General features: G+C 35.5%; 1 protein-coding gene across 5 annotated transcripts; it reads left to right on the top strand.

Annotated features, from left to right (window-relative positions):
- Nucleotides 1-48,796: 48,796 nt before the first annotated feature.
- On the top strand, nucleotides 48,797-282,416 carry CDH18 (cadherin 18). 5 transcript variants are annotated; one of them, XM_018085832.2, is made up of 15 exons: nucleotides 48,797-48,918; nucleotides 62,687-62,785; nucleotides 93,168-93,299; nucleotides 102,564-102,640; nucleotides 123,142-123,616; nucleotides 150,691-150,985; nucleotides 157,242-157,361; nucleotides 212,770-212,937; nucleotides 221,715-221,902; nucleotides 228,463-228,716; nucleotides 244,249-244,385; nucleotides 257,370-257,491; nucleotides 263,576-263,693; nucleotides 276,114-276,365; nucleotides 277,586-282,416. In XM_018085832.2, the coding sequence occupies exons 5-15, from the start codon at nucleotides 123,395-123,397 to the stop codon at nucleotides 278,074-278,076; spliced, it is 2,367 nt and encodes a 788-aa protein (XP_017941321.1). In that variant the 5' UTR covers nucleotides 48,797-48,918; nucleotides 62,687-62,785; nucleotides 93,168-93,299; nucleotides 102,564-102,640; nucleotides 123,142-123,394; the 3' UTR covers nucleotides 278,077-282,416. The 5 variants fall into 5 exon arrangements, with proteins under 5 accessions (XP_017941321.1, XP_029820882.1, XP_029820884.1 ...); XM_029965022.1 differs by having other exon boundaries at nucleotides 277,574-282,416; XM_029965024.1 differs by lacking the exon at nucleotides 62,687-62,785 and having other exon boundaries at nucleotides 277,574-282,416.
- Nucleotides 282,417-288,358: the final 5,942 nt, after the last annotated feature.

Genomic DNA, 288,358 nt, shown 5'->3' with positions numbered 1-288,358 from the left:
AAAATACTCCAAATCAATGATGAGATATTTTCCTCCCCTACATTCCAAACTTTTCTCTGTTGTTTGATGTGTAAGGCACCTTCCAATTTAGATATGTGAATCTCATTAGCACGTTCTTTATACTTTTTTTCAGATTAATGGGGAATTTTATTAAAACCTGACCTAGCACTCATCCCATTAACATTCAACATGCATGTCCTTTTGACATGATACATTTCTGGTTTTCACTGATCCACAATTAAATACTAGCCAGTTTTCAAAGCAGCAGAATTGGCATACCATGTTATTAGGGGCAAGTTACTGAATCCTAAAAACAATGAAAATTAAAAAAGGTTTTCACTGAAGGAAAATGCACCGTTACATTCTACCTCTCTTTGAGCAATAGTCTTTTTAATAAGCTACCTAAACCTATTACCTCATAACTCAGTTTCAAAACAATTACATTTTATTTCTTGTATTAGAGAGATAAGAAAGATTAAAGGTAAATATTACCTGACAAGCTCTTGTCATATTTTTCAAGAAAATACATCTTCAAGGCCTAAATTTACAGCTCTTCACTCTGAAGAATATTATGTGGTAGCAGTGCTGGAAAATTGGTGTAGAAGTAGTGCTAAAGCATTGTTTCACTAGTTTGACCAGGTCCTCTAGTAATGTAACTAAGCTGTCTAATATTGATGTGCTGCTTCAGGAGTTCTTACTATGCAAAGAGAAGAAATTCTTCACATGGTTTAGTTCAATTACATTTATTTGAAATAAAAAAGATTTTGTGTTCACAAGTGTATTTAGAAATGATGTGATTCTTTGCTTTTCATCCTTTATCTAAAATAAGTAGATTGTTACCTTGTGATACTAACTCTAATATACCATATATATACATATGTGTGTGTGTATTTGTGTCTGTGTGTGTGTATTCAGTGGTATAACTCACTAACCTGGATTGAAGCATGAGATATTTATTTCAAGTCAATAGAAGTGCTGGTCTCAGTCCTAACTGTGTTTGTTTTCTATTTCCTCTGCCATGAATGTTTGAAATATATAATTACTTAGAGTTTTATTTCTTTTTTTTCCCCAGATGTTCTTCAGATAATCAACATATTTGTTCTAATTTTATGTCTGTTTGTTCTGAGAACTAATTTGATCTTAAGTATTTCACTTATGCGTGTAACACTGTGCCATCTTTGCATCACATGAGACGTAGTGAATGGTAGACAAGGAGATTGGAAACACTGGCTCAGTTATGTTTATCATCTGCCGTGTATAAGCTCTATTGCACCTCATTAAAATCTCCTTAAAATGTCAGTTCAAATGTGCCATAAGAATGGCTGATAATTGTGTTACCAAAACACAGATAAAAAAAGAAAATGAGGTTCACATACATTTTCTTTAGCATTTTGAAAGATATTTATGTGGAAAAGTGGCTGATAGAAATAAGAGGACTTTGCCACTTATCATAAACTCAGTGTTGTGCCCTCACCAATATGTAGTAGACTACTTGAGGTGAACTTTCTTCAGGAAGGCTGAAAAGGTCCAGTCATGTTCCTGCACAAGCAAAGCACTGCAACCGCCATCAGTCTTTTCCTTTTGTACTATAAAAATCACAGTGACTGATAACTCTTAAAATGGGTCTTCCCAGTATTCATTTGTGATGTTCAGCTGGCTTTCACGCACTTACCTTCATTGACAAGTAACACAGTGAAGGTACATAGCTTATTACTTACGTTGCTTTGATAAAAAACCTTTATACTGGTTTCTACTGGACTTAAGACAGTAACAAACATTATTCCTGAGGGAAAATATTAAATAAAAGAGCAGTGTTGAGTTCTAAACTTTCATTCAAACTAGACTATATCTGTTGACAGTGGGTTTCTTAGAATTTTGTTTGGTTTGTTTGAGGTTTTTTTTTTATTTTGGGGGGTTTTTTTGGTGTTTTTTGGTTTGGTTTTGGTTTTGGGGTTATTTTTGTTTTTTTGGTAAATCTGTAGTTCCCACCTCAGGCACAGATCCCGTTCTACTGATGTCATAGCAATGATTATTTGGGACCATTTCTGAGAATAGAACTACCTAATACCGATCACAAGTGGCATTCTGCAGGGCTCCGTCCTCAGCCCAGTTCTCTTCAACATCTTCATTAAAGTCTTGGACACAAGATTAGGAGGGATACTAAGTTTGCCAACAACAAACTGGGAGGAGCTGTTGACTCCCTTGAGGGCAGAGAGACCCTGCAGAGAGATCTCAAGAAATTACAGAGATGAGCAATCACCAACTCTACGACTTTTAACAAGGGCAAGTGCCAGATTCTGCACCCGGAACGGGGCAGATCTGGTTGTGTGTATGGACTGGGGAATGAGAAGCTGGAGAGCAGTGTGCACAGAGGGACCTGAGGGTCCTGGTCAATGGCAAGTTGAATATGAGTCAGCAGTGCCCTGGCAACCAGGAGGGCCCACCATGTCCCGGGGTGTATCAGGCAAAGCATCGCCAGCTGGTCGAGGGAGGGGATTGTCCTGTTCTGCTCTGCACTGGTGTGGCCTCACCTTCAATATTGTGTGCACTTATGGGCACCACGATATGAAAAAGACATTAAGCTATTAGAGATCATCCAAAAAATAACCATGAGGATAGTGAAGGGCCTTGAGGCAAAGCATATGAAGAGTAGCTGAGGTCACTCAGTCTGTTCAGCCTGGAGGAGGCTGAGGGGAGACTTCATTGAAGCCTACAACTTCCTCGTGAGGGGAAGTGGAGGGACAGGTCTCTTCACTCTCGTGAACAGTGACAGGACTCAAGGAAATGGCCTGAAGCTGAGTCAGGGGAGGTTTAGGTTAGATATCAGGAAAAGGCTTTTCACCCAGTGGGTGGCCAAGCACTGGAACAGGCTTCACAAGGAAATGGTCAGAGCAGCAAGCCTGACAGAGTCTAAGAAGCGTTTGGAGAACACTCTCAGGCACGTGGTGTGATTCTTGTAGTAGTCCCGTGCAGGGTCAGGAGTTGGACTTTGATGATCCTTGTGGGTCCTTTCCAACTCAACATATTCTATGATTCTATTATTAATTAAAAAACCATTTCATTCTGGATCAATGAGCTAAATTTAAAGGAGTTATGTGCTGATTTTATGTAAGATGTTGGTACATTTTAAGGACAGGTAATGAAATGGGGCCAATTTATATAATCTGGTGTGGCAGAATCATTACTGAGTCAACAGTATTAGTTCATGTAAGGTTTTCATGAAAGATTAATTCTTTCTTGGTGTTTATGATCCATAATAGGGGAAAAAAGTAAATATTGAAGAAATTTATATGAGAAGCTAGATTCCATTTCTGTTGTAATTTTAGAAGTCCTCTCAATAGATATCATATCTGACAAAATATTTCAAAAATAAATCAACAAATTCCTTAGACATGCATTATTTATTACAAGTGCGTGACTTGTCCACTTTATTTCATATCTTTACATTTCACAGGTTTCAAAATAGTTTTAGGACTTGGTTTATGAACAATATTGGTAAATACTATAGTTAGTAATTTTATTAGTAAATAATTAACCAAAGCTAAAAGTTAAAACTGAAACTTATTAATCAGTAACACTAGGATACGGCCCACTTCTCTTTCTATTGGGAGATGAGATTACAAGCAACATTTTTCTCCTCCAACCTAGTGTGTTTCAATGTTACTATACCTTTTCATCTGAAATGTGTGGCTCATTGACAGTCTGTGCTGAAATCTGTTTTCACAATATCTGCTGTACTATGCTGTTAACCAAACTCTTATCTGCTGTGACTAAGAGATTACATTTCCACTACATGGAAAAATTATTTTATCATTCCCTCCTACTAACCTCCTGCCCAAAACCAACTTCTAAAAAATTTGCTTTTACTGAAGATTAGACCGAGAAAATGTGTGAAAGATTATCTGTCTGTCTGGGCAATGAACGCAGTGGATGTGTGTAAGTAGTAAATTAGTTGGAAGTAAAGAATTTCTCTTGATCATTCACATACTTAAATTATATTGAAAAGTTATTCTCACTCAGATTAAGACAGAGGATATAATCTATTAGCTGGTGTAGCCTCATTTGCTTCTGTATTATCACACCATTTCAGCTTGTGTCAACTCTTCACATAAGATGTATGAGACGGTATAAAGAGATGTAGTAGCTAAGATTATTGAACTCGGCACACTCTTATTTTTACATGGGTGCAGTTTACCTAACTTTACCTTGGTATCACAGAATCATAGAATCATTTAGGTTGGGTAAGACCTCTAAGATAATGTCCAACCATTAATCCAGCACTGCCAAGTTCACTAAACCATCTCCCTGAGTGCCACATCTCCACATCTTTTAAATACCTCCAGGGATGGTGACTCCACCACTTCCCTGAGTAGCCTGTTCCAATGCTTGACAACCCTTTTGGGAAGGAATATTTCCTAATATCCAATCTGAACCTCCCTTGAGGCAGCTTGAGGCCATTCCTCTGGTTCTATCGCTTGTTACTTTTGAGAAGAGACTGACATCTGCCTTTTTACATGTTATTTCCAAGTGGCCTGAATTTTCATGGTGGATGATCTTCATCATGTTTTAAAATATGTAAAGCAAAGATACAGAAAAATAAAGAAATAATCAGTAATATTGTGAGAATTTTTTTTAAATAAACTTTGACATCCTAGACAAAATTTATATTTTGTGAAAATTAGAGTGATATGTGAATGATTTACCCAGGAATTAGTAATAAGTGATCCTTGGTAATGTAAGTATATACAAATTCCTCTAACAGTAAAATTAATTTATACCGTCAGAAGTCTTTCCTACATGATATACAAACAAAAAAGAAAATAATACAGTTAGAAAGGTACAACTAGCTCTTGGGCTTCCTAATAATCCTTGTATAGCCATTTTGATACTGTGACTTATTTCAAGAGGATGGTTGTCACTGTTTCAGGTAAAAGGTATGTAACATTTTAAGTAACAAATATGCTTGGTACAGGACCACCAGGTTGAATATGAGCTATGTAAATATTACAGTGTCATGTTTTGAGATCCTAGTAGCATGTGCATGCTTCTTGGAGCTTAAAATATTGTCTACTGCTTATTATTGTGATGGGGTCTTATTTTGTAGCTGATGCAGAAAACATTGTGTGTTATAATCATAACATGGAGTTCTCATTTTCATGTTAGCTTGACTGAATTCTGAATACAGTCACTAAATGCTTGTGGAGTAGCACCTATTTTCTTTCTAATGTATGCCCAATGTGTGTCAAGTTAGTCATCAAAGAATATCAGGTAATTGAATTACTCTTATTTCTATGACTTCCAGACAGTAGCATGCAAACTATTCAGCATATTTAATGATGAACTTACATAAGCAGTGTTTTCTAATATTGTGTGACTGTAAAAGGTTTAAATTTTTTTTATTCTATTTAAAGAAGCTAGAGTGGATTACTACATGTAGTACAACTAGAAAAATCTGTATTGTTCACCTACTTGGATTTTGGTCCTTAAAAATTTATTCTTGTATTTTAACCACAAAGTGACTTATGTGGAAGTTTCATTGGGTTGGAACTGTTTATATTACACAGTGCATGGAAAATAAATAGAAGCAAGTTAAAAGTGTGACATGGGGTACTCCAGAGATTATGCCTGTTATAGACAGAGTTTTTATTTCCTAATCTAAACATGATTCAGTTCATAATTACCTTTAGGGTACATATCAACTCTTGACATTCAATCCTGCCATTTGTCTAGTGTCTTATTCCCCAGAAATCTTCCTCTCAGATGAGAATTGTTTTTATATAAAGCATGTGACTGGATAATGCAGTTTATTTATCTATGATTTCAAAAATCTATTTATGCTTTAAAAACTTTCTAATATTTCTGTCAACTTACATTATAGAAATAGATTACATATCAGTCCATTTTAAAAGTTTATTCATTTTATCACTGTTGCTGAGTTTCTTGTATTATAAACACCTATGTCCTTCAGCTTGCTTTTCTGAGCAAAGTTAATCAGAAGGAATTAATAATTTTATGGATACAAAAAGCATTGAATTATCAACTGTTAAAACAATTATCTGAATTATAGGCAGTACGAGTCACCACTTAATTTTAAAATGATGAAAGCACTCATTGAGATATGCTCTAGAGTTATTAAGTACTCTGAATCCATACTAGTGGTTTTTAAACAGAGTTTTCTTGGTGGGTTGTTTATGGTTTTGGGGTTTTTTTGGCATTCAAATGAACGCAAATGTGAGCCATTATTTAAAATTATTACTTGCTCATTCTTATATAGCACCAATTAACTATTTCCAGTTGTCTAAAACAATAAGAGTTTAGAGTTGTATTTATAAACTGAAAATAAAATTTTGTAGACTACATTGCTTTTAGTGATGGTCATCAATACTTCTAAATTGTTTGATAAGCATTTACATAGGTAATAAGGGACATTAAATAAATGGAGACTCAGCCTAAATAAATTAAAGTTTAAAGCTGTTAATTAAAACTGAATCTAAACCATTTTGCACAGAGACTGCATAAGTCTCAGATATTATATGAGTAAAATGTATTTGTGGAGAACTAAATCTAACTTCCCTGTGGTGATTCATTTGAAAACTGGTTTTCATTTTGCTTGTTTCAATGGAAGATATTATTTTAATATGGCTTGTTGAACAACCTGAAGAACTATTTTCATCTGTAAATTTTAAACTTTATTTATAGGACTTGATATCATTCTTAGGGGGAAAAAAAATTCATGAATGACCCTTGGGAAAAAATATTCCTACTTTGGCAAGAGAAAAAGTCCATAGTACACAAGATGGCACTGTTTCACTTGTGAAAATGCCTATTTTTCAGAGATAACTATGAAAAACATGACATGAGAGTGCAAAGGGTTTTATATTTTTGTATAATTGAAATGAAAATAAGATGTTTACATGGTTGGATATGGTGGTTTTTAATTATTATTGTTGACAAGTCAAAATATAACTATATAGATGCAAGACCACATAATTGAGGCAAGTGAAAATACCTCCAAAGTCACTTGACAAAACTGAATGATTCAAGAATTGGAAACTATATATGAGTTGAAATTCCATGTGACTTACTCTTTTGCCTCTAAGAATTCTGGAGAATTTTGAATTTAGCCTTCAGATGGTCATTTTTCCCTGAATCTTCTTCAAACTGCTCTAACATGCATAATACACCTACCATCTCAGTTTCTGCATTCTTCTTTTAAAGTTAGCTTGTAAAGAACAAAGGGTATGTATCTTTATACATTAGGTCCCAGGATGAAGATATTGACTGGGCAAACTTTCGAGTGTATCCTTGATGATAGGGAAGTCAGTACGCAGTCCTAATGGAGAAAACAAAGGCAGACTGTAAAGTTGGTAGGCCTAGGATGTGGGAACTGCAATAAGACCTTGAGCTTTGCCAAATGTATTGCCCATAGAACCTAGCCAATGAAAACGCTGTTGCTTGCTTACCTAAGGATACTGCTTGCTGCTAGCAAGGGTTATAAAAAAGCAGATGAGAAAATAAAGACAGAAAACATCTTTTCTGCACATAACTGACTCCTTTATCGGCCATCACGACTCTACACTGACAGGTATGTGCTAAAGTAAAAGTGCTAAAGAATTTCCTGTAGTGTAGAAGACTTAATTTTTTAAGTAAGCCTTAAAGTCTAAAGTAGGTTTTAACTTGTAATTGAAAAAAAATTCATCATAAAAAGTATACAGAATATTTTCAAAGATTTTTTTTTCCTACTGTAGACATTTTTGATCTTAGGTAATATTCACATGTTCAGTTTTTGTGAAAACCCAGCTACATCTATTAATGTGCCAAAGTATAATATAGGAAGATAGTTTTTAATACTTCTTAATATTTCTCCAGGATTTGTTAAATAAATTGACAATGTTTATATATTGTATTATTCCTCTCAGGGGTTGAATAGAAAATCTGTAAAACCTTTGACCAAGTCAGATGCAGTCACTGCAATAACATTTCATCATTTCAGTCTCAGATGTCTAAATGTAAGTACATGGGTACTGATAGTTTGGTAATCCTTGATCTGTTCTTAGAGATGATAAACTTCCTTAGGTGTTTTGGCATAGAAAGGTGTGAATTTTTTTTTTCTTAAAAAAATTCAGTTCCTCTAATTTTAGATAAATTTTTCAAGGTAGACATCAGGTTACTTTTCACAGATTTGAGCTCCATTTAAAGACATACAGAAGTCAGTCAGTGAAGGCACCATTCTTACCTGCTTATATATTTTATAAGTCTCTAAATAAGTTACCTCTGAAATTTACAAGGTTTACATGTGTTTATTCTGGGTTGTCACCTGTTGGTTATTTGCAAAATATCAGTGGGAGTGTGTTTGAAGCAGGTCTGTTTTTAACAACTGTCACTTTTTGCTTTGCATCACTGAGCAATTACAACATTATCCCTCTTAGAGAAGAACAAACTGGAAGATGCTCCTTGGAAGCACATGCCCCCATATTTTATAGCTGTTATGCGGTACTTCATTACAGGACCAGATTAGAAGTAGATTCCATGAAATGTGTATATTGTGGTTAAAGAGTCCACAGTGTTTATAGCTTCACTTTGTATTCTGTTTCTATTCCACTTTCTAATGTAGCCAATATCCATAGTCAAGCAGAATGGATTAGAACGTAATTAAGAATCTAGTATGCAGTCTGTAAATGAATCTGCATAACTCTGAAAAGCTGACTGATTATTTCCTTTTTATAACACTTGTGAATTATCACTGGCCTGAACATTCATGTTTCCTTGACATAACCACCTAAATTGCTATAGAAAATGGTTCTGATTTACAGATCTCAAAGTGCTTTGTAATCACAATGTATGTGTAATTTGATATAGTTTTATTCCTGTTTCCTGGATACAGGAATTTGAGTATGAAAAGAAGTTGTGATTCAAGCAACAAGACAATGACGTTGTTTTGTAAAAGGACCGCTTGTGGTAACTACATTTTGTAGACCTTTACCATCTGCTGATGGTAAGGGACATTGTGCAAGTGCATTGTAGTAAAGTACTAGGGACCAAGATTCTCTGGATTTGCTTATTTGTTTAACCATTTCATATCAAAATCTAAAAGACTTTTGTTCTTCTTCATGTAAAGGTCTTTGGAGTGATGAGCTTTATTTTGATACTACTGCTTGATAACAAAAGTATCTGTGATCCCCAACTGGAGATGCATATGTCTGTGCTACAGTAAAAGTGACCCTCTTCAATGTAATCACTCCATTAAGGTTTTAATTAAGAATAATAACAAATAGCTCTGGTTAGTCTTCTACATTAAAGAAAATGGTAAAATAATCTTCAACTATTTCTACATAGAAACATTGTCTAGAGCCTAATTCCAAACTAAAAAATGATGTTTTGTTAATTTTATTTTGTTTGCAAATATTAGTTGTATATTGCTGTCTTCAAAGCATAATTTTAGTACAGCTTTGCAACTAGCAATTTTATACTGTAAGTGATAATTGTTCATTTGCTAGAGAATAATAATGTCTTTTAAATTTTAAATTTTGAATTTCTACTGTTGCTAACACATAATTAAAATTTCAAGGGGTTTACATGTGGTTTTTTGTTGGTGGTGGGTTTTACCTCTTGTTTTCCCAACAACTATTTTGGACACTTGGAATGGTTACATTCCAATTTTGCTGTGATGTTGCATGCAGTTGGGATTGGAGATATTTTAAAGAAACAAATCTCTGGAAAGTTTCTGTGTTCTGAGTATCATTGTACTGAAAAATGCAAATAGTGTTTGATAAACGTTTATAACACAAACTTTTTTTTTTCTAAACCACCCTATTTTTTTTCCTGAACTTGTTCAACATTTTGCGTAAAACCTTGGAATTTAAATTTGCTTTCGTCTTGTTTTAAAGTGCATTATGAAGTAACAGAAGGCAATTTTTCAGTAAGTGAAATGAGCTTGGAAGGATACCAGCAAGAGAGCCAGTGTCTTAGCCCTTGCCATGTTTAACAACTCTAATGAATAGACACATAATGAAGAAACTCAAGCATTAGCTTCCTCAAAACATCCAGTAGAGACTGGAGTGTCTTTTTGGTGTTGGTAGTCATATAACAATTTAACATTGTCTATTAGTGAGGAATTTAGGCTTTTGTTTTTAAAAATAAACTATCCATTAACTGTTACAATGCTTTATTTAATTAAAATTATCCAACAATAGATACCACATCAGAAATCAAAAGCAGTCTGAGCTGGAAATCATGCATGAATACTAACAGGGCAACAAGAACTTCATTTCCAGTGGGATTATCTTTCTGTGTTTAACTGGCTCTGGTACTCCAAGGAATAGTCAGATCCACTCTCCACATTCAGTTCTGCTGAAGATGCAGAATGCAGTGTACACTCTGCTTTTACACTCAGGATTAACTAGTTAATGAGATAAAGATAGGAGCTTTATTTCCTGCTTCAATAAACAAGATGAATTTTACATATCTATTATTATTTTACATTAGTGGAATATAGCATTTTCAAGATGTAAGTCAAAATGCTGAGTTTTCTCCATTTTTTAAAATATTTTTATCATATTATGTTGCTTTGAGCTGAGGTGGAAATGTTGGATTTGATGAGGTCTCTTCCAATGGGCACTGTTTAATGATTTTCTGCATCTAGTGATTGTGTGAAAATTGTGTCCTGCTTTCCAGACTGGTACAGTGTGAAACTGATTTTCATTCTGTAGTTTTCCCGTTAATGGCTGTTGAGGATACTATTTATAGTAATGACTGCACAAGTTTTTTCTGGCACTTACTGGTCAGCTTGACTTTGGAACATTAAGTTCTCTTGCTGATCATTCACTGCTGCAGTACATTGTCATTTTGATGTTTAAAGGTATGGAGACTGAAAATAGAGAGAACCTCTCAGGCTTTATAGTGCTATGACAAAGTTAAGGACCTAGAGAATTCTGAGGAACTTTGCAGAACAAATCACGCTTTGAGTCTCAACCTTTTTTGGAGGTGGTATTGGAACAATCCTGAAGAAATTCATCAACAATTCTAAATATGAAATGAAAGGAACGTAAGGAAAGGAAAGTAAGGAAAGGAAAGTAAGGAAATTCGGCAGAAAAAAATGAAGGTCGAAGGAAGAAAGAGTGATTAAGAGGACTTTTTTCCATTCTCTTCTGCTTTTTCATAGACTTGTTCAGGTTGGAAAAGACCTCTAAGATCATTGAGTCCAGCTGTTAGCCCAGCACTACCAAGTCCACAACTAAACCATCTCCCCAAGTGCCTCATCTACATGTCTTTCAAATACCTCCAGGGATGGTGACTCCATCACTTCCCTAGGCGGTCTGTTCCAATGCCTGACAACCCTTTGAGTGAAGGAATCTTTTCTAATATCCAATCTAAACCTTTCCTTGTGCAATTTCAAGATGCTTCCTCTTGTCCTATCACTTGTTACCTAGAAGTGACTGCCCCCCACCTGGCTAACAACCTCCTTTCTGGTAGTTCCAGAAGGTGATATGGTTTCCCCCTTGAGCCTCCTTTTCTCCAGGCTAAACAACCCCAGTTCCTTCAGCAGATCCTCATAAGACTTGTGCTCCAGATCCTTCACCAGCTTTGCTGCCTTTCTCTGGAATCACTCCAGCACCTCAATGTTTTTCTTGAAGTGAGAGGCCCAAAACTGAACACAGGATTTGAGGTGCAGTCCCATTAGTGGCCAGTATCCCCTTATCCAGACCATTGATAAAGATATTAAACAGAACTGGCCCCTTACCTGAGCCCTGGGGAACACCACTTGTGACCAGCTGCCAACTGGACTTAACTACATTCACCACCACTCTTTAGGCCCTGCCATCCAGTAGTTTTTTCACCCAGTGAAGAGTATACCCATACAAATCATGAGCAGCCAGTTTCTCCAAGAGAACATTGGGGGAAACAGTGTCAAAGGCTTTGCTGAAGTCCATGGCCTTTTTATCATCCACTGAGTGGGTCACTTTCTCATAGAAAGAGATCAAGTTGATCAAGAGAATCAACTTACAGGCCTATAGCTCCCCACATCCTACTTTTGACTCTTCTTATAGATGGGAATCACAATGACTAATCTCCAGTCCACTGGGACCTCCACAGTTAGCTAAGACTGATAGTAAATGATAGAAATTGATTTGATAAGCATTTCCACCACCCTTCTGAGTACCCTTGAGTGGATTCCATCTGGCCCCTTAGACTTATATATGTCTAAGTGGTGTATCAAGTCACTGACCATTTCCCCTTGGATTATGAAGGCTTCATTCTGCTCTCTGTTCCTGTCTTCCATCTCAGGACTCTGAGTACTCCGAGAACCACTGTCTTACTATTAAAGACTGACAAAAAGAAGCCTTTTCCTCTGTGATTATGTTTCTTTCCACATCCACTAAAGAAGGAAGACTGGCACCTTCCCTGGTTGTTTCACCCACTGGCTGTGTCAGGAATTTATCTACCACACACCCCCGGATCCTCCTAGACTGTTTCCTCTCTGCTGTGTTGTATGTCCAGCAGACATATGGTAAGCTGAAGTTCCCCATGAAAAAAATGGCTGCTGGTGGTGAGAATTCTCCCAGCTGCTTACAGAATATTTCATCTGCCTTTCATCCTGGTTGGGTGGCCTATAACAGACTCCCATCAGAATATCTCCCTTGTTGGCCTTCCACCTGACTCTTATCCATAAGCACTCAACCCTGTTGGCACCATCATTAAGCTTCAGACACTGGAGACACTCCCTAACATACAGGGCTACCCCACTGCCTCTCCTTCCTTGCCTGTCCCTTCTGAAGAATTTACAGCCACCCATTGCAGCACTTCAGTTGTGTGTGTCATCCCACCATGTTTCCTCCCAGTCACACTGGCAGTCCTTGCACTTCCTTAACTTCTTTATTCTAACTTAACACTACCCACACCAAAGTGGAAGAGAGAAGTAAAAGGGATTGATGCTTCACTCTGTAAATGCAGGAGTCCCAACACTTCTATTTCAGAGCTACAAGATTCAGTTGCTTGTAGTGGCTTCATGCAGAATTATGGTTTGTGTTTTTAAGCATGAAACTATGACACAAATTGAGAAAAGATAATGTCTTTATTCAGGCACTTTCAACCCTCTCTAGTTCTCTTATTTTTGATTGAGATTCCTAAAGAATTATTACTGAAATTCTGATTGAATAGCAATAAAGCTACTGGAGTGTATTAGGATGGTAACAGATATCACTTAATTGGAATTTTGCAGGGTGATGTTGTTTCTCAAGTTCTCTAGAATGCTCTTTATATCTTCAAAGGCAATAAATAGGAACTAGGTACCTAGTTGCTCACTGTACTTTCAGAGATGTCCCTTACCATTAAGACAAAGTATAGTTCAAATAACTGACTGGATGTTTTTATATGCTAATTAAATCTTACCAAAATTTTACAACCCCTGGCACACTAGGCATGCCTGTTTATAAAGAAAGCCCTCAGGTATTTAGAACATCTGTGAAAACATAAGTAGACCGTAAAACATAATATTTTCCTAGAGTCTTATATGTATTTCTTCATTAGTGTGTAGAGATGGGGAAGATGCTTCACTTCTGTCGTCCCAAATGTAAGCATCAAAGTACATACATCTCGCATATGATGTATCTTTTGCCTACTTAGCCCATGCCTTTTTTTCTGCAGATATGAACATTTTATTGCGTGGTATTGCCTGTCTTCAACTTCTTAAGGCAATTTCTCAGTGCAATCAGAATATCAGTGAACTTATAGATGTGACTTCTCTGCCTTGAGAAGTTGAAGACAGTGTCTTCCAAAGATTGATCCCAGTCTTCTGCTTTCAACAAAAGTATCCAGAGAACCACCCAGGTGTGTTAGGAAAATTTGTACAGGGTACAATAACATCAAGTTTGAACATTTTTAATCCATATTTTCCCTTGTCCTTCAGTTTCTGGTAAACTTTCTATGAAATTAGTGGGGTTTGTCAAGAGTTAAATTTGATTCATTCTTTAAAAAATATATTTATGTGGACTATATTGTCTTTATTAGCCTTGGCTGTATAGTAACATTAAATACTTGCAATAAGGAAAAGTAAAATATGAACAGTTCTCAAGTTTAACAAATATTAACAGTATTTTCTTCATTTCACTAGAGCTCTATTCATGACAAAATTAGTTTGGAAGCTAGAACATAGTTGTTCTTAAACTACCTATGAACATGCAAACATAAAAAAATCTAAGATTATATAATTCTTTGTAGCTTCTATGCAGTTGGCATGAAAACCTTGCATGTTTAATGCACATTTGCACAAGGTCATCAATAAGTTACAATATCTTTTCATTTTGGATTTATGTGAAAATAACGTAAAATCTCTTTTGCAATTTCAGAGGGCTTAAATATGATATTTTATTGGCTTGTACTGTCATTTATATTTTATGTAAAATGAGGATGAAAAGGACATTTTAACAAATCAAAGACTTTGAAAATAATGTATATTTTCCTTTCTTTTTCTGAAAGGATTTTTTTTTTTTTTTTTACATAAAAAAGGTGAATAGAGATCTCAAGATCAAGAAAGGTCACATTGATATTGTGATACATAATAAGACTATTCATACTGGAAGGACAGCTACCTCTCTCTTGCTCCAACATGGGCTTTGAGGCTGGTCCACAAGAGCAGGGAGAGGGGTGAATCCTCTCTGGTGGACAAGTAGGACCATCCAGCAGTCAGTAATCCAGCAAAAGGTGAAGTAACAAGTCAGGTCTGGAGCTGGTCTGGGAAATACCAATGACAGGGCAGAAACAGCCAAGAGCAGGACTGGGAAGAGGTGTACCTCCAAGAGGTTCATCGGTCCTGGTCTAGGTGTTTCCATATCCCTGTGAATAGGTGCATTCATAAGGGCCCCTGGTGAGGCTGGTCAGGGCAATTAAGGCCTGCTGGTGCCTGCAGGGCTCTGACAACAGGTATTTATTGCCCTGATTGCAATGCAAAGTTTGGTCCTCTGATGGAGATAGTAGTTTCACTGAGGTCCCCCCGTGGCAAAAGGATGATGTGGAAATGTAAGCCAATCACACAGATCAGGTTGTGTATTCAGCTGTAGATTTACAAGAGTAATTTAATCACAGGTTGTGAACTGACATAGCTCTGTGGATAACAAAAAGGCATGGGTTGCTGCTGGCATCAAACTGTTTTACCTTCAAGCGTGCAGGATGCTGGTTTTGGCACTATTCATATAATTTCATGGGAGAAGACTGTCATTACAGAAGATCCTATTTCAGAAATCATGTCTAAAAAATCAGTTTTGTGATTTGGACAGAAGAGATGGAAGAAAATGGAAAGTAATGGACACTTCAGTCCTCTCAATGGTATTAGATTCTTGCTTATTACATCGTGTAGGATTTTTTTTTGCCAAAGATGGCTGCTGTGATCATATTCCCTAGGATCACATTCTAATCCTGTTACTTCAATAAAACTTTAAAGCAATTCCATTGACAGAAGTTTTTTTCTGATCTCCATCAGATTCGTTTAAATTTCTTTGATAGTCAGAATATCTGCGTTGATGGAAATTGAATAGTTACCTTTACAGCTCAGCAAGAACAGACTTTGGCTGGTACATCAGAATTCAGTGATCTAAGTTTTATTAAAATATTCACCAAAATGTTATAAAATTTTGAAAATATTTATTTTTATGCCATTAACTGTGTCAGATCACTAGCATGTGTTTTGTTAATGATTGAAAAGGAACCAAAAGTCTGAAGTGGTTTGAGGCAATTTCATGGGTTATTCGTTGATAAAAACTCTTCTTTATTTTGATGCTTTAACTTAAATCTTTTTTGATATCTTTAAGCATAGTTATGAAGCACAGAGTGGTGGCAATAAACCTCTGATTTCTATAATTTCTTTAAACATATGGGTTTATAATTTCGTGTATTTTAGTCATTTTTTTTCAATTTTGTTTTGTTTAAAACCAGTGCAATTGAATTAGCATGTCTGCTGCATAGGCAGCCATATTGCTGAATTTGTTAGTACATTTTTGTTTAACTGCTTTTTCTTTATGCTATGGTGTGCTGTGTGTCACTCTCCCTTTCCTCCCTGCACCCATTCCCCTCCTCACAGACTAATGCAGGTGCAAGATAGATAGGGAATGCCTCCATTTCTACTATGCTATTGTTGATGTTGTTATCTTGGGACATATAGCAATGGAGATATGTTTTTCTGTATGGGTTAACCTTATGTAGAAGAATATGACCTGCTTCAATTATATCTTCTAGACCTTTTCTTTGGGCTTCATGTTTTCCCAGTGTATTTTCTTGAGCACTACAATTCACTGCAGCACAATGACAGCGGAGAAGAAAATATATACAGAAAGAAAGTTCAGATGTTCAACTATCATTTATGCTGATGACATCCATCTCATGAGTACTATTTCTGACACAGTTTGATTGCCATAGTTTCTATGGTTTCATAGAAATTTGCATGTTCAACTCATGCAAGAAGTGTACTCTATGAAACAAAGTCAAGGATTAGCCACAGAAATAATTCTTAACCTAGGGCAGAGTCCTTGAGATATGCAGATTTGGAGACAGTCTTTACAAATATCAATATCACTGGGGAAGAAGGAATGGGGAAAACACAACTTTCAGTGGACATACCGTATCGACACTGCAGAAAGCATGGAAACTACATTCTGGTTATTGCCTGGTCTAAATTCATATTGCTAAGCTAAGTGCTCCTAGTAGTTATGAAATTTCATTAAAGATATCATTTTTTTCAAAGGAGGCAATTTTGGCACAAAACCATAATTTAGCATTCTATAGTTGCACGGAATATAAGTAGTTCCAGAATTTTTACTTTTGTAATATATTGTAAATTGAAAAGGATGCAGACAATCAACATAGAATACTCCTTTTAAGAAACAAAAATTTAGCTGTGTTTTCTTTTGCCATATATTTTAGGCATTAGGCCTTATAGGAAAAACATGATTAAACAAATGGATAGTAACTCTTTCACCTTTCCTTGACTTTTTTTTTTCAGAACAAAAAAAATTATTGGTATGACTTCTGTGCTGCAGAACCCTGTTTCAATCATTATGTCAGGTCCTGTAGTTTTAAGAATTACATAGACAAACTAAGTGGAAAAAATTTAAGAAGATTTCAGGAGCTTTTTAAACACTAAACTTTCCATATTCTCTTTTCCTTTGATAAATAACTGGCATTTTAAAAGAATCATTCATTCTAACTAAGAACATGCCTTAGAAAACAGTGTTCACATTTCTGAGTATTTCTGAAAGATGTAGGAAAGTATCCTGTGGAAAGAATGTTGGACACTTCAGTTTATATATAGAAGGAATTTGGAAGAATGTGTTTGGATCAGAATGAGAAATTACGTATTATCTTTGTATGCTTATTGAATCACTCTTAGGACAAACACTGCAAGTAGAAAATAATTAATTTTTAGCAACTGTTGCTTCAAAGGCATCTTAAATTTAGTAGAGGAGAGGTATCTGCCATTTTAAAATACCCCCCTCTGGAATATAACAGCATATGCTGTCCCACAAAACACATACAGCTGATTCTCCATTAAAACGTCCCACAAATATAAATAGGTACATCTATTTTGTAAATATATAAATATTCTCCAGTTTTTCATGATCTAACAGAAAAACATTAGCTAATGAATAATACGGTACAAATATATATATATATATCAGCCTTGAAAGATGAATAAATTATGTATGTCTGTAAACAGTAATGATGTTCTAGGTCTGTATTTTAAAAGGTGCTATCTTATATTACAGTAGTGGAAGAGCATATTGGTTTAGGGCATGGCACTGCAGTATAAAACACAAGGTTATAACAGTACATAATTTAGCAGTCTGTATAATTGTCTTATCAATGAATAAAGGTAGGAAATTATTTAAATTAATGCAAATAGGAACATATGCAGATGTGCTCTCAAATTTGCAATGAAAAGTTCAAATTTTATTTTTAACTTAAAAATAAATGTAATGAACTTTCTTTTTTATCTGCTCTGTCACATCTCAAAAATTCAATCATTATGGAAAATAATTAAAAATTAAGGAGTAATTCAGTGCTATGGCAAGCACCGCAGGACAAGATGAGAAGATAGGATGTCTGTGCTACGTCAGAGCAGTGCTCCCTTGTCCCCAGAGCCTTACCTCCTGAGGATGGGACTGTGACTAGCTGGAAGTGCCAAAGCTCTCTCCTGCACCACTGCTCTCCGAAGTGGTGGTAGAAGATATTTGAAAAGCAAGAGGGGAAGGCAGGTGAACCTGGCCACTTCCTTTGGGCCAGTTGTCTCCTGCTATCAACACTTCTTGACTTCACCTGACAATTCTGTTGGACAGATTTTTGTTTGAGCTTGCCCATATGGCTTGCTATCAGGGCCTCCCACAGCTTCAGATTTCAGTCACTCTGTGTCTGCTTTGCAGAGTGGTATGTTCTTTCCTTTCTTTAAAGCTGTCTCCAACCAGTTTGTCAGTACTTTTGCTTCATCAGGATAGGATAAGTAGCAGTTGCTTGTTCAGTTTACTCCTGTATTCATGAGTTGTGCCCCCCCGAGTACCTGGAAGCTGAAGAATCATAGGTTGTTTACTCTTTCCTCACAAGGCAGATGCTTCATCTTATTTATGATGGAATTTTTCTTCTTTGAATGTCATATCAATCAATTAGTAGGGAACAATAAGTATTGACATATCTAGCATCATACGAAGCACTTTAGTATGAGACCTTCTTCAAGCCAGTTATACTTGTGCCTCAGTACTTAGAGCATTTAGGATTTACTTAGCATGAAGTAGTTAAACAATAATATAGATAATGTCATGTTTTTAATACTGTGATTATTTGAAAAACTAAAATTAAATTACTAATACAAAGCTATGGAAGTCTAGTGATGAAAATTTAAATAAATATACAACAAAATGTGGCAAAATGAAATATTGTAAGCATGGGAATTAACATGAAAGGGCTCTTAACACTTATTCTTTATGTGTCTCTTGATACTTGGCCATTCTCTGGTGTACTTTTACAGTACAACTGAGAGCAAAATGTGGGCTGTTGATGAAAAAGAGTAGTTTACTATTCTTCTTCTCTCATACATATTCTTGTGTTGCTTTCCTCACTGCTAGTGTTGGTATTCCTCTGGCACCACAATGGAATAGTGTAAAAAGCTGAACAGAAAACAAATTAAACCCTGTCACTCCCACTCCCATTTTTGTTCTTTTTTTTCTTGATTATTTCTGTAAACTATGTCACTGTGGTTCAGATAGTGTCTGTTGGGTGTTATGCAAGAACAGACAGAGAACTGGATAGCAGGAACCACCCAGCAGCAGCAGAAACAGCCCAAAGATAAGTTTCCTTGCCAGAAAAAAATTCGTGCATGTGATTATGGACTGCTAGTAAAGGACTTTACTAAATCTTGACCATTTATGTTAACCTGCCAAGTGACAGCTTAGGGTGATAATCAGTGTATTTTGTCTCAATTACAAAATTGCTGCTTTGAATTTTATTTCCATATTTTCTTACATTGGAACAGGCTTTAGTTTTCTGAGCTGGAAATTGATAGACAGTGGGGCTGCCTTAGAGCTCTAAGCAACTGAAATGGTTCAACTCTTATTTGAAGTTCAGCACAGCCTCACATGCAATATCTCTGAAGAGCATTCCATAGGTTTATTATGCAGAAATTTAAAAGCATATTTCACATCTGATGCTTAATTTTGCACTTGTGGCACTGCATCCAGAATTCAGAATGTTGCTATTTATTCAATCTATGTCTAAAAAAATTCATGCCAGTACTATTGCTTTACTTGATGTTGGAAATTATTGCTGTATCTCAAAGGGTATACATTGATTTTTAATTATTTATATTTTACTATCCAGTTTTGCACATAAAAAATGTTTTTATTTGGTTAAATAAACACACTGGCAAGAAAAATGTAAAGGAAAATTAATTGTGTAGTATCTTCACAAGCCACCATGGAATTCATATTAGGTAGAAGGTAACCACTCTACATTATAAAAATAGATGTTTTGCAAAATATATTGTGATTTTGACATACATAATTGTCTGAGTTTTTTATTTCTTATAATTTTTTCTGACTCTTTTTATATAAACACGGACTGATGCTCAAAATCTCTTTATTTAAATGTGATTAAACCAGCCGCACTGGTCCACTGGATGGAGATTTTGTTACTCTGTAATTTTATCATTTAACATGCCAACCTCTTTGTCTTTATCTAATATGATTTTTCAGGTTGTCAGTATATATCTAACGGTAATACCACAGGAAGTTCAGGGGATCATCTGTGCGAGATTACATTATTGGTTTTATTAATAATTCCTTCACTTCTAATTGCTGATGGCTAATTATTTGGGGCTTTCTGAGATTTGAGAATTGGGTGGGATAATCATTTTTTTATCCATCATACCAATTGTGTGGTAAATTACTATGTCTTGTTTGAAAGGCTTCTTGAGCAGATTTCTTAGGATAATGCTTAGTATTTCAAATTTCTTTTTCTACAGATGTCTGCCATGATTAATACTAAATTTTGTTGTCTATGTAAACATTTTTAATGATGATAATATTGTAAGATAATAGTAAAATTATCTTACAATATAAGATATGATATCTGGGAAATTTTACTGGCAGATCATTTTTAAAGGCTGTGACTAGTTCAGTGTTCTGTTAAATTTACAGAATTTTCAGAATAAAGTTTGCCACATGCAAACACAGTTTTGCTGCCTCCTGTAGGTATCTTCTGAGCTATAAGCCTATGCAGCTTGATCCATCTTCCCATGTTCTCCATCAGTGTCTTTGGCATGGAAAATATTCATAAGAAAACTATTATTAGTTAACATTATAAATAACTGGAAGATAATAGGAAGAATCAGATGGTCTGTAGGGGCAGGAGATGTGTTACGTCATCCTAGTACATACAAGAAGGTTCCTTCTTGAGAGAGAAAGATCTCTCTTCTGATACTACCTGAAACTCATGCAGGGAACACCGATAAATGTGACTTGCATAGGACTTTGGCGGGTTGGCTTCTTGTTTCCAATTGTTTATTTACACTAAGAAAGATTAAACATAAGTAACTTTTCTAGGTCAAGAACTATAGTTGCCACACAAGTGGAGAGAGAAAGTAGTCTTGTGGGTGGGTAGGGAGCTAACAATAAGTAAATCCTTCTATTAAGCCCAAAATATTTAAAAATTCAAAAAGTCATAGTCAAAGGCAACTGCCATGATGTTTCCTTTTCCTCAGTAGTTTCAGCAGCAGTGCACTAGGTGTTTGACTTAAAACAAGCAAGTGACAGAAAGTATCATAGAGTTTGGCTTTTATAATTGGTAATGCAGGGCTGTGTATCCCAAGTGGAGAGGGCAGACGTGCCTGGCATGTGGTTAATAGATGGACTGATAGTATCTATACTTACACATCTGCCATTGCTAAAGAATCACTAAATAAAATTAAATTATTTGGTACCTTATTGGATTATATGATATACTTGATATCAGAGCACAGTGTGGTGTGCTGGAGACAGTCTTATTGAAGTAGTATTATTTGGGATATGTAAGGATAGTTGTTAGTAGTGAAATTAAACAAAATAACTGTGCTCTCCTCTGAAGTGGAGAGGAAAATTAGCAAGCATAATTTGCTTAATTCAATTGGTAGACAGGCTTCACTTTTAACTTGATATTCTAATTAATCTTGGAAGTCAACTGCTAGCATCTAAAGCCTACAAATCAGTATTCTTTTTCAAACTGAAAAATACCTGTAAAGATTGTACTTGATTTTAGAAAGAAGGTCTTAGTGGTAATGAATAATACCATTCGCATTTCTATAATGATATCAGAAGAGTATCATAGTTACATTAGTTTAAAAAGATTGTTAAACTTATTGTAAAACACTACAGTAGGCTTAGTGTTTTAGAAACTTAGAGTACACTTACAGGAGTGGAGGGGGTAGAAGAAAGGAATGGTGGAACAGAATGAGTGAGCAAAAGAGAGATGCAAAGATGTGGTTCCTGTTGCAGTCAGTTTCTTGGGAAAAAAAAATGAAGAATATCGGTAATTAGAAGCTTCATTAAAAGCTACAGTGTCTGATGCAAATTTTATGGACTACAGTAGCCCCTAGCTCTAATAGTAATTGTACTTCTGGATACTCCATCACTGTACAGCTGTGGTTCTGATTAAACACTGTAATAGCTTTTGCCTGAATCTAGAGCATAAATGTGAAAAATAGTGGTAGAGTTGTATGCCTAAATTTCTTATCAGAAAAAAAATAATAAAATGAAGCATGTTTTCGGCTCTTGTTGAGATAGGACAGAGCCATGTGTAAATGTTACATTTTGTAGGGCTGTTTATACATAGGAGCTAATATAGATACTTTCTTCATCAAAGTGTTACTTGTTTGGCTTTTGAAAAAAGAATTGCTTGAATTTGATCTACAGAATCAGAAAACATGATGCTGTCCTCTGTAGAGCAGTTAAACAGGGTACAAATAGTTACAATTTGCCTAAGTGAAAAATCATATCAATAAGTTTTTTCATTTACTTAATATTATGCATGCACATATACACACACACATAAAATACTTGACTACATGTTAACCAACTGAATAGAACCTTGTGATATTGTTTTGCTCTTTCTATATAACTGACAAACTGTGACCACATTAAGATGCTTTCATCTTCATGTGTGAAGGTTGTAGGATTTTTCTAAATGCCATTTTAAAGTTCTGTATACTTCTGTAATTAAGAACATAAAAAGAAATCCCACAACTCTTTTCTTCCTACCCTCAGAAGAAAGAAAGTCTCTCCCAGCAAAATGCCAGATAATGTCTTGGTGTTTATAAGGGGGTAGGAGTAGAGGACAAGAGAGTTTTATTATGGTTACAAAAGTTAGTTTTGTCTTATTTGGGGCATAATGAGAACTTCGTCATCATTCTGCTTGAGTGGCACATTTTTAGCGCTGCCTTGGGCTGTCAGTGGGTAAATGTGAACCTACAGTTATTCTTTTTGACCTTAAAATACAAAGACAAATCCAGAATAAATTTCAGTATCTTTGCATCTCTTTGGGGAAAAAGAAAGCAAAAAGGAAATTCTAATACTTTCTCCTCCTCTTAATCACTAATTCTAGTAGAATTTTTTTGAATATGATAACAATATTGTAAGAAATTTCAAATTTTGTTCTCATCATATTAGGGAGAACAAAACATTAAGGGTAGCAGTTTTGTAAGGGGAGCAGAATATGGAGCTCTTCTAAATGGCAAAGCAAGTTAATGTGGCTTTGGTCATAAAAACCACTTATATTCAAGATTTAGAGGGATTTATAGAGCTTCAGTGGAGCAGGTAGATGTTGCAAGCAGCAGTGCTCTCCACATTTTTTTAACCCACTCTGCAGAACAGACTCTGTCCCATTAATAAGCATAGTTAGGAGTGTTGCCAGGAGAGGGAAGAAGGCTGTATAGAAGCCCAAAGGAAGAAAGACACAGCACCTGAAGGCACCTTCCTCAACCACTGATCTTCCTTCATCTGCTTTTTGTTTCTTCAAACCTCTAAGACCTTTTTTTTTAAAATGTGCTGAGGAAAATTGAGCTCTGTAATCTATCAATTTTACACTAGATATTAAGCTTGCATTTATGTTTCCTCTTCACATAAATTTTTCATATATAGAATAGTTTTATCTTGAAATGTATGTAGGATCCCCTGGTACTTAAGAAAGAGTGGTGTATGTGTGTGTGCATATCCTTTAAAGATAGAACTTGTACTAAGAATCTTAAGAGTTAATTTTAAAATCAGCTGCCTGTTTTCACCATCTGTATCAAACATCAAGAATCTATTTCTTTCTTTAAGACATTAGAAAACAGAAGAGTGATTTGAGATCATAATTTTTTCCTCTCTAACAGATGAGGCGGTAAAAAAACAACAGCAGAAATATGGATTTCAACAAGGGAAGGCAATGTCAGCCTTCCTGGGTGCACCCCAAGGGGAGACCAAGGAGTGTATTGAGTTAGTGTGCTTCCCTTCTTTCTTTTCCTCTTGCCAGCTGCTGACCAAAGCAATCTCAGGCAAGTTAAAAGCAGTAATAAACATTTATCTTCATTTTCTTGCTAATAGTGCTCCTGACAAAGTTGTTTATGTGAAAACAATTTGTGGTTCATCACATCGTATCATCTTTACATTTATTTGAATGATGTCAATGGCAGTGTCAGTAGGGCTTAGTGTGAAACCTACAGCTTATGAGAGCTGTTCCACTGAACACTTTCTTTGACTTATTGGAGTAGCGCTATCATTTTATTTTGAGAATTGGATAGAATAAGAATTTGGGACAAATTCTATACCTCAGTCTTCGATGTGTAGCCACTTTTCAATGAGACAATACATGATACCCACAAAATGTTTTGGGAGCTCTTTCTTCAACTGCTTCTGAGGTAGGACTGGTAATACCTGAATCTTGTGTCCCGGGAATAAAACACTCTTCCATTTCCCTCATAAAAGGACAGCTGAAGGATGGTTGTAAAAATTATCCTGTGGACAGCATTGAACAGAAAAAGGAAGAAAATAGTTAAAATTAACCTCTGTAATCTCCTTCCAAAATAATGATGGGAAACTGAATCTGTTTAAATTATGACAGATTTCAGTGCTCAGAGAGACCATTTAATAAATTATGCATTTAATTCACTTAACACTGACAGTGACCCAGTCATGCAGGAAGAAAAAGATCATCGCGTCTGATTTGATTCAGATTACATCATTAAATGTATTTGATGTTCACCTTAAAAAAACAAAAGTAGTCCTCTCCAGCATTTGATGTAGGTTAAGTTTAAGCTTTCCCCAAAGATAGTAGAAACAGGCTCAGTTCAGAGAAGAAATTTCTGCGCAAGCAGAGGCATCACATCTTGCACATGCTGTTTTTTAGTATTTGATTTGAATCTTATGACAGTGGTATTTCTGAGTATTAGTTGTGCTTAAGTGTACTGACTGTGAACATCACAAGGAATACATTGACTGGGATGTCTGTATCAACTTCAGTACTAGAAAAGTAGCACGAAAATAACAAGAGGATGGAAAAATATTCTTACAATTATGCAGATTCAGATTCTTAGAAAATTCTATTAATTTCTTTGAATTCTTACCAAAATCACATTATTCAGGCATAATTTATGGTTTTCAGTAACTTTGAGGAAAAAATTATGGGAAAAGAACAGAGATTTAAGTTGTATGTGATAGATTTGCTAAAGTCCTCTACCTTCTTTACCAACTTGACAGTTGTCTGGTGTCGATCTCAGGCATGTTTAGGAGCAAACATGGGTAATATGATATTAATTTATTCTTCATTTTCTCTTGTTTAAGGTCTTGTGTGCAGATGTACCTTTACTGGACAAGATAATTTAGGAAGGAGTTGTAGGGATTTTAGCCTCCCACTTCTACCTCTCAGTTGAACATTAGCAGCCCATTTATTCCCAACACAGTTCAGCAGCCTTCTTTAAATTCCTTAATCCCAACCACCACATGCAGCCTGTCTCCTCAGCTGCACCATAACTGTATCATGTGAAGGGGGGAATTTTGTGCTCAACTTTTACGTTACTGAGTGACACAGATCAGCATGCACTATTTCGTTTACTGGATGTGCTGTGCATATAGCAACTTAACTAGGCATTCTTGTATTTTAACACAATAAAACTGTTAGTATTTAGAGTCACTTCCTAATTTAGTGGTATAAAATAATCTACATGAAATAACCTACATGACTATCAATCATGTTTTTCTTCTTTTTTTTTTTTTTGTTTTTGTTGTAGTGGTTTTTTTTAATTCTCAACTAAAAATCAAAAGTTATCAGTCAGACAGAGCAAGAGAGGTTTAAGGTTAAATCAATTCTGGATAGTACCCAGGGAACACTAAAGCCCTGGCTTTTCTTCAGGAGGGGAAAAACATTTGCTTGCAGAATTCTGCTCCTTAACAGGAACCTGGCATTTTTGAAACACAGAGGATATATACCAAACAGAACAGAAAGTTAGTACTAGGGACTGGTTATACTTTAAAGAAAACTTTAAGTCCAAACTAACATTTCTGCAGACATTTGTCTTGGGAGGTTCTGAGCACTCTCTGCTAAAAACTGGACTGCTGGTGACTTGTGGGCTTGCTGAGGCAGGGATTGATGGAACAGACTTTCCCTAGGTTTTGGTTTTGACCTTTGGGCAAATGCTTCACTTCACTCCTCTCTTATCTAGCTCCCTCCATACCAAATACAACAGGCAAATCCTCATAGGCTGGAGGAGTCTTGTTCAAACGCGGGTACATAGAATACTCTAAAGATTACAGATACCACATGAAAATATTGACCATACACGTATCAAGACAGATGTGTTTGATGTCAGTGGGTACTTGGCACATCTACAAATTGAGATATTTGTCTAAGTATCTAATTGTAGTTAATCAGTTTTGGTCATGATAGCCAGGAATGGAGTCTCAATTCCACTGGAATTTGTGTCAGAAATTACATCGACTTAAATAACACTATAACTTTGGCTGTAAATCCTTGTCATCCTCTTCCTTTCCTAAACTCTCTTCAAATTCTTAGTCTTCAGGATGTTAAGAATCTGTAGGAAGCAAATCAGTTCTTCACGGTTTACTCTAGAACATAAGGCTGGACTAGTCAGACATGAACATAGAGAAGTTTATGAGCTGAAGTCACTACATCTGAATTTGATCCTCCTTACAAGGCATGCACCCTGGAGCCGAATGTAACTTTTTTCACTGAGCCTTGGCAACTTAGCAGGAGAGGCTGTTAGTAAGTTTGAACTCTGTGTTTGGGATCAGGGATCAAATTATAAGCCTGCCAGCTGACTTCTCCACTTATCTAAAGTTTTCTTATGTCTTTCTAGATGTCTGGATCATGGGGGTTATTTTTTGGATTGTTTTATTTAATTGTGAACTAGTGCTGTTTAGCTGAATGTCAGTGCCTGGGGAGTCTTTGTCTTTTGTTCTTACTTTTTGATGTCTCCACCAGTACAATATTTACCACAACTTAGACAGATTGTACTGTTTCTGTGCCTATTAGTAGTATCAGCATTGTTTTATGATGAAAAAAATGCCTAAAAGGTACTAATTATTCTGCTTGGAATTATTTCTAAAATCATATTCACTTTGGCTGTGCTTTGATTTTAACTGCTTCCAAGGAAATATCTGCTGAGCTGTTAGAAATTAGAAAAGTTTTGCTTCATAATAAGAAAGTGGGAGTAACAACTATAATGTGCTGTCAAAATCCTTTTCAAACAAAACCCTTTCTTTGTCATTTTAGTAATTAACTGATCAAAACCAAAGAACCCATGCTCCATCATTTAGCAGTTTTTTGACATGGAACACAATCCAAATCAGTCTAGAATAGCACAATTAAAACCAGCACACTCCAGTCTCTTTCCAAACTACCATGTGTTTACTGGTGTTGTATTAGCAGCAGATTTTGCTTTGAGATGACGTTATACTTTTTCCTCACCTCTTCTCACATTTCTGCGACAACAGAATGAAGAGTGTCCAGGAATTTGAGAGAGGAAGAGAAGGCATAAAATTAAGAATGTTAGGAAGCCAATTGGGCTTGTAGGGTACAGATTCACATGTGAGATATGATGGATGCTCATTGGTATTATGATACCTCTGCAACGTGTGCAATATTACAATATTTGGATCCTCATCCTTTTACAGTATATTTCTTTATGGCACATTTCAGAAAAATGACAAACTGGTAGAAGCCATATTTTTAAATGGGAAGTGCAGAACTGGAAAGACTATGTTACTTAATCTTTTTTTTTCCTCTCTTTTCTGTTTATTCTTAATTTTTAAGTCACTGTCATCACTGTCCCCCTCTTGGGTCAGAACAGTTTAGTAAAAACATTCTGCAGACTTTATGGAAATTTCATCATATATTTTCTCTTTTCCATCTAAATGGGAAAGTTTGAATCATAGTGTGATTGCTTGTATGAAGCTAGACACTGCAGTGGTAGACAGTCCTTGTGTTGCCTCAAGAATTAGGCCTGCTAATAACTTCTCACTTGTCTACCAACACAAAAGTCAGCTGCCATCTGGTACTTAACAATGTATAACAACCACCCTTACCTGTGCTGAGAGGTAATTAGCCTGCCCTCTATTGCTTTTTCACATTAATAATAATAATAAACATTCAGCCACTGGATTGCTACAATGAAAAACTACAGGGTTTAAAGAGCTCTAAAAAGTCATCTAGTGTAGCTGTGTTTTCTGTTCTGAAATGGAAAGAAAAAAAACCTAAAAGCTAAAAAAAACCCTGGCATTGAAGAGATATGAAAGATAAAGACATTTCCGATCATAAAAATCAAAGCTCAATCTACAGAAGAAATCTCATAAACTACTGAACAGTAAGTATTAGGAACTCACACCATTGTTCAACTGTTGGTGTAAATCTTACCATATGGAATAAACTGAATTGGCCTGAAAGTATTTATTCCTTACAAGACATGGAAAATCAAAATAAATCTAAATTTAAAATGTGAGATATTGCCAAGAAAATAAATTATGGAAAGGGACTAATGTACCTTAAGAAGTGCTGGAATAAAATAGAGCTGTAGCTAAAATCCCAGTTCACACACAGATCTTTTTGAAGTTTGAGTTTCTCTATCAACTGAGCCTGTACTTAGGAATATGTAAGCCAGCACTCGTCTTGAGGTCTTTGCCACGTATCACCATTTGGATTTGGTTGCTTTATATTTTGCAGGTAGAAATTGGCCTATAGGAGTTGAATAGGGAGAAGAGAAACCCTGATAGTTCAGTCCAATACATCCAATTTTTATAGTGTTTTTGTAATTATAGTACAAATTTCAATATTTCATTTCTTTTGGAATTGGTACATACAATCTTTATTATATGGAACTTAATTATAATTTTAAAATTACTGCATATCCTGCCTTTATATGTAATTTGATTGACTGAAGACTGAATTGAATTCTACCTCAAAAAATGTCAGAACTCTTCATATTAAAAATATTTTACTTTCTGTTACTTGCATGGGGGGAGACTCTTGACTTCAGTAAATTTGATTTCAGCTTCTTACATCTCTTCTTACATCTTTTCCATTACTTCAGGAGCCTAAGGGAGAAAGATTCTATAAAGTGAATTCTGGATTGAAGTATATTTTACGTAAATGTGGCTTTTATGGAGATTTCAGTTTTGTAATTTGTACAACTAAAGTGTCAACACATGTTGAAAACCAATGTACCATTCATAAAATTTATCCTAACTGTATATGCTAATTACATTGTTTCCTTGCCTACTTAACTTTGTACAAAACTGTGTTCTCAACTTTGCGTGATGGTTCTTTTTAAAAATTATACCACATATTCTTGGAACAGAAATATATTTGAGTAGCATATTTTTATAGCAGTCTTCTTCAAACAGAAGAGGAACTGACTCCCACTTAGAAATGCTTATTTCATGTCTGTACTGACAGCTGATCTTCTCCTCTGCCTTAAGGCCAGGATTAATTTTTGCCTTACTACACTGACACTGAACAGACCAAGAAAAACCCACAGCCTGCTCTGGTTTTGTAATTGTTATGTAGACTATTTGGTTAAAGGTAGATTATTCCCCATGCTCATTTTTTTAGGTAGAAACATATGCAGAGACACAGGCACCCTCTTTCTCATATGACTGAAGAGTTTCATCTGTAGTGAAGGAAGACATGAAGTAACACCAGCAGAAATTAAAGGTATTCACAACAGGAACCCATGAGAAACTTGAGATGACATATCTTTCAGGAGTGGTTTAAATGTTGTTAAACTGCTAGTATCAATTTTTGAACAAAGATAAATACTTAAAAATGGGGAGTATAGAAAGAGATAAAGCTTTGGGATTTGTATAGACTAGTTAGTCTGATGCAGATCCTAGGAAATAATTTATGTGTCATAATAAAATTAAGGAAATACCGTATGTCATCTATGTAAATCCAGCATAATTGCACATATTAAGTCTTCATAAGCAAGACATTCTGGTAGCCATGCCAAATATCTGATTGATACATGTGTTTGAGTTCATATGCCATACTCGAATTCTCTAAATTATCTACTTTACTGGCAGTATTTTGATTTAAGAAACATTGTTTTATATAAAGTTATTGTCTCAAACAGATTCAAAAATGAAATAGTAAAGGCTGTTCATTAAAGGGGTGACTTCAGTATTACCTGAGGGGAAAGAAAAATCTCCACCTAAGAATCAATGCAACTTTATAACACTTATTAGAAGTTTGAGTAGTTAAGATTTGTCCATAATCTTGTATTGGTAGTTTGTAGGTCAAATAAATACTGGGAGAGTATGCAGGTGAAATATATCTCAGTTATATAGTAAATTATGAGCAAGGCAAGACACAGCTTGTAGAGTCATCCTCTAATCTATCTCCTAATGAAAGCAGAGTAATTCAACAGGAGGAAATTTAATACTACAAAATTAAGTTCTTTTATGATCCAGTTTTCTCCTATGATGGCAGACTTTTTTCTGAAAATTACTGTCAGGAAACGGATAATGAATCATCACAGAAAATTACCTCAAAAAGAATTTTCAATACTCTAATATACCAAAAAAAAAACCCAATCCTGAACTGACTCTTGGATGTGCAGGAATCAGACAAAAGAAAAGAAAGGAGCAAGTGAACTTATGTCTGTGCACATAGAGAAAGACCACTATTAAAATACAATGTATACCTCAGGTGGTTTTGTTGATAAAAAGATGTGAAGAGAACTATGCAGTACTTATAAGAAGAAGGTAAAAGAATTATCCAAGATGAGTAAAATAAGTCTCCTGAAATAAGAAGTGAAGAGTTCAATTTACTCCAGCACCATCTTTAGATATAAGTACAGTATCAATAGACAAGACAGGTGAAAAATTACAGTTTATCAGCCTTGGTGACAAAGTGTAATAATATGCTTGATTGGAAGTTGTCCAAAATTACCACTTTACTAACATACGCATTCTAGATGTCAGGATAATTAATGAAGTTCAGTTATAAAGGTATGGAAAATAGAAAGCATATCACTACCATAAAAATGAAGTAAGTTCCAAAAAGAGAAGTTTCAATTCCTTTTTTGTGTGTTTGATTGGTTTGAGGAATTGGGGGAAAGTTCTGAGTGGTTTGTTTCCTTGCTTTTTTGGCTTTCCTGTGTTTTTCCTTATCAGACTGAATGGTGCAGATAGTTGGGTTGGGTAGTGCTGTTAATCCTTCTAACCTTGGAACTTCTCAATACACTTCGAAAGTCCCAGTGAAAATAGCATCACTCCATTCTGCCACCACATGCTCATCAAAATACTTGTTGTGGTGGAAAGTTTTGCCTCACATATTTGGGAAAGAGGGAAGATAGTATCAGAGTAAGGAGGGGAAACAGACACAGACCACACCAGAGAGACTGGGACCATCCAAGAGGAGGATAGTCTTTAATGTGCTAATGGCTGAAATTCATTAAATAAATATAACATGAAAACTGATTAGAGTGGCTAATTTTTCTGACAAACAGAAATAATTGTAGATCAAAGGAACAGAATCTTAGAATCACAGAAGGGTTGAGGTTGGAAGGAACCTCTGGATATCATCTGGTCCGAACACCCTGCTCAAGTAGGGACACCTAGATTCTGTTCCCCAAGACCATGTCCAGACAAGTTTTACATACCTGCAAGGATGAAGACTCTACCACCTTTCTGGGTAACCTGTGCCAGTCGTTGGTCAGTTAACAAAGTGTTTACTGATATTCAGAAGGAACTTCCTGTGTTTCAATTTGTGCCCATTGCCTCTAGTCCTGTCTCTGGGCACCACTGAAAAGAGCCTGGCTCCCTTCTCCTTGCACCCTCCTTCAGCATGATATATATATATATATTTATGAGACAACCTTGGGCTCCAGTGCTTTGGAAACATGGAAAAGGGAATCTACTTACAAAAGTACAACAGTATCATCTTATTGATTACTGTATCATTTCACTATTTCATCTAGTTCCTATTGTGTCTAACTACTTGTGAATTAACACTCATTTCGATGAAGAAACTTCTCGTAGATTACTTTTCCTTTTCTGTTTTTTTTCCCTTATGTTTTTAAAAAGATATATAAATGTGTGTTCATTAAAGGATTTAAAAAAAACACTTAAATCCCATTTATTTCAAGAAATGATCTTTAGTATTATACTCCAGAGATAAGAGGTAATAAATACTCCAAACATCTGATTTGCATTATTTCATCTGAAGAACAGGGTAAGCCACAGTGTCAAAGGTCACACTCCTCAGTTTTTCCATTCAAATTGGCATGGTTTGTTATACTGTAAACTTTTGATCCTTTTTGTTATATCTGTGTAAAATGGGCAACAGATACTCAAGTCTGAGTGGCCAGTCAGGGTCAGTTAACGTGAATGCAATAAGACACTGCTTGAGGGGGCTGAGATCTTTGTTTTTCTGGGCTTTTTTAGAGAATATTTCATATATGATGTCTTAATCTGTTTCTATCTCCTTAGATCATCTTAAACAAATTTTCTTTGTTTCCTGTAGAACAAAGATATATAATTCATGCCTCATCAGTCAATTATTTCCCTTGAAAATTTTATTTTAACATATTTTGAACTCATGGAAATTTTTCTATGCCTTTCTGATAGGCCATTTCCCAAAGACCAGTTGCCCTAAACCAATTTCAGGAGCATTTATATTTGTATTAGCCTGCACTTATGCCAAAAAGAGCAGTCGTTCTTGCTGTTTTGTCACTCATTATCTTGAAAGCATTTGTGAGATGTAGTACTTCATATAGAAATGCACACGTAAATTTAGGTTTATGTTTATACTTTTATTAGAGAAGATGCAGCTAAAGAAATGGATCTTGCGTTTGAACTGTAATGTAATGAAAGCAGTAGCTCACTTTATGGTCCCCATCAATTCTCAAGGAAGCTCTGCACAGACCACAGAGAACCTCCTGTACTTTGGCAATAGAAAGGGCCATTGTGTTTGAGGATTAAAGTTGTCAATCACATTCTTTTCTGCTTCAGTATAGGCAACTTTAAAGAATCTTGGTACTCAGCAACAATGGTTTGAAGCAAAAATTACAAAGAGGGAAATAGGATAGAACCTTTTTCTTTTAACTTTTTGATATACTCATTCCTTTGAAATGGAAGAAAATATGTAAGAAGCTCAAAACATGAATTTTATTCCAATACAGCTCTTACAGCTAAAAGCGGTCTTTTCTTGGTTCTCAAGGAATAAGACAATGCTGTAGTAACCTTACTCAGCCAAAATAACCAAAAAGGTAAAAAATATGCCAGCAACAAAAACACATGTAAGAAATTATGTAAATTTTTTAAATGTGGGAGCTAATAAAAGAAATATTCACAGCAAAAACCAGTATATATTTTTAAATTTTCATTTCCTATACTGAGAAAAAAGGGAAAAAATGCAAACAGGAAAGAATGAAAAATGACAATATAGAAGAAAAATCAAATAATTTGACAGAGATAGAGAGAAGTACTTCAAATCCTTTCAGTGAGTCACTTATGTGAGTGCATATCTTCTTTTTAGCATGGTGTGGTGCCCAAGTATCTTTTTCTTGATGTATACACATATATCCTTGTACAGATACGTCGACTGATTGTTTATTCCTAGAACATGCAGAACACTGTAATACTTTTCGCATGCAGAAAATAAATCTCCACAGTAGGAGTATTTTACATCCACATTGTAGGCTGAAGATGTGGGGGTTTTTTATCTTTTATCTGCTAACACATTTCCATCTTTCTGTAGTAATCCAACTGCTAGATGGCTATCAACTGTAATGTATACTTGTAAATGGTATGTGGAAACAGTAGTGAAATTGTTAACAGTATTTGATTCCCAATTCACATTCCATTAATCTCTGTATTTTTAAGAGGTCCCACTAATGAGTTCTTTATGTAATTAATCATGTTGACACAGTTCAAAGTAGATGACTTAAATCTTGGCTGAGAAGTAAAGAACTGACAAACTCTTGCTTATTGTAGATTTACTGAAGTGTAATGGTGAACTGAATGTGCTATGCGGCTCCTCAGTGTAGTATCTTACAGGACTTGATCTGAAGTTTATAAAACATTTAACATAATTTATTTTAATATATCTCTAGTGTTCATTGCTAAATGATCTCCAGATTGCTGCTGAAGATTATTCTTTTAACATTGTAGAAAATACAGATTCCAATAAAATTTTTTTTTGGTCATGAGTAATACCTACTAAATATGAAAACATTATTTTAAGTAATCAAGAAATAGTGATGTGTTTCTGGAAGTTAAAGTATGTGATAACATTTGCAAAATCTAAACTATATAAATATTCTAAAAGTGTGTTATTGAAAGCAGATCAGCAGAAACATATTAAAGACCCTGCAAGCACATGATGACCTACTGTGATCGTGGAAACCGTTCACTGTAAAATAGTTAGGCCATACATATGAAAGTATTCAGAATTGAGGGACTAATCTGGTATTATGATGACACAAACTAAAATTGCACAAAGTCTTGCAAAATTATGTCTCTTTTGGGGTGCATGATGGCATTCAGTGGAATGTAAAGAAATTTGTAAAGAAATAAAGTAAAAAAAACCTCTATGATGTGATAAAAATAATGGTGATGTGCTCTATTAAAAAATTTGATATTGAAGCACACATTTGCTATTAAGCAACATAGTACAGGAGATAGCAAAGATCCTCTGTGTCATGTGAAAATGGGAGATTCCCTCAAACCCTTTCTGTCTAATTAGTCTGTCAGTACCTCAGGAAAGCCAAGACCCTTGTGCCTGATCAGTCTGCCAGTGTCCTGTTGCGGACACTCCTCACTGAGCAGTCCACTGGATTAGAGAGTGATTTGACTGACTTGTTCAGGGTCACATGCCAAACAGAGAGACTCCTTTCCAGGCCTCCACATCCTTATTTGAGTCTGTTACCTGTTGCCAGTGACTGCCAGTACCCGTGAAGGACTCACACTAACAGTTTATGGAATAACACTTTTTATTAATAAAATTGTGACAGGTTCAAGGATTGCTGGTGATAGTATCTGACTGCAAAAGTGGATTCAAAGTAATATGCTAACAAACTCTCATCCTTAACCAAAGCTAGCTCAAGATAATCATTTAGTGTGCATAAGAGCATGGTTCTCACCCAATAGGAGTCCCTATGGGGAAGAAGACAGCATCAGCCCATCCACTGATCCCAGAAGGTACTATGGAGTCTTCTTTAACTTCTTCCCATTCTTAACTTACTTTTATACTATTTTTTGTGTTTATGTGGAGCTTGAGTGACTCTAGTCATGCATACCTTTGTCACTGATTGGTGTAAAATTCCAAGATATAGTCAATAAAATAGAGAATGCAAGCTCCCTCAGGGGTGGTTGTACCTTGGAGGCAGGTAGTTTACGGATGGAGGTGTGTGTCAGCATTACATAACTTTCAGGATTGAGGTGTACATCAGTATCACATCTGTGATCTCACCATGGCTGCTGGTTCAACAGCAAGACATCTTTTTTTTTTTTTTTCTCCCTTGGTTGACAGCTGTTATGTGGTTTATCAGATACAAGGTACCACCAAGTTCCCTCCCTTGCAAGGATTTCAGCAGAGCCTGGCTGTGGTGTTTCCACTCCACTACGCCCTCCATTTTGTTTGCCTTTGCATGTATGGTGTGTGGGAAGTCAGGCATGCTGACCGCATCCCATACAGGCATAGCAACTGCATTTTACCCTATAATCTCTGTAGATATAACTTCTGTTAGAGTGTGACTATAATTTCACAGTTTTCTCTAATTTTACCCCCAGTCATTTCCGTACACTCTGATACTCTGATAAACCAAAGGGTGGAAAAGGGGGAAAGAAGAAAAGGGTCATAATGAAGATTCAGATACTATAGAAACTAGAATTCCATAACTTGGTGTTTTACCTGTTTCCTTATATATGTATAATGTGTTTTGCCTGCTTTCTTAATCAGAGGGAAGAAATAAACTGATTTCAGAATTTATCTGATGACTGTCTCAATAAGAAAGAGTAGAAGTGTATATGTTGATGATCACGCATCTTTCACGTGGCAGCTATGAAACATAGGGAAGAGTGTCTTCAATTTTGAGGACGTCATCTTTGATGTTGACTAAACATTATTCTATTGGCAGTTCTATCCAATTTATCAGGTAAACCAAGAGTGTAATCTCTGTAATCGTCCCAGTTTTGTTGTTTAAAACATTGTCAATGATGAGCATTTTGATATGTTTTGTGGCTAAAGCCTCTCACTCAAAACATTAGTTCAACATGCTAGTCTTCAAAGAAAATGTGCTAGCTGAAAAGACACACTAGTGTTTAAAACATTGATACCTGCAACATGTTATAAAGACATTTTATCTACCTTAAGTTAAGCTGGAAATGTCTTTCAAGAAATGTTTTGGGTTTACCTAAGAACCACATGGGATGTAACTTTAATGTGCAAAAAAATGGTGGTATCTCTGAGGCATTAATGAGATTTGAATTTCTAAAAATAATCAGACATGTCTGCTTCTTGGTATTTCCTTGACATTATGAAATTCTATCTATTTCACAAGTCAATAAACAATTTTTAATCACAGTAGACTGACATGAGTCATCAGTTTAACAGTCCTAAATTTTGACATATTATACATCAATAAACATTGTTTCTTACTCAGTTTTTTCATAGTTTGGTCTAGCCTATAATTTTTTTTGATAACTTACATGATTGCATTGGCAGTGAAGACATGGGATATTTATTTTGATAAAGCATATGACACTGAAGATGTTATATCAATAGGACACTAAAAATAGAAGATAGATAAGAAGATAGTAAATTCAAAATCAGAACCAGTTTCAGTGTATGGATGATTGGTTTTCTTTTCATTGCAGAATACAATTAACATTTGTGTTGAGTATAGCTATGATGGAAATCTCTTTTTCAGGTATTAGTGTGAATTTTTGTTGAAAAAAAAATATTTTTTAAAACTATTCATTTTCTTTATTTGCGGATTTTCCTGTCTATGTGTTATTATGCAGTTATTACTCTGCTTTAGTTGCGTTTAAGGTGCTTTACATGCTTAAATGATGGTAACTTCAATAATAAAATAGTTATCTGTATCAGGCACTAGTGTTTGGTTTTATCTACAAATTTTTTACATTATATATCACTGTTTTTGTTTGAGGAAAGAGTGTAGTGAAAGAAATGAGTCATTTTTTGCAAAAATATGTTCACAATCCCTTTCCTGACTCTTGTTGAAATTCTGCCGAGGCTTTTTAAGCTGACTGTAGACTTTTTCAGTACTCTGAAATTCATCCATTTATATGAATGCTTCTTAGTACTATCAGCAGTTTAAAGCTAAAGTACCTGTCAGCCCAGAAGCTGGCCTTCACTGGTCTGAAAGCCAGATGGCTTTGCCTTCTGCTATATTCACCCCTCCAGAGCTGTTCACCCTTCAAAGAGGCCAAGGGCTGCATGTTTCCCTGTCCTGTTGTAGTGCTGAACTCACTGAGTAAATCTAACCCAGTAAGAGTTTTTTAAGTGTTTATTAACAAGCAAGTGCTGGAGCAAACCCTACTCATGGGAGGTAGAAGTGTGACCAGGTTAAAAAACAGAGAAAAAAAAAAGTTGAAGAAAACTTCTGTGTATCAGCTATTGTCTTTCAAGTAGAAGCCTCCCACATGGCCTATAGGTATTAAAGTGTCTTTTCCTTGTGTGTATCTACTCCTGGGTTAACTCTTGGTGGCTGGTTTAATGCATGCAATGTTTGATTCCTGCCTACCCTGCTGCCCTCAGGCTTGCAGTGCCCCTTGGGATCACACCAGTACAGCTGGATGCCACACTTAGCACATCATCTGGCTTCCCCCTCTAGGTTTGGGAAGGGCTTTGGACAGCCTTAAAAGGCAGCTGCTCTCAAGCCATGTTTCTGTTTCTGGATTCTTCTTCCTTCCCCTTAGCAGCATAAAGACTTTAGAGAAATTCTGCTCTTTCCATACAGTAAAGTCTGAGCTGTCCCCCAACTAGTTTTGAAAATGCATGTTCTGTAACAGGCTCTTTGGACTCATGTTTCCATAAAAGTAACAGAAGCATGTTAATAACTAACATTAGATAAAGAGTGATTTATCTTCCAACTTAGATGATACTTATGAACCTTTTACAATAGATAGGCTTAAAAAACATGCACTGCAGCAGAAGCAATGAAATTAGAAAATACACTATTATTTAAAAGGCATATTAATGGACTCAGGTCTTGGCCATGGAAATAAAATCCTAAATTTAATAATGTCCATGTTGGAATTTAATAATGTCTGTTTATTAATACTGATATTGCATTGGGACAAAAAAGAACAATGCTGGAAATCGATTTTTGCCTATTCATTTAGGTTATGGTAATGTACTGATTCCATTAAATTCCACTGATAAAAATATTTTTGGATATGGTACAATGTAGCATGCAAGTAAGGTCAAAATGAAATTAATATTAAATGAAATTAATATTAGATAGTATAACCTTAAAACATATTAAATACAACAGTCCACATACTGCAAGTGTTACAAGCAGTGAAATCCTGCAGGCATACATTTTTGCATACTGTACACTGAGTTTACTATCTATAATGCCGCTGCTGATGCTTTTGAGTAAGCACGCAGGATCACCCTTGAGGGGAAAAGGTAACGCAGAAAGAAGAATCGTGCCTTGCAGAATATACCACCTAAGGAGTCTTTCTGTTGTGCCTTTTGCAACCGGACATGCCTGTCTCGTATTGGCCTTTTCAGCCACCAACGCACTTGCAACAAACGTGGGTAGAGCCCTTCCCAAATCTTCGTTCGCGAAGCCCAGCCATGAGTAACTGACACTGAGTTTTCATTTACAACAATAAAGTTCCACTTTTATTGAAGCATTTAGAAGAATGAGAAAGAATCAGCGATCTATAGTCCTGTATTAAAAAAGGACTGGAAGGAAATAATAAATTTTTAGCTTTGAAAAACTTGTTACAAGTTTCTATTTTAATTTTTTTTAAAAGGTCACCTAGTTAATTCTTCCTTACCAATCATAATTTTATATAGTGTTATGGGTTTAGATTGTGCTTTTCTGCTACACTAAAAAAATACTGTAAACCCAGTACATTTCTTATTGCATAGTCTGTTCTTTGCATCCATATAGCTAAGTCTAGCTCTTTTAGTAATAACTGCAAGTTTCTGCTAGTTTTTTCTTTTCCTCATTACTGATCCTATAAAGCTAAGAGTTTGACTTGATTGTCTTTAGCACAGCCAACTGAGAATAGAATTTCGTACCACATGAGAAATTATACTGACTGGTTCATTGTGTGACTCAGGCATGCCGAGCTATTGTAGGTGACTAACTTGCAAAATATTTTTATTATTGTCAATATAGGGAAAGAAAAAGAAAGGATTGGTCTATTTTTAAGATATCTAGCTTAGTTTTGCAGGTTGAAGAAAAAATAGATTGAAAGACCTCCTCAAGGTATGTCTTACTCAAAATTAAGTTGGATTACTTAGGACTTAGGCCAGTTAAGTTTTGAAAATCTTGAAATCTTTTGAAAATCATACTGTAGTATATCTCTGAGCAACCTGTCCAAGTGCTTAACCTCACTTCCTGTGAAAAGCCACACCTCCTTGTGTCCAATGGCAGTGTCCTTTATTGTCACTTGTGACCACTGTCCCATTCTGCTACTGTATACCTCCCAGGAGAGCCTGGCTCTGTCTCTGCTGCTGCTTTGTTTCTGATACTGGCACACTGGGATTAGATCTCTGCTGTGTCTTCTTTCTCTTCTCCAGGCAAAACAGGCACAAGTCATGCAGTCTCTCTAATCTTCCAGCATCCAAACCACCTCAGTGGCCATGCCTCAGCTTGTTGGAATTCCTTTGAATGTCATCCTGACAGTGCATGAACCACTTCCTCCAAGGCGATTTCATCTGTTGTCTTGTACACTGTCCTACTGTTCATGTAGTTGACAAAGATGCTAAATAGTATCTAGACCACCCATGAGAAACATAGTTCTTAGAGTCTTATGGTCCAGCCAGACTTTTACTACATTATGTTCCATTCAACCCATAAGCCCTTAGTTTGGCAATTAGAATATTGTTGAGAGAATGTGTCAAGGTCAAGGAAGGATATTTGCACTGCTGTGTTGGTCTATATTCAGTTGTTTCACCAGAGAAGACAAGCTAATTGGGTAAGATTTTCTCTTGGTAAATCCATACTTGCTATTCAAGTCAGGTTGCTCTCCATGAGCCTGGAAAGATTTTCTAGGATTTTCCCAATAGATTTGGTAGGGAATCAAGTAAGGTTGATCAGCCTTGTGATTCTGTGGATCTTCCTTCTTGCCATTTTTGGAAGATGGACATGGTTTGCCATTTTACAGTTGCTAGGGAATTCCTCTGTTTGTTTAATAGATAGCAATGTGCACCTTCAGCCCAGTCAGTCAACTCTATCCTGAACTGCATCAAAAGAAGCATGAAAAGCAGGTTGAGAAAGGTGATTCTCCCCCTCCACTCTGCTTTTGTGAGATCATATCTGGGCTACTTCATCCATCTCTGGAGCCCCTAACATAAGGAGGACACGGACCTATTGGAGCAAGTTCAGAGGAGGGCAATGTAGATGATCAAAGGGCTGAAGCACTTCCCCTGTGAAAACAAGCTGAGACAGTTGGGGTTGTTAAGTCTGGAGAAGAGAAGGCTCTGGGGAGACTTTATTGTGACCTTCCAGTATCTAAAGGAGCCTACAAGTTATGACAAGGGAATGTAGTAATAGGACAGGGGGTAATGACTTTAAGCTGAAAGAGGGTAGATTTAGATTAGATTTATTTTTCACTGCAAGGGTGGTGAGGCACTGGTACAGGTTGTCCAGAGAAGTTGTGCATGCCCACTGCCCAGAAGTGCTCAAGTCCAGGTTGGAAACCTGATCTAGCAGAAGGTGTCCCTAGCCATGGTAGTGTGGTTGGAACTAGATGACCTTTAAAGGTCCCTTCCAATCCAATCCACTCTATGATTCTATAGCAGAGAGTATCTCCCCAGTGATGACAGTCACTCCACTCAACACAGCTGGATGCATCCTGTCCCATTTTGTATTTCTCCAGTTTACCTACATACCTCGAACTTGCCTGAAAGAATGGGACATTTTATTAGTAGATGGAACACATTTCCTTAAAAACTACTGAAAGACAGTAAATTAAATTACCAAATACGGGAGTCCACTAGAAAAAAAAACATTACAAAGGGAAGTGGCTGATAATGCATTTCTTCAGTTTCTTACAGGAAAATTAGTACCTTCGTGGACTATATGCATCAATCAAAGCTCAGTTGTTCGGCTTACTACTAGAGAAAGAGAGTGGAGTCTTTCATCTTGTCTTGCACATGACTGTTATTTAATTGTTCCTTCTTGGCTAGAATCTATAGAATTGCCCTTCCAATAATTTCCTCAGGGAGAGCCGCTCTTCAGGAGTTTTGATTTAATGGCAGAAAGAATCAGAAGAGTAAAACGGTAACAACAGTTCATCTAATGTTATACAAAAAGAGAACTGGCAGATTCTACTTTGTGAAAAACTTCTTTCATTTGGAAGATATGGGATCAAAAAACAAAGTGCTTTAGCAAGCCTTTTTAAGGGAATAAGGCTTTATATGATGTGTCTTTCCTACACCTTTAGTGAACAGATGGGTAGTAATCGATTATGAGTACAATTGGGGCACTAAAGAAAATGTTGTCATTTTTTCCCCTGCTAGCCATTTCTGTATTTAATTCTTTGACAGAATAGAGGAAATGTAACTAAATGCTCTGTTTTAATTAAAATGAAAGTAAATTTATTAATCAGGGAAACTGTGTTCTGTTTATGCTTGGGGAACAGAACAAACATATGTCTGCTTCATTGTTTGTCGCCATCTAACATGAGGTTATTTCTTGTTGTTTATTTGGCCTATTAAACAGATCATACTAGTCATAGACTTAATTTTTCTTAATTCTACTGAATTGTAGTGAGCAGTAATAATTAAATGGCAAAAGAAAAGCACATCCTGAGAAGCATTCCAGTAGGCTGTGTTTTTAAAAATAGCTAAAAAAATGACAGTCATGACATTACCTACATGGGAGATGTAGTTGGCTGGTGGAACTGCGGTGTTTCTTCAAGTAAAAAGAAAGATAGTAAGACTCTCATTTCTATTTCTTCAGTTGCCTTATTACCTAGCTAGAGGAGTGTTACAGAGGGGCATCAGGGAGGGCCTTTTCCCTTGGTGATACCAGAGATTTATCTCCAATGGAATTTTAGAACCTTCAGTAAAATCTTACAATTTCTCACTTGTGCTAACCACACTGGAAGGAGACATGCACACACAAGGCCAGGCACTGATGAATAGGAAGGATGCTGTGCCTCCTCATTAGCCTTTATAGGGAAGATTCCCCATCAGCTGCAGTGCCTTAAGGGTGACCCTGTAGACTGTGCTTATATGTTTTTGAACCTTGTTTTCTCATTTGATGCTTCTAAATGAAAGTGCTGTCCATCTAAGCTTTCTGAATTTGGAAGTGACCTAGAAGTTTACCTTTTGTTTCACTTCCTCTCAGTTTCTTCCTCTTTCAGAAATCTACTCAGATTTATCCTCTTCCCTGTTCTAATTGGAAACTAGATTAATCCAGTTAATAGAAGCACCAGAATTAGACATTAACTAATATTACAACCCTGTACTAAACACAGTTGTCCCACAAGGTGTAGGCAATTCAACAATTAAGAGCTCTACTAAATGGTTCAGTAATTTTCAAAATTCAGTTTTGGTCCTATGTTAGTGCTCAATATTATTATAAGGTATGACTACTACAAATATAGTACAAATTGCTACCATTGAGACAAAGAAGGCCAACAGTATCCTGGATTACATTAGAAGAGCATCAGCAGCAGGTTAAGGGAGGTTGTCCATTGCCTCAGTCCTGGTGAGACTCACCTGAGTGCAGTTCTCAGCTCCCCAGTAAAAGACACACGAGCATGTACTAGAGCAAGTCCAGAAAACACTCACGTACATCATTAATGAATCACAACAGACACCATATCAGGTGAACCAGAGAGCTGGCACTGTGTTCGGCCTGGAGAGGAGAAAGCTCTGGGGAGATCTTACAATAATGTAAAAATACCTGATGAAGCGGTGGAGGTAAAGAAGGGGAAACCAGACTCTTCTCAGTGCTGCCCACTAACAGGGCATGAATCTATGAACACATATTGCTATATTTAAACACGTTGTTGGTCCTGCACCTTTTTGGAAGGAGCAAAACAATATCTGTATTCACCTCCATATTGGCAAGAAGTACTAAAAAAGAATAGCTGGAACAACATACAGATATAAGACAGGGAGTATAGGTTACAGTACAGCATGGAGGACTGCTAAGCTGCAGTGAAGATTCTAAATCGTAAATTACCCTGTTTTTCCTTAAGATACCTCCAACATGCTTCAGCACTATGGTTTCAAAGGAAAGGATATTCTCACTTCAATAAAAGTCTCGTCATCATCTTGTAACATTTTACATTTCTTTTTTTTTTTTTGATCTCCTGTTAGCCTTCTAAATACTGAGTTTAAGAGACGCAATTTCTTTATCTTAGTAAAGATAAAAGGTACATAATATGCCCCAGAAATAATGTCCTTCAGGATGATATTAGGACAATCTGTCTTTATATTATCCCAGGAGCCTTTGCTTGTTAGTGTTTTCCTACCTCTAAGCAAAAATTTATTAAAGCTCTTATCAACAGTGGGAAAGAAGTCTATATCTCACTACAAGCTGTAAGAGCCAAACTCCACTAAATATAATGCTCATAATTTAAAATAGGACATATTTGTATCTGATGTTTTATATATAGAATATCTAAATAACCATTTGCGAAAATCCGGAGAGAACCTTGTCGAGGATCCAATAGCGGCCTGTGAATGAAAAATAGTTTAGTTTTGCCCATACTAGTTTCAGGAACATCAGAATATTTTATTACCAGAGTTAAACTTACAAAAATGCCGCCTTTTAAACATAAACATTATACAGTTACTGAGAAGCATCCCATTTTATACTGGTCACTATATGATCTGCAGTTACAGAGTTATATAGTTTCCTAGGAAACATCCCAATTAAGCAAGTTTCTTGATTGAATAGTGTGTATTATATGTACTAGTGTGAAATTCCACAGGATGGGCAGAAAGATCTACCAATGTCTGAGTCGATCACTTCATTGCCTTCAGCTGAGTCTTCTTTCTTGTCTTTCCCTTGCTGTTGTGATGCAGAGACTGACACACCATGGCCCTTTATATTTTTTTCTGTGCTTTCCTGCATTCAGAGAGGGACTGATTAGCTCAGTTTTATGGTAACAGGTAGCAAAATGCCAGGTATTATGTTGTTTTCTTAAAGTCCTGTCAGCATATTTTACCTGCCATTTCATGCAATACTAAAGGCAAGTGACTATATTATCACAAGTTTTCTGTGACTGGCAACTGTTATTGGCATCATATATCTAGGAACAGCTGTTGTTGTTTTATTAGAAAATACTCCAGTGATGCTTAGTGTAGAAGGAGCCAAGACAATATCAGCAGTGCTGTTGCCTCTGCAATTAGTATTGTGCAGAATTTGCTAACCTGTATTAAAAATTTACTTTTTCTAATCGACTATTTTAATTTTTTAGAGGAAATGCAGGCCTTACAGAATATTCAGAGAGATCATATGCAAAATGAATTGCCTTAAACCCACTCCCTCTGAATATTTCTGCCAATTACCAAATTAAAAAAAAAATTAAAAATAAAAATAAAAATACAGTAGAGTCATTATCTGGGAGCCCTCCAGAAAGCCTTCATTAGAAACATGAAGAAGGCTCAGTTGTGCGTTCATCCACTAGAATAGTTAAAAATTTCTGTCCCACCATTTTGTATCAGCAAATGAAAAATTTGACTGCTGTGATCTACTTTGTTATGGTTATCTGTTAGAAATCCAAAGATAGAAATGCAACAGTACTGTGAATGCATTTGATTTCAAAATTATTTTTGCATACTTATGTTTTATTACTTTTAGTAAAATTGTTAATTCCAATTATTGATATACATTTTTAGATGATAGTTTCTAAATAACTGTCATTAGTGAATCATATACGAACTTTTAGGACAATTCATTTCAGTGGTAGTTGTAAAAATATTTATTAAGTAATAACTGCAAATAAAAAGGTTTTATCTAATAAGAGGAGAAACAGAGATTGAAGGGAGTGTCAGTGTTCTCAGACATATTACTGGGACTGGTTGTTATGCACTGGAGCTGAGAATAAAAATAATGATTTGTGAATGTAAAATTGGTGGCAGGCAATGGTAGAATCCTTTGTTTTTATCCTTTCAATCTAGGAAAAAGGGAAGCAGTTTGTAATTTGTTTGTAAGACTGGAAAGTTGCTGCTGGCAGTGGGGGTAACTATGTTATTCCCTGGTGCTTTTGAATAACAGCATGAAAATTCCCAGTATGATTTCTCTCTGTGTGTGAGCAGAGGTTCTTGGCAGCAACTGAGCTAATTTTCTTCGACTGCAGCTATTAGAGTACACGTGTCTAAGAACAAGGAAGAGTTGGACTTGAACTTGGCAACATCCTTATCCCAATATGATCTTAGCCATTCCTAACATATCTATCTTGGGTACAGGAACTTTATAATCTATACATGACCTGGAATCTTCATTACGTTATGTATTAATGAACCACTTAGTCTTTTTATAGCTGGTTGAATGTTAGCTGGATGATTAGTTCTCTAGCAGTTACCTGCAAGATGATCAATACATGTTTAGCATATTAAGAACCAACAAAGAGAGACTGATTTTGTGGGTATATCCTTTAAATTATTGACTGAAACAGCAAAATAATAATGTTTTATTTTTTAAATCTGTAGAAACTGGTTTCTTTTTGGTACAGCTATATATGCTCCTTCATAACTACTCTACCTCTTCAGTAGTGCTCTTAAACATATAGCAAGTCCACAAATTAGAAGGTACAAAAAGAGCCCCTTCTTTTTTTCTACCCCTCTAATAATTGTCACAAACTCTCAAGTCTAGGAAGGGGACTTACTGAATGTGATTGGCAAAGTTCTGTGTTTTGATACACTGCTAGAATTGTGTAAGTCTGACGAATTCCTAAGGTAAAACTATGCACACAAAGGGTTATACCCAAATTTCCCTGGAATTCCTTTGGCCATACTGCTGCAGTCTCAGACAGTAACTTCATTTTGAGGTTCTTTTCTTGAGTCTTTCTGTCCCCATGACAAATCCAGATTCTTTTAGCATTCAAACTGATGAAAGGATCGACCTAACACCAGTAACACCAAATCTCAGTACTTAGTCTTAAAATGTATGCTTGAAAGAAATGTCAGAGTTCATTGAGGCTAATGTTTTCAAACTGTCAGCTTCTTCCTTGAAATGGCATAATTTTGAATTCTTAAGAAAATCTTTGATCATTGTATATCAAATTAGCCTGCAATACCGGTTATAATCTCTTTACACAGATATTCTTTACTCCTGCTTGTGAGAAGTCTCTGAAATACGTCAATACAAATGTACAGGCATCTATTTATTTATATATATATATGTATACATATATAAGAAAAAAGAACTGTAGATTTTCACTTTTTAAATGCTTTTCTGGAGCATCAAGACTTCCCTCTACTTGTCATATTTCTTATTGCAGAAACAAATGAGCTGATGGCTTATGCTCTGAGTATCTGCTGAATATTCATAATTCTGTCTTATTCACTGGAACCTACTGAGAAAAGACCTTAAAATAAAACACGTTGTTTTCGGCTGCATCCTTGGGTTGTTACACCTAAGCAGCATTTGATGTAATGGTAGGTAGGCTGAAAGGCAACCCTATATTTTCTCTCTTTTACTTCATGCACTGACGAGGGAATCTTTGGAGGATGGTTTGACATGAATTCTTTTTCATGTGAAATTATCTGGACCCTTAGAGAATGAAAGGGAAGGTGTGTCTTTTCCTTCCTTTTTTCCCCTCCTTTTTCTCCCCTTCACCTTACTAATGTAACTATCTCCCCGACAGGGAGATTTGAAATTTACTTCTGCCATACTGCAATAAAATAGTGAAAGCATCTGGATAAAAGCAGCCCATCCCCCGGATTATGAGATCTGAATCTGGAGGTTTGCACAACCTCACAGAAGTTGCATGAGAGAGAACATTCTGAAGACTGTGTATTAAAGCATTGATTCATATGTGCTGCAGTTGCAAGCCAGAGGATGTATAAATAGCAAACTGAAACAGCTTCTATTTCATTCCCTCCAAGAGCTTACATCCCCCAAATTCAAACAACTAGCTGCTTTTGCCTTCAGTCCCCTGCCCTGCTAGAGAAATGATTTTTAATGTATATTGCTGAGCAGCTCAGAGCGATTTTGTTTGAAAAGTTCTCAAAATCCAGCACTCTAAGTCGTCTCGGTGAGCAGTGTTGTTCTTTCCATCCAGTGTGGTGTAACAGCTTCCCTCCTGGTTGTGTTAAATTGTAGAATTCCTCTTTTCAGCTCTCCTTTTCAAATCCAGATCATTTGTACATGGGGTACCTATCATTTATACTTCAGATGCTGCTTCTGACCTTTAATACATAAAAAAAAAAAAAAAAAAGCAGGAGCTTTCTTTTCTTCCATCCTGCCATTTCCTACCAGAGCTTTGGGACTTACACATGCTCTGGTTTCATTGCTTACTCCAGGGTACACATTCTGCTGGCTGGAAGCAAGGTTCCTTTGCACCAGCGGGGTATGTGCCAGGGCTTTCACTTGCATGTTAATTGCATTTTTAATACACTGCCTTAGCAGGTTAGATAGCAGAGTCTGACACGGTTGCCTCATTGCTGAAACCCTGGATCAGGAGAATGCCATTAGTCTTAATTCTGAATAAGGGGTGTTCAGAGTAAAGATGTTACACAAGGTCCAGATTTTTGAATGACTTCTGCATCAGCCAGCCTGCCTTGATCCAGACCAGCCTGAAAGGGCACAAATTAGCAACCAACTTACAACCAATGGTGTACTAATATGAATATAGGGGTCTTAGAGAGCAGGAAATCTTTAAAGGAGTGGGGCTGATCTGGAAGGGGCTGGCTTGCCAATGTGGCACCTCCTGTGCCCCATCAGGATTGGAAGGAGGCATTAAAGGGCACCATTCAATCTGAATCTTACAGCCACCGCCGGACCATGTGGACAGCTGATGAACGAGCCGGCAGTGGAATGTTTAGCAGGCTGTGACGACTTTGCACAGAAATAGGAAAATTTATCGCCAGCTTGCCACAGCAGTGCCGTACTGCCCGCTTTCGGTGGTTCGCCCCTTCCCTGCACTCCCGCCCGCTCAGCAGCGCAGCCCACCCGGCCCCCGGCCCCCCTTCCCAGCACCGAATTTAGGGGCTCGCTGTCACCAAGCCGGAGCCGTCCTTCTTCTGCAGCTCGAGCACGAAAGGGGGGGTTTTCTCAGCCGCCGCGCAGTTGCCGGACAAAGATGTTCCTGTGCCCGAACACAGCGGTTATATCGGTATGGGAGGATAGATGGGAGGACGAATGGACGGACGGCTGGATGGATGGATGTACCGCGCATCTGTCCGAGTGAAGGGGCTGGCCGGGATCTGCCATTACGCGCAGGAGGCTGCGTGCGGCCCCGAAGTACTGGAGAAGGGGAAAACAGGGCGGGGAGGGGAGAAGGACGGGGGCGGGCGGGGAGGCGAGGCGGGCGGGCGCGGAGCGGGGCGGGGGGCGGGCGGCGCGGCCAATCGCCCGGGCTGCCGGCGCTGCAGGATCCGCGGCGCGGGGCTGGGGGCTCCGAGGGACGCGAAGCCGGGTGCCTCTCTGAGGACGGCGAGCAGCTGTGCCGCTAGCACTGCGAAAAGTCCCCATTTGCTTCTTATAAATTAGTGTGCCTTGTCACCAGTTAGGGCAAGTCAGCCAAGGTAAGGCTTAAATAAAATGACACTTTAATATGTGGCAACATGGATATTTCTGAACAGCGGTACTGCTAACACAGCCTTTTAAGCAGCGCAAAATATTTTGTGCAATAATGCTATCATAGCGGGTCCACAACCTGTAATTTGTCTGTGTTAAAGTTACCGCTGGTACGTAAGCCTTACCCTTGTGATGCTGTAGAAACGCGTTTGCTTATCCGAAGCAGTTGCAAAGGGACCTGCAAAATACAGGCATAGAAAGGTAGCGGCGCTCTGTATATGTGTTTGTGTGTGACCGTGTTTGCAATACCTACAGTTCTGCTCCTTAACTTATGGGGATAATGTGCAGATGCATTTTAATGGTGACAGCAGGCAGATTCTTTAGCTCAACTCACATATGTGAGCATTTCTGTACAATAAAAAAGCATGCTATGTTGAACTGTGTATGAAGAACATTAACCTTGATATTTGAATAGCAGTTTCAGGTTGTTTTTTGTGGTTTGTTATTTATTTATTTATTTATTTATTTTATTTTATTTTTCCATGCTTGTAGTGTTATGTGATAACTGAAGATTGAAATTGCAGCAAAAGACCTCCTGCAGATATCCAACTTCACTTTTTGTAAAGGGCACTGTAAATAATGCACAACCAGAAATAAATCCTCTCTTAATTTCCCCCTAGCCCACCTCAACAATACCTTTCTTAATGAACAAAAACTACTATGTACCTTTAGTTCACACTACATTTTGACCAACTGAACTGTCAGTCGTCCAGAACTGAGTGTTTCGGTAAGCAAAGAGTTCCTCTGGATGACTTCACTAACGTGTATCTTTGAAAACAACATAGTGCTGAACCTGTGTGTGTGTTTGTGTGTGTGTCAGTGTGTGCCTGTGAGAGTCGGTTTTGTGCACATGAGTGACAAGATACAAGAAGGACAAGGTACAGAAACCAATGAAACGTGGTAAATGTAGATGCCTGCATGTATTTCTCTGAGTGGATCTCAGTAAAGCAGTATGAACATTTCTTATATTTCAATGTAGTTCATCGTTCAGGTTAGGGTTTGGGGTAAATTCAATTTCATGTGCATCAATGCCCCATTAGTTTTTCATAATCAAAAGAAATACAATGGAAAACACAAGTAAAATTATCCACAGGTGATAAAACTACTGCCTCTATTCAAGGTACAGAATTTATTTTTCATTCCAAGACACTAAGCATAGCTCCTACATTTCCAAATCTTCACTTCTGTACTGCAGTCAACCATACACAATTGTGTGAAAACACTGAAGTCTTCCTTCTGCATTAATTATCCTTTTACTGAATGATAGTAACTGTTTGTCTTTTGGAAAAATATAAAATTAATTTAAAAGTTTGGCATATATTTGACATTTTGCCTAACTGTAAAGGTAAGAAGACTGATTTAGAGAAATAACTGAAAGCCTTCCCTAACCTACTCCACTGCCTTTGACAGAACATTAAATTTTAGATACTTCTGAAGAAGACATAGGATGGTCTAGTTACCTAATGCAAATTAAGGTGTGGCTCTTTTTTTTTAAATAAAAATAATCAAAGAGGAAAAAATAATCCAACAAACAAACCCATTCACTGTTACTTGCTTTTTCTAAAAAATGACAGGAGAAATAGTGTGTCAGACATCACTTTCCTTTAAATAGGAGCAAATCTGATGCCCAAGCATGGCTTAGGGGGCACTGTGTTGCTGGCTGAACAATTTACAAATGAGACTGAAAACCAGATTCCTTCCATTTACAGCTGCTGAGGATCCTATAAGACTTCTCTTGGACAGGATCCTTGACTCTGCTATTAGGACAAAATACCAGCCGAAGTTGTTGTACTTTGTCCAGTTTAATTCCTGAAGTAACTTAATTTGATAGCACTGTTCTTTATTACCCACATTAAAAGTGTTGTTTAGTGCTTTTGTCCTGCAATGCAGACACTGTAACTCAACCACTTTGTTGGTTCATGCTATGCTAATTCATGGTGATAGTTCTGGTGAACATATGCAAAGTTATAAAACAACTGGGGATAAATGTCTCCAACATCCAAAATTAGTGTACCAGAGTGCATGTGTGCATGCTAGAGAAGCACAGTTGTTACTGCACCACTACTGACATTCCTGTGACGTTTCAACCTTTATCTCAGACTGATAAATAAAACTTGAAAGGTATGAAAAATTCTGTTAACAAGAGCTCCTGCTCCTGATTAAGAATTACATTTCTGCTAATACAGTCAGTACTAAGAATTATCAGTCTTATCAGATTGAATAAAACCAGCTAAATACCAGTGAGTCATCTGTACCATGCAGATGAACATGAGCTCCAGTTTGGACAGATAACAGCTAGTTAGCCGTGGCAGACCTGGCCTGTAAAAGGACCTAAGCTAAATCAGCCACCATGACACCATGGGCCACAGTTGGCTGTAGGCAATGCAAAATGAAGGTGGCAACTGACACAGCAGGAAGGGGAGGAAATGCATAGCCAAAACCACCTACCAATATAAAATGATTGTATTAATAGAAGAGACTCTATTAATCTTCTCCTAGAGGAAGGATATAGATATGCAAAGGCCACAAGAGGAAACCATATAAAAACCCCAACATTGCCTATAAAGTTTATGTATAATCTAACATATATATCTCGCTAGCATTAATTATAGCGGAAAACTTATTTCCCTTGGTCAACAGTGCTGTAGTTTAAAAAGTGTGTATATAGGCAGTGATAAATCAGGGTGAAGTGTTTCAATTTAACCATATACTTGATGGGTAGTCTTAGACAAGTCCCTGAAGCACTCTGTAACTTCATGTATGACATGAACATTGCATGACAAATATAGAATGAATATTACTTGATACTCTTTTAAGGAAATGCTGCAGAACCTAATACTGAAGTGTTAGTGTCTCCATTACTCTATTACTTGGTTTTGATTGGTACAAAATTTTTCTATCCATTTCCGGCAAACAAAGCTCCATGGAATTTGAAATTTCAAAGAATGGAAGCAGAATTTTTAAGAAGCTCCTGAATTGGGAGCAAAAAACCCCATATATCCTATAAGAAAGAGCAAAGACTGGCAGATTGAGATTTTTATCCTCCAAAACCAGCTTTTATCAGACAAACTGTCAATACTGAGGTGCTTTAAATAATGCACCATTACCTTTTTTTGGACTGGTTTTACTATGCATACAGATAATCAACAGATATTTAGAAGAAACTAGTTTGGTATTTGAAATCAATGAATAAGACTAATCTCCTATTTGAGGAATGTTTTTCTGGGGGGGAATGAGTTGTTTTTTCAAGTTTGTTTTTTATGTTTGTTTGTTTGTTTATTTGTTTTTTTAAATCATGTCTCTGTTCATTGAACCCAACCAGAAGAACACAGTGGTGTAGCTCTATAAGTCACTGATAAGCAACTCGTTAATGTTTGCACATCTGAAGTTCTCATATAATGAAAATACATTAAGCAGATGTTTAAGGTCTGTAAGAAACATGATTTTGCTTGATAGCAACTGTCATTTATGGTTTTGTGTAATTAGTTCAAACCTCAGCAGAGTTAAGGCTGGGTTTGTTATCATAGAAAAGACAAAGCATTATTTTACAATTATAAACTTTACTGCCCAGTCCTTATGCATTCCTTTAAGCAGATGTTCTTGTAAAGGGGTGTGTATTTAGGTCACAGACATATTTTTCCATTCTTACTTCACCTTACCTAGGTTTCAATATAATTTATCAAGTGCTTACATAGACAAATTTTAAAGGCTGTTTGTGAAGTGTGGTGTAAAAATACCCAAGCTAGCTAAGGTACTAGCTGCATTTCTACCATAAGACTGTAGCTATCTGTGAGATTTTTTTTGGTCTTTATGATACTCCACAGACTGTAATATTGAACCCTCAGATTACTTTACAAGAGGGATCAGTTGCATTGTCTTGACTTAGCAGATGGGCAGAGTGAGGCTGTAAGTCTATCAGGCTTTTCCTTAAGACTGTCTGTTGGATGTGGAAGTGGGGACTGCAGTGTCCTCATTCAGGTCATCTGTCAGATGAGGACAGTGGACCAGGCATTGCAAATCAAACATCTTCAGGTTTTTCATGCGCTTAGGGGGTCTTGCACTTCGATTATTTTGAACCATTCTTTGGAGAAATCCGCCTCTCCCTGTTACTGATATTGAAGTACATGCTTAAGTGTAGGTGGCCTAAACACTGCCTGTCATGTGGGCACTTACAACCACAGTTATGGATGTATATATGGTTACACATGCACACATATATTCTTTGAGAAGACACAAAGAAATTAATGTCAACTTTAAAAAAAATAAATACAATGCTTGGTACTGTTAAAAGCATGTAAAAATTATTGGTCACATTATGTGGCATTAAACTGAGCTATTCTTTGTCTCAAGTCTGCTTGTGTTCACAGATGGGATTGTGCATTTCCATAACTATATTAAATTATTTATTTGAACTCCATGATTAGTCAGCTTTACCAAATGAGTGATATACTGTTATACAAAAGTTATAAATTTGGATTAGAATTCTGTTTATTTCACATCTCACTCTTGTTGGGTGCTAGAAAAGCTGTGAATGAAAATCTTTTTGTTCAAGAGTCTATGAAGTGTCTTTCGTTTTCAATAATTATACCTTGTCCAGGAGAAATACTCTTGTTCTGTCTTTTACTTGTTAACAACATTTCTGTATTGTTTAGAATGAGGCTTAAGTTGACACTTCAAATTGGAGCGGGGTGAAATTTCTCAGGCTTGTATTTGGTTGAACTTTAAGTCATGTTCTGTTGTTGATGGAATGAAAATTGATAGAATAAATAAAAAAATAGCAATATGGAGACAATCTCTATAGTTGTAGGGCAAGCATTTGAGATATTCAGAGCCAGGTTTGAGACTGTCTCAGTGAATCTTGTGCTATTTGTAAAGTATAAGTGCTGCTTCAGTAGAGAACTTCCTAAAATTAGTAAAAATTTAATAGTTTAGCGATGGTGGCAGGACAACAGTGTTTTTATTAATTTTGAGGGTGTTGAAGTGCATATGCATGTGTTTGTGCATATGTGAAGGAAAAAGTAGTTGATAAAAGGGAGGTAGCTCCTTTAGTTTGTTCAGTAGTGAGAAAGATTTCATTTGACTGTTAGAAGGTATTTTTAACACTGATGTATTGTATTAGCACCTGGGAACTGCTGACTCTTCTAATTGTAAAACCTTGGCTTTCAGGAGAGGTGAAATAAAACTGGGGCATATGAGCAGCACTGTAGCATGGCAGGTATTAACTGCTCATGTAACTGCCAATATTTAAAAATAAAAAGGAAACTAATTTATGCCAGGATTACAGTCCTCAATCACTACTTCTTTTATGTTTTACATTTGGTCTTTCAATAAATAATAAGCCTTCTTACTGGAGTAATAAAAAAAAGAAGAAAACTACACATCATTTATTACATGCAATTTCCACACACTTTCCTGATGAAGAACATTTCTTATATATTTGTTGTTCATTAAAGCGTGAATTCTTGCATTCATATTAGGGAATTTGAGCTCAGAGTTATTATCTTGCTTATTCAGCCTAGAGATATCTTAAATATTTTTGTATTTGCATGGGAGAAGGTATAAAATGATCAGTTCATTTAGCATTGTATGTTAAGTTTGGTTTTTGTTTTGGTTTGGTTTTTTTTTGAGTTATGAACCATATAAGGCTTCTTTTAGAAAACTGCTGAAGAAGTGTAACATTCATTCTTATTAATTTTCAGTGAATGCACAACTAACACTTTGAAATCCAATGTAGCTTTGTACTAGAAAACCTTCTAAGTGTTTTTGGAAAATGCCAAGGCAATCAGCAGGCTAACATGTTTTCAAGTGGTGCTCTACATTTCTAGCTGGTTGAGCTTCTTTCAGTGTCAGGTAAAGACTGCCAGAGTATTCACAGCAGCAGTTGATTCATAGGAGGTCTAGTGTTTCCTAAACTGGATTTGTTTGTTATTCTGTGTATTCTCAGGACAGCTATCCTAGGCATGAAGTTCACAGCACATTAACACAGTGAGTACACCAGAGTTGTCTCATGCAGCAGCATGGTGAGAAGGTAGTTACTGCTCCTGGAGCAGATGATGTGACCTGCTGCCACAAGTCCCTTCAAGCAGCAGGTACCTCATCCTAGGTGTTGACCAGACGTGTTATCAGCATGCAGACTACACATGGCTTTTATATAGGGAGTGGGTCCCCAGTGCTGGTGGAGTTCTGTGGTTCGGTTCTGAGCTTGCCCTGGGACATAAGTGCACTGGCCTGATGGTGCATGTCACTTTTGTGCTATAAATTGGACACTAGGTTTAGAGGGCTTAGGGGGAGTGATCTTATTACATGAATATTGTCTTGTAGGAGGCCTTTGTGTTTCTCAGATCCCACTCAAACAAATGCCTCATTCTAATACCAACCATGTTTCATACTATCAGGGAAAAACGTAATGTCGGAGACCTTGATTTGTTAAGAAGGAGGTAGTACATGGATATGTGTTACTAAAGAATCAAGCCTCAGAGAGCATAGCAGAGCCTATGTAGAACATGTGCAAGATTATTCAGCCTAAAAGTCACCGCTTTTCTGTAGGACTTGGTTTTTTTTTTCTTGACTTATCTTTCTGCTGGACTAGAGTGCTATGTTATTTTATATGAAGTTTTGGCAATTTCCAGATCTAACACAGTGAAAATTGGGAGAGCAACAGGCTGGATGTGAGGAAACAAAAATAGGGCACCGTTATTTTGATAATCTTTCTTTAACAAGGAGGCAGATGAATAGAAAAGATGACCAGAGGGATGTTCCTTTGTACAGACATTTGAAAAGTAGCCTCCTAGGTGGAAACCTATTTAGGAGGTTTATAAATACTTCCTGGATGTAAATATAAGGAGAGCCATCAGGAAGACTGTTGTTGACTATGTAGCCTTACATTATGACTTGAAGGCCAAGGAACTTGAGCTCTTTCAGACTATATAGGTCAGATGATGACTGATTTCCTAAAGCTATTAATGGCTACTGTGCTACTGAAGTCAGTTTTACCTATGTTGTTACATTATGGTAGTGTGTTTGATCAAATATACTATGTCATGTCAACATGCCTATAAGTTTCTTAATTCTGAACCAAGACAGGAGAAGCCCTCATTTATGTTTGTTTGGAAAAATTTGTCTGTTTGTTTGCTTGTTTTTAAGAAAAAAAGGTATTACGTTCTTGGAATGCAATGGATTTACTCCACAGGACTACTGTGTGATAATTTTGATCATTATATTATAATGAGCACTTGCTCTATTCATTGTGGAGCTTAGTATATCTTAATGAGTGTTGTGACTCCCCTGAAGAGCAAAACTCAAGAATGTCCCCATGCACGTGGCTTATTTAAATGAATGAGTTACACATATTGAGACCTGTGTGCACATACTTATTTGCAACACATAGCTGTAATTTTGCCTTAAAAGCAGGGCATTATTTTTCTTAACTTTACAGAAATCCCAAAACATGAATGCTTCTATACCTAGCATTCATATTTCATACAAGGTGAAATATGAGTGGTTTCACTAGAACACTTTTGTACTAAAAGACAACTTGTAAATTTTTTGTTCAGGACTGACATATATTAATTAAAATTATAGCTCACAAGTTAGTTTGATTTGGTACTTGACCCCACTCTAAATCTACCCTTTTTAGATACAAGTTTATGTTTTTTGAAAAATATTAATTAATGTTTAAATAGGGCTATGGCATCTGTAAACTCAATAGAGGAACTTTAAAATAGAATTTTTTTTTGTCTTCTGAAGATTGGCCACATTCTGGCATCACTGTATTCAGGAAAATGAGAACAGGAAACTGAATGTTATACAAATTGACTAGTAGACAAGGTCTTAAGCCTGTCAGTCTATCTCGTCAGTCTTTGTAGGTTGCTGAAAATCTTGCTGTGACACCAAAGCTTTTAATGATGACATTTCTGTAACATCCACATATGGTGATAGCCTAAAGGCAAACACTTTGCTCTTCTCTATTATCTCTTGATGTTGCCACAAAAGCCAGCTTTAAAATGAGGCAGTGGGTTTGAAAAATACTGTTTTATTAACATTAAGACTTAAAAATATTAACTAATTTTCTGAATTAACAAAGTTGTTTGTCCTTCACAAAACCTGAAGGCCATCTTCATTTTATTATTCAAAAAATTGCAGTATTAGTACATTCAAACTGATGGGCAACTCTTTAATCAAACTATTCTTTTATTTTCTGTACTCTTCCTCTACTGTGTCATTTTTATTTGAACATCTTTTACCATCCACAGAGAATTGCAAAAAGGAATTTACTGAATTTATGAGTATACAGCAATTATTTATTTGCTGATAGAAACAGTAGATAGGTAAGGCTCATCTACTCCCAGGCAGAATGTTATACTGCCTGCTAACTCAGATGTGATTTCCTGCTGAGTTGCTGAACACCAGACAGTTACCAGTCAGGTAGGCAAGTGTGAACCTCCATTGCTTCTGAGGACAGGGCTGTTGTTATTCTTGATTAGTTTTTTGTCTTCCCAACTCTCCACTTTTCCGTTTATGTCTTTATATCTTTTTATGACTTTTTTCATTACTTTTTAATTATTGCTCACTCTATATTTTCACTTCTGCCTTTATTTAACTCTAGCTACACTAAGGCTCCAAGTTCTTTGCTCCATTTTGGCACAGTGTTCAATATACCTGGCATCAGAGAAAATTTGGACAAAAGATGACTTTGAATAATTGCAGAAACAAAGAATTTCAAATGGATATTTTAAAGCAAATTTGGCCCCATTCCTGCTACAACTGTGAACTTACATTGTCTGCAGGAAATGTTATTTTATGGACTGCACATAACAACTGGCCTTTTAAGCTCCTGTCTCTCCATGTATCTCATGCCAATGAAAGGAACTGTTGTATACCTGATGTGCAATTCTGCTGAGTAATTTTAGCAGTTGGTTTAAAAGGCCAGAAGGGAAGGGAGAAAGGACATGAAGTAAAGAATTAAATAAAGAAGTAAAAGTATGTCATTTAAGAAAGAGATTGAAACCTTTTTTTTTTTTTTTGCATATGATAAAAGAAAAGAAGGGCATGACTAAATGTGTGGCTTGCTCCTCTTGAAGTATTGTTCCCGATTATTGTAGGAAAGGTGTCAATTAGAGTCAGCTCCTTTATGCCTTCTTATCTTCTGCTTTTCACAAGAAGATGTAGTTCGTTTTACAGGTTACCACACAATGAAGTTGATTTTTTTCCCCCTTAAGAAGCTATTTATGCAGTATATATCTCACTCCCAAAGAGGATTACAGGCTTAGACCAAATAATCAGGGTTTGTAAATACTTTTTATGATATTATAAGCAATATACTAGATACTGAAAATTATACATATCTTCTGCTTAATTTTCACATACGTATTTGCATACTGAGTTGGATTTCAACCTTGAAATATATTGAGACCCAATAGCCTCAGCTTTTATTGATGCTTCTGCTCAACAACACAGAAAAAACTTCTGCAATGGAGATGGCTTCTGTTGGCATTAACCTTCCCATCATACTGATCGAGGAGCTTCTGCGCAGCTGCCAGCATTATTCTAGCCTGAATAAAGTGCACTGAAAATTTGTCTTCAGGAAGAAGGTCTTCGCAACAAGGTTGACATGAGGACTTATTAAAATAAGTCGTCTTTAGATGTATACATCTCATTTTTGGATGAAGGATACCACTCTTGTACCATCTGCAACAGCTGTAACAGTTGTACTGGAATAATCTTTACAGATATAGGAAACTGTTCATCCAATTACTAGCATCTGCCTATTCTATGATAAGGAGTTTTCTTCTTGCTATGAGGACTAAATAAATTCTGCATGTCAAATCTTTGCATAAATTAAGGGAAAGAACTCTACCAACCAGACTAACTTTTCAACATTTTAAATATACTAAGTTGAAAAACATGAATCTTTCTTATAGCATAGCCCAGTTGAAAGTTATCAATTTAGTGCTGGAGGTTTTTTGGGTGTTTTGGGGTTTGTTTGTTTGCTTGTTTGTTTTTTTTTATTTTCAGTTTATCTTAAAATTAAGGTTTTTTATAAGTGTTATGTGTTCCCATGCAGATATTTCCTTTGTCTTTGACTCTGTTCCTTATTGCATAAACAAATCCTTTCATTTTTATTTGGTTACTCTGCAAGTTGTAAATAACTATGACAAATGCACCATCTCTGCGTGTGAAATCTCAAAAATATTGTTATTGAGTAGATTCCCAAAGGCCTTGTGAGACTAGTATCTTAACATTTATTCAGTCTGATCCTCTACAGTTTGCACTTTTTCAGTTCAAAAGACCACATAATTCTCTACTGCCTAAAGGCATGAGAGATTGGTTTTTCTCACAAGCAAAATGAATAGGTATTTTCAGCTCCCTCCATTTTGTTTAAAGTTTGTCTTTGAAAACTTAGGATGATGAATTTGAGATTTCCTTTTAGGCTCATGCTTATTTCTTTTCATTACTTATATTTTAAGGTTATACCTCTCACTCCTCATTGTTCAAGTGCAGTAGAGGTTTATTGAACTCTTTTTTGTCAGGTAGTACAGACAGACCGCAGTACTACTTTTCCTTTTGAAGACCTTTTTAAACCTGACATGTCTTGTAGTAACTTTGATGTCGCCTAATTGGAATCTTGGAAGTGAAAAAATAAATAACTGAATGAAGAGATGAGCGGCAGGCCTAAGGTTGTACAGAATATTATTTTGCTTTCAATCATTCTTCTGTTCCTGTGCCTTACAGTCAGGTAACCCTCTAATACTATTGCTTTATTTATGTCTATCACCCATTCCTGAATTTGAGTCTCTCAATTATCTGTCTCCCAGACTTTGAACTCAGAAGCGCCTGAATTTGCATTTGTCTTCATGGTCCCTCTGAATCCTGATCCAATCTTTTAACTAGCCTCCTTTTTAATGTCTTACCCTTCTTGAAGAGTTATTTTTCATCCTGTCTGATCTACTTGTCTCACCTAGTTTAGGCTTAACTTTCTCAGGACAGGACTATGTGTCTTAAAACTGTACAAATACCCTTCACACAGATAGTTCTACAAAAGTCCTGCAGAACTGATTTGGCATTACCCAGCACAGCGCTGCAGACCAGCTGCCAATAGTCACACAGAAAAGGACATGGGAATCTGGTGGGCAGTGACTTACTGGTGAAGCAACCATGTGTCCTTACAGCAAGGGAGGCTTCCTGATGGCTGGGCACAGCAGTAGGGTTGGGGCAGGGGATTCTCCTCTTCCATTGCGGTGGGACAGCTGTGCCCTTCTTGCAGTGCTACAAAACAAGGAGATCAAGAAAATGCAGTGGTGAGTGGAAGGCCCCTGAGGTTCAGGAGGATTGCCAGGAGACAAGAGAGGGCATCACAAGGAGCTGGTTGCAGGAGCAGTAGAGGAATCAGAGCCAGGCTCCCCTGGGAGGTGCACAGCAACAGGACAGGAGACACTGACCACAAGTGGTGGTGAAGAAGACTCCCATGGGATTTGAAGAAGCAATTTTTCACAGGCAGCAAGGTTAAGCACTGAGACAAGTTGATTAGAGAGGGACCTCTATCCCTGGGGGTTTTTAAAACTCATCTGGACAAGACCCTAAAGCAACCCAACCAAACTTAGAAGGTAGCCATGCCTTGGGGAGGAGACTGGAATAGATAATCTCCAGAAGTTTCTTTCAACACACAATTTTGCTTTTATTACCCAGTGTGCAGTCTTATTTACAGTAAGTGTTTACTTAATAATTTTCTATTTTTTAAAAATAGCAAAGTGTAGAGTCCTGTGAAGCTATGCGGTGATTTCACAGGGATCAAATTCAGGTCTAAGTCTTCAGCACTGTAGTTTTTTAAGTCCTGACTTGGGAATGTATTTCATCTAAGTGCTCATTTCTAGTAACTTTGGATGTGAATGTCCACTTCCAACTTCGGTTATTGGAGAAAGCAGGTTATTGAGACAGACTCATTTTTAGAGGATACTTTTTTTACCTGCACTGATTACTAAGCCAAGTCCCCTTTTTCCAGAAATGTGTATTTTTGAAAAGAGCTAAAAGTATTTATGGAGGGGTAAGAGTACCGGTAAATGGAAAAATTCAGGACTTGGAGCATGAAAAGGATAAATAGGACTTGTTTGTCATAATGGCAAGAGCAGAACTGATTTATAGACTTTGACATCTTTAAGACCAAAGGAAAAGATAAACCTGTGAAGGTGAAACAAAATGTTTATATCATCTTGGGGTAAGATACAGAAAATAGAGCGATCGCCAGGAGGACCAAAGATTTGTTTGGCACTGGAGTAGTACTTGAAGGAAAGAAGTTGAAGGTCATGAAGGAAAATTACTCAGAGGTACAACAGAGCATTCTAGAAAATAATAATGACAGAAAGCTTCTTTGTGTGCTTAAAACATTAATTTATAAGGTAACCCTCTTATTTAGTAGAGCAGAATTAAAAGTCCTTCTTCTGATTTCTCTGAGTTTAGAATTAGTTTTTCCCCTTGAGCACCATGCCAGCACAATTAAGAGAGTTAATGTACAGCATGGCCTGGCAGAAGGTACTAATTCGTAGTGCTTTTCTCAGTGTGTTGGGGCCTAGCTGGCATTAAGCAAAGGGAAGCACCAACCGTCCTAAGGGACTGACTCTACTGCTTCATTTCTGAGTATGTTTAATATTTTTCTAATTTCTAGTGCAGTTGCATTTCATAATCCTAAGTAAATGTTACATGTGTAGTGCCTTGTGCAACCTTTGGAGAAATCTCAAACAACCTTATTATATCTCTCCTGAGAATATGCTAAATAATGTGGAGAAAATAAGTTTCTTGCAAATGGACACAGAAAACAATGCAGACATTGTGTTGAGCAAGATACCATCTTTGTCATTATTTGCCTTCTTTTACAAAAAGAATAATACCATGTTGTATGTTTGTCTGCATTAAGTTCTACAGTAGTGTGTTTTTGAAACAAATGCATTTTTAAATTGTTCTGTTAAGTTGATTTTATCCTTTAGTTTTAATGGTTTAGATTTTTTTGTCTGGAATGCGAGATCTATTCATTGGCAAGGTGTAGCTCAGTATCAGCTCAGTAAGATTCCTATCTGTTATGATTTGCATGGACTACAATATTTCATTTTCTCTCAAATACTATTGAATGTGTTAGCTGGCACCTGATAAAATCATAATTGAGTTCAACTGCCAGCTCTGGCCAGATACTTCAAAATAATCAAATGTTTCTATTTCTTGGAAGTGGCACATATACTGTATCATTTTTACTGTTGTAGTGCCTCTTAGAGACACCTAACTTTTTTCTTGCTTCTTCGAAGGAGAAAGGTAATTTAGATTTTATTTTTTCTTTCCAGCATAGAAATCAAATTAGAGTGTGTTTTATTCAGGCAGAAATTATAAAAGTAGCTACTTCACTCTTCCCTTTTCTTTCTTTTCCAATGAAGCAGTGTGTCATCTTTTTGAATTTGTTACAGCTTGCTGACCAAGGAGAAAGTAAACATGGCATCTCTCTTCTGTTTATTAATGACTGCCTGTCTTTTTTTATAATTTGAAGGGTTAAGGATGCTGAGTAAGCATTGCAGTGACATTGCTTTGCAAGTACCTTTGATATTCCCATCTGAAATTTATGATCTCTTCTACAGGACCAGCACTACAAAAAAATTCCTAGTCCAGTTTCTGAAAAGGGACTACATTAAATGAATATTTCCAAGGCTATCTCAGTGAAATCTTCTTTTTCATTTCTAGGTGTTGTGAAATGAGCAGAGAATAAATTTTATTTGAAGTAAGCAGAGAGGAGAAGCACATCATTTTGGCTACACCGCGTGTCTGGAACCCAAGAAGGAGGTGAACTCGCTATTTCCTTACTTTTTGCAACAAATTTTTAGCTGGGTAGCAGGCAGCATTTACTTGCCTTTAACGATTGGGCTTGGTTAGAAGGTATCCAAAGGGTCTGAACCACTGCCTGACTTTTACCACTGTGACTGTGCGACATGGCAACAAATGGGCTCATAGAGACGGGCTTTACATGTACCCAACTCTTAAGCTTTGGAGCCGACTGGTGTGGTCGTAAGATGACCAAGAAAGGAGAAGGATCAGGAAGCTCCAATGTAAAATTATCTGGACTGTGTCCTTCACTCAGTTGCACAGTGAATTTTAAATGCTGCTGGGTTAAGTAGACACTTCACATCAACTTCTTCCTTATATGAATGTGGCTACTCCTGGAATAAGTTTTATCTTGCAAGGATATAGTTTTATCACATGCTTCCACTTGCCCAGTGAGAATTGTCATGGTCTCATATTTTTATTGGTTTTGGTTATTCCATTAATGCAAGCTATCATATAAAACTGAGGAGTTTGTTCTCTTTTTTTTTTTTTTAATTCCATAAGACCGAATTGGGTTTTTTCAAAGCCATTGACAGCCTCTAAAAGAGTACAGTATTGTGTCTGTGGTATTCTGCCACTTCTTCCTCTCATCTGTCCTCCAAAACTTTGAGGCTGTGGTCTGAAATGCTGTCTTGGTTGCTGCTGAGCTTGGTGGCAAGATTACAGCTCTGAGCCTACCTCAGCTGCTCTTTACTACATCCTGCTAGAAATTATTACGACCTCCTGTCTGACAGTTGATTTGTATCTGTAGCCTCTCCTTACCTTGTCTCTGTCAAATAAGCTGCACTTAAAAGCTAAGTTTAATCTGATACTAGACATTTTGGCTGGCACCAGTACTGGCTAGGCATGAAGTTAAGCTAGCAGATCTGAGGAGGCAGCAACATGATGAGAAGAAAGATGGTAATGTGCAACTAGGGCATGTTGTGGATGATGACTTTTTGCTTTTTGACTTAACTCACTGTCGGCCAAAAAGATAGCTAGTAACAACTCTGTAGTTTTTAGAAGAGTGAAAAGATGGTGGAAAACTAGCAAAATATGTGTTTGAGTTGATGATAAAAATATTTTTTTCTAGATTTTTCTTTTTTTGCTTTTTGTCTTGCTGGATATCATTTGATTGGTCCCAAATGAAAGTTTTCTTCCTTGTAACATTATATTTTTATCCCATAAGCAAGTGGGCAGTAATGTCTCAGTATGAGATTAGTTTTTATTTTAAGTGTTCAGCTTCAACTTAGAGAACTGGGGAATGAACCCTGCTTAATGAACAGGTCTTCGTAAAATTAATTCTGAAAATAATGAGCCAGAAATTTTACTGATTGATGCCTGATGCAACACCAGTGAAGTCAAAACTGTTGCCTAGAATATAACTCAGAAATAGCTTGTGAAAATGTGCAGAAATCTCTCTTTGGAAGTTTTTTTAACTATTTCCAGTATTTCCTAGTATTACCTCAAATTCTGTCAAAATCATTACCGTCAAAAGTCACTGTTGTCTCTGGAGGTCACAGTGCAGCTGATGCAATTTTCATTGAGTCTAAAGACTTACTTTTTTCCCCTCAAAAAATTTCAAGTCATATGTTACCCTGGAAGTTTTGAGACAATGATCATGGTTGTTTCCAATGCTCTTGTAGTGGCAATATGGTTAAATGTTCTTTGGCAAGCATTTCAGAAATGCAGGTTTACTTAAAAAAGGGTATAAATATAGATGGACAGATGCTTGTATGTGTCTGTGTGGTTATCTGTGCTCATATGAAGGCTGACTTTCTTATAAACTCCCACAAAAAAATGTGGAAAACAGATGCTGCACTGTCTTTATCTCACCATATGATTGTTATTTTTAATAATTATGTGAGTCCTTCACTAAGTTTGTATACATAGTTACCATGCTCTAGTGGGTCTAGAGCTGACCCGTTAAATAATGAAAAAGCTTTTGTAGCTAGATGTACCAATCTAGTTATTAAAGGGGGAAAAGAAGTTATGACCTTATGGCCTGCATAGTGCACTTCTGATAGACTATTCCACTTTCATTTTTTTTGTCAGTAGATACAGGTAACTGGTTGGAGCTGATAAAATCATAGGAGATTTCTTTCCTGGCTCAGATAAGTTTTATGCCTTAGCGCTCCTTATCTTTGCTCTCGGTTTACAGATTTTGAGAACACAGCTGTTTAGCAGTCACTGTAATCACAGAAAGTTTACTATATAGATAAAGTTTAGTTTCCTAGCAGAGATTTCCTTTATAAAAGTGTTTATTGACAATACTTGTCTAGTGTTACAGACTTACTGAAAATTGTAGTGAGAGGAGAATCTAGGCATTGATCTCTACTTTCATGGTTTTTTAACTTTATGTAGCTTGTCTAATTCAGTTCCAGTGGTGGGATAACTTGGTCTGTAATGCTGGGCGTCCAGATAAACCTGCAGAGAATCAGAATTGGGTAAGCTGCTGGTGAGAAGGTAATAAAGGTTAAAAGAACATCTAAGACTCAGTGTTGTAGCTTCTTTCCTTACAATATATGTGACACGTTTGACACGAAATTGAAAGGTTCAGTTGTTAGATCTATAAAAGTACCCACAAAGCATGACCAAGATAAAAGGTGCATAGAGTAGAAGGTCATATTTTCTTCTCAAATGGATGGTTCTTTGACTATAGGTGGTTTAGCAACTAAAACTCACAGAAATAAAAATGTTTTTTTAATATTTTTTTTCCTCCAGAGAGGTCTTTGTTGTTATATCTTTAGAAGAAATACTTCTTTCTTTTCCTTTTCTATTATCACAGATCCTGAAGTGGCTGATTACTTTTGTTGGATAACCTTGTCTAACAAAGTATTATCTGAAGAGGTGAAACAATCCTTAAAGTAATGCCAAAGAGTGAAAAATGTCAAGATGTCAAAGATGTCTTCTGGATAGGTTAGAAGTTATTTTCAAGAGTACATATTGAAAGGGAAAGAAATTGGGTCCATTGGGCTTAACTCAAAATACAGTTTGGCTGTGAAAACTAGTAGTGCTCCATAACAGCAGGGTTTTGTCTGAGAAATACAACCAGCCATATAACAAGAGCAAGTCAGCTGGCCGTAGTTCATATTCAGCCTTGTCATAAACAGGTTAAGTATTTTTGTAACAAGTGCATTGTTTATAATTAATTTTAGTGTTACTGTTTTGTGGGTTTTGTTGTGTTTTGGTTTTATTTGAAACAGTAAAACCCAAAAAAGAAACTGGAGTTGCTAAGCATGCTGCCCTGTCTCAGGGTTGCAGATTTTCCTGAGCAGGGACCTCTAGCCCACTCTCTAGAGCTTTCAAAGGTAAAAGACTTCACATAGACTGTTTTCAAAGCTTGTATGAAAACATTAGTAGAGGAAAAAAAGTCTTCCAGTGATCATTAAGAGTCTGCTTTTCTATGTGCAAAACTTTCAACAACATGCAGGAACATTCAGGACGTAGGAAGAGGTTTTAAGGTTTTTACATTTCTGTAGAAGCTTTGAATGTTTAAATAAATATCCACTTCTTCAGAGACATTTTTGTGTTCAAAGTGGACAAGAAGAAGGAATGTGACTCATTATACTAGGGCATATATTGTATTGGGTTCACTTCAATAGTCCTGGTAAGTAGGATATTTTGAAGAAAAACTAATGTCTTGATTAAGGAAATTCAAATTCCCCAAATTCTTGAAAGCTGTATAAGGAGCAAAAAAAGAGAAATATGTCTCAAAATCTGAAAGTAACTAATAATCTAGAAGAATTTTACTGTTTAGGTCATTAATTTAGTATGAATTATAACATATCAGTAACAGCAGATAATTAATCAAAGAAAGAAAGGGAGGAAAAAGGACCTCTGTATTCTCTCACTGCTGTATAAAAGCAGTTTAATACATGGAAGAATTCTTTTTAGTAGTATTTTAAATTCAGTAATTATCTTGGAGTGTGGCTGTTGTGTATATCTATTTTTTATTTATTTTGTTTTATTAATAAATGCAAAAATAGCCTATGTTATAGGAAATAAATTTTTGGTATGGTATTGTAGTATTTTAGTTAAAATTTTGGAGTAGGCCTAAGGACTTGCTCTGCAAAACATTTCCCAGGAAAAAATCAAGTATAATTTGCTCTCTCATACCTCCACGAAAGACTTCTTACATTTAACAAAAGCAACCCCCCCCCCAAAAAAACCCCAAAGCATCCAATCCATAGTAACTCTTGATGATTTCAAAAAAAATAAAAAGCAATTAATATTAGTGATAAATTATCTGACTACATATTTCACTATTACAAGGATAATTCTTCAATTAAATATCTCCTTCTTTATTGTACTGATTAGTCAGACCATTGCATTGTTACAAATGAGAGGATCTAGAACTGGAAGATTTAACCCAATTGTATGATAATTTTTTTCAAAATTCTTCAAATTACACATTCAAGTAACTAGTACCCATCACTATTTTAAAGTTTTACAAAATTTCTCATTAGAATAGTAAATAAAAGTAAGTTTTAATTCTAAATGGGGTGAATACTTCTAAATAAGGAATTTCACCTTTTTTTGTAGAATGCAACATTTTGATTTGCAAGTCAGAGGTGTATTTTATTTCATAGTTATATAGTCAATAGATCTTAGCTTATGGGTTAAAAAGATCACTTGTGAATTATGTTGGCTGCAAAAATTTTTATAGATTTTTAATTTATTATAGATTTTTTCCATTTTATGAGAGGAAGAGAAAAAACTGATGCATATAAAGATGACTGTGTTTCAGATGAGCCTGAGACATAGGTGGCAAACGGGCCTCTCAGCTGTTGGTGTCATGCTGCTGTGATGCAATTTAGTAGCATATGTCAACATTTCCATAATATTATGCAGTGTTTATTCATTGTATGGATTTACTTTGATACATAAATGAACAGAATACAGGAAAAAAAGCAGTCAGCATTTATATAATGAAGTTTTCCAGATGTTTGATACATACTACAGTGAATTGCCATGGTTTATGATGTTTTCTATCTCTCTGCTTGAATATGGCATAAATACAGTTTTTTGGATTACATGCAGTACAACCAAAGACAGACCATTTAAAAATGCACCTTGCTCTCATTTTCTGAGAGTGAGAAATATTTTATATCATGAGGTGATTTAATAGTTGACATTAGGGAAGGATGTCTACCTAAATTCAATCTGGTGACTTTTAACTACTTATGTGATTTGCTAGTATGTTCTTACTTAACTTGTAAAATGCATACCAGATTCACAGTTGACTGTGACTTCTCAAAAGGATAATGATGTGTTCACATGTCTAAAACCTGTGCTTCTTAAAAGTTGAAAATAGTATGATTTTGGGTTTAGATTTCGTGTGTGTATAAACTGCAAGATGATTTTCATTGTTCATTCATTTCACAGTAAAAAAGTATATTTTAATGTACAAACCAAAATTAGAGTTTTGTGCTTTGAGGCCAGTTTGTGCAAAATGATGCAGTCATGTATCCAACATTCAGAGTCACCTCTGGTAACAACTTTACATTTGTTTACATGTTTTGGTTTCTGCAGCTCATTTTATTATGCCATAAATATTTTCTTTTTTTTAAATACAATTTATATTCTCCTCATTGTCCAATTATCTTACATATTGTCAGCAAGGTTTTTTACTTACTACTTATTAGGATGACAGGCCAGTAAAGTGCATAGATTTTTCTCGGCCCCATTGATTGCTGGTGCTGAAGAACAATCTAGTCTGTGTATATGGGATATATTTTCCATATAAATAAAGTAAATCTTTTTTTGGCAAATACCATATGGAAAGGTGTTGACATTTCATGTCATTCTTTATCTGTTTTTGTCACAAAATGGTGTTTGAGATGCAGTGTTTCTGCACACATAAAAGGACAGAAAACAAGCACATAACTTTCACTACTCTGACAATTCAGCAAGTGCCCAGTTATGCAAGTATGGCTGTAAGTGGTCTGTTTTACTTGATTTATTCCTTTTCCCCAGCAAAGAACAAAAACTGGTGAGGTTTGAAGTGGCTTTACAGTGAAACTACAGAAACATAAAGCTTTTATTACAGATTCACATGCTTAAAATTGTAGTTATAGGAATTACATGGATTTTTTTTTTGTCACTCGTGTCTCGTAAATATGTAATTAAAAACACTGAATATGCTCATGATCAGAAATGTCTGAGATGGCTGGATTTATCTAGTTCAATCATAAAAAATTTGCACAGAATCTTGATTCAACTTCTGAGCCTCTTGGCTTTTTTTGATTGGTACAGTAAAATAGTGTTAAATTATGTCAAAAACTGCAGGAATTTCATATCTGGAAATGTTGATTTACAGAGGCATTTATGCTAAAAAATATTTTTTGTCACAAAATATCTCAGACGTATCTAGCCACAATTCTCACCATCTTCACTGCTCACCCACTTTTTTGAAATATTTTCCTCTTTTGTTGTATCACTTACACTCACTGCCCAAACTATAAATCAGACTTTATAGTCATCTAATAAAAAGGTAACCTTGTTGTTCCTCTGGAGAAGCAGGAGAAGAGCTGCAAGTGTGAGCCTGAAATCTAGGAGGTGGGATAATACAGGGAAATTTTTAAGTCAGATTCTCAAATCTACAGATTCCTTAAGGCTGCAGGCTTTACTTTACCTCAGGAATGTTTGTCTGAAGAGTCAGGCTGATCAGAATGGTTATTCCTTTCCTGTTAGGCTGGAATACTATAAATTAGCCTTAGTGCAACTGTTCCATAATGTCTAACAGGCTAATTTATTCCAAATGTATGATCTAATTAATTGCCTAGAGCTCACAGTGAGGAGCTGTTGTTCATGATTTCTTTATCTGTGGTACAGTTAAGTATTGTGCAGAAGTATATACTTCTAAAACCTTGTCTGTGAGGCTTGAAAGACTTCTGACGTGCCAACAAAGCTTAGAGAAGTCTCACCTGGATTCTCATAATACTGAAGAAATTTTAAGACTATTCTCTTTTACTGTGTTGCATATTCCTAATAATTGGATCACTATTGCTTAGAGATCTGTAAGATGTCATTTAAGAAGTAGAAAACTCAAACAGCAGAAAAACTTGCATTCATGCACTGTTGCATCTACACTTCTGCAGGCGGATGCTAAACTGACCAAAAAATGAACTTTTTTTTTTTTTAATCTTTTACCTTTTGGCTGTTAGTATTGTCTTTCATATATTATTTGCACTATGATACCACCGATAGGCCCTTGTTAATATAATGCATGGAGATGATTAATGCGCTGGTGCTGGGTATGTGGTTGTCTAGAAACACCTTTACATATATTTGGTAGAAGACCTTTGAAAACTAGGGAGTCCAGAATCACGTGCATTGGAGAGGACCTCTTGAGTTCATCCAGTCTGCTATCCCAGCTCAAGCATGGTCAGCTACAGCAGCTTGCCCAGAAACATGACCAGCTGTGTGTTGCATTTTTCTACTGATGAATGCTCTACAACCTCACTGGACAACCTGAGTTAGCGAGTTACTGAAGTAAAGATGTGTTTTCTTGTGTTCATTTGGAATTTCCTGTGTTTCAGTTTATGCCTGTTGCCCATTGTCCTGTCACTAGGCAGCACTGGGAAGAGTCTTTTTGCCTTTTATTCAATCTCTCCCTTCAGATAGTTATACATATTGGTAAGATCCTCTCTGAGAATTCTCATCTCCAGGCTTAACAGTTCCAGTTCTCTCAGCTTTTCCAGTCTCTTCGTCATCTCCTTAGTCCTTTGTTAGACTCTCTCCAGTATGTATGACTCTCTCCTGGGCTCTCGTACTGGAGAGCCCAGAACTGGACCCAGGACTCCAGGTGTGGCCTCATCAGTGTTGTGTAGAGAGAAAATATCACGTCCTTCGACATTACTGGCAACACAGTGACATAGCAGTGAGAGGGTTGTGGCATTACAGAGTTCTGTTTTTCAATAGGGCCACTTTAAATATAACAAAGATGGAAATGTCTGTTCACAGATGTCACTATGTTTTCAAAGTCAAGAGAAATCAATATTTAGTAATTTGAACTCAATCAGTTAAATTTTTCATGCTGGGGAGCCCATAACTCAGTAAATATGTTTTTAATGGAGCTAAGAAATAAGATAATTTATTTTATAAAGCTGTGAGATACATGACTTAGAATTAATTCATACAAAATTCCTAGCAGAATTTTGCAGTCTAAGTAAGTTTATAGGTAATTCGATCTCACACTGTCCTAGTATTGAGACTAATGAATGGCTTATGGTGTCAATATACATAAACAGCCACATTACTGCTAATAAGATCTCTGAAAGCTTCCAACATATCCTTTGTAAAATGACTTATGGAAAGGCATGTAGTGGCTTCTTGATACTCAAATTTCTGTGTGCCACACTGAATCATTCATTAGCTTTTCTGCTGCTATGAAGATAAAATGCAATTTAGAAGTTAAAATTTCATTCATTTCCACTTGTGGATGCTTTCAATTGGCCTTGATATTATTGTCAAAATTGCAGTGCACAGCTCAAAAAAATCAAAGTTTTAATTCTTCTGGGTTTGAAAGAAAATTTATGAGTGAGACCAAATCCCCAGTATAACTTGTGGAAAACAAGTGATTGCTAATGGAATCAGGAGTAACAGAAAATAAAACATATTTTTCAGCATGATCCATAATGGTATCATTTTTAGCAGGGCAGTGAAAGAAAAATCTAAGTGAAAGGAAAGGAATAGACTTCCTTTCTTTGATCTAGCAAGGGTTGGGAGTGCGAGAGAAGGGATGGCCACATCAGACAGGCCTTGCGTATCTTTGTAATACTTGGAAGGGAGAATCAGCTGAGATGATGGTGCAAAATTATTTACATTTTTCTTTTTATTTCATAAAAAATCTTTGTTTTCTTGCCTCTGGTCACGGATGGTACATGTGTAATTTCTGAGAGACAAGCTTGAAAGCTCAAAGTGTCATTTATGCTGAAAAAGAGCTTCAAGATCATTGAGTCCAACTATTACCCTAACACTACTAAATCCACCATTAAACCATGTCCCTGAGAGTCACGTCTATGGGTCTTTTAAATGCCTCCAGGGATGATGACTCCACCACTTCCCTTGACAACCTATTCCAATGTCTGACAACCCTTTCAGTGACAAAATTTTTCCTAATATCCAATGTAAACCACCCCCTGGTGCAACCTGAGACGATTTCCTCTTGTCCTATCATTTGTTACCTTTGAAAAGAGACTGGAGAGTTATAGAAAGACACTGAGTATGTATTGAACAATATGTGGAGTCTATGCTATTGTGGGGTACCGGGCTATTATTGAGGAGGAGATAGTGGATTGTATCTTAATGAAAATAATTTACACCTTTTCAAAGCTGCTATTTTCCGTTTGCTCTATCTGCTATGTTTGGGGAAAGGGTTTTATTTTGTGTCCTGTGAGTCATCAGATCTAGGAAGGAAGTGATTTTCAAAAGATTTTTCACACGAAATATCCTGTTATTTGTCACACAGACTGAAGGGTTTTTTTTTTTCGCCTGCAGGCTTGTGATTGTGACAGATACTGCTGTATGATAAGACATGTACCACAGGCTCTCTAGCAGATGAAGTTTGCAAATTATGTCATTTTGAAGAGGTGGAAAATGATACAGTAAACTTAAAATCATTTACAGTGTGAGAGATATCCTGTTTATTAACTGAGCTCTGCAATAGTTGCTATTTCTGCAAGTTTTTATTTATGACCCTGTACAGAGTTTATTCCAAAGAACATTGTCTCACTGAGAGTAGATAGAAAATATTGTTGAAATGGCATTTGAGAGGGAAAGGTTTAATCTATTCCTGCCAACTAGTGCTACCCAAACTCCTTCAGAATCTTGGGATCCAATATATCTTTGTAGTGATAAATTTTAAAGGTTAGGCATATCCTGACACCTTTTAAAAAACCTTTTTCTTTTATAACCCATGAGCTTTTTTTCCATAGCTCATAAAAATGTTATTAGACTAAAGCAGTTTGTGTAAAGTCTGTATTGGGGTTATGCACCTGAACTGTTGGACTATGACTAACTGTATAGCATTAGTTGTCTTCCTCTTTTTCTTACTCTCTGAATGTTAGTTTATGTTAGGCATACCAAGTCACACAGCTGTACAACTTTATATACATTTGAATTATGGGGAGCACCTTACATACTTAAAATCCTATATGCCTTCATAACTTCTAAATTATTTCTTTTCTATTTTTATTATCTCTTTCTTAGTACAAAAAAAGTGCTGTCAGTAATAATGGTGCCATGTAAGTACAATATATTTCTCTGTGTTACTCCCGAAAACCAGAAAAATTGTAATCCCTTCCTACTATGTTCTTGCATTTGTCCTAGAAATTAAAAAGCAGTAGAGTTTGTCATAGTGTATTATAATAAATTTTTTGTGAGTCCTCACTATGAAAGGAGACAACACTATTCAACCAATTAAATTGCCTGGAACGGAGAAACTTCTGATATCTAGTGGGTAGTTATAACTTGAAATAGTATGTACTGTTTGCTCACATGACTGTATAAAATGTATGGGGTCTGTACTGGCTAATGAACAAGGTGAGGAAGATAGTAGTATCAGTTGTTTGACCATTTTGCAGTATTGAAATACAATTTCAGACATTGATTCTTCCATCAGTGGAACCTGGACTTGAATATGTATTTCCTAGATAATCTCACTTCTGAATGTCACTTATTGGAAGCAGCTTGTGTGTAATAAAGATCGTAATCAGATTCTTTACTGGATAGGAAACAGAGTGTTTTAGGTACCAGTCATCCTCAGTCTTCACTGAGTATTGCTGTGTTCGGTGATATTCTGATCACTTTGCGCATGTAATGATCAGATAGTAGTCAGCTGTACACAGGAGGGTGTTTTATCATTAAAGGTAATGAATGCAAAAGACCTGTTCTTAATTTTGATTCGGCCAATGTGGCTGAATGCTTCATATGTTTGGTAGATACCTGAGCTGAGATAAATTAATACAGTTAGATTCCTTTTATGGTTTTTATTTTGAGCTTCTTCTGTAAGGAGGGGAAACATACATACAATGACACTTGGAATATGCAAGAGATACAATCTGTATTTTAGTTAAAATTACTTTTTATTGACATATGGAGATACTTCTTAACAGACATGCAAAAGTTTCAAGAAATAAAACCATTGCTAACACACATGGTCTAATTCAGGTATGGTCTAACACCTAATCTAATAATACATACTGTCTGTATGTGTATCTGTTATCCTTCCCTCCTCCACTGCTAACAACTTTTTAAACCATTGGCCAGTTCTTGCCAAGTTTCACAGATGGCTAGAAGCCTCAAGGATGTAAAATTTCCTATAAGTTTTACAAAAATAAGTACTGCTTCTAGGAGAAGAGCTTGCTGTGTGATAACACCTTCTACTAAATATCCCACAATCAAGAAAATACTCAAGTTATTTTGATTTAGCTGTATTATGATATAGCTATATATTTCTGGGTTTGTGGTGTCATGAAGTGTGTTTCTTTCCAGGGCTGCTACAAAACAAGGTGCTAATTGCATCAGAAAGGAACAGTCTTAAAAGTTAAAATGGTTGGAAATTAAAAGGTCTTCTATTGATGCATTTTTTTTAATTCATGCTGTAAAAATATTATTTGATTAAAATCTTGTATATTAGTTAATAATTTAATTTTTTTGCATCTTTTTAATATACCCATGAAAAATTGTGCAAGGAATTTTTTTTCTTATTCATATTGGGACTATATGTTATTCAGTGGTATACCAGAGTGCCTCCCCAAAATGGGGAAATTATTCCTGAATTATGCCAGTACATATGAAAAGAGACTTTGTTATTTTTTATTGGACTTTGTTGAAAGTTCTGGGGTATTATTTTGATTATTTTCTTGTTCTCTTATGTTTCTATTCAGAGATATCTGAAACTGCTATGTAGAAACTTTTAAAAATGCAATTTGCATTCAGATTTAGAAAATATAATCAAGAATCCTAAGTAAAATAATATTCTGAATAAAATACGGATAATTCAAATATAATTCTAGATATGTAAAGTGTTTTGAACACAGCAAGAAAATATACTTTAACTGCAGGAAAAAAATCTCAAAATTGAACAAAAGTAGAATTTGTTTAATCTTTGACTATCAGGGGAAGGGAGTGATACTCAGGAATGTGGACACAGGAGAAGGAAGTGTTAGAAGTATGACAATTTATGGACTGTTTTAAATAAGAATTTTAGTACCTTATGGCAAATGTTAGGGAAATATTATTTACATCATGTGAAACAGCAGTTTACTATCAAATATCTATTCATAACTATTCATAATCCAGAGGTATTACTTACAAAATTTGATTTTTTTTTCGTAGATACAGACAAAATGTGTGCCGTTCAATATAGTGAACTGTAAATATTCTGTCTTTATATAGGTAGGATTTACTTAACGATGTCTCCATCGCATTCAGCACATAGCACTGTCACCAAAACATACCAATGGAAAATTTTTCTGATAGTCACTTCCTAAAGACCAAATGTGGGTGACCCAAAATTATAAAAAACTTAGTTTAAGTAGTAGTTTGTTCAACACTGGAGTGATAGGTGATCTTTAAGCAGAAGATGGTGGACTCTGCACACTATGAAACTGTGGTTCACAGACTGACTGACAAGTAAAGAAAGACTCAGATACCAGAATCAAGCTCTGACAACAATCTTATTCTGGATATAGGATGAAAAATGAATATATTTTGTGTGAGAATGCATAGAGAGTGAATATATATATTTTTTTATGTCTGAACACAAGCACTGGTGAAAACAGAAGAAAACCAGACTCAAAGAGCTAGAATTTTGTCCTAAAAAAGACACTGATTTAGGATTATTTCGATGTATAAATGTTTGCAAGGCATATATTCGAATTTGTTTTTATAGGGAAGAGTATCAAACCTTGAAGAAGTTTGAAGCTCTGACATGACAATTTAGAGTAATTAAGCTACTTTGTTTTTGAAAACATGACTTAAGGATCTAGATAGCTTTGACATGTTAAAAAAACCTTCCACAATTATTGTTACTCCATTTCGTTTACGTGACGTAAACAAGATAAACACTACTTTTCTTGTGTTTTTTTTTTCTTTGTCTTCCTCACTAGGGGAGGAGTTTGAAAGTTTCCTGTCTAATGTAAACTTTCATGATTATTTGTTATTTTGTACTTAAACTATATAACTGGGAAACAGGTGAAATTTTAAATTTTTCAGTGAATGACCCATTGGTGACGATTCTGCTGTAACTAGTTTCAATAAGCTAGCATTTGCTCTAAGCCAGAAGATGAACATGATGCTTATTTTGTATGTTAAGTACCTGGAAACTTTTTCATTCTGAATTTCACTGTACTTGACAACAATTACTTCTTTCTTTGGTCATAAGTTGTCTGTGTTTTCAAGGAAGCAGAAATCTTGGATGAAAAGTATCCTTGTGATCAAATATTTTACTTCTACATTTTGGGAGTTGCTTTTCATTAAAATGTTAATGGAGTATCTTGACTATATGTTTGCATAATGATATCACTTCAGTCTCAATGGAAATGGAAAAACCGTCTGCTTTCTTTTCAAACCTTGAACTGTGTTATTTGGTAAATAAACAAAAGAATCATCTGGTAAAAACATTTTAGCATCTGAGAATATTGTTTCAACAGCAATTTTTGAGTCATCCATTCTATTCAAATGTATCAGCATTGGTTATTCAGGAGGTTTGTACAAATAATTAAGATGTTATTACTACATAAATAAAAAGCTATTGCCACATGGAAATATCTTGCTTCTTACTCTTGTTAAATTATACTCTTTCCAAAAGTATTTAGTAAAAATGTGTCTGGAAAAAAACTACCTAAGGTCTTGGGAGTACAAAATTTTATCAATTGCATGAGGCATTTTAGAGAAGGAAATATAAGTTTTTTAAACCATTATATTTCACAGAATCATAGAATATCCTGAGTTGGAAGAGACCCATGAGGATCATCAAGTCCAAATCCTGACTCCACACAGGGCAGCCTAAAACTTAAACCATATATCTAAGAGCTTGGTCCCAAACGTTTCTTGAACACTGACATGCCATGACTGCTTCCCTTGGGAAGTTTGTTCCAGTGCTTAACCACTATCTCAGTGAAGAACTTTTTCCTAATATCCAATCTGAACATCCCCTGATACAGTTTTAAGCCATTCCCTTGCATCCTGTCACCAGACACCAGAGAGAAGAGATCAGCAACTCCCACTCCATTCTCCCTCATGGGGAGGTTGTAAGCAGCTAAGAGGGCACGCCTCACTCTCTCTTTCTCTCTGTAAGAAGAGTACACCTAGTGTCACAAATGATGCCCTCTAGACCATTCACCATCTTTGTTGCCTTCCTTTGAGCAGATTCTCATATTTTTATATGCTTCTGATATTGTGGAGCCCTGAACTGCGCACAGTACTCCAGGAGATGTCACACCAGCCAGAGTAGAGCAGGACAACCACTTCTTTCATCCGGTTGGCTATACTGTGCTTAGTGCTCTCCAGGATACAGTTGACCTTTTTGGCTGTTCGTGAATGTTGTTGGCTCATGTTTATCTTACTATCAACCAAAACCACCAGACCCCTTGTACGAATATTGTTCAAGCAGAGTATCTTTATTTTTTCCCCAGAATAAAAACAGTGAAATTTTTCAGCTTTTCTGTGAGATAAATAGGTGGATAAAGACATTGAAATTCATAACTTTTTGTCTATTGCCTATTGTTAATGCTACTCATTATGCATTAAGAGATTACTGCACTGTACAAGATGGAATAGCCTCTGCAATTGGGATCATCTGCTATAGAGGGAACAATGAGTTCTATGTAGAAAGCATTGGACAGAATATATTAATTTTCTATCAGGTTTACCTTAGGAACTTGTTTTTCCGTATTTGCTCAGCAAGTCTCTGTATTGCTCCATATTTTACTTTTTGCTACAGAAGTAGCAATAGTGATATGTTCAAATCCATTTTTAAGCCTTTTATTACAACTTTGATTTACAAATACTGAGCTGGTGGCTGTGTAAATCTGTTGCTGCCCGTATAGTTATAGATTTTTTCTGGCTGTGGTTCTGGCTCCTTAGGAGTTGATTTACATTAAAAAACCTTGAAAAACATGATACAAGTGTTTGGAGAGTATAAGATAAACAGAATTCTTGGTGGTAGGTACATTACAACTGAAATTTTCAGTCTGTCTCAGTAGAGGCTGACTGACTTAGTGAGCTTTTGCCAGAGCACGCTGCTCTAAAAAGAGCACCTGCCCTTCTTTTGGTATATGGAGCAAGTTATTTATTCCAGCTCAGATAATTCAGCTTATTTTCTCTGCTGTTCTCTGTACAGTTACTTGCTGATATACCAAGCACAGAAGGAAGAATGCAGGTATTCACTGCATTATCTATTTAACCTGCTTGATGAGAGGAAGAATGTTTTAATAAGTTAAGGCCCTATAATTTTCCTATTTAGTTCCCTGCTCTAAAAGGTACTCTGGGCTTGCAAATTTGGAGATAGCACATGAATAAAGATGATAGAGTGTATTCTGCAATAGAAGGGGTTTGATCTCAGTAGCCGAATCATTCACTCCTGTCTTACATGTCTGCTCTTAGGGCAGTAACAGCACTGCAGGAATGAGGGACAGATTTCTCTGAGTTTTCCTATGTGGGGATGGTCCCTACTTAAGCACAAAAAGTTAGTCCAAATCAGCTTGAAGCACAACTGAAGACTGATTCTGTACCTCTGCAGTTCAGGTTTCTCAGGTTTCTCCACTAGAAGGGAGGTCGTTTTCTCTCTGGTCTAGAATTGTGCCCAAGTGTTAAAAATGATCGTGAATGTTAAATTATCACTTTGCTGATGTGTTTAACAGATGCATTTAAGGCATTTGAAAATTATTTAAGTATAATAAACTTGCTGTGCTTTCAATCCTCGTATTCTATGTCTCAGGAAAGAGAGAGCACAGGCTGATGTAAATTATATTTTAGGTTTGCTTTGTTAGGGTCCCTGAAACAAAAGTTTTCGTGACTGTGCTTTTCAGATATATATTTGTGTATAAACCACACAGCATGATAACCTGTTTGGGATTTTTGTGTATGTGTGGTTTCCCAATCTTTCAGAATGATATCCAGCTCTCATGAATCAAAATATTTTTTTTTTTGAATCTGCTTGCAAAATACTTTCTGGATCCTGCAGTGCTGAACTTAATACCTCACAAAGTTTAACTCCTGTTATTTAAACTACTCTCTTGCAATGTACTACAAGGTGTTACAGGAAAGAAGTTTTAAGTAACTTCTTCCCTTGCTCAAGAAGTCATATATGTATCTGTAGCCATCATAGCTCTTATGAGCCTTGTTCTTCAGAAAACAGAGTAATTTATGCAATTCTTGGACTGTTTCTTTCTATCTATCTTTTGAAAGCATTATAAAGCTCCATATTTTTCTCTTTGCCCTTATTAGAAAACCTATAGATGTACTTTACCAGATTGAGTAGAAGTTGTTGATTCCTTTACAGGAAGTGAGAAATGGATGCTGGATTTGTACTTCCACACTATGGTAAAGACAGATTAGTGAGAGCTACCTTGAAGTTTTAATGGGTAAAGAAAATGGGGTAAATAGAAACTTCTAATTTAGCTAGTGAATATGATAGCATATGTGTAAGTATTAGGCTTGTTTGATATTTGTTTCTCGGACATGACAATAATTAGTATGCTGACAAAGAAGTTTAGGAATAGTCCTGGATATGCCATCTATGTTGTCCAACACAAGTAGATGAGACATATTGAAATAAGGAAATAGGAGAACTCTCTCTGTCAGCCATTAATTGGAACAATGTGAAAGAAAAATAGCTTGCAGAATGATTGTGATTGATAACCAAAGTTATTGATTGATTGGTATCTTTTTATTAAAGTAGAAGAAATAAGAAACAGAACAGACTATGTAATGAACCTTCCACTTAATTGTCATGGCAAGCAATAAAAACAAATGTTTAACTGCAGTATGTCTACTTTGAGATACGCAATTGCAACTCATGAGGTTTAACTTGAAAGAAAGGTCAAATTCCATATTTTCCATTTAGTAAAAAAAGAAAGTAAAGGAAATCCTGATATTCTAAATATTTTTATGTACACCTTTTCCTATACAATGCATAAATATAAATAAAGTGAAATATTTTATTTGTGTTTCAAAACAGATATATTTTCAAACTACTTCTTGTAGTACTATCAGCATTGTAGAAAGAGAAAATTGTTCCTACTTGTATGAGGAGTTATCGTGCTTCATTCTGAAGGTCAGGGAAAAGAGGGTTCGAGGGAGAGTTTATGGTACTAGCCCTGGATTACCTGAAACATATTACCAAACACAACAAAACAAGGACAAGTGCAAGAAGTATTTTAGCTGCATTCTTAAGATCATCAGTTCCTCTGCCTGAGTGTGTAACACTCCTATCTAATTTTGAAAAACCCCATCATGAATTTACTAATATTCTACTGAAAGACAGAGTAGCCAAGCTAACACTAAGTCAAAAATGGAATCTACAAGATGTGTCTTGTAGTGACAGTAGAAATTTTTAAGTGAAGAATAGATCTCAAGAAGGCCATATTTTTTCTGTGTGAATTTATTTTTAAATGTTATATACCACGCCAATTCATAAATACGAAAGGATAGCTTGTCATTATCACTTTTACCACATTGTCTCAGGCTTCTATAAGGACTGCTCATCCTTATAATATATTCACAGCCTGCAGCAAATACCCCAAAATTTGCTTTTGTTGTTGTTTAGGTTTTGTTTGGGTTTTTTGTTTTGGTTTGTTGGGGGGTTTTTTTGTGTTTGGTTTGTTGTTATTTGGGTTTTTTTAATAGATATATTTATTTGTAAAGAGTTATGCTAGCATCTAGCTCTACATCTTTTCTCAAATTTAAACAAAGTTACAGCTCGAGTATGCATTTAGTACAGTAAGTGAAGTCTTTATAGAACAACACATTTTTGTCCATAGCTGAGTCAATTATTTACTATGACTTTTAGTATATCATAGGAAGTGCATGGTTTTGTGCAAACATGTTTCCCTTCAAATCAGAACGGGTGAGTGGGAAGAGGCATAATGCCTTATAAAATTGCTATTTGAGAAAATGTGAAATGTAACACAGTAGTGAAATTGATTTGCCTCCTCAATAGATATACTAAATAATCTGTTATATTTTTGAGAGTGTTTTTGTGCTGCAGTTAACTGAGTACTTTGAACAAATGGCTTGTTCTTTTCTGCATCTTATGTGTGAAACAATTCATGGTGACACTGACACACTTTATCTTCAGAACCATCACAGAATATTATAATTCCTTTCCTACAACATTGTGGGAGTTGATGCATTCATTTAAGCAGAGCTAGAGCTATACCTTGTGCCAGATCACACATTTCACAATGTCAGCCAAGATTATTTGATAGGATAATTTTTTTTATACTAAGAATCAGTCTAAGAATATTTTGTTTCCTTTAAGTATCCGATGCATGCCTAGTCACTAATTGTGAAGATAGAAAACAGATACCTTAAGATTCTGGCATTTCTCCAGCTTGGCCACTTTTTTTGGAGCACTGAGCAGTGTGGCTGCTGATAGGATGCTCTGATTACTATCAAAATCCCAAGCTATAGCAGAGGTGCTTAACATTAATGTTAGAGTCACACGTGTAAAAAGCAGATGTTTTCTTATAACCTCTCTGAAAACTACACCTGCATCAATTTTTTATGGAAGCCAATTTTATCTCTTAGCAGAGAAGTAGTATGATTAGAAACATTCTTACAATGTTACATCTCAGTTCCAATAGGAAAAAAATACTTGAACTTTTCTTTTTCTGAGTTTATATGTTAGTAAAATGTTTGCCCACATACAAACAACTAAGTAGGTGATTGTCTTTTATTTTCCTTTGATTATTCATCTCTTAATAAGAAGAACTTTACTTTGTAGCAATAATTTTTTCTACAATGGAGTATGCATTTCCCACCTTGAATTATTACACAGCCTTTGTTCTCTTCTCTGACTTTCAGTGGTCTAACAGAAAGCAACTATTTATTTTGAAAAATAATGCACTTGCTTGTACATCACTGAAAAAAGAAGTATAACCCTGCTTCTAGTCTGTAACAAAAGGACTACTAGGTATTACAAGACTTCAATAAGGAAGACCCTTCCCAGCATAAGAGGTTTGAAATCTTATAGACAATAAGATATTTTTTTGTTGTTTTTTAATATTGCTGATTTCTTCTTTTTATTATCTCTTTTCAATGCTGTACTCTACAATTTCATGACTTTTGATTATCAAAACTTGGGAAAAGATTGTTTTAGAACAAATTGAAAACTTCTGGAAAATGTAGTTTCAGATAATTGAAATCGTTAAATGATTGATTTTTTTTTTCTTAGAATATGATGAATAAAATACATTTTCAAATATTTTGGACAAAGATATTTTAAAATAAAAAGATAACATGTTCATTTTTATAATGTAGATGTATGCAACAGTGATTTTCTATGGAATTTAAGCATTCTACAGCAAAAACATTCTAACCTGTTTTAGCCAATGGCTATGTGAGTAGAAAACAGAAGGAGTTTTGTGACTTAGAACCCATTCTCTGGAGTAATTTTCTTTTGAATGTGGTGGGAGTTACCCTTATCCTTGGTAAAATACATAGGGTCCTGCTCATGACTTTACTTTGGCAATGACTCTTTGTGGTTATTTAAGCTGCTTATGCTCAACATCTTGAAACATAGAATGGAATAAAATTTATTTCATTGCTAGTATAGCAGCCGTAAAAATTACTAGCCTATTTAAAAACTTTTCAGCTTGGTGGCATTCCATGTGAATACTTAATAATTACATAGGAAAAAAAAAATATTAGCATGAAAAAATTGAGAATCCAGGACAAATGAAGAGGAAACTAAAATCCCTTAATTTTACAGAGTTTCACAGGTATGGAAACCAAATTGTTTTAAACTCTGCCTTCATAAAGACTCAGTGCTAAAATCTTTTTTTTATTCTTAGTAAATATTGCAAAGATGAACATACTGGAAAGACAAAACCACCAATGATATAAGCATGTGCATTCCTTAGATTTTTTTTTTCATTCCTTCTAAAAATAGTATTCTTTAATTTTAGAATAGTGTTGAAGTAGAAGTAAGGATTAAGACAATTGAAAGGGTGGGTTTGAAAACTGAAACAGTTTATTATCTTGTAAGGTAGGTATGTTCTCTGTTTTATGTAGCAGTGCTTTGAGCTTCACTTCTGGATTTTGTATGTCCTTATAATTTGAATTGAATCAGAAATATTTCAAGGCAGATAAGAGTGAAAGAGAAGGTACAATACAATAAAAAAATCACAAATTATTGTTAGATGATGTTTGTGTGTGCAAAAATTCTATGTATACTGCTGAGTTATATTTTAAGTTCTTTTCAATTCAGGGAACCACAAGAATAAATATTATAGACTAATATTTGCAGATGACAGTACAGATGAATTAAAATATTTTCTTCAGCCAAGAACTGAAATTCCATCTGCTCAGCTCAATTTCATGCAAGTGCTCTGAGCTCCTTAGAGTTAGCTTAATTGAACAATTTTTTTCTTTTTTTTTTTTAAAATCAGACATAGTGTGATAAAGCTGTTGCAGGACCTATTATAGAATAAAACATCTAGGCAGATTGCCTTTTTAGTTAACAGGCAGAGAACCTTTGGCTATGTTGTGTTTTGAGTTTTACTTGTAAAATTGCTCCTTTTCCTCTGTCAACCAAGAGTAGTTTCCAAATTTTCTGGCACCAACAGGCAGTCAGCCATGATTGCTGGCATCACAGGCACAGCTGCCTTTACCCTAGACCCTTGAGGAACCGTATAACACATGATTTTTTTTGCAGATATGGAGTTTTACCCTTGTCTTCCCTCCCTCCAATCCCTATCCCCTCCTCAATCCCCCTGGAGGTATGGGCATGACTGAAAGAGAAAGCAGTGATTTTACCTGTGCAAAATCTCAAAAACTGTCCTTGTTATAGCCAAGAAATGTGTAGGACTTCAATGGCTATTTGCAGTTACAGTATATTTTCTGAATTTCAAAAGAAGTTTTCTTTGACAGTCATTGGCACAAGTTTGGGAGTCCTCTTTATCTGCATGCCTTTTTTTCTCTGATGAATCAGAGTTTATGAACCAAGTCACTTATTTTGTTCTGACGTGTGTTTTATGCTCCATTTATTTAAAAGCTGTGAGCTATTTCTTCAGAATTTGTTTGAGAGGAAAAAAAAACAAAAATCTTGCAGGAAACAGGGATGTAAACCTAATGTTATTGAAGTCAATCATAGAAATCAAACTGATTAAAGCGTGACAAGCATTTGCTCCTGGTTTTCTCCACCAACTCATAAAATTCAAATTAATTCATTTTTTCTCTTTTATAACATATTTATTATAATATTCATAGAAATATCTTGAGTGCCTTGGGAGATTTTTTGCACATAAAGAAGATGACAGAAGATCCTTCCTAAATCATACTAATCATAATGCTTAGGCATACACATACCCTGTAAACTAACTGTCCCAAAAAGTCTTTTTTCCCCTGTATTGCAGCCACCAAACCCCCAGCTGTTACCTCGGCTTCTCTGTGATTGCTCTTCCTCTTCAGTAAAGAGATGCTTGTTTCTTTTGGGAGTTCCATCACAGTAATTCTATTTAAACTACTTTGACTTAATTGATTGTCCAGAGTTTGCAGTTCCACAACTGCATCCAAACACTATGGAAATGATGGAGATATTCAAGAACTGTTTGAACAATGTCCTGTGCCATGTGCTCTAGGATGACTCTCCTTGAGCAGAGAGGTTGGACCAGATGATCCACTGTGGTCTCTTTCAAACTTACCTATTCTGTGATTCTGTGATACTGAGGCATGAAGAGGCTTATTGATCTCTTGTAGGAGCCCGAGTCCAACAGACCCTTATTTATTACCATATTTTCCATTCTTCCTGTGCTGCTATTTACATAACTATAGACAAACTGTAATACATATTTGTGAACAGAGAAAGCCAAAGGATTAGTTGCTTCCTACAAGATTATTTTATTGTACTTTAGATTTGGTATTTAAAGAAGTGAAAATCAAAAACCCCAAACCCTTCAACACACAAAGTCATAAGAGATATTTTTATAGGATGTGGTTAACACCTATCCATTTGTCATAAGGCCAATGTATTTACTGATCCTATGCTTTAATTTGTTTACTTCATTTACATTTAACACATGAAAGGTTTTTTTGAATGGCTTGAGGAGAAGACCTTGATTTATACTTGTATGAAAAGGATCCTAAGTTTTTGATTCTCTTAAAATATTAAGTCATGAGAAAGAAACCCAAACCCAACCAAACCAGAACAAAAACTCAAGGAAAAAACAAGTGAACTTTTAGTAATAATAGTATTTCAAAGGCTTTTAAATTTCAAACTAATGTGAAAACAGCTGGTATTGTTTTGTGTAATGGAGAGAAAAGAAGAAACATGGGAAAAGTCTTCCCTGCACTTAGTACGGACTGTGTGCCTCAGACTGTGTAGAACGTGCTGCTTTTGCATTAATGATTCCTACACTCTCATAGAAAGGGTCACTGCTGAAGCTGGTTAAGACTGTGTTACTCATTCAGCTTCCTGAAATGAGTAACAAAGAACAGGTTTTTAATGACATGAGGTGGTTCTCAGTGGAAGGAACCACTTTTAATCCAGGATTCTGCTTTAAAGACCTGACCCCTGGAGGAAACAGAAGGAACCTTCCCTGTCTCGAATCTTCTGATATGAAAGCTGCAGCAGGGTTCACTGTAGATCACACACTGCTGCAGTCTCAACTGAACCACTTTATCAGAACTGACTGGAAAAAGTAAATATTTTAATGTAACTTCATTTTGTTTTGAAATCTAGCTGAGATTCTTAACCAGTAACCAAGCCCTCCATCTTAAATACAGAGTGCTCCTGCATTGTCTGCTCTATTTGAGTGGAAAAAGTTAGAGAAAACCACTGAGGATAATACTCTAGGGCATAGAAAAGCATTTTATATGCAGGAATATAAATACAATCTGAAGCCAAAACCTAATTAAAATTGATGTAGAATATATAATCTATACATATAGATGGATAGAAATTTGTGCATATTTAAATATAAGTGGCTTATTAAAAAAATGTATCCTCTTTCCTTCTCTTGTGACGTTTTTCCAGTTCAATGTCTTCTGTGTTTATGTGTATATACGGCCGGGAGACAGGTGCTGCTGTTTGTAGAGAGATTCCAATTTTTGTTTAATCCAATGTTCTCTGTTCTGTGCAGCCAAATCTGAAGGACTCTTTATGCCCATTTAAGTAATCAGCTCTAATTCAAACAATAGTTGTTTATATTTATGTTTTATAAGTTTGATGAATTATTACACACATGCACGATACCTTACTTTGTCCAAATAAGCAAAAAACCCCACTCTTTTCCCTCAGTCAGTAGCATCACATTTGAGGATATTTCTCTAATAACCTCATTTCACTGCGGCTGTCACACAAATTAAAGACATATATGCTAAATGCACATAAGAAAAGCTGCAGAGAGGGGAAGGGATATCTGAAGGAGGATGTTTTTGTCTTGAACTCAGTTTTGTGAGCTAGGTTTAATAGATTAACAGAAATCTATTGTGCTGTTGTATTCTCCAATGTTGTCTTGCAGTATGGTTATTTGCTTTGCTGTTATATAGACAGGTCATAAAGAGATATCACAATGACAAAATAAATATTTTTTTCTGCTACAGGGTACAATCTGGGGGGAAAAAGTTTAAAGTAGAAAAAAATGGATTTTTTACCTCTTGAAAGAATTTTGTTGTTTTAAAGACATATATCTTATTTCTGGAATTAGGACAGCAGCAGATTATGAACTTCAACTGTTCTTAAACAACATGAGCTCTGTTGTACCTAAACTTGCCCTTAATGGTGAGCCTTGTGGACAAGCAAAAATTTTCTAACTGATACAGCTGTGATCATGCCCAAGTCTTTTCCCTGTGGAGCTTTTCTAAGTAGGGAAAATGTAATTTGTCTTTATTTATTTTTGCATGTTTCTGTGAATATGAGACCTAAAAATCAGTATTTTTACATTTTCTTTTGATGCCTTCGTTACATCTTTTAAAAAAAGAAAAAAAACAAACCACAAAGAAGTGCATGCTGGTTTAGTGAATGAGAACTTGTATTCTTACATAGGTACAATAAATTGTTAATTTTTATTTTGTAATTGAGGGTGAATCCAAAGAAGCAAATGCACAGATGCCCGAGCCTTCATAACTTGAACTCTCTGCATGGTTGTTGTATTTTGCATCTCACATTTGGGGACCTTCCTCATTATTTGAAAAATAAATATATTTCATCAAGGAATGTATGTGTGAGATAATTTTATATCCTCCTATGAGCTTGCTATTGCACACTGCTTTCTACTGCACATTTAAAGTCTCGCAAGTTATGTTCATTATAAATAGACGAGATGATCTATGGACTCTCAATAAAGTGATTGAGCTGTTTTCTTTATGGCTGTGTCTTTGGCAGATACAGTAAAAAAATGCACTGATGAACATGCAAAGTAATTTTTCTTTTATTCTTGGCTACAGTGCCAGCTTTCTTCAATCTAACTTGTAGTGATCCTTCTCTCCCTAGTTCACACTTTCCACTGAAACAATCCAGCTTTCTCAGCTGTGATCTTCATCCTTCTTATCCACTAACAATGCTCCTGAAGGTGCTGGAGAATCCCTTGGAAGATCTTAATGGAGTTCATCTATTACGTATTTAGAATGCAGAGTGAACTTGTCTATTCCAAACGTGTTAAAACTGTGGCCACACTCACTAACTTTAGTTGCAAAGTCCAGTCCACAAATTATTTGTATGGCAGCAGGTTGCAGATGCATATACAGGGGTGCTTTGTTGTCCAAGGCAAAATATAAGCAAATAGGAAGGACTGAGATTGTATGTTGCAGCCTTTACAGTTGAATGAACAGAAATTAAATATGGGGCAATTGTGTGAAGAATGGTGGAACTGATGTGTTTGTACACTTCATATAAACATTTTTTCTCTTTCGTGGCCTTTTTCCATACTGCCACTCAGTTAGTTCCTCTTGCTTCTATTTTAAAAGATGTTTTTTTGAAAAATCATTTGGTTGGTAAGCTAGTCAACTCCTCCTTAAAGTCTGTGAGAGAACAGCATTCCATAAATGCTTTTTTCCCCTATTATGTGTTCTTTCTTAAACTGCAGTTTCTGGCGCCAGGCAATATATTTCAAAATTCCAGCTTACATTTAAAAAGAAAATCATGAGAATTCTTCTTCCTTTAGCATGCAAAAAAGATCTAAAACATCATTTCATTGTTTCATATTATACTGCAGACTCAAAAACCAAATGAAAAGTCTTTTTTTTTTCCTCAAATTGACTGATAAATTTAGTGCTCAGGGTTATCAGTATTAAGCTTCTGTAAGAATTACAAAAATTTGAGGCATCAAAACAAAAATCACTGTCTTGATAAGGCATGTTTTTGTGATAAAAGGCATCATTACTTTTTAGTTAATGTGCAAAAGGACATAAAAGATAAGTTGGAAAAAATGTATGTGCACTTCTCACAGGAGAATGTTGTCTACACATGATGTGTATGAGACAGTATAAAGATACAGTGGGACATTTATTTATTGCTCATTATATTGTACTTTATTTCTTCACTTGCTTTATATAAATCCAAAGTTGTCATCCCAATTATATAGAAATTGAAAAATATTTTATTAAAAAAAAAAGAAACCAAAAAACAAACAGAAACCACACCAAAAAACTATAACCCCCTACACTTATTAATTTCTATAGCTGACCTTCTATATGACACTTGACAGGAGTAAGTGAATAAATGAAAATAGAGTGATATAATAAATTTTTAAAAGCCCGTTGATTTAGGTAAGTGATGGAAGGATTTAACAAACCGATTTACATGACATGAGTGGTTCTGCAAAACACAGCTCTTTTAGTCATATGTAGAAGCAGATATAAATGTGTCAGTTGTGTGTAACCCTATCAGACCTCTGAGTAAAATGTTAGCTGTCACATTGTATGCAAAATATGTATAAAAATTGTGGGGGTTTTGTCCACTGAGAGAGAAGAAAAAAAAATTACATGGTGTTTAATATGTGGATCTCAAAGAGTGAAACCCTCCAGTACCTGAGGTTACTGTTCCCATAGAGTTGTAGGATTAAAATGAATTGCTTGAATTGCAAAAGTGCTTTGGAAGATAGAGCAGTCTTTGAGGTGCGGGCAAGTTAATTAGCGCAGGAATAGTTCTTTTCATAAAGAATGAGCACTGTGACGTTTTGTGTTAGCAGTCACTGTAATCTTCTGGGCAAAGGAGTGGCTCAGTTGCAAAGAGCTTTGTCTTGGTGCAGTTGACAAGCCAGTAAAGAGCCATCAGTAATGATCATGGGACGGACCAGCCTGAGTTACATAGTGGAAGGCATCTGCTACAAATTGCATGCCCAAAAGAAGTAAGTAGATGAATTCTCGAACCAGCTTAAGGAAGTCTCATGACCAGGAAAATCATGGGAAATCTTAGTATCTGCTAGAAGGGCAACATAACATGTCAGAGTGCAAGCAAACCAAGATATGCCTGTTGTGTGTTAAAGACAATTTCTTGACACATGTGATCAGTGAGCCAGTTAGGTCAGATGTTCTGCACATCTGTTATTCACAGAAAAAAGAAAAAAAAACTGGCTAAAGATGTGAAGGTCACCAGTTGACTTAATTGCATTGACCACGAGACTGTAGAGTTTAAAATTCTGGGAAAAAAAAAATGACCAAGACATGGACTTGAGGAGAAAAATAGAAACACATGGACTTGAGGAGAAAAAACTGTCTTGTTCAGGGATCTTTGTGGCTTGATCCTGTAGGAGTCTGATCTGGAGAAAAAGAGGGCCCAGGTGAGCTGGTTAACCTTCAAGGACAACCTCATCAGTTAGAGTGGTCTATGCCAGTATGCAGATAGCCACATAGCTATTGCAGAAGACCATAAGGGGTGAACATCAGAATCTTGACTGAAGATAAGCAAAACCATAATGTACACAGAAGATAGAAGCTGAGATGAGCTTCCTGGTTATTTCCTACAGAGGATTGTCTAAGCATGTAGAGGTAAGGTTAGAAAACTGTAGCTCAGTTGGATAAAGAACTATAAAAGAAATAAGATTAGCTTTTGTGAGTACATGCAGCAAAAGGCAGCCTAGGGAAACTGGGCCCATTGCTCAGTGGGGCAGAGGATCTAATGACAAAGGACGTGGAAAAGGTCAAGCTGACAGAAACCTCATGAATTTCAACAAAGGCAAATGCTAAGTTTTGTGTCTAGCTTGGAATAATTCACTATGCAGCAGCATGGGCTTAGTGCCAGCAGGATAGAAAGCATCTTTGCAGAGGTCATGGGCAGGTCTTGGTAAAGAAAGCTATGCAAGGAAAGCCAACTACGTTCTGCAGAATATTAGCAAGAAAGAAGCCAGCAGGCTAAGGGAAGTAATTTTCCCCCACTATTAAGCACTTATGAGACAGCATCTGGAGTATTGTGTCCGGTTTGAGTACCTCATGACATAAAAGACACTGATGTCTTTGATATCTTGGAGTGAACTCCCTGAGGAGCTACTGAGATGTTGAGGGGATTGGAGGAGTTGATGATTGAGCAGAGGTTAAGAGAGCTGGGTTTCCTTAGCCTTAAGAAGATAAGGCTACAGGGAGATCTTAGTGCTCCCTTCAGCCACTTAATGAGAGAACACAGAGAAGATGGAGATGGATTCTTAGGGGTGCATGACACTATAGCAAAATTCAGTGGGTACGGGGTGATAAATGAGAAATTCTGGTCAGAAGAACATGAATATAATGACAGTCAAATACTGCAACAGGATTCCCAGTATGGTGTGTAATCTCCACCTTGAAGATATACTAAACTGGACTGGACAAGTCCCTGAATAACCTGATCTTCTTGTCCTTGCTTTGAGCAGAGGTCCTAGCCAAACTAAGTAATTCTACTGTTCTATAATCACTGCTTAAAATAAGATAAATCATTAAAACCAAACCAAAACAAAGAGGCATGAGTATAAAATAAATATTTATAGTACTTAACCTTTAATCTTAAAGTTTCCTTTATTGTTTGAATGTACAGCTTTCCTGTATTTCTGAGAAACTAAGTAGGAACTCAGAAATGTGACATTGCCAGTTAATTTCTGGCAGAAATGACAAAAGGTGTATGGGAAAGCTCTTGTTTGGTGCTCCTGAGTTTTCCCTTATGACTTCCAGAAAAGTATTCAGAAGTGTCACAGATAAGCATTGTAGATGCTTCCAACTTTATTTGAATTGAACTCTACTGTCAAAAAAATCAACTTTTCATTATTTATGATGGGTCCACAAAGAAATGGAAGGAAGACTGATCATACAGTGCTGGGTTTGTGACCATATTTTGATTTTTCACACAGCTGCTAAAAGATCCGTAGAGCTTTTCGTAGGACAAATGTTTTTGTTACATAAGAACATAATTCAGTGAAAACTATTTTCCACATTTTTATTAAAAATATTTATTACTTTATTGGAATTAGAACCAGGACTTTAATATCACTTTGTCATTTCACTGCACTATTTAAATGGAAAGAAATTACCCCACAAAAATATTCCTGGTTAACTTGAAAACAAATTTGCAGTAAGCATTCTTAGTGATTAATATTTCTAGTAGTAGAAGCATATTATGCTCTTAGTAGAAATAATCTGAATATCTAAGAATATAAATACATAAACTCCCAGTGGTCATTTAAGGCTGACTTGGATTTTAAAGGAGGGGTTGAGGGGGTTTTTTTGTTGATCTGGTTTCCTTTTTTTTTTTTGAATTGAGAAATGTACTCTCATCTGGACAAAATATTCTAATGCTGTTAATTTGACAAGAATTCTGATTATACTCTATTTGGTCTCCAGCCCTTCACTGTTATGCAAATTAAGCTTATTTTCTTTTGCTATGTGTGAAGTACATGAGCAGCCATACATACTTACATTGTGTCAGTAAAGGAGTAGAAATATTATTTATGATGACTAAAAGAGAGTTTTTACAGAAATTTATTGATAATTCTTGGTACTGAAGTAATGGAGACATAAATTTTTATGCATTGTTAACAGCAACTTCAATAGCATCTTGATAAACCTCAGAGGCTTGACTGGCAAAACTGTCAAAATTATAGCCGAGAACATGTTGATAGCTGTGATGTTGTTGTTTTCTACCTAGAGATGGACTGAAGGAGGTGGCCCTTCTCTGGGATTTATTGTAAGACTTTGCTGCAGGACAGAGGATCAGAGTGTAACTATAATTTTACTTCCCATTAGCTGTCATTCAAAAAAATCTGTTGGGAAGATGTCCTATTCACAGATTTCTTTATAAAACAATCTAAAATTACATATTTGAGCATATTCAGTTGACAGTTACATAAAAGTAATGATACAGTGGAGAGGAAATAAATAGTTTGAGGCCAATGAAACTTAGTTCCATGAGCGAATGGAAATTTTCTTCGAACATGCCCTCCGTGGGATGAATATAATTTAAACATAGATGAAACAAGAAATAGTCTTATAATTATACATATTAAAGGGCTATTCTAACAGTATGGAGCACGTGATAATTATTTTTTACAGTTTTATTCTTACGTATTCTTCAGTTTTCAGTTTGCACTGTTTTGCTTAAAGCATTTGCAAGCAAATGACTTTCAGATATGACAGTCAGGGTGTGGTGTACCTGAGAATCCCTTAATAACTTCTTACAAAGTGGTTATTTCACAAATGCTAAACTTGATTGATTGACTCAACTACTCTGCAGTAATCATCAGGGGTGGGGGACCGAGGGGGGTGGGGAGGCGTTACTCAGTTGTTGGGAGGATTTTGAACTTGGCAGGTGATTTTCTGATTGAGCTAGAGTCAGTTTCTTCCTGCGTAAACTAGTGGCCTCTCTGACTTTTGTAAGAAGAATGTGAAATTCTTTTGTCGAGCAGTTTCAGTCTCAGATGCAAAAATCTGGCTATACAATTCGAGCAATTATCTTTGAGTTATACTGAAAGATGGATATGTCTGGCTCTGAAAGGGATGTAAGCTGGGGGAAAGGAATGGTTTTCTGGATCAGAGAGAATTACATTTCTGATAGAAACAGGGAAGCCTTGTGAGGGAAATTTAGATTAAATTTGTTTACTCTCTTAAGCTATAAGGCTAAACCCTGAGTTTTAACATAGAATATATGATAATTTTGGGTGATCTTTATGGAAAGACCCACCTCCACTGTGAGAGAAGCTGGATCAAGTTCTGTGTGTTCTATTTTGTTCAGGCTTGCGGGTAAACTGCTGATGGAGTTAAAATACTCTGAAGAGAAGTAACAGCCTCTGCCTGTTAACTTACAAATCAACAGAAGAATTGTGCATTGCTAGACAATATAAAGCTAAATGAGTACTTTTTTCAGGTTAGTGTTTTTATTATTTTCTTTCTTTTTTCCTTTTTTTTTTAATGTGTACATTAATTATTAGGGGTTCCTATGTCATATTAGGGGTGTCTAACGGTCACTGAAGAACACCATGTCAAGTCACTGAAACATCTTTCTTGCAGATCTTTATTTTTCATGTGGTTTTAGGACTGTGGAAAACACTGAACAATGAGTGGAAATCAGAGTTTGATGGAAAATCAAACTGTAAAATAATACGACAAAAAATTAAAGCAGGACTCAGAGAACATAACCTCATTAATGACTAATTGTGTTTAGTAAACTATCCCTTTTAGTTACTGTTGTGAGTTAATTATCCTTGCAGATGTTCTTTTCTAGTAAACAGGAAAGCATTTTTTAGCTTTACCTTATGTAACCTTTTTAAAAAAATATTTTCTTCCTACTATGTGGACAAAAAAAGATGATATTTAATTATTGGATATCAGGTGAACATTTTTGTAGGAACACTTCTCTCAACAGAACAATTATGCACTTGAGATTGAAAAAAGTTTAGAAAGGCAGTTTTGACTATGTCCATTAAAAAGTCTTCATTTACCTTTTCCTGAATTCTTTGAAATAAATCTTGTTTTAAGAAAAGTAGAGGTTAAAGTAAAAAAATAATATTTGCAGCTGATTCAAATAATTACTGCCATTTATAATTCTAGTATTTACTATAAAACATCCAAACGTCAAACCTCAATGCAAAATCCATCATGGTTATACTCCTATAGTGCTAGGGGTTTAAATGTGTACCTGAAAATCTTACTGTGTCCCAGAGATCCCTCAAGGTCATCACCAGTCACCAGGAGATGCTCCTGCTTCCACTGGCCCTGAGGTATCAACTTCATGTATCCATCCTCCACTGCACCCTCAAAAAGGCAAAGAAATCTGGTTCCGGGGGTTCTTTTTAGGCTGTTCCAGGATCCAGTGTATAGATTTTAAACACACTTAGGTAAGACCTGCCTTGTTATCCAGTTGCCACTAATAAAACTCAACTAAAACCAAGTTACAGTAAAATTCAAGTACTAGCACTCTAGTCTATAACATTCAAAACAGACTAGACTATGCAGTTTAAAATATTTTTAGGCTAAAATGAGAGGTGTTGCAGTTATCCTTGTTGCACCAGCCTTGCATCAAATTATCTATTCCTCACTCATTGAGTTGAGTTATATCTATGCTGTCAAGATGGCAGTCAAGCTTATACTCTCTCCACTTGTCTTAAACCTCAAATTACACTTGCTCAGAAGGTTTTGTAAGATAATTTATAAAGCACACTTGGTGGCCTCTTACATTTCACTGTACAAGGTCTTTTGTTATGTGTTAATATTCTATAACAACCTGTACTTTAAACTGTTTTATACAAAGATCTCCATAGAATAACTGAATGGTAACATTTGACTGAGTCCAGATGTATTGCATGGCGAGATCACCCATCTATAATTTTTTCCCCTCCCTAGACATAATGTGGAAGGAAACTAACAGGAACACAGGAAACAGCAGCAAGTGTTCATGATATATGAAAATTTGTAAAAAAACTGATAAAGAAATTACTCGTTTGTGCTTCTTTATTGGCATTACTGCTGAGAACTCCTGCTGAACAGTGTTAAAATGTTTATTTCTGAAGAACTTAAATGGAGAAATTGAAGCACTTTGGGTGTAATAATGTTTAACTGTACTGTTAATATCAGAACTGTTCATCTATCTCTTTGTTGGTACAACATTTTCTTGAAGCTCTAACATCTGTGACACAGGGAAATCATTCAGTTCAGCCATATAGTCTATTTTTCACTAAAGGTTTGCATCATAAGAGCAATATAGATGACTTTACCTGTGGAAAATTCTCTGGATTTCCCTGTTAGGCTACACATTTAGATTACAATTTCTGTATCAAGAGAACACATATTCTCAGTCCCTAAACTGAGCATCACTGTCTCTTGAAGGGTAAAGCTAATTCATGACATTACATGAAACATTATATTCATTAGCATTCATTGCCAGAGGGGTTCTGGCTGCTTGAAGACTTTCAACATGTGACAAAAAACTCAGAGAAAAACAGAAACCAAGATTACTTGCTGTCTTTGAATTCAAGCAAGACAACAGTTGACTGTACAAGAGACCATCCAGCAGTCAGTTGCAATGCATACATCACTGCTTCAGTGAATTGGGCCCTAAATATTTTTTCTGTGAATGATCTGTCATTTGTCTGAACATCTACCTCCTCAGTTGCAGGACTTGATGGGGTTTTTTTTAGCTCTCTACCCATTTCTCCTGCCTCTTGACGTCCTACTTGAGTGGAAGCACAACCATCTGGCGCATCTGCTGCTCACCCCACCCTTCCCTGGTTTTATATCATCTGCAACCTTCTGAAGAGTGGACTCTGTCTCATTTTAAGAGCATTAATGAAAATGCAAATAGTACTGGCCCCAGTATTGACAACTGGGGTATAGCATTAGGCTCCAGTGTTAGATGCTCCATCACCATCTCAGTGACTGGGGTGAGGTTGACCAACCTGTAGTTTTTTGGATTTTTCTTCTTGTCCCTCTTGAAGGTAGGAGTGAAATTTGCTTTCTTCCAGTCTTCAGGAACCTCTTCGAATTGGCATGCAATGACATCAGTCGGCTCCCTCAGTACTCATGGGTACTTTCTACCAGGCTTCGTGGGCTTATGTATGTCCAGGTTATTTAAAACTTCCCTGATCTGATTCTCGTCCACCAAGGATGTCTTCCTTACTCCAGGATTTGCCAATGGCCCAAAGGGCCTGTGATTCCCAAAGGCCAGCTTTTCAAATAAAGACTGAGGTGAAGAAGACATTGAGTATCTCAAGTGAAAACACTTAATCAGAAACATGTTTGGCTTGATTCATTTGATAGAGAGCTTTTGTAGACTTTTGCCTGAATTCCTGTTAGTGTGTTGTAGATCCTAGCTTTTCCAGACATCGTAGGCGTTATACCCATGGAGCTGAGAGTCTGCCTACAGCATGTGTTCATGCCTCAGTGTCATAGCAGAAGGCACCAAAGTACTGCTGAGTTTAAGGATTCCTGAGCTTCTGTATGTGGAATGCAACCACAGCCTTGAGGTTATGGGAGGTTACAGTGCATTTTCCCTGGATTTTTTTTTACCCCTGGCTCTGAGAGTTTAGAAATACTGATGTCAGATGGTAGCTAATTTTATTTGCTCTATTTTCATGGTGACTAAACAATGCTGAAAAGAGAGTTAAGTGACTTACTTAACTTGTAAGTGGCTTAGTTATTTCCCCTACTTCTTGAAATTTAATCAATCATGTTGTGTGTAATTATTTAGTTAATGTTGATTACACGTAGACCTCAGATATGGTTTTCTAAAACCTGTTACAAATCCACTCACTAAATAGGCTCCCTGAAATTATTTATATTTATTCTTTTATACTTTAAATCTTCTTTCTTTTTCCCCAGTCAGCGTAGGGAGAAAAGTTGTCACACTAAAAGCCTGATTTTGTTCTGCTCTTGTATGTGCAATCCATTTGCTCAGTGGGATTCCAGCTAAGTATAGAAAAAAGAACATCACACTGGGGAATGCATGCACCTAACAGAGACCTGAAAGCTTCCAACCTTAAGCTTTGCTAATGGTAAATTATCTTAGTGATCTTACTCTGCTCTATCTCAGGCAAGATTAAGAGAAAAGCAAAAAAAATGGCCTTGCTTACTTCAAACTTAATTGATAATATCTGTCCGGTTATTTTAAATTGTTATTTGCATCTTGTGTTTGCTTCAAGATACAGAAGGCAGTGTTGAACTTTACTTCTTTTATTGATCTGCCAGGAGCTTTTTTTGTTGACACAGTTGGAATATGAGTTAAAACATAACTCGTTACTCTGCTCAGAGGTGCGTAGCAGATCACAAAATTTAGTGCTGTGTGTTCTGTTCCAAACAATAAGCTTTAGCCTGTTTCTGCTGTAAACCCACTGCAAATACTGGAGCCATGCAAGGAATGAAGCCTCTCACAGTTCAAGTAAAGGCTTTGATTGTGACCTGTTTTGTTTAGCGCTTGGTCAAAAGTTGTACTAAATTATTTCAGCCACTTGTTTTTTTTTCTTTAATCATAAGTGAAAGGAATAACTGCATACAGTGTTTGTTTCTCCCTATTAATAATAACTATTGCACAGTGGCAGAGGTGACTTTAGAAATAATTTAAATAACCATTTCAGAAACAGCATTTGAGCACTTTAATTTGGTTCCCAGAAGTTGTTTCCTAAAGGTTTCCTCTGTCGGTCACAGAGAGGACTGCTTTCCTTAGCAAGCACTGAAAATACTTCTGTTAGTTAAACTTTATTCTTTTTTTCCTGTGCCCATATTTTATAAATATTTTAGATATCCAAAGAATCATTTAGGGTCATTCTGTTAGCAAAGACTATCATTATGTGTATTGTAACTGGATTTGTGATGGCACACTGTAATTTTCTACAGAACAATTGGGAAAATATTAGTAGTGATACGAAACAGACTAACTATTTCTTCATTAGGAACTACAAAAATTGTAACATTATGAAGGACATCTGTAGGAATACAGAGCATTGAGCAGCTTCTGAGATACTGTACGTGCACGGTTTCAAATAAAGTAATTGGTTTCTGAAATCACTTAATAAGCTTTTTATTTCTGCCCAAAAATAAAGTTTACACTGGTAAAACTAAGCCCTTTCTGGAGTTAAATTTCTAGTTTTAATTATGGTATCAGTAAACTCTTGCACAACAAAGAAAGGGTGCAGGATGAGCAAGGCAAGCTAGAGAAGTGATAAAAAAAAGTGAAGTTAATGGGTTGTTCTGATAAATAGACACACTGTATTTGATGTTACAACAGTGTCTAGTAGAAATTGTGGAGCATATTTCCATTTTAGAAAGAATAGATGAATCACAGACCTCAAGACAAAAAATCTGCAGGAATTACCCTAAGGTTTATAACCAAAGTTATAAACTCGTATCTCTTGCTGATGAATGTTTCTGCATTTAATTTAAATAAGTGTAGTTGCAGGAAGTGATGGAATGTGTTGTGCTTTGTTTTGCTAGAGCTCAAGAACATAAATACATTATTTCTTTTTAATTATTACTATTTTTACAATTCTAGATCGCTTTTTAAAAAAAAGAATTCTAGATAAACCTTATGGTATTTTTTACTGAACAGCTGAAAGAAGAGCAGATTATGCAGTGTAAAAATTGTTTATTAATATTCATTCAAGCCCTTTTATTGCAAAAGATACACAACACTATTTGGAATATAGAAGGTAACAGACATGGAGAGGTTCACGGCTGAGGTTCATCCACTGGAGATTGAGTGTTAAGAGCTTGGTACTATTGGGTAGATTGTTTAGCTCACTCTGTTTTCATCATTTGGTGATAAAAAGTAAGCAAAAAATATAAAAACTCTGAAGAGAGCCTTTTCAGACTGTTCTTTTACAGTTTAGCATTCAGCCAATTTATCTTGGCCTTCTAAATCCATTGAGCTGATCTAATGTCTTCCTGCTCCAGACACTACTGATCTCCTTGATAAATCATTATTTTTTCATTTCCTGAACCAGTTCCTTAGCTAATTGTTTCCGTAAGGGTAAACAGTTGCTTCCGCAGTGATCATAGAATCATCAACTCATAGAATGGGTTGGGTTGGAAGGGACCTTTAAAACTCATCTAGTGCAACTTCTATGCAGTGAACTAGGACATCTTCAACTATATGATTCCTCAAGCCCCATCCAACCTGACCTTGAATGTTTCCAGGGATGGGGCATCCACAACCCCTCTGGGCAACCTTTTCCAGTGTTTCACCATTTCATTGTAAAAAACTTCTTCCTTATATCCAGTTGGAATCTACACTCCTTCAGTTTGAAACCCTGACCCCTTGTCCTATTTCAACAGGCCCTACTAAAAAGTTTGTTCCCATCTTTCTTATAATCACCATTTATGTACTATGAAAGAAAGGAGTCTTGTAAGAGCTCTCACTTCTGCTTTTCCCTGTGTTCTAATGGCAAAACTGGGTGGTAGCCCCATGTCCTTACTTTGCTTCTTCTGCTTTTCTATTGGCGGTTTGCAATTTCCTTTACCTTTATCTCTCCAGGAGTTCTCAAAAAGAGGACAGGAAAGTGCTTTGCCCTTTCTATTCCTTGACATTTCTTCTCAGGTCTCTTCTGCAATTTTGTAGAAATAATATTTTTCATGGAGTAGCTTTGGGAACCAGAGCATGCAATAACCACACTGGTGTTCTCGTTTGTGCCCTTCCAGCATTGTCTCCTGACTCCAACTCTGTTTTCATTCTGCAGGACTTGAGCACACACAGAAATGCCAAGTAAAACACCTGTACTGGCAGGTGTCATTCTGGAGATAAGATGACATTAATTTGAAATAGGTGAGGAAGGGAGATTAATTAAGCACTCGATTAAGTACTCTATCATCAGAAAATGAGCTTTTTTTTTTTGACAGGATCTCTCATCTCCAACTTGATGTTTCCTGCAGTGCAAGAATGAAAATGTTAATAACAGAAATTTGAACTAAATTTCCCTCTGTAACAAAAATAAATAAAAAATAAATTTTCTTGATAAAATTTTAATTGTAGTATTGGTAAGTTAAAAAATAATACTAGGTGGATTTTTTTTTCTAGGGAATAAGAAAGGAAAAAGCTGTAAGAAGTAAGTTGATGGTAAGGTGCTTGGAATGCATTGGGTATTAGAAAAACCTGGTTTTTATTCTGCTACAGCTATCTAGTGGTGCTTCTGCAGGTTGGTTGGAGTCACAGGGAATTTGGGGGTGAGGCAACTGCAAGAGGACCACTCTACTCATTGATACAGGTTTTCATTTCTGTATTGGCTGAGTATTGCCAGAGGTGTAAGACCCCAAGTTCTTAAGCTACGAGCTCATCAGAGGGGTTTACTTTAAAAATATACAAGGCTCCAACAATATTTGCCCTCTGGACATACTAGAAGAGCCTTCGGTTCTTTTAACACCTTAAGAGAGAGCACAAAGGAGAAGATGCTGCACATGTTTTCTCAGGAAGTACTTTACTGGTAAACTTTAGAAAATAAGGAACTTGACTCAAATTTAAAGGGTAACGTTCAACCAAAATAAAGCATTCCACAAAACAACATGTTGCTTTAGCAATTTAACACCATTTAGCAAAATCCAACCCATTCATTCTCAAGTTACTCAAAATAATAAGAAAGGAGATTAAGAGAAGTAAAGAAAGAGAGAGAAAAAGAGAAAAATTATAGCTACCACTAGAGAGTCCTGTGCAAGTCCAGCTTCCACATGACCAAATGGTAGGGTTGAAATGAAGACAGAGAACACATCTTGCTGCTTTTATTTGCTTTGACCCCCCTGTGTCCACCCCCCCCAGGCAGGACTTCCAGTGTGCCAGCCGGTCTGGGGCTGGGTCAGGGGCTCTGAGCTGTGGTGTGGGCAATGCTCCCGGGATGCTGTTCACAGACAGTTGCTCCAGGGCTGCCCAAGGAGGCTCAGAGGGGCTGCAGTTTGAGACAGGGCATCACCTCACCTCCATGAAATTTGACCCGTCCCTTTCCCCCCCACACACACTTTAGTTAGTCCGAGTCAGTAATTTAATGTCTCACAGCTGGGCAAGGTGTGCCAAGGAGGAGCACGATACACTTGCATTTTTGGTATAGTGTGTATATTCACATGTGCCGCATCTGCAGTGGCCCTGCTCATGGACATGATCAGCACCACAGGCTCAGGGGAGAGGCCATCCACTGCCAGCAGGGGTGATGCCCCAGGCCCATAGGACAGAACTCCGTTCCCCTGCAGTGATTCAACCCTGGGCTCCTCCTGCAAGGTTGCAGCCCTGTTCATGGTTTTACACTTAGTTCGTTAGCACAGGCCTCACTGATCCCTCAGTCAGTCTCTTTGACTTTCTCCACATCTAAACCCAATAAGCAATTGTTAGCACACTGCTTCTGGTCTCCTGCCCAGAAGGCCTTGCAAGGATGGGAAGTTAGTAGCAGCTCATCTATGCTTCTGTGCGTAGCTGAGCTAGTAGAGTGGACAGATGTTGTTCAGACCTCATTTTATCTGAGCACTGCTCTCAAGTAGATTTTACCCCATGATATTTGGCATGCCTCACTTTTCTGTTTGTAACATGGAGATAATGGCCACTTTTCATTCAGGCAATGCTTCTCTCCAGAAATATATTTTTAGTACATTTTCACCTATGCAATACAGGGGCTGTCTCCTAGCAGTGTGTAAGGAGTGGGTGTGTGTAGCGCAATAGAGCTCTTCATGTAATCTCTCAGCATCACCAGCAGCTGCTATGAATAGAAAAACATTTTGTAACTTGTGGTGGTCATTTAAAATCTGTGCCTGGTGTTGACAAGAGGTATGAGAATGCTGTTGACTTTTAGAAAGCAAACTGTTCCTATTTCATGTTTTAGTCATGATGGGTTTTACATACTTTGTGAAACAGTGGTGACATCTCTAATATTCATTAGGCTTGAAAAGACTATTTAATGTTCTGTTATCTGCTGTCTTATGAATGAGGCTTACTGTAAATTGTAGGTGCTTCATCACACTAGTTTTATAGGAATAATTCCAGAACATTTTGTTTGTGATAGAATTACCATTATTAATAATTCAGTTGAATAGCCAGTGCTAACACTGCATTGCTTACTGGTACCTATGGGGAATGTTAGATAATCAGTGGCTATCCTCTACTTTGGAAAATATGTTTCTTACAGTTGTCTTCTTTTCAATTACATTTTCTCCAATGGATATTTGCAGCTTTTGTATTAAAAAATAGATAAATAAAAGCTTCTTCAAAGTAGCTTATTTCTGTATAAAGGGGAAAACATTTGTATTTGCAAATTAAATGAAATTGATACTAGTATGGTGGTAGACACAAACCGTGACTAATCCTTTAATACAGTAGACCAATGGAGAAGGCATTAGAAAAAATTAATTCATTGTTGAAATATTGATGGTTCACAGTTTGGTAAAAAGACAGAGACTTGAGATATTTTTATATTTATTTATATAATTTTAATATTATTGTTTCTGGTTTTTTTTCTTTCTTATTGTCTAAATATGTTAATTCTATGCATGCCACAGTATTCTTGTGAAGGATTTTCATGTTCAGAGGTCCTTGCTAGGTGTTATGAGAAAAAGTTTGTGTTAATACCACTGTTACACTTCTCTCTGAAAGAGATTTTTTTAGTAAAATACCCTCTCCCTCATTTCCTTGAATTCTGACATGTGTGGGTTTTTTGGTTTTGTTTCCCATCAGCTAAAAAGGCAGTTGATTTGATTTGTCAAGTCATTTGGAAAAGGAGGAGTGGAGAAGTGCCCTATAACCACTGAAGAGTAAGTGCCTGTTTTACCTGCTATTTTAGCCACAGAAGTAAGTAGGATACACAGATGGATTGGTATGAAACTTTTATAATACCAAGAGGCATACAAAAATGTGCACACACGGAAGTATAACTGTTCTGAAATACTTCAAAAAGAAAACCAAGAGATCTGCTTGGAAGTAATTATGGATCAGGTCATGAACAGTGTTGAGGTATACAATGTAAATTATTGAAAGCCAAAATTGAGAAGTACCTTAAGTGAAATTCTGTTAAATTGATTCAGATACTGAGTAGCTTTAAATATTCAATATAGAAAGTCTCTAAAATTAGAAAATGCAGTTTGGATGTGTGCACACAACTCTGCCCTTGAAAACTAGGAACTAATTGAATAAAGACATGGATGTCAACTGTATTTGCATGCTATTAAAAACACCGCTCTGTTTTATACTGAAGATGACTGTCAGCTTTGTTTGCAGCATGCTTGTCTGTTAATTCTAATGCTTTTTTGATTCACGTCAAACTAAAATTTCATTTTCAAAACGCAGGTGTTAACTGCTTTCAGTTTCTCCCCAGCAGAAAATATCTGTGTAGCAGAAAGCACTATATAATAATGAATCTTACGGAATAGATTTGGATATGAGAAGCTAAGCTGGAATAATAAAGTATTAAGCTTGGACTTTGAAGTGTTTAGACACATTCGCAAGTGTATTAAGCATTTAAGCTGTTGTTTGAGGACAGTCATATAAGAAAAATATTTAAACTCTGCACTTAATATACAACACTTTAAAAATTTTGCTGCTTCAACAAATTAGTTTAAAATGAAATTTTTACTTTTCTTACAATTGAAAATATTAAAGGAGCTGAGGGTGAAGTTCATAATACTAGGTTGTACTTTTGTTAGCTTAGGAATTATGAACATAGCTTTAATATACTGTAGTGTCTTTTGTTCATACACAAGTGTGGGGTAGGAGAGCACCATTAGATCTCCCTGACACTGGGACAAACTGCTCTCTGCATACTTTGGAATACACAGAATATTGATCCTTTTAGAGCAGCAAACAGCAGGGTTGGGAAGCAAAAGAATGGTGTCATATTTTATTTGTGCAAATGTACTTGGCATTCAGATTGGACCCGGTCAAATCAATCTACTTGTTCATTGCTACTGGATGTACAACTCTCAGCTGTGTTCCCTCTCTCCTTTGTGGTAGCACATCTGATGGTCCTTCATTTCCTTGGGAAGCCAGTTGCAGCACAATAACCAGAGAAAGACTGACTCAGCCAAAAATCTGAAGGGTCTTCTGTCCATTAAGTGAGCTAGATGGAAGTGAGATGGCAGGAAATGAGAAGAAAATCAGAGGAAGTGGACCACAAATTTCAACAGCTTTACTGTTGGAGAAAATAGTCTGGCTTGTCTAGCCAAAATCTTCTTCTATCTACACAATTCAGATTCAAAACTTCTGTCTCTGAGGGACTGCACACCTCTTTCTGCCATCTCCTTAGGTTTTGGATAGAAACTAACTTCAACTCCTTAGTAATGAATACTGGTTTGCTAGAAAGGAAGAAAGGAACTGAAAAAGTGAGAAAATTGATAAATTACACAAACTAGAAGGGTTGTGGGATTTTAATGGAAGATTAGGTGGTTTGGGTTTTTTTAATAAATATTACATATTTTAGGATTGACTGTGATTTATAGGACATCTCCTGTGGTTGATAGAAATACGGTTTGAGAAGTTATCTGAACACAAGTTGCCATGGCGATGTAACTGCAATACTGTATTAGTAATCAATGTCAAGGCTGTGTGGTAGACAGCAGTGATTGAATTGCAAGTATCGTAGAAGTAAAACTAAAAGCTTTGAGTAAAATATCATCAATAATTATGAAGATTACAAGACACATAAATCCTTTACCTGAATTTTGGAGGCAATAAGATAGTTGATGACTTCTTTTCAGAAATAGAGCTTCTGATCTTAGGTTATTGGTATAAATCCTACCTAGTCTAGTAAGGTTAGAAGGGTTGCTACCTACCCATTTCTAAGAACTATTTTTCTACATTTGGCACTAATCATTTTCTTATTAAAGATTTTAATTGAAGAGATCGGGGAAATACCTGCGTTATGAGTCTGTAGGATGTTTTCTCCTGTATTTCCTGAAAGACTGTTTTTCAGCACAACCACAACATGTGAGTTTGTGTCAGGGATAAAGACTGATTACTTTGACATTAACTATTCAGGGCCTTGTCCGTGCATATGAGAAGGTTTATGATTACTGGGAGTGTTCAGTCAGTGATGAACAGTTGTTCTGATGATCTGTAATTGTGCAGAGTGGGAGTATATTGACACCAGTAGTACATAGCTGTCACTGAGTTTATTTAAGAAATACTGATAAATGAAGAAGACCTGTTGTTTTTGTGTGTTGATGTTATTCTGGTGGTTGACGTTATTCTGTCATGTAAGTTTTTGACATATTGGATTTATGGTTAAGTGTCAAAATAGGTAGAAGTACAACTTTCTCATAAATAGTTTTCTTTCAGTCATTTATTTTGGTACATATCAGAGGACTGATGTCTTGTGAGCTGTGTCTTACTACTAGTGTGTGTAGTCAGCTTACCTGGAGTCCCGTTTTCATTGCTCCCTGGTGAAAATACAGTAAAAAATGAATTAGAAAAAAGTGTGGTCTCTGGCGCATTACTTTCATAATATTGCTAAAAGCAGCTGTAGGTAGATGAGATGGAGCTCCACCTGTGTATGACTTCTTTATTCTAAATTTTTCGTTCTGAAGAAGTGATTTTTTTTTTATACTTTGCTATCAATGGAAGATAGACATCCAGTAGAAAGATGATTTTAGAAATGCAGATGTTTTCTCCTGTATTTAGAATGCTTCTGTTTAGAATAAGAAAGTGCATATATATAATCTAATTGCCTAAAAACAATATGATTTTGATTAGTTACAGTCCATGTAATAAAAATAATAAAGGGTAAAGGATGAAAGAGGGGGAAAAACCCCCAACAACAATCTGCAAGATTTTTATGTTTAGCTATATAATTTTTTCTGGCAAAATTTACTTAATGGCAGTAGTGGATTAGTTTTATTTCATGTTTGTATGGCAAAAGACCTAAAGGGCATGGCAAAAATTAATAGGGTATTTTCTAGAAGAAAGTATGGCTAAGTAGCATTATGGACCTAATATTACTGAGACATACCAGTGCTGTGCATCTACTTTTATCTATTAGCTAAAAAAAGGTAATTATTTCTTTTAGTAGTCTATGAAAATTGCATATTTGAATGATTTACTGTCCAAGGCATGTAAAGTGCATCTTACAGTGTTTATGTAGTATATATGTATCCTTTAATAATCACATTTTAAGTGGGAAAAGTACATAGCAAATGTCCTTGTTTATTCATTAAAACTCCTGTATCCTTGTAGCAGACCATATTTCTCAGACATTTGTTTGAATATATCCTGAAATAAACAAAGTTGATCTCTGCCTCTTGATAATGCCTTGGTCTTTTCTTGACCTCTTTTTACAGAGGGAGATGTCACTGATTGGCAGTATCCCTAGTATACTGTAGATAAATGAGTTCTAAGTTAGCTTACGCATGTATCAGTGTACATGTGGTGTCCGAACAAAATGCAGGTAGCCACTGGCATTTTAACACAGATGCCTGATCATGTAGTGCAGCCCAAGCTCAGTCCTTTGCTGTTAGAGCTGGAGAGACGCTGTTCACAAAAAGTAATTGTTCTCATATGTATTCCTCATTTACAGACAGAATAACTGGAAATGTGAGAATCAAGTAGTTATATTAGAAGCATTTTGGGTTCCTGATCACATTTTTCTTCTTTTTTTTCTCCTTTTTTCTTTTGTATTATATATACCTTATGTAATTCAACTGTTTCTTATATGTTTCTAAATAAAATAAAAATTACTATTTTGAAATATAAAATCTAAAAAATAACCCCCTAACACATTTTTTATTAGTTAAAAGTTTGGAGTCCAAACTGATCAACACAATTGATTATGAAAACATTCGTAAAAGGTAAGACTGCAGTGTAATGAATAATTCTCCTTTCAATCCTTTCCCTAGTGTTTTCCAAGAGTAATATTAACAGTGCAATCTAATATTGAACTCTTTTTTATTATTTCCTCTCTAATGATAGAATTAACTGAGGTGAGGGATATCTGGTTTCATAAAATGTTGTAGATCATATTAGGTAAATTGTTACAAAAGCTAATGTAATCTATAAAACTCAGAACTTACAATTTTATAAATGTCATGCCTTACACTAAAAAGTTTTCTAGATTGGAAAAGAGACTGTTTAACTCTTTGGAATAGTGGAACAGATGAATGCAATTTTTTTTTACTTTTATTTAGGAGAAATACTCTAAAATATTATTACTCTATTATGTCATCAGTGTTGATTCAGAACTGTGTCAATTCTTCAATAATATTATTTATTTTCATTACCTTTGGATTAAGCAATGAATGTGAAATTCTTTACTGGATACTTTCTTCTCTGTATGTATGCATCTTTTCATGTGTCTCTTTGCCTTTTCATGCACAATAAATCTGCATTATGGTAATAATTACATAAGAGGCCTTCACCTTTATGCAAGGGGCATACCCAAGTGTTAGACGCCAGTCCGTGTTGCTTAAATCTGACATAGATATCTTTTACAGACTCTGTTCAGTTTCAAGATGTGCATAAATGCAATAATGTCAGCACCTCACAATTTGGAGTTTTAGAAAGAAAACTAATATTCAAGTTTTAAAATTACAGCAAGCTGCATGATGATTATGATGTGTGGGAGGTGACTTCATAATCATGAAAAAGCCCCGCAGCTTTGTTCTGCTCCTTTAAGACAGTCATCGCCTCAGAAAACAAAGGAACAAAACATTCTTCTGATGTTTCTTCAGTATAGGATGGTGTTTGGGACAGAACATCATTGCTATATATATATATATATATATATCTTATTCCATCAGCCATTATCTGGGGATTAAAAATTAGCTTTATGACAGGCCTGTCACAGTAACCCCTTAGTTTGTTAAGTTGCTTTAGCCTTCTGTGCAAACAATTTCTCTATCAAGAAGAAAGAGGCCTAAAGCTTCCTTAATGCTATTATATCTGCATCAGATCAGGATTATGAACTTTTATTAGCTTTTTAAGCTTTTCTAATCACTATGGGTAGGTTGAGGTTTTTTGATAATGCTGCTCTGTTTTCTGCTGAAGCTTGTGGCAGTTCATTTTGATAACTGCATCCTTTTAATTCTCAAAAGGTGATAAGGTTTTGCTACTAGTCTCATAAATGACCCAATCCATATCTAATAACAGTAGATCTATGCTAGAATATGTGGAAATTTATGTTTTCTTAACAGTGAGATACTTATTTACTTTAATCAAAAGTAACAGGTTACAGATGACATTATAGACACCCAATTTTAGTTATTATTTGTCTTGATTGTTTCCATAACACATATCACAGGCTCATTAAACAAAAAACAAAAAACCTGGAGGCTGTAGCACTTTTCAATTTCTTTTGCATTGATCTATTTCTCATTACATTGTGTTTTCTCTAGTAACTCAGTTGAATGACTACTTTCATACTGTAGTGAGTTTCTGTGGCTAGGTTTTGGTAACGGGGGGAGGCTACAGGGGTGGCTTCTGTTAGAAGCGGCTAGAACCTTCCCCTGTCTGATGGAGCCAATGCTAGCTGGCTCCAGGACGGGCTTCCTGCTGCTGGTCAAGACCAAGCCAATCAGGAGTAAGAGTAATGCCTCTGAGGTAGCATATTTAAGAATAGAAAGTTATTGCGCAGTGAAAAAATTCCAGCCAAGGAAGATCGGAGTGAGAACATGGGAACAACAATGTATACACCAAGGTCAGCGCGAAAGGAGGGGAAGGAGGTTCTCCAGGGGCCGAAGCTGAGGCCCCTGCAGCCCGTGGTGCAGACCATGGTGGAGCAGCTGTGCCCCTGCAGTCCATGGAGGACCACTGAGATGCAGACACCCACCTGCAGCCCATGGAGGAGCCCATGCTGGAGCAGGTGGATATCTGAAGGAAGCTATGACCCCGCGGGAAGCCCACGACGGAGCAGGGTCCTGCTGGAAACCTGCAACCTGTGGAGAGTGGGACCCACACCAGAGCAGGTTTTTTTGCTTGGAAGCACTTGTGCCCCCCATGGGAGACTCATGCTGAAGCAGCTCATTCATGAAGGACTACACCCCACAGAGAAGTGACCCACAGGACAGCAGTTTGTGAAGAACCGCTGCCTGAGGGAGGGACTCACACCAGAGAGGTCCGTGAAGGACTGTGTCCCGTGGGAGAGACCTTATGGGAAGCAGGGGAAGGACTCCTCTCCGTGAGCAGTGGCAGAAACAATAACTGACCATAACCCCCATTCCCTGTCTCCCTGCACTGCTGGGAAGGAGGAGGAGGTTTGGAAAGAAGGAGGGTGGGGGGAAGGTGTTTTTAAGATTATTTTACTTCTTGTTCTTTTCCTCTGATCCTGTTAGTAATAAATTTAATTAATATCCCCACTTTGAGTCTGTTTTGTCCGTGATGGTGATCAGTAAGTGACCTTTCCCAGTTTTTGTCTCAACTCATGAATCCTTCACTGGATTTTTTTCTTCTCCTCTGTCCAGTTGCAGAGGGGAATGAGAGAGCTGCTTTAGTGGGTACCTGGCATCTGGCCAGGGTCAACCCACTACACATTACAGGATATATACACAGGATTATTACAACTTGTTAAAAGATTATTCTCATATTCATTTAGGTACCTTAGTCCACCATTTGTCATGACTTGCTTGAGTAGAGTACTCTGGGAACAGTGTAGTTGTAAGCATGGCCAAATAAAGCTCAGAATAAGATTGATATATGAGTTCTTGCTCAGAAAGTGATCTCTACTCTGAAATGCTTCCCCTCTTAAAAGTGAAAGTGCAATTTTTCTGGCTCTTCAGTTCTGACTCTGGTGTTCTAATGATGCTCAATGAGTGCAAAATTCTCATCCTACTCACTTGGAGAAACAAATCTAAGCTCCAGAAAACCTGTAAGTTACAACTTGAGTCTCCCTCTGGGTGCAAAGAATCTGATTTTTTTTCTCTTAAGTACGCTGTGAATGATTTCTTTAAGATCTTCAAACCACAGTAGAAAGTCTAGTATCTCATACCATGCCTCTTATTTATGAACAATATAAAAATGATCTTACATCACTTGTCATTAGGCTATTATTGATGTGATAATGGAAGACAAACTTATTTTGAAACTGGAATGCTGCATTCTCAAGTTTTACCGGTGCATTTAAATGTATAATATTATTTGTCTACAGAAGCTGTTCTTCCAGCACCATTAAAGCACCAATGACGTGATCTTTAAAAAATTCAGTTTTAAGCTTAGTTTTAGTCAGACAATCCAATTAATGTGAATGAGCTTTTAATTAATAGGCCTAATGTTAAGTAAGTCTTTTTTTGTTTGCACAATCAGAACTTAAGACGTGATCCTACTGATTAACCTTGATTCTCCTTCCCCTTCTGTTTCTGAGGATTTGCTGATGTTATGCCTTGGGTAGATAAATCTCAGTTTATCTACCTGTTTATCTGTTCCTGGGAAGTTGCTAGGATGAGAATGAAAGCTGAATTTTCACAAGAATGCAGTAAAATTGCATATACAAAGCCTGTGGCTATTCAGTGGGATTAATGTATCTAACACAGTTTGCTATTTAAATCTTAAAACAAACTAGTACCTGAAAATTGTCTGCTGTACAAATTAAATTAATCTTAAGACCATTAGTAAGGTTGAACTTTAGTTTGAATTAAAAATCCTGTGCGCTCACATTTCTAGAATAATGAAGAACTATACAAGAAAGAACAGTGGGTGATTTACATCTAGACAAAAAAAATGGAGGAATAACATGAAAGTTATAAACGGCTACCTTGACTGGAATGAAGGACAGGCTCTCTGCCTAAGAAAAGAAGCTTAGGAAGAACAGTAAAGAACAATCTGAAATAAAAGCATAGAAATATGTCTTTCTGTTCTGAAAAAAAATGAGTGAGAATGAACATGACTTTGTGTGGTTTAGTATTATCACGCAATTAATTTCTTAAAAATTATTTTAATATACTGACATTTATGAATGAATGGAATGAAATATTATGTGTTCAAAGATACATATGCATCAAAACTGAAAGACTTGGAAATTTTCTTTTGTTTTGGTGTTTTGTTTTGTTGTGCTTTTGCATTCCTGAGAACGAAAGTGGTGATAATATACATGGATGTTGGAAAAAACAAGGTATCAGATAATCTGAACAACCATCAGATAATCTGAACATGCCACTATCTTCCTCATGTCAGTATTGACTTCCACTGGTAACTGGACATAGTTATTTACCAATTACAGTGTTATTTTTGCAGGTATTTTTACCTATTTTACAAATACAATGCTAGGTAATGCAAAGTTTCTTAAAAGAAAAAAACATTCCACTCATCCCTTGTAGCCATTTCCCTCCCCTAAAGAATGAAAAAAATATGCATATGCATATACAATGCAAGTAGGCATATAAGAGTATTTTTACTTTCTGTTAGAAAAAATCCAAGATTACTGAATGACAGAATAGGTCAGGTTAGAAGGAACCACAACAGGTCATATGGTCCAACCTCCCTGCTCAAGCAGGGTCATCCCAGAGCACATTGCACAGGATTGCGTCCAGATGGTTCTTGAATATCTCCAGTGAGGGAGAGTCCATAACTTCTCTGGGCAATCTGTTTCAGTGCACAGGCACCAGCACAGTAAAGTTCTTTCTTCTACTCAGATTATTAAGATTTAAGAAGTTTTAGTTCAGTTGTTGAACTGAAATTTATTAATTGTAAAGAGATTTTAATGACTTGGTTTTTTTCGGTTGTGGGGTTTTGTTTTACTTCTTTTTGTTTTGTTTCCATAATTTAGAACAATGGAAATGGGAAAGTGAGCAAAAATCAAGTAATCGGGGAACATTTAGTTAGAAATGTCAACAGACCAGGATAACTACTGAGAGATAGGAACTTGTAGAAATTTTGTTCACATAAGTAAATACACACACATATACATATCTTTGTGCAGGGTGTTTTTGCATGTGTGTGTTAACACAGCCTTCAAAAATCAAAGTATTTTTAAATGGAAAAAATATTTCCTTGATCTTCTTGTAGCTATAAATTCTAGTGTTTAATTAGAAAAAAATTAACTTTATATCCACAGAAATTTTAGTGGCAAAGAACTAAATTAGTTGCCTTTTTTTTTTTTTTAAAGTCACTGCTTTCCATTTTCAGGGAAATGGTAAGAAAACAACATCACAGCAGAAGGGTTGTGTGGTTGACAGTGATTATAGTATGTGTGGTCAAAGTAGTGTTGCAGGAGAAATCAAAGACGTAAGGAGATCAGAGTTAAAGTGTGATATGAAAAGACATGTTTTTAAATACAGACCTAAAATTTAGACTCAGTATATATGAATGTCTCTTTTTCTTTTATGATATTTATTTTTACAGCTACATAAGAGAAATCCTGCAAGTGACCATTGAATAGAGTTTTTATTCACCTTTGTGTCATTTCAAATTATTAATTTTCTTCAGTGTTGGATTCCTGTGTGATAGTTTTACTTGTAAGGATGATTTTCTTTTATTGGAGTTTTTGAGACTTCCATGATTTTTCTTTTTATTTGAACTGAAGGGTATAGATCCAAGGAATGACCTGATCCAGCAGGTGCAGAATTTGATTCTATTTGTGCATCTGTGAAACAATGGGTAGATATAAACTGAACTGATACCAATTAATTATAGGCCTCATTAAAGATCTTTGTAAATAAATCTAGGCCCACAAAAACTGGAAGAGAATTCATGGATGTCAAAATTCAGTCAGAGCCTCTGGTGTGTGTTATAGGAGACATGCGATGGGAAAGTTTTTAGGTGGTACCCTCCAGGGGTTCCTCCATCATTTGAGGAAGAACAGATGCTAGGCCTCCCTCAGCAACTCCAGGGAAGGCATGCCCTCTGACTGCAGAAACAAATCAAACACAAGTTCAAAATCCATGGTTATTGTCCTGCTCAAAATGGCAGGGTTTAGGCACTGGGCTGCTCTATACAGATCTCCAAATAACATTGATCATATGATTTTCTGTCTTTCATATTTCTTCTTTCAGATTTTTCCATTTTACTACTCTTCTTGTCCCCTCCCAAACAATCACTGCTCATAATTATGTTTTCCTTATTTGTCTTAGTTTTTCTTCAAATACAACCAAGCTCAGTATTTCTGGTAGCATTATCTTGGTAGTCTCAACTTTAAAAAGTAATACTCAGATAGTTATCTAAGCAGCATGGACCTTGCAGGACTTAACTCTCCAAAAGAGCTCCCATATGCTTCTGCAATGATGAGTAGAGTTCAGTTTCTTCTCACATAGGTCTCTGTGAAATTGAACCGTTCTACATGGCTCTGTCTCTAACTTCTACATTGCTGTCTGTTGTATCCAGCAAGTTTTGTCATATCTGGTGTTTTCTGATGATCTCATCAGTTAGCCTAACCCCAGGCCAGTGCTTGCATCCTCTTTTCCATAAATTTCTCTACAGCTTAACAGTCTACAAACTCAAGAAATATATAAATACTATATATTACGTGTTGTTAAAATTTCTGTAACAGTAATGTAATTAATAGGGTACATGATTTTAAGGAATTTCTAGTACAGTGAAATACTGTACTTAGTGGCAAACATGGGAGTCAAATGTCTTTACCTATTTCGGAATCCTCCAATATCTGCATTAGACCCTTTTTTATTTTTTACCAGTTATTTGGAATGCTACCATACTGCTCAGGGGAGCTCTTGCTATTCATTTTTGAGAAATAATTTGTTAGAACAAACAGTACCTGTGGATTATACACAAGTGGGCTGTTGCAAGTTCTTTCTATTTAAACTGGGTAATTGTTCATCAGAGTCTCATGTATTTGCTTTTATCCCTGATTGGGTGACCTGACCTTAATATATGGCAGGAATGACTCAAGAACTGAAATCTTTATTCTTCTAGCAAGTTCCTTAGGAAGAGAAAGAGCATAGAAGAAAAGCCTCTGCTGCTTTGGGGATATAAAGGACCCTTGCACTGTCTTGAATGTCTGTATTATCCTTGACCACATGGACCTTAGATATAAATGTAGATGAATCGGTCCCTGGTTGAGGAAAAGAGAAAGACGTGAGTCAAAATAATTAATCATCTCTCTGTGTTTCACAGTTGTTCCTTTCACAGCAGGTAATGACTAGCATGACTGTGTGTGCAATTATAGTTACAGAAACGGTGGCTGGATTTTATCTGAATAATTGTGTTGTTACTGTGTTGTGCTTCTGACAGTCACTCTCTGTGCAAATCATATGGGTATAGTTGCAAAGATGTTTCTTCAGTCGTCGATTATAGCAGATCATTTTTCTTATCCTGTAGTTTCTGTGTTCCTGCTTATTGTAAACAAAATAGTTTTGTATGCCAACTGAGGACTGGCACTGAATCCCTTAATCTTGTTTTAATGTCATGTTTTCACTATCTGTTCATTGTAGCATTAATTGACTGTGTACATGCAGTGCTGTTTTCAGATTAAGTACTTTTTTGGTCTTGTTTGCAAACTTTGCAGATCTCCCTTTGTTCAAGAAAGATCATGTTTCTTAAATCATTTGCACTCTCTTTCATAAAAAGTCTTTGGTCAACAGGGTAACAAATCCATTGCTTTGTAGTGTTTAATAGTTTCCTATATCTATTTATGAATATGACTGCCTTCTAATAACCTTCTTAATTTTTTTTTTCAAAAATCAAGGAGTCCTAAATCATCTCTACAGTTAACCACTCATTGGAGACATTTATTGCTAAAGGCAGCATAGCAGATCACAGCTCATCTTTGCACATCAACTAACCAAAGTATCAATTAGATACACTTTTAAAAATCATGTTATGACAATAAAACTTGGATTGCATAGAGGTTTTAATATATTTCTAGCATAACAATGCATGTGAAGATCTTACATGATCCATCTGTTTGTAGTCTGGCAATGATAACCCCTCTTCTGAGGGGAATTTCAAGGGGTTTTGTTTATAGGGTTTTGTTATGGGCCATTGGTGGTTTGTATGTAAAAATTGAATATTTTTGTGTATAAATGACTAGACCCCCAGCCCATTTTTCTTTTTGGTTCTATTGTTGTTGTTGATTAAACACAAACCATTCTTCTTCGAATTGTTAGGGGTTTTCTTTATTTTTGTATCATGCTGTGAGTCAGTGTACCTAGAATCCTTTATTTGGGCCATGGTATGAAGCTCGTTTGCCATAGAAGTTGCTGGATTAGTTGCCTAGCTGTAATGTGGCTAGTTTTCATGCTTTGTGAGTGGTGCTTCAATTTATGCTACCTGTTAAGAAATACCTTAAAGCTTGTGGTTAGCGATAAGCTACACACAGTACAAGAAAAAAGTAGCTTGATCATCAGTCCACATTGATTTTTATAAATTCCTTGAAATCCTATTAAAACTGCTATTTTAAGATGTTGGTACAAGACAGTTTTGACAATCTATTTTATCAAAAAAAAAAAAAAGGAATGATAAAGCAGGTTCTGGCCCAACAACTATTCAAGAGTTTCTTTTGCCATAAGCAACATTCAAACTTTTTGAATGTTTTTTGTGGCTATTTGTCTTCTAAGGCCTTTTCAGCTTTTCACACTCCCTTCATCCTCATGCTACTGTTAGGTCAGGTTCCAGTGGGGTTTTGTCCTCTGGGGAAGTGCATTTAGATATAACACATGACTAATCTCCTTTAATCTAGGTGTTGTGGGGAAGGAATTTTACCCAGGACAGCTTGCACTGGTTCAGCATTTCTGTGTTCTTCTAATTCTATCAGGTACTGATAGGCTGTACTTCCAACTTTCTTCATAACAAAATCTGAACATCAGTTCACATGCCTCCTTCTGTAAGGAATGTGGCACCTCTTCTAAAAATAATCATAGAATCACAGAGTATCCTGAGCTAGAAGGGGTCCACAAGGATCATCGAAGTCCAACTCTTGGCTCTGCGCAGGACCATCCCCAAGAATCACGCCATGTGCCTGAGATTCTTGCCCAAATGCTTGTCAGGCTTGGTGCTATGACCACTTTCCTGGGGAGCACCCAACCACCCGCTGGGTGAAGAACCTTTTTCTAATAGCCAACCTAAACCTCCCCTGACACAACTTCAGGCCATTTTCTTGGGTCCTCTCTGGTCAATAGAGGTAAGAGATCAGTACCTGCCCCTCCTCTTTCCCTTGTGTGGCAGTTGTAGACAGATATAAGGTCTCAAAAGCTATTATATATGCCATGTCTACCCTGTTTTTTGACCCTAGCTTTAAATCATCCAACCTGTTCCAGCCAACAAGGTAACTTTTTAATGCTTATTAAGGTAATAGGGGGCCTGGACTCTGAACAGTGTATCTTATACTGGAGATAAAAGTAAAGGGAAAAGAAAGTGAGCTTTTATCTAGAACTTGAATCGAACTAATACTGGTTAATTGCTAGGGCTGCAGCTAGGATTTTAAAGGAAAGTTTTGAATTTTTTTGATTCCATCTTGACAAGATAGAATTTAAAAAAAAACTAGAAAGCTCAGTGTGCTAATTCTGGATGTAAAACCATTTCTAGCCATCTTCATTTTTCAGTCACATATATTTTATATATAATATAATAAATATAATATAATATTTTTACAAAGGAAAAGATCTGACTAATTTGTTGTACTAGAAATAGACAACAGTCCATACTTGTGGTGTGTTGAAGGTTTAGGTACAAACTGTCTAGAATCAAACCTATAATGAAAATGTGAACAAACGCACTAAGTTTCAATTAGGCCTCTGAAAACTATTGAAATATTTAAAAACTAATTACATATTCAGCAATTGTTAATCCAAAAATATGGCTAAGCTGTATTTTCTGTGATCTTCACAGAACAATAATATTATTTTGGTTTCTGTGACTTAGAAGGTACTGAAATTTTATGGTGTTGAGATACCAAAACAAGAAATGTATAATTAAGAAAAATATAGCAATAAACCTCATGAAATATATCACTGAAGGTAAAAGCAATATTTGGAAATAACATCTGCCTTAAATGGAAGAGGGATTGGAAAGAGAAGAAGAGACAGTCTTAGACTTTAAAAAATAGCCTGGATTGTGAACACTTGGGAAGAACTCTTAGGTGTTACAACCTGTAGATTTAATGGAGGCTTTTGACATAGTCTCTGTGGAGCTCTGAGACAGTAGGAGGAATGGAGTCTCATAGGAGGGATTGTTTGATTTATGTATGTCAGTCAGGATGCTATTGAAAAATTCATCACACTTTACTATCTTAAAATATATTTTTATTTTAAGATATATTTAGAATCTGCATCTAAATGCTACTGTCACCTTTAAAAAATCAAATAGGGAGAGGAATTTATTTTTTCCTGCACAGTGACTGTTTTTGGGTATCTAATTACAACATTAGGGCATGTAAAACCAACATCTGTCTTTATGTTATGTAATATAAGAAGTTCCTTTCCAGAGGACCAGCTAGCTTGCTTTCCCATGTGAAAGATTTGTCTGGTGTTTTGTTTTTGCTGTTTTAGAATGCTCAAAACTGTGTGATTTCCCTTTTCTTAACAGTATTTCAGGATACAGCCACTAGGTTTTGTTTCTTCTTGGGCTTTTCTTATAACTGTTCTTTTTTTGGTAGGTAGGAGGTAAAAGGGGAGAAGAAATGAAAAAGGAGGGCATTTCTTTGCCTTTCTTTGATTTTCATTTGAGCAATGTCAGCAAGAGTGATGTACTCATCTAAATAATTAATTTTACAAAACGTGTTTCTCTGATTGTAAATTGAATCTAAGATTATCTCAGCTTTTTGCACATACTGCATAACAACCTGTAATCATCTACCCTCTACGGTTGTCCTTATGCTGTTTTATTACTTTATATGGTATATATTTTTTATTTTTTGATATCAAATGTGTTAGCCATTGGCTCGATCTGTGAGATGTACGTGAAAAAGTGGAAGTTAGAAGTAGAGATTTTTGGGTATGGAAGGTAAAAATCATAACGAAAAATATACCAGGTTTTTACTTCCCTTGGCAATTTCAGAATACTGATTCCCAGAAACAGATATATTTTGTGTGGAATTTTGTTCCACGATTTTTGTTTCCAGTTAATATTTTCTTTATTTAACCATCTCTCTCTTGAGCTGTATTAACTAGATATCTCATATTTCATAGAAATAGTACTGCTGGATTTTTTACATCATCTCTGATAGCTTCACATATTGGTTTTCACAGCTTCAGCTGTTTCCAATTGAACTTTCCAATCTGCTTCTCTGCCTTGATTTGTTTTCCAGTGATTTTTTGTTGTATCTTTTTCTATTTTTTCTTATGATATTTATCTTTCTATAATGTCTGATTGCTTGTTGGTTGGATTTCCCCACCCCCAACTTTCTCTCTACAACAGAATTTCTGTTGCCTTTTATGAAAGAATAACCTTTATTTTTCATGGAGAATTTCATTGTTGCTGTTGTTCTTATTTCTATTTATTTCGTAAAAGGCAGTTTATATAAAATAATTTCCTAGGTGAAGTAACAGTCAGTATCTATTAGCATATATACTTTTTGGCTTTAGGTGATTAGAAGTGGTCTTTACCAAAAAACTGCATTTAAATGTGAAAGAGGTACAAAAAATAACAACCCTTGATACTGTACAGCCATCAGCTAGATTTGCTGACTTTAAGAATTGAGGAGAGGGATATCAAATGCTCTTTTCTCTCTGTTTTTTTCTTGATCACCCTGATCAAGTTTCAGGGTGATAAAGACTAGCTTTCAGAAAAGTAATATACCTACACATAAATTTAGCGATAATTTAGTTCAATATCTCATGCAGTTATCTCACCAATAAAGGAAATTTCCTTATGCTATTGAATTTAAAAAGTAGCCCAGTTTTTCATTTGTAATTTTGTCAATTTAGAACTATATTGTCAAAACATTTGTGATTCTTGAAATTACTATGAAATTATTTACAGATTTTTCATTTTATTAATTGCTTTTTTTCTAGTTTTCTATTTCATACACATAGGTACAAGTAACTACAACAAAGGGGCAAAACAACACGTAACACAGTTTTAAATGCTTTCCAAAACAGTTTTACCACTACTTCTGTCAAATTGACTAGCACGAGCAGAAGACATTGTATGTTAGAAAGCATGGACTATTATATAGGCTGAGAAAAACTTGGTGCTTCAGTTTATCATGTCCCTAGCTCAGCTCTACCAGCCTTGGGAATAGAGACTAGAGATCAACTATAGAGGAACTATTTCCCTTCATCTACATAGATGAAGGCCACTTTTTTTCAGCCAGTTACCTGATGTCATCAGGAGTACTGTATATTCTCTTTTGGCAATCTATCAAACTCTTATTCGAAGGATATAACAAAAAACCACATCCAGTTTTTTCTTTCTGACAGTAGTCCGTTATTCTATCTTTGGTCTCCAGGTCAATACACCATTGTTTTTGCAGTGCTGGGAGACCTCATCACTGTCTCCAGCTACCTGAAAGGAGGCTGTAGCCAGGTGGCCGTTGGTCTCTTCTGCTGGGAAACCAGTAGTAGGACAAGAGGGCATGGTCTTAAGCTCTGCCAGGGGAGGTTTAGGTTGGATATTAAGAAAAAATTTTTTACAGAGAGGTTAATTAGGTATTGGAATGGACTGCTCAGGGAAGTAGTGGATTCACTGTCCCTGGAGGTTTTTGACATGAGACTGGACGTGGCACTGAGTACCATGGTCTAGTAACCTCAGCAGTGCTGGATCAAGAGTTGGACTTGATGATCTCGGAGGTCTTTTCCAATCTGGTTGATTCTATGAGGGATATAGCATTGGGAATAAACAATAAGCACAGGCAACACCGAATGTAAGATTTTCCTGCCTGATTATTTATATATAATAATGACATGGTTTTGAAGCTGTTCAGATTTTGATAATCAAAGAATTTGTTCTGATGGGGAGGAGGTTTAGAGGGCAGAGTGCAGAGGGAGAAGTCAGAAAGTGTATGAGCAATGCAATTTCTTACAAGTTCTATAACTTTGTCACTCTGTCATCATGGAACTGCAAAGGGTCCCCAAGGGATGTGACAAAATATGTGTTGAACTGTGATGAATGTGCATTTACAAAACTCAGTTATTCAGATGAATTCAAATATGGGTCAATTTGATTATGGGAGATAGGGGACTCTGAGATTCAGAAGTCCCCAGTATGAAGGATGCATGTCCTCATGATGGTGAAGCATACGCATTTTGCATCACTGTGCTCATACTGGTTTCCTGGGAATTCATTATAGTCTTGCTGCCACGCTAAGCAGTAACTACTCTGCTGTAATGATTTCCAGCAATGCTGGTGGAACTTTCCCACCTCATCTTATTTAATTATTTCTTTTAATTTTAACTCAGTCTGACAGTCTCTTGAGATACACAACTCATTTTCTTAGGGGCTCCCAGGAGACAACAATAACACAAGTCTACTCTGCAGTTGCATGCATCTTTATAACAAAAATCATAAAGCAGTGCACTTTATCTGAAACTGCAGACAAGAGCAATGAGCAGGCAGCATCTCAGCATATTAGCTTAAGGCAACAATTCAAGGGATTTCAGAAAGTTCAGGGGTTTGTTTTGGTTTGGTTTGTGGGTTTTTTCCTTTGGTCACAGTTCAAGTTTCTTTGTTCATTCCTTTACTGCCTCTTCTGTGCTAACTGTTTGAGGTATTTCCATCTGAACTTCCCCCTGCAGGCCCCTCTGATCTGATGTCTTCAAGGTAGATTTGAGGTTTATGTGGTGGAGGGTGGAGATAAGGGAGGGTGGGGACAGGTTTGTAATGAATGCTTGTACCTTTAGTACCTTTAGTAGGAGAGTGCTGAGTGAGAATGAGGACCTTGGTACTGAACATTAGTTAGGCTTTGTTTTTAAAGATGTTTGCCAGAGCTATAACACTTCAAAGAATCTGCACTAAAAATCCCCTCCCTTTTAATAGTTGTATTTCTCTTAGCCTGGAAATGATTGCCCAGGCTTCACATACAATTTGGGATCAATTGAGGCCTGAACTTCTAAGCATGATTATAACAGAAAGTAGGTGTTGTTGTAATATTTCTTTCCCATTGTTCAGAATAAAGGATTTTAAAGCTTTAATTTTGGGGTCAGGTGTTTAAGAGTTATTCTCTTAATTGAGTTAAATAAAATAGTGGTTTTAACAAAATATAAATTTAATGCCTCCTAGTTAATGCTAATGCTAAGAAGAACAGATATTTTTTGAGATGAAGAAGCCCTTGATATTTTCCTGCTTTTTTTCCTCTTTTTTTTTTTTGTTTTGTTTTGTTTTGTTTTGTTTTGTTTTTGTTTTTGTTTTTTTTTCCTATGGATGATTTCTGAGAGGGGGGAGAAATAAAGTTCTGTATAGTAAATCTTGATTTGTTGTTATTTCTGCACTCATTTATACTTTTTTATAAGGCAAGGATTTTCCATCACAACCATTTCCATAGCTTTTATAAAAGAAAGTTTAGCAGCAATGATTTCAAATACATTTTAAATGTGTCATTCTGAGAAATTTCAATGCACTTTATATAGCATTTTTAACTTATTATGCACTATTTATAGTCTTATTAATGGCTCCCAGTCTTTTCTCAAGATGGAAACTAAGGGAAGAAAAATAATACTTGAATGGATAAAACTACAGCCCTTACATTTTTTGAGGTACTTCTTAATTTTAATGTATGTCTGAAGTATAAAAGTGATTGATATATTTAAATAATTCATCTGTAAATATAGAAATCTACAGAAGGAAATTGCATGCCTCAAGGCAAAAACTGATTTCTGGCAAGAATCAGGAAAGAATGGAGAAAGGCAAGGAAATCGAGAAAGAAGAGTACATAGCAAGAAACAAATGTGAGCCCCAGAATGGCTGGATTCTGTCACTGGTATAACTTAGATTTCATACAAAATTTAACTGTAAAAAAAAATCCTATTAAATCACGTTTGTACTTAAAGGAGATAATATTCCTCGTGTTGTATGAATCTGTTCTGAGATGGAATGTGAGGATTTTAAGACAACAGTATCTTGGTCTTCATAGGGGTTGAGGGGAGATTACATTGTTATGGAAATAAGTAGCAGGGAAATACTAAATGTCTACAAATTTCTTTCCTCAGTTGTACAGAGTTTCTTTTTGAGCTGCCACACAACCACAAGAGACTGGAGTTCTTCCTTTAGTTCAGCAAAACCCACTGTCCTGAACTGAATATTAGCAGTGGAAAATATGTGCTTTCTGGTTATTTCTAGTGTGCAACAGTATTCTTCCATTATTCTGATGAAAAACTGTTCTTAGCTAAAAGTTCCAGGCTTCTGTTATTAATATGGACTTGAAAGAAGCATAAGGTCAAAAAATCTGCAACCAAAATGCAGCTAATAAATTTCCTTCCACTGCAGTATTTTTCCAACTGATTTCTAATTTCTAGTTTGTTTCTTCTTTAGAAATCATGAATTTATTCTGTTGGGTTCCCATGAAACTTAGAAACAAATTTAGTTTCATTGTGTTTCTGTTTACGTAGCTTGTAATGACTTTAAGATACCTCAACAAAGTTAGTATCGGAAGATTCCACTTTTCATAGATTTGTTTGCATGTTTTCAGACTCCTGGCCGACTGATTGATATCTTGAGGTAGCTGAACAAATGGTTACCTTAAGGTAACTGTTTCTCTAAGTTTGAAGAATTATTTTACTCCTTTCAAGGTACTTTGCTTTAAGTACTACATCAACTTCCACATGCATATTTATATTTTACTACTGTAGTATAAAACGTTACATTTTCCTTTTTTGAGGCTGAATGAATATTGTCACTGGGAATAATACTGATCATCTAAACAACAGTATATGAATTTTCTGTCAGTATGACATAATTTTATGAAGGTCTAGTGTGATGTTGGTTGAAATTTATGTAAAGCACAAGGTGTAAAAATAAACATGTTGATTGAAAGTTCCTGTCAATATACCCTAGTATTGACTCAGAATCCTCAAATCCCATTTTGGAGGCCTTCTTTCAAAACCTGTTATAGACTAGGTATTTTTCGTCAAGTTGAGTATCTGTGTGGCATGTGGAACATCAAAACCCCATGTGAAACGATTTACCAATCACTGCCTAATGACTCTTTAGAAGAGATTTTGTTTTACTGCCAGACCATGTCAATCATTTGCATGTAAAGGCCAAAGGAATTGTCCTGAATCATCCAGGTTTTAATGATGTGAGTGTTTTCATAGCTTGAAGGAGCCGTGCTAAGTCTTAGAGGTATTTTAACATAAACAATCAGGAAAAACTTTTACAGGAAGGATTGAAAAGAAATTTTAATTCCAATTACAGTCTTTGACTGACTGGTTAGTACAGCTTTGAGTGTAGGTCAGAAACCTAAAAATGACTGGTTTTAGTGATGAGTAAGTGGCTTTCTTTTTTTTTCTATTAGATAGAAAATGGCCGGCTGTGGAACTCTATTGTGAAGACCTCGGAAGAAATATCAATTTTTCCAGTCAGCTTTTCATAATGTAAATATAATTTGAGCTTTCCCAAATGGGCAGCTAAACAATGAACAAGAGGAAAACCCCAATTTGGACTGTATTTCTGAACCAGGCTTCACCTTCTGTCTCGGGAATTTATTAAAGGATTACAGCTGAAAAAGACAAGAGAAAGAAAACCTTGAACAGGAAGCTTGTCCTACAATGAGAATTACATCTTGTATCTGCCCAGTCCTAGTTTGTCTCTGTTTTGTGCAGAGGTCTTATGGAGCTGCTCACCATGGCTCCATCAAGGTGACTAGAAATCAAACCAAACACATAGAAGGCGAAACAGAAGTGCATCATCGTCCCAAGCGTGGATGGGTGTGGAATCAGTTCTTTGTTTTAGAAGAACATATGGGACCAGATCCTCAGTATGTAGGAAAGGTAAGGTCATTGTCTTTTTTTTGGTTTTGGTTTGTTTTTTTTCCCATTTTCTGAACTGTGGCATTGATAGAGGAAAACTCTAGATGGCACCTCTTTTTTTAAAGGAGGATGTACCTCTTAGATTGGTACATACATTCACGTTGAACTTGCCAGTTGTATACTGTGTTTATTATAAAGAAAAAAAATTACAAAAGTATATAGGGTGAGGATAATAAAATATGATAAAACAGCTTTTCTTCTGAGCTCAGCTAAACACAAAGTGAGTGCCGTTGAGGCTGTTACCTCAGTTTCCAGATCCCCCAATGCATGGGGTCATAGCTAAAGGCTTTTCCAGACTATTTCAGAATTATATTCAGTTCTGCTTAAAAGAACATTACAAATGCAGTCTAGGCTCCATAGGGTGTTCATTCCACTCTGACTGTAGGGTAGAAAAAGTCTCCTCCAAAAGGAAATTCTCTGTGACTTCCTTCATAAAAAGAGGCACAAGGTGTGTTACTTGTTAGAGTTCCTCAGAAGTCTTTGAGAACAAGCCCTGCATTTATGTTTTCATGTATAGAGTGAGCTTCAGACAAAAAGATCAGGCTGATGTAGTTGAACTGAAACCTGGCCAACTGAAGTCTCGTTGTGTAATGTTGTCTGTATAGCTTGGGTTTTAAATTTGCATTAAAATAATGCAAAACTCTCTGTGTAGCTTTAAGGTATGGTGTATGACAGAAGGAGTATTTTCTCCCCCTGAATTCTGTCTTGCAGCATTATGATAGATTTTTTTTATTACATAATCTAAATAAGTCTTAATTTCCTTAATAGAAATGGAGAAAGACATTTAATATGAGGCATAAAGAAAGGTGGACATGGTAAAGGAACTACTTCTTTTTAGTTTGCCTTCTAATGGGGAATCCTGAAATTACATTGTAGAGTAAGAAAAACATCCAAGGAAACTAGTAGCTTCTGAATCACAGATGGCTGTTAGTGAGGGCTTTCAAATTTGAACAGTGTCATCTGAAATAAAAATAACAAGTGAAGCAACTGTGTTTAAACTACTGTTAACACAAAGACAAAAAAAAAAGTATTTATTCAGTTACACCAGCCTTAGTAAAACACCAAGTATTTCAGCACACCAAAAATTGTTGAAATATGTGCAGGAAATGTAAACTGAGAAAAGACCTTTCTAAATGGAGCTAATGATTTGCATTGAAAGAGAAGCTTTTAAAATAGGTGAGGGAACAAGGAGTTATCTCTGATAACATTTTCATAAATGATTTTGGAGTAGAAGAAACATGTTGCAAACATCTTGCTGATGTAACGCTATGCAGGAGAATAAAACATTGTCTGGAGAGAGCTAGATATCATGAATATGATTTGGATATAGAAATATAGAGTAAACCTCAGGTCTACAAGGTTATAAGGCTCTTACAAAACAATATAATGAATTTATGTTATACACTAGTGGTTTATTGTAAATGACAGAGAAAGAGAAGGGTCTGGTTACCAGATAAAACATTGCCTCTAATGTCATACTTGAAAGAAGGTAAGTATGATACTAAGCTGCAAAAGCTGAGATAATAAAAAAACAGGGATAAAGTAGTATTGAAGACATTGTGCAAAATAATGTTAACCTATTTACTGTACTGGCTAATTTTGTTCGAGAAAAATGGATTTATATATGAAGCTATACAGAGAAAATTAAATACTATGGCTAAGATGGTAGTGGAGAATATGTTTGTTTAATTATTCCCAAATAGAGAGGGCACATTATAATACACCTCAGAAGAAACCACAATGAAAAGAGAAAAGCTATTTAAGTTGATGAAATTTTACTTTATATGGGAACAAGAATAATTCAGATTCTGAAAGAGTCTACTAATAGGAAGAATTAAAAAAAAAAAAAAAAAGCTGAAGGGGTTTCAAAGTTAAGTGTGCTTGTCTTTATGAAAGTATTTATAGACATGATTTCATGCCAGAACAGAGGTCTGGATTCAGTGAACTAAAGCATGATCCCTTTCAATTTTATGTTCTTATGATAGCATTATGTATTTCATTTCATCCTCTGACCGCTCTATTAATGCTACATTTACAGAGATCAATCAATAGAGTTTCTTTCAGTCCTTTGTGGTCAAAATGTGACTGTATGCCTTGTTTGAGGACATTCCTTCTTCTGTACTGAGAGATTTTTCCTCCCTCTTCCTCAAAGAATTCCCTCTGATGCTTACAATTTTCTGCTCTAAGTACTTTACAACATTAGCAAGCTTATCTTTGCGAAACCTTTGTGGAACTTAAAAACAACTGTACTCTATTTTCCATTTGTTGTGATGATTCTGATGACCTGATTTACAGCAAAGATCAATCATATTAGCTCAGGCATATATTTATATTAAGAAAAAAAACGGTGAGGCTGTCATAATATTAGTAATTAGCAAAATTTCTGTAATGGTCATTATGCACGAGCTCCTTTTCATTTTGAAAAATAGATGTTTTACTAATGTTGCAATTAATTGTACACACCCCATCAAGGTCTCATTCTATGTACCTTTAATTTGACAAGTGATTTTTGTGCAAAGTCTCTCCATTTATAAAAGAATGTAGTGCCCTTTAATTCCAGGCTTCTGTTCGGTGGCAGCATGGTATCAATTCTGTCAATTATTAATTCTGTAGACTACTCTGCTTCACTGGTGAGAGTTTTGCCATTTGAGATCTGTCCTTTCACATTTTTCACACTCAATTTGGGAGTAACATCACAGAAAGCAGAGTCATTATGTACAATGCTGTTATAATGATCACAGTCATTGTCATGGAAATGCACACTGAGGACAAGAATAGGGTAGGCCTGCAATGAAAATGGTAAGGTTTCTTATTCTTGCCATGAAATGATTGTCAAGAGGATGGATTAATTCGCTGCCATCATCTGTTACACAGCAAGCGTCAGGACAACAAATCACCATTATATTTTAATATCAAGCATATACCCATTCCTCAGACATTATTTCTTTTCTCTAAGAAAATGTCATTTGGAGATTGGAAAAATTAATATAAAATTAATCCATATTAGCCATATGCAGAAGGGTTTTATGTATGGCAAAACACACATCCTGGAAAAATGAGGTTATTGTAGAAACAAGAAATTATACTTTTGTAGATGATAAGTATTTTCTGTGGTTCTCGGTTTATTGAAATGGTTCACTGCTGTTGCACTTGGGGTAAGGTTTCAATGTTTCAGGGTATGTTTCCCTGAAGAAAGAACTCAAAAAAATGGTTTTGTATTTAAAAAGATATCTTTAAAGAATTTAACACCACAGTGACTTCTTTTTCCAAAACTATGAATTATCTGGGGAGTATGTCTTGAAAATATGAATTATTTGGTTTCCCAATAATCAGTAGTATCTAGCTATGTTAGTTCAGAACGACTATTCATCTACAATAGCAAGCATGCGTGTGTTTATCTGCATGAGGGTGTGCAATGCTGAATCTGTGGAAATTTGAATAAACGAGATAAAATATCCTTGTGTAAAATAAGTAACTTGAATGCACAGAACTGAGCTTTGAGCTACATGAGACCTTTTGTCTTTTGCATGTCTCTGATGTAAATTTTTCCAATTAAAAAAATAGTTGTGAATGCAGAAAGGGGCAGGGTTAGTGAATGCACCATGACCTGGTGAGGAATTGGGTACCTAATGCACCAGCTCAGAGGAATGAAGATTCTCCTGAAGAAATCTAGAAAAACTTAGACTGTGGGACTGCAAACTTTAACATTTCTCAGTTGTCATGGTTGATATAGTTTACCTTTCTCTTGAACTTTCTGCGTGCTTCTAGGTTAGATAACTCATGTCTTAGGATATGATAAAAATAACAAAGAATTTTAGAAAGAAGTGAAACACTATATGTTTCAGTCTATTCTTCATTTAGAACCTTCACACCTCTCTCTGCAGAAGGTCTGCTCCTTCTTGAAAGGATATTTCTTGAAGGTCAGTTGCACTGGAAGCAAGTCATAACTACACATTCGCTGTGCTTTTTTCTTTGGAGAGAGAAGTCAATAAGCAGTGATAAAAGGAAGATCAGTGTGAATTTGAGGCTGAGTGAGTCATGCTATTAAGAGGGAATAGCAGAAAAATATAATGCACAAGACTGACAATTTCTCTGTGGACCCTTTGGATCTCTGAAATACAAAATGTATACCTCTTAATCCACTTTCAGATGTCCTCTGAAGGGTAAAGAAGAATGATTGTTCTGGTATTCAGATCTGTGTTGGTTTTCAAATGCATTTTTCTTCCAAAATTTTGCGAGTGACACTTTTCTTAGTTCTTACATTTTTATCTGTAGTTCAAAAACAGTTTCAGATTTGTGTTGATGCAGGAGATAAGGAGGTATGGAACAGTTGGAAATGAGTGTGAATTCAGGAAAGGGAAGGGGAAGAGGAAAGTAAGAGCTTTTAATATGTCTTGAAATGCTTTGTTGAAAGTTAGATTAGGAAAGTAATCCCAGTTCTTACATTGGATTTACAAGATAGTAATTCTGTTAATTTATTATTTTATTCTTGAAAACATAAATACGGCATAACAGATTTGCCATTCGAAATCATTTTTCAAAGTAATATGTGACGTGATTAAAAGAAGTTAGTTCTAATACAGGACAGTTAATCTAATCTTCCTCGATCATATTAAGAGAATTTAACATTAACTGATTTAATTACAGTAAGGGGAAATTATGTATATTTTAGAATAAGTGCCAAGGAAGAAATAAAAGTGGAGTTTTAGAATTAAAATGCTTTTATTCAATGATAGAGGTTTACATAAAGCACATCAGATGTTTCAGCATTTTAAACATAAGCAAAATAGTTCCAAGTTTTTTTCTGATTAAAAAAGAGTTGTATTTTATAATAGAAAAAATTAAAAGGAAAAGGTAGATGATATAGTCTGAAGATTTTGTACATGGCCTGTTTGCCATTTTCATGCCTCTGTAAGAAGATAGACAAGTGGTATAAGCAGCAAAAGCAACATCTCGAGTAACACTTTCTACCTTTTAGGTTGCTATTTTCACAAATAATGTATTTATATAAAATAATTTTCCTCTATATCTAGTGAAAATGTAGTAACAGTAACAACCTAAACAATATACTTGATATCACTAGAGCACAGTATTATATGGTCCTATATCATGTTAGCCGACTCATTTTCTACCGTATTTTTTACAAAAAGCTAACTCAAAACTGTTGCCAACCCAAAAGCTTTTCAAAATAAAAATGCATACATGTGCACTGGCTTTATCTTGAGTTCTGTTGACACAGACAGTTCCTCTTTGCTGACTCCATTCAACCTTCATTCAACAAATGTTGTTTGGTTTCATGTTAAGAGGTTGAGGGCACACTACTTGAATTCTACAAGTCATAAAATGCTGTGGACCACTATGTTGTGGTTTGGGGGAGGGGGTTTAAGTGGAATCTCTAAACATTAAAAGGTTATTTAGGGGAAATTCAAAGTTGAGGGAAGAGAGTGCTTTCATCAGCCTGACAAATCTGACTTTCTTCCAGTGTGTTCAGCTATATCAGGTTTCCTGAAGCATAGCACTGATAAGGGCATTTTGACTTGACAGACCAACCAAACAAACAGAAAAGTATGAACATATTGAAGTTCAGTCCTAGTCAAAAGACAGAGGATGAAGTGTTTACCTTTTTAAACTTCATTTAAGTCAACATAAATTTACACCAAGAAGAAACTTGCTCTTTTATGTCAAAACAATTACATTGGATTTAATATGTAAAAGTAATAACTGTTTTCACAAGGAAGCTTTATAGAGTCTGTCAGTTCTATATTGCAAAACATCAGTTCTCTATGTGGAGACAGTTATTTAAATTATCGGTTCAAGATAATTTTGTCAAGGTGATCTAATCTTCCTTGAAATTGTTATGGACTGAAAAACTGAACAAATCTTGACCTTTTTTTTTATTTTTTTATTCTTAACTTCCTATAATTTTATGATTTTCACACAGCAGCAGCTCGGTTCTGTGGCTTTTACATCTTTATACTGAACGACAACATTGATGAAACCAGCATTTTATGTGGAACTGCCATTTCTCACTTAAGTGGTTTAGCAGTAATTGTTTGAGGGGAAAATCCACCCTTGCTCCTATCTGGCCTTATTCCTTCCTCTATTCAGTTGATCATTTTGGTCATGAATTAGTTTTATGAGTCGAAATGTTGGCAAGGGGCTGTGCCGTGTTGGGCCCTGTGTGGGGCTGCCCCATCTGGACTATTGCCGGCTCCAGCGGCCCCAGCGCAGGGCACGGCTGAGCCCCTCAGCCACGGGCGGGCGGGAGAGAGCCCTGGGGAAAGCCTGGGCAAGGGAGGGCAAAACGCTGCCCGGCAGCCAGGGCTGAGGGAGGGGAACCGGGTGAGGAACAGCCCTGCGAGCTCCGAGGGCAGAGAGGGAGGAGGAGAGAAGTGGAGAAGATACCCCGGCAGGGATGGCCCTGCGACTCCAGTAGGGACCCCAGTGGGGCTGGTGTTTCCCTGCAGGCCACAGGAAGGACCCACGCTGGAGCGGGGAAGAGTGTGAGGAGGAAGGAACGGCAGAGAGGAGCTGCTGTGGGCTGACTGCAGCCCCTCATTCCTCATCCCTCTGTGCCGCTAGGGGAGAAAAGATGGACCAATCCGGAGTGAAGGCGAACTTGGGAAAGAGTAGGGTGTGGGGAGAAGGTGTTTTAATTTTTTGTATTTTTTTTTCAACATCTATTTTAATTTCCAAGAAATTAAATTCAATCTTCTTGTGCTAAATGTCTTATACTAATTAGCCAGTGGTCTCCCTGTCTTTATCTCAACCTATGAACTTTTCTTCATCTCATTTTTTCCCCCTGTTCTCTTAACAAAGAGGAGTGAGAGAGCAGCAGAAGCTGGTCGAGGCTGACCCACCATGAAGTTGGTGTGGTACAACTTGCCTTTTCTGTAGTTGCATCTTTAACATACACCATACTCTGTATGCATGAGCTTTTAACCTCTGGCAATCTTTATATCAAAAGTAAATAAAATGCCCAAATACTTAGTTTCTATTTAAAAAAAACAGACAAACAAACAAACAAAAAAGACCCAGAGGTGATGCACCAATTCAATCCATAAGATGTGGTAAGGACAAAATAAAGATAATTCTGCATCTTTTTATATTAATCTTGAGCTTGGTAACTCTGGTTTTTAAGGATATTTATCAGCTAATTGTAAATCAATAGGTAGTGAAGCTGAAGATATACTGATAAACTTGAGCGTGAATTAGCATGTCAGTTACTTCTCAAGTATCTTCTGGACCTTATTTTGAGAGAGGTGCTCATTCATGTTTGTTGTCTGTCTAACTTTCAACACCCACATGCCTTATTGTCCTAAAGATTCTGCTTCATTATTTTACTATTAAATATCATCAACTAGGTGACAAATAGCATTAATTATACTAAGCTACTGAGAAGAAAAAAAATGGGAAAGATCAACCATAAAGAAATACAACAGAGAGATCTTCCAAGATTGACTGAAATTCAATACAGATAAAGGTAGAATGAGAAACATGAGCAGCAGCAGAGTTGAGCAGTTTTAACTGCATTTACCATTACCACTCATTAAAAAGGCTGTAAGCTCCTATGAACTCTAAGGTAAACCTCCATCAGCTAAGTTCTTAAAAACAATCCAATGAACGAACTCAATATTAGAAGTCATTACGAAGGGGGGGAAAAAAAAAAACAAACAAGCAAACAAACAAAAAAACAAACAAACAAAAAAAGACTCAAAAAACCAAAACCAAAACTAAAACCAAAACAAAAACAACCCCCCAAAAACAAACAAACAAAAAAACCCAAAAAACCGCCACCACCAAAAAAAAAAAAAAAAACCAAACCAAAAACCCTAACCAAAACTGACCAGTAATTCTACAAAAACACAGTGCATCTGTGTCTGAAATGCAAAGCATGGTTCTTATTTTCTTGTCTTTTTGCCTAGTCTTGCAAAAGAAACATTGCAGAGAGGGGTTACAAAGCTGATTCTGTAATTGCTCTTAACTGTGGCCACTTTCTTACTTATAGAGCTATTAACTTTTTCCTTGAACTATACTGTCTTTCGTCTATTGTGAATTATTTTCTGCTTGATAAATCAACTGCAGAAAGTGGTAGTTTTTATTAAAGTAGCACTTCTGCATCCCTCAAGGATAGTGACTTCTCTAACTTCACTATGGATGTTGATGTTATTACAGTGGTTAATAGCAATAGCAAGAATGCATATCACCTCATTAGGCAGCATATACCAATGTACTTGACTGGAAATTGGAAAGTTATAGTAATGTTTCTGGTTGTTTCATAAAAGAGATATACTGTTAAGTTGAAATGTTTTTCTCTTTCAGCCCTTTGTAGAAAACCCTAATTAAAAGAATCCCTAGGTGGAAACATGATACAAGTATCAAACCACACAGGCATCCTAGGGAGAATGTAGAAGTTTCGCTTCTGGCCAAGTAGTTACTGAGTAGTAAGTTAACTTAAAGTTTCTTGAAAATTGATAGAACCATTTCTGATGCCTGTAATCAGTATTATTCCCACCACTCCCTCCAATTAAAAAAAAAAAAAAAACAACCGAGAATTTAAAACTCACTGATATTCAGGAACTGTCTTAATTGATATAATCCCCTAAATACATCTGTAGGTACAATATTGGTTTATTAAACTGGATACATCTAAATGAAAATACTCATATCCCAAGAAAAATTGTATGCAATGTTTCAGTGTCTTGAATACTAAGTGCAGAAAAGGAATCTTCTCTGTGTAGGAGAGTGTTCCAGTTTGTCAGCCCTTATGTTTTACCTTGAATATTCTTCATTTGAAATACTCCTCATTTCTCATAGTATTCCCCTCTTTTGAAGTGTTTTCAGACAATAGTTACTGTGTTTTCTAAAACCTGCATCCCTCTCCCACCAGCAATACTATTAAGGAAGTGGAGGCAAACTTTTTAAAATCTGTTCAGATTCTACAGAACTGTCTTCATTATTCACCTGGATTCCCTTCCTTTATGGAAATTTCTCACATTGCAGTTCCCAGTTTCCAGCAATTTGTGACTGCATTTCGTTTTTCTAATCTTTCTTTGTGTTGTTTTACCTGTGACTCTAAGAGATCACCTTGTTCTAACCTCATGTGGATCCTTTGGAGGCTAAAAGAAGATTCAATCTTCACGTTACCTCAGCTCCATGTGGCAGTTTATGAAAGACCATATTATTATGTGAACAGAGAGGTATATGTATGTGGGCACGAGAAGCTAAATAAAAGCTATTCGATGCACCTTTCTCATTCTGAAACATACTAAATATGAAGATAATGTATGTTTCAAGACTATGTGTTACATTAATATATTACAGCTGCATGAATTGCTAATGGGGAGCAAGATAGGAAAAAATGTGAATGATTTCGGTTTGTATTGCCTACAGTCTAAGGTCCAAAGATTTCTGAGATATTATTTAGTTCACCTTCACAGCATGTTTCTGAATCTTAGTTTTAGGAATAGTTCAGCATAAAACAAGAAAACCATTCTCCCCATCCTAGCATTTATTAATTTTTTAAAAAATTATTTAAAAAAATGTATATGCATGGAATGGCAGTTGGTTTTCCTGCATTTTGTCACCACAACAGGTAAAGGTTTTTTACATCAAACAGATGCAGACTTGTTACCAGTATCTACTCAAATATGTCTGAAGGTATAAACCAAGAACACAAAACAAGAGAATTAACAAACGGGTTCACTCTGAAATGTTCATCAGTCAGCTGAAGCCTATAATTAAGAGGTAGTCACCCAGTGCGAAAGAGGGCTCTGCACCTTCCATTTCCTTTTCTTCTTCCTTCTATGTGCAAATATTTTGCAGAGAGAAATCTGTATCTCTGTTGTCTTGTTTCAGGCGAACATAAGCACTGAAGTATTGGAGATCTGCAGCACACTAGATAGTAGGTGTAGCATCTCATATGGCAATTAATAACATCTAATGTAAAATTAACATATTAAAGAGCTTTATGTGGTTTCTGAAAACCTCTAGCAAACCATGCTAATGTGACAATAATCTGAATTTCACAGACTGGCTTCTCAGTTGTTGTAAATGGAAAATCATTGGATTTTTTCTCTAAATTGTATTCAATGGTTTAGCCACATCTGTAGAGAATCAAGGAGAATTGTATACAACGTAATTGTATGTCGAAGTCTGTGTCCTACTTGCTGTTTATTTCATGCACCATCTGAAGAGTTTGTGACAGAAACCAGTTACGAGTTTAGTCTGTGAAGCTCTCCCAGAGGGAAGAATATGAATACTATAGTTTTGTATAGTAAGATGCTTTAGGGAAGCATATGTAGTTAAAGATGACATGTGACAAACCTGGTTTCTATTTTGTTAGTCATTGAATAATATCATGTATAGAGAAAAAGTACATGGGAAATACAGAACAGAGTTTACAGGAGCAAGAGAAAGTGCAAGTGTTGAAAGAATTTACTCAAGTGTCCACTATGCGGTGTCTGTACAGATTAATCTCAGATCAGCCAGATTTCAGGCATAAAATTACAAAGAACTTGTTTGGTCACCCTTTGGGGTATTTATCACTTTTTGTACTTATCACTTTTTTGAAAGCCTTCTGATTTGGGTCAATGTTTTCAGTTCTGTCCCTCTTTGAGGAATATAGATCTTTTTATGCTTTACATTAGTTATATGAGACATGTATGAGTTTTGAAACAAATTAAAATGCTCATCTATGAGAATAAAATGGATGGCTTGTCTTTGATGGCTATGGAGAAAAATTTTTGTAATTCCCATGAAGTTGTCATACATTCAGATCACTAAGATTTGCCTACATTCATATTTTTTCTTGTTGCTTTTCAAGTTAAAACAAAAGAGTTGCAAATCGGAAATATTAAGAGTTCTGAAAAATGAAATTAAACTATGAAAGCTTTGGGCTTCATCATAATCAGTATTTCTACTTTCTGGGAACTTTACAGAACCCTGACTGACTTCAGAAAATTTCCTGAGCATTGCAACAATGGTTTATCGTTTATATTAACATTCAGCTGACAATCAGAAGCTAAATTGGGAATTGACTTCTGGAAGGTCTTTGTTATGTGGAGGTAGCAGGATCTGGGTGAGATAATGGATAAAAGAATCTGTTATTCATCCACTGCGAGTTTCAAAGAGTGTAAAGGGACAATTTTCACCCATTCTACAGAGCTGGGATGCCCAGCAGAGGACACACTGAGAAGCTATGTGACTGAATTAATTGTACACATGAGACATACAACAAATACACCTTGATTAATTAATTAACCATCATGTTTGTTGATTAGGTGAGTTTCAAGTGCCTTTAATAGTGAACTTAGTTTCCTGACAAGGAGAGAAATTGAGTACTAAAGATATTCGTTTGTACATACTTGTGAACCTGCACATCAGGGAGGAGAAATGAGCCCCGTTTCATCTCTGCATTTAACTGGAAAATAGAATGTACATCATAGCAGAAGAGGTTTTCTTCTCTTTCTTGAACTATTAGAAATTAGAAATTTGCGACAAGAAGACCAGTGTTGTATTCTGTATAAATTTCACTGTTCCTTTTTTTTCCTGTTTTGTCAAAGATGTCAAGATTATGGGTCAGATTCTGACATGATATTTTTTACATTGGATATTAATATTATATTCTGTAGAGTTATTTTATTTTGTGCATTTGTGTCTTAAAATTTGGGCCGCTTACTATTTTTTCCCCAGTTTTGTTTTCACAAATGCTTATCATGTTAAAAGAAGTCAAACTACCTATTAACATTTTTTTTCTTTTCCTCTGCCTTGAGAAATTATAAGTTTTCCAAGGGCAGGATGGCAGTGGAGGGAGACAGCATCTGGAATCAGGAGGAGAAACAGCAGAGAGCAGTAATAAAGGGTACTCCTAAGTCCCTAAGCAGACTCTTAGGTCTCAGGACAGCAAGAATAACATCATATGGATCTGTAGTGAGTCATTACACAAAACAGGTAGAAAGGACAAGAAACAATTATGTGCAAGAGAACTTGATGAGATGGAGTTGACAGCCAGAGCTGGAAGCATGAGGACCATGACAGGAGGGTAAGGCTATAAATCAGTTTTGGCTTCACCATTTATTTGCTGTTAAATTTCTTCTGCAATTATGAACCATAATGATGATCCTAATTTAAATTACACTGTCACCTGTCTGTGATTTTCAGATCGCCACAACAGTGGAAAGGATTGTTACTTAAATAAAGTCAGTATTGTTACAGTTTCAATACTATCTATTAGTTGAGTAGTCCTACTGACTGACATTATCTTTCACAGTTTAACATTGTCCTTTTATAAATGATTTTAAAAGTATAAAATACTGTTTCTAAGTTATCCATCAGTATACAGGTGTCCAAGAGCATTAGCATTGTTCCTTTCTGTCCTGCTTCATAGCTGCAAAAGGGGAAGAAGCTTTTGGCATGATTTGCTTAAAAATGAGAAAAGATGAAATTCCTCTTAATGGGAGGGTCACCAAACATTTGGGCAAGTCTCAACACTCCATAGAGATGATGTGCAAGAGATAAAATGACACATATAACAAATAAGTATGTAACCCCATGAGCTCAAAATATGTTATTTTCTTTAAAAGTTCCTGCATGATTAAACCTCACCTCAGTAGAAACTTCTGTTGTTTTTCTCAGAAGTGATGAAGTTCTTCTGATGACCTTATATTGTGGATAAAACCTGTGCAGAGTGCAGCAGAGTATTGCCCTGTTATATGTATATATATATATATGATTAAGAAATATGAGTAATTAGCACATGATAAATGCTCTAAACACTAATATTAGTGGTATGAGCACATATTATTTTTTTTATGTAAGCCCCTTATTCTTATGGGACTAACCTTAAACATAAATAGCTATTTCATGAAAGATAAGAAAATTGATAAATATGTTATTTTTCAAGCCTTGTACCTCTTAAGAAATTTGAACTAGAACAACCTTTCTTTCAAGATGCTTGGGCTTTTTTGCAGATTTTTTTTTGATTCAAGAAAAATGTGTTGCTGTAGTATTTCAGCATTAGTGTCTGCAAGACAAATTAAGCGTTGCTGATATACAGTGAAATAATGATTCCCTGCAAAAAAATAGACCCTTTTTCAACCCTTTATAAATACTACCGTTAAAAGTTAGAGTCTAATTTATTCTTAGAATTGAACTAGTTTACCTATCCTTAATCAAGGCAAGATTGCACATTAGAAGGAGGTGATTTATACATGAAATAGCTAAAATGTTTTTTAAAAGGACAGAGAATTTTAGGTCAGGAAGAAACATCAAGAGATTAGTTATTCCATAATGATAGTCAACTATGAGATCAGTTATGACTAAACCTTTTCTAACAGAGTTTTGTCTACTTTTTCTCGTTTAATCAGTATTCTTTTGCATCATCTCATTCATTCATTCATTTCTTCATTCATTTTCTCTCATGCTTTCTTTTTTTAATGTATTTGGGGTTTTTTTGTGGGGGGATGGTGGTGGAGTTTTGTAGTTTTGTGGAGGAGTTATTTTACAGTTTTTGTTTGTTTGTTTTTTTCTGAGGTAATGGTCCATAGTCAGAGGTACTTGTATATTAACTACTGAAACTCCATGAACAAGGTAGAGATGTTTGAGGAGAGTAAGTAGAATCATCACTAACTAAAATGAAATCATATCCAGAACTAATCAGATAGAAATGTTCATCTATCTTAACATCATTTTTTAATGTATAGGTTTTAAATGCATAGGACATCAGAAAATGTCCCAAGATTCCCTGGTGTGGTAGGGTTCATACTGAACATTCTAGGGCCCAATTGATTTTTTTTCTGAAGCTCCCGAGCCAATGCAGCTTTTACACAGAAAGATATCCTTTTTGCTGCAGAGGCTCCTTGGAGAACATATATATAGGGTGTCAGAAAAGAAGGTATTTTAAAGATTTGGTTAGTAGGTAGTATTTCATAATCTAGTCTGGATACCTCATCAACCAAGGTTTTGAAATATCCCCTCTCTATTCTTCTATTGTGTGAGACAGGGGAGCACGGCCATGGAAAGTTTTGTTCCTCTACCTTAAAAAATAATATTTTATTTTTAGTTTTGTTATTATTGGAGAGGATTATCCAGAATTGGAGTGATGAGAATATTTTTCCTGACCAGATTAGTCTGAAAAAAGTCTTCCATTTGTTACTGAATACATACTGGAACTGAAATTGAAAGCTATCTGAAAACCTGTTGTTAGATGTATCCATATATAGTAACCCATGCTTACTGTTGTCAGGAATAGGTAGCAAAAATTCGTATTCACTAGAAAGAAATTTGCTGGCTTAATGTCAGGTAGTATTTTGCTTTCTGTTTTCACAGGACTTCATTTTTGCCAAGGAGAGTTTTGAGACCAAATAAAACTTGAAAAAATACAAAACTCACAAAAGAGCATGAGGTGTGTCTATAGTGTATGAAGTAAAATTACACAGACATAGGTAAAGCTATAACATTACTACAGTAAGAATAAAATGGAATTAATTTGTAACTAGGTGTAATAATCCCAATGTACTGTGGGCTATGAAACCCCTTTCTAGATTTTTACTATTAATTAAATTTTGCATTTTGAGAATTTTGCAAGTATTCCCTTCAAATGTTAATTTGAATAACAGCATGATACTGAAAGCACCACTTCCAGGAAGAAAATAAATGGCATGCAAACTCATACTTTACTAAATGTCCATGTCCTTGGTGTCTTTCTGCAAAGCCATTATCACAGCCATGTCCTGTGCTTTAAGCTGAGTGCTGGAAGCTTTCTTCTTTATATTAAAAGTTAATGTAGAATTGTGAAAATTTTCTTAATCCCCCATTCAAAAGAAAAGGCAAAATGGGAGTGAAGTATTCTAAAATATTTTTATTTCTAAACTGTCTTTTCAAGTGGACCAGGATTGCATGTGTGCTGTATATATAAAAAGGTGTGCATCTACCTTCATAGAATTAAATGTGGATATTTTGCTGGGGCAGGGCAGGTCAGGTTTTTAAGCTGAAAATGCGTTTATTTCCTGTCCGTGGAGATGTGTTTAGGAAAGGCTGAAACACAGATGGCCCTGAGAAAGAGAGCTCCTTTGAATTATTTACTTCAATGAAAATTCCACATTGTCCACGTTAATTCTAAAAGCAAACAGTTTTAATTTGGGATTTTTTCTATTAGAAAATTTCCTGTTGCATGTTTCTATAACTCTCTATTTGCTGCAGAGTTTTGCACTCAATTGCCCTTCCAAAATTCTCCATATCATAAAGCAAAAAATTTAAATGCTATGAGCTTATATTTTAATTTTCATGTGTCGTTGACATCACAGTTTAACAGACTTTTTATCTCTTATTTTAATAAGTGATAGCAGTGAATGGAACACTGTGTCTGGGACTCCTTAAGTGTACAGAAAGGGAACATTAGTGTTACACATTTGAATTAGATGATGATGAACATAGGACAGTGCTAAATCAGAAACATAAATTTTGTGTTAAGAGTAACATGCAGAATATATTGCTGTTTGTTTCAGTGAATCGATGAGCCTCTAACTTGCTTTGTTGAAATGCTTTCTGTTAAACACTATCAAAGGGTAACCGGAAAAAAGTAGTTCTCCACTAGGTTTTTCTTGTGATAAATTCAAGATATTTCCATGGTCGGGATATATCTCTCCTACAGAAAAATGAAAACAAGTTCAAGTATCAAACATGTATGACTTTACAATGGACAGCAAAGAACGTAAATATTTTTTTAATGAGAAATTTAGAACTTTGAGAAGAACATTTTATTTCATTTTAAATATCCATTTATCTAAAACTATGTAAAAAAATTCTTCAGCCCACTTTCCATGGTTTTTAAACATATGGTAGAATTTTAATGTAACTTTAACTAGAACAATAGTAGAATATCAAATATTACACAATTTACATCACAATCTCATCTACAGATACTTCTTGTATATCCCATTATAGAAAAATATATCACATTTGCTTTTAGAAACGGGCCTTTCGTGAATTAAACACAGAAACAATTAAGCATTTTTCAAATTTAAATGTTAATTTCTGGAAATTTGGAGGGCTTGGTCTCTTTGGTTACTATTTCAAAAACCTAGCATACTTTCTTATCCTCATTATTAGGCTGTGTGTTGTCAGTCATATTGAAGAATAGGTGTTGTCCATGAAAAGATAGAAATTTTCTGTACTGTGCCAAGAAGATATCATGCAGTACTTGCAATTACACTGTCAGGTGGAAAAAGTAGCAAAAGATTACATGTTACATGAGGCCTCTGTAGGAGTGCTGTTAATTCAAAATGCCAGTCAGTCATAAATTGTAATATACAATTGGTTTATAAACATTTTCAGAACTTGTGTTTTACTTGTCCAGAAGTTGTACTGAACTAAATGTAAAAAATTAGGGCTTTATTATATCTTACAATCCAAACCTTACAGTAGTGGCAGTACAGATATTTATGGACTGATGGGTGTCATGGTAACTCTACAGAGGAATACAGAAGCAGTAGCACAGTAGCCCTTTGGAAAAAATGTGTTCATTGGTAGGAATTACCTGATTAAAAAAACCCTTCAGCTCAGAAATTGTATTTCTTCTTGACAATAGTTATGTGAAGTAGGGAAATACACAAAAAGATTCTAAATTTCCCCAGTTTACATTCATGCAAGATCCAGAAAGCTTTTGTAACAGTCCATAAAAAGCATACTAAAGCTAAGGACAATTGTTTACATTCCCATTCACTGCCATTCACATATCATTGCTATGTTTGTATTTCTTTATTCCTACTTGTAAAAGCATAGTTATCATTGTAACAGGATCACTTTGTCACTTCTTTATTGCAGTCATTACATGACTTATATCTGTGAACGGGGCTTCTGCTGTAAACATGAACATTTGCCTGACTTATACAACAAAGATGTTGAAAGTAGCAACAGTTTTCCATTATCAATGGATTTTGAGTCATGGGTGATCTTTTAAATCTGTGGAAACATTTCTTCAATGTGATGATGCAGAGTTCTTTTCCTATGTCATCTAGTACTTTTTGTTTCTAGCAAACAGCAAGAGTTCTGCCTTATATGAAGAAGGAAAGTATCTGTGATCAGAAAAAAGCAATTTTTTTACAAATCTAAATTTCAGCCAACAAGAAGAAAAGCTGTAGACTACATGAGAGAGATTAAATGGCATTCCAGATGCAAACCCAGAAAATTACTTTATGTGTTTAATGCTGTATAAGCAGTGAATTGAGACCCCAAGAAATTAATATTCTGATATTCAGTATTGTGATATCACTTTCTAATATTTTAAAAGTATATAACAAAGAACTCTTAACAAATAAAATTACAAACAAATTCCTTCAATAATGAAAACATGTATTTCTTTTACGTGGAAAAAGCATTAACATGAGTTGATACAGAGCTCACAAAAATATGGAGATTCAATCCTTTTGAAATGATGATATATGAAGTTCTTGATGACACATGGTAGTGGGGTCTTTTCAGTTTCTTTAGAATGAATCACCTTTTTCACCTGAAATAGAACCCATTGGACAGTAGCTAACCTGTTTTCTTTCCACAGTCTTACAATTTTCTCAACAAATTAACTTCAAAGAGATCGAAACCAAAAATGTGTGAAAGATTTTTGGAAGGATGGGATAAAAGGAAGCTGGTAAATTAATTATCTCTCCTTGATCCTTTCCACATAATACTTTTTTTCCTAATCAAACTCTGTAATTTAGAAAGTAATCAAGTCCCTGGCACAAAATTTCCTCTAGTTGATTTTACACAGCTCACAAAAACTATATCAGAAAATCACACATTTACTTTTTATCTTCACAGTATTGTTTAGGAAGAGCAAAGTAAAAAGAATTAATTTAGAATTTCACATCAGTACCCAGCAGAGTTGTTTTTCCAGAGCTTAAATATTAATGTGCTGATCTTTCATAGAGTAAACAGTATTAGCTGTAGCACTATCAAACAAACAAGCAAATGAACTGTACTTTCAAAAAGTGAGTTTGAGTACTATTACACTTACAGCTATGTGTTCCAGTGAGCTATTTCTATCACTCTCACTAAAATCAGGAGAGTGCATGGAGATCAGTAATATACAATTCATTGGTCACTGTTTTAGAGAACTGATAGTTCTTTCTCATTTGGAAAAATCTAAATAATCCTTAGGTTGGCATTCTTATTCAGTAAAGGCATATATACCTTTTGTTTTTGCAAGATCCTATTAAAATGGATGTGTTCCTTTTTTGTCTTCTGTACTGCAAATGGAAAGGAAAAGCAGAGTTTGATTCTCTCTTTTTGCACACTAAAAAACAAAATAAAATACTGCCATGAGAGTAGCTTGACTGAGCAAGCACCAGACACGAAGGTCAAAAGCACCTGTAGAAAGTCTGCAGAAACAGTGTGTGGAAACAGTAACTCTGTTTTTATTCAATCTTTGTCACAAATGTGTAATGTTTTTCAGTGACGAATAGCTTTTTGTTGCATCAGTGATTTTCCAAGTCTGGAACTTTTGTATCTCTCGGGCCTTTCTAAAGAGTATATGCACTTACCATTTTTCTGACCTAGACCTTTTCGGTGTCCCAAGCAAACATCTTTTCATATGAAAGCAGGCTTACTTCACCAGATAATGCAAGTTATAATATTGGTAAGTAGGACTACTTTTTGCATCTTTGATGTGTAACGTGACTATGTAGCTGAATGGTCCAGCATTTACAAACAAATGTAAACCCAGTGCTTTGGGGGTCTAAGTAAATTAGAGGTTTCCAGAGCCCATGCTAGAAAGTAGTACCATGAACTGAAACACTTTCACTGTATGCTTGTACCCATTTATAGGAATGGTGAGATTTTTAAACGTGATTTATACTGGCGTATATTAAATTATTTATTATAATTTAATAACTCAATCTAAAACAAAACATTGTTCTTCCAATGGTGATGACGTGTGGCCACGGTTTATTTTAGTAACAGAGTATCATCAAGTCATTTGGATTCAAATTTAGACAAATTTATGGCCCTCCTACATGGATCTGGGAATCTAAGTTATTACCATGATTACAGATTTATTGATTGTAAAGTGTGATTTGGTGACAGTAACTGTGAGGAGATGCTGAAAACTGCAGAACACTCTGTTTTATGAATTTGTCTAAAGAGCATGAAATACAGTTTTCTGCATGGCTTAGTAACATCAGAGGGGGGAAAGGAGTCATGTATTGCAAGAGCACAATGCTATGAAGTAGTATATCATCAACACGTGCATAAACTCCTTGTTCATACACATTGGAGTCAGACTTTTGGCTACCATATGAACAAACCTAGCGAAAATCCAGCCTAGATCTTGAGAATTATTTGGCTGAATGAAACATTAATTTAGAGCCTAACTTGCATCTCTCATGGTGTAATTTACTCTTTTTTTTTTTTTTTAAATTGATGATGTTTTTTCCAAAGGAATAGAAAAGATGAGTTTCTAAATGTTCTGAAATTCTATTGCCTTCCAGGAATAATTTTTTTAGGGCATCAAGAATCCACCTCCCCACACTCTTTCTCTGGGAGTTTCAAAAGTCAGCATTTTTTAGGGTTATCACAACTGGATAGACTAGAATCTGGTTTGGGGCTTTTTAAATATGAATTGTTTTCTTATTTCTCAGTAAATTTGGTTCAGTTCAAGGCTGTGAAACACTTAAAAACATCTAAACAAATATACTGTGTAAATCGTACTTGCTGGAAAAGAGAATAGTTTCTGTGCCCATCATAGCATTTTCCCAAGTAAAAGATGTCTGAAATGAAAGCTTACTGCTGTGAAGAGAGTTCAGATGAAAACTTCGCCAGAGTGGAATTGTTTATCTTCTGTATACATTTAGACACATAGTACACTGAAAGAACAATTTTGGATTCTCTTTTTCTTGAAAATACATAGTGTTCTTTGAAAACAAAATGATGGTTTTATACATAAACGTTTTCTGTGGTGTTTTAGGATTAGTTTTTTTGTTTGTCATTTGCTGGAGTCCTTTTGTATAGAGAGAAAAATAGAAGTTAATGTTGACCACTTGTGGCAGCTTTAGTACACTTGATGTTGTTTCAGATGTGATTGTCTATGTACCTGCATTCTTCTGTCATTACACACTTGTAAATAGCTGCAACAAAGGAGCTAACTTCAGATAAGCACATCTTTCGAGAACAGCTGTTTGTTTGCTGCAGTGTTATGTTGTGAAGTTAATACTGTTTCAGTTGTGTTTTTCCTGGATGATTGCAATCCAATTATTTTTCTTCTGTCTCAGAAAACTCATTCAGCAGATGGGGGAAACTGCGATTCTGCATTTTCTTCCTCTGTTTGACAAGGGTGTGGAATAGCTTCTTCTCAATTTGCGGACACTGATATGGGTAATAGTTATCTCCTGGGCTAATGATACCCCCTGAAAATTCCATCAAAACATGTGACATTGCCCAGAGCAGTGTCTTTCATTAAAATATATATTATGACTCAGACCAAAGCAAGCAAGTCTCTGGCAAATCTAATGAAGCTTTTACTGCATAGGCACAATGAACATTTCAGTAGTATCAGCTAGACTTTGATTTTGCAGTATGCACCATCCAGAAAAATTTTATATGTAGTTTTTGCTACTAATATGTTATTCTATAATTTCTTTTAAATGAAATGTTTTGTCTACACAAACATCAAAGGAAGTCAAAATGATTGCAGTTATTATTAGATAGAAGATTAAAATATTTTACTCAGTATTTTAGTGTTCTACCATTATACATATCTACATTTTGAAGTTTTTAGTGACACATTAAACAGTTCTGTGTAATAAAAGTAAAGTAACATGCTACATTCTTTTTAATATATTCCTCTATGGTTTTCTAAATTTCATAGCTTATGTTGTTTGGGGATAATTTCATCATTCCTCTGTGTTGGTAGACTTTGCTCCGGTCGTGTTATGCTGGGGCCCTCTTGTCAAGTTAAACTTATAGGCAATGACAATAGAACCGAGAAGAGGAGGTTCTGCTGCTTTCCTTGAAAGAATGTGGTGCTCTCTGAACAGAAGACAATATTTAATTAAAAATATATAATGATAGTGTCACTACCAGAACTTAGGTTTTGATTTTGGAATGCTGTTCATATTACTTTTGTCATTTATCATTTTTCAGCAATAATTTTTAATTATTTGCAGTTATTTCAAAGTACTTAAAGTTTATATGTACATAACCACTTCTACTCTGATTAAATTCATTAGGTTAGTGCTACAGTTCTTGATTTTTTCAAATCAACCTTGGATTTGAGTTTAGTATATGTAAGGGAACCTCTTCATATTTATTTTTCTTAACAGAACAAGATATATCTCATATCCATATCCAAGAATTTATTGGTAATCCAATTAAAATATTGTAGAAGTTGTAACTAACCCACTTAAAATGCCACCCACATAACCAAATTATTCAATCAAAGAAAAATGGAGGAAGCAGTTACACAGCTAAATCACTAATGGACAATTCTGCTTTACAACTGCCTCTCTTATGCAGGTTTCTTTCTCTTCTGGTCAGGCACGGTTTCCTGGTTGCGGCTTGTTTTCCTTAGGAAATCACAGGGGAACATGATAATCACTATGAGTTGTTAGCGTTCCACATTCCTAGTAGAAGCAAAATGTTATCTTTCTTCTCAATTTTTTGATTGGTTTTGTGGTACTTGTTGATGTACTTCTTTCCTATTGGGCCCCGCTTCTGTACTGTCCAGTAGTTTCTACCTGTATGTGGTCATTTGCTTAACAATTAGGTATCTTTAAATATTTGGATGTATGAAGTGGCTCAGCATTAGCTAAACAATGAAAATGCATGAAGTTGATTGGTAGTGATAAGGCCAGTAACTAAGAAGCAGTCACTTGATGTTTGGGTTTGTGATTAGCTTGTAGCCACCGTATCGTTTTGCGGATACTAACAGTAAAATGCTGTAGTATCTGGGCAATTAACCTTCGGTCTGTGAATCCACCAGTTAATATGCTGGTACATAAAAAAAAAGTATTTAAAGATTCATGGTATCAAAATTAATATATGACTATACAGAAAATTCATTAACTGAAATATTTGATATAACTGTTCAAATCATGCCTTTGGTTAATGTAGCCCTTCTACAGTTACTGCAGGAATACTAAAAGAAAATTAGGCATTTAAATGGACTGATGAAAATAAAGTTTGAAGTCTTAGCAAAACAAGGACATCTTGGTTGCTATTCTGCAAAATCAGTCATACAGTGATGATATAGGCTGGCTATAGATAGAGGAACCATCATAAATTATCCTGAATGCAGCTTGCTATTAAGTATATCCAGTATAGCCCACTGGGTTGATAAAGGCGACATTGCAGATGTGCCCATTGACTATTATTTTCAGTTTCTTCTTCTCCTAAAAAATTCAGAGAAATAAGGACAAGAGAGGATGACCAGCAGAGGATGAAAATTAAATACTTTCTGGAACCTTCTGGTTCTGGACAGAATTAGAATATTTAATAGATATATCCTGGTAGAAGCATAACCAAATCAGCAGTAATATTTGCAGAAGCCAACCCATCACTTAGGATAGAAACCACATTTCCAAAAGGAATTCAGAAGCCTACATTGACTGCAGTTTGGGAGATTGGAAATGTTGCTGTCCGGGATCAGCAGAATGAGGAAGCTCCCTGGGACTGGGACACTGGAGATTCCCCCAGGTAGGTCATGATCAGGCCAGCCAGGAGCAGGGAATCAGGGGTATCAGGGCAGTCCCTGCCCCAGGTACCTCCCTGGAGATTGAGCCAAGCTGATGCTGGGAAGGGCAGGGCTGTGGGGAGCTGGAGACCAGCTCTGCTGCAGCATTGCTGGGGCAGACGCTGGTGCCTCTTGGGTACTTCAAAGAGGTCCTGAGCCGTGGGCAGGGTGGGGGAAGCCTTGTCAGGCTAGAGAGGGCTAAGTGGTAAGTGCAAACTGCACTAGTATCTAGTGGATAACTAGGCAAAATATTGATCTGCAAAGGAATTTTTAAAATAGTGTTTGGGGTCTAATGTGAGACTGCTTAGGGAAGCAAGTTGGAACAATTAAAGAAGAGAAAAAAAGGTTCTTTTAATCATAGTTAAACAATTAATATCACAGATCAATATATAATCATCAGACTATCATGGAAACTAAGATCTATTAAAAAGCATTTTCAGTAATATTTTCATAATCATAGTTAAAACCTCTCACACAGATATCAGAAAGCCATGTTCTAACGTTTGGCATATTTCCCTAGTATCTCTTTTCAATGCTTATTTCTTACCTCATGTTATGGTAATCATGTTTCAGTTTGCAATGCCTTTGTATTTCTTTTTAAATTAAGAGACTGGCGCAGCGTTGCATCTTTCTGTCTCTGACCAACAGAGCAGAGAAAAAAGTAGCACCAAATTTTGTGTTTAAGCTATTGATTCACATTGCTACAGCACGTGAGTGTCTCATCCTCTAGTGTAAGCATGTTCTTGCAGTAGTGATGGCAGAGGTTGTGGCATCTCATTGAAATGTAATGACCGCACACTTCCTAGGGATCTGGTTTGAGATGACTTCCCCAGGTCACACAAGTTGGATCTGAACTGGTGAGCAAAACACGGGTTGGCTTGCATCTACATTGCTTAGTGGCATCCTCCTCTCTGTCAAATTAATCTGAAAGAGAAATACCTATAGCAGGTCCCACGAAAAGAGAAAGTCCACTATTGTCCAGCTAGATTTTGCTCCCTTGATGTCTTTTATAAATTATTATAGACATAGCTGCAGAAATACACTCTCCCAAGCCCTGTAGTCGTAACCTAGGTGATGAATCGCATTTATTCTAATTGGAAATGCTTTTGTAGAATAAACCACATGTTGTGGAGATGATTTCCTAGTAGGAATGGAGAAGAGAGAAGGGCATCATGCTCAGCACATGAATCTCTCATTAATGTGGTAGGCATTGTCTTAAGCAGGGATTCTCAGGGGCTCTTTTCAGCACAACACATGTTGTAAATAAACATTTGAGAGAAACCTAGATATTTTTCTACTTGGACCAGTTTGTACCGAGATGGAAGAATTAAAGAAGACAAACAGTTCTTTAATCTTTATTTTGCAGAAAAACTGAAATATAAACCAACTGACAAAAGAAAAGGTCTTTTGCTATGCAAAATCCTCCCATGTGAATTTAAAATTTAGCATTAGAAATTAAAAGGCCTAAATCAAAGTGCTATATTTCAAGCAATATAAGAAATATCAGGAGGTAAGGAAGCAGGAACTTCTCGTAGATTTTACTTGTTTTCACTTGTTGCCATACAACTGAAGTTTAAAAGATCTAGTTGCAAATGGAAGGCTTTCAGTGATTATTAATACCCAGATAACATTCTTCTAATGATATCACTACTCACATTTTTCAGTTGAAGTTTGCTGGATAACACAATGTTTAGCAGGAATAATATATAATTTGTTGGCTGTGAAACCAGCTGAGTATCTCTCGTGTTTCTTAAATTTTCTTGTTAGATGTAAAAGCCATCCGACTAAAATGTACCTGGATTTTCTTCACTGATGACAAGTAGAAGCAATTGTTTCTTTACAACAAAAAGTATCTAATGTTATTAATTTTTCAGAATGGTCCATCCATTTCATGCCATCACAGTGAATTTGTGAACATGCCTTTCTGCGGTATGGTATTGGAATGCCATTTGTATGTTCATATTTGGGGTTTTGAAGAACCTTACTTCTTAAATTCTACAGCAGTTCTTTATTCTATGTATTTCTTACCTAGCAATGTAACCAATTTTTAATTGTTTCATACTTTCATAATTCCAGTTATTGATGCAGTGATTTTTGCTGGGATCTCTATCTGATATATCTTAATATATTTTAACATACTTCTGTGGAGGTAAAAGGAGAGAAGTAGGATAGAGATTCTTCTGATCTTTTTCAATTTGGTATAGTTTTGAGTTCCTAATATCTTCATAAACTCAGCAAATTTGTCCTTTTCCTCTTACCATTTGCAAACACTATCACTTAGAGCTCATTTTATCACAAAAGGAGCCTACAGCAAGAGGAAACAACTCCGATGGTTTCTGAAAAATCAGAATACCAGCAAACCTAGGCTAGAATACAAGAGTACCTGCTACTCTTTGTTTTTAGGAATAAATCACTTCAAAGAACATTTTTACTTCATCATAAGAAGTTTGGATTCCTGGTATTTTGCATTGAGTGAATTATTCCTTTGTTAATAGAATACAGTGTTATTCTAAGGATAAGAAATTATTAATTTTGCCAATGACTACTGTAAATGAAATGTGTAAGACTGTTCTGCTGTTGTATAAAGGCAAAGCCAAAGTCAGACTCTTTTTCTGCTTCTTTTTTTCTTCCATTTTCAAAATAAAACCAAAACCAACAACAACAACAAAGAAAGAATAAAGGATCCACTGTGGTGACTCAGTCGTGTTTTGGTTATTCTGTTAGATATTCTTGTGGCTTGCATATAGTGCATTGACTGATTTATATGAGCTGAAAATCTTAGATTTATTAGATTTTACCTCTCCAAGGCCCCCTACAGTAAGATATAAATTATGTGCAACACCATAATTTCATGGATTTAATACACAAGATGAAAAATTCCATCAAGTGACATATGCTTACTGCTTTTACAAATAGCAAGGTAGATAGTTTTAATGGCAAGACAGAGACCTGCAAAAAAGGTACGAGTAGCATGTGAGAAAATAGCAGCATCTCTGTATCTTATGTTTTAAGTAAGAAAAAAGATGTTTTCTACCCTACAAGTCTTATTTCGTCTGTATCCAATCCTGAGTAGTTTTTGAACTGAGAATGAAAACGAGTCTGGAAACTGACACCTTGCATTCCATTAATTAAAAATAATATCTTTCATTCTGCTTCTGTTTTGCTCGGATTCTGTATAAAAACTTAGTAATGCCACATTGCATATACTGAGAAATAGTCAAGGCAGTAGGATGAGTGTCTTCTTAAACAGAAAGTTTCCCTTCTGATTTTACAACACAGTATAGCTGCACAGTACCCGAGGCTATTCATTTCCACATTTTCACTTTCTTTTAATTGTGCTTCTGAATAAATACATTCTGTTCTCAAGGTCATTTCAAAGAAAAAAACAAACCCACAAAACTTCTCAGTTTGTATAAAAATCATCCTTCCTTTTCAGACAACACATATTCTTTTTTAATCTAAACAGGTAATTCTTTAAAGTCAGGTTAGAAGCAATGAGACTTAATGGGAAGCTGTTTCATGTTATCTCATGTTATAACCAGTGTACTTAGTGGCTTTTCCTCCCTCCTTTCCCAAATAAATAAAAGCTTTATTCTACTCAAGGAGGGGGTATAATATATTTAATGAATATTTCATAGCACAAACTGTGTGTTATGAACAATAAAAATGCTGGAAGTATCAGTCAAACTTCATTATCTAATTATAAATAATTTAAATACAAGCAAATTGTTTGATTTTCTGATTAAAAATAAACAAACAAAATCCAAAGAAAATGCCTGTGTTTTGCTGTAGGAGAGAGTAATCCTGGACAGACATCTGCCTCTGTCACACTATGCAGTTTCCTTTCACAGTAAATGATGTTGTCCTTGCAGACACAGAAGAAAATGTAGGTGATGAGACTGAAGTACCACCATTGAAGCAAACAATCCTCAGTGTGATTTCATGCAGTTCAGTGCTTAAGACAGGGTTTCTAGCAGTGAGTGCTGTAAAATAACTACTAGAAGGACTAAAACCAAAACGAAATAAAACAAAAACCACCCCAGTTACTAGAATATTCTTGATTTTGATTTTCTAGAATGGACTTAGAACCCAAGAAATCTCAGTTTAAGAAATCAACTATGCTGGATGGAAGTAACCCTGAACAAAATTATTGGGTTGCCAGAAAGAGCACATGAGAAATTATGGTAAAGAGATGGAAAGGGTAAAAACTAAGTAGAGGGGTGCTAACAGTAATATAGTTGTTATATCTTATGTGCAATAATCTTTAATGAAATGTAATAATTATCTTATGTGATTTTTTGTGTTTCTACAGCTGCATTCAAACTCCGACAAAGGTGATGGATCAGTCAAATACATTCTCACTGGAGAAGGGGCAGGGACTATATTTATTATTGATGACACGACTGGAGACATCCATTCAACCAAAAGCCTAGATCGAGAGCAGAAGACACACTATGTGCTTCATGCCCAAGCTATTGATAGACGGACAAACAAGCCACTTGAGCCTGAATCTGAATTTATTATCAAAGTGCAGGATATCAACGACAATGCACCAAAATTTACAGATGGACCATACATTGTCACTGTGCCAGAGATGTCTGAAATGGGTAAGGAAAAGAAACTGTTCTATTCAACAGTGTTTTAATAAGTGAAAATGCCACTACTTTTTGTCAAAGTTATAACACATCCTCGTATCATTGATTGTACGTTAAAGATATTACAATTAAGAAGAGATTATAAGAAAACATGAAATGCAACCTTGTATGTTACTTGTGACATTCATAGTAAGCAAACAGTGCACACACAAGATGATTGTAAGAGGAGAGTCACTCTTAATCTTGAATGTTTTAACATACATTCCTGGGCAAATGGTTCTTTGCATGCTAGAAACACGATATATTCATATATCCTCATTCAACTACACACTTTGTGGCATTCTCTTATGTATACAGAAGCAGTCTGCAATTCACAGAATTAAACAAATACAAAGGAATAGTAGTTTCCTAGATGGTGGTTTCCTAGATTATTTTAGACATATATTTATTTATCTTTAGTAAGGTTCTTATAAAGTGAAGTTCTAAAAAGTACTGATCTTTCATTTTCCTGGTTATGTAGTTCAGATATTCTTTAAGGTACTACATTAAGCAATCAATTTTTTTTTTATTTAATACTTCTCTGGTGTTCTAATTATTTTATAACTTTCCCCTAATAGAGGAATTGCCAACAAAAATTTATGTAAGTATAGAAGGGCAGTATTTTTATGAATAATGTCATAACACCTCTGTGTGAGTTACTACAGTGAGTGCACAGAGCTTCCAGTAAAACTATTGTGAGTCTGTACAAAACCTCTTCAACTGTCTTTGATAAATCACTGTGGCACAAAGCTTTACTGTTAGAGTTGCAGTTCATTTCAGTAGCATCTAAACTTTATCTCAGTTATCTCTCATTACACCACAGACTGTCTTAATGAGAAATTAATTTCCTTTATCAACTGTCTCCAAAAATGTGTAACTCCATCCTTTTCTTTCTTCAGTTTCCTTTATCTTTAATGGAGACCATTTTAATTGATTATTTCCTTCCTCTTTGGAAGCCTTTTATTTTCTGCATAGGGGGAAAGACAGTGGAAAGGAGATCAGTATGATCCTCAAAATCAAAATTACCTAATATTATTATTATTTTTATTTGTATTCTATTTATGAAAGTTTTCTTTTTTTCTTTTTCATCCTCTCAAAATGGAGCATTCTTACATAAATGTTAGTCATAATTCTTCAGTAATCTGAACTGTGTATTACCATACAACTACATCATACAAGTTACTGTTTCCCAAAGAATAATTTGAATAGATAGTCTGGAATGGTATTTTGGATTATAAACCAGAGTAGATTATGGTAAAATAATGAAGTTTTAGTGGTAAAATAAGACATTAATGCACGTTTTAAAAATAAAATACTTTACTGGTTGTACCTGAGGCAAGTCGTTAAATATTTATTTCACAAAACTTTTGTGTTCTGTGAATAAAACTGAGTTTTCATATCGCATCATACAGGTATGCATATGTTGTAGGTATACATTATATTTTTCATTGCAAATTTATTATCGCTATCTTTTTCTCTCACTGATTTGTTTGTATTTGTTGCATACTGAAAGAATTCTATTGCCTGCAATTTCAGGAAGACTAATTCTATTATTATTTCCACAGGATACATTCTTTGTGTCAAATTATGGGGATATCTGTGCCACTTTTATTTGTTCTGTAATTAACATGTTTTATGACACTTAACTGCAGAGTATATACATAACTGAACTTCTTGATGTTATTTTATGGATTTCTAAGGATGCTTCACTACTTTAAAAATTTCTTATGGTTTTCACACGATCAACGTGACCTTTCAATGTTACTGTGTTTCTGCAACAGTCCTCATGCTGAATGGTGGTATTTCTGATCTCCATTATGTTGTTTAGCATCAGCAACAGGTTCTTATTTGTCTCCTCAAGATATTAGGTGGTATTTCCCCCACAATTTGAACTTTTCTCAATCTAGTTGTAAAAGCTGTAGGACCTTTATGACCTTTCTGTTTTTTTAAGGTCACTGACAAGAACGTATTCACCGTGACACAAAGTGAACATACTTTATCCTTTATGTACTATTCTGAAAGAGCTGAAAGAAAACACCTATTCCTTACCTTCATTGAACCTTTTCCCTAAAAGTTGGCTCCAGATCCAAGGTTTATATCTGAAATTATTTCTTCTGCAGTGTAAAAAACTCAGTTTCATTGACAAATCTGTGACATCTTTTAAGGTTTATGAAAGTCATCTTTATGTAAATTAAAAGGAAATAAGAATTTTTTTTAATCAGTAAAAGACTTTCATATGTGTTAATTGTCAGCTGCAAAATGAGTGAAACTCTGCATATTAAGCTTTTAATGCTGAGGTAATTTAGAGGCGAGATTAGATGATCTCTAGAGGTCCCTTCCAACCATAACCATTCTGTGATTCTGTGATAAGAATAGTATTCCCAATAAATTCTACTTCAGAAATTAGCAGATATAGTGGACTCTTCTGAACTTCTTTCCAGGGTATTGTAATGTGAGGCAGCCATAATTATGGATAATCTGGAAGACAATATTCATGTTGTTCATAAACATGATTTTTATTAGAAGTGGCTATTTAACTTCCCATGTTGTGAAACTAAATCACATTTTGTTGATTCATTAGTGTTCTAAGACAATACCAAGAATTCAGTTAGTTAGGCAGGAAAAACTTCGTATTCTTTTCACTTCTTTTAATTTTTATTCAATATTGATCCATTTGAGATTTTAACAGTGCAGCAAACTATGGAAAGTCATGCATACAGAATGCATACAGATTTGCATTCTCAACAGACATATTTTATTGAACTGCCTCATTAAACATTAAAAATTTTGTCTTCAGAGAGACAAATTGAAGTATTTCCTTTCATCTTTTGTTTGATATATAACACTAAATTTTTTTTATTGCAAACATATTAAAAAAAAAAGGGAAAAACAAAGGAATATATTTTGAATAAAACTACAGTTTGGTTCCACAATTAAATAATCCTTTTTTTTTTGACACAAAAAAAGGAAAGCTTACAATGTGGTGTTCAGAGCATACAGACATGTTTTATAGTTCTATATAAAGCATTAATTAAGGAAACAGAATTCCCAATATGTAATCTCTGACATGTAGTGGGAAAGCATGTGTAATGGAAGTTATACTCTGAATAAGCAGAGACTCTGCTTTGGGGAAAAAAAGTTCTTTTTTATTGCCTAACTGGAGTGACAAATTGCTTTCATAGCAAAATTTTGAGTTTTTCTTGACAGGCACTTTCACAGTAAGTTAGTGAAGAAAGAATGGAAGGTATGCCTCTGGGTCAGATGTTCATATCTCTCCCGCGGTCTCTGGAGAAATTAGACCCTTATCTTTTGTATCAGATGATTTTTTTTCAGGCTTGTTAACATTTAAAATAGCAAGGTAGCTATACTTTATACTTCTCTATTTAAATCCTTCATTACACGTAACTCAAGGACAAAAAATGATGCTGCATCTAAATGATACAAATGTATCTGGAATTACGATTTGTCTGTCGTGCTGATGACCCTGAATGATGCTAACTTTGAAAGGAGTAGTTGGAACGCAAAGGTACCCTCTTTACTTTTTTTCTTGCAAGGTATTCTAACCCACAGCTTTCACAAGCTGCCTTTCCTTGGTGCTCAAAAAATCAGGCAAGAGTTAGGCAAAAGGATATTTTACAAAATGTTGAGCATGCTTGTGTAAGATAGTGAAAAAATTAAGCTTCACTGAATGAGAGTTTGAGAGGTAGGGCGGGAGTTTGAGTTAAAATTTGTGATTCTAAGTGTTCTTTTAGGTAGAAAGAGAATACTTTGCCACTATTCAATACTAAATTACTATTATCAACTGTGTCTTGAGAGAGAGATACAGTTGTATTAGAAAATCACTGTGGCAAATTTTAAGGTACAATGGCATTCCATTTATGTTAAAATGGCCTGTCAGCTGCTTATGTGAGATATCCCCTTTTACCGTTCCTGTTTCTTTTGTCCCATAGCAATGAGCAATATAAGCTCTCAGATTCTTTTTTACCTTTTAAAATAAGGAGAGAGAAAAAAGTCTCCCAAGGATGAGAAATCTCAGTAGTTCTGGTACTTTCTTCTGAAATAGCCAAAATCTGTTCATCCATTTCAATTTTCTAGAATTCTGGGGAAAAGTGCTAATTCAAACTCACCGTGGTGGTAACTGTTTTCCTAGAAACAGGAAAATCTATAGATAAAAAGTTATGGAAGTTGCCCAGCATTCTGGATAGCAAACTGGTAGGTGACTGACTATACCTGTTTTTGCTGTATGCAACTAAAAAAATAAAATAAAATCATTGTTTATCAGTAACCTATTAGACTTCAATGATTCCACAAGATTGAAACATACAAGTTCCTCTCAAATTAGAAATTATTGGAAAACTGGGTTACAGAAATATATCATTATAGCATTTCAGTAAGCTATATAATAGGGGGGAAAATGCATTGTCTGTTCTTTGAAGTGATAAGAAGTGATTTCAGGAACCCTTATTTTGTTTAAATAGCAAATAAATACAGCTGAATAGATTCCTAGAACAGTTGAAGACAAAATACACAAACTAATTCATATTTGTTTACCTTTCCGTATAAACATAAATGAAGTAATAAATTTACTTTTACCATTAACTTCTGAATAACTATGAGCAGACTCCAGCTCCAGCTCCAGCTTGATTTTAGTACAGTTTTCAACTTCAAATTCATCAAGATATCCTTATATCTGCTTTGTGAATATATTTATCTATGAGACTGTATGCATTTGGGCTTCTCAGAGATCAGAGCCATACGTTTTACTAAGTCTCCAGTAGAGATAAAAACAGCAACTCTGGGTATCCAAGTTAGTGTGGCACAAATGAGAGAAGAGTTTCTCAAAGAGTGAAGAAGGTGTGAAGATTCGCATGCTTAGTTTGCTAGACCTCAAGTGAGTCCCTATGATTTTAGGTACTTCTATTTTCCCTGTACACTGAGGGTGTGCACATCAACAAATAGTTCTGTGCAATGGAAAGGTAAACATTTGTAACTGAGGAACTGATGGCCCCGCCATATGTTTTTGGGAAATCTTATTTCAGATTAGCTCTTGTCTGATCTCTGAGGCTACCTGCCTGTTAGCAGTCAGAATAAATAGTCAGAATAAAAGTCAGCAGGTGTGCTACTAAAGCACATCTCCTGGTTCAGTTTCATCTGCAGAAATCTAGTTAGCATGCTCTGAAACTGTTTCATAAGGCAAATCAAAGTACAACAAGTAGAGGAGATCAAGGGCTTCAATTAAAAAACATACTTCTCCTCAAAACTAAGATGTGAAATTGAACACCCCAGAGTGGAGGTGATGCCTCAGTGGTTAATTTACCTGAGAAGCCATTTTCAGATGCAGAGTTACATGATAGCATCCTGTTCTGTTATTATTATTCTGGTATTTTGATGGTGAACCAAAGAAGCCTGTAGAAAGCTGTGTCTGTAGAAGGATAAACAAATGGAATGAAGGCTAAACCTTTACTAAAGTGCAATCTTTCATTTACTGATTAATTATGTGAAGTGTTTGGCAGTGATAGCAAAAAAGATTCATCATTAAACATGAAAAATATAGTAAAAAGTAAAATCACTTATCTCTATTCTATCTGTGCAATACTTACACATTTTATATTCTAAAAAATGTTGTCATAACTTATCCCACCTTGTGACATTCTAGAAACCGTGATTTTATTTTTCTAGTGGTTTTTATTACTAGCATAAAAATAATTGTCTTTTACTCATTATCTTTCTAATTTGGATCCCTAGCAATGTTCTTGTAGTTTTTGAGATCTTCGATGCCTTCCAATAGCTAGATTTTTTATTCCCTTTGCATCTTTTATTGATACGGGCGCATTTACGGATGTTATTTTAAATACTTCAACATTAATTTGTATTGTAGATGAAGATAATCCTGAAGTCCATAAATTTGAGCTTTTCAGAAATCAATACCCAAGTTTGAGGTCTATGTGTGTGAACATGCATAAATATGCATACCATGTCATTACTATTTATGTTTCTATGTATGTAGTTAATTTACATATACATATATAGAAAGAAAGACAAAAACGATTTTAACAAATTAGTATAATTAGTTTTCCTAATATGGTAGTATAATAACAAATAGAGAAAATGTTATGAATCTCTCAATTGTAGAGTGTGAAGACTGCAGAGGTTTCAAAAATGCATTTGAAAATATTTGTCATAAAATTATATTTATTACCAATGAATTTTTATTTTCCTGTACATACAGGTACATCTGTTCTACAGGTGACAGCCACAGATGCAGATGATCCCACATATGGAAACAGTGCCAGAGTAGTGTACAGTATTCTTCAGGGACAGCCATATTTCTCAGTTGATCCCAAAACAGGTGGGTATTTTATATTTCTGTCAGTGGGATTTGGCTAATATGATGCAGTTATTTAAGTCTAGTGGGTGAAATCCAATGTACAAAATGCAAGTGTGTGAGATTTTTTTTTTTAATTCCTTTTATATCCTGCTTTTTACTTCAGCACTATGAAATGTAGGAGTTGCTATGTTTTGCTGAGTACTAAAGTGAGCCTGCTGTGTACAGAATTAATTCTGTATCATGTCATGATGTTAGCCATTCAGCCAAACTGGAATAGCACTCTTTCATCTTTTCAAGCCTCTGTTTAGGAAGTGACTCAAGTATGCCTAATACATTATGATTTTAAATGCTTAGGAGGATAATTGAATGTGTGCTTCAACACATATACCACAATAAATTATTACCATTCTGTATTTGTAAAACTGTAGTACTGCAAATTTATTCTATGATTTAAGAAGTAGAATGAACTGAAATATTTATGCTTAAACTTTATGCATCACCATTTCCTTTTTTCCACAAACTGTAGGTTATGTATAATGTATCCAAATTGGTTTACTTAAAGATAGAAAAAATATCTTTTGAGGTTGGGAATTGTTAGTAGTTTTGGATTTTCTAAAGAGGATGATCTTAAATATTAATATGATCATACATTTTTAGCATGTATTTCTAGTCCTCAATAATGAAGAAATATAATTTTAAAAAGTACATTTTTAATCTGAATTTTGTAACTGTTTTTCCTGGTCTATATCAAAGCTTTAATACTGAGGGGGACAAATGAAATACACTTAACAGTGTATTTTCCCCTAATTAACTGTAGGGAATAATAGTAATTTTTAAAATGTGCTGAAGTGTAAATAGTTTTCATTTTAATGTTCTTGCGTTTAAGTTTCTTTGCTTGTGTACATTAATCTCTGTGGTACTTGGAGGTGTGCCCTTGCTTCATTACAAGAGAAGTGTATCTGTACCATCTCAGCTGGCTTTGAGGTTAGTCCTGCTTTGATTAGGAGACTGAACTCCATGGCACCCTGAGGAAAATCTTTCTCAATCTAGAATGTTCTATAAATTTGTGAGCTCATGTTAGCAAGGCCTAAGAGTGCAAAGCCTGACAGGATCATGTTAGAGGACTATATAAGGTGCTGGCATGGAAACCTGAGGCAGGCCTGTTCATATATGCTTCGTGTTTTGCGAACATCTGCTGGCACACACCTTACCCAGCCACGTGTGAGAACAGTCGGGCAAAGTACTGGGTGCACAGGTGAAAACCACTCTTGGGTGCGTGTTAACAAGTAAGAGTTATGGAAAATCAGTGATACAGTCCTCCAGCTCTCTCCACCCTTGTGTTACTTAGAAATGAAACCCTGTTTTATATTTCTACTTCTGTTTCGGCACTCTGAGGCAATGGTCTGCATTTTTTATTTTTATAATGGTGTGGAACTTGTAGTCTGAAGCTGCTATTCAGTCAGTGAAGAATCGTAAGGGATATTGTCAATATCAAGTGTGTATCACAAAAGAAATAGTATTGTTAAATCACTGGATGTCATAAGGAAAGCAGATGGCAGTGTATTTCGCTCTCACGCCTTGAGCTTTGACAGGAATTTAATAACTTTTTATGAACTTAAACTTTTTTTAATATTTGTCTAGAATATGAAAATTATTTTGATACCTTAGTATATGAAAATGACAAAATTAGATAAGTAGACAATGAAACAATTAAAAACAGGAGAAAACCTTTTTGGTTTTATAAGCTGGCTTTTTATAATTGTAGAATAGCAGTTAATTTAATTTGGCATGATATAATGGGAAGATATAGAATATTGGAAATGATGGGAAAGTCTTGAAAAATGGAGTTTTTCACTATGAATTTCACTTTGAATTTCTGGGGTTTAAGACTCATTTTCTAAAAACATCACTTCTGAATTACAAGCATTTCTGTGACCTACTTTTCCTAGTAGCTCAGTTGTTCAATTCCATCTTAACTATATTTTATCTGGATGTCCTATGAATTTACACTGGCATGCGCAAACTTTCTTTACAACAAAGAAGGACCAAAAGAAGCAAAAAGGGAAAGAGAAAGGTCCCAATATTCATGACTGAATATAATGTTTGTGAAGCCTAAGGTTATTAACAATCAGTAGAGCTTCTTGGAGCTATCAGAAGCAGATATCAAGGTGTTTATAGCTCTAGTGTGATTACTCTTGTAAGAAGTCTTCTACCTTAGTGCTGCCTATATTTGATTTTAGACAATTTACTATATTAACACTTTAAAGTTATAGATTTTTAGAAGCCTAGAGTAGAATAGTTTAAAAAAGGTTATAGAACTCATACATTTAAAATATAACAAAGGGCCAGCACTAAATTACAAACTCTGAAGCAGAAAAAATTGTGTTCTTGGCAGAACTTATCTGATAAAAGATAACACACACCCAAAGTCGGACAGAGATGCAGTGCAGGGAGAGTAAATCCCCTGTCCTAATTATACTCAAGCCCAACCTCCTCCCAGGGCTGTCCCAGGACAGCCTCAGCCCCATGTGCCAGGACTGAAACGTACCATGAGGAGTCAAAAGGAAATGCTGCCCTGATTGCTCTTCAGACTGAGAGAAGTACTTCCTACAGGAGTATGGGACACATTACGGGATGCAGGGAAGAGCTTCTTGGGATTGTGTAGACTTATTCTTGGATGTTTAGAGAAAGGACCACAGGTAGGGAAAGGGAGGGATTGAGATAGATTAGGGAGGGAAAAGCAAATGAAAATAGGGGGATAAGAAGATTAAAGGGGCCACCCATGTGCAAACAGGCTTTGCTCAGCACCATTGTTTGCTTATACCTTGTCTTGATCAGCAGTTTGTCCTGTATCCTGTGTCTTATTATACCCCATTTCTAACTATTTTCCTGAGTAAAGGGTCTCTCTTGTATGCATGTTTGTATGGAGGTTTAAGTGCCAGCAACTGGAGCTGGACCATGAGTCTGTGAGTCTGGAAACTGGAAAATGCAGACTATGTGTGTATTGCATGGGTGCCTATGCCAGTGTAGGATCACTAAAAGGTCTCAGGCTAGAGTAGCCAGCAAGTTGGATGAGTGGTTTGGATTATGGATATCCACATGGCCAAAAGTCCAGACCAGAAGGCTGATGAGCCAGCTTTTGGAGGAGCCAAGAGTTATAGACCAGTCTGGAGACATTGAGGGTTGAATGAGAGCCCTGTTTGCACCTCTGTGTCTCTGTGCGTGAGTTAAGGGGAGACCAGGGAGCCAGGAGCCAGCTCCTGGATAGCCTCAATGCCAAAGCCAGCTACTAGGAGCTCATAATGTGTATGTGGGGATATCACTGGGCACTGGGGGCCTGAGATGTCCAGGTACTGTTACTGGATATGTACAGTGTAAAAAGTCCTGGGGGATCAATAATTTACTGGCTGAGTGGGAATGTGTGAGCATATCCAGGATTAAAAGTGGGTCTGTACCTGCAGCTGGAGGGGAGCTGAAGGCCTCAGAGTTGTCTGTCCAGATGGCATCAAGTGTGAAGTCTGGAGATCCAGACTAGTTACTGGATAGACTGAATGTCTAAGGCAAGTTACAGGAGTGGTTCATGTTGAGTATGTGAGCATCTTTCCAGTTATAAATCACCCTTCCTCATGGTCAGTCAGAGAAGAATGAGCCTGTTTGGGCAATGTGTGTTTGAGTGCTGAATGGTTCTATCTGTGTGTCATCTGTTGTGTGTATATGTTGCATCTGTGTGTGTGTGCCTTATGGGAACACCACTTGACCTCATTTTGCTTCTAAACCATGGATTAAAAATAGGGAGCTGCAGCAACTTCATCTCCATCAGGCTACCAACAATCTAGTTTATCAGTTGATTGGCTCTAGGACCTGTGTTTTGCTTTGTTTTGTTTTCCCCTGAGGAAAAATTGTGAATTCTGTACGTAGAAATTTGCTGCAACTGTCATTTTGGCCATGAATGTCAGAACTATTGTCCACGCTTAACCTAAAGTTTTAAGACTTCCAAAATCTTTTGAATTCAAAACCTTTTTAGGAAGTGTTTTGTATTTGTGTATATTAATTTTTTTGGTAATTACCTGTGGGGCGTAATACTAATTAGTTATGTAATTAATAATTACCTGCAATAGCCTCTACTGGTTCCTGTTTGCTTTCTACCCCAATTGCAGTAAAATGTTCTGCTGAAATTTTATAAATAAGTATGTACTAATAATGCTGACAAAAGAGAGGGAAGAAGTCAATGTCTAGATCTCAGGTATATTTGCAAAGATTATGTATATAGGATTATATGCTTTTTTAAAATCAGAATATTCAGGGAACACCAGAAAATATGATATACTTATACTTTTAGAGTATCATTAACTTCATTGTAAAAAGAAAATAAATTAAAAATTGGAGTTATTAGTGAGGAGTAGAGCTAATAATTTATTCATATACTTAGTGGTTTAATATTTTTCCTCCTTCTCCCACTCTCAACCTTTCCACATACACCTTCCCCACCCCACCATTCCCAAAGCTTGAACATCTTTTGAAATGCCCAAATATACAAAAACTTCCTGGGAGTTTTAAGTGGAAATTCAATATCCCACCTTTCCCAAACCATGAGGTCTTTTGATCCATAAACTTGATGTAGGATCTATCTCTGTTTTTTTCTTTGCTTATATGAAGTGTGGCTCATCAAACAGCAACAGTCAGCACTTCCCTGGTAACCTCACCCCAAGAGATCATTTTGCGTCTGAGGAAACCTTAAATGAGACTGTGAGCTTTTTCTATCAGCTATAGCAGCCCACTTTCAATTGCCACGTGCTTTGGGAATGCAAGTGCAACCTGTAGTCCAGTTTTACTCCTTATATGGTAAACCATTTCTAGAGTATGTTAGCTACACACAACTCTTTCCAGATACATCAGTCTCTCTAAACTGAATTTACAGAGTGGATTAATCTGTGGGGCAAGTGTCCTTTCAAATCAACAGTTCTGTTACAAAATAAGAGATAAAACCTTCATACATTACAGTTTTGAAATTAAATATAGATATTGGTGGGATGAGAAACATTTGACATTGAATGGAATGTGAAAAAAACCCTTTAGATATTTGTATTTTTAATGTTCTGCTGTTACAGCAGTAATATTATAAAGATGTTAATCAGGTATGATTGTTTGGGTTTTTTTTTTTACTTTAAGATATTAAATAGTAAATAAATACATATTTCTATTTCTCAAAGAATGTAACTGCAAATTAGTCCAGGCTAATCATGAAGTGTGAGAAGAGTGTCGATTTCCTTCTGCTTTCTGTCTTCACAAAATATGAACAACAGCTTCAAGAATCCCAACAAGAAATGACCTATTCACTGATTATCTAGTTTAGTTCCTGACTGAGAGCATAATACAAATGATAAATGTATGGCTGAATGTAGAGATTCCAAATATAGAGATGAGCCTCATAAACACCAATTAACCACCCCTCAATTTCGAGACTTTTGTCCACATCTGTAACTCTTCTTATCCTTTTCTAGAAGTTCTTGGTCATAGTTCATATGGGAATGACAGATTTTTTGGTGTTAAAATAAATAGAATGTAATATTAAAGCTGCATGTGTATTCTTCTGCAAAACAAGAAAAATATATTGTTTATCAAGTTATTCACAGATTTAATACTGCTAAATAAACACTAATGCTTAAAGATATAATTAATTGATGGAATCTATTAAAATTAAGTTCTTTTAATAATGAGGTCATAATTATTGATTTAATGGATTAGAGCCTACCTCATCTTCTTATTACAGAGAAAATAATTTACGCTGATGTAAAGATGAATTGAATAAACTTTCCAGTGCAAAAAGAAAGAGCACCCTTTGCATGCTTTAGTAGAACAGCCTGTCATGATATCCCAGATAAGAATCTACTGTGCTTATTAGAGTAATGACAAGGTATTTCATGACACTATGTCCCTGTGTACATAGAATATCACATCAGTTAAGAAAATAATTTCAGAAATCAATTTCTGACACTTCCTTGAATAAGCACCATTTCTTTTCCTGTTAAGAATTTTTACTTTTTTTGGTTGAAATGTCTTTCTTATTGAACCTGTTTAAAACGAGCACGTTTACCAGGGTTAATGATTCCCTGTTGATATACTGGTTGGTTCATATTAGACTGTTAGGTGAATATGAAAATGGAGAGTCCTGTGTTTATCTATGTGCTTCGTGCTGAGAGGCTCCAATATAATGTAAATAACCTTACAGGACTACAGCAGTATCTTACATAAATGAATGCTTCGGCTGTTAAGGAATACCTTATGACAATCCCCTAAATCCACAACTAAGACACCACAGCTGATTCCCAGGTTCCTGTAATGGTCTTAAAGTAACCTTGACCTCCTCTATCGCAGTTTTGCCCATGGGCTTTTAAACTGTTAGTGGACACTGTGCAATGATAATAAAGGGCAACAAAGCTTTTTGAAAGACTTGGAGTATAATTCTTATGAGGAGCAGCTGAGGGAGCTGGGGTTGTTTAGTCTGGAGAAAAGGAGGTTCAGGGCAGATCTTATCACTCTCTTCAACTGCCTGAAAGGAGGTTGTAGCCAAGTACAGGTCTGTATCTTCTTGCACATAACAAGTGATAGACAAGAGGAAACAGCCCCAAAGTGACTAGAGTAGGTTTAGATTGGATATTAGGAAAAATTTCTTCACCAAAAGGGTTGTCAAGCATAAAATTTTGCTAATGACACATTCTATTTGAGCTAGATAAGGAAGTATCTATGACGAAACTTCTGAATTTTGCTTGTGGTTGACTTCTACTCAGTATCAGTGAAGAATCAATTTGAAAGTTTAGTTATTTTAGTGAGTGATACCTCTTGCTAATGGTGTGTAGGATTAAAATAAATCTATTTTGTACATGAGTAATGAAATTCTATCTTGAAATTCTAAGAACTGTATTCCATATTCAGGTTTTCCTATGTTTAATTTCCCTCAAGGAATTTCTGAAATGTTGTGACACAAATTACATCTCTAGTGTAGACCTTTGCCAAAATCTACATTTTGTTGATGAGACAATCACTAAAAATTCAAACTCAACATTTGAAAGAGTCTTATGTTTTTCTTCTAATTCTAGCAGGTACTTGTACAATGCACTCCTGCATTCCTAAAGGTACAGAAATATATGCTTCATCTAAAAATATTGTCATGAGCACTTCTTTGAGAGTGTCATCTTCTAGCTCTTAGCTAAGAGTAAATATTGTAATGTCTTTTGGTTTCAATTTTAAGTAAATATTGGGTTTTCTACAACTACAGTTTTGACACTTTTAAGAAAAACTCTGAACAATGGACCTAATTCTCACAATTTTCTGGTGTGTTCAAGATATACTCTTACAGTGTTCCCGAAAGTCATTCAAAGGATAACTCTAAGGACTAAGCTTTCTAAGGACTCTGTTTTGGTATAGCAGAAGACTTTATGAGGGTATTGGTACAACTAAAAATTTTGTTGGTTAGGCCTTGTTTTCCACTTGCATGGAAACCATGCAAAACGGCCTTTGCTAATCAGAAGTGTACAAAGAGGATGGGCAAAATATTCTATGCAACCTAGTTCAGTCTTCTTATGGTGACTGATATTTACTGGGACATTGTCCTTCCTGTGTATCCTGATGTAATTTTTGCCATCCGCCCCCAGGAGATACTGTAGTCTATCTGTTGGAGCAGACTTTGAGGAGCACAAGATGGATTGATCACTCACCAGGACCAGTGTTCTGGCACTGTACTTTCTTTTCTTGACACCTACCAACACTATCTCTCCTAGCATCAATTATACTTGAAAATGACAGGCATAGGAGGCAGAAAAGTTAGGGCAAAAAGGCTGCCTGATGTTTTAACCTTGTTTTTAACTCTCTTATGTAGTGGACCACGTGTATTGGAGATTGATTTCAGAAATAGGGAAGAAACTATTCCTTGGTTAATCTGCTTTTGTTTTTTTCTGTGTTTGTTTTTCTTTTACCATCTGGTGTTGGGGAAAATTACTATGGGCAATATAGGCTTCTGTCCAGCCACAAGTTATCCTCAAACAAAACAAAAAAAATTGAGTAAAAAAAGAATTGACAAGTTCTCAGGTTATAATATCATCTTGGCTCCCTAATCAGGAGTACTGTAATATGGTAACAGTGTTCCTTTTGTTGGAAGACATGTTTTTGTTTATGTGTATATATATATATATTTATAACCTTTCATCTGTAAATACATAGATATATTTTTACACTTAAAATGTAATGACCACTTATTGTGGGATAGCCCCAGTAGACAGCTTAGCCCAACACAGGCACCTACTCACTCCCCACATGATGGGATGGGGAAGAGAGTAGGACAGATACAAGTAAGATAAAGATGTTTTAATAGGGAGAGTAAAAGCAATGTCCATAAGCAAAGCAAAAGAAGGGATTAATTCACCACTTCCCATGGGCCAGCAGCTGTTCAGCTATCCTCAGGAAAACCGGGCTCCATCATGTTACAGTGACTTGAGAAGACAAATGCCATCACTCCAAGTGTCCTCTCTTACACCTTCTTCCCCCTACTTTTATTTCTGAGCGTGACACCACGTGATGTGGGATGTCCCTTGGATCAGTTGGGGTCAGCTCTTCCAGCTGTGGCCCCTCCCAGCGTCTTGTGCACACCCAGCCCTCTTGTTGGTTGAGCAGTGTGAGAAGTGGAAAAGACCTTGATGCTGTGTAAGCACTGCTTGAAAAGGCTAAAACATCCCTCAGTTATCAGCACTGCTTGAGTCACAAATCCAAAGCAGCACCATATGAGCTTCTATGGTGAAAATTAGCTATTCCAGCCAAGATCAGTACACAGGTGAAGCACTGTCTTTATTTGTGTAACCAGATTTAAAATCCTGAACTGGAAGCAGCGAGACATGAATGATCATGTAACCTGCTCACCATTGCCAGGTTTTTCTTTTACTTTCTACTGGACATTGGAGAAGGTTCCTAATATTAATATTTATTAAGATTGACTTTTCATGCTTCTAGACGTTCACATCTTTTCAGATGTGATGAGGATTTTAAGGAGTTTGCTGTGTTTTTAAGGTCTAAAATACTGTACTGTATCTATTAGAAAAGTTAAAGGTCTTTATGTGAGAAAAGCATTACATTTCAAGTGTCTCTAAAATGTCTGGTTTTCCAGAATAGAATTACTTTTATGAACATGTTTATCTCTGTATGTTTGAACCTTACAAAGGGATATATGAACCATTAATTTACGTTCTCTGTTTTTAAACAAGGAAGGCTAATCCATCCAAAGTGTGGAAATTACATGTGTGATAAAATGTGCTTAACTTTAGGGAAAGGGAATGAATAAGATTTCATCCTAAAGGAAAAAATACATTATTATAACTTTTAGTTCAGCTGGGATGAGAACCAAGACATTGACTCAGAAGATTAAGGCACTAGACTGTTTAAAGACTCTACCCCTAAGGACTAGTCCACATACCAGCAATACTTTTACAGATAAGTCTTTATTGTTGTGAAATTAAACATTGAATTTATTGTCTTTAATTCTGCTAACAGGTGGCCTTTTTCTAGACAATAGATTATTATTTGCATCTCTAGTTCTACAAAGAAGAATTACCGGAACACTGAATCTTTTTTTTCCCCTAAATTTTTACATAAGGGCCTGAAATGAAGATACAGAGCAAAGCATTAAGTTGAACTTTGCAGAAGTACTCTAATTCAAACTCATCTCTTTTCAATCCACATTTCCCTTTTCCAATTTAATTTTCCCTTTCACAAGCTGTTGTGGGTATTGCTGTTGTTGAGGATAATAATTTCAGAAATGGTATTAAAGGGTGATAATGAAACTTTGAAGTGGCAATGAAAATGAGACAAAGCAGCATTGAGGTTCTATTCCAGGAGCTATGTTATCTACCAGTTTAGCAATGCTAAAATGCCTGCTTATAGTTGGAGACACATTGGTTATGTATTTTTTTTAAATGGTTTAACTTCTTGCATTTCTTTTTTATGTTGGTTTGGGTTTTTTAACAGATATATTGTTTTAATAATGCTATTGCTTTAATAATAAGCTTCAGTAAGTTCACATTTATGCCTTTTATATTTTGAGGTTTTATATTTAATTCATGCTGGAGTGGAACTCCTGTGATTTAAAAACATAGCTACTCTCAGAATTAATGCATAATCTACATTAGATCAATAAATATACATTCATCTGTTTTCCCATCAGCCTTCATGTTTTAGAACAATGCATACATTTTCAGTTACATTCAGAATAAATATAATTTTTATTATATAAATATTATTGTTATAAATATTATTATTATAAATATTACAAGACGTGATAACGTGATAGCAGAACAAAAAACTAGTATGATGATAATGATTTGCCAAAGGTTATATATGAAGACATTGCTTCTCAAGAAATATTACCCAGCAAAAATTATTCAGCTGCAGTTGAGCTCCTAAGAAAAACTGAACACTTTATAAAATTAACACAACCTCCATATCTGTTGACCATCCACTTCAAAAGAACAAACAAGCACAAGGTATTTACAAATCCATTTTACACTAGTTTTGCAATATGCTAACAACAAAGATGACATTTGGGGAACTTTTATAATTCAGTTATCTGAATAGAAAGGGAAAAAGAAATCACTTTCAGAGAACACCAAGAAACATGTGATGTGTTCGGGAAATTTGACATTTACCAGCTGTATGACAGAATTTGACTTCTCTTCAATATTCAATTCTGATGCCTTCACAGCATCACTGCCTGTGTGAATGGGGAACACGAAGCCTGACAATAAGCTTAATCGGTTTCCCTCAGGTGGTGTCCATCTTTTCTGAATTTGCCCCAGAGTGTGTTTTCACGCCCTTGCTGACTTTGTCAAGCCCAGGAGTAGCAGCAAAAGCACTATCATGCTTTCTCTGGTCTCTAGGACTGAAGATAGGCCCTGATCAAACACAGTAACCAGCAAATTTACCTCATATCTTTATAACGGCCTTTATGAGTTGCCAACATATTTGTTAATTTAAAGCTTAGGAAAGACTATAACCAGACTTCTTGAGACTCTGTACTTCCATGAGAGAATTCTGTTTAGTATTATTTGGGTTTTTTTACACATACATTCTCTGACTTAATTTGTGAATGATAGTAAGAGTTAGTTGTTGGTTTTTATTCTAAGCGTTGGATTAACCAGCATGTGTCCACCTGGCCGAATTGGTCTGTCCCTGTCCCCAGATCCCTGTCCCCATGGAGGTAACCAATGCCTGGGAGTGGGATGACTGGTGCCCCCAGCTCCCTGCCCCTTGCTGGGGGTGGGACATACCCCATCTACCAGACCCTGCCATCATCCAGCTGAGGACCCTCTGGCATCTGACCCCAGGAAGATACCAGCCCCTCTGGTGCCCTGACAGTGTTGCAAGTGTTGCTGTCAACAAAGGTGTGTAAGATGGTTGTTTTTCTTCACATTTTAAAACCCATTATCAAAACCCATCCCTCAGGAAAAAAAAAAAAGCTTTTCAACTTCCCAGTCAGTACATACCCTGTGCAATATTTTAAGCATTAGGTAATGCCCCTGAAAATTCTCATGTTAGAAGAGGGAGAAGCAGGTCTTTGTTTGCTACCCATTGTAGAGGGGCAAAGCCCACTCTGCTGTCTATAATTTAGGTCCTTAAGGTAGAGTTTTGTTTTCTTTTCACATGGCTTTGTCTTGCTTTCTTTTTGGTACACTTTTCAGGATTAGATCATGAAATTTTCTATTATATTAATAGTCAAGATTGCAATATTAAAGTATTGAAAAGTTGCTGATCCTTTTCCTATTTCCTTAGCTGGTCCATAAAATTCTCAGCATTTCTGTTAGATAGTTTTTGATAGCATGCTTATGATGTCTGCAAGGAAAAGTTCAATTCCATCTATAACACTAGGGAAGGTACAAGAGTAGAAGCCTTCCTGGAGTTTAGTAAAGCACTTGCAGTCCCAGAAGCAGATATAGCTATTATGGGAGCAGTTCTAAGGCAAGAAGGTAGATTAAATGAGGTTTTGTTCTCTCACAAACTATTCTTTCAAGAAATACATTTTAGATCAGCAGATTGCATCTAAAAGTGTTCAGGCAGAAAATGCAACAATTCCCTGTATATCTAAACACCATAAGAGTTAAACTTCACTTTACTTGAATTGAAGATGAAAAAAAGGTACTTTAGGAGCTAAGGCTGTTTCTTCCTCAGAAATCTCTCCTATGATGAGGTTTTCTCTAGGTTTTTTGTCTTCAACATGAAATGGCAAGAACTGGTAACAATGCAGATCCTTTGACTTGAATGAATTTCCAAGTCTAGACTTTAATCCACTTGTAATGAGTTCTGATTAAAAGTTACTGTCATAGTGAAATGGATTAATCATTTGTAAAAGAACATACAAGTATGTCTACTTGTGTAAACCTTTGCTTTTACTTAAACACAGTACCCTTTTGTGCTGTAGAGAGGAAGCCTCCATTTTCAAAGTGGATATTTGTATGGCAAATATCTGGCTTACTTTGCACTTTTGAAGAGAATAAAAAAAAAAGAAAACCTGCTTTAAATCAGGAAAATCAGAAAAAACTTATTCTGTTGTTTTTTAAGAGAACTTTGTATTCATCTAATGATTCTTCTGGGTTTCTTTTTTAATATGCCTCTGTTTTAGTAAACCTGTGGTTCAGGTGTGATACCATGTCCAAGGAACTTGATAGTATATGTTAACATATATTATTTCTAATTCTGAAAAAAATGACATGAAGTACAATATATAATTTTTTTAAAAAAATTACTCCAGAATTTTTCTTCTGACCTCAAATTTGTGTAGTGCAGTACATTCTGCTGGAGTTTCAGAATGCTCTGGTAAAACAACACTTGCAAAGTATACCAAGATAATAATACAGTGCATTGCAAAATGCTATAAGGTGTATCTTAAAATTATTTTTTGTAATTGCTGCTATGTTGAATGGTTAATTATAATGCTATGAATTGTTCATATAAAAAACTCATTTATCATGAAGTGAATGATCATGAAAGAAGGTAAAAAACTTATCAAAAAATAATTTTACTTCTGAACATGATGGACTACTATTATGCTATAATGTTAATAGTTTTAACACAGTTATACATATAAGAACCTTTCATTTTTTATTCAACATGCTGTTTTATTTATTTTGAGATGCCGCCTCCTTGTTCAGCTAGTATCCTATTAAATCAGAAAACTAAGAGTGAGTGTAATATAACATGAAATACATGTCTAGTACAAATGAATTTGGCTTGTGTAATTGTTTTTAAAACACCGTTTCTTGACATAGCTTTTGGATATTCATCATTCTTCTAAATTCTGTCTTTCTGCTTATCTTCAGGTAAAATCTTCTTTTTCCCTGATAGCATTTCCACGATAAAGATCTTACAAGTAGAATTTTTAAAACTGGACTGCTTAAAAAAAAAATAAGCACATGTACCTAAAATCAACATCTGTTAATTTTTAAAACTTTTGAAGCATTCGTTTCTGGAGTTGTTTCTTTTCAAAGATGAGCAGATGCAAAATGAAATTTTAAAAAAATGCAAATTTAAATATAGTTGATTAGTCTGTGACTTTTCAATGTGTCACGAAGAGATAGTGATACATATTTACCATCCATGTGCTTCTCTTAGGACATATTGTTCTTGAAAGAAATGCGAAGTAATGAATGTCTTGTTTCTCACAGGAGTGGTCTCCAAGTGTAGTAATTTGTTACTGGTTTATATGTCAGATACCCATTACCATCAATGGTAATGGTGGTAATTCTAAGAGCTAATAATTTCAGCAAACACTGAAATAAATGGAATTGACTGTATATGTCTCAACCAACTAACCTTAAAAGAAGTGAAAGACCCACAGATATCTTTCATTTGAAGGTGGTTTACTTTGACTTCACAGGAATCTTGTCCACCTTTGAACTGAGACTCCCTGGCAGGACTTTAGGAACACTCTAACTCTCATGAACCTTTGTTGTGGGGTATCTACTGCATTCACCGAGCACTGCATTAGTCTGCTTGTCAAAATCTAATAAGTTTTTTTTCTAGATTTAATTTTGATTAGTAATACAACTAGCAGCTGTTGCCTGATGACAGCCATAATGTTGCTGTATTTTTACTATTTTCTTCTTTTCATTCTGAAGATCCTTTCTTTCGGATGGGAGTCCTCAGGGTGAGTTTCAAGGCCTCAGAATTAAAAATTATTTATGTAGCTGCTGACACATATTCCTAGGCAAAAACAGAATAACAAATCAAAACCCAATGTCCTTTATGTTTTCTCCCACATCAACCATTTTACTTAAAAGATCCTGAATTATTAGTGAAAATTTCATGTTTAATAGAGCTGTACTACATGGGAAGAATGTAAGAAGCAATAGGTAAAAAAGTAGTGCTTTTAAATTCACATTAGGTTATAGAGGTTTTTTTAATCTACCTCACCTTTTCACTGCATTTCTATCTATTTTTTATCAATTGTTAAGAAATTTACACCATTGGTTGTATGACAAATAACTTCTCCCTATAGAGCATATGAATTTAAAATACTCATTGGTGCAAATATATAAATGAATTTATTTTTTTTTTGTTACAAGAGATAGAACTTGGAAGAATATCCAGGCAGATTTTTTTTTTCAGTACTTGGAGCTTTTGTGGTACTTTAAAACCCAGTTCATGATGTAGGCCATGCTGCAAGCTGTCTGTGGCTGAAAAGAATATCAGACTATCTGTCTCCGTAGTGCCATAGTTATCTCAATCAACTTTATATCTGAACCCTTCTCCAGGGCTCGCTCAATATACATAAACAGAAGGACACTCCAGCATATTCTGACCCATCAGTGTCCCCTGACCACACACGTGCTTCCTGTCCTTAGAAGGAAGCAGGGTCTGAGGGCAGCTGTGCATCTCGAGCATTGCTGAGACTCATGAAGGGAGAACCAAGCCATTGGAGTGGTGTTCCCTGCAGCTGTGGGCTGCTGCAGGCATGCTCTTCTCGCAGACCCTACCTGGTACATAGTGAACCAAAGAATAGAAAAAGGCTTTTTTGGCATTTTCCTTTTTAACTGATCAAGTGGAAAGAGACAGTTCATGTTCAACGATTTTAAATGTCTTTTCCAACCTAAATGATTCTATGGTTCTATCTTAGCATTTACTTGTGCTAACCAGTTTCTTATAACATGGACACTGAAATACCCATACATCAAATAGCAAGGAATTCTGTCTGAGGACCACTGGTCCTCATATACATAGTAAAAAGAGTCTCCTATCTGATGGTAATCATCATGGTGCCTATGGAAAACTGTGATGTCACCTGATTTCAGTCCAAATCAGTTTCACACAGATTTAATCTTGCAAGCACAGCAATGTATACCTAATCATGTTACTGTTCTGAGAGAATAGCTTAGTAGACCATAGTTCAAAATATACTATGATGACATTATTCCTTTTTTGTTGCCCATTCATGGTCTATTGCAGTGACTTAGATATAATAGAAAGTTGTAGAATATCTGATTAAACTCTAAGTTCAAAGATATTGTCTTTTGCTATTCAGTGAAATTTGCATTAAGCTTCTGGAGACGAACCTTTTAGTATTGAATCAGAAATTATTAAGACAACAATACAGGATCTAACTCTACTGTTTTCACGTGAGATTTGGCTTTGTTTCAGTGCTTCTTGTCTCCGACTAGAAAGACCAACAAATAGGAAAAAATTCAAGTCTATTTGAAGAGGAAAGGAATTTTTAAAAGCCTTCATTTTTTTAGATCTCTTTTTAAATATCACATGATAATATATTTAAAGGATCATTATGGGATGTTTATTCTAATAGTTTTAACTGAAAATAACTGTTTATTCCTCAGGATACTTTGAAAAACTGTCTTACAAGAAGTGATGAAAAAAAATTCATTGTTTTTCTGAATCAAAATGGAACTGCTAGTGATGTGTTTAGGTATAAATTTTCAGTTATGAAAAAATTAAATGAGATACCTTTAATTCAACATCAAATCTCTGATTTGCAAGAATTTATGTCAGCTTAGTGGGCACAATGTCTTTTAGATAGTTTAGTGTAAGTTAAGGGATACCTGCCTAGTGGAAAAGTGAGAAAGAAGAACTTTTTCTGCTCAATCACCTGCTTCCCTGCCTAATAAAAGGCACACAATAACCCTTGTTCATTTTTCTTTGAAAAAAAAAATTCTAGTGAAAATTTTCAAAGTCATAGCTTGTCTGTTGAATATATTTCTTATGTTACTTGTAAGTTAGACAATCCATTCTCATATATATTTATAGTTTATGTTCCGTGATTCAGGAACTGTTGATGAAGTAGTACATAATAATCTAATTTTGCTTTGTGCTTGTTGGAAATGTGGGTGTAGTACTGAGAACAAAACATAAAAGGTAACATGTTTAAAGTTAGAAATTGCAAGTGGCAGGTGGTAGGTTAGACTGCTGATAACTCTGAATTAATTATGTATAACAAAAATTCTGCTAATTGAAGGAAAATATCAGCTTTCAGATGTTTCAGTTTTTTTACTATATTCTGAGAAGAGCTGATGGCAATGCCTATAATTGAGGCTGAGTAACAGTTTCTACTATAAGGCACATAGACTTTGATACATTTTATTATTTAAGCTGAAATGGTCTATTATATAACTGTGTTATGATCTGATTATTAAAATTATTAGAAATGCCTCCGAATTAAGGTGCAAATGAGACTGAGTGCCAAAGTCAATAGTATAGATTTTATTTAAAAGTAAGTGTGAAGCAGAGAGAGACAGATAGAAAGAAATAGATAAAAGGAGGGGACGGGGAAGAAAGAGAGTGACAGAGGGATTAAATAGAAAGTATCACCACTCCGTGGAACCCGGTGGCATCCCATGGGTCCTGTTCTTCTGATCTTCTTGGTGGTGAGGTTCCCACAAAACATAGAGTCCAATGGATTAATATATGTTCAGGAAGTGCCAGGCATCTCCCCTGGGGCAGAAAGCTTTGCAGGCTCTTGCAATAGGCTATTGATTTGTTGCCTCACTTGGATCATGTGCAGTCCTCTGGTGGTAGAAGGCCTCAGGAATGAGTTTGGGAGATGCTTTGGGGGTCTTTGATGGTTTATGACCCCTTCTCAGCTGCCTCTCATGTGAATGTATCCTGTGTATGTGGTCTTCCCAGAGTGGGGGGTTTACTCCTTCTGTTTGGTGCAGAGAGATTTTGCCACCACACACCCAAAACCCTTCTCCTCCTCCTCCACCTGCTGAGCCTTGTTTACTTAGAGATAAATCTGAACAATTGAAAAACTCTGCCCAGTATAAACTTCCTCAAGGTGTTAGATGCTTAAAAGTCTTCTTCTGTCACTGTTAAAGAGCAAAAAACAGAGAAGAAAGACACTAGTATATGATCGCAGAATCATTTAGAATCATAGAATTCTTTAGGTTGGAAAAGATCTATAAGAACCATTAGTGTAACACTGCCAAGTCCGCTACTGAACCATGTCCCTAAGTGCCATATCTACACGCCTTTCAAATACCTCCAGGGCTGGTGATTCAACCACTTCCCTTGGCAGCCTGTTCCCATGCAGTAAAACACTTTTCATAAAGAAATTTTTCCTAATATCCGACTTAAATCTCCCCTGATGCAGCTTGAGGCCATTTCCTCTTGTCGAATTTTTTTGTTTCTTTGTTTTGTTTTGTTTTTAATTTTATCCCCAGTTTAATGAAAATAAGTTACCTGTTTCCTTTTTTTTATGTAACCATGCCGAGCAATCCCATGTAGTGATTTAAGATCCTTTATACTAGGATCTTAAATCTTCTAAAGATGTTTTGGTTTATAAAAAGAGATTTGCATTATACATGAAAACTAAATGCTTGAATTCCTGGTAAATTGTAATATCTTGGATCTCAGTTTCAGTTAAGTTTCCTGTATATATCTTCAGTCATTCTGTGCAATACAATATAGTGTGATTATAATACCTACTATGAAATCTCTGCCTGGAACAACTCTTTCAAATGAGATTGTTTACTGTTATAGTCAGTATGATAGAATAAATCAACAAATATATGAAACAATATCCCTGATTATTAGTGGAACACAATCATAGCTCATGACTTTTATAATCCAGACCTATTTGAATTGGTAGAGGTAGGTTTTTTTTCATTTTGTTATTCCTTGTGTGTATTAATTTCTGCAACTCCAAGATAAAGCACTGATCTTGTAAACAGTTATATGTGTGCTTATTTTTAATACTAACCTATGTCTATTTTGGGTAATACCCCAATATACAGGAAATCGATTAAGATAATGCAACTGGCTTTTTTTTAACTGTTTCAATCTGGAGTGTTACACATGTGAACTCCAGCACTTCATACATATACACACTCTTGATGTCTTTCTAGCAAAAGGTGAAATCTTTTTTCATACATTAGACTCAGAAATTTCTCCCTTCTTCATTCCAAATAAGATGTAAAACACTATGCATGAGTTTATTAAATAAAGAAGCAATGAGGTATAAAGGCATGTAAAAATTCTTTCAAAAGGATGGAATATCAGATATTGCCAATAACAAGATGACAATATTTAAGAATAAAATGGGGTTTGGGCAAATAAGAAGGCAGAAAAAAAAATAACTAGTATATTTTTTTGCAAGTTAGAAAACTATTATTTTTAAGATTGCAAGAGCAAAAACTGTTTTGAATGTGATGTTGAAGAAGAATAAGAATTATCTCAAGGATAGATATGAACTCTGTGTACCTCGGCCATCTACATTAAAAAAATGGGAATTTGTAGAGACTGTGAAAGACATTACTGTATTGGTCTAGGCAAGAAAAAATGAAATCATGAATTAAGATCTTAGCTGAAGTAGAATTGAAGTATTTAATTAGAATGTCTATGATTTGTATATCTGTGAGGTCCTTAGGACTTTATTTATGTAAGCAATACCTTTCTTTAAATTAATATTCTCTGGTTTTGAAACCATGTACCCTCACAAAATTCTTGTCTATGAGACCTGGTACAAAAAAAATAAGTCACTGGAACCAAAAACATTGCTGTCCCTATTTCTGGGTTTCCTCACTTAGGGGTATAAAGTAGGCTGTGGGTCACACTAAATGTTCTGGTACCTTATTTTCTGACATACTCTTATTCTCTGGTAAATAGAGGTACAATTAGTACAGACCCAAAATACAGACCCAGATACCCCATTTTCATACTACCGTGTGAGTGGACACTGTGGTGTTGGTTGTGTAACATGGATTGGCCCATGAAATCATCCATTATTTTATTGCAGACACTCACCTTATGCGTCACTGTTGATAATTCCACTACATTTTTTGCGAACAAGTTATATAAATTCTCCCCTATTAATAATTCAAATGTTATATCTTCAGAATTTGTCTTAATTGGACATGACATTTGTCTTTTTGGTGATGAACAGATCCATGCTTTTTCTTATCTCAAAAAGTCATGAAAAGTTTCATTATGGTTGGAACATAGAGCAGATCACATGAATGATATCTTAACTAGGTAGCGATTTTGTCTGACATTTTAAAAAGCACACTGATTATTGATTTCTTGGAAAATATATTTGCACATCATCATTCTCACTATCAATTTTGTGGGCTTTTTTGTGTCAAGTACAAAATGGTTTTATTATTCTTGCATTAAAAGGAGTTAACTTATTTTCTTTTTCACATGGACAAACAGGAAAAAAGTCCACAATACTACTAAAGCAAATATATCATAAGCGCAATCTGACTATTCTGATTTTACTATATTTGCTCTTAATTTTTCATAGTACATATGTTTCAGTAAAACCCTGTGCCAGCCATCATATTTATCATTCATATTTTGTGTTAATAGTAGGTGATTTTCCCTTGGGACTCTTCTTAATATGACTGGTGAATGATTGGTAGTCTTAAAAATCTAATGAGACCAATGAGAAACAGTATCTTTGATTTCTTCATCAGGAACTGTAGTGATAGTACAAGGAGTAATAGATACAAATTGAAAGAGGGGAAATTTGCTTTAGATATTAGGAAGAAATCTTTTACTGTGAGGGTAGTGAGACACTGCAACAGGTTGCCCAGGGAAGTTGTGGATGCCCCAACCCTGGCAGTGTTCAAAGCCAGGCTGGATAAGACCTTAAGCAACCTCTAGTGGGAGGTGTCACTACTTATGGCAGGGAGAGCTGGGACTAAATGATCTTCAAGGTCCATTCCAACCCCTTAACATTCTATGATTCTGTGATTCTATGGTTTTGGCAGGGTTTGTAGTTCAATATGGAGATACATAGACCTTTAACTTGCCACTTTGTTAATTCTTATCTCACTGATATAAAGATATAAATGTTGTTGTGTTTGCACTTTTGCCAAATTGTCTTTACCTAATAGAGGATTCATTTGGTATTGATACCAATGATGAAAATCTTCACCTCTGCTGTGGAGCACTTTGTTTCTCAGAGATTTTGCCTGCTATCATTGCATGTTGACAAAGAAACCTTTTTATTTTGGGATGTGCATACTGCCCTTTTGTAGTATGTTTAAGAGGTCCTGATTATATTTTAAAACCCTAATAGAGGCTGATATCTTTTACCCTCATGAAGAACTACAACACTTTGTACTCATCAGATCACAAAATCCTAGAATGATTTGGGTTCTAAGGGACCTTTAAAGGCCATCCAGTCCAACCACCCTGCAATGAGCAGGGACATCTTCAACTACAAGTTGATCAAAAGCCCTTCTAACCTGACCTTCAATACTACCAATTATGGTCCATCTATAGTGTCTCTGCATATTCTAGTGTTTCACCACCTTCATCCTTATATCTAATCTAAAATTATCCTCTCCTAGTTTGAAACCATTACCCCTTGTCCTACTGCTACAGGTCCTGCTAAAATATCTGTCCCCATCTTCTTTATAGGCCCCCTTCAAGTACTGAAAGACTAGAGTAAGGTCTCCATGGAGCCTTCTCCAGGCTGAACAACTTCAACACTCTCAGCCTGTTCTCACAGGAGAGTGCTACAGCCCTCTGAAGTTTTTGTGTCCTTCGTGTGGACCCATTCCAAAGGGTCCATGTCTTTCTTATACTGAGACCTCCATGGCTGGATGAAGTATCCATAAATTAGTCATAATCATCATAAACTAGTAAGTTACTAGAAAATAAATAATCATAAGCTAGTCTTTATTCTTTATAATACAGTCAAATATTCAATTTGCAGTATTTCTTAGCTTCTGTCATTAATCCATTCAATTTCTGAAGTGCAGAATGAGAGAAATCCTAAGATTTTGCTGCATGAAATGCACTTCTTCAAGGTATGCTTTTAGTTTTCCTTTGAAAATCCAGTCCCTAATAATAGGATTGTACTCGCCTAATTAATGCAAATAGAAAACTGTGGATAGAAGGAGAGAGTGCAATTTATTTATTTTTTTGAATTCAATAACCTTTCACACACTCTGATTTCCAACTCCAGCCAAATTAATTTCTTCCTGTTTAAACTGGTTGTTGTCTTTTGCATTGATTATTGACAGAGTGAAGGCTTAAATACAAGCGAACTAAATTAGTGAATCCATTCAACAAAATTAATAACTCTTTGCTTTGTTTAAGTCCTGTATAATAACTACTGTGTTTATTATAATTTTTTTTTCTCAAATACTGTACCAGCTTCTGCTGCTTCTGGAAAGAAATGTTCCTGGGTTATCATTTCACAAATAGTAGCTGCCCAAGGGAAATGGTTAGATCAAATCGTGTCTACAGATTGTCCTCTGTTTCTAGTATTCTAGTATTCTAGCATTCTTTGTTTCCCCCCTAGTGACATTTAAAACTTCAGTTATTGTTTCTTTGTGTGTATGTCTGTGTTCCTTTTTCTTTTATCTTGTTAGTATTATTTACATTATTGTGAAACATCACAGAGCTTTTGATTCCTGAGTGAATGGAATTCAAAATCTATGCAAGTCTTGCCTTCGGCCCAAGTTACCATCTTCTCTTGGAATTGAGCTTTCCTCTCAGATCTAAGCCTGTATTTTATTAGATACATTTTATTTGATTTTACTTGAATCACGAATACATGAATAATTCAGTCTTGATTGAGAAGATGGAAAATAAAAAAACCTATTGAACAAAGAAGTCTTAAGAAACCAAGATATAATAAAAGCCTTCTGGGTTAGTGGTCCATGTAGCACAGTATCCTGCCTCTGACAATGTCACTGGGGAGTTGTTGTTTAGGGAGAACACATTAACTTGAGCACCTTCTGTAGTCTGCTTCTCTAATACTTTCCCAGCATCCACAACTGTTGCATTAGGGTTGTAAGGGTGTGTTACCTTGCCTAATCCTTATACTATCTCTGTATGAATATATTGTCCATAAGTTAGGCTGTTTCTGAACTTGCTAATGCTATCCTGTGGTAACAAGTTACGAAAGTTCACTACATGCATTTTAAAGAAATACTTTCTATCTCTTTTAAATTAGCTTCCTTTAGGAGTTTCATAAGTTGTCTTCAATAATAGTGTTGTCAGATATGGTGAACAACAGTTTAGTGTTTATCTTATCTTACATTTTATTACCTAGAAGAAATTACTGTCATCTTCTCACTATGAGATTTCACTGAATACTACTTTGTCTTTTGTAGAAATACTGAATAATAGTACAAAACCCAAACAAACAAAAAGAAAAATATAGTAATCCTAGTTTTCTTGAAGCAAAATGCATTGCCTTCCTCGTTCATAAATCTTGACTGTCTTTCTGCAGTTCTCAGTCAATAGGTCAAAGAACGTCAGCCTCTCTAGTCCGTCCTCATAAAGTACCTGTACTGAACAGTCAATTTACTAGTTCATTTCTGTACCTGACTTAACTCTGCTTGGATCATAAGACATATTTTTATACTCGAAGACCAAAACTTCTCTCAGTACTCAAGGTGTGGGCACATTAAATTTTAATGAGTGGCACAGTTGCCATCCTCTGTCATGTTCTTAATACATTTCCAAATGTGCCCAACATTTTGTTGGTTTTTTTTTCAGTTGCCATTTTTCCTCTGCTGTCTGCAATATGTAAAAATTTTATTTTCCTTATTTGTAACTTCCAGTATGCATAGGCAGAGTTTAGGTAATTTTTCCACGGTGTATTATTATACATTTCTGTACGTTAAAGCTCCCCTTTCCCCTTTCTGCCTAGATTTTTTGTGCTTGTTATGGAATTTCTTGCTGGTGTTGGTGTTTTGTGACCCTTTTACTTTCTAGTGCCAGCAGCTTGGCTCCATTATTACTAAAGTGTAACCTGATGGTTCTATCCAGGTTTCTTTTGTATTAGGAGGTTCCCTGCTTCCTGCTTTGCCAAAATCCTTCCTCTCTACGCTACAGTATCATGCACATAGTGAGACTGTAAATCTCTACCAGCATCTCAGGTTTTATATATGAACCTAGCAGTTTTCCATGGAAATCCTGGACTTGAGTTTCCTTGCCCTGAAGGCACGAGCAAACCACCAGAGCATTGCTCCTGCGCTTTTCTGCGTCCCTGATATCAACACAAAGTATGCCTACTGAGTCTTCCACTTCACACCCCAGCTCTTTTAACACATTAGGAGACCTGTGTTACCTTTACATCTAGCAGGCAAGTTAACCTGTGACCTCTCAGATGTCACAAAATTAATTACCTACGTCTATAATAGTTAAATCTTTCCACTGCTACCATGTGCCTCTCTTTCTACATCTGAAGTTCCTCTCTGTGGACAGAGTGTACTTGGAGCATCCTGCAAGACAGAAAATCAGCTTTAGTGGCAGGACAGGTCTCAGCCTGATCAGTTGATCTCTTTTTCTCAGCTAGGTGCCCTCAGTTGCTGAGATTCCTGTACTCTCTGGTAAGAACTTCGGTCCACTGATGTTATGGAAGAGAAAGTCCCGTAAACCTCAGCAACTGACCGTTCAGACTTTCTTAACTGTTCCAGGGAAGTACAATAAAAACGGGTGTTGTCAAGTAATCATGGTTGTGGTACTGGGTCTTTATATGATCCTCTTGCAATACATTAGTAAAACTTTATCAGTGGATTGAAGAAATTGTGTGATCACTACTAATAATTTCTTAATACTGACAGATTTAGTGGGAAATGATGGAGAGAATGGACCCTGACATAGAGTGATCTGAAACATCTGAAAAATTGACATAGGCTAAAATACAACTGGACATAAATACTGTTCAAATATACCTTTCTTTGTGCTACTCAACCTCAAATCCTCTTATGTGTTTTTTGAGGGGAAATGGGAATTTCTGTGACTTCTCAGTTCATTGAAACATCTAAGGAATCCTAGAACTACCTAGTTCTCTTAGTTGGTTAGATAGAAAATTTAGACAACCAGCTCAACCTGAGTTATTGGAGGTATTTAAAGTTAAATCAGATGAGTGCACAAATGCCCAGTTAATATGGAAAGGGGAATTACAACAAGCTTTAGCATGTACTGGTCCATACCTTGTTTGAGTGACAGGTGTATTTTTACTTGAATAACTGAAGTATAGTTATCACTTCCAAATTTGCTGAAGTAATTAAACCCCTATTTATAAAGAAAACCTTGGGGATATCCAGCAGGCTGGAATCCTGTGCTTTTTCCTTCTATAGTCTTTAATGAGTTTTGATAAAAAAAAATATTTCCTTATAGATTATTTTTGCTGGATCTGAAATAATGAATAGCATTGATATCCAGGCTGCTGCTGTTAATAAACTGTTTTAGCAAATGAACCTCATAGATTATTGAAAGCTGAGCTGTAAAGTTCTAGACAAGCCACAGAAAATGATAGTTTTAGAAATTTTCCCACTCACTAGCTTTACTAGGCCCAGTAAAGCTAATAAGTATGATAAAAATTTAGGGAAAACTTTTCTGAAAAGACATGTTGAGAGCATTTCCTTGTTTGCTCAGAAGGAAGTGACTGGGAAAATGAATCATAAAAGTCCTCAAATATCAAAAAAGGAAAATGATTGCTTTCTGTACATGTCGCAGATGGAAGTGTTAATTAATGTAGATTTCCAGATTTATTATAATGCCATCCTTTATTTAAATTAGATATAAGGAAGATTTTTTTTCACAAAGAGGTTGGTAGAACACTGACATATGTTGCCCAGAGAGGTGCTGAATGCCCCATGCCTGGAAACATTCAAGGTCAGTTGAAGATGTCTCTGCTCATTGCCTGGGGTCTGGACTAGATGACCTTGAAAAGGTTCCTCCCAGCTCAAACTATTCTGTGATTCTATGAGTTTAAGATAAGCAAACCCCCAAACAAACAAACACACATAAAAGAAAAAAGCAACCAACCAAAACAAGAATCAAATCAACAAAAAAAACGAAACCGACCCTCCCAACATCTTAGGTTTTGCAGGGAAAAAGTATTAGTCTTATCAGCTAAAAAGTACGTCCTGTAATGTATCCATGTTATTTGAGACGGTTTGGAACCTCTTACCACTGAAGGTTCTGTGATCAGGTTAAATAACAGCTGGTAAGAATCCTTGATGTGAGGTTCTTGAATTTTCATGTGGGGACATGGGACCTTACAGATATGTGGGACTGAAGGAGGGAGAGGGCTGCAGTGTGAGGCTCAAAGTGAGAAGATTGAACTCCCCATTTCAGAACTGCTTCCAGTATGGAAGGCAAAGCTTCATCTACTCTGTTAATCCAAGGTGGTGTGGTTTAACCCCAGCCAGCAACTGAGCATCACTCAGCTGCTCCAAAACATAGCCCCATACTAGCTACTCTGAAGAAAATTAACTCTGCCCCAGCTAAAACCAGCACACAGGCTCAAAGTGATGCTAGTGGGGGAACAGCAGAGCAAGCCACCTGGTTGGAGTTGTTTATCCTGAAAGGAAGCCGAGGAAAGACCTTGTCACTCTCCACGACTACCTGAAAGAAGGTTGTAGGAAGCTGTGGGTCAGTTTCTTCTCCCAAGTAAAACAATAGAACAAGAGAAAATGGCCTCAAATTGTACAAGGGGAGGTTTAGAATGGACATTAAGAAAAATTTCTTCACTGAAGGGGTCACCAAGAATTAAATTGCCATCTCTGGAGATAGTTAAAAAGCACATAGATGTGGAGTTTAAGGACATGATTTAGCGGTGGACTTGGCAATGTTGGGTTCATGGTTCTACTTGATGTTCTTAGAAGTCTTTTCCAACTAAAATGATTCTATTATTCTAGTACTTGTAGAATAAAGACACATTGTGCTACAAATTTTTTAAAAAAGCCAGGACCTGCAATGGGGAAACTATAAAGAACTTATATATATGTATATATACATATATATATGTATACATCTTATGCTTTAAGGGGCATGCTTTTTACGGAAGTATTTTCAGCTGACATTTGGATAAACTTTTTAAAATTCATTAATGAATATGACAGTAATGACAGTATTAATAGAAAAAAAAGAGTAAGAACAACACTCATGAACAAATTTGAGGACAAAATTTCAAAATTCTACAAAAAAATAACTGAGGATAGAATAGAAACTACATTAGTAAATTAAGTTAACTTAACAAGTACATTATTTGTTTTATGCAGTTTACATAAACCTTGATAATAGAGGTGCTTTTTGCAATGATGAAGCAACACATGAAATGGCAGCATTAGAAATGAGAAACAGGCTGCTCATATGCGTAATGACACACAATGTAATATAGTTCCTCCAGGCTTATCTGAGCTGTCATAAAGAATGCAGAAAATATTTACTTGGAATAAGCATTTCAACTTCTCACAGTATGAATGGTGTCACTATACAGTGGATTTTTTGATGTTTTGTAGAAGTCCAAGTTTTCTACTGAACAGACTCTAAAGTCCATCAGCCTACAGTGTTACACACCTTACTGTATAGCAGTAAAGTCAGGATAGGAAGGGAAATCTAAGATCATTTATGTCTCTATAGGCTGTATTTTTATTTCAGTTCTACAGTATGGCTACATAAATATTTGAATAGATAACTTCTTAAAAAAATCAGTGTATTCTATTAATTGCCATTTAAAAAAATTGTTCATAAATCTATGTTTGTTTCAGTTTTCTCAGAAATGCTTTGTATTCACAGTAATAAAATAATGTTCCATCACCATGGTGGAAAACTGAAAGACCATCAAATACTTTTGCACCATGAGATTGTCAGTTTGATAATTTTATTGTTTACTGGAGAACAGACCTTCACTGCCAAAGAGAATAGAATCAGTAAACTGTACTGTCCTCTTCAGCTAATCTATCCTATATGTACATATTTGCCAGTAATGACAACATAAAAGTAAAAAAAATTGTAATTTAATACTGAGTTGTTTCTCCTTTACATCACGGGAAAGCATTTAGATTTATTGCCTGATTTTTTCAAGTGCACATCCCTGTGTGTAAAGAATTCATTCCTGGCCATGAATGTGTCAAGTAGACAGCCTCATCTGACTAGGAAAAGACAGAGATTTCCACTGTGTCAGTTCATATCTTATCATAGCTTAGAAAATTAAAGGAAAAGTAATAAACAAATGAGAGAAACAACATCAGCAAAACAAAAAACAAACAAGTTATGGGGCATTAAGTCCCTATAAACAAGAAGATCATTGCAGTACAGTGTTTGTCTATCCAAGAAACAGCCTGACATAAATGTGACTTGCATGCTATTTGTACTAAGAATAGATTTACTGGCAACTGTTGATGTGGGTGGCATACACTTCATAGTTAAGCAATCAATCACATAGACTTTTCATATCCCTTTTTTTTGCATACCTGCAGATGTTCCCATAGAAAAAAACAAAGAATTAAGAATTTTAATCCTATTATAGCTTTTCACAGTTACCATTTCACACTTCCATAGTTTTGTAAAGGTTTTTAGGCGATACTTCTTAAAAGTATCAAAAGTATGTTGAGATGTGTGTGTGTATATATGTATATAAAGAATAGAGACAGTGCCTCTAAATAGAATGGAAGTGCAGGAGTGATTGGGACTAAAGTGAATGAAGAGAGCTTGTGCATAAATCAAAATGCATTATTTGTTTTACTGATTCGCTTGCTGATTCATTCAGAGTAGTGGACAACATTTTAGATGGAATATAAACAAAAGGCATAGCATTATTTCCCTCCTTGTTCCACTGCAACAAGCCCCCTTTTTATAAATATTCACTACTGCAGAAAAATCAAATGTATTCTTGGAGTTTGGGAGTACTGTGTGTCATTCAGAAGCATCTGTTTCTGGCAGACACCTGAAGTTGTGTCAAAGCTATTTTAGCTAGGAGGGCGGTTACAGTAGTATAGGGCCTCTAGCATAGAAGAAAGGAGAATGAAGGGGCAATTACAGATTTTCATAAACCATTGTTTATTTTTGAAGTGAGCAAAAAATGGTACATTTACACTTCCTTTAGATACTACCTTTTTTTTCCCTCTGATATTTTTAAAGTCTATCTGATGTCAGAATTTTTAAGTTGTGTTTTTGATCTGATATTTCCTTATTGTACTATCTGCACAGCAATGTGCTATCTCCACAGCGGGAAACTACAAAAAATGCACAAGTAACACATTCAAAATTATTATACAAAGGCACCTGAAATCTGCTGGTTTTTTCTGTCTGCTAAATTTGTAGCTATTTGGATGTATTTTTGAACTACCAGGATGTTTAGCACTGTCTCAGTTAGAAGAGACTGGAACGTTTGCTAAAGAGGATGAGTTATGAGACAGACCAAACTCCTCTCTCTCAGCAATTGTAAATTTAAAATTAAGGGGCTTTAATCAAGGAAGTGTGGAAAAAAAAAAGAAGAAATAACAACCCTTTATTAAAAGATATTTGTATGTTGGCAAGAACAGTAACAGAACACAAAAAAACTACACAATAGTCCTGTACCCAAAAGTCCCCTTCAAACAAAAGAAAAAAAAGTCTGAATACTTCTCTGTCCTTTAGCGCAGTTCTAATCACAGTTGGCAGGGGGTGCTGTGGGATCGCTGGAGGTGCAGGGCCTTCACTTCTCTGTGTTTACCTGCAGGGGGCACTGTTGGGCTCTGGTGGTCACCATGCGGGAAGGGGGGTCCGGGGGGTGGTCTTGGGGGGGTTCCCCCTTTTTTGGTCACAGGAGAAGCCGAAAAGAAAGTGGGGACCCTTCCTCCAATGGAAGAAGGGGGAAAGGAAAACAGTCCACCCCCACGGAACTCGCTGTTGTCCTCAGATGACGGTGTCTCAGGGTTCCTCCTTTTTTTCCTCCCAGTGAGCACAGAAACTCTCCGATGAAAATGCAGCAGGTCCAGGCTGGAGACAAAAGATAGCTTGCAGGCAAGTTGAGGCCAGTAGTCAGGGCTGACCAGGACGAGAAGCCAGAAAGATAGGTCTCTAGGCCTTTTCTCCAAATGCACCCACGAAGATCCCTGTCTCCATCCCCAGAGGGAGAACCCAGCAAAACTCTCCTCTCCCTTCCGAGAAGAAGCAGCCCACCCCTCCCCCAAAACTCCTCCCCTTCTCCCCCCAGCCTCTGATGTACCATCTGTTAGGAATGCAGTTCGGCCAGCTAGGTTCTTTTGTAAAGCTAATTGTCCCCTCTTTCCATTCAAACTCTGTCTTTCCTAGAGGGGGGGTAGGGGGAAGAAAAATTTTCCCCCCCCCTCGGATTTCTAACTTATAACAAGCATATTCATTATATTAGAAATAAATTCGTTGCTCATAGTTTAGATAATCCAGGGGAGGTAGCTATCCTTTTAAAAATAGTCATCCAAAGGTGGGCTGGTTTATTTCCTTATGTAACAATGAATTTTAACGTGTACATTGTGAGTGGATCATATATTAAAGCTAGCCTCAAGTGGGGTACTTAGGGGCCCAGGAAAAGAAATTAATCCAAATTCCATCTCTTGCCTTGTCTACCAGAATAAGGAATGGAGCAGTGGTATTTCTTTCTGTTCATTTAAGATAAAGTGAAGAGTGAAGAACATCACTGATGAGACCTGTCAATGACAATCTCAGAAATGTTATTATATAGAGTGACTTCAAGAAAATAACTTCTGGCAAGAAGAAAAAGTGTAGACCCTGTTTGGAAGAAAAGTATCAGTGTCTTAGGTCAATTGACACCCAAGGAAAGTTTATATGAAGTGGTTTTGCAGCTTTTTATATGCATCAATGAAGATACACTTGGTTCATGCAGTTTTCAGTCAAGGATCTCCTACTAAAAATTGCTAGTTTTAAACTCCAGATGTTCATCCAAGTCAACGAATGCTATCTTAGATAATTCAGCAAACTAATCGGGTAAGTGAAAGCAGGTGATCTTTAAGACTCTCTGTACCTATGTTGTGAAGAGTTACAACTAAAAATTAACTGCTTGAGTTCCATTCAGAAAGAAGTGAGAAACAAAACCTTCTGACAAAATTTAAAGTTAAATAGAAGTACCCTCATATTCAAAAGGACATCTAACACAACCCTGCAGTGAGAGACCAGTATACTAGAGGAGAAGAATTTTACTGCCTTTTAGAAAGTTTTCTTTCAAGACATAATACCAATCTGCTTCCACTTACTCTAAAACCCACTATTTTTCCAAACTAATAGAGAAAAGGGACAAGGCTTTATCCACAGAATGTGGTTTGCACTGTGAAACCTGGATACCCTGTAAGGTGAATTTTGGCAAAATGTTGTGAAAAAGGAATCAGATATCTACTTGATGCTAAGATGGTTACTCACATCTCTTGATGCTAAGATGGTTACTCACATCTGGGAAACCAATGTAGAAAAAAACCCCAGAGATATTGAATATGGTAATGAAATAGCTGTGCAGATTTGTTTATTTGAAAAGACACTGTGTGGGTTGACTTTTTCTTTAAATACATTTAGAGTCAAGGTCAATTCTACTGTTTAAATTATACGAAGCACTAACACATCTGGGGAAAGTTACTTTCCATAGAAATTATACCTCGGTTAAATATTCCTTTGTGAGTTCCTCAACCAGAATTTCAATTACACCTTGGTTTGTCCCAGCAAGCCATTCAGAGTCTTTTTGAAAGGCTTGTGTAAGAAAACTGACCTGTTACCTTACACTGTGAACATGCAAAGAAAGGGTCAATTTACCTACATTCTAATCCTAAATGGAAGAAATTGCTTTCTTTGAAATCTGGTGTAATTTGTTGCAGGCTGCCTGTTAGATAGCAATTTCTGAAGATGATAGAAGACATTAATTGATTTTATAGTTTAGTGACACTAGGATAAGTGATTTTCTCAATCAGACAGCTTGGCTTTGAGACCTGTTTTCATTTTTCTTCTTCTTGATTTGAAAGGTTTGTATCAAATATGTAGGAGGCACTTGATGGGAGAAACATAGCATGCAACACATAATTAGTATTATGAATGTATCAGCCAGTGTCTGCTTTTAGTCAACTTACTGGAATTTAGGGTAAGTGCATTAGTGCCCTAGAGGAAAAGCAGAGCGTAGATGAGAGAGGAAGAAAAGAGTAAATAAAAACGTTCTTTGCTGTTAAGGGTTAGTTGAGAACTAGCACTTAGAAAATGAAAACCAGTCTGTTTTCTGAGCAGTGTTATTGTCAGTATTGTTTAGCAACCAGTAGCAGATATCGCATGTTATCCAAATGATACATATAATAAATCATATATGATCCAATATCTCTTTAATATTTTATGCATTTTGCAAACAAATACCAAATTTTCCTTGCTCAGGAACTCAGTTCCAGCAACTTGTGGTGTAGTGGAGAATGAGTAAATTTACTCATCAGTCCGTTTTCACTCCTCCTTTTCACTTACAAACATACACAGCTACACTGCGCATAGAGCAGTTCTGTTACCTGCTCTTAATGGTTTAAAAGATAATCTTCTCTTGTTGTGTATGTGTAGTACATATTGTCTCTTCAACTCTGCCCCTATACTGAATGAAAACATATTCTGTAGATACAGTTCTCATAGGTGGGGGTGGAGGTAGGGGGGAGTACAACACAGTAATTTCCTTGTTAATGTTCCTTTACATTCTAATAAATAACATTGGAAAACTGCTAATAACAGAAAAAAAAGAAAAAAAATCTTGACGGTTTCGACCAACTGCACATATACAATAAAGAAAAATTAAAATAAAACCAAATGTTGCTGAAATTAATTTTATATAATGGAATAATCAAGATAAGATAGCTTTGCAAATCTGTTCCCTCCTACTTCAAACCTGTACATGGTTTAATTTCTGCAGGCTGTATTTAAGTTGATAAGAGAAGAGTCTTTTTTTTGTATTTGTAATGCTCTTCATGGCCAGTTTTGCAGTAAGCTTATGCAGTCCTTGAATTTTCACTTCGTTTCATTCTTTCCAGAGTTACAGAGTTGTAAGCCTGTGCAGTTATACTGAATTTACTCCTGATAGAGTCACTTTGAAGGGTATTGCACAAAGCTTGGTTTTAACTGTGTCTTCAACCCCTGGCTTTAAAGTGTGTTTGCTATCAGAGACAGTAATAGGAACTACTTGCAAAACTGACTTCTGGTTATAAATTGATACTTCTCCAGTACTGCATGTTCTAAGGCAATTTTTATTATATCTCATCTCTAGCAAGAAAAATACTTCATGTTGACAATTCATCCCTAAATGGAGGTAATGGTGAATGGAAAGCTGGACATGAGCTGGCAATGGGCCCTCATAGCCCAGAAAGCCATCCATATTCTGGTCCAGCAGGTCAAGGGAGGTAATACTTCTCCCTTACTCTGCTCTGGTGAGTGACTCTTAAAATGAGTCCAAAGAAGGGCTACCAATATGATTAGAGGGATGGAGCACCTCTCTTATGAGGAAAGGCTAAGATAGTTGGGGCTGTTCAACCTGGAGAAGTGAAGCCTTCAGAGTGACTTTATAGCACCTTCCAGTACTTTAAGGAGGCTGATAAGAAAGATGGAGACAAACTTCTTAGAAGAGATGGTTGTGACAGGACAAGGGGCAGTGAAACTGAAAGAGGGTAGATTCAGGCTGGACATGAGAAGGAAATATTTTACGATGAGGGTGGTGGAACACTGGAAGAGGTTGCCCAGTGAGGTGGTGGATGCTCCATCCCTGGAAACATTCAAGGTCAGGTTGGATGGGACTCTGAGCGACCTGATGTAGTTGAAGATCTCACTGCTTGTTACAGAATGGTTGGACTATATAACTTTTAAATGTCCCTTCTAACTCAAATTATTTTATGATTCTACTGTTTTACCAAACCATTTAAAAGTTAATCAAAACTGGCAATCTTCAGTGTCAGAGAAGTCTTATTAAGAAATACTGTGGTAGATTATGAAAATTATTCTAATTGTAAAATGGGGAAGTATGAATGAAAGTGGAAATGATAGGAGTGATAAATCTAAGCAAATATGTCAGCACAGATAAAACCACCTGTTGTTATAAAGCAGGAGATTCAGTTACAGTCTGTAAAGAGTGAGTTTATATAAGCATAGTTACTTCTCAGGACATGACTCAAGAAGGAATTCTGACAGCTTGCTAGGGGCTATGCTATCAAAGGCTTTTAACAAAAAATAACTTTAACAATATAAAGTTATTCTACCATCGTCTAGGCAGCCAGCCTGAAAGACAGGCATGATGATTGAATGGTTTTTCAAGGCAGCATGCTATAGTCTGTACTAGCTATAAAAAACTCTGAAAAGCTGCCAACAGTCACCTCTGGCAGGAAATTGCAATACTCGAGCATTTTAGTTACACACATGCATGTTTTTTCTCACAAAGTCATCAAGATATGAAAACAAGAATTTTGTGACTGAAAAAAATCCCCTCATGCTTTTAGATATACACAGTTTTCCATCACAGTGGACAACAATTCTGTTAGAAAACATACTCTTTTTGGAAAAGCCTGGATTACTGAAATTGCAATAGTTCATATAGTTGTTTTCAGTTTTTTATTAAAGGTCTTTGAAATACATTTTATTTTTATGTTTGTAAGTGGGAATTTGACTCAAAAAAGAACTTAAAATGAACATCTTCAATATTAGTGATCTTTAGAGTTTTGGGTTTTTTTCCTCATAAAGAATCCTGAAGCTTTTTACTTTGATTCTGACTCTGAATGGGGAAAGATTTTGCTCTTTCAAACTTCTAAAGACAATGAAAAACATTTTTAAAAAATACCTGATATATATCAGACATAACATCGAGAGTCTTAGCCAGTCACTTTTTTCCCATGTCTCTTCAGTGTCCGTAAAAGAACAGTCATCAGTAACTGAAGTACTGATAAATAATGTTTTCACAAATTCCAACGTATCTAGCTAATGACAACATGCAAACATACTTCCATAGCTGAGAACATATGTAGAGGTTTTAATAGAAAGGAAGATTGAAACCCCTCCAAATCTGGGAATAAACTTTTTTTTTTTTTTTTTGCATTTCTACTGAGAAAATAATTAAATTGAACAGAAGACAGCTCAATTTGTATTTTGCAATTATAGTTTAAGGAACAGGAATTAACTTTTTATTGTCTAAGGGAAGCTATATGATCCATAAGGCCACAAAGTCTACGGTCATAGTTGTGAAAAGCTACTGAGAAATACAGTGTGTTTCACAAGGACAGCTGTTCAAATGCAAAACAAATCGGACATCATATCTGAAATCAGCAACAAGTTCTCTTTGAAAGAATAAAATCAAGAGCTGTGTGACACCAAAGAATGATGCTTTAGCCAAAAGTGAGATTTGTAACTGAATATTATCAAGAGAAATCTATGATTTAAAAATCTTATATATTTAAGTAATATATCATATGGGTTTTTCCCATCAGAATGTAAATACGTTATAGTAATGTGATGCACAATTCATATTTATTTGCATCAAAAGTGAACATAAAACTTCATTGGTTAAGGTTGTCCTTTCCCTTTAATTTATTGCTAGAAATTTTATTGTAGCACATACTAAATAAAGCATAAGACTGGGCATTTCAGAATTTCATTTTTTTTTAAACTTTAATCTTATATTATTCCTTAGAAATAAACCAATATTTTTTGAAGCATTTATGGATGCATAGTTAGATATAGACAGGTCCTCAGGCCTATATAATGCCAGTTATACAATGTACAAAGTCCCTGTCTGTCACTGTTTCCTGTTTTTTTTTTTTTCTTCCTTAACACAGAGATCACAGAGATTTAAAATAAGTTTCTTCAAATGTATTGATCAGGTATTTTTTCTTTCACAAGTACATGTATTATCTTATATGAAATCAGAAAGATAAAATGCCTGAGAAGTGACAGGTGAACCCACAAATTAGAAGTTGTTTACTTTGTAGGAGTCAAAAGGAGCAACTTCACTGCTTTAGTTTTCAGACATTTGCACAGTATTTTACGTTTTCTCAACATAGTCAATGTAAAAAATTGTCATTAAAAATATTTTTAACTGAAGTGTTTTCACTCTTAACATGAGCACCATCAGTTTGCCAGTTCAGAGCACAAACCACTGTGGAGAAAGGGGATTTTTTTTCCTGCATGTTTAAACAAATTACAGTGTTTGTCTCTTTGTTTTTTTTAATTCTTTCCTACAAAGTAGATCATCTTTCTTTGGAAAATAAGGAATACTTGCAAACTAGACAGAACCTGTACACTGGATGTGGGGGACTATGATGAAATTGTAACCAGGTTCTGTTGTGGTTCAAGATTGTCTATATCATCTAAATGCCTGGCTTAGAAACAACAGTAAAATGATGTGATGGCTGCAAGATAAGTTAAGGAACTTAAGCATTATACTAACACACAGATCTCTGCTTTCATAGCACTGTTTAGTTCTGCTTCTTCTAAATAGCACAGTTTAATAAAATGGAAATATACATAGAATTTTTTTGGTTGGAAAATAATTCCAAGATCATCGAGTTCAACCATTGAGCTAGCACTAAATCATGTCCCTAAGTGCCACATTTATATATCTTTTAAATACCTTCAGGGATGATGACTTAATCACTTCCCTGGGCAGACTGTTCCAATGCTTGAAAACACTTTCAGTGGAGAAACTGTTCCTAATATCTAAACTAAACCTCCCTTGTTGAACATGAGGCCATTTCCTCTTGTCCTGTAACTTGTTACCTGGGAGAAGAGGCCAGACCTCACCTGGCTACAACCTCCTTTAGGGTAGCTGTACAGAACAATAAGAGTTCCTTTTCTCCAACAACCCTAGCTCCCTCAGCTGCTCCTCATGGGACTTGTTCTCCAGACTATCCACCAGCTTTGTTGCCCTTCACTTTACATGCTCCAGCACCTCACTGTCCTTCTTGTACTGAGGGGCCCAGAACTGGGTACAGTACTTGAGGTGCAGCCTCACCAGTGCTGAGTACAGGGGGACAATCTCTGTCCCAGTCCTGCTGACCACACTGTTGCTGATACAGGCCAGGATTCCACTGATCTTCTTGGCCACCTGGGCACACTGCTGGCTCATGTTCAGTCAGTGGTCGACCAGCACTCCTAGGTCTTTTTCCAGCAGGTAGCAGAAACCATAGTATCAAACAAGGGAGTAATGGCTGCAATCATTCAAAACTGGTTTGTTTAGGTTTTGGGTTTTTTTTTAATTTTTAAGGAACTGTTTTGGAAGTCTCAAACTAAGGCTTCTGCCTAACATTTTCAGTGTTTCACTTGCTGTGATATCTCTTGCAAAATAATGATAAGAATGTTTTTTACATGAATTATGGAAGTCTTCAGAAACTTGGAGGAATCTATAATTTTCCTAGTTTTAAAGACTTAAGTAGGTGTTCTTTCCATGAAATCTTCAGAGGAGTTATGCCTTTGGGAATTTCTTATTACTCATCATTTTGGACATACACAAACTTGAGCTCTGTTGCTTCATTTCTTCATAAGTAAATTTCAAGACACTGCCTTTCCTTTTCATGTTTTGAATCACTGCAGAGATGAATAGAGATAATGGCATAAATTCATAATTGTGCATGAAACAAATGATTTTCATTTCTACTTGAGTTCCTTATTCATTTGTACATGTAAAATAGCCATATTACATTAAGGGTATGGTAATATAGCAGAAAATAAAACCCCTTGCATTCCAGCTGGTCATCAGGGATCAAAGGGGTTGGCTGCAGCTGGGCCTAATTTCTGGTTATAGCCAAGGTAGTTCTATGAGTCTAGTTGAGTTCAGTAAGAACTTTCAGAAGCACAAATTTACAAAATAGTGCAGTTTTGTCACTATAGGTCTGTCACATACAATAACAACTTGTGTAATCATTGATTCACAAATAGTGCAGTTTGCCAATGATACCATAGGCTATCCAAGTCCAATGAGAACTTACAGAATCCAGATTCACAAATAGTGCAGTTTATTGAAGCAACAGAACCACAGGCACAGGATTGTTGGTGATAAATGCACTGACTCAAGAGTGTAACGTGTTGAGACAGAAAGGATAATAGGAGAGGTCTATTAGCACTACATGTATATATACATTTACATATATATATACATTTACATATATATATACATTTACCTAGATATATATATACACTACATATGTGTAAAAAGTATTTCTAGGTCTACTCCAATGCAGTTGGAGGGACAAAGCTCACCTAAAGGTGTCTCTTCAGAGGAAGGGGAGGGACACCATCAACTGATGCTGAGCAAGTACAGATGTTATTTTTCCCCCCTCTGTCTTTTTGCCCGAACTCCCTCTTTTATATTATAATTTTTAGCCTTTCCCAAAGGAATAGAACAATCACTGTGAACAAACAGTACGAATAAACATATATGTAAGGCATCTCTTCATTTGCATTCTTAAAGATGAGAAAGTTAGTATGTAAATAGGGCTTATAGAGGGTCTTGGTTGCTTTAAGTCAGAATTTATAACTTATACAAAGGTAAAATAAACACTTTGGTCCTCCTCTACCTGCAGCATTAAAGGCTGTCTGATCTTTACCAGAGAGTCTTTGTGAGCATTCTTATCTCCTGGAAGGACCAGATTTGCAACAAGGCCGGTTATGCCCAGTGAAGGGGCAGTGAGGCCAATGGCTGGTACAGGGAGGCAGGTGCTCTTCTATGCCTCATAGAGACAACATCAGGCCATGAGGCCTCTGCTTCATCCCAGACATCCTTCTGACATTAGACCTGGTTCAAGCCTTGTGCAAGATCAGTGAGGTGCTCAGTTTTTCTTAACCAGTCTCATCAGTTCTTCACTGACTTAAAGCAACTCCATGGCAAGTCTTACAATTTACCACGATAACAGAGATGCCATATCATTTACACTTGAAAAATGTGACAATTCCTCCTTAACTTCCATTCAGAATTCCTTCTGAAGTCAATTTATTTTACCAGAATTTTGTTCCATTCTTTTGGCTTTGCAAATACTCTGTTATTGCCAGCTGCTCAGGACATGCATACTCCAAACACAAACACTGCATTCAAGTAGAGCATTATAAGAGATGACTTAAAACCTATTATCCTTCCAGCGTTTTGCCATTTGACAGGTTTGTACCTGCGTGCACTTGTTTAAATTATCTCTGCCTTACTATCAGCATCTCAGTCTTTTAAGTTGGGAATGCATCTAATGGTCTGGAAAATTATTTCAATGTTGCTTAGAAGCTGTATGTGACACAGTAGTGTGTGGTACAGTAAACACTTGTCAGGTAACACCACGATGAAAAGGGTGAAATATAGGTATAGATAGTGAACTATAAAATAAGATATCAAATTAGTTTTTCTTCTCATTAAATACTTTTTTAAAAAACAAGGTAATACTATCCTATGGTAGCATGTTTATATATGATTTCTTATTAAGGTATTTATCTTAAATTTACGTTCTGCTTATAATGATCTGTCTGAATGTCTGTTTAAATAAAAATAAAAAAAACCCTAAAATATATTTATAGTCAGTGATGTGTACTTTAGCCCATCTCTATCTCACCAAATTTCAGCTTCAAGGAAAATAGAACAAGAAGCAATGAACTTGTTCTGTAACTAAAAATGTTCTGACTAGTCATTGGAAAAAATTATAATGAGATTTTTAAAGCACTGGAATGCATTACCTGTTAAGAAATGCCAATTTTCCTAGAGGATGTCTTTAAAACATGTTAGATCAACATGTGTTGATGCTTCAAATATAGTTTATCCTTCTTTAGGACAGGAGAACTTGTTGCTCCATGATTCTTTTACTTTATACTTAGGAAGATCCCTTTACAGCAATAAGATTTAGTGCTTGAAAATTATATCCTCATAGATTGTATTTATGTAGAAATTAAAGATTAATTCAGGCTGATAAATGTTTTGGAGGGGGGATGATATTGACTGTTATTTTCACTGCTGTCAGAGTGATTTTCATAGTGAAATACTCATTCCTTAGCTCAGAGGAAAGTGAAGCTAATTTTGTTGTTTTGTTTTTTTTTTTTTTCTGGAAAAAATGTAACTTTCATTAAAAAATATGAAATTCAAATTTTCTATTATTTTTAAGTCTATAACATAACAGAGAAAAATTAACCAAGAGCTATTGAGGTGACTAAATGAGTATTCTCTCAAGATGCAAGATTATTCTAACCTGGAATGAGCATACTTGCTCCTGAGCTGTCTTTGAATGAATGGGCTAAATGAATTTCTGGAAAAGGAGGTAAAGAACAAAATATAGAAATACTAGGAGACAGTAAACACAGAGTTTACTCAGTAGAGGACAGCGTCTCTTACTTCTTTCTAGCATTTCCAGAAATATATATTCATCTGTATTAGACACCTACATATACGAACTGTAGTTGCTCTGATCAATGATCAGTAAGTTCATCACTTTCAGGATGCACCAAACTATTGAGTATGTAAAGACTTAATTTACAGTGGAAGATCCCTTTATTTCCTAGATACATGTAACTGGCTGTGGAGGTATCTATTATCTGTTTAATATGGATGTAGTAAATCCAAAGTTGGATATATAGGACATCTCACCGGAAGCATCAGCTGGTTAGATTTGCTGTGTATTGGAAAAATGCACAGAATTCTTAAAGCCTGTCACAAAAAAATTTCAGGCAGGTACACAGAACACAGTTTGAAAAAAACCTCAGGATGGGATTAGAGATCTGTCCTTTTTTTTGTAAGTTTTTCTGAGTTTTGCACCATTCTTTTCCATGTAAAATTCTAATTTATATTAATTTCAAAATTGGAGTCTAGAAGATCATATAATAAATGTATTCCTTTCATAATCTTTTTTTTCCTTAATTCAAAAGGAAGGAATTCAGCATACCCCCACCCACAGATGTGCATACACAGCGTGAAAGGAGCATATTCTTCTTTCTTTCTCTCCTTCTTTCTTTTTTTTTGGATGAGTCCTTTTTGGATAAGGTATTGATAGCTCTTACATTTCTATGCTATAGCCAGTATTCTTGTTGCTCATAGAAGCTTATTGTATTAAACGCATTTTATTGTTCAGAAGCAGGGAAGTGGGAACATCACCATGCTGCAAACTAAAATAGGTAGCCACAGAAGAAAACATACAAGAAGAAAAAGTCCTTTTAACAATGCAGAAATAATCACACTTGTTGACCTGGTGCAGTGTTTAAATAATCCTAATGAGTTTTATGTGAAGAAAAATCTATACTAAAGTGTTTCAGAATATTTCAGTGGATTTCTTGAAATGTACTCTTTTCCTGAATAAGGTGTTCACAGGTGTTCCTCTGTTATTTAGAACTGTTCAGAGTAAAGCTGAAGGACATTGAAAGTTGGTGGAAATTCTCAGGCATTTGCATAAGCACTTCTAGAACACCAGACAGCATAATTTGCTTGGTATTGCCCATTAAAATATCTGCATAGTATAATGGTGTATTGGTTTGTTTTCCATTTTGCACCATTAAAAATGGGCCATATTTCCTGCAGAGAAAGTGCAGCTCTAATAATAAGTCACAAATACAGAAAAACCTTGCATAGCTTTCAGACTTCATAATTGCAGGACTAGCAGTTTAAAAAAAATATTTACACTCTTTTTGAAGTTTGAGAGAAGGTTAAGTCCTTCATATATTTTCTTACTATTTACTAAGTATGTCCCTTTGAATATACCACTCACTAAACTCATTAAACAGATATATAATTACCGAGATGTTCTTTGTGCCATTATAGAATATGAATTTAATGCATAAATCCCCGGTGCTGACAAGTCAGTCTTTTTATAAGCTTTTATAATAACAATAGTCTTACAACAGAATATTAAAAATTCCATTTTGACAGATTTATGAGAATTTATGGTGTTTATGCAAAATTGTCACGGACATGTTTTCAGTCCTTTGCTAGATATAGCTTTCAAAAATGTGCCTAAAAACACTTATGTGGAATTGGAATAACTTTAAAAAAGGTTCCTTCTGTGTTAGGTATGTAAAGCTCAAATAAATAGTGAGAACTTGTAAAATGCACAGAACCACAACCACACATATTGCAAGGGAAGACAGTGTATCTCTGGACTCCAAACTCCAGCACTTTTCCTGAAATCAAGATGTATGAATTTAATGTAATCTTATGAATTACATACATACATTATACAGCAGTCATACTCTTAACAGCACCTTTCTAGATCTTGAAAATGTGAAGGGAGTATAGCTACAGGTCAAAGGGGCTGCTCTGGAGCCAGCTGGCCAGGACTGCTTTCTAATCATCCTTAAGTATTTGCTGTGCATCATGATACATAGTGCATGTAAAAACTGGAAGGAGCTCTGGGTCAAAACTCTGTGCAGAAAGTAGTCAGTTCATCTCATGGTCTGTGAAGCTGTAGGTTTGTCATGGACTTTCATTCAGTCCCCAGGATATGGAAGTCCCTGTTTATGATTCTCACCTAGCACTGATGGGGAAGATGAACTGACTGACAAATGACAGGCCAACACAGGACTGTTTGGACTGTGGTCCTAAATGTTCTGATATTTGTTGATATTATTTATGCAGTCATAAATTATCAATAGTTCATAAGTAACATTATCCAGGAAATAATAAATGACCAAACCCCTGTTTCTCCTTGGTCTAATCACTGTCCCCTGCTTTACACAGCAAGACTGATAATCAGTTTTATAGATAGAAGAAGATAAGGATGAAAACAGTGTTTTGAAATTTCATTACCCAGGGTTAGGGCTGATTTCTCAGGGATAAGTAGGCACACTTAATTGCAGGCCATGTTTTTAAAGGACTGTTTTCAGGCATTTATGGTTGAAAATTGCACCTTTTATCTATATTATCTTATTATCATTTAAGAAAATAATTTTACTAGGGCTTTAATTTTTTCAGAATTAGAACAAAAATAGACTAATGCTTTTAGATGGCTTTTGGAAATTTCTAAAATCTTGTTCTTAAAAAAAATAAAAATTGTTCAAAGCAGAGCAATATAGCTGTGTCCTTTGCAAACTATGCATGTATAAACCATTAAATTATCTCAAGATTCTGAGGATATATATGTCATTTTCCTTTGATAAATGAAATCTTTTAGAAAGGGTAATAAAAGTCTGTTGTCCAATATTTCTGTAAATGGCTTCTGCAACACAGTTCCTAAAAACCCCAAGTGATATTATATCACTGTTATGGATCACCATGTGAAAGTTTTATGCATGTCAAAATATATTTTTAAGATTTACTTTTCGGTCTCCCAACAATCAGAATACAACTTTTTACTAAGTCTTTGAAAGTATTTAAAAGAATTTTTTAGGAGAGTATATCCTTTGAGCTCAAGCAGTAGATTGTCCCATACACAGGAAAGTGTTCCTCATTAAAAGTGAATTTTACAAGTGTAGGAGAATTTCTAATCAAAATTAAGAAAATATTATTGACATAAATGGGTAACCTCTACTAATACTAAAGCAGCTACTCTGAACCATTGTCACTTTATGGTCAATTATATATTAGAAGTTATTATTTCTCACATAAACAGAAAATCTGCTAGAGTACAGCAGAAAATAACCATGCCATTTGTTCAAATATGAAGTTCCTTAAAATGCGCATGCTTCATTTTAATTTTCATTTTCCTGAGAGTTACCACAAATAAGTTTTGCAAATAACTGTCCTAGATTCAGGAAAAACCTAGTTCTTTGTAGGCATCCCCTGACTTAGATCTATTTAATTTTCAATATTTGGTTTAATTTATAATAGCTGAGCTTTAGGAAGTCGAAATTTTATTTCACACTTGCACTGTTGGTTTACTTAAAGCTTGTCTCAGAAGAGGCAGTTCTAAGTTTTTCCATGAGAGTTTCATTAGTAGAAATGCACCACTCACAAAGCTTCCTTCTGTAATTATTCTGTGTTTTATATTCAAGCATCACTGTGATCCTATAGCAGATAATGGGTTTCACTTGTATGTTGAACTTTCTCCAGTAAGACAAGATGGTAAAAGACTCTGGACAATCTAAAATTTAAACACAAAAGAAAATGTAGGATTGGAAGTAGAGGTAGAGAGATTCAAATTTAATTACCTGTTCCTAAGAGGAAGCAAAAGGCCAAAATAGGCTTGCTGTCTATCTATCCTATTCCTGACCTCAGAACACTGAATCAAATGTATATTTTACTCTTCACTTGTGATTCATAAACATTAAAATATAAACAAAATGAAATTATTATCCAGATTCTACGGAGCTGTAACACTAAGCTTGCTCTTGTAAGACACTCTTCCCTGCTATAAGCTCCCGTCACCAGTAACACCTGCAGAGCGAAAACTCATCAACTAGATTACTAGACTGACAACTTAGTCCTAATTGTAGTAAGAAGCTTTTTGCCTAAAAATAAAAGATAAGATTCTTTACCAATGTCAATCAGCATAACTTCATTATCTTGATTTGAAGTACCTGGATTTATACCATATCAAGACTGACAATATGAGGTCTTGGTCACCTTCATCATGTATGTACTTTAAGAAGACCTTAAGAAGGGTGGGCAAGAAAAATATTTGACAGTTCCAAACAAGCAGGCTATAATAGCTGCATAATCTGCGCTAGAAAAGCTTCTCATTGTGGGTCAGATCTGTGACCAGATTGGTCTTGGCTTTTCCAGTACTGAAGACAAATTGTATGCAGACTTATTCCTAAGTAAATGTTACTCCAGTAAGAGCTTTTAAGAGTCAGAGCTTGTATTTTCAAATTTGTGCTTTGTCTAAATCCAGAAAGATTTCAAATGCAAACATACATTTTTCCAAATCAAGAGGTCTTCAATGCTAATTTGTTCAGCAGAGATTGAGCATCCTGTGGAATAATGTATTCCCTCAAAAAGAGCAACAACTTTATAAAATTGAGTTTTGTCATGGAGTGGTCATATTTTATGTTTTGTGTGACCTGATAGTGAAGTTTTTTAATTCACTGTAGTGTGAGGGTGCCACTTTTCAACAAGCTACACCAGTAATTCAGCAGTCATTTTCTTGATAGCAGTGTACATGTAACAAAGAAACATCAAAGACTTCTGTTTTCAACCAATTGAAAGATTTATTGTACTTTCAGGTAGAGATTTATCTTTTCTCTGACTAAATCAATATCTAACTCTCAGGTCAATAAATCCTGATTGAATCTCAGCAGAAGTCAATAGCTGCCTATTATGTCACCTAATACACAAAGATTTTGTGGATGTTTGGTTTAAAAAGAAAATAACAGTTTTGAACATGTATCAGAAGTTCTAAAATAGAATTCCTTTAAATGTTATCTATATAACATCTTCAGCATTTTGGTGTGCATCAGAAAGTTACAAAAATCGTGGTTCACTTAATGCTACCACAGACACATTTTCAGCATTCAAAAATATCTGTTTGTTATCTGTCACGGTTTCTTAGTCAGCATTCTGTTTATCCAGAGTGCAGTTCTTAGGTATTTTTTCTCTTATGCGGAGTTCAAACTAATATTTTTTATTCCATGAATAGATTGGGATTTTTATACAAATACCAAGATTTCAATGAATTTATAAATTTTTTTGTTCATTAATTTTTTTCTTTTCCAGTAAATATTACGATAATATTTTGTTTCTAGAATTTTTCTTTCAAGGACCTTTAAATAAACCAATTACTCATAGTTATTGTAACATATATACATGTATGTATGTGTATATGTATTTGCACTCTGACATGCTAAATCTAGCACAAAAGCACTTTCCACAACTAAGAATTTTTTTGCTGATGGGATTCTGCTGGTTGTTGAATTTAATAGTTTTGCTTTGAACAGACATTAGCTTGCGTGGCCACTATTGTTACACATCAAGCAGAATTGGTTTAATTGTAGTTCAGGTATCTAGGATACATGGAAAAAATGATTCACATTTCCATATTGACACCAGTCTTGTATTTCATGGAATAATAATACAAATAAGCATTCTGAAGTGCTCAGTAAGGTTGCACTCTAAATGACTTACAATAATTATAAGTTATGCTAAACTGTTGTAAGGTCCTTAACATGTTATGCATAGGTCAATTAAGCATTGCAGTTCAACAGAATGCTCACGAGTATGTAAAGGGTAAGTATCACAGAGAGAAAAGAGTACAATCAGCATGCAAATGCTTGGTCTGTTGGCTAAGCAAGCTTTCTCACTAACAGGTTATCTGAGTTATATGTCTTGACCTTGTCAGTCAGTTGTAATTAAATTAGTCATCATGTGAGATTTTGTCCAAATGTGGAATCTTTTCAAGACTGTATGCTGTATTCAATTTTTTAATTAGCTGGACACCAATTTAAACCTATTTGGAAGGAAGGGGTTATAGTCATTGTCTCTCTTCTTGACCTCTTATCAAGATGATCTGCTTTGAAAAGAAACCAAAGTATTATTCAAAAGGCAACTATGTTAATTGTCACCATTTAGATACATTATTATATACTTATTAAAGATAAAAAGTTTAATTTGTATGAAAGACTAATTCAATACTAGTAGGCAAGAGATGTGAAGTCAAGTCTGTGGCTCCATCTTTATTTTCTCTCATTATGAAGGAATAAGGAGCTTTGTATTATGAGTGAAATACTAGCAGCTTTAACCTTCAGCTGCTCTTTTGTCATTTTCATTCAAGCTATATTTTAAATATATTTTTGTGTAAGTTGGAAGGTATGTGACATTACAAGAAGAAATGTTTATTACTGGCAGTCAATTCTATTTTAAGAGAGCAGTATTTCCAAGCTTGTGAATAAAAGTAGTTAGTTTTCAGACAGTTTTCAGCTCTTTCTTGTCAAATATCATTTCCTTTGAGAAGACTCATTTACTTAATTCCCACCTACTGTGTTCAGAGGTTACTGAATGCATCCCCTTTTTACTTAATTGTTTTGTTTCTCATGTGTCATAAGGTTGTTCTTTCTCACAAAGGATTAAATACACCTATAAGAAGTTTATATATGATGAAATTGAACTTAGGAGTAATTTCATCTCTTCCAGCACACTTTGCCCTTGCCTTCACAATGACATCATTTGCTTGGTTCCTCTGCTTGCCTACCTGACAAGTAAAATGTTGTGGAGAAATCATCAATAACTAGACAACATTAAGATATATGTCAGTCATATATATCTGTATCTAGGTATGTCTAATAGCTATCTTACCCTAATACTTTATATCATATTTCAACCAACAGTCACTTGTTGCCATCTTTAAGCAATTATTCCTTCCCCCTGCCCCCATTAGGTACAGATTCCTCATTGTTTTAAAACACATTTTAATTGAATTGTCAAAAAAGGAAAATACATTTTCAGCATAGCAGCTGCATCATATTGCTACAGGCTTACCCCATTCGGCTTTATCTGAGACACATACCTACTGCATTAACAGGAACACATCAGAGTGGGTTGCTCAAGCTGGGTAATCTGACCATTGAACCCTCTTTGCTCCTAACCACGTGTTTCTCCAGAGCTATATAAATGACACTAATTCAGATTCAAATCCAAGGATTCATGTGCGAAACCACTGAAGTATCTTCTGCTAAAATTGAATAATTTCATCATGACAATTTTGCAGAAAATTACAGTAGTCCTACTAGACACAAGATTATTTTTATTCACAGTCTGTCTTTAAGGCTTTCTTCTACTTCTCCATACCACATCTCCAACAATTTTGTGTGGAAAATAAATTAAAATGTTCAGTGATGGAGTAACAATTTTAGAAGAGGTCAAAACCACTCAGGTAGAAGATTTACTTGAAAGAGCACTTAACTCCATTTCGCTGTCTGAAATAGTCACATAACTTATATGCAATTTGTACTTCAATAGAAACTACTAGCACAGTTTCAGGACATAACATTTGATAAGCAATTTCTGAGGAATTAGTTCTTTTTTGAAGTCTTCAGAATCTGCAAAAAAAAAAAAAAAAGGTAGAATTTCCCCTTTTTTTTCCTCCCTGAACTACTGACTCTTTTAGAAACAGAATTTAAATTTATGGGGAAATATAGTTGTTGTCATGTCCCAAAACTAGGAAGGTTAGTAGATTCTCCCTGAATAAAGAAGTAGATAAGGAAATTTGTAGAATGAAAATGTGTGTCAGTTTTCTGAAAGACCAAGCTAAAGAAATCTGTAACATGAGGCTGGCAAATTTAGGCAAACAGTAAAAAGGAAAATAGAGGAGCTGAGAAAGAATTTAGCCATGAAAAGAAAAAAAAAAAAAGGCAGTGCAATGATGTCTTTTTGGGAAATGGGTCATGCTAAACAAACATGATTTCTTTGTTTTATGAAATGTCAAGTTATATTGAAAAAGATAACTGCCATGTCGCATGCCATTCTAGTTAAATAGATAGCATTAAGTAGTAGCAACAAAGCACATATTAAATGGCTATGAACTGGCTACCTAGGAGGTAGAAAAAAGTTATCATCAAGACAGAACTGTCATGAAAGGAAAAGATTCCACCAGGGCTTTACAGGGATCTGTGTAAGACCAACTCTATTCAACCTCTTTCTGTGTGAATTAAAAGGAAACTCAAGACTTCTGTTGATAAAGTTTTTGGATGACACAAAAAATACAGAATGATGATTGAATATGAGAACAGTCCATTATGTAAAATAGCCTAGATTGCTTGTAAACTGTGACACTCAATGCAATAAATGGAAAGTCTTACAATTAGGCAAGAGAAGGGTGAGAATGTATCCAGGGGGACCGTAACTATGTAAACTAAAACAGTCACAAGTTTGTGAGGGTGTAATAAACCAAAAAAACCCAAAACAAAATGAAAAAAAACCACAAAACGCCCACAACCAACCAACCAACCCTTAGACTGATTCTTTATATATATTGTAGAAAGATTAGGGAGGTAAAATTTACGTCAGAAATTGATTCTGGGGTGTGTGTGTGTGTGTGTAACATTATTAAAATATCAATATTAATTTTATTTTCTTGTACTTTTTACAAAATTTTTAAAGGTTGAAGAACAAAAATGACACTATGAATGGCAGAAAAGGCTGTAGAGCGAAAACTTTTTCCTATTTAGTTTATCAGAAAGGGTAGCTTCATAAGAATATAGTGGTATCTTCACAAGGAGAAATACTGTGAACTAATACAAGTCAGTCTGACAGAGGGAAACAAGAGTCGACAGTTTGAAATTGAAAGTGCACATTATCAAATAAAGGGCAGACCTCTGACTTTATGATGAATGAATAGAATATTCAACCAAGGAAACATGTGATATTTTCTACCTCTTCATCACTTCAGTTCAAAATTACATGCTTTCAGAAGGACTCGCTTTAGCCAAAATCAAATTACTAGATTCAGTACAGTGCTAATTCAATTAGTGGCTTGAGTTCTACAGGAGATGTGGTGGTCCCATTTAGCTATTAATAGTAAATCCGTTAGATGAATTAACCATTACACTTGAATATCCTGGAGTTTTGAAAGAACTTATTTTAGCTGTGGATGTATCAGGTTGCATAAATGATACTAAAAATCCAAGCCATACATAGATTTCTTTCCAAGGTGTTGCTTAAAAGGAATCTAAAATTTGAGGATTTGCATTATTACACACACTGTAGTTAATTAGGTGTTAAGCCATATAATGTGATTGGTAGTAATGTCTTTGGGGGGAAAAATGATGGTTTTATTAAATAGAAGAGAAAATAGCTAGGTTTCTGGCTTCCAGTGATTCTACTGACCACCTCTCAGGCTTCCAAGTAGTGGTTTCCCTGCTTCATCCCTCCCCAACTTCCTTTACAGAATCTGAAAATACTTTTGGAAACTGAAGACCACCTGTTTTCTTATAGTCCATTTCATGCCTGTTTTGTGTAGATGGTTGTATTAGCTGCTTTTCTTGGACTAGAAAATATTTGAAGAATTGATGCTCTTTGTCTTGCTGGATTCAACTTAATCTACTCAATTTGTGTTTTACTTAATTGTTACTATGACAGCAGTGCCTTATTCTGATCCATTTCTGCTGACTGTTCCTGTTACTCTGCTACTTTTAAACACAGAAAAATGTATTTATACATAGTACTTCAAGTTGCAGCTATACAGCCTGCCAGACACAACTGGAGTCGTGCGTGTAAACTCATGTTTATGGTCCAACCCCACAGAGGTTCTCAAAGAGTAGAACCACATCTGTATAGCTCAGAAGACCAAATGAAAAGACAGTTGTTTCTTTACAGCCACATAGAGCTACAGGAGACTTAGGTTTGTTAAGAGAGTTTAAGTTGTGACTAGCCAATGAGACCTGCATCAAAAAAAAACCCGCCTTTTTTTTTTTTAATGCCTAATTGCTGAAAAATATGATGCAAACATCTAGGCCAAAGTGAAAAGTTGATGCTTACAGGAAAGACAACACCCACAGTGGAATAAACCAACAATCCCCAGCCACTAAACCCAGAAAATATCCCTTCCAAATCCAGCGATTTGGAAGTTATGATGAGCTGAAGACAACGGGGCAAGTACAACACTTCAGGAGAAAATCATCTCTGATAATAATGACCTGATGGCTAAATCAGCCTACATGAGACTGAGGGAAATGTACTTAGAAAAATTATGAACCATACTGACTTAATCAGAGGTGGTAAACCTGATATACATCTACATATGCTTTAACCATTGGAAGAGAAAAAAATGAGAGCTTTCTGCTCTCAAACAGGGTGGCTGTTTGAAATGATATTTCTATAACAAACTCCTTTGATTGCAGCATTTGTGTATTGCAGATTAGAGTTTCTTGTCTTCTTTCTGGGAGGCGACAGGGCAGCAAATTCTAAATTTAATTAATTTGATTATGCTTTAAATTATGAAAACAGGGGAAGGTGCTGTGATTACATTTGGCATCCATGCAATTGCCACATAAATTGCTGTATTTTCCACTCAGTTAGAGAAGCTTTATTCAAATTCCTTAATTTAGGAGGCTTCAGCGTAAGACTTTTAATTTTGCAATTTCAGTCTATTACTCATAGAGATTTCAGAGAAAGCTATATTTGCTAGTAGTAATTTGAATAGAATTTTTTTTTCTCCTGGGGTCATTCATTGTAGTACAATCAGTCTGGTTAATCCCCTGCCTTCTTTTAATACCAAATGAATGCTATTCTAGCATATTTCTTTAAAAAATCTTACTAATTCTTTAAGAACTCTTACTATTTTGTTTTAAAAATATACTTTTTTTTTCTATTTCCATATTTTTAGCAGTTGTCTTTAAGTGTTGTCTTCATGTGAGGGATTCATGTATTTCATTTCAATGATAAATTTCCATAAGAAATGGCTGCCTTTCAGTACTATCTCTATACTATCATGACCAGAGAAGAAAACTGACCACTAATTATCATTTCTATAATGCTATGACTTTTAACCATGAAGTAGCTAGTGATGTCCCTGTAAAGGAACAAAATGTGTAATATTACTTATATAAAGCAGATCTGACTCAAGGGCCCAGATTAAAACATCTTAGTTATAGAAGTATTCAGAATGTGGAGTATGACCAGAAGCTTTGTATTGCACATTTCTGTTTACAGTTATGATTTGGACTAAATCACTAGTCTTAGTCAAAGTCTATTGGGACTTCTAAATTTGAAGTTTATTTTGAAGTATCTGCTGACTTGCTCTGTATCTGTGTTAAAGTGTAAAAATTGTATTTTTTTTCTCCTTCAAAGTAGAATATTATTAGATTTTAAAATGTATTTTAATATATACAATATATTGAGAATATTAAATTACAATAAAACAAGCTAGATACATATCCTAGAGCAAAGCAGTGACAAAAATAGAATTTTTGTTCAAAAAATAAAAATAATATTAATGAAATCATCCTCTGCAATAGTTCACATCCCTCAGTGGATTGTAAAATCCCACATTTAATCGGTTATTAAATAGATATTTAAAATTATATTTGAATCATTATTGGCTATGATCATGACAAGACAGATATATAAAAAACTAGAATATGGGGAATCTAGTATGATCTAGTGGTTCTTCATCAAATCTCTAGTGACCAGGCTCATGATCCAATGGAATAGAAATTTTCCAAACAAAAAAAAACTTACTTCCCCATGATAAACTAATTTGTCATCAAAGTGGAGTTGTGTTTTCCCCACTAGATAGAAAACCTTTGAGCTCAAAACTTTGAAATATACCATGTTTTATTCTGGGGCAATTCCATTCGGATATCATGCAGGACTAAGCTGTGGTTACTGAATTTAAAATGAGTTCTTATTTTGTGGATGTAATAAGATAAATTATTTCAAGAGTACCAGACCGATATTTAACTACATAGTTAAATACTTCAGTAAATGCATAGTTAGGCACTTGGCTGTGGCAGACATTTCCTTGATATTTGTCTGCACTTGAATTAAAGTCTTGAGTTTTACAATCTCAGTCACAGTGGAACCTTCTGTTGTAGGTTTTGTTGTATGTAAGTAAAATGGTTCTTCATAGAATGCTAAAAGAGACAATATAACACACTGTCAGATGCTGTAGACCGTAGAAGTGTCTTACAGAAATCTTGGGGAAAAGAAGGTATTGACTGTAAAGAAATGTATCTACTGACTTGTTCAGTATCTGTGTTAAAGTGCAAAAATTGTATTTTTTTTCTCCTTCAGAGTAGAATAATCAAATTTAATAGTACTATGTAGTAAAACTACTTAGTAAATATATTGTTTATTTTAGTTAGTCCTGTGAGAAGCAGAGAGTAGGACTGGATCCTTTGTCCTTTCCAACTTAAGATATTCTGTGGTTCTGCAGTAATTCTGGTCTCATTAATTTGGAAATATCACTGGAGGAAATATTATTCATTTATAGATGAATCTGCCAATAACATGTACTTTGTATAAAAAATAAAAATGTTTTAATAAGAAAAGTTGGTGTTAAAGTCTTATCTGGAAACTAGGTAGTTTTCATGTCATATTTCAAATAGAAATTGTCACAGAAAAAAACAAAACTAAAAATCCTACCAAAACTGGTGTGATTTAGAGCTGAATAGATGTAGAAAAGAAGTTAGAAGAAAATTTGTGTTCTGGGAGAGCCTTCCATGTGGGATAAAACATCTGTCACAATTTTAAGATAGAAATAGGTATGACCATTTGTGAGGGCAGAGGTCCAGAATTGTACGTCCTTCTCAAGTCTGTTCCAACAGCTATAGCCTTCCATATGTTGTACGTGATTTTTGACACAACAGTCAAACTGTAAAAATTCTTCACTTAATACAAGAAAGAGGATGGAGTTATATCTGCAATGATGTCTATATCTTGATTTTTTTTTATTTTCTTGCTTTCTTTTCTTAGTAAAGATAAATAAATATTGGAGTCATAGCTGAAAAGCGCTCAGTTAACAGGGTCACGGTGCTGCCTAATAAATATGAGACAAAATCAGGGTTGTGTTTAAATTTAAAAAGCCTGTGACAATTTTCTTTTTAACTTTTTTTTTCCTTATTGTTTTAGTCAGAGAAACATCTTTCTTAAGATGAACTTCCCATTTTCTTATGGGATTTATAGGAATCCCTGCCAAGTACACAGCATATACTCAGGGGCAATTCCTAGTTTTAAAGAAATCGCTGGAGCGTGTAATATTGTCTTATTGGAAAAGACATATAAGAAAGTTCTCCTTACACATTTTGGGATCATGAGAGAAATCTGAAATTGAGTCTGATTTTAGTGCTATACTGCCAGAACAGTTGGTGGAGCTACTAGTGACAAGGATAAAGCATTAGGATCCTCGTGGTAGTTAGATACTTCATATTGATCTTATGATTTTGGGATGTATAAATATACATGCATCCAAGAAAAGAGAGGGAACTAAATTTTCCCTTATGTCCTGCCTTCAGCACATCAAAGTTTAAAACTAGTTTTCTTATTCTAAACTTTGAATATAAGCTTTGGAAACCAAAAACTTGCTCATTTTCTTTACTCATTTTTAGAAAAGAGATTTTTCAGAACCTGCTGCAAGTGAGAGAGGTCAAATGATTAGTCATCCACAAATCCTTATTAGCTATCTATAAGCATTGATTCAGTATCACAGTCTTTGAAGCAGAAAAGAAGAGGAAAGTAATCATAATACAGAGGAATTTCTGTTTGTTTAAATTAATTTAGAAATGTAAGTGACTAGTGTATTTATGAGGATAGTACAGAAGACAGATGTTCTCCTATGTAACACTTGGTCTGTTTCAAATAGAAATGGAAGGTTCTAAAAATCCCATACTTCATACATGCATATGCATAAGCATGAAATGTTTCAATACATTTGGTGTCAATATAAAAAAACTGAAGCAATTTATTTGTAAAATGTCAAAGTAGGACATTCTTTATTCCAATACTTTCCTATATACCTTTTTTTCAGTAAAATGAATTTTCAGAACAGTAGTACCAAATTTTGTGAATATTTATTTTGATGAAAATGTATATTTAAATTATATCAGTTTCTTTTATCCAAATGCCTCCACATATTTGTGTTACAATGTGTATAAGTTGTGGTTAATTTCAACATACCATACTGCAATTTCCAAAAAAAGGGTCTGTTTCAAACTGTATCATTTTAAGGAAAAAAGCACTGATGAACTAAAACAGACTTGTATACTATTTTTAGTCAGCTTGTCCAAAATCTACACTTCTGATGGAAAGGAACTTACAGTGCAAAACTGTGTTAAAATAATTTAAAATATTATTCTCTGTGGATAGATCTACTTATTTATGTGTGATTTGTTTTCAGAATAGAGTGGAAACAATTACATAAGCTACATGAAAATTTCCATTTTGTATATAATAATGGCTAAATGGTTTCACAAAAAAAATGCATAGAAAGTAATCTTAAAGTACAGGAAAAGTAGTGTTCTGGAAACCATTTTTTACATTATCTGAAACTCTGGGGGTCAAAAAGCTTGAGATCATACTGTACAGAAAATTGTCTAGAAGAGCAAGGCTCTACTTAAGATGCTTTGCTTTACTAGCTATTGTATGTTTAAAATTTACCCAGAAGCAACATTTGATCATGCTATGGTATATTTTCTTACTGGTTATAGCAACCACTCACTTTAAGAGTCCAAAACAAGTTAAGCTAAAACCTTAATTCTTTGCAAATATAATGTTTATAAATTTTCATAGTTCTCTATTTATTTCAATGAAACTCACTCCAGTCTATCAATGTCTTTTATGTACTGGTGTGCTCAGAACTAGACCCAGCACTCCAGATTTGACCTCATGAATGGTGAGCAGAGGAGAAGGATCCCCTCCCTTGACCTGCTGGCAATGCATTTCATAATACAACCTGGAAAGCAGTTGACCTTGTTTGCTGCGAGAACACATTGCTGGCTCATGTCCAACTTGACTACCACCCCAGATCATTTTCTGAAAGGCTCCTTCCCAGCTAGACTGTCCACAGCGTGTGCTGATTCCCTAGCATAGGACTTGACATTTCCCTTTATTGAATTCCATGATGTTTCTGTCAGCCTGTGATCAAAGAAATTATCAGAGCCTAATTTAAAGGTGAAAAATGTCCCCTAACTGAAACTGTGCCCACAGTATTGACTGTCCCTACTTTTATTTTAATCTTTGCTTCTGCATGTATAATTAACTAAATGTGAAAAAAAAAATCTGATAGTGATAGATAATAATGGATAGAATTTTAGGCTCATTCAATTTTGATTTTCTCTGTGTACTGTAGTCAAACCAATTAAAAGCCTATCTTTTAGTTTACAGACAATTATTAGTTAAGTCACACTTATGAACATAAATCTACATGATTGACTTATATTAAATACAAAAGTATCTTTTTTGAGATTTGTCAAATAAGAAAATTTAGCTTTTGAGTAGTTTTAAGAAGTATGTCATATTTTAAATAAGAAATTACCTTTTGTTAAAATACAATTTGTGTCTTATTCAGTGGAATAAGAGTTCCCATTCATTACTTTTTCTTTTAAATAGCTATTTAAGCAGTTACAATATGTGAGAAAACACTGGTATTTTGGCAATGTATATTTAGGCTAGAAATGTTTTATAAATTAGATTAATTATTTGGTAGTATAATAATTGATTCAATAAATATTATTTTGATTTCTCTATAACCTCAAGCAAATTGATTTTCTAGCAGCATTTGGCATTGTGTTTTATATATATATGACACAAATGACTAAAGACAACTTAAGAGAAAGGTTATACCCAGCCTTTGCTCTTGTTTGAACAAGCTAATTCTGATCATTTGTTTGTTTGTTTGTTTTCTTTCCCTCACAGGAGTCATCAGGACTGCCTTGCACAACATGGACAGGGAAGCCAGAGAGCATTATTCCGTTGTCATTCAAGCCAAAGATATGGCTGGGCAGGTCGGAGGGCTGTCAGGGTCAACAACTGTAAATATCACACTCACTGATGTCAACGACAATCCACCCAGGTTTCCTCAGAGTATGTACAATTTCAACATATAACTGATTTGAAAATCATTTTGATTTTCATTGAAGTGAGAAACTATTAGTGAAATCCAGTTAGCAGTCAAATTCATGGGGAGAAGGCAGCTTGGGAGGTGTTTGGATTCACGAATATTTTTTAATTTTCCAGTGGTTTTAGATGAACCACGGAGATGGCATAGCTAGAATACTGAAACCAGTGAAGACATCTTTCAGTTAACTACTGGATAAGAGTGAGATAGGACAAAGGAATACTCTTGTCATATGCGGATTATTCTCCAGTCCTTGTTGAATGTGTATTTCAATAACTGTGTGTTTGATCCCACAAGGGAATTACGCTAATCCTATGGTAGATAACAACAAAAGGTAATGCATTAAAAGATTTAATCTAGCATGTGTTTGGCTGCTTCCATATGCATACATCAATTTTTTTCTTCTGTTTCTTTCTCTATACCCAAGTAAACCTTTAAGATCAATTATTACATTACAGATGGGCAAAAGCTGTTTCTCCCTGATGTTGAGCTATGATGGAGTCTGCCTCTATTCTAGTTAAGTGAATTGGTGATGTTGATGTCAAATATTGTTATCACATGTACATATGAAGAATACATACTAGAATACTCCTAGAATATCTTAATATGACCATTATTAAGAAATTAATTTCTATCCAATGTATTAGATGTAGATTGATCTGACACAGTAGCTGGGGTCTTGTAGGAATTCTGAATTCAGTCGACAATTTATTTAAAAATCCTCTGAAATGTTTCCTTTTCATGATGGCTCAGGGCCAAAAAGAATACTGTAATCTGGTCTCAGACATTGTGTGAGCTGTTGTAGAACATAATGGACTGGTAGCTATAGGTACATCCACTAGGAAATGCATTAAGCTGTTTGAATTAGAAGATTTATAAAGTAGTAGAGACCACAAAGCTCCACAGAAAAACAAAGCTCCCTGGCAATACACATTATATAAAATCTGGCCAAACAGTACGTAGGCTTATTTAAAGTGTTGCAGAAATGAATATTTTTTTCTTTGCCTCAGAAGCACATGAAAACATAAAGCCTTTGAAACATGGCCTTAAATAAAATATATTTGTTTTCATGTTCCACAGAATTTTCATTGCATCCATCATTCTATTAAATACTTTCTAACTATTGGAAAGGCAAAAGGTAAGACCTATCTTTGAACAGATTTAACATCTAAATGAGCTAAAGTAGAAGAAATGTCATAAATTTTCTTCAAACTCAATGGATGCAGAAACAAATCCCTACCTATCAGGTATCAAAAACTGACGTCTTTTATTTTGAATGGAAGGGTCTGGATATCAAACTGACTGACCAGCAGAATATTATTTTAATATTTATTGGTTTTAGCATAAAATATTATTTTAGAACAAGTCTTGTAGAGTACAAGTATTTGCTTTCTTTCCTTACAGAGGATTTCTATACCACAGCTATGAATGACATTACTTTTTTACTCCATTTCAAGAAATATATTTTAAGCCCCTTGCAAAAGAACAGCAGCTATATGTCAGTAATAGAGAATGAAAGTATAGTTGATCTAAAAAAGGCCATTGTAGCATCATGAACTATTACAATAATACACGAGTCTTGCACTAACGGAAATAACATCATTGTTTATTTTTCTTCTCTTTTCATTGTGTACCATAATTTTCAGTTAAATTTCTCTTCAATTTCCTTATTAGACGGAATGCTAAATGAGACTTACTGAGGTTTGTCACATTCAGAATTGAATTCAAGGGAAGTGCTAACCAAAACTGCACATATCGAGTGTATAACCCTTGGGACAGGCTGAGCCTCAGCTAAACCACAGACTTTCTTTTGGTTAGTTTCTTTTTCTCCGTTACCATACTTTTGAGTTTTGAATCTGGTTCTAACTGTATGAGTACCTTACCTGAGAACATACTGAGAAGCACATCTGATTGATGCCTTTATTATCTGTTTTATTTAGAAATATATGTATTTAAAAGATGGTACCTTTCTGGCTTTGGTAGATCATTGGTCATTAGACATGTATTTGCAGTAGTATATGCAGGATTTTTCCCCCTAAATAAACTCTTTAAAACCCTACTTAAGACTTAGAAATAAAGGTTGTAAATATGTCTGCTTAAATGAATTTACTTTGTTTTTCTCTGTACCTACTCTAAATATAGCTGATTTTCTTGCAAAGAAATTTCTAAAAAAAGAGCTATAGTTTTCCAAAACATAAAAAAAATCTAGAAGGAATAATGTGAAACAGGACTGCATAATTTTGTCAGTCTGATGGCTGCGGTTCTGACATAATTGTTAATAAACATTTCTGTAATAAGAAACATAGATGAAAAATTCTGTATGCAAAACACACTAGTCTGCCTCAAAAGTAGGCAAGGAGTTGCAAAATCAGCAGGAGAATAGCCTGAAACCTCAAATATATTTTGCTCATCAATTAATTCAGTGCATTTTGAATAATACTGATTTCTTTTTCTTCATCATCACAATTTTCCTTTCTTTAGAGAGATGAGTTATAATGAACTATCTATTTAACGTAAGCTGACAGACAGTGTTCTACATGGGAAGATTTTTGCATCTCTCCATTCTTGTTAGTTTTACCACTGATGGATCCATGTGGCTGATGACTAAGGGCCCTAATATCAAAGTCATAAATTTATTTCAGTATTTTGATAGAAGATGTTCCATCTACTGATGACACTGTTATCAGCCTTGAGTGACATCAAAATATTCTGTATACTTTTCCTTCATTAATTCTTTCTGGTCTTGCTTAAGATGAATAAATTCTGTGTGTTTTGCTTTGTTTAATATGAAGAGATTCTGATTGCATCAAGACCATCACACTAGACAGATGCTTCAACTGACATGCTTTGTACATCAAGTGCTAATTATTATATTCTGACCTGTGTGTAGGAGATCTGTAGTTATTGTGTTATTATGTAGTTATTGTCTAGAGTCTAATTTGTAGATTGATACATCTAGCTCAGTTTTTCAGGATAAAGCAGGATTTAAACACAAGTCATGGCTTAAAACACTTTTCATATAGCTTGATTGTTGAACCTTGATTGTTTCATGGTAGTATGTAAATATAATGTGAAATTATGTAGATGCATAGTTTGACCTAGATTTTTACAATGTCATTGTATGAAAAGTACACAGTCATGTTAAATAGGAATATTGCAGAAGTAGACATTAACTCTGTTCAGTGCTAGGAAGGTGTCTATTATCCAGCCTTGTTAATATGACTCATTAGATAATTATGTGCAAAAGTATCTGCTATTCATTTTCTTTTGAAATTCATACTCCAGTGTGGTCCTGTCTGTATCCCCAGTTCCACATAGTATATCCAGTTCCTATAATTTCCATATGCACCCATCAGCATTCTCTCACTAGTAGTGACATCCTCTCCTATTGTGGTGACTAGTTCAGAACTATCTGCCTGCTGTTTTACCATTTGGATCCTGCCAAATGAGATAAGTAAAGCAGAATTTTTTCTGATTTTCTTTTAGCAGGTCTTTCTTTATTCACCCAGTAAGTGCTAAGAGGCTTGTGGAATCATAATGTGTTTTAGGGCTCTGCTCTTTTGTTAGAGTTGTCTGAAATTGGGCAAGGGTTAAAAAAAAGTTACTGGAAACTATTGAGTTAAAATGATCACAGAAGTGTTCAGGGCCAGATTGGATGGTGCTCTGTGCAACCTGGTCTAGTGAAAGGTGTCCCTGCCCATGACAGGGGACTTAAAACCAGATTATCTTTAAGGTCCCTTCAAATATAAGTCCTTCTATGAGTCTGTGATTCTACCTGACGATGATGAGTTCAACACTGATCCAGTATCCAGGCAGTATTAGAAAGTATTTTATTATAGAAATTATTCTACATTTATTTGTTGTTAATTTATTAAGATTTTTTTTTTCATTATAATTAGAGGAATGTCTTCTTTGTATTTCATGCTCATCACTTCCTATCTTTGTAACTATTACGTTTTCTTATAATAGTCACAGACTTTTACTGCTAAAAAGTATTTTGCTCCTCACACATTCTTAAAGGGGGAGATTTGTTCCAATTTTTTGTGGAACAATTAATTAGTTAATTAATTGTGTTTATAAAACATATGCTCAGGTTTCAAAGTGAATGACCAGTGAGTGACATTTCCTTTGTGAGTACAGTTGGTGTACAGTCTCTCTAGACAGTGCTAGAGATCACATCCAGCTGTTAAACTGCCCATTAGCAATGATTATGGAGTGTAGATGTTGTTTTTCCAGTGCTTTTTGCATAGAAAATGCATATTTTGGTATTCAGTGCCTACAGGAAGTACTTCTGAAAATCCAGGAAACCCAGTTTTCTTTATCTTTCTGCTTTTACCTATGAGTGGCATAAACAACACACTTTTTACAAGAAGTCAGAACACTTTTAATCTCTGAGAACTAGTCAGAAAGTTCTCAAGAACTTTTAGTTGCTGTCTCTAAAGGCAGAGTGTCATGGAACATAAACCCTGATTAAAATCTTAATCACAACCATAACTTCTGGTTTACATCGGGATTGTAAAAAGCAGGGGCATGGGGGTGCACAAGTCTTGTTCCAGCCAATGGATTCTATTGCGTTGAAGAAGAATGTTTGTGTTTTTTTTCTAAATTGACCCAAGATTGCTATGTTCTTAAGAGTTTCAAGGCAAACAAATTTTGAAGGATTTGAGTTTTGAAGTTGTTTTAGTGTTGTATTTGCAAATAAGAAGTAACTTCACTTATGCTTCAAACACTTTTAGAAAGTGCAAAAGTGTTGTTTTTGTATCAGGGAAGAAGAATAAGCCACACATACCCCTTAAAAATTTCTTTCTTAGTCTAGTTGTATGAAAGAGATATGAGCATCAAAAAGAATATTCAGATCAAGGCCAGTAGATATAAAATTGACTGAGCTGCAGGAATCATAAAAGTTGCTGTATTCATAATGATGATGGATTAAAATTGGATTTGTTATATTAAAAATAAGCATAGTACAGAAAGATGTGACAAATGTCCAAGACATACTGTGAGAAATAGACTTCTTTAAAACTGCAGTCTCAAAAGAGAAATCCAGATTAATCTGTTAGGTTTAATGAAAACAAGCAGCTCTGTGAATTCAGAATAACTTTCTCAAACAAAGCCACCAAGGAAGATTGAGCACAATCCACAGCTGGAGCTCCATTTTAGTTTTATCAAAGATGGTAGGCAGTAAAATGTAAGACATACTTTCATAAATGACAGGATCATAAGTTCATGTAAGACTTGAAAAGGCAATGTGACCTGAAGCCCTGCTTAAAGCAGGTTCAGTTAGACCAAGTTGCTAAGAGCCTTGTCTGGTAAAGTGTTATAAGGTCCTTTTCACATCCTTTTCTGGAAAACTGCTTTATAATGGGCTGGCCCCAGCATGTACTGATGAATGGCATTATTTCTCCTCTGGTGCCATCATTGAGTGTCATGAGGTTTGTGTCAGCCCATTTCTCCAGCATGTCCAAGTCCCTTTGGACAGCAGCCCTGCTCTCCAGCATACTAACCAGCTTTTTCCAAGATGGTATTGTACCCATGCAACCCATTATTCAGGTGATTAATTACCACATCAAATATTTTTGGCCACAGTTTTGATTCCTGTAAAACTACTTTTTAATTGGAATTTTGTTCTCATAATCATCAGACTTCAAGCTTGGCTCACTGTTCCTTATTCTCCATATCTCATCAGTTTGGTTCATGAATGAATATTTAGGTAGTAAGTTCAAGGAAAACTTTCTTCACATAACACTTTGATATACATTTCGGATACAGTGGTATTTTATGTTAAGACAATGAGACGCTGAATTTATCAGTTTACTAGTAGATAGAAAAAGGCATTAGCATATGAGCTGTGATAAACACATCTCTTGGTTCATCACCAAGCAGTATTTATCCTCATGTTGCTAAACTATACCTTGGATAAAAAAGTAACAAGAAGGCCAGATACTTGCTTGTTTCTCTATTACTTCGGTATTATACCTCTTCTCCCTTCCTTTGTTAAGTAAGGTAATTCCTATTGTTCAAGAAGAAATTATAACCTATAAAAGTAAACCAAAATTATCAACAAAATAGATTAATGAATGAAATAAATTGAATAATATACTTATTGATTTTCATTAAATATTGTCATAATTCTTTCTTTGAGAGGTTCAGACAGAGAAATCACTTTTCTGAGAGTAAATAACAGCATTGCAGGTTGCCTGTAGACTAACTGAAACGAAAGTCAATTGTTCTAAAGATAAACAAATTGTTTCTGTATTATTTTTACAGATAATATAATTATTATACTTAGTATATTACTATAATGACAGATAAGCCATAAAGTTTATTAAAAGATGAAGATCACATATACACATTTGAAAAATGTTTCAATTTTCATAGATTAAAGTCCTGCAAAGTGGTATAACTGTCCTATACAGTACATTATCTGGAAAGTAGTATTAATTTCCTCATTTCATGAGAATGCATCTGAATGAATGTTATAAAAATTGAGAACCAAATCAAACTCTGTAGATTCTTGACCTATAAGAAACTGGGCAGCTCCTCTAGAAAAAATTAGACCATCCCAAAGAAATTTCTCTTTTACAACAGCTCCTGGAACTCTGTGATGCTGGAAGGATCAACTTGGGCAGATTTGGCGGAACACTTTTGGTATAGACTGATGATACCTGATCCCCAGGGATACCATATTCCCAATGAATTTTTTTACAGGGTTGAGACAGACTCATAGCTTACAATACAGAATCATAAGAATCACAGCATACACATCCCACATTTTATAATGATTATCAAACTTCCTTTATCCAATGCCCAAGAAAACGTTCAAAGAATCACAGAATATGCTGAGTTGGAAGGGATCCATCAGGATCATCGAGTCCAGCTCCTAGCCCTTCACAGGACCATCCCAAAGAATCACACCATGTGCCTGAGAGTGTTGTCCAAACGCTGAACTCTGTCAGGCTTGGTGCTGTGACCACTTCCCTGGGGAGCCTGTTCCAGTGTTCAATTGAGCCTTTAGTTGGTTCCTCTTAGTAGGAATAAAGTTTACAGAGATTTAGTGTTTAGTAAGAACATTTCTAATTTTCACCACTAGCCTAAATACATGTCTATAATACAGTTTATCTAACCTTCTTGTTGCTGAATTTTATCCTCTATGTTTGTTGGTTTTAGATAGTGTTTCTGTTTATCTATTTGGCTCATGTCTGTACGAGACATCTTCAGGCTGTCTCTGTGAAGTAATGGTTACATACTATTTGGAAGACATTTCTGACCTTGTGATCTAACATTTTTAATTTTTTTTAACAGTTTTCTTTTAACTCCATTTACTTCTTTGAAACATTTCAGTTCTACAAATACTGACAGATAATTAATGAGTCATTTCAAATATTTGTTTTGCTTGAAGTTTTAGTATTTAAGAATGTTTCAAGCTGGTATCAGTAAAATGATTTTCTGAAACAGATGGCTAACACTTGGGGTGTGATTATAAAGCAGAGTGGAGTGTCATGCAGATATATTTGAACTAGCTATAAACTATTTGGAAGTCTCCAATTAGTTCACCCTGTCATATGAGATATAACACATCCAGTTCCTGAAGCGTCTTGATTATATAACATATCCTTAATGGCCTCAACCTTTCCCTTTTTGGAAATAATTAATCAGAGCAAAAGTGTCAAAAGAATACATTTTGCATGTGTTCTAACAATAAGTAAATTATCCCATTATTATAATTTTATGTAGGAAATAAAGCAACCAGCAATACAAAAATATCAGTTGACATCATCTGTAAGCACAAAGCATGGCAGATCATTTATTTGGAAATTTGCGTAGGTGGCTTTTATATGCATATCAAAGAATTGCATTAAAGTATTAACTATATGTTTTCATTAAACTCAGTAATTCTCCCGTTACATCAGTGTTGGTATTTTATTTTTTGCATGGCAAATCATACTTTTTGTCTTGTTCTGCAGGACATTTCTTGTTTTCCTTGAGATTTCCCTTATGAATGATAACTTTTTTTTTGTTTTCCTAGGAAAACTCTCTTTCCTTTTGGACTAACAAAGTTTAATGTTCTCATCCATCCTTCTCACACTACTATTTGTTTATAAGTATTATGGACTAGTATTACACAAATAATAGGTTTAGGAATCTTCTGTCTGTGTCTATAAAGTTAGTCATATTTTAGTGATGACATCCATTCCCTTTACAACTGCACATTCTGTAGATTCATAATTTCTTCAGCCAGCCAGTGGTTGGTTTCTGCCATAATTCAGGTTTAACCTCTGAATTCAATGTAAATTTTGCCTTTCTTTCCCTACATGCTTACCAAGAGCACCTCTGCAGTCATGTTAGCTGGTTTAAACTCAGCAAAATGTAACAACATGTTAGCTTTCATATATCCACTTTCAAATCTACTTTTCTGCTGTCCTGCAACTCAGTTTTGCACTACTGCGCTCCCTACCACAGAATGCCTAAGAGGAACATAAAAGACACTTTGTAGAGTTTCAGAAGACGTGTAATAACAGAAGTTATTCTGCTCTCTTTTCTGTGTTGGTGGTTGGACTGTGATCTAAACTCCTCAGACTGTTAAAAAGGCATTTGTATTGGCATTGTTTAGGTAGGGAATAAGGATGATGTGCACACCTATTGGATGTATGTTCTCATTTTCAGTGCTGGTAGTTTTCAGAATCACAATGGTAACATTATTGGAGAAAAATTCTTTAAGCTGTTGTTTTTTGTCCCCCCTTAGAACATTATCAACTGTATGTTCCTGAGTCAGCTCAAGTTGGATCAGCAGTTGGCAAAATCAAAGCAAATGATGCAGACACTGGTTCCAATGCAGACATGAAGTACACAATTATAAATGGCGATGGCTCTGGGGTATTCTCCATATCTACTGACAAAGAAACAAGGGAAGGAATTCTTTCCCTCAAGAAGGTAAGCCATAGACTTCAGAAGTTTCCTGTGTATGTAATTAAAATATAATGATGAGTGCTGAATAAGCAGACATCACAACAAAAATATTTTACTGTGTAAACCTATAGAGTCATGAACTTCAGCAGTGTAAGCTTCTCCATATTGTTCCCAGAGACACTTAATCTTTTCAGGAAAGGTGGGAAGAAAAGAAATTCAAGGAAAGAAACAGTTATTTAAACCTTCTGTGTTTTTTAATGGTGTTATCTAATATTTATAATACTCTGATTTATAAAAACCTTATTGAATTTTAATTAAGATAGCTCACTTTTTCTGAGTGATAGTTTTGTACATTAAATTTCTTTGGAAAAAGTAAAATTTGGCTGAAAGTTGTACTGTTGTCCCCAAACTACTTGAATATTGACATAGAAAGTTTTTCTGTGGTAATGATGTGTAATTCAGTTTTCATAGACTGTTATTCTTTGATTTAGTTGAAAGCTGACATCTAAAGGGTCCAGTATTGTGATAAAGACCTTAAATGTTACTGGTCAAGCAATCATACAGTTATCATTTATATGAATTCCCTCTATTTTTCCAGTCTTTTTAAACCATTATTTATCATTTTTTCTTGCCTTTTAATTTCATTCTTAACTGAATTCAATACATAAATCTAATTCCATAGATAATTTCATCTCCATATTAAGTCCTCTGAACTAGGATCATGGTGGACATTTCTTGAAGTGTCTGCCAACTTATGCTAATATTATATGACTAGATTTAAATTTAATTTTATAATAACCCAGGGATATGGGTTATTATATTTAAGATTTTTTAAAAAACCTTTCCAACAAATGAAAATTTATTGATTTCAGTTTTCACTTGGAGTAACAAATGTCAATTAACAATTCTCATGTGGACTTGTTACTGTCTTGTAGACATCAATTATATCCATATAGCCTAAAAAGTAAAAGTGATTATGTATTTGTTAGTACATATTCTGGGGTTTACTAATGGTTAGAGGAATGAAATCCACAGAAAATGCGAGAAAAGACATTAAATAAAAACTATCACAACACATGTTTGTGTTTATATTGCTTCTGAACAGATATATATATACTTATGCACATTTTTATATAGCATCTTAAAAATAGTTTGTAACTAAAGGAAATTTTATTTTTATAATTTATGATGATTTAAAAAGGGCTTCTGTCTCTTCCAGTATCTCTTATAAAGGTTGTGTAATACCTGCTTCTTTCAACCACAAAAAAGTAAACTGTCTTTTTTTATACCACTGAACTTATTTCCTGGTGACCCTGATGTAGCTAATGCCATAGCCTGTTATTTCTTCTTCAAAATGAACACTGTACTCTATTTAAAAGTTCATTATGGCTATTGTTCATTAACTACAACATTTATACATATTGAGAACATGAAGCAGAAAGAAAAAACATGAAAGACACATAAAAATGTGTTAAATCACATTTCTTACTGCTTTCGGCAGACAAAATAGCTTCGGAGAAATTTTCACTACGTTTCAGAATACGACAAAAGCATATGTTGCCTATTCTTATACATACACTACAGTGATTTGAATCATTTTCCCATCAAGACAAGAAGGGGTACATTTTGCTTAGGTAATGTTATGTTCCAGTTGAGTAGAAATTCAACTCTTAAAGCTACATAAATTGGTGTGAATACCTCAATTACTTCCTCAGATATAATATTCCATTTTACAGTACAAAAAAGTGATCTTTTTTCTTCTTCTTTTTTTTTTACATTCAGATTCTGTATGTAATTTAGTAAGTATTTTATAGTCTGTGTGCTGCAATTTCTTTTGATTTAGATTTGGTTTCAAGCTGAATTTGTTTGATAGTCTACCCATGTAAGACCCACATGCTGAAGCCACAAGCTTAACCAAGAGTATTACTTTTATATTTGAGAATCCAAGAGTTCACCCACTGAATTTTTGCAGAGCCTTTGATTCTTAATACCTTGAGATAGCCTAAAGAGAAAAATGCTCTGCAGGTTTTCCCAGGACAGGCTTTTAATTTTAGGAGAAAATAAGGATTTTGGTAAAGGTTTAAAAGGGGTAATAAACAACCAAGGTACAGCATTCCACAAGGCACCAACCCAGCACATGTCAAACCAAAAACTTAGCAGAATTCAACCTGCTGGTTTTAAGTTACCCAAAAGAGATTCAGAAAACAGTAAAGAAAGAGATTAAGAGAAGAAACAGGAGTAAAGAAAGAGAGAGAAAGGAGATTATGAAAAGATATTTAGAGAAAAATAGCTACCACCGAAAAATCCTGCAGAAGTCCTGCTCCACATGGCAATGGCAGGTTGAGAGAGAAAGGGCAAGATGGAAACCACATGCTGCTGTAATTATGTGTTTTGGCCACTGTGGCCACCCCTGCCAGGGAGGACATCCAGCTCACTGACCACTCTGTGCCTCCAGACCAGAGTGAGGGTGGTGCAGCCAGTCAGAGGCTGGGTTAGGACTTGCAGGGTTCGTGACGTGGGTGGGCTCCCAGGCTGCCCTTTTGACTGACAGCTACTCCATGTGAGTTCCGTGTGAGTTCCGTGTGAGTTCCGTGTGCCCTGCCCCACAAACACACGGGTTGGTTCCAACCCAATAATAAAATAATACTTTTAATGATCCAGGGTCTCACAACCCAAAACAGATAAACTCCACTAAGAAGAGAACTGATTTTGTTTTGTATATCAGATGCCAGTACCTTCTGTAACAGAGAAATAGAATGATTTTTGCTCTAGTATTCTCTAGAAGAATTTACAATAGGAAAACCAGAAAAGGCAGAAATAAATAGGTTATTTTGTCTAACAATCTGAAATCCTCCTCAAACCTTTTAAAACCTCACTTACTTGAGGTTCTGATGCAAAAATCAAATTTCTCAGCCTACAAGTAGGCTTTTCAACAGGCACACTATGGCTGTGAGTCTTGGAAGTAATATTTTTTGATCTCATTCTGGGATGACCCAAAACATCCAGTACTTTTATTATTTTCCCTATTGACAAACCTGTGGAGCCATTCTTCAGTCTAAAAATCTTTCCATGAAGGGTTGATTACAAACTGTCATTTGACATTTGGTGTGAAAATCATAACATACAATAAATTCATACTGAAGTTACGTGGATAATTGTCATAGAAAGGCATTATTCTTTGGAAAAATAAGAAACATAAAAATTCTCATTTTTTTCATCTAGAATATAATTTTTTTGCCTTATTTCTGGGGAAAAGTTAATGTTTTAAGTAAATATAGAAATGATATATATATCTAGAGACACAGGACAATTCTGCCTCTCACCTTATAGCTACAGCTAATTATTAAGATGTTATGGGAAGAAGAGAAAGCAAATGAAAGCAAAAAACTGCTTTAGCTATGGTTGAAATGTCAGCGTTTTCTGATTATCTGAGGGGATTATTCCCGTATTCTTGGAAAAAAGAGGGGCAAAAGTCTGATTGAATAACTACATCAAAGAAGAAAACAAGACTTTGTGTTATTACAAGAGTCTTTCTGTGTTTTCTGAGATAAATTAATCTTCCTATACAAATTAATTCAGTCATTGTCATTATAAATTTAATTTTCTAAAAAGACATCATAGTTACAAGTTGCAATCCTATTGTAAACCTGTTTAATCTTAGAATATATATGCTGCGGAGCAATGTAAATTACTATTCAATATTTCCCTGCTCATAAGAAAAATACATCATAAATTAAAGTACATCTGAGTTAGAATTTACTAAACTTTTGTTTCTTTATGAATTGGTTTAATCAAGTAGCATACTTAGCTCTTTTTTCTTATAGTGGTGGATTTACTATGCTATGGTTAATTTCTATGACTTTAAAATTTTTATTTTTTCATTTGGAAAAGGGAGACAGAGAATGTAAGGGTCAAAAAAAGTCTCATACTATTAGAGTTAAGAAAATGAATTAACTGTCCTTCAGTACACAGAGAAGAAATCAAAGAAATATATAAAGCATATATAAATCCTGACCAACTATTTTTCTTATACATCATCAGTCAAATTTATTGTAGATTTTATCTACAAAATATGCACTGACATTGACAAGTCATACATTGAGTTTCTCATTTGTCCTGCCTAAAATACTACTTCTCCACTCTTTGGGGTGATAGGAAATACCAGTTTAGCCTTGGATGAAAGCTTCGATGCTTGTAATGAGTTTTTTTAAGACAGGTTGTCAGGTCCACACAGAATGATCAGAATTATACTGGTAGTACTGGAATTCTGCCATGCCATAATGTCCTAAAAATTGCAATTCCAAAGAAGAAAAATAAAAAAAAGATTCCATGCATATGCAATCTCTTTTAATGTTATGCCTGTATTTTGAGACTGTTGGAAACTTGGTGGTATTATATATACCTGTATAAACTACCTGCTTTGTCAAGTATAATAAAAAATATTAACCTACCTGTACTTTTTATAAATTGGTTGAAGTCATAAATTTGTAACACAAAAAATATTGAGGTCTTTATTATTAAGAATGAGTGCTTTTGCCCAGCATAGAAGCACATTTAAAAAATGATCTGAAATCTGCCTTAGGACTGCCTGGAACTGAGCTGGTATTTTTAAAGCCTTTTAATTAATAATTAGAACTAACAGGCAATATATAGAAAAAAATTACTTTTCAAATGAAATTCTTGATGGACTGTGTATGAAATGTAGTCAATTACTTTAGTGAGACTGAAGAAACCAACCCAAAATAGTTGTGGTTCTGTAAATATGACTTCTAGTAAAAACATTGACTAGCTCTATATCTGCTAATGAGCTTCACTACTTCTCTACTTTTAAGTTAAATATCCTTTTTAGTCCCCTCTACTACACTGGGAGAGTTGGGAGTCAGGTGTGTCATGTTTATCTTACATCTTGAATAAGACAGTGCATTAGCATGCTGATGTAGGATTAAAATAAATATATAAAGTTAGTAAAATTAGTTCATAATAATCTGAAAACTAGAGAAACTGTAGATAAAATTTTCACTTGTGTGAAATGGGAGTCCTAAGAAAGGAAGTATCCATGTTGTGTGACATACAAATCAGATTCCCAGCTTCTCTCCTAGTAGAGAGGTAGGATTCATCATAGGAATACATTAATTTAAATACAGGGTAATGATAAAACAGCAAAGGTGTTCCCGGTGTATGGTACAGCTGGGGATGTGCCTTCTAGAGAATTTTACTGCACATTAGGCTCTGTAGAAGGCATATCCCCAACTACAGACTTCCATTCCATTCATGATGGATTGTGCTGTATAGCAGTACTTGGTAGGACTGGCTGAAATCTTGTCTCTCTTGTTACTGGAAATGAATTGAAAAGAAAATGGTCTAGAATATAGAGATGCATTTTTCTGATTAGAAAAACACACAAGCTCATGTTTAGGCTATTCTTACACAGACATGGAATCCTAGATTCATTAAGGTTGGAAAAGACCTCCAAGATCATCCAATCCAACCTTTGACTGATCATCACCATGCCACCTTAACCGTAGCATTAAATCCCATGTCTAGTTGTTTCTTGAACACTTCCAGGGATGGTGACTTCCTACTGGCAGTCCCTCCCAATGCTTAACCACCCTATCAGTAAAGAAATTTTTCCTAATATCCAACCTGAACCTCCCTTGATGCAGCTTGAGAGTATGTCCAGATCCTTCTGCATAGTCTTCCCACCCTCCGGCAGATCAATACTCACGCCCAACTTAGCGTCATCTGTGAACTGACTGAAGGTGCACTCGATCCCCTTCTCCAAACCATTGATATAGATATTAAACAGGACTGGCTCCAATACTGAACCTTGAGGAACCCCACTAATGACCAGCCACCAAGTGAATGTAGCACCATTCACCACCACTCTGTGGCCCTGGCCATCCAACCAGTTTTTAACCTATCAAAGAGCGCACCTTTTCAAGTCATGGGCTGCCAGCTTCTCCAGGAAAATGCTGTGGGAGACAATATCAAAGGTTTTACTGAAGTCCAGATGGACTACATCCACAGCCTTTACCTCCACTGGATGGGTCACCTGGTCATAAAAGTTCATGTCTCTTATAGTAACTGAGTGTTTTCCTGCAAGAAGTTGCTTTTTTCAGTCGAGGATTTAAGAGATGACCAAAAGAATTTTAGTATTGCTGTTACTGTTTATTAAACTTTTTAATTAAAAATGCAAAGTTAATTTAATTCAGGATATATCAGTCTCTGCCTTTTTCTGGATTTAGAATTTACTGATTAAAATCAAAGGGTGATAAAATCCAGAAATGTTGCATTATCATGGAAGAAGAATCTGAGGCTCATTCTGAATCTTGAGTTATTTCTAAAACTGGTACTTTGTCCAATACTCTGTTGTAAAGAAAAACTGAATCCATCCTGCTTCATGTAAGTCATTCTACTTAGAAGGCATGGCAGTGGCTGCAAGAATGTCAAAGAATATTGTTCCCTTCCAGTAACACGAAAAAATGTTTTTTAAGTTAAGCAGAAAAGATTTGGTTAACCTGGTAGCAGACTAAACTGAAAAACAGAATAGCACTGATAAATCTTTGGTTTTTTTCTGCTGACAGCCTCTCAACTATGAAAAAAAGAAATCATATACTCTTAATATAGAAGGAGCAAATACTCACCTTGATTTCCGCTTTTCGCACTTGGGACCTTTCAAAGATGTAACAATGCTGAAGATCATCGTTGGCGATGTGGATGAACCTCCGCTCTTCACTATGCCTTCCTATGTCATGGAAGTTTATGAAAATGCAAAGATTGGGACTCCTGTTGGCACAGTAACGGCGCAAGATCCTGATGCTGCAAACAGTTTAGTGAGGTATAGTAAGTCCAAATTACATGAGACCAAATTTCACAATCTAAAGGTTTAATGAGATCTGGGATGTCTGAAGACTATTTATTTTAGTACATAAATGGGAATACAGATCATAACAGTGCCATGATCGGTCTGTATGGGTTTAATAACGTAATCTTCTACCTTTTGGTTTGCACTAAAATTCCCATCTAGTAATTGGTCTGAGCAAAGGTCTGAAGTGCCAGTCAGTATCTTGCCATCTTGCCACTAGTTGCGAATCTGTTAAGGATCATAGCACTGTTTTTCCCCTTGACTCTCTGCACACTTACTGCACTGTAGTTGTTCCCAGTGCTTATGGAAGACAGAGACAAGCAGGATCATTTCTGCAAAGTTTTGGTTGAGGACGAACCCATTGTTTTGTAATATGCTTCAGCTTTAGCGGAGTATCAAAAGAATAGATTAGATGTAATAATGAACCTCACTGATGTTGCTAGGGGTATGTCATCTCCAATTGCGAGGTCTAGGGCAAAGAGAAGTGCCGGGAAACAAGCACTTGCAGCATAAGGTACATCATTTGAAAGCTAAATGAATATGTAATATACTAGTGTGGTGGGTTGACCTTGGCTGGTCACCAGGTGCCAACCCAGCCACTCTGCCACTCCCCTTCCCAGCTGGACAGGGAAGAGAGCAAGATGGAAAGCAACTCGTGGGTTGGGATAAGGCAGCTTATTAAAACATAAGCAAAGCAAAAGCTTGCGCATGCAAGAGCAAAGCGGAAGATAACATGGTTTATTCTCTACTTCACATCAGCAGCGATGGTCGGTCACCTTCAAGAAGCAGGGCTTCAGCGCGTGTAATGGTTCCTCAGCAGGCAGCTGCTGGAGACAATGAATGCCCCCCTTCCTGCTCCTTGCCTTAGCTTTTATATCTTAGCTGATGTCATATGGTATGGAACATCCCTTTGGTCAGTTTGGGTCAGCTGACCTACTTGAGTCCCCACCAAAGATCTTGCCCTCGATTGAGGAAGGAATGTTACAGTGCTGATGCTGGGCTCAGCAGTAGCCAAAACACTGGTGTGTTGTCAACAGCCTTCTAGCTGCCAATGCAAGGCACAGCACTGTGAGGGCTACTATGCAGAAATGAAAACCATCTCAACCAGACCCAATACAACTAGGAAGGAAATATTTTGAAAGTATGTCAAATTTTTTTTTATTCTCAAAGTAAATTTTCTCATTAAAAGGTAAAAAAAGAAAAAGAAAGAAAGATTTCTGTGCTGATGCTCTGGCCAAAATACTTATTATAAGAGAACTGGCTTGGGAATAGATCATGATTTGAACTAAGAAACTGAAATCAAGCTGGAAATACCCACACAGCAAGCTCGAAATGCATTGGTGCTGAAAGCATACATACATGTTAATTTGACTTCTAAATTTAAGAACATTTTGATTTAACTTTGAACAATCAGGAATTGGGGTTTAATATGTTACTGATTTGAAGTTTTCAGTTCCGTGTTTTCATCTATAACATGATCTAACCATATTTTTAATGGCTTCATTTGTGGGCTGAGTTATTTTCTAAACTGGCATACAGTGCTAGAATTTTGTGGAGCAATACATGAATTTTGTCTTGAAGGTGGTAGTAGATTTAAAATTTAAAAAATAATCTTCATGAAAACATATTTTATGCTATTCCTTTTTATGACATAATGCTATAGCCTTTGTAGAAATAATATGATTATACACATGGAAAACAGTTTTTCTTAAGGTAATTGGACATTTTTAGTCTCCTGACAATTGAAATCTGCTGGGTACATGCAACAGTCTTGGTAAGATGAAACCATTTTTTCAGAACAGTGAAAACATCAGGTTTTTATGGTTCTCTTGTGCTAATAGTCTAAAATTCAAAGTGTTTTGTGTCAGAGAATCAATATATGCAATTTCTTAGTGGCAAACTATTGCCTTTGAAAAATTACCACTATGGTATTTGTGTCTAAATCATAAATAAATTTTTTTTTTCTAAAAATAACTACCAAGTGCCTGTAGCTTTAATACTATAATTCTGAAGCAACCAGCACAGTCAGAGAGGTTAGCCATCATGGTAGCTTGGAGTAGGAAGGGCAAGCTCAGATTTGACTAGTTCCTCCATAATTCAACTGTCTGTGGCCCAGAAGCATTTTGTCTAGAAAGAAGTAAGACAACTGTGATAAAAGGGAAGCAGCAGCAGTTTGTACAAAGCCTGGGAAGACCAGAAGTAGATTTTCTGAGTGAAGCAGGCAGTAATTTTGAGGTAGAGGGGTCAGAAGGAAAAATATTTGCAAATATTTTACTTTTTGTAAGTGTACCTCTTTTTTTCCAAACATGAATTTGTAACCAGTGATTGACAACAGAATATTGTATCCATAATATTCTTATAATTGAGGGGCAAAAATATTCTTATCTTTGTCTCTCCTATTTTCCCCTCCGCTGGCATTTATTTTTGCATTTTTCCTTCCATCATTCTCTGTTTTAATAAGGGAAAAAATATAGTGCTAGCAAAACATACCAAATCACGAAGTTCTGAAAGAAACCAGCCTTCAGTTACATGTTGTTGAGGTTTGGCAAGAACAGCAGCAGCTCAGATATCCTTGACATATCATTATATTGTGACCGGGTCCACTCTCTAGCCACGCTTTATCCATCTTGGTGGAACTGATAGTGAATGTCATTTGTAAGAATGCGAGCTTTTTATGAAGATGCTGATTCTCTAAGGCCTGAATTAACACACTGGTTCATGGGACTCTAAAAAGACACCAGATTGGTGTGCCCTCAAGTTTTCCTTGAGCCTTCTCCTGCAGGAAGAGGAAGATTGGTCTGGGAACAGGCAACTTTAATCCACTTTCCCTTAACTTCACACAATGACACGGTGCAGAAGGGTTTTGTATTGCTTCAAGATTTGGCTGCATCTGGGGAAACTATGGGTTGGAAGTGGTGCATGACTTGACAAGCAGGACAGACTGTACAGGCTGAGCTGCTGCTCTACATGGAGGCAGGGTCTTGCTCCACTCATAACCATGAGGAAAGGAGCAATTTGGAGGAAGCTGTATGTCTCAGAAGCATCCACACAGTGCACTTATGTCCTTCTGTGATGGTTTGCAAGAAATATCTCCAATGTTTGTCCGAAACCCCGATGAGTCTGAAAGATAGTCAGAGGGTAACAAGGTCACGTCTCTCCTTAATTTCCAAACAATTCATAGGTCATTGAAAATAAAAACAGTGATTAGAAAAACAAAACCAGGAAAATTCAACGAAACTTTCTTAGAAAACAGAGATCACATTCTTCAGGGAAGATAAGTGCAGATAGGACTTGCACTGCTGATCTGTGTACAGTAGGGGAGTAACAGAATAGAGCTTCCTCAGCCAAATGGCTCAGATACATCTCCAATGCTGTGAAGCTATAGGACAAGATACAGAGCAGTGATTTGCTTATCAGTCTTTCCTAATTCACTTGTGCATCCTTTCCACTTTAGGAGGACACTCATTGCTGTGTGTGACTGATGAAGCATTAAGCACACACAGTTTCAATCGTATCACCTTGCTGTTCAGCTGCTAAAAGAGATACAGTGCTGTGATTTTTTCACTGCCCAATTAATTAACAGTTTATTTTGATGGCAGGAACAATTCTTATATACAGAATAATGATTGGAGGAGTAGTTAAAGTAATTAACTTTGCTGAAGAGAAATCTTTTTCAAGAGGTTATTTGAACTAAACCCAAAAATGAATAGCAATATCTATTGTTGTCAGTAAAGAGGGAGACAAAGTGTTTTTTTTCTTTATTTCCTCCCTGCAATTTCATCAAAATTATTTTGATTTCATCTTGTTCCTGAGCTGAGCAGTCTTCAGAGGGCACTGACTTTGTGCCAGTGCTTGTACTGGTGTTTTAATTTTTAAAGCTCAGCAAAAACCCCTCTGTAATAAAAAAGATGATTAATAGAGGTGTTTGTGTTTTGGGTTTTTTTTTTTGTTTTGGGTTTTTTGGATTGTTTGTTTGGGTTTTTTTAGTCAGTATTTATCTGATTGGCAATTTGTACTTTTTTAAAGGACTTTTCTTTTTACATTGATTTTTTTTCTTTAAATAGATAGAAATGCATTTTCAGGGAAATTTATTGAAATGTTATGTTTTGGAATAAGAGATTATTATTCCATTGAAATACAGAAAGCAAGCTTAATAATAGAAATCATAATAAAGAAATATATTAAAACTTTATAATGTAATAATTTTAAAGATTTTTTAATTAGTTTGAAAATCAGCTATTTAATTAAATTGTTTTCTAAATCAACAGAAAGCATCATTCATTCATAGGTATTGCTACCTTGTTGGAACATTTATGAGAAACTAATCCCCTTTCATTGCATTGTGTCAAGTATTTTGCTTCCACACCCATATCTTTTGTTTTTTAAAAAGGTCAGGGTTAAGTAACGTTTTATAGTAATATCTGATGTGCAAGTGGGTCTCGAAAATTTCCCATAAAATATTACTATTAAATGCCCTAGTTATAATTTTATTTTAATGTATTATTCTTTTTAAATCCCTCCATACCTATTTTGAAATTATCTTTTTTCTTCCTGAAACCATACACAGAAAACTTGCACGGAGATTATGGGTGAAAACAGCTTTTAATTAACAAGTCGCTTACGTGCATTGAGGGTAGCCCTAGGCTGCTAGTACTGCCTCAGGGCTGCAGCAGTGCCTATTGAAATCCTGCCATCCTCCTGTAGGTGATTCTTGGGTGGTGAGTCTGTCCAGCCACAGTGCATACTCCAAGTGATTCTTGAAGTTTTCCAACTGCATCTAGTCTGTTTTCAGTGGAACGATTTTCAGCAACATAATGTTGCAACTATTCCCCAAACCACCTCTAAGTTAGTCATTCAGAAAAAAGGCGTAGTTCTAAGATCACGATACTTTGTGACACTCTGATATAATAGTGAAAATACCCATGTGACATAGACCAGTTCCCTCATATTAAGCTTGATCTCAGTTTGATATTGTACTATGAGGAACTGAAAATCTTTATTAACACTGTACCCTTGAAAGGGTAGTGTTTGAGAAATAAGACATGCTGTTATAGAAGTACTGTAACATCATTCCTTTGGCTGCTGCTGTGCAATTTTTTCATGCAGCAGTACAGGAGGCAAACAGAGGTACTGTTTTGAGCACTAATGATAGGACCTCTGTCCCCTCTGGTCATTTTTTACTCACAATTATTCTGTTTAACTTATATTGTTTGTATTTCTGGGAAGAAATGTTCTCTTCCCAGTATTTAACAGAAAATATCTGATGAATGGGCTAAGGCTACTGATCAGCACTCTGCCTGTGACAGTAGGGTCAACTGATAAAAGCATCTTCCCTTTTCATAATTTCTACAATGGCTTGGTTAAAAATCAAGCCACTGTATTTTGTTGGGTCCTTGGAAGATTGATGCATTACATTAATACATTGGAATTCAAGTAGATTTTGTTTAGTTAGGCTGTAACATATATCTTACTATAATGAATTTTATTCACAAGAGTTGATTAACTATAGGAAAGAGAAGTCAGAAAAAGCTATTGTTTTGGTTTTCTTTGATTTGGGTTTGAAGGGGTTTTTTTAATTTTTGTGCTAAAATTAGTTTATTGTTTTTTGGTGCTAAAATTTGAATGTTAATTTTTTGCTAAGTTGAGGAAGAATACAAGTACAGTCTCAACCCTGATTCTGGCTTCTCACTTTTTAAAGTGTCACATGGCATTGCCTTATAATGGATGATATATCATAATGGTTATAATACATGTGTATACTAATGAGTACGAAAATTTGCTTCCCAACACCACACCTGGTATCTTGAAGCTCTAATAAAAACATAGTTCCCTTGCCCTACTTTGATTTAAATTGAAAGTCTTCTCTTTCTTTCAGAAAGAATACTGAAAAATTAATAAGTTACAGGTACATATGATTACAACAATTAATGCGGTATAGGAATTTTTCTTCAATTTTCTTCAATTCCTGCATCAGAAAGCAGAGAAACTTATTTTAACTTTTGCTGCATTGTCCATAAAAGATGTCCATCTGAAGTTGAATACTTTCTGTCATCAGCCTTTAGAAAGTAATCTTAATTTTCAGGAAATGGTATTTATAGAGGCATGCTTATATAGAGTAAAGGACACACACAAGGTGTTTCAGGTATTCCTATTATTATTTCTAGAGCCTTAAAGACATAAAGTGTTGTGGAAGATTTAGGTTTCAGACTGTTTTTCTGATGTAAAGTTTATATTTACTAGAGGTAGAATAAGACATGAACTTGCAATTCAAACTCAGTCACGCAAATTTATTTTGAAAGATATCATCATATTACGTGAAGAGAGGTGCAGGAGAGAACTGCATGAGTGGATCAAGGGAGGGGTGGAAAATTAAAATTTTATTTTAAAATATTTTTTTCCCCCTGTAATCTGAGATCAGTTTCTATGTCACTCAGCCATACTGTCAGTAGGAAGAGAGGATAAGATTGATCCTCTTCTGCAAAATATAAAAGTGTCTTCGCTTAGTTGTATTAATTTGTCTTACTTGCTCTTTGGATGTCATAGGAGTGAAATAAGATCAGTTTGTTTTCTGCTATTCTGTGCACCGCCAGCATGGCTTCACCAAGAACAAGTCCTGCCTGACCAACCTAGTGGCCTTGATGGGGTGATGACATCAGTGGACAAGGGAAGGGTTACAGGTGTTGGTTATCTGGACTTCCGTAAAACCTTTCACACAGTCTCCCATAACACCCTTTTCTCTAAATTGAAAAGAGAAGGATTCGATGAATGAGTTGTTAGACGGATAAGAAAGTGATTGGACAGTCACATCCAGAGGGTAGTGGACAATAGCTCAGAGTCCTGATGGACATCAGTGACAAGTGGTGTCCCTCAGGGATCTGTATTGGGACCAATGTTATTTAATATCTTCATTAATGACATAGGTGAAGGGATAGAGTGCACCCTCAGCAAATTTGCAGATGACACCTGAAGGACGGAATGCCATACAGAGGGACCTGGACAAGCCTGAGAAGTGGGACCATGGGAACCTCATGAGGGTTAATAAGACCAAGTGCAGGGTGCTGTGCATGGCTCGGGGCAATCCCCAGAGTCAATACACAGGTGAAGATGGGGGATGTAGAGATTGAGAGCAGCTCTGCTCAGAGGGACTTTGGAGTGCTGGGTAATGAGAAGCTGAACATGACCCAGCAATGTGCATTTGCAGCCTCGAAAGCCAATTGTGTCCTGGGTTGCATCCAAAGCAGTGTGATCAGCAGTCTGAGGGAGGTGATTCTGCCCCTCTACTCTGCTCTGGTAAGACCCTGCTGGAGTGCTGCATCCAGCTCTGGGGCTGGATATCAACCTGTTGGAGCAAGTCCAGAAGAGGGATACCAAGCTGATAAGAAGGATGTTGTGAGGAAAGGCTGAGAGAATTAGGTTGCTTCAGCGTGGAAAAGAGAAGGCTTTGGGTGACCTAATTGCAGCTTTCCAGTACCTGAAAGGAGCCTACAAGAAAAACTGAGAGAGGTTATTTACAAGAGCATGACAGGATAAGGGGAAATGGCTTCAAACTGAAAAAGAGTAGGTTTTGGTTAGATATTAGGAAAAAAATTCTTTGCTATGAGGGTGCTGAGACACTGGAGGACATTGCCCAGTGAAGTAGTGGATGCCACACCCCTGGAAATATTTAGGGCCGGGTCAGATGGGGCTCTGAGCAATCTGGTCTAGTGAAAGGTGTCCCTGCACGTGTAGGGGGGTTGGAAGTACATGATGTTAAAGGTCCCTTCCAGCCCTGGCTATGATTATGTGATTCCATGATTCTTTGTTAGCTGTACTTAGGGCAGCCTCCACAGTAAGTGCAGAGAGAAACGTAACTCAGAGAGAAAGTAATCAGAGAGAAACAGTGTCTTCCTCCTCCATCTCACTTCCTTCATTTGCTTTCTCTGTTTCTCCAAAATATTCTCTAAGGTTGTCAGTAAATCAAGACAGAAAAAGAACACCCTATTTTGAATGGCTGGACAGAGAGGGGAATTTTTCTTCAATTTATTCTCTAACTCTTCATCTGTCTTCACAGGGAGGAAACATTTTAAAACCTTTCTTTAAAATGTTGAGGTGAGAGGTCTGTTGCTGTTTTATTCCTTGAGGCCTCAAATTATTTTTCATTCTTGTCAAACTATATGCCCTAGACCTCCCACTAACAAAAATGTCAATCTCTTTGTCCAGGAACTGGTAAGATGCTCTGACAGCTCTTCTGACTAGAAAGCATCCAGCTCGGGATGATGGTCAAAATCTCACATCAACCAGAACAATCTCTATTCCTCCCTTAGAACTGAGAGAGAAAACACTGACAGAGCATCTTTTTATGGTGACTCTGAAAGACTGATTTTTCATGCCAGAACATCATCTTTATATTTCTGTGATATCCACTGACTTCAGAATGCCTCCAGTGTTTAATACTCTTTTATGATTTTAGAGTCAACCTTCATGTGTGAACATCTCTGTAGTATGGCCTTCTGATAGGGTCATTCAACTCCAATAAATAGGCATAAATCTATCTGTCTTGGGTTTATTTGGGTCAGTCGATAATATGTAGAGAAAAAAAAGATAATATGTAAGTAGAATATGATTCTTAAGCTAGTAGCTGAAGCGTATTTGGACAATCATAATCCTCTGAAGAAATTAATAAAGTAAGGAAAATACCTTGCTTTGAATTCTAAATTATGCTTCTGAGGATGTGGCCTGTTATTAGCCTATATTTACTGTGAGAATTAGCTAGAAAAATGATCAGTGGTTAATATATGCAGACAGAAACTGTCAGCTAGAAATGATGAGTGTGTTTTCCTTCAAATGAACAGTGTTCCCAATTTCCCATGTCCAAGGTGAGCAGTGATAGCAGTGCATCGGGGATGGGAATAAGAACTGGAACAGGAAGCCAACTTCTGCCTAAAATGCAAACCAGCAATGGCTGCCTTTCAGAGGAGTTTCTAGGAGGCAGTGGTTCCCTGCTTGCAACTCCCCTGTGTTTTCTGGGTTCTGCCAACTCACATCTCCAGGACAAGGAGATGGAAAGCTGCCACTTCTGCTGAACTGAGATTTCAGTATGAGAGGTGAGCCAGGAGTCCTACATGGGAGACAACAAGATACTTCTGATCAGCTGATGGATGTCAGCTGGCAGCCAGTACCAGAGATAACACAGTGGGAACAGCATATCAAATCAACTTCCTTCAAATGCTCTGAGAGGAAGGGTATTTTTCTCAAAGTTATGCTAAGCCTGTCTGAAAAGAAAGCAAAGGAATGGTAAACAGAGAGATTACCTTCTCCAAGCTATCTCCAAATGTATTTACTTTTCACAACTGGAAAGCAGTTGAAGGCTGTAGTTCTCAGTAGCAGTCTTCTGCCGAGGACCTCTGGAACATCAAATGTCTCCTTAATCTACCAGGCACTGCAGCAAGGAAGTTGGATACCTGGCTGTATTGGTATGTGACTTCTGACTCACACTTCATAATTGCTTCTCGCTCCTGGCAAAGTTTGTTTGAACTATGGGGAAATAGATTGGCCCTGGAAGGGAGGTAGTGTAGTGCAAGACAGTCATGGAAACAGAATGTCTCTCCACCACCTCATTTGGCTTCAAGGGTATGCCACTGGTTCCTAGGCTTGTGAGTGCTGCTGTCAGGAGGCAGAGAGAAGATAAAAGGCATGCACTTGAGTTATGTCCCAGCATGGGCCATCTCTTCTTGTTCTTCAGCTGGCCAAACACAGAGAGTTGCAGCTGATGAATTCTCTTGCTCTTTGTCCTGTTATATCTCCTCACCCTATGCAGTTATTGCTTATTCTTCTTTTTCTAAAATATATTAGAAAGGAAAATAAAAATTTCTGTACTTTGAGTCTGACTGTCTGTTTCTGAGAAAGTTTTTTGCTTAAATCTTTAACTGATCAGGTTTCCTTATAATGGCATTTGATTTCTAATTGATAAGTCTTTAGAAGGTGTAATTGGTTGGACAAGCATTCTGTCTTGTTCCTATAGGCTTTTTTTAAGTGCTTCCTTATAGCCAGTTTCACTTGATATTAGAGAACTGTTTATTTGCTTATGTCTCAAAACAAAAACCCAAAGAAATACTGTGAATCTACATCTGGCTGAAATGTGCCTTTGGAAGTTTGTGAGCAGTATCAGGTTTGTAGCCAGGGTAGAAATATGTAAAAGAGTTTGAGTTTGCAGTTGATAAATAGGATAATCAATGAAAAAAAATATAATGAAAAGATAAAGATTTGATTAAAGAAAGAAAAAGAGACAACTTAAAAGCTCAAAAACTATTACAAAAATTTAAACTCAAGGTTCTTCCTTAAAACACAGTAACTAGAGGGAGACATACTGGAATAGTAACAGCCTATGCCAGTTCTCTATCCAGTGATAAACTGATGTTAATATTAAGACTGAATAATTTAGGGAGAGAGATTCTGAAAATACTTATGGGTTTTAGCTTAGAAGTCCTCTTGAAAGGTTTTGAAATCATTAATATTCCCAAACTACTTTAGCACCTTTTAAAATTTTCTCTATTTCAAGCAGTCTTTTTATTATTAGAGTCTAACTGCTTTAATACTGAAAGCAGATTTATATGTTCTAGAGTGACCTTCTGCCCAAAGGCCATCTTGCAAATATATTACTCTTTAGTTTCTAATTGTCGCAAAAGCTTTTAGTTTTCAGTAAAAATGTGGGTAATATCTGCCACCACTGAACCACTGCTTCACTAAAGGACTGGAAGTGAGGAATGATGTCAGAGAAACCAGAGGCTTTCCTTGGTCAGAAGAGGAAATAAGGACATGGATGGAAGCTGGGAATGCCCTTCTGTTCACTGACACTTCCTAACAAAAAGGTGGCATGTGTTGCCTTTCCCAGTGCTAGCAGGATTCAGTTTTAGTATTTGATTTCCTTCAGATTATGTTCAAAGTGTGACTAATAGGTCTTCTGTATTCATGATCCTTTTAAATGTATTTTCTTTCAGATTGGTTTCTCTTGCTGGTTTGAACGTAAGCAGTTTATGGAGCGCTGTTTATCTAGGCATGTCTTGTTATTAAGTCTCTTTATTAACATGTGTCATGCTACTTAGATGTTCTGATTTAATGGTTAGTGGTTAAATGTATGCTCACACAGCATTGTCATGAGTAAATGTCTATAAACAAATATTTCAAATGGATATTGTAAATTAATTTTTGAATTAATGTGTTCTAAATAAGAAGAAACAGTCAACTGTATAAGGGTGAAAAATCACATTTGAAATAACACTTTGAAATTAAAAATTTACACTATATCATTTTGTGGTCTAGAAAAAGCATTGGAAAGCAGCTCAGTACATGTGGAGGGACAGGTAGGAGGGGAAGAAAATGACTATTTCTGTTGCCACTATTATCTACATGAAAGTAATTTTTTTAACCAGATGAAGTAAATTCAGAAGCCTAAGTGAAGCATCATTAGCTCCACAATGTGCAATATTTATGGATATATCTGGTATCTATTCTCAACATATAGATAAATCAGTTCCTAGTATTTATAAGGGCCTAAATTTTTCAGCACTTTGTAAATACAGTTAAACTTGTTCTAAATGTCCTCTAACATGACAAAAATGAGATACTCTACCAAAAGTGTTTCTTGTACGAAATATTTTTAAAACACTTGGGAGCAGAACTACCATTCTGAGTTTTTCTGCTGTGTGGGAATATTTTCTGTAACTTGTTTTACTGAGATGTTCATGAAGATTGGAAACCACAGAAGTGCAAATAGCTGCTTTAAATGATACACAATGCAATTTTAAGGAAGAATCTGGAGTAGTGAAAGAGAACTGAATGTTATAATAATGGGAAAGCAAAAGAAAGTACAACTCTCTTATTCATTAATTGATCAAGAAAAATTTGTCAAGCTGTGAATATTTCAGCATGTCTGTAATTGTATGCAAAAGTCAGCACATGGAGAGGATGTGCTATTGTGGAGAAATTAGAAACATTTTTCATTATTCTAGTATCTTTGGAAGTAAAAGTGCTAGTACAATAAGTTACCTCAGGACCACTTTATTTCCATTAATGACACAGAAAATACAGTTGAAATTCTTCATGCAACGGAGATCTTTAAAAAGAGAGATTTGAGCTTCTTTGGAAAACTTAAGTAACTGTTTTAGAAAAAGGTGTTCATATTTGAAAAAAAAAATAAGACTGTCTTTTACTATATGTTTCTGAAAATGAACTATTAGGTAATCACAATTCATCAGAAAAACAAACTTCAGTTTTTGTACACAAGCTTCATATTTGGGACAGACTTTTTTCATTTTTATCTCTGTACTCAGAGGCAGATGTAATATTTTGTTATAAGTCACATACACAATAAAGCAGCTGGGTATTCTTACTGTTTTATTTTTTCTCATTGAAGCCCAATTTGAAATTCTGTTTATTTTTAAGCTACTGTCTACAAATAATACATAACCCTATTTTTATCATTCTGTGGTCAGCACAATAGTGACTCACAGAATAGTCACTGTGTCTGATGTTGGTAATGAGCAAACAATGTCCAGAGTAATAAATGTTTGCAGGGACAAGACTCTTGTAACTTGTTTTGGATTTGCAGTACATATTCCATAAGAACTGGTCAGGAGAGCATGTTTTATTTATTTTTTTAGCAAATAATTCTCTTCATTATCAGGACACTTCTAGAGTCAGGAAAAACAAAGCTATAGTAGGAGAGAAGTAATTAAATTTTATCATTGCATAACTGATTGTAAACTTTACCAGTAAAAGGTCTCCAAGAAAACTGAGGGACAATTATACTTTCTACACTTTATTAGTTTTCTAGTTCATCATGTAAGAGATGTTTGTGTATCTGTGTGTGTATCTTGCCCAACACAACCAAATGTTCATAATTTCTGCATTACTATTATACTACTACTAGTAGTATAATCAAAACGTTCCAACTATTTGTCGTAGCTCAGTTTTCCTACACTGCCAGGCATAACATGTAAGGCATGGGGGCATTTCTGCACTTGAGGCATGTATCTTTCATACAAATTTCAAATATCAACCCAACTCTGTGACAAATGTGGCAGCCTTATGGATTTTTACAGGTTGATACCACTGTCTCCAGAATTTTTGTAAATAGTAAAAGGTAATTCTATCTGTGCACATGGTAGATAGAATTTCTTCAGTGAGACTGGCAGTCTTTCAAAACATTTCTATGACAAATAAACACTTGGAGAACCTGCAAATCTGTGCTTCATGGAAGATGGAGACCTGAAGAAACACTGGAAAAATCAGTTGTTTTGAAATTGGAAAACAAATCTGGATTCCTAAATAAAGAGGCGATGATAGCCTGGATGAATAGTGTCACATTAAATAAAGTCAAGAGGATAGTTGTTTGGTTCTTTTTTGAATGGGGTTTTTTTTGAATCTTTGGGTTGTTTTTTTTTCTTTTGTGATGTGTCCTCAGAGGATTCCAATATTCCTCAAAGCAACATCAATTTGTTTGGATATCTGCACCATCCAGCAAGTCATCATCAGTGACCAATGAATGTTCATCAAGAGTTTGCTTTTAATTCCTCTCCTGAGTTTACTGAGCGCAGAGAAGCACACTAAGTTGAAGAAGTGTGTCTGCAATGGCCACTGTGATCCAGCAATTATAAATTCAGCATTTTTTTGTTCTTTTTCTGGCAACATCACTTGCTTTGGTTTTCTCTCATCCAGTTAGGGATACTCTGATTAAATAATGTCCTCTGAAAAAAAATAAATTCCTGACTTAAACTCTTAAAAATTGCCCCATCTCTTACATAATCAAGATTTTGCCAGTCCACTTTCATAAGGAGACAGTTTGAGTCTGTCACTTGTTAAAGCAACTTCAGCTGCCATCTTGCACGTTCAAAGTGTCTTTATTGAGTAATTGTGGTGTATTTTAGAATGAGGTATTCTCAGGAGTTGGTAATTAATGAACTGCACAATAGGTTCTGACTTAGCTCAGATGGGAGACAGCAAGTTAAATCCTTATTCCAGAGAAATAGGGTAGGAACTGAGGTTTGTTGTCTCTTAAACAACTCCTAAAGTCACATGGGAGGGGGTTCACTCGTCATGATGTCAAAAGGCAAGATGAAGTACAGGCAAGAAACCTAACTTTGGTTGCTTTGATTTCTAGTGACTGAACTACGGTTCTTTATTGCTAAAAATACTAGAAGCATGAGAAGTATTCTGGAGTACCAATAGGCAAAATAGTACATTTTAAGGCAGATGTAAAACACTGCTTCCAGATGGGAGAGGTGGGTTCAGATTCTCTCCAGTAAGGAAGATCTAATCTAAGTCACCAAGTCCTAGCTGGCTTTTCCAGTGAGTGTCTGATCTTTTGACAAGTTAAGGTGACTCAAATTGCTGCTTCCTTCTTTAAATGTTTTCTTTCTTTTGCTTTTTCACGTCATCTCTCACTTCAGTATAGCATTCAATTAAATGTTTGTTTACTTTTCCTTTCCACAAATAGTATAAATAAGTACATTGTGAGAGAAATAAAACTGAAGTTATTTTTAATTTTTTTGAGCTTGTCAGCTTTTATGTGCACCCTCTTTTTATAAGCTGACAATTACACTTCTGTTGATGTAAAAATAAGTGCAATTGGATGGGGAAAATAAATCATTTTGACCTTTATATACCTTCCATATGTTAAAAACTTCACAGAATAAAAGCAGGGCTGACAAATTATAAGGAAAAATAATTATGGTATATAAAATAATCTGTTTCCTTATTTTTTATTTTTGGTGGTAGTGAAGAAGGCTTGATAGGGTCTTGTAATTACTTCATTTGTTAAAAGCCATTGTAAATAGTTCTGACTTCGAGAAAAAATGTCAACCTCTTCTTTTGTGTTCTTTCCCTCTGCTTCCATTATCCACTTCAAGGTTTTTACTTTCTCTGCCAGGCAGAGTGCTCAGAATCCAAGGCTGTAAAGCAGGGATGCTTAGCTCTGCTTCTATGGTAGTGGCAATTGCAGCTCTGGGAACCAGCCATTTCTGACATTAATCTCTGTAATGGTTATGCTCAAAATGGCTTGTGTCATCATGTCATCAACTTCATGTCAGAGAGACGTACTTCAAAACAGGTACCAGCGCTGAGCACAGTGGCTTGCAGTGACAAGCAAATAAACAGAAAAATAATATCTTAATATCTCTCTGCTTTCTTTTCTGCTTTTCCATTTCACGATTTTTAGTCAAAATACATGTGTCTCTTACCTTTGACAGGATTGTATACTGCTGTGTAAAATACTACCTGTTAGCAATTTATATCCTTGTGACTCACAGTGGAAACCTTGTTGTGTATCAAAAGAAATGAAACATTATGAAAAAAAAATGGAATATGGTGCTACATTGGGTTTTTCCAAAATATAGATTTTTTTTCTTAGGGTGTTTTTAAAAATGTCTTTGATTTTAAAGCTTGAAAGTTATATTCTTATGTAGCTTTCTGTTGCTTTGGGTTATATATACTACAATAAGTATATATTTATTGTTATATTTCTTCATAGATATTTCATTGATCATAACACAGAAGAAGATAGGTATTTCACCATTGATGCTAGTACTGGGACCATTAAGACTGCCAAGATCTTTGACAGAGAGGAGACACCTTGGTACAACATCACAGTGGCTGCTTCTGAGATAGGTAAATAATATATTTGGCACATAGTATTAAACATAAAACTTAGAAAGGAAAATAATAATTTTCAGATTTTAAGAAACACCATCTTGAGATGTTATGTTCTTTTTAACACCATTGGGTTTTTAGCCAGTCTGGATAAAGGAGAGTTTTCTGTCTGTGTATGTGTGAATACCCTAAATCCACAGAACAAGAAAACAAAATGCCACACATCTATGTGATTCCACCTGTGTAAATTTGCCATGTTTTTCTGTATGTAACAGAAGGCAGCCAGATAACCTAGGAACAGTTTCAAGCATATCGTGTTCTAAAATCAACAGCTTCTCTGGTTTGTGTTTCATAGTTCATATATCTTAGAAGTTAACACTTTATAGTACTGTCTGAGAAATACATCCTTCTTTCTTGTATCTACTATTGAACTGTTTTAGCAAACTGGATGTTAATATGCCTGTGTTAATTTATCAGGGTATACCTCTGGCCTTTTATTAGGCAAATTGCCAGGTAAAGATACAATAAATACTTACCTGTGTATTTGAAAGTCCTCTAATTTTGATGAATTTCCATTGTCTCAGATAAACCCTGCAATAATCAAAAAATGTCTGACTGAGTAGTCCCAGATAAATATTTTTACATGAGGCAAGGACAGTTTAAAGAACATTTCATTTAACCTTTTCATTACAGGGTCTTTATTTTCGCACAGTAAAGTTTTAAAGTTAAAAGACTCAACAAAGAAAATGAAGGAAAAAAATCCTAACCTGAATCAATAGATTCAGCCCTGCTAAGCACTATTCATAATATCATTTTTCCTTTTTATTTTTCTTTGTGTATGTATTCCATCATTTCCATATAACAAAATGCAGGGTTTACTTTTAAGAGGTGCCACTGGTATTTTTGAACATGGTCTTCTTTCATCTGTGCATTTCTGGGTTAAAATGTAATCTGTTCCACCACTAGATCACTAGTATATGCATAGAATAAACAGCATGAACAAATTTTATAAGGACAACAAATTGTTTCTTATTATTGTACCTACTTTCACAACTAAATTGACATTTTGAGCTAAGTACTTTTCTGTAGTAAACAATAAAATCTAGAGTTTTATGGTTAGCTCTTTGAAAAGGTAGTCACTGACACTTCTACGTGCTTATCTGTCTTCATATCTATAATGTGCTATTTCAGTGCAGCATGAAATAAAATATAATTTAAACCTAATTATAAGCAGATGAACAGTAAGTGCTAATTTGAAATAAGATTTGAAAACTACAGTGGGATACTGAAAAAAGGAGTAGTCATGAGTCCTCTTCTGGAAGCCATCAAAATGTAATTATTTTGCAGAAATAAATCTCAATAGCATAAAACCTAAATGGAGCTTCCTACACATTATTTATTTCGCATAATCAAAAGACTGGTGTTACATGTATCATGCTGAGAGAATAGTATGGAGAAATGAGGATTATGTTTATAACTAATATAGAATGGAATAAATAATAAGGATGATATGTCTTTTTTTAAAGACATTTAGAATTCTCTGTTCCAGGTGCAACTTCTTACAGGAAAATATAGATCTGTTTTTTTCTCACTTGCATTGCCTTTGTTATTGATAAAGTTGGAGCTGGAAAAATAAGTAAATCTATGATGTCAGTTGGAAAAACAATTCAGCTATGAAGAAAGGAAGAGATAGTAGTGAAGAAGAGATGGATGAGAGACAGACTGACATAACAGGCTGTTGTGTCTGCTTCTTCAACCATTTTCTTATTTGCAGTAATTTGAAAATTACAACACTGTTGTACTCTTCCAAATCCATTGTGAAATTAGTAATTGAATCCATGGTGGAGCAAGAAGCATATGTTTTGTATGGCGCATCAATGCCAAAGCTCTTAAGTGCTGTCTATCCCATATTTACAATCTTTTATGGCATTTGCTTTAAAGTCCATGCACAAGGTATTGCAGAACTAAGCTTAAAGCTGAAAAATAGGCCAAAGGCTATGACCAAAGTGTTATTTAGCTGTGGCAGTGGGAGTCTTCAAGTTTATCTGTCATGGTAGAAGGCGTTGGTAGCTTCTGACACCATCTGCTTAGCCAGGAACATAGCAGAACCTGCAAGGCCCAGAAAGATTGTACTGCTTCAACAAGAGATCCTCTGCAGAAATAAAGCATTGGTTGTAGTTAGTTTCTTGAAGTATTTTCCTCTCTTGATTTTGTGCTACATTTCACTGATAGAATTCAGTTTCTACCTATCATTAGAATCAGCATCATATTTCTACCCTCAAATGTATGATATCCTCATGCTACTCTTTCTGAACCTTCCATAAGACATTTATTTTCACTTTTCATCTTAGTATGTGATATACACTCTACATTGGTCAAGTGTCCTCTGAAATCAGTGGAAGTTCTACCACTTTCCTCTGTGGGAGTAATGCTGATACAATAATCAATGATTTTTTTCTGTTTATGCTGCTACTTCTTAAGGCACACCAGAGTTCCTTACTATAAGAATGGATGGGCAATCCTTTTTTTCTTTAACATGCATTGTTCTTAAACCGCAGTATACAGTGAGGAAGAGTGGGATTTTGGTGTCCAGAAGCTCTTGCTTTGATTGTTTCAGTACTGGTACTTCCTGTAATCTACTTATGGTATTAGAGAATAAGATGATTAAGGAATACTGTATTTTTATTGTAAGATCTACAGACTATGTCTGGGGCAGGGGGAGGGAGTAGTAATAGTAGTAGTACTTTAAAATACAGTTTCACATAGAATTATTCACTGGCTTTTCATTGTCTTTTTAGAATTCTTTGGAAAAAATTATGTAAGTCTATTTGAAAGAGGGAGGAGAGAGAATTTCCTTGGCTGTAGTAAAGGTTTTTGAACAAGTCTTTGACAAGAGTAATGAAAATAGGAAAATAGATGAAAGACTTGTCAGATGCAATACAATCATAGTAAATGGCTGTCCCTTTGGAAGTGGAAGAAGTTAAGGCTGAGCTATTTTAGGGATTGGTGTAGGATTTGTCAATTAGAACTCTTTGTGATGATGTCACTAATGATAGAAAGTGATTCAAATTCCAAAATAACCTCCCTAGATGCTAAGAATTAAGGAAGATGGAGAGAGATTCTTGTAAGAATCGTAGAAGTGTAGGCTAGATAAATGAAGGGCAACATGGATTGAAAATTGTCTGAAATGGCAGGTTCAAAGGGCTGTGACCAGCAGCCGAAGGCCAGTCACTAGGAATTACTCCCAGTGTCTGATACAGGATACAATACTGGTTTATCTCTTCATTAATGACCTCGTTGGTGGAACAGAGTGCACTCTCAACCAGTTTGCATATGACGCTGTTGCCTTAAGAGACCACAGAAAAAAAACTTTCCAGGCCAATTTAGTGTATAAGACAAAGAGAGTAGGTTCTTTAATCAGCCTACAGGCCGGGGGAATACACATGATGCGCACCCACCCAATCAAGTGGTTCTATGATTCTATAATAAGGTCCATTCAATCCCAGATTTATCCACCCTGCGGTTCTGCCCAGTTCTGCCCCCTGACACGCCCCTTAGGGAATTGGGTTTGGGGTCTTTGGGACCCCTTCTTCCTCATCTTCTTCGCAACACGTATAGTCCTTGGAGCTCCTCCAAAGTTCTGGGCTTGAAGGTAGCTGTGTCTATGTGATACCTTCTGATCCAGGCTTTTCTACACTTCTACCTTGAAAAGAAGACTAAACTCACTAATAGAATTTAGAGGGATTGATATGAAATGAGATAATAGGATTGGGTATGTGTAAACATTATGCTAGAGCATAAGTGATATAATACAGCTACATTAAAATCTACATTTACTATTCAACTACTTCTAAAATCTACAAAAGTTAAAAAATCCAAAAAGCTCTGAGACATCAACAAAACTGGAGTAATACCTGATTCACCAGTCCGTTGTGGTGCCAACCAGAAGGATCTCAACAGGCTGGAGAAATGGGTGAACAGGAAATCTCGTGAAGTTTAATAACAGGAAATGCAAAGTCCAGCATCTGGAGAGGAATAATCCTGTGCACCAGTCCGCATGCAGTGCCAACTCTCTGTAGAACAGCTTTTGAAAGAAGGGTGTGGAGGTCCTGGTGAATGAAGGCTGAACATGAGCCAGCAATATGCCCTTGCGACAGAAAAGGCCAATGGCATTCTGCACTGTGTGAGAAAGAGTGTTGTCAGCAGGTTGAGAGAGGTGATCTTTCCCCTCTGCACAGCACTGATGAGACCACGTGTGGAATGCTGGGTCCAGATCTGGGCTCCCCAGTACAAAACAGACATGGATATACTGCACTATGTCCAGTGAAGGGGCATGAAATCATTAAAGACTGGACTATCTCTCATAAAAGGAGAGGCTGAAAAAGCTGGGACTGTTCATCCTGGAGATGCGAAGGCTCAGAAGGATCTTATAAGTGTGTTTAAATAACTATTAATCAATATGAGGAAAGACTTATCTGAGTAGTATCCAGTGAAATGACAGGAGGCAATAAATTGAAGTACAGAAAATTCCATTTAAATTAATAAGAAAAATGGTTTTACTGTGGAATTGGTCAGAAATTGGGACAGATCACCTACAGACCTTGTGGATTCTACGCTCTTGGAGATATTCAAAACCCAACTGGACGTAGCTCAGAACAATGTACACTAGTTGATTCGGCTTTGAGCAGAGGACTTGAACTTGCTGATCTATGGAGGTGCCTTCCAAATCCAACAATTCTATGACTTTCTGATATTGGGAACTGTGTTTTGAATGTGGAAAAGACAACAAATTGTGATGTATTCTCAAAGAAAACAGGTGATTTTAAAAATAATTTTAGGTGATTCCATTAAGGTTTCTTTCAAGCATATATTAGTGCTGATAACAAAAGCAAAAGCAACAATAGCAGCAAAACCCCAAATCACAGCAATTGCAAGAGAAAGGGGCAGTGAATGCAAATGGATGGACTTTAGCCAGTTCCAAAGCCAATTTCAATTAAAAAAATAAACATGTACTTCAAAGTTTTTCAAAGGAGTGCTGAAAATAAGACAAATGATAGTATCATTGAAGCTCAAGAAGAAGGAATAAAAGCCACAGGGAGAAATAAACAGAAGGAATCAGAGAATGTCTTGACCTGAGAATCAAAGTGAGGATTATAGCTATATCTGGAAAATTCTGTTTAAAAATGTTGCAAGGAATACTTTATCATAAATTCCTTTTAGATACTACTTATAAAAACAGAACTTACTGTGTTCAGTGTTTGTACTGAAATTTATACTGTATCTGTAGACACAGAATAAACCAGCTTCTAGATATGGCTTTCCGATGATGCTAACATCAAAAAACAGCTGGAATTCATAAAGTACTGGACATTTAGATGGGTAATAACTGTTCTTGTAATGAGAAACACAATTTTTGAGAGCAAGATAAGTGCTTATATTTCAAAGGTTTTAAAGGTGCTTTTACTCAGGCATTGGAATGGACTGCCCAGGGAAGTGGTGAATTCTCCATCTCTGGAGGTTTTTAAGATGAGACTGGATGTGGCACTTAGTGCCATGGTCTAGCAACAACTACTGTAGTGGATCAAGGGTTAGACTTGATGATCTCAGAGGTCCCTTCCAACCCAGCTGATTCTATGATTCTCTTGGGAATTTTTCACACATTTCTCTTATGCAACTGGTAATCATACCAGTATGTGTAATGGATTTCTGGGTTTACTAGATCATCAATAGTTTTGTGATGGAGTTATGGTATTCCTGAGTGTCTCCAGAATGCTATGAATGGAAAAGCAGATAGTTTCCCTCTATTTACCTAAAAGACCGAATTAAATACAATGAGCACACAAACTTGTCTTTGAAGGCTCAATAAAGAGTTCCTAATTTGTAAGCTGTGGAAAGGCTGTAGAGAACAGGAGAACTGAAATAACAGTGTTCCTATAACAGTGTTCCTGCCAGGTTCTGTCCCATCCTCCAGACTCAAAAAAATCCTATCAAGAGTGGACAAATGACCACATGAAAGGATACTGTACATACAAAGCTTTCATACTGCAATAGATTAGAAATAAAAATACTGAAGAGACATCATTATGCAATTGATTTTACAGAAAAAAACCCACCAGAGATCTTCAAGGTGTTAGACAAAAACAGATTTGGAAAAAAACCAACAAAACAAATATATTTGTCTTTGTTTATGTCTTCTCTATTTACTATGCCATGCATGTTCTTCATACTAGCTTCAGGGAAAAAGATAGAAATGTTAGAGAAGTGTTTCATTGACAAAATATGCAATACCTTATGATGTGGCATTGAAAAGATACCAGAAAAATACAGTCATTACAAAAAAAATTCAAAAAAATAGCTTTCAGCTATATTTTCGTAGAGTGCCAACAAAACCTTTTCAGAAATAAAATATGTGAAAAGGCAAGATAGCTCACAAGAATAAGAGTTTGGAATAGTTAGTTTGTAAGAATTAGAGTAAAAAGCATTAAAGTGCATTTTTTAATTATAACATAAGCAGTTTTTAAATCAGTAAGTGTTGGTAAAAACAATAACAGAAAGATATAGTTACACAATTCAGATGAAAATAGGATACATAAAGACAAATACTAATTTTCAGCAGTGAAATATAAAACCGCTTGACATGTTGAATGAATAGAATAGCGAAAGTCCTATAATTACATTAAATAAACAGATGAAGTATATAATCATAGTGAGGTGCAGTTATATCTTTTCTTTAGGAACACAGGGATATTGCCAACTCATATTACCATCGATGAACATCAAGTCATGAGAAGAACTTGACAGTTCTTTTTCACATTTTATGTTTGCATTGTAGCTGAAGAGACATTACTGAGATTTTGGTAGGATATTAAAATATATTACTCCTGGTAATATATTGAGACTCTCATATGAAGAAGGAGAACAAGCTAGAGTGGAAATGTAAAGTATAAATAGTATCCCTGTTAATGCTATTAAGAGGCACACTGATTTATATTACAAGAAGTAAAATCAAAAGACAAAAGTCCACAATTAATTTCTGTTTATTTTGAAACTTGTGAAAACAACATGTGCATTGCCTGAAGGAAATAAGTCTATGGGGTAATAGCTTCCTGGCCTACAACATTGAAAAAATTAGAAAACAACAAGAATTTTTGAAAATTTATTTTCTAATTTTAATTTTTTCCACATAATCAAGAGTAACTCTAATACCTTGTGTCAAATAATTAATTTTTAGAAAATTTTCCCTTTTCAGTATCTTTACGAAAGTAATCTAATTACAGTGTTATAATCTGCTAACACTCTGTGTCTTGTGGAGAATTGGATGATTGTTTAATACCACTGAGTTTGTTCCTAGATTTGTGTCTCAGTTTTATTTTAAAGTGAATCTTTTTCTTACAATAAGTAAAAAATGTCCTTGTGATTTTTGATGTCAATTTTTTTCTTCAAAACTAAAAGCTTTTTTTTAACAATAGAGAATAGACTTAAATAGTGAAATTCACTCAATTTTTTTAACATCATTACAGGGAAATATTGTTGCATACATGTTGCATGTATTAAGTCTATTAGGTACATTACAGAAGCAGAAATAATGTTGTTATCATAAACCCTCCCTTCACCAGGAAAAAAAATCACATTCATCCTTTGTCTTTTACCTCACTTGCATTCTACCTGCTAGCTCAGTTTCAGAAAGAGTTTTGGTATTGGTAATATTTACCTTATTTTTCCAAGAAACAGAATCTGCCACAAAAATATTTCCCTAAATATGAAATCAATTAAAAGATTAAAGTAGATTTTAAAAATTACAAGGTCTGAGTTTTAAGACTGTATTTGTCATGGAGTAGTGACAAATTGGATATCATTCACAACAATATGAATTCATAGAATCATTGTTTGTAAAAGACTTTTAAGATCACTGAGTCCAACAATTTAGTCTGAAGAAAAGGAGGCTCAGGGGAGATGTTACTGCTCTCTACAACTACCTGAAACGAGGTTGCAGCAAGATAAGGGTTGATCTCTTCTCCAAAGTAACAAGCAATAGGACAAAAGGATATAGTTTTAAGTTGTTTAATCTGGATATTAGGAAAAGTTGCTTCACTGATAGGGTGATCTAGCATTGGAACAGGCTGCCCAGGAAAGCAGTGGAATCACTATCCCTGGAAGTGTTTAAAAACTGCGTGGATATAGCAGTATCTACCACTCTTTAAAATGTGCTAATCAATGTGATAAGGAAAGCCTACACAAAACTATTAAAAAAATCCAATAGTTGTTGAAAGGTAGCTAGTTCAAGAAGTGATGTATCTAATTCCAATTTTGGTGCTTATTCTCTGTTTATATTGGTTTGGTCATTGGCTTCTAGGCATGCTGGATTTTCTTCTCCTCTGTTTCTTTGGGAAAAGCTATGATGAAGATATTCCTATACTGTCATCTGAAGATGATGTAGGCTATTGCTTTTGTTGGTTACCAAGGCGGGTCCCAAAGAGGGGATAGATTTTGAGATCACATGGCATTTATTTCCCTGTTTGAGGCTTTGTAAATCAGTAACAGAGTCTCAAAACAGACATTTTTTGCCACAGAACCAGTATATTTTGTGGTATGCTGATTAACATTGTCTATGAGCTGCAGAATTTTGCTTGCATTAAGGCAGAGGGTTTTCCAGCTTGAGAGTTCTAAATATTTTCAGTCTGCTGCAGTGCTGTAATCATTACTATTGCTCCTGTAGCTGCTGCTTCTATCCCTATGAGCATAACTTAAGAGAAGTGAGCAGTGCCTTCAGGTTTGTGTTCATCAGTGAAAAGTTAAATTTTGCTACAAGAAAAAAATAAAAACATTTTCTAACCAACTACAGGCAACAATATTTAGAAGTACTCACTAGCTGAAAAAAGCAGACTAGAAAATTACACTTATTACTAAATTATGCATAATTTTCAACCTGCCAGAAAATTTAGTTTATCACGTATACACCATCCTGAATTAAACCCAGTATTTTCTGAATATTGCTACAGTCACTTATATATTAGACATTATTTCATCACTTTAGGTCTGCTTCAGTAGTTTATTTTATCCTTCCTAGATCTGTGTTTATTATTCTCATCTGTTAAAACTAATCTTTATTAGAGAAATGTGATGAGCCCTTTATACTTTTCTTTAAAAAGTAAGGGTATAGATATTTAGTTGGTAATTTCCTGTGTATTGGTTTACCTCATAAGGTCTTGGAAAGATGTCAAAATGGGATTTATATACTATAGTTACACAGTTCATAACTGTTTAACTCTACCAGTCTAGGAAAAAAACCAAACCAAACAAAAAAACCACAATAACAAACAAAACAAGAAAATGAAACAGACAAAAAGCAAATAAACAAAACCTCAAAAGACTGTTCATCTCAGGACTGCTATTCTGAGAGTCATTCAGGTAGAATTTATTTTCATAAAGCCCATGGGAATTTTGTTAATGAAAAGGAAGTATCAGACAGCACTAGCTATATTAAAAAGCTTTCTTCTTAAATATGGATTTTGAAGTCGGTCCCGCAGAAACTAATGAAAGAGAAGATTGAAGGCTTCAGACTGGCTGTTGATAGGGTCTTCTGTAAATTTAGAGTGGACTTATCAGTGGAGGATCTGATGATGAAATTGATTCACTTTACAGATATTTAGTATTCTGAGAAAAGATCTGTTCTGGGAAAAGTCTCAAGCATAAGAAAGCAAGTATCTAGCATAGGTGAATCAGAGCAATGTTTCTGCTTCAGTTACTCCTTAAAACAGGGAGCATTCACTTTGAAAAATCTACTCTAGAGGCATAATGCTAATAGGACACAGAATGTTTTATAATGTGCAGGCCTGAAATCTATGTCAGCACTGATTATCTTAAAACTGGAAATCTGCCAAACTGCTGCAAGAAATTTGTCTAATTAACAAAAAAGGTACTATTAAAAGGGCCAGTTATTAGAGTGGTTTGGAGATCACAGGTGAGTTGTATACCTGAAAAAGATTGTAGGTTATATTGATTCTCTAAAGCAAACCTTAAAAGAAAAATTAAAAAAGAAAAAAGCTTGTATGTGCTTCAATTCATTCTCATTCTCTTCCCCCATTATAAACTGTTCTGTCATCTTGGATGCAAATCTATGTTATATGCACAATCTTCCAGACTGTTTTTGTAAGTGGTGTTAATACTGTCCCTATTAGCATTTTGTAGTGAGTAGGCTGTCAGTATGGAAATTTGCCTGCAAATGTCAGTGATCCCATGAGGTAACTCTTTCCAGAGAGATACTAATAATAATTTGTGAATTAAGAACTCTTTCAAACTGGTGAAGTATTCATAAATTCTTTGTACTGAAAAGCAGCTGCAGAAGAAATAAAGGTAAACTTTCTGAATCTCCATAAAATATCTCTGTGAAAATACTGCAAATCTAACCAACTAGAGTAAGACTGGTCTGGATAGTAGTGACTGGCGTACAAGAGGACACCTTTAAGGTGGGACAAAGAGGTCTGCTACACTATACTGACAAAAAAAACCATTAACCCTTTTGCTGCACGCTGGACTAAAAAGTTTGATTTTTCCTTCCACAGTAACTATTCAAACATGCCAGACCTAAAGAGCAGTCCTATATCTCTGGTACCCTCTGCCTTGTCCTCTTCCAGCTTTTTTACTCTCTTCATCTTAGATGTATTATATCCCCTTATACTTTTGAAGATGGCACTGTTCTGAGCTGGAAATTCAGACTTCCAGAAGTCCCTTTCAACTAAGATTTTTTCAGTGATCCTATGATTACCTGATAATCACAACCCTTTTTTGGCTTCTGGTTAAAACTCCTTTGAGTTTTCTTTAGTATTAAAATCCTCAAATTCTTCATTATAGTTTTGAATACCCTCCAAAATGGATTTGTTCCTCTTTAACCCTTTACTATGATCTCCGCCTTTTATCTCCTTTCTATGCTTTTGTGTGCTCTTTCTTTATGTGCATTGTGTCCTTCATTTCATTTTTACCACTTTCTAATTCACATACCACACAAATTATGTGTGACAACCTCCTCAACAAATCGTCAAAACCAAAGTTTCTTTTAGCCCTAGACACCATGTTGTGTAGTTGTAATCACAGGATTTTTGTAATTGCATTGTCTGATGATGTTGACAAAAGAAGTTACCTAAATCTGTTGTAAGCTATATTTAAGTGAACGGTAAGAAATATTAAATCTCTACCGCTTATGCTATTCTGCACAGTTTCTTGACCTATCTCCAGGAAAGAAACAAACATCTTTTGTGTTAATAATCATACTACAAAGAGTGTCCTGGAGAGAAGATTGATTCCTTCAGTAATAAAAACAAGAGTAGATAAATGGTTCCCTTCTCCCAGACACTTAGTGGACAGCAAAGAGTCATTCCTTCTCAGCTTCACTTCGCATATCCCCAGCATTTTAACATTCCTCAAAGTTTTCCACTAAAGGTGTTTTCTGTATAGCAATAGAAACCCTCTGTCTTGCATGAACACAATTGAGATAGCCCGTTTTAGTCCCTTAGTTTACCTCTTACAAAGATATTCATAGGTTCAGGGTAAAGCTGAAAATAAGAATATTTAAGGAAAATTTCAGCAAGAAAATAGAATTTACAAGTCTATAAATGTCTTCTGAGTGTATTCTTCTAACTCCTAATGTTAATGTTATTGGGAATAGAGGTTCCTCTGTTACCTGTCAAGTCTTATGTTGACTTTTTTGATCTCCTTTCAATTCCCATTTTACAGGGATAATTGACTAAGTTCCAAAAGTGAAGAAAAATCATCAGGTGAAGGTAGACTTATTAGTTAAAAAGAGAATGTGAATAATCTGAAGAGAACTTCTAAGCCCTAGATGCTTTGGTCAGTATCCCATGTGAAAACAGGGAAAATAGAAATAGATCTCTCCATTTGACAAAAGAAACTCCAACATTCTCAAATATTCTTTCATTATGAACCTACGTCACTGATCACTTTGAGGCCAAGTATATGTCTAATCAATGCTTTCCAGAATTCTGAGCAGACATCATTAAAGGTTTGACAAAAATAAAGCATTTTAAAAATGACCCTCTTGACAGAAATACGGTTTGGATTAATTACAATCAAAATAACAAAGGAGAATGAGGTTTAGACTACTAATGTTTCTCTTTTTTTTTGTCTTTGCTTTTCATGAACACTCACAGGGACATGAACTTTTAATATGTCAGTTTGTAATACCCCATTTTATTGCATTTGAAAGATTGACTTTACTGTCTTCTACTGATAGTCTCATTTAATTGGTGAATGGAAGATGAAGTTTGTCATCTAATTGATTGATATATGGACTTCAGAAGGTGTATATTAGTTAATTATAAAAAGTTTAAACACCTAATTATTTCAATAAAATAAAATTACCTTATTACTTAGAAGTAAGACCAAGGATATTATGGATTGAAAAGAATTGTTGGGGTTTTTTCCATTTTGTCATGTAAAGTGTTTTCTCATTGAAAGGATTCTATTTATTGTGCTAGGGTGAAATCTTTCTGAAGGTGAGCTCTCATGAAAGTACAGATCACAGACTAAGACACTGGTACTTAGACGTTGTTTTCTTCCTGCAAAAATTATTTTGAGAATTAGCATAATAACTTGTGAAAAATTAGAACTCCAGTTTGGGAGAGGCTTACGCATTTGTATTTTTTTATTATGTTTGTATTTTATTTTATCAACTCTTTAAGGAACTGTGAAAAAGAAAAGAATTCTTTAATATTTTTTGTATTAGATTTAATTCAGTACTGTGATGACACTTTCACATTCATTGCAAAGCAATTGATCATAACTTACATTTGACTTAAGTGACTTAGGACTCATACCATGCTTCCCACTCCTTTTACTTACTGTTTTTTCAAAACAGTTAGTGAAGCACAGCAAACACCTTTTAATACATTGCTACCAAAATTTCTGTAATAAGCCACCTTTAAATTGAGGATGCAAAGGAATATTGAGTACTTCAAAGGGCTTAATACCCCCCTGTGTGTTTTGCAGACAATCCTGGACTGGTGAGCCACGTTCCAGTTGGTGTTAGAATACTGGATGTCAATGACAATCCTCCAGAGCTTGCCAGAGATTATGATGTAGTCGTCTGTGAAAATGCAAAGCCTGGTCAGGTAACTCTCACAGTTATCTTTGTCCCAGTCATAAAAAACAATTACTTTGTTAATGTAACATGTCAGAAGTTTGATTTGGGGAATACATGTCATAATTCTTTTTGATTTCATTTTAGCATTTCATATTTGATTCAACTTTTTAACTGTATTAGGGTGAAGGGAGGAAATTTGTCTTGTTGCTGCAAAAAAAAAAATACTCCAACTCTCTTCTGTAAAGGCAAGTAAAACTTTAATCTTGTCAGATAAGTGATAGAATTTGACAAGCCTGACTATCCTGAACAAAGTGAATGAAGCAGATTTAACATCTCTCATCTAAATGCCACATAGTAGCAAGGTTTCAAATAAAGCTTACTGAAATGGCTGGTGAACATGGCTAACATCCTCATTTTTTGCATGTTGCTTTCCCTTGTCTATACAGGGTCATTTTGGAAGAGATGTTGAATGAGTTTTTCACAACTATGAGCATAGGGAGGGTTAGAATGAGAGTAAATAGTTGAATCATATTCTAACCACTGCTCCTGTGATCCATGCACTTCACTGCTATCCAGTGTTTGACAATTTTACCAAGTGTCTTTGCTTTTCTACATAGATTGAGTTTTTACACACCACACTATGCTAGTTTTGCATTATTGCACAGGTCGTATGTTTCAATTATGAGCTCATATCTTTCCTGAAGAATATATTACTAGTAATAACATTTTTTTCCTCAAATTCTTAAAAGCAGTGTACATAAATGCATAGTGGCATATTTCTTAAATTTTAAAGCATAGGTTATAAAAATGCTGTACTTCATCTGACTATTGCCTGATCAAAGTTGTCTTCATTCTAACAGTGTCCAAAAGCCAACACCTAAAGAGCATTATAAGAACGTGGCAAGCATGTATGGTACTTAACCAAGTACTTCCCTGGTCTCGGATCACTTGTGGATCATTTCCTGACCCAAATGTGGTGTCTGTGTTTTTAATAATCCTTTAATAACCATGGCATATGAATCTGGCTAGTTTTTCCCACAACCAGCATAACCTTTTGATATCTACTACCTTGTAGTTTTACATTTTAACTGCGTACTTCAATAAAACCTACAACCTTTTTCCTTTTTTTTTTTTTAATCTTCCCATACTGTATTCCATTGATATTTACCAGTTCTTGTGTTGAGGGAGAGGGAGAGAAAGTGCAGTTGATCCCTATTTATTATCATTGTGTCATGCATAAGTCTCTAGTGCATTGCCCCTTAGCCACCTCTTGTCCAAACTGAAGAGTCCTACTTAACTGGGACAAGCCGTGATAAAACCCTTCTAGACTTTTGATCATTCATATTTTCTTCCCTTGAACTTTCTCCATTTCCTCTCTATTCACCCTGAGGGGGAATCAAGATTCAAGATGCAGGTATGCAGTGGTTTATAATTCTTATAATAACTTATGCTTCATAGTGTATGATGATCTCTGCTTTGCTCTATAGTACTTTCATAGCAATTTCTAACAGTGGCTTTGCTTTTTAACCACTAGTAAGCACTGAATGCAAAAAGCTGCCTGCAATAACACCAATATCATTATAAGTAATAGTCAACTCAGAGATCATCATCATGTATATGAAGTTAAGACTTTATATATCCTATAAGACATTTAATGTTACATTGATCAACAAATGGTCAAACATAAACAGGAAATTTCTGTGACTTTCCCTGCTCATGGAATAGACAATATACAGAAGAGACTCCGTTTCTTTTAAGCAATTATGTGTACAAGGACCTTCCCTCCCATCTAATAACTATCTGCATAGCTTTCTTCAGTGCTCTTATTGAGACACCTCATTCAAAGCCCTGGAAAATCTAAGTTGGTCTGTCTGTTAACTGAATATCTCTTATTAAATCCTTATGAAAGTAAAAATAGTTTCTAAAAACCTCAAATAAAGCCAAATATAGAAGAATTAGAACTTGTAAAAGATTAAAAAAAAAAAGGTGATATTTAAGTGGTACGATTGCACTTGCTTCCTATTTGGGTCAGCGTCGTATTTCTCTCTGAGCTACTGTTGCAAGTGAGAATGACTCCATATTTCTGTAACATTGCAATTTAACAACCGAGATTAATGCTACCATGAGGGACTCTACAAGTAGTCCTTTAATGTCAAAGGCTGGACCAGCTTGGTGTTGTATGCTTAAACTAAGAGGACATACATGACATGCACTATTTTTTATTTGCATTGTACAAAAAGGTTTCAGAAAAATTGTGACACTGTTGCACTATACAAAAACTAAAACAAAACGCAAAAGTGCACAGATCTTACTCAGAAGATGTTACCATTTAGTCTAAGGAAAAGAAAAAAGACAGTGTTCAACAAATATTAGGGAGGGACAAATAAGGATTGCAGAATAAGGCAAATATGCTAAAATGCTGTTCCCAGCTGGGTGGTTTTGAATCACTGAAAAGGCAGAATTACTCTTGAGTTTTTCATCATCTTATGGGAATGCTTCATAAGATTTATCCCTAAAGAACATATTCTGTACTGCTGGGGATATCTGTTTGACTAGATCTTTCAGGTTGGGCTCCAGCTCTACACTGTCCTGTAAGAGTCCTTATTTGTTTCCTCAGTACATCTATTTTGAAATTATTATGTGCAAGATAAGCTAACCAGTAGATTGTCATTGGAGGACTTTCTGTCTTCATTTATTTGTTATCAGAGGAGGCTTCTATGAAGAGAATCAAAGTATCATCTAGTTGCAGAGCCTCTACCACTTCTTTTTCCCTCTGCTGCTCTATTTTTTTATTTAAAATATCCCAACCAAACCACCAAACAAAACCAACAAAAATCCAAACCAAAAATTTCTTAAGAGCTTTATGCTTAAGCTTAAATGACCACTCCTAAGGCATGACAAAAAGAAAATGCTTATGAGAAGATGATCATTTCCATGACATACTGACAGCTTTAGTCCCTTAGTAATTGTATTGTTGAGAAGAAAGACCAAGTATCTACAATGGATTCCAGGTGAAGCCTGGTAGATATTATATATTAAAGTCGATAAAGCAGCTGTGATTTTATCTTAAATGGCATTAAGACTTGAAGAATACTGACTTCTAGACATATACTCATTTTGTGAATGATTGTGAAATTCAGCCAGTATGGGAAAATGACATTTTGCAATCTTCCACAAAGGAAATCAATGTTAGCTGACAAGGAATGCCTCTACTATGTGTTTGTCATGTGCATATTTGCTTCTTTATTGATGCAGTTCTAAAAAAGGATCTGAGTAGAATTTAGCACCTGCTCTCCACCCTCTGCAATTAGGTCTCCTCAGTTCTTTGAATTCCTTTTTCTTGCCAAGTCTTACCTTTAAAGAAAAAGCATAACTTTTCAGTTGCATTCTGTGAGTATTGTCAACTGAACTTTACTGCAGCTGAGGCTATATGTCTACATTTTTATTGTAATCAGCTTTGGTAAGGTGCCTCCTAATAGGATATTAAGCAGTTGGCAAATTAAATAGAAAAGGGTTAACAGCAGATTTCGGTGTCAAGAGGACCCATACTTCTGTTTCTCACCTCTGAGTTAATGTCTTACAAATCTTTTCTGAAAGACAGTGAACTTTCTTTTTAAAAACAGGTCTCTAAAAATGTTCTGACCTGTCCTATTAAGCATACAATGTTTGTTTTCTACATGGAAAAGCATGATTTGTATAACATCTGGTGCTATATTTTTTACTTATATGGGTGAATTCTGTGGACATGTGAATTTCCATGTGTGAAATCAGGGAATGTAGACAGTATATTTTGAGTTATAAAGTTAGTCTTAAACCCAAATAATTATTATACTAGTCTTGTGGCACTGAGGCCTTGATCGAAGGTATTTCTTTTGCAAAATGGCATGGCCTTGATGTAAGATTCTGTAAAATGTCACTGAGTGTTTTCATTGGAGAGGGCAACAGGACAAAAATTTATCTACTAGGCTGTCAAATAAAAGCATGACGAATTGACTTCTATTTCTCTGATTAACAGCATTGAGGATTTTAAAATAATATTTCATAAATTAATATATTTTTATGGTCTTATCTGAAGTTTTTACAGCTCGAATGGCATTTAACAGTATTTTTACTATTTGAATAATAGCAGAAATTGATTCTTTTGAACATATTCTTCCATCTCCCTTTTTTTTTGGTCTTGCCTTGCCTCATCTCACCTCATACCATTTCCAGATTATGAACTAAATATAGTTCAAGCTAGGAAAATCTTATATATCTGGTTTTGCATGGTAGTTTCACTCACAGTTTTACCACCTTTGCAAAATTCAGTAGTGAACAATTAGCTTTTGCCAAACTTTTTAGCCAATATTACCATGACTTTGATAAACTGCACAATTGTTTAAGATTGATCTTACTCTGCTACACTTCAGCAAAAAAGTATTATGACAAATTCTTAAAATATTCTTGGCAATCATCTTAAATATTGTTAATTGTCTCAGGTGTGTATAGTCAATAAAATGTACTTTGTTGTATACAGTAAGTAGAATAAGCATTATATCCCATTGAGTTGTCATGGTTTAACCCCAACTGGCAACTCAGTCACACGCAGCTACTAACTCACTCCTCCACAGTGGGATGAGGGAAAGAATCAGGAAAGTAAAAGTGAGAGAACTCATAGGTTGAGATAAAGACAGTTTATTGATAAAGCAAAAGCTGCATATGGAAGCAAAGCAAAACAGGGAATTAATTCACCACTTCCTATGAACAGGAAGGTGTTTGGCCATTGCCAGGAGGGCAGGGCACCATCACGCCACAATGGTGACTTTGGAAGACAAAACACTATCACTCCAAACATCCCCCCCTTCCTTCTTCTTCCCCCAGCTTTATATGTGAGCCTAATGCCACATGGTCTGGAATATCCTTCGGATCAAGGAGCAGAAAAGCCCTTGACACTGTAAGCACTTCTCAGCAATGACAAAAACATTCAGTGTTATCAACGCTGTTTCCAGCACAAATCAAAACCACAGCCCCATACTGGTTACTGCGAAGAAAATTGACTCTACCCCAGCCCAAACTGACACATGGTTTCAAAATGTATTTGTTTTGCTTCTCTTATGTGAGAAGGTAGGGAGATAGGGAACTGTGTGCTGTCTTTCAGTTTTAAAACAGACCAAACCACTTGAGCCTGCACTGTTTATGCTTCAGGTTCAGTCCAGACAGACTAAAGCTGAACACTGAGCAGAAAAATTCTCATGAAAAGAGAACTTTCCCTCCTCCTTTTACATTTCCTTCAGGATAGCTATCATCTCTGTGGAGATCATCTTTGTGTAAGCTTCACTGCCTATATCACAAGAACAACCTTTATTGGATTCCACTTCAGCACTTGAGTTTCAAGACCCAGCATGAAAAATAAAGTAGAGGTAGAAATACTGTTTGGTCCCACATTCCAAAAGCTTAGATCAATTTTAGTTGAAAGTAAATATTAAAAACCACTAGGGCTTTTGAAGGCAAAGCCCTACCTTTCAAAACACCTCCCTCATATGTCGTTGCTAGATCTAGTTCTGGTCCTTTTTGGGCAAACCAAACTAAACCCAGGAGTGGCTGCTGTTCTTCCTGTTCTGTTCTCTGGCAATTTAAACTGACTCTTGACGGGAATTCTAAATAGATAGATATTTAGGTATTTAGGTATATAACCTGCCGTTATATACCTACCATTTTAGATAATTATTTTTCCTAATCAATATTGACATGCATCTAATTATTAGGATGGCAGGCAGATGATGCTTCACATAGACCATCCTGATTCAGCCTGTCTTTTGGTTCCATAAAAACTGATGTTTAGCAATTCAGAAAGTTATCAGGATGCAATGACAATGGTGATAACTTCTGTACCAGGTCCTGACCACATCAAAACATCCAAAAGTATAGATCCTTTAGATGCTTTCATATAACTGTGAAGTGTGGTTCCTAAAATCTTTCATGCTAGAGAAATCAAGCTAATGATGCAGTTGTTTCATCTGTTGAATTTAGCAGCAGTCAAGTAGAAAATTAAAAAAAGGTAAGCTTGAGCATCCTGCTGAGTTCAGGCACCATATGAGTCAAGTTAACGTTTCACTGTTAATTTTTATTTCAGGTAATTCAGACTATCACTGCGACTGACAAAGATAACTCTGCAAATGGAGCGAGATTCCATTTTTCTCTTGATGAAGGGCTTTCTTTGAATCCCAACTTTACTCTAAGGAACAATGAAGGTAAATCAAACATATAAATCTCAAAGAAATGGGTCTCTGTTCTGTCTGGGATGTCTGAACTGAAGAGAAAAATTTCCATGTGTTTCTTGACAGAAAGGGAAAACTGTAATATGTTATCACTGAATTGTCAGATGTCAAGGGCATGCATAAAGAACGTATTGCAAACTAAAAATAATCAGATATTGCATTTTGTTTTTATATTCCACTTAATTTTAACATTTATTCTTCATACATTCAGGAATGTTTTTTTAAAAGTGGATAAATGAAAATGGTGTTAACAATTTAGCCTATTTCTAGGTAAAATAGGGTACTGGATACTGACTGTCAAGGTTATTTCTAATTATTGCTTGGAGGAGAAAAAAAAATTAAGGGGCATAAAAATTGGAATTCATAGTTACTTTTACAGACATGACATCAAGAGTAGGTCCTTCAGTGCTCCCTGGATGATAGTCTATTGCTTCATGCCCTTCCTAACAAAGTGTGCCTGAAAATTACAATCAGAAATTCATGACATAGGCCCTGAAGGAAAATGGCTTTCAGAATCACCAAACCAAGTGTTTCTGAACATTTCTTGAATCAAAGAAACTGCCCAACCGTTCCAAAACCCAAACCTAAATTAAACTTACTCTTGGTTGAGTATTGCATTTTGATCTCCATTTTGCAGTCTGATGAAAATAAGATTAAACTTTAAATGTTTGTCTGAGTTCTCCTCTTAAGCTTTTGTGTATGTGCATGTATTGTGTGGTTTTGTTTTTACACCTGTTTGTATGTGGGAAGTGTGGGGGATTGGCTTTACTTTGCAGTTATATATTTGTAGTAGTGCTGTGGAACACCTGATCCTACAGATCACTAGACATCTCTGATGAAAAGCATTAATTCCATCATTGGTATGGTATTTACAGTGATATTGAAACTATTCTTTACAGAATTTTTTATCTGTAAAATCTTTCAGGGAAGGAGACTATATAATCTTCCTAAAGAATCAGTTCCTACATTTAACTGTATTTACAGCAGAAAAAAATATTAAGTCAGGCTATTTATTAGACTAGATTAATGTATTTCATATCCTAGTTCCAAAAGAGATCAATAAAATATTTATCAATATTAATTATAACAATAAAATTTGAAGGACTAATTCATATATTAAAAATATTCTTTAAGTAAGACACCAGACCTTTCTCAGATTAGCATGTCAATTCCACTCAGATTGTGATGGAACATTGTAGGAAAAGCCAGACAGCTGTTCCTGAAATAAAGGAGGTGTACGGTTATGCATTTTTGTATTTTAGTAGAAGTTTCAAATAAACTCATCGAGTACTGGACTGTGATCTCATGTGGAAGATCATGGCCATGTAAAAGATATTTATATCAAGATGTGCTTTTGAATAGCTGTATTGAACTTGTTGTTCATGATGAAATTGACATATGGTTTTGAACATATTTTAATCTGGATCTATATTGTATGCGTTTATTACTACGTAAGTTGTTTAATACAAAGATTTATAAGAGGGTGAGGAATTTTAGTAAATCTTTGATGCAGCAATGTCATGCTTTGGCTAAAAGTATGCACTAGTAATCACTTGCTGCTTTCTTGTTACTTCCCCAAGAACAGTGAGAATTGACTTTAGAACCAACAGCAGAAAGCAGTGTTTGGACTATTCTAAATTGGATTTGACAGGGGAAAGTAGCTGAAGGAACTGAAAAAGGTGTCTTTTAAGGTAAAGGCCTATTGTGTATTACGTTTTTATTTCACCTAAGGAGTAGAAAAGTATGCACTTCCTATAGCATCTTGCATAAAACTTCTCATACATACAAAGACTCCAAAAACATAACTTTCAAATTGCCCTTATAATTAACACAATGACCGTTTATCTAAAGTAATAACAAGAAATTTATCTTAAAAGCAAATTCATTGTTACTATTTTGCTTGGCACGTGACCCTTTGAATATACTGTTTAAACACTGGGACCTTTTCTTTGTGGTACATTCTATGAATAAAATAGCAGTGAAACACTTATGAAGTGCATTCACAATATGTAGTTATCTAGCATTTACAATTTTCATATTTATCACCTATTCCTATTGCTTACTCTTCTAGGAAATAGTTGAGAGAAGGTGGTCAGAAAAAGCCTTTCTTTTCTCTGTGACAAGTCTGCACTTCTGAAAACTCATGTTTTTGTGCATCAGCTGTTAAAAATAATCAGAATGCTCTTACAAAACAGCTGCTGTTTTTACCTCTGGATTTAATAACTCCGTAAAGATCGGCATTCGTGCAGGGTTTTATTTATTTGTTCACTATGTAGTTTTTAAAGGAAAAAACTACAGAAATTACCTTAAGAGAGTTTTCAATAATGTTTTGTAGAGTGGTAAGAAATAAATTCTTGATGTCATGTTGAAAGTGGTAGTCAGAAATAGATGTATCTGTCATTACAAAATTATATTTCTCTTGCAGTCATCTTCAAATCCAGTCATCTTCTCCTTTTATTTCTTTAGAATAGAGGTCTCATTTCATAAAAATCTCAGTAGGCATTTTCTTCCCTTGTTTTCAGAACCCAAAACAACAGGTTTTTTTCTTTAAGTCCAAATAGACTTGCATGAATGTTCCCCTACTCCATTATTAAAAGCAGGCTCCACAGCAGTGCCTTGGATCTTCAAATGTTAATGCTTGTATCTATGTACTTTGAAACCTAGGGCATACACAAGCATAAGATTTTGTAGTTTGTTCCTATCTACCTGTATAGACTGCAGCAATATACAATCTCAGCATGTGTATGGTTCAGGTCAATAATATTCTATGGCTTCAGGAGACCAAATAAGTATTAAAGCCTCAGTCCAGATAACTGATCACATGAGCAGTTAAACTTTTATCTCATGTGCCTGAACCTGTGGTTTTTCTAAATAAAAATCTCCACAATGTTAAATCTCCATTCTTTGAATATTCACCCTCATAACGCAGAGCTTAAAACCCTCAGGGAAATGTAAGTCAGGAGACAGTCACAGGGCTGTACCAAATATGCAGTCCAGCAGAACTTAAGAGTTGTTTGAATCACCTTCTGGATTCTGTTTGTGTTGCAACTTTCATTAAAAAAATAATGGAAAGGACAGAGTATGATACTTTTCCCCCACTATATTCTTAAGGTACGTGAGATTCTTTGTTGCTATTTGAGTTTTATTTTATACTGAAAAAGTACTATTCGGAGCAGAGGCTTAAGAGTATGAACAAGAGGACAGACAACAAAATTATGCAGTATCTGTACTCATGTAAGCAAGACAGAACAAGAGCTGGAATAGAATTTCTTTGCTATACAAAGAAAATGCATTAAGTTGTAATAATTTCCTGCAATTTTAGAGAGCAAACCCAGGGAAGATGCCTTTTTGTTTATCTGGGAGTTGTACTTATGAAGATCATCTAATGAAAACAGGGTTGTTTACAATTTATTCTGCCCAGAAAAATGTAGCAATCTCTAGTAAAACATGGTGCCAAGTACTTTTTGGGCTGTGCTTTTATTTTGTAGATCAGATGCTACACAACTCATTTAATTGTTGTCTATGTTCTCCTCTTTTTGTTTTTTAGGACAATGTCATAGATAATTTTTTAATCCTTTTTCCATTTGTTTGTAATATCTTAAATTTACACGTTTTGCCTAATCAGAAATATCTGATTTTGCATTTCCCATTAAAAAATTCCCAGGGTAATTCGGGGCTAAAAAAATCTGAGAGAAAAGATGACAGTTCTTCCCAATAAAACTCTTTCTATGTACTGAATTTTAAAATTGCATTTTTTTAAATTTTTACTCTGAAAGAATCACAGTATTTTTCCAGATGCTTAAAGAATGCTGGATATATTTGTCAAAATTTGTTAATTCATGTGAACATGTCATTATTATTATAATATTCCAAACCATTAATATATAAACATGCATTTGCATAACATCTCTCTTCTCTGAGTTAAAAAAAAAAAATCATTCTTTCTTTCTGTCTAATTTGTTACTTCTTAGAGGCCTCTTTCAGAAGTTACATAACACTTTCTAGGAGCTGAAAAAAAGATTGACCCCTTAGAGAATAGTTCACTTAGAACATTTATGAATCTTATGCACTGTAAAGCACTGTTTTGCTGGTGCTATTTTTTTATCACAAGATATGCAGCCTACCATGGATGCTTCAATGGGTATTATAAATTTCCTGGACAATAAGGGTTTATACCAATACTGGGCACATTCACCCAACAGTACCAATAAGACTTGTGCATTCTCTTACTTTAATAAATTGAGACTGCTCACTTCTGGTAGCAGATTAAATTTACCTTACTTTCAAGGAAGAACAACTCCCTAGAGAATGCTTAGCTACAGAAGCAGTGATGAAAGTGCTGGCTGACAACATGTATGCCATTTTTCTGATACTATCACTTTGGAGATTACCTTTTCATAATGTTATATCAGAAGATACATTAATACCCACAGAAGCAGAGTTGTGGTTTTCTGTAAAATCTGGAGCACAATGAGTTCATTGTATAAAATGACATTTGTAATGTGTTCATCCACTCATGCTTGTGATACCTTTTTCTCTCTGTCACAGATCAAAAAATGCTAAAAAAAAAAAAAAGATCAATTTTACTCATCATTGCTGTTATTTAGAAAGAGAGCAAGGTCCAGAAATTAATTGATCCCATCCCAGTGTGAATTTCCTTACATAACCTTCTGTTTATCTCTCTGCCCTTCTTATTTCCTACCATTATTGCACACTAGCAGACCAGTGAACTGACTTTAGGGCTTTAAAATTGCAAATAAGCATGCCAGATACCAGATCATGTTTTAGTTGTTTTAGAACATCGGAAGTGACATCTAAAAAGGTCAGGTTAAAACTCCCACTTTGCAACCCAAAGTGAGGGGGAAACAGCTACATAGTTCCTGCCCTCATTGATATCAAAGTGGAGTGTTTGGTCTGGTTCTGTGGTATTGCAAGTTACTACTGACCTACCATGAAATATTATCCCATAAAGAAAGTCGTAATTTGAGAGAAATGATATCTGAGAAAGTGCAAAGTTAGCATTACACATGATGACTGTAAGTAATTCGACAGAAGTGCTGTTACTGTAAACGGATTGAATATCTGAGTAGGTATTATCAGAGTCAACATATGAAAGTTAAAAAGGAACTCTACCATGAGTACAATAGACAGAAAACCAGGGCTAGCTACTGCAGAGGGAGACATTTTTCTTCTTCAGGCATCTGAACATCTTTGATGATTTTTCGGTTTAAAAAGGTCGTCTCTAAGATTGATCACATAGGTAAGCTTGTGCATAATGTACCGGTTCTTCTTGCATTTATTTTCAGGGCTGCAATCTGTTGGTGTTTCACAAACCAATCATAAGCAAATAAATGTATTTCAGTCCCTAAAAGTCTTCTATGTTTCTTTTCATTTTTACTACCCACTGAGCAGAAATACCCACTGAAAAACCAATAGCTTCTTGCCATTGGCAATAGCTTTGAAGCCAGCACAAAAGAAAAAATATTTACAAGAGTTATCAGTAGAGAAATGAAACAGAAATGCCTATCAAGATAGTCCACATAAACAAATTAACTGCTCTAACTTTAGAAATGTAAGAAATGCAAATCATTCCAATGTATTTTCTTTGGGTTTAATTAGTTTATGACTTCTCAGAAAATTTATATAGTTGGACTGCTGATATAAGCAGAACTGAAAATTGAAACATGCCTTAAGATATAAACAGGATTTTACTCTACTTTTTTACTTCCATTTCTCTTGTCTCTGCTTGTAATGTATAATATGTCAAAGGAATTCTCAAATTTTGAATGATAAATGAACATCGGCTGAAGCGTTCCAGTAGTCACTTTCCATGGTGTTATCACTGTATCTCTGCTTCCTTGGTTTTCCTATGCCCTCCTTTCTTTTCTTAGTTCAGAAGCTCAGCATAAAAAGGTGGAGATGATGGAAAAAGACTGTGGTAACAGCCTTGTATACAGTGTACAGTCTGGCTTAGTAAACTACGGCATCTTCAGAGTGTGAAGAGCTTCTGCATTAGAGTCATGCAGAATATTCCATGTGTAACCTCAACCTCACTTGAAGTGAATCTTAAGTTCTAGTTGCCATATCTGCAAAGAACAGCCCAAATATGAGAAAGTTTAGATCATTAGAAAGTTTATATCATTACATGGTGCAATGTGCACCACAAGGAATCAGATAAATATTTCTTTCCAAAAGTTGGAGTTGTTAATTTTCTTTAGATGTCAGTCCTTTCATCTCCAGTGAGTCCTGGTTCTTAACATACTCCCCAGAGGTGAAGTTCACCATTTAAATCCATTGAGACAAAGAGGTCTTTATTTCCATGCCTAGAAGAATCAGACCTCTAGTTCCATCATCCTAGTACTATTGCTGCTATCCTATACCCTTGTCTTCCCTGTCTATCTGTTGTATCTCTTTTCAGATATCAAAGAAATTTCTCAATACATAAACCCTCAACTACCTTTCAAAGTACTGCTGTTGATATAACTTTTTTGTCCCCCCTCAGTAAGCTCTTTCTTAGGTCATCAGTGTCTGTCTTTATACTTGACTTCCTGTAGCTCTTACAGATTGTGAGATTCTTTTGTTCCTTGCTATGAGCCTCCTCTTAAAAGTTGCTGTCTTTCTAGCTCCTCTCTCAGTGTGTTCCTACAATGGTTTTTGATAAGAAGTGTAAACAATTAAAATTTGAAATTTTAAAACATCAGAATAGTTGTCAGGATGTAGTCAATACTAAAGTTTGGGTAAATTTTTTATTCATTCATTTGGTTGGCATACCTTTACATGTGATCGTCCTCAATAATAGAGCTCTGACTAGAACATTAGACATACGATTTCTCTATTGTGGCAACGTGATTAGCTTTGATCATTTTTTGCTATCCTTGATTCTCAGAGACCTTTAGAAAATCAGACACAGTTTTCTTCTTTGAAAAAGTGTTAGACAACTTATTTGTAAAATATTTTAAGAGATTTAATGAGAAAAAAAAATAGTCTGTGAGAGCTCAGTTACTTTCTAAGTATTTTATTTATATGTACACACAATGCACTAAGAGTCACTAGATATAATAGAGTCGTAGCAAGAATCTACACCTCTGATGACACTGGGAACAGAAAATTTCCATGCCAGTGCCTGAAATATTGTGATCTTACTTTTTATTTATGTTAAAAGCTTTATATTGTTTCTTTGAGAATGCTTATAACTGGATATGTTATACAGAAACTTCTGGCTATATGTCATGTAACGTCTGTTTCTACAAAAATCTAGTTATTCCTCAAGAGAATACAAACAACACAAGTTGACCACGACAATTCTTTGAAATTAAAAAATTTATACTGGCTCCTCCTTTTCCTAAAATTGTTTCTTATACTAATATTGAATTGCATGATTTTAACAGTGCAAGAAAAACAATTTAATGTTGAAAGAAAAAATACAACATTGAAAGAAAAAATGTGTTTTTATTTAATTTGCATTTATTCTATGCAGTATAAAAATGACAGTTCCTTGTTTGCTAAGACATTCCACCCCAGAGAAACACGGTTTAATTATAGGGTTTTTTTCAGATTTTTTTCACTGTAACATTTGAATTGTATGTTTTGTCCATTTTGTCATTTTTGTCCTTTTGTTTTTTAGCTTTTATTTTTTGCACTCACAATTTTCCCCCCATCTATCCACAGTTTTCCTCATAGCATATATGCTCATATCCCAATGCTCTTTCTTTTACATCTTTGCCAATAGTCTCTGTGCTAAAATCCTTTCATTACTGCAAGATTCCTGCTCAGGAATCCTAGGTTTTTCTTCCTTATATTCAGCCTCTGATGCTTTTGTTGTCAGCCAGCACTTTCATCGCTGTCTCTGTAGCTATATTGTGATCATCTTTCAGTCTTTTTTTTTTTATTTATGTCAGAGGATAGAAGGAAGGGGCTATCCTTTCCTGCACAGATATGAGTACTGGGCCTTTTTTGGATATTGGCCCAGGAGCATTCACTGGGACATAATTTTTTAGGATTTTCTTCTTATATGGACAAAGTAGCTGAACTGAAGTGTCTGGGACCTGTAGGCACCATAACAGAAATAGAGCCTTAAGCAGAAATGAATAGGTGTTCTTACTATGGGTTATAACACTTTCTGTCACCTTTTGGAAATCCAGTATAAGATCTAAGAACCTCTTCTTTTGTGGTGAGAGACATGACACTTGTTAATATTAATGCTTAACTTGTGGATATAGTGTCACTTACTACCAATAGAGAATTACATTTCAAGCTGAGTCCTTGAACATATCCCTAGGTCTTTAAGGTATTTCCAGGTAACTTTGTTGTGTGATTGTCATCTTCTCTTCTGTTGCAACTTGAAATATGATTCTCCTTAGAACTGTCACTTCTTTGAAATTGCTTTCTTTTTCTGTTGATAAGTACATGTGCTAAAAACTGCATATAAGGATGTTGTACTTCTCTAATGTTGATCAACATAACTGGTCTACTCTGGCCTCAAATCGGGAGACCTGGAGACACACCATCTATAACGCTGCTGTTTTCTTTGAGAACGCCCACAGGATCACTCTTGAGGAGAAAAGACAACGCAGAAAGAACCATATCTTGCAGAATATACCACCTAAGGAGTCTTTCTGCTGTGCCTTTTGCAACCGGACATGTCTGTCTCGTATTGGCCTTATTAGCCACCAGCGTGCTTGTAACAAATGTGGATAGAGCCTTTCCCAAATCTTCATTCGCGAAGCCCAGTCATGACTTCTCTAATGACTTCAGTGGGATTTCTACGTGTCCAAGCAGACTAGTTTAAAGTGATAGTACTGGTGCTCAGGAAAAAAAGAAAGAACAGCCCACAATGTTAAACAGGACTGTGGCTGTTGTCTTGCAAAGAAGCTTAGTAAAACAGGCAACATACAAAGCACTTGACCTTGTATCTCCTCTGGACCCTGTGTAGAATCTAATAGAGCCCAGGTTTCATTATCATGGGTTTTTTTCTCTTTTTACTTTATGAAATAATGTGAAAGCTGTATTGCAGCCTAACAGCATAGTGTTATCATGTCACAAAAGAAATGTACACGCCACAGTGTGTTGTGATGTGTGTAGCATGAGGCTATTTGGGGTTGCTTAAGAATCCACAGGCTGTTGGAATAATGTTGAGGCACAGTGAAAAGTGGGAGGAAACAAACCTGGAGCACTCTTGCCCATACTGCCTGCTGAGAAGGGTCCCTGGTGTATGATAATAACACTGACTGTGTTTGGGTGTCCTGGTTGGCCCAGATCAACAAAATACCAGGGAGAGTGCTAAATTCATCAGTGTGAGCAATCGGTGTTCCAGGGATCATAAGCACTCCCCAGTCTTGATTGGTTTAACAACCAGCAACTGCAGGAGATAAAAAGGGAAATTGCTAGAGAAGAGCTCTGCTAATAATCTGTAGTAAGTTTCATTTTAAGGAAAGGAAGAATTTATAAATTGCATTCTGAAAAACTAGAAAGTCAGTGAATTTTTTCCTGCACGTGGAGGATATGATGATATGAGTCTTTTTTTCTGATGTAGAAAGGCAGAAGCAGCAGTCATCACCTTATATATACTGCAAACATTGACTTTTTTTTTGCAAAATATGCATTCATTTGAAATTCCCTACTGATCACAGATTTGTGAGTTTATTTCTGCTCTTGGGCTGTATCTAGAGCTCAATCTACCACTGCTTGGACAGCTGACAGGGTGAAGGTCGTTTTATCGTCTGTGGTGATTTCCCTCTTTGAAACCCTGAAGTTTTTATCTGTGTCCTCCAGCAGTATTAGGGAAGTTGGGGCTTACAATCCAGGTAGCATAAAAAAAGTGGAGTGGAGTGAATAGACAAGATATTATAAAAGAAAAAAAAAACAAGTAAAAGGGTTTTTTATGCAACATTGTGTAGGAGAAAGATAAAATAACTGCTTACTTTACCTCCTGATTATATCCATATGTGTGTTGAAAAATTAAAAGACATGCAGGCAACCTACCTCTTTATAATCTGTGTTCCATAAGATTATTTGCTTGTTCTAGAAGTATTTTAAAATAAATCCCTGAGGTTGCTCATGTACAGTATTTAATTAAATGTAGAAGACCATACATGTATTAAAAAGTGAGCTGGTCAAAATTTGAGAAATAGGACTTGGTACTTTTCATATATCTTAGCATTAGTCTGGCAGAGTCTAGCAAGACCTCCGTGAGTGAAGATGGTCTATAATTATGGTCTTAAGGCCCCTGCTCATTCTATTATAGGAATAAGAATTTTCTTTATACAATAAATGCATTTTGAATTTCAGCGATACCAGACTTGATTTCTTCAATCGACTCAGTTATAACACAAAACAGTTTGCTCCCTAGTCTAATTGCAGAATAATGTGGAAATAATTTATTTCTTAACTGTAATATAATGAAAAAATCAGCATTAATGAGAATACCACAGTATACTTTTATAAGATTTCACAAGACCAGATTAAGCAATATGGAGAAAAGCCAAAGTTTAACACAGTTTTCATAAAAATGAAATAATAATTCTGCATGTCATATGCTATATGTATATAGGAATCATTTCTACAACCCCATACTAAAAAAAAACAAACGGCCAATTTACTGTCCGTAGACAAGTAGAATAGGGCTTCAGGGTCTACAGCAAATAAATAAATAAATAAATAAATAAATAAATAAATAAATAAATAAATCAATCAATCAATCTTATTTTGTGCCCACTTCAAGTGAAAAGATCAACACTTAATGAGTTTATAACAAACTCTCCGTGCTGGATATTTTCAGGAAGATGAGGGTGTATGGGTGGTGTTCTTGTGGAGAAGTAAAGGACTTTAGTGCTCAGTTCTTGGCCTACCAGTAAGGGTATCACTTCCCAGCTCATAAATATATTTCTTGTGTGAAACCTGTTAACATATATATTAGTATTATGTGGGGCTATACTATCAGTTTTTCTCAGTACCACTGACAGATGATATGCAAAACAAAATGTTGGCAGAAGTGGGTTAAACTGAGTGCTTTAAAATTTTGCACAGAGCTTGATAGAAGGTGTGGCATGAAGAATAGTCACCTGAAAAAGAGCATTTATCCAGTTTAAACAAAAATGTTTAACTCCTCCATTCAAATATGCATGCATCTGTCAGATGGGCTAAAATATGCCTCACTAGTTGTATTGCTGTGCTAAATTTTCATGAATCAACACAGATTTCATTTTTCCATTGATTATATAAAGGCATTCAATGCTGTAGCTACAGTGGTAGGGGAAAAGAAGAAAATGCCTTGTTTGTTTGCAATAGGAAGAGAAACCTGGCAGATGTTTCTTTGTACTCATCATCCCTTTGTTTGCTAAAAAATTTCAAACTCACAATCCCACAATTTGGAAATCATGGACAACTAGTATGAGAGGAAAGCTCTTTTATTCTAATCTCTCTTTCCATTTATCAGCCCTTATCTCTCTTTCTTTCCGTAACGGCTCATGTCTCTGGTCCTCACTGTCTCCAGTTTTGCTTGATTTATCTTTATTCAGGGGCTAGTACTTTTAAAGTGGTGGCAACAAATTGAAAATAAATTTTACACACATTGTATATAATGTAAATAAATAAGATATTATTGTAGCATTTCTTTTCCCACATTTTCTTTATGCCCCTTAATTTCTTGGACTTAAAGAGATATGTGCTCTTGCAACGTGTGCATAATGAATGTTATGTTCTCCTCGAGTAATATGTGCCAGATGGACCTATAGGTAACAACGGTGACAAAATCTTATGTCACTATCTCCCTTTTGCTTACATACCTTTAACCTCCATTAGTTTAGAACATGTCATATCTGCTCTTTTTCCCTTCCTTTGCCTTCCTTTCCCTTCCTTTCCTCCATCCCTCTCCCCTTCCCTCTTCCTGTTGACCTCTCTATAGTATGAGTCTTTGGCCACTATCTTTCTGATGTTTTCTGAAAGCTCATTTGAACTTTAAAACCTGTCGCAAACAGTAAAATATGAAAGTCTCATTTTAGCTTTTACTAAAGACCTTTTAACATTCTTCTGAGAATCAAGACAATTTTGTGTTGTGGAAAAATTCCATAACAAATATCCTCAGAATTCCAGATATTCAAATTGATGACTGTCCATATACTACCAACAGCATAACATGGTATTAAAACACTTGCAAACAGGACCTCAAATGTTTGTCAAAGTTCCTTTACATTCTAATAAAAGTACAAGAGTTTTAAATAATTTTATTTATATCATGCTAATTACTTTCCACTGCCTCCTCTTTTTCCTCTGTTGGCCACAGATGCTTCCTGACAAATTTTAATTCCTGCTTTCACTTGATGGGAAACAAATAGTCAATAACTTTTTTTCACTTTTTTACTTCACTGAAATGTTATTCTGATTATAATATTGTAGATAATACGGCCAGTATCCTGACAAGACGAAGGAGATACAGTCGAACCACTCAAGACACCTATTACCTCCCAGTTTTGATTTCCGATGGTGGAGTGCCCCCTCTCAGCAGCAGTAGTACCCTCACCATTCGGGTTTGTGCATGTGAGAGAGATGGACGAGTGAGAACTTGCCATGCTGAAGCTTTCCTCTCCTCGGCTGGCTTGAGCACAGGAGCTTTAATCGCAATCCTGCTCTGTATTGTAATTCTTCTTGGTAAGCCATTTTCAGTATTAAGTAATGCTCTCCCTCCACTGGCTCTCTGAATGTGACAGAGCAGAAATTTTTAATATGGTATCCTTTTGAACCAGTGGCTGCCTGGTAGTAGGAGACAATTAGAAACACATAGCTGTGATTGGGGGGGAAAAGTTTAGCTAAAATTAATAGGGGAAAATGCCTTTAAAGTACATTCAGGAAAATATGGAATCCACTAGAAATTATTTTTCAGAGGTTATCAAGTAATCAGCACCGCAGATCTTTTTTCTGTAATTTGGAAATATTTCAAAAAAGCAACTGACTCTAATTCCATGTCTAGAACAGTGTGAAAAAATGATAGAAAAGAGATGAGGAAAGCTTTTTGAAATGCATTACGCAGCAAGAAGCACCATTAGCTCTTGTACAAAAGCCATATCTTAATTACTTTTGTGGGATAAACTGATAGCAATGCACAGCATAATCCACAGGGGTGAGGGACATGTGAGACTATAAACTGACCCATAAGATAAATGCCATCACAAGTGCATTTTTTCCCCAGGCCAGTTTTAATTTTACCCACTAGTTAATATTGGGGAGGGCGCGTGTGTGGGGTTGATTTGTTTTGTTGAGTTTTTTTTCTGTCATAGACAAAACTTGCTGCACACATATCTCTGTGCTACTCATGTGCCTTTCTGCATTCTTATAGACGTGGCAAGAAATAATGGTAATTACAGTATGACCCACATAGGAGATTCAGAGGATTTTTTTTCCAAAGACTCTTTTCAAAATGTTCTCTCAGAGATTTTCTAGACTACTTTCCTTGCACCTTACTTCAGAATTTCCTTGCCAGAAGGCTGTTTTAAAAATATATAATAATATATTTAGCTTATAATTTTGCCTTTTATTATACAAAATCAAATATTCATAAGAGAAAAATAAATCTTTTACATATTAATTCAATTGATATGTTAAATATTTGCTTTAGAGAAGCACTGAAAGCCCTGGACTATGCTTCTGAAAAATGTCAGCTCTAGTAACTCATTTTTCATTTACCTGAAAGAATGTTATCTCCGTTTATGTCCTTTATGAGATCCCTGATAATCTAAGTAGCAGATGATCCCAAATACCAATATTAGCCTGAAAATAAAACGTCTGTATTTTTGACTCAGTGTCTGCTATTTCTGTAACATATTCAGAGGTAAACTTTAAACCTACTCTAATATCTGCAGTTTTCTCTTTAGCAATTGTGGTCCTTTTCATCACCTTAAGACGTAGCAAGAAGGAGCCCTTGATCATCTCAGAAGAAGACGTCCGGGAAAATGTTGTGACATATGATGATGAGGGTGGTGGAGAGGAAGACACAGAAGCATTTGACATCACTGCACTGCGGAATCCATCTGCTGCTGAAGAGCTAAAATACCGGAGGGATGTTCGTCCTGAAGCGAAGCCTGTGTCCAGACATCATCTCTCCTCAAGCCTTGACAGTATAGATGTTCAGGAGTTCATTAAACAAAGACTGGCAGAGGCTGATCTGGACCCCAGTGTGCCACCATATGACTCCCTGCAGACATATGCCTATGAGGGTCATAGATCAGAAGCTGGATCTATCAGCTCTCTGGATTCAGCCACAACACACTCTGACCAGGATTATAATTACCTTGGAGACTGGGGACCTGAGTTCAAGAAGCTAGCTGAACTCTATGGGGAAATAGAATCAGAAAGAACAACTTAGTTGTAATTCCCAAAACAGAGAAGTTCCTGAACAACTGGACATATAATGACAGCAACGGTAACAAAAAAAAAGTGAACACAGTACTTGGAACTAAGTTATGTGCAGTTACTGTAGAACAAGTGCCCTTTTCATATTTGAAACTGGGTTCTCCAATTGGAAGAAAATCAAATTTTGAAAAATACAGAAAAAAGAATATATTGTCCCTTGTGTCTTTTTTTTAATTGCTCAATAAAGTCTGTGGTACCGTATCTGCAACAATACCTACAGTAAAGACAAGCAATGACATTTTTATTTCAATATGCGTAACATCTCCAAGCTACAGTAAGTTTATGGTCATGTCTGTTTAAGAAGATAGGTAATGGAGGAGCTAATCTCTTGCAGGTGGTTATAATGTTGCTTTTCTAGCTGTGCTCTAGGCCTTGTGATCTCAATGTGAGGTAGCCATGGGGGCTTACTATCAGTGTGAGAAGTGCTACCAGTCTGTTTCCTTTACAGAGGTGATACGCTACACCTGTCCTCTTAAATAAATGGTCCTTTGATGATTTAATCTTATTGAATTAGCAGGTTGCATTGAGAAGCTGCCATTTCATAATGTCCTTCATAATCTTGTCATCCATAACCAGCTAACAGATGGAGGGCATCCTTAGCTGTTGCTCAAACACGGCTGTAAACCCAGACCTGCTCTGTTGCTACTGCGTGCTGAAGGAACTGTTATTTACAGTGTTGTGCTTTTTCTTTTCATCTTTTCATGGAAACATCATTCATTTAAATAGAATGAGCCCAAAGTAGTCTTTATGCAGCGAAGCAGATGAAGTGTAGGCTCTTTCAATAAAAACAATGGCAGCACCATTAAACTATGCAGTTGTTTGGTTCACTGTGCTTCACTTAAGAGCTGAAGCTTTTTAAGTCTTTTGCTGGTCTGAGTCCAGGAGCTACAGCACTCAGTTTAAAACAGAGAGTTCTTAATCATAATGTCTTTCTATTTCTGTGTCTGACTAAAAGCAAAATCGAGCTGCTGTTAGGTCACTGGGATAGTGAAAATTGAAACAAAGAGAATAAGATGATGCTGTTCTTTTTCTTTTTAGTTCAATCTACTAATATTTCTTACGCTTAATTTCCACCTAAGCAGAACAAGCGTTTTTCCCCCTATTTCAAGCATCATGGGAGCAGGTACATTTTAAGTCAGTGGAAGAAATGTATCATTATTGTGGTTTATATGGCTTAAATAAGTTGATTTCTTATGTTTGTAACTGTATTACATTGCAGATCTGCTAAACAGTTCTGCTTAACACTGTGGGCTGCTTAACAACTCATCCAGCAGATTCTGATTTTTCCTTTGTTTTATTTGAAACTTTAACCTTTTTGTTTGTCTTTCTTGTGATAATACTGTGAGAGTACCAGGTACTCAAAATATTGCGTGAAAGATTATGGCCTATAAGGCTCACAGTCTATTACAGTCCTTTGCTTTTAAGAAAATTGTAGTTCCACTTAGGGAAGTGGACTTCTTCCAGTACGCATTTGATAAGAAAGCTGTCCAGAGCAGAAGCTGTGTACTGTTTTTTTTACTCTGTGGTCTGGTGTGCAGAGTGATACAGACTTGTATGCTCCAGTAGATTCCTTCCTCTGCATTTTAGGTGCCACTTACATTCAGCTTAGTAAAGCAAGGTCTACATTTTTTGATGACCTTCTGTGGGCCACACAAGTGAACAAGATTATTAAGCCTTCCCTTCTTTGCTCCAGGGTTGTGTAGGTCCTGGACGTGACTGAAACTTCTGATCAGTTCTACTTTGAAGGGATTTTTTTTTTTTTTGAGTGAACTTCTTCCTGAGATGTAGTTGACTGCTTTTGGCTTAGACAGCCTTCTGGAAAAATTAGCCAGTACCTTTGCAAGAAATTTTCCATACTCTAAAAAGTATTAGTTGTACTGTAGTTCTAGAACTGGCTTTTACTACACTGTTCTGTTTGAAAATTATTTTCCTTTCTTTCAGCATTTTAACCCATGAGAAAATTTAGGAGGGAAAAACCCCTGAACCATAAATGTTCTGCTGATGATTTGAAAGTAGTCTAATAATTTGTGTTCGGATTTTTTTTTACTTTTTACTAAATACAGAATCTTCTAGAAATGCATTTAAAAAGACATTATTGCTGTAGAGTGAGGTTAAACAGATGTTTTAATGCAATAAGCGTTGCACAGAAGCTGAGAATGGCCTATATATTATCTTTTTTGGGGGTAGAGTTAGGATATGTTTCAGTTTTGTCCCAAATGAAGAAACTAATAGTGTTCGATTTTATTAGGAGGTTTTCTTTTGATTTAGGTCACACTTGCATTATGCTAACATCTAAATTTTTATATTGTATGAGTAGAGTGTTAAAAAGAAAATCTTTTAGCATTACTACTACCATGGACTATAATACTTTGTACCACATCTGCATGAAAATTGCATTAATTGTTGTATTATTGTTTTGAGAACCAGGTATTAGTTATCTTTATGTCTGCTCCATCTGGCCCTACACCAAAGCAGGGAAAATCACTTGTATTTTGTGTTTTAAACAGTGCTCCCACCATTGTTTTCTTTTATTTGCATCATAGAACATTCAGGCTTAAAGGCAACAGAAGTGCAGTGACTTAAGCAAATATTCCCTCTTTGCACTAATGTTCTGTTTAAGTTTATAATATCTAAGAGAAATAAGAATCCCCTTTTCATCATTCCTGGTGCTCTCTTTGCTGCTATACAGCATGTGCATCATACCCCCAGACCCAGAAATTCTGAGTCCTTTAAATCTCTGCAGGGTTATTGAGACGCTGCTTCTGTGATGCTGCAGTGTGTTCTGTTTTATGTCCTATTCACAGTGATCTCCAAATGTGCTTTTCTATCATGATATGTCTGCATGCTTGCTATGCTTACTGTTTTTTACTCAAATACACATCACAGTGTCGTGTTGTTTGCATGACAAATAGCAGATTATTAAATCTTCAGGGCCACAGAAAAAGGCCTCACAGTGCAGAAAGAACAGGTTTACAGATTTTTTTATCCCTATCCTACAATATTTTCCTTTGGTCCTTTTTGTCCTAGAAAAAAATTTAAACTATATTTGAGAATATGTTAACCTAGATTGAAGTAGAAGAAGGTTATACTGTTTACCATGGACATCACAATCATTTTGTAGCATTGCTAATTTGAAAAAAGTATGCATTCAGTTGAAGTATTGTGGGAAACTCTTTCCTGGCTTATGGATGAGTTTGATTATATAGACTTTGCCTAAAGCTTTCATGGTTCTTTTGTGTACTCATATTCTCAAATATTTTCCTATTTGCCTAAATAGTAATTCTGCTGCTGCATAACAACTAAATGATGAAAACTGCCAGTTTTACTTAAAGTGGAAGATACTGAGTGAAGTTAAATGGCAAATGCAAAGTGTTACTTAAGGGCTTTCCCATTTACAATTTGATTTCTGCAACAGCTATTCAACTACTATTACATTTGCACCAAAATAAGTAATCGTATTCCTCCAAACAAACCCTCTTACTTGTATGCTGAGGGCACTCTATGCTGTAATCTTGACAAGTCATCTGAGAAAATGGTCAATATAAGAATTTTAAAATGTGTAACTATATTGTCAAACTAAAATCTGTCAAAAATGTAGTTTAATGCACTTTAAATGCAAGGAAGATCTTGGATTCAACTGGCATTAGATTAAGATTCATATATTGAAAACAAATTAACTTGTTTATCAGTGTTACCTTTTATTACATATACATAGAACACTGTAAAAGTTGAAAGTAATTTCACTATGTTATGCACTTTATTTTTTTGCATTCCTCTTAGAAAACCAAAATAATTGCAAACATTTTTTGGGTTGAATTCCAATTGATGCAGTTGTTTAAATTGTGAATACTGAAAGAAAATATCTATATGAAAGTATTCTCATTGGTATTTAAAAGGAATTAAATAACTTCTGTCGTCTCAGGCTTTTTAAAATCAACTTTTAGAAATTCTAAGTATTCCACCAGTCTGGAATTAACCAAACTCATAAACTCACACAAGGATAACAAAGGGAATATTCTAAATGCAAAGAAGAATATAAAATTATGCTGCCTAGGGTTATTTTGTGTATTATAAACTGCTAAGACCTTGTACTTGCAGTACATATAAATGGCAGAGTGCATTCTAAGGAAAACTAGAAGTGTGTTGCAAGTTTTGGGCCATCCTTATTTTTCCAAAGTCTCCAAAAATATATATATTTTTTTTAACAAAAGAGTTATGTAAAGTATACCTCCTTATGCAAGTGTTACTGATAGAAATTGTTACATTTTCTTTTAATAAACAAAAGGGACAAAATCTTTTATTCGTATTTTTCAAATAAAATGTGCTCTTTGCTATGGTGATGGGTTATTGTATTCCTCATCACAACTAGAACATGTTTTTTTCTCTTCACTGCTGTATTCTATACGCACCAAAGAACTATAACATCTAAAGACACTCTGTCTTTAAAAATCAGATGTAATACAGTTGTATTAATGAGGTGAATGTCAGAAATGGTATGATAAGTTTAACTAGATTTTTAATGTCTGGTATAGTCACTTCATTGTGCCACTATTTCAAAGACTGTCTTACATGATTATTGCTACAGATGGATAGTGATAGTGAAAGACACATCAGATAGTTTACAACAGACTGCAGTATAACTGCTAAATGGTTCATTACTTTTACTTGTGGTAACTATTCCGCTCCGACCATCACTGTCCTGAAACTGAAACACAGTAATGAATACATTATCCACATGAGTGAGTTGGGGAATTGTGCATCTATGAATCCAGATTGTTGGTAACAGCCAGGGTTATTATCCTAAGCTGACACAGAAGACAGAAGCAGACAAGGACATTTACAATGATCAAGCTCAGGCACATGCAATTCAAGTGCACAGGAGTCACTAATTCTTTCTCAGGAACTTAAAAGGAATTAACAGACTTTACCAACAAATTACATCTTAGAAAATAAAGGTACCACAGTTCACAAAAAATTTGTTGCATGCAAATTTTACCATACTGACATGAGTTTTAAAAATAAAGCTGGGGTTGACAGGAAATGAAAGTAGAATTTTGCTGTTGTACCCTACTTCCTCTACTTTATTGCCCACAGGCCAATTTAGATTGTGTACCACAAAGCTATGCAATTCTCACATGTGCCTTGCCACAGACCCAGAAAAGAAATTATTGTAAGATAATATTTGCAAGATAAATATTGTCCGCCTGAATCTGAATGCAAGTTCAGGGAGGTTTTGTGGTTTTTGTTTTAATTCTCATTTGAGGTGTTTAAACTTTCAAAAGAATTTTTAGAAATATTTTAGATAATCTTTCATATCTAAGATTGATTAAGCTTTTAATTTTTTTGTCTTAGCAAAGCTTGCTATCAACTTATTGTGAAATTGATTTTTGGGTTGCTTGGAGTCCATACTACTTCCATATGTGGCAAAAGTATTGTTTTTATTTAGGTGCAGAGAGTCTTCAAAATCTAGAAAGCTTTACTTGTGAGTTTAGTAGACTTTTTCTGGAGCATTTTTGTGTTCTTGGTACTCCTCACAAGTCCATCAACACACCTGAACCTTTAATTAATCAAGGATGTCCCAAAGATCCAACAAACTTTCCACACTTACTGTCTCTAGATTTGTTTTTTTCTGAAGTACATGCAACAGAGCATATTATAGCTGATATGCAGTCAATGCCTGCAAAAGCGTGCTCATCCAGTAAAACTACCTTCAAAGAAAAAATAGGCACTGGGATTAGGACTCAGAGGATCATGAGGCACACAGACTTTGACAGGTGTTAGATTCCTATCCAAACCTGAAAAAAATCAGGGTCCATGGGACCTTCCACCATAGTGGATCTTGTCGTCATGCTTGTTCAAGGTCCAGATTGCTGGTGAACTCAATGGAAAGCCCAGTAAATGTACATGTAAAGAAGTTAAATGTTCAAATATCAGAATTGCCACATCTTCTGATAGGGTCCTGGGTAGGAATGGATCAGTAAGGCTTACAGTGTGATTGAAATTCTGAAACATACTGCAGTTCTAACACACACCTTTACCTGCCACATTAACTGTTTTGAAACAAATTGCTTGCTCTTGACTTTATTCTGAAAATTATACATTGTTTATTTAAATCTGAATTATTATTCATATTTCATGTAAAAAAGCAATTCTTTCCTCTGTCTTCTGGAATTGAACTGGGGACAAAGCAGCTACAATTAAAATTCAGCTCTGTTTTGAAGTCAAGCACACACATCTAACAAGTAGTTTTATTACTGGATTTGGACTGGGCAAAAATCAAGCAAAGCTCACTCTTACTAAGCAAACTATTTTTTTTTTTGTTAGTGTAGGTCTATTGATGTAAACTATGCTACAAGTGTAAAGTTATATGAAAATATACACATCCTGATAGTCATATAGACCACATTTTAATTTCTCAAAAAGCTCATAATCTGTACTATTTACAAACTCCTTGAACTTTTTTTTTGTCAAACTTGTATTTTCCATTTAGTCTCAATGCTTTGTGCTACATAAATTTTCAGCTGGGAAGTGGTAAACATGAAGGAGAATGATTGAGAGATCATAATCTTTTTAATTTCTAGCTGCTATAGTTATGAAAACGGACAAAACTTGAAAACATCTTTCTTTATGAAACAAATTGGATTATCAGCTCTGAAAAACAAGTCACTTGTATATGATGTTGGTAACAATAACAAAAATGTTATTTTTCTTTCTTGTTTTCATAATAATTTTTTCAATGTAGGATTCCAAAATATACTTTAAGTGTTGACTAATTGAGTTATATAAGTGCAAATATAGCATGTGATTTTCTGAGAGAAGGAAATGAAATGTAAACTTCTAAAAGCTTGTATGTGGAACAGAAGCTCAGGCTCTTTAAGCGTATCTGAAACTACCAACTCATAAGCATATTCTATCCTTTGTAGTGTTATTTAAAAGGAAAACAAAAAAGGCCACTAGTGCTCACTTCATATTTTGTTCTTTCCAAATGAAAATTTCGTGTATCTTTATCAAGATTTTTGCAGTAATATTTACTGTTTCAGTAAGACTCACTAAATTTTATGACAAATTTACTTCTTTTAATTTCCTCAAAAAATTAGGAAGTCACTTCTGTTGAATTTGATGGAAAAGGACAGTTCTTTGACCAAGTCCAGGATAGAACTTTCTCATCAAAATCTGCAAGGACTAATCAATAACCAGCTGGTCAAAGCACTTTATAATGGATGTGCAAGGTTGACTTCAGAGCAGGATGTTAGATAGGGATCTCCCAGTTCAATTATTCCTTTATCATAATCCCACATTATGAGTTTCAATGAATTTTTACTAGTTGCTTAATGAGTATTTTTACATAAAACAACATTCTTGTTTTCTGTCACGCTCTGTGGGACTGAGGGATCCTGAAAACATGAGTTATACATTCTTCACTTTATATCCTCCTTTATTATTTAATTTTTTTTCCTTTCTTTTCTACCCCCATAGGCTCCCTTTTTGTGCTGGATGCTTGAAGCACTGTAGTATGATAATTTATGTTAAGAATGTCAGGGGAATCTAGGAATAAAACTTCATCTCTCCGAAAAAGTGGAAATGCTTATCAGTGGTATCTGATACCGAATGTACTAATCTTCGTTTTTGTACTCTTGGGCAAACATTGAAATTGGACTTTATCACAGCTGAATTTCTTACCTTTTTTTCCAAGCATAGTAATACAAAATTCAAATTACCTTCTATAATAACTTAAAGAATCTTGCTGGTTTTAAGTATTTATATTGGCCAAGACCCCAATGTCCTAAGTCACATAGAAAATGACATTATTTGCCTAAGGAATTTCTTATTTAAAAGGTAAGATTTCTGATTTCAGTGTTACAAAGCAAAGGCTTGTAAGGCAGGAAAGGGAATTATAGGAAGTATGAACAGCAATGGAAGGCTAATAGAGTGTCAACGAATATCACAGGACAGATACGATTACTGGCAAAATGATCAGAGAATACAACAAAATACATAGTGATAGAGGACAGATTTTTAAGTAAGGTATTCTGATTATTATTGTAAATTTTATGAATTAATATTGCAATATTTTATGACTATTCCCCTTAAAGGTAATAAAAACTTAAGTTATATGTGACATATAAGGGGGATAGATTAGGAAATTCAGAAAAAACGCAGTGGAAAATGGAACATAATTAAAAGCTGTTTATTTATTTTTCACTGTGTTTCTTTATACTATTCAGCTAATGCTAATGTCTATTGCTGATGTGGTAAATAACCCATATTGCTGAATTAGTCATACACACAGATTCCCATCGTTATGCCTAGATTTTTGGCTTGCTAATTAGACATATGGATTTTGAAAATATTTAGGTTTTTTTGCAGGAAGTTTTGGACTGAACTTTTCTAATGAAAAACTGCTACAACTTCTTCACTTCTGGAACAAAATTTTAATTTTTCTGATAAAGTTTATGCACTGCAAGAACGGTGACAATAGCGACCCAGATGCCTGCCAGTGAAAATGGTTATGTGTCTACTTGAAGGAATCTACTACTTTTTGCCTGATTTGTATCCACAAAAAATATCATCAGAGCTCACAAGGCATTGGAGAAAGCTGTGGCTATGAGGTACATAACAAAACCTCTGCTCACTCTCTTCTAGCTCTTTCACATCTAACCAAAGTTAAGGTTAGGTGAGTTTAATATGATTTCATTGTTCACGTTTTGTTTTACTTGTATGGAAAAAAAACTCCAAAGAATATAGACATAACAAAAACACAGATCATAAATGCACAAAAGTGCACCATACAATATGTTCATCTTACTATCTAAGCTTTATCCCTTAAAGGATAAAGTGAAAAGGGGCAAAGTCTTTGGCTAGCTTGGGCGTTCAGCTTCCACACCAGCTTCTCAACTGCCTTATGAGTGAGACGATAGTTTTAATGTGCACATAGAAAGATGCAGTGTATCAATTGCAAAGTAAGTTACTTTGGACAGCAGTTTAGACTTGAACTCAGATAGTCTCTTCCTTAGTTATATTTTGGAAGGAAAAAACACATTTTGAGAAAATTGGTCAGATGATACAAACATCCTAATTCAAGTGAGTGGAAAGACTACTTGGTGTCTTGTAGAGTTCTACCTGATTCTGACATCCAAGAAGATGTTGCTATGATTTGTTACTGTGGAAAAGAAAGCTTTTGTTCTCTGAATGTGAAAAGCTTTTCCTTGTTTTCATGGTGTTTTATGACAGACATTATCACAACTTCGAAGGATTCATCCTGAATGTGAGGGTTTGTGATGGTCGATCTGTATTTTTGCACCTTGTGCAGTTCTTGTTAGTGGTGCAGTCTGCATGGTCCTTGGTATTGCTAAGGAGTAACCCATTGTTGACAGACTTTTTAATAAAAGTATGATGGTAAATTTACTTGGTTCAAAAAGTTAATATGAAACACTGAGCATTTCAGTTCAAGGTCACTAGCTCATATTTGAAATAGAAATGAGAAATGCAAACATGATTACCATTAAATGACTGCTTTACAGGAAATTTGTTTCTAATCTCACTTCAGTGTTAGTACAGAAAAACCTGCATGATGGCAGTGCCAAAGAAACAGTCAGTCAGTATAATCACAGTATTCCTGTCTGCTCCTAATTGTAGTCTGAGTCTCTTGTTTTACTTTGAGGATTTGACAAATAATCATGTAACAGATCTATCCAATTTTTAAATAATAGCACTGGGACTGTGTTCAGCACAACATTCCAGTTCCAGCTTCCACCCTTGCTATGTCACCAGTCTTGTTCCCAGACTGCAGTGGAACTGAAGATTATCCGGATTATAAGGACCTGAGACTCTTGCTACTGAATAAACACCAGTTGAAATTTGCTCCCTCAGGAACCTTAACATCTACAAGAGGCTGAGAAAAATTGTCATCCAGCTGTTGAGAGAAACAATATGAATAAAAATAAAATTGATTATATTTTTTAATTGAACTCCAAGAGACAACTTAACTAAGGGGAAGATAAGATTGAAACATTTCTGAGAGAAGTGGAATAAATAACTTGATGCTTCTGGATGATTTGATATTTCTAGTTATTTACAATGGAAAAATTATGGATGAGCAAAATTTCTTGTTTCACCTTTTTTGTAATTGATAAAGGATAATTTCACAATACACTCAGGAAAGAGAAATAACCATATAGGATCCAGTAATAATGGACATAAAAGTGTAGTTCACTTAGTGATAAGAAAGTTCTTTG

Source organism: Manacus vitellinus, unplaced genomic scaffold, assembly GCF_001715985.3.
Source record: "Manacus vitellinus isolate BGI_N305 unplaced genomic scaffold, ASM171598v3 scaffold_89_pilon, whole genome shotgun sequence".
Classification (NCBI taxonomy): domain Eukaryota; kingdom Metazoa; phylum Chordata; class Aves; order Passeriformes; family Pipridae; genus Manacus; species Manacus vitellinus.
Note: the sequence above shows the minus strand (reverse complement) of the source record. Positions and strands in the feature narration are given on the sequence as shown.

Excerpts from the sequence above, each read along its gene's own strand:
- CDH18 (XM_029965024.1), top strand. The coding sequence starts at position 123,395 with ATGAGAATTACATCTTGTATCTGCCCAGTCCTAGTTTGTCTCTGTTTT. Across the intron at positions 157,362-212,769 it reads CTCAGTTGATCCCAAAACAG|GAGTCATCAGGACTGCCTTG; the intron begins GTGGGTATTTTA and ends TTTCCCTCACAG. Across the intron at positions 244,386-257,369 it reads AGTGGCTGCTTCTGAGATAG|ACAATCCTGGACTGGTGAGC; the intron begins GTAAATAATATA and ends TGTGTTTTGCAG.